The sequence below is a fragment of the Pantherophis guttatus genome, chromosome 4 (assembly GCF_059756535.1).
Source record: "Pantherophis guttatus breed Tessera chromosome 4, ASM5975653v1, whole genome shotgun sequence".
Classification (NCBI taxonomy): Eukaryota; Metazoa; Chordata; class Lepidosauria; order Squamata; family Colubridae; genus Pantherophis; species Pantherophis guttatus.
The window spans coordinates 129,183,132-129,471,489 of NC_142066.1; the positions used below are offsets into that span (position 1 = coordinate 129,183,132).

The window sequence follows — 288,358 nt, forward strand, 5'->3', positions numbered from 1 at the left end:
TCCCTCCTCCCCACTGTGATAGCAGATTGTCTCCCATTCCTCCCAAGCTTTAGGAAGGCCATGAAGACATGTCTCTCTCACTGTGTCTAGGTGTCTGGCAATGGTGGGGAGCCAATAGGAAAAAAAAAGTTATGTAATTCAGGATCTAACTGTGGAGTCCTTGATGCTCTCCGAGTTTGGTTGTTTGCTTGCAGGCTTTTTATTACCTGATTAGATAATATATCAGTGAGTGTGGAATTTCCTCCCTTCTTACACACAGTAGTTATTTTGCTGGTGTTGATGGGGGTCTGGTTTTCTCTTTGGTAGTTCCTTGATTCGGTTATAGTTTTCTGCTTGATTGTCTGGTATAAGTCCCTACTTAACTGGGTACTGATTGCTGGACAGGATGTGAACTGTCTTTTTTTCCATTCTTAGTTTTTTTTTTATATTGTCTCTTGAATGACATGTAAATGTGATTTATCTCTGTGTCTATAGATGGCTGATTTGGCTGAATGCCAAGCTTCCAGAAATTTCCAGTGTTTTTGAATTTAGCTTAGTCTAGGATACTCTCAGATTCCCTGTTGAAACTATGGTTAAGTCTGTCCATGTGTTGTGATTAATGACTTTCATTGTATGCTGTTATTGCTTGTTGACATTCATGGATATGCTCTGGTGGTCTTCTGTCTGTCCATCCTACATAGTGGTTGTTACAGTCATTACACTATATATTGTAGATTACTCTCCTTTCAGATTTAATGGGTCGTTTCGTTCACTTAAGTGCTTTAGTTAGTAGATTCTGTCACTAGCATACTGTATTTTTCAGACAATAAGATGCACCAGACTATAAGACACACCAAGATTTTGAAGAGGTGAACAAGAAAAAAAAAGTTCCTGCCCTCCCCAGCCCCCAGGAGCACTCTGCAGGCCTCCCGAAACCCTGCCCCGCCCGTCCTGTTTTTGTGAAAAACAGGCCCATTTTTCGCAAAAATTCGGAGGGTTTGGGAGGCCTGCAGAGTGCTCCTGGGGGCTGGGGAGGGCAAAAATGCAATTTGTGTGGGGATTTGGTAAGCCAAAAATGAGCCATTTTTCACAAAAAACAGGTTTTCCCAAAAACGGGGCATGCAGAGGGTTTGGGAGGCCTGCAGAGAGCTCTTGGGGGTTGGGGAGGGCAAAAATGCCTCCGTTTTTTTTTAAAAAAACCATGTGTCATGTTTTTGCCCTCTTCAGCCCCCAGGAGCACTCTGCAGGCCTCCCAAACCCTCCGAATGCCCGTTGTTGTGAAAAATGGGCCCTGCCAGGAAGTGTGGGGCAGGGTTTCAGGAGGTCAAAAATGGCTGTATTTGGTGTATAAGACACATCAACATTTCTACCCTTTTTGGGGGGGGGAGTGCATCTTATACTCCAAAAAGTATGGTAATTCTTTTTGTTTTTAAACTGATGATTTGTTGATGGTTTTTATATGTTTGTACACTCTTTTTATTGAAATGTTGCTTTTATTTGCAATTGTGGCAAATACAGTATTTGTAGTTCGGGTGTAGGATGAGGGTGAAAGTTCATTCTTCAAGCTTTTGGGTTGGTTTCTGAATGTTTCATTAACAGGCTAGGTGACATCTTCAGTGGAGTTAAAAGGATGACAGTATCAGTGTTCTTCTGTTTATAAGGACTTCAGGTATGGGTATGTCAAGTTCTACATGGGACAAACATCACATCAATTAAAAAACACGATCCATAAACACCAGCTGGTAGTCAAACGCCACAATCCCAAATCCTTAATCTCTACCCACATCAAACAGCACCTGTTCAATTGGAGCAACACAAAAATCATTGGCCACGCTACCACCCTTCACATTCATGGGTTCATTGAAGACTGGCACATTCCACAAGCAATTCTATCAACAGACACATTGACCTACAACCAGCATACAAACTTCTCAGAATCCAAATCAACCAGACAGCCAACCAGAGACAGCACTGACCCACAACCAACCCACACAATCCCCCACACCAGCAGTTGACCTACCAATGACCCTGTCCTGATGTAACATCCCTATCACAAGACCCATCACAAGAGTCTCACTGATGGCTCACATGACCTTCACTTGACACCCACACCTGAAGCCCTTATAAACAGAAGAACACTGACACTGACATCCCCTAAACTCCACTGAAGATGTTCCCAAGCTGGTAATGAAATATTCAGAAACCAACCCTCAAGCTCAGAGAATTTTTGTCCTCGTTATTTTTATTATTGTGAGCCAGAATCACTTAGATGAGATGGGCAGCCATACCATTATTATTATCTTTATTCATTAAACATGAAATTCAATCAAGTGAACATTTCAAAATGTATGAAAAATATCATTGACTAGCAGTGATGGTTGATACAGGTTGCTCCCAGCATCCTAGGTATCAATCAAGTAGCTTCTTAAAATGTACGATGTTCTGAATAGCGCAGTTTTTTGCAGTTCCGCTGGTGTTATTGTAGGAAGCTGCAATTTTTGGATGTATTTTCTAAAATTCTTGGACATGGTACCAAGTGCCCCTATGACAATGGGTATTACTGTTACATGTTTCATCCATAATTGTGTAGTTTCAATGGCCAGATCATGATATTTCATGATTTTTTCTTGTTTAGTTCAGATGTAGTCAAAAATACAAGAGACTGAATACTGGAATTCTCTGTGCTTTGACATTCAGCTATGATTTCTCTGCTCAAAAGTAGTCACCTTACAGCAACTGAGAATGATGAAAGTAAAGTCAGGATACAATAGTTTATAACTGGGAAGAATGTTTTATAATAATGTAGAGTATGCTATGTTTTTATCCCATTTCCATTCTGCTATGCAACATTATAATTATACCAATAGCTATGAGCAACAGTCACCTTCACTCCTAAATTTCCCTGCTGTGGAAAACTGGTGTTTTATGCAGCAAAATAGATGAAAGCCAAGGGTAATATTGAAAACATGCTTTTCTTAGAGGTATGGTTGCTGGGAAGTCACAGTTGCATATTCTCACACCTGTATTTTATAATAACAGTTGCACCACAAAACAGTTGCACCACAATACTAACACAAATTATTAATTTATTAGATTTATTAGATTTTTTTAAAAGCCACCTTTATCACTTTATAAGTAACTAAAGGCAACATACATAGGACTCCTTTCTTTTATTTTTCCCATAACAGCCCTATGAGGTGAGTTGAGCAGAGAGAAATGACTGCCATTACCATAAAGCAGGGGCATCAAACTCATGGCCCATGAGCCAGATTCATCATGCACTGGACACCCCCACCCACAGTTTAGCAAAAAGTTGCAATACATGACGTGACAACGTGTCGTCACAAGTTTGACATCCCTGCTGTAGAGTGATGCAACAGTGATTACATGCATAACCAGAATCTTCAATGTGTACTGTAAGCTAAAATGGTAGCACAGAATACAGCAATTTAAAAGCTACAGTGGAAACTTATTTTAATAGCTTCCCTATAACACTATCTTCAAGGGACTTTTGCATATAGGCCAAATTGTACATAAAGGAACTTTCCTCTTGATTACTGATAACTTTATCAGTGCCATTGATTCTTCCTTCTGTTTTTGGAAGGTCAGAGTTAACTGACTGACTCCAGAGAATGCTGATTTGTCTTTCAGGTGCCTAAAAGGGTGCTGTAGTCTGGGGGAAATGGCTAAGTACAATTTTTCACCATAACAGAAATTAAGATAAAAAATAGTGGATGTAAATTGCAGTTACCTAGGTTTTGCTGAAATATGAACTTCATATTGGTACGATTTGTAAAGGAATGGAACAGCTGCTTGCAGAAGTTATGATTTTCTCAACCGTGGAAGTTTTTAAAAAGAAACTGAACAGTCTCATTTGTGATTTACTTGGTTTTCCTGCATATTGCTAAGGGGTGGAATAACAGTAACAGAGTTGAAAGGAACCTTGGACCTTCTAGTCCAACCCTCTGCTCAAGCAGCAACCCGTATACCATTTCAGACAAATGGTTGTCCAATCTCTTCTTAAAAACCTCCAGTGTTGGAGCACCCATAACGTCTGAAGACAAGACATACCATTGATCACTTGTTCTAACTGACAGGAAATTTCTCCCTGTTTCTGGGTTGGGTCTGTCCTTGAGTAAATAATGCTTGTGGTCCCAACTCTACAATTCTATAATTCTGTTATATTATTAATGTTGTCGAAAATTGCATTTGCCTTTTATTTTGCATCCTCCTATGTATTTTATTTTACCTTCCTAACATCTCATTTTAAAAAATCCCTGTTCACTGAAAGTTATATTTCCCTAATACAGAGGCTGAAGTAAATTCCATTAGAGGCTAAATCTCAACAAATAGATGCAGACTAAAGTCTGACACACTTTGCCCTGGTGACCAATCTTGCATTCCTGTTAGCTGAAACTTAGCTAGCTTTCTATTTAGAGTGTGCCAAGCATTAAACATTCATGATACTATGCCAGCTTAGCTTCTCCACACACAATTTCATAGATGACTGTTCAAAGGTTTTGTTTTTGTCAAATGCTTTTACAGAATTTCGTGGCATTTATCTGCAGATTCCTCATCTGCGTTTACCTGCATCTATTCTGAAGCTGGTAAATTCATGCATTATTATAGTAATAGTAATTACTATTGTGTAATTACTATTGTGGTGTAGTATAACCTGTTTTTAAAGGGGTTATAGATCTGAATATTTTTGTGTGGAATTATCAGTTAAGGAAGAGGGGGGTTTTGTATGCCATGTTATAACAGTAGTATTATTCTTATGGATATTTTTGCCAAGATTTATTTCAGACAATCTAATTTAATCTAGAGTTGTTTTTGTGCTTTATTGTACAAGTAGTCCTCAACTTACGACCAAAATTGAGCCCAAAATTTATGTTATTAAGTGAGACATTTGTTAAGTGAGTTTTGCCCCATTTTATGACTTTTCTTGCCACAGTTGTTAAGTGAATCACTGCAATGGTTAACTTAACATGGTTGTTAAGTAAACCTGGCATCCCTTTTGACTTTGTCCAAAGGTCAAAAAAGGTGATCACATGACTCCTGAACCGTGCAACTGTCATAAATATGAATCAGTTGTCAAACAGCTGAATTTTGATTATGTGACTGTGGGGATGCTGCAATGGTCATAAGTGTGAAAAATGGCCATAAATCACTTTTTTCAGTGCCATTGTAACTTTCAATAGTCATTATATGAACTGTTGTAAGTAGAGGACTATCTGTACTTTTTGACATTTTTTGTTTTGTTTATCTTCTTGCAAATCATTTTAGAAAAAACTTGGTTTCCAGAAAAAAATCCCATTAGAAAATCTTTTCTTCTGTATGTTTTCACAGCCAATAAAGACATATTCAGGAGGGATTTTGCTATCTTTTGTATTTTAGGCTGAATCTTACATTTTCATTTTCTGTCATGCTCTATGGACTTCCTTTTGCTTTGTTGTTGATTATTTTATAAAAAAGCTCATCCTTTCTCAGGTCTCTTATACAAAGCTAAACAACATCGTACAAGTAGTCCTCGACATATAACAGTTTATTTAGTGACCATTCAAGGTTACAAAGGCACTGAAAAAAGTGATTCAATTATGACCATTTTTCACACTTATGACCATTGTAGTATCCCCCATGATCATGTGATTTACATTCGGATGCTTGACAACTGACTCACATTTATGATGGTTGCTGTGTCCAGGGCAGGGGTGGGTTCTAAATTTTTTTACTACCAATTCTGTGGGCATGACTTATTTTGTGGGCGTGGCTTGGTGAGGGGGTAATCTGACTGGGTGGGCGTGGCCTTTTTACTTTTAAAAGAATTTTTCCTACAACCTTAAGAGGTTGCAGAAAAAACTGCTTTTAGAAGCCTCTGACGAGCCCAGCTGAGCCATGCGATCATCGGAGGCTTTTTAAAAAAAAACTTTTAAAAGCATTTTTTTGGCCGAAGAGGTTGTAGAAAAAATGCTTTTAAAAGTAAAAAAAAAAAAAAAAGCCTCTGATGAGGTGGGCGTGGTAAGCGACCGGCAACCGGGCCAGGGACCGGTTCGGGGGCATGGCCAACAAATGTTATTACCGGTTCTCTGAACTACTGCAAATTTTTACTACCGGTTCTTGGAACCGGTGCAAACTGGGAGCAATCCACCACTGGTCCAGGGGTTATGTGATTCCCTTTTGCAATCTTCTGACTGACAGTTGTTCACTTAACAACTGTGCTACTAATTTAACAACTGCAGTGATTCACTTAACAAATGTAGCAAGAAAAGTTATAAAATGGGGCAAAATTCACTTAACAAATGTTTCACTTAACAACATAAATTTTGGGCTCAATTTTGGTCATAAGTTGAGGACTACCTACATCTGAATCTGTCTTCCTCTCTTATTTCTGGCATAATGTTAAAGGAATAAGGTGCAGTTGTATAACTTTCAACTGTATAACATGTGCAGAAGGTAAAGAAACACATTACTTCCTGGTTAAAATCAGGAAGTAATGACACCCGGGTGGGTGGACGGAGCTTTGCTCCACTTTGCTACTGGATCGGCGAACCACTGGCCAAGATCGCTACCAGATCGGGCAATCCGGTCCGATCCGGGAGCATTTCACTCCTGGCTGAGATAAAATGATTGGTCCAAGGTCACCCACCTGGCTTTCTGAGTAATGTGGGACTAGAACTCATGGTCTTCCAGTTTCTAGTCTAGTGTGATGCCTTAACCACTATACCAAACTAAATATTTAGGGGTCTAGTTTTCTTAATTTTTAAAATTAATTGTTGCTTGTAAATTACTTAGTATGTTTTAATTATAGTATAATGTAGGTGGTATGGCAGTTGGTTTGCAGGGATTACTGGAGCTGATGTGTTGCTGACTCCTGTTGTACTGTAAGGATTAGATTTATGGAAATAGCAAACTGATTCCTCAAAATACAGCTGCCTGAACATGTTCTGAATGTACAAAAGGTTGAGGATCATTTGTTTTGTTTATCTCCCAGCCTGCAGAAATGAAAGAGAAAGTTAATGTACCCTCAAACATTAATTTCTCAAGGAGTAATTCTTTGTCAACTTTGGATGAAGAGCTAAAATTGGTAGTTTATTGCAAGAATAATTTTAGATTGAAAAATAGGTGTAGAGGGCCCATGGGAAGTGACCAAGTGGGTGGTTTTTTTCAAAGAAAAGTAATGCCTACTCTGTGGCATAGAAGACAAATTAAGTTTGTCCTTCCTTCCTTCCTTCCTTCCTTCCTTCCTTCCTTCCTTCCTTCCTTCCCTCCTTCCTTTTTCCATTACCCTTTTTTATTTTCTTCTGCTCCTGCAGAGTTCAGGAAGGAAGTCCTTTTTTTCCTAAGGGAAAAAAATCTACAATTCTACACAGCTGCATAAGATGATTCAAAATATTACAGGCTTTAAATTTCAGACAAGGTTAGTAAGGTTTAACACTAAAGTTTTTAAAATTAGTGCTGAAGGATTAACAGAGTGCCCCTAAGAATATGCAAGGATTGTTATTAGCATCCAAAGTCACAAGTCATTGTTTCTATATTGTAAAGAGATCATGAAACAAATGCCATCTGCATTTATTAACACTTTATACATAGCAAGAATATCTGTTAGAATATCTACAGAAAAACTTGTAGTACCTCAAACTCTGAAGTACTTTAAACCATCCCAGTTGACCAGTGAAATGTCACCATTTTACCACAATTGCATGACCTTGTTCTTTGTGTGCAAATATCTCAGGACATACTCATTAGATTTTGCTGCATCAGACAAAGGACCAAATGATATTCTGCCACCCTTCCCAATTTCACAGCTGACTAAACTGACAATTGAATCTCATTTTCATGATGGCAAGACAACATGGTCTTCCAGCCACCTGAGGGCATATACAGAAGTACATCACCAAATGTTCTTCAGTCTCAGGCATCCAATACAATCTCCAAAAATTGTTAGTATAATTTTTAACATGATAAAAAGAGGATGAGTCAAATACATGTTTGAAGAAAAATTATTCAATTCTTCAGGTGGTTACCTGAGGTATCTGTCTCGTTCTGGGTAATTATAGGACTGTCTTGGATACAGAGGTAGTCCTCAACTTATGACCACAATTGAGCCCAAAAAGTATGATGCTAAGCGAGAAATTTGTTAAGTGAATTTTAAGACTTTTGTTGCCACATTTGTTAAGCGAATCACTGCAGTTGATAAATTAGTAACATGGTTGTTAAGTGAATCTGGTTTCCCCATTGAACTTTGCTTGTCAATAGGTTGCAAAAGGACACTGTAACTGTCATAAATGTGAATCAGTTATCAAGCATCCGAATGTAAATCACAAGACTATGGGATTGCTGCAATGGTTATAAGTGTGAAAAATAGTCATGAGTTACTTTTTTCAGGGCCATTGTAACTTTGAATGGTCACTAAATGAACTGTTGTAAATTGAACACTACATATATTGTACAAACCTAGTTCAATTCTGAAATTAGTAATAAAGCTTCCATTGACTAGGGTAACAACTGGCATTCTTAGATAAATTGAGCTTGCCTACTAGGCATCTCATGGATATATCTTTGCAGTTTTCTTGACACCAATATGGAAATGGTTTCCTAATGACTTTTTTTCAACATATTTTTTTTCAGTCTTCCAGTATAGCCAATGCCCTGGAATTACTGTATTTTTTGGAGTATAAGACGCACCGGAATATAAGACACATCTTAGTTTTTCGGGAGGAAAATAGGGAAAAAAATCTGCCTACCAGGTATTCATCTGGCTAGCGTCCTTAGCCTGGTCAGCTTCAAGACATTAGTTTGCTGGTTTTGAGCACACGCATGCACCTCACTTCACTCACACACACCTAGTTGGGGCTTAAAAACAGTTTCTAAAGCACAGCTGATCATCGGAGTGAACAGCATTGAGAAAAGCAGGCAAAGTGCGGAAGATCTCTAGTGCCTCATTAGGGCTGAAAAAAGCTTCGAAAGCACAGTTGATCATCGGAGGGAGCTCCAGTGAAGCTTGTAAAGGGTAAGAGAAAGTAGCAGCTCTTTTGGGTAGCCATTTTGGGCACCGTGTGTCGCGTTTTAAGACTCCAAACTCATTGCGTTTTCGGGCGGCAAGTGGTAGCAATGTGCTTTAGCAATCCCCGCAGCCTTGAAAGGCTTCAAACGGAGCTCTCAAATGGAGCGTTTGGGCTCCATGCATGGAGCCCAAAAACACAAGCCATTGTCAGTGGCAATCTCTGTAGGCAGGAAGAGGTCACATGGAGGCCGAATGATGGGGGTGGGTGCTACATTCGGAGTATAAGATGCACCCAAATTTTCAGCCTCTTTTAGGGGGGAAAAAGTACGTCTTATACTCTGAAAAATATGGTACATAGTAATGATCCATCCAAGTTTTAACCAGAGCCAGCCCTGCTCAACCTTTTGAGATTAGATTTAAAAGTTGAGCCTCAAGGTTGACTAGGCTTTGATTACAGGTGATCATGGTCTTGCAACCATTTATTATGGTTGCAGTGTCCCGGGTCATGTGATCATCTTTTGTGACTTGACAAGAAAAGTTACTGGGAAAACCATCACTTAATAACCATGTTATTTACAATTGCAATGATCCACTTAACAACTGTGGCAAGAAAGATCGTAAAATGGGGCAAAACTCACTTAACAACTATCTCATTAACAAGATAAATTTTGGTTAATTGTGGTCATAACCTGAGGACTCCCTGTACAGATAGAATACATGCACTTTGCTTAACTTATTTCTGTGGATTTATTTGAGTTTCTTTTTCATGCATTCTGTTTTCCAGAGTAAAAGAACATTTTTGCAACTGTTATCTCTGCCTTTTTTCTCTAAGGGGATGCACATCAACTCAGATTGAATGAAGCAAGATTAAAAGGACTGATAGATGCAATTCTCTCTTTTCAAGAAACAGCTAAATTATTCTTGAAATCAATCTTTCCCATTATTTCTCATTACACTCTGCTTCCTATAATCCTCATATGTCATGAAATATTAATAATAAGTATCAGGCTAAAATAATGCTTTTAAACTTCCAGATTTTTAAAAAATATTTTGGTAATCTCTATGCTTCTATAGGTACAACATTAACCAAGGATAACTTGATTTAGACTTAGAACCTAAGAAGTGTTGGGACTACTAAATGTTTAAATGGAGATCATCAAAACACTAGGTCTACATCCAGTGGTGGGATTCAAATAATTTAACAACCGGTTCTCTGCCCTAATGATTTCTTCCAACAACCAGTTCACCAAATTGTTCAGAAAGTTAAAAACTAGTTCTCCCGAAGTGGTGCGAACTGGCTGAATCCCACCACTGGCTACATCCCAAAAGAGGGACATAGAAACACTTTTCTACAACATTGTAACTAAGTAAGATAAAGGTAAAGGTTCCCCTCATACATATGTGCTAGTTGTTTCCAACTCTAGCGGGCAATGCTCATCTCTGTTTCAAAGCTGAAGAGCCAGCACTATCCAAAGATGTCTCCGTGGTCATGTGGCTGGCATAAACGCCAAAGGTGCACAAAACACTGTTACCTTCCCACCATTATATCCCGCCCCTATTTTTCTCCTTGCATTTTTTTCTTTACATGCTTTCGAACTGCTAGGTAGGCAGAAGCTGGAACAAGTAATGGGAGCTCACTCGTTACGTGGCACTAGGGATTTGAACCGCTGAATTGCTGACCTTTCGATCGACAAGTTCAGTGTCTTAGCCACTATGTCCCTATCTGTAACTAAGTAGAGAAGTCTATTAAGTCACTGTTCAATGTTATTTGCATTTTTTTTGCATTGCTATATGTTAGCCTTTAAAATGCATAGATGATACAGAATACTAGTTCATTTTGTAAATATATTTATAAAACCTTGGAAGCCTGTCCACAAGCCCCACTGCCTCTTTTAAGGACAAGGTCAAAGGCAAGACTTTTCTCTTTTTTACACTTTATACTTTGCGGGGATGGAGCAATCATTTCCTCTCTCCCAACTCTTTCTCAGGGCTGGAGTTAATCTGCTTTTAACTAGGGAAGAAAGAGAAGGAAAAGTATATTTTATTTTGTTTTATTTGTTTAAAAATCACAATTTTCCTCACAGAGCAACTCTTGTAACTATTATAAAATATTTTTATAAGTTATGGGAATTTAACAATATTTTAATTCATTATTACTGGCCAATTCCTATATTTTTAAAGAATGGAAGTTAAAGCAACCACTTCAATCACAGGAAGGCTGATGTATTTCCTTAATGAAAGGCATAAACTAGAGTCCATAATGACTTTAATTGCAATTAGAAAATGGTTAATAACCCAGAATTGAATCCCATACAGTCTCAAATCTTCTAATTTACATTTAAAAGGATCAAATGAGGGAAATATTTAGTAGACATCCAATGTGTTATGTGTAATGAATCACATCTCCATGCATCTTTCAATGGGAGAAAAAATGTTCAAGAATAGCAAGAGGCAGAAGAGCAAAGATGATCATCCATTAAGCTAGCTTCAGTGGGCCAGCAAGACTTTGAACAAGATGGACCATCTAACATAAAAATTTCCCCTTCCATGGACTACTATTTATTTTATTTTATTTTTATTTTGAATTTGTATACCGCCCTTCTCCCTGAGGACTCAGGGCAGTGAACAGCCAAGTAAAAACATCAAATACAAATATTAAAATACAGTTAAAAATATACATATATAAATTTGGCCCCGTTAATTAAAAACAATAAACAAAACACTTAAAAACACTTAAAAAATTAGGCCAGCCCGGCTTGCTGGAAAAGGAAGGTTTTAAGGGCACGGCGGAAGGCACTGAGGTCTTGGATTCTCCTTATCTCTGGAGGCAGTTGATTCCAGAGGGTAGGTGCCCCCACAGAGAAGGCCCTCCCCCTGGGGGTCACCAACCTACACTGTTTGGCTGATGGCACCCCGAGGAGGCCCTCTCTGTGGGAGCGCACGGGTCGATGGGAGGTCGTCGGTGGCAGCAGGCAGTCTCGAAGATAGCTAGGCCCTATGCCATGGAGCGCTTTAAAGGTGATAACCAACACCTTGAAGCGCACCCGGAAGACCACTGGGAGCCAGTGCAGCTCGCGCAGGAGTGGTGTTACATGGGAGCGCCATGCTGCTCCCGTCACTACCGCGCTGCTGCGTTCTGGACCAGTTGGAGCCTCCGGGTGCTCTTCAAGGGGAGCCCCATGTAGAGAGCGTTGCAGTAGTCAAGGCGAGAGGTGACAAGGGCATGAGTGACTGTGCACAGGGAATCCCGATCAAGAAAGGGCCGCAACTGGCAAATCAGGCAAACCTGACAAAAGGTCCCCCTGGTTACAGCCGTCAGATGTTCCTCCAAGGACAGCTGCGTATCAAGGAGGACTCCCAGATTGCGAGCCCTCTCAGTGGGGGCCAAAGACTCACCCCCAATAGTCAGTGATGGAGTCAACTGACTATATCGGGATGTCGGGAACCACAGCCACTCAGTCTTGGAAGGGTTGAGCCTGAGCTTGTTCCTCCCCATCCAGATCCGGCACAGCCTCCAGGCACTGGGACATCACTTCAAGGGCATCGTTGGGGTGGCCTGGGGTGGAGATGTACAGCTGGGTGTCATCAGTGTACTGGTGGTATCTCACCCCAAAGCCACGGATGATCTCGCCCAGCGGCTTCACATAAATGTTGAACAGGAAGGGCGAGAGGACCGACCCCTGAGGCACTCCACATATAAGAGGCCTTGAGGTCGACCTCTGCCCCCCTGCCAACATGAACTGCGACCAGTCGGAGAGAAAGGAGGAGAACCACCATAATACGGTGCCCCCCATCCCCAACTCTTCTAACCGGTGCAGCATGATACCATGGTCGATGGTATCAAAAGCCGCTGAGAGGTCTAACAGGACCAGAACAGAGGAGCAACCCCTGTCCCGAGCCCTCCAGAGATCATCAACCAACGCGACCAATGCCATTTCCGTGCTGTGCCCAGGCCTGAAACCCGACTGGAACGGATCTAGATAGGATGTTTCCTCCAGGAATTGCGGAAACTGTCGCGCGACCACACTCTCAACAACCTTTGCCAGGAAGTGAAGGTTGGAGACAGGACGATAGTTGGCCAATATTGCCGGATCCAGTCTACTATTAGACTGGATTCAGCCCATTTTGGCTGGATAATTCTAATTATTCATGAGAGGGACCAAACAATTTTTTTGATGCCATGTAGCTGCGAATTAAAGCAGCTGTGAACTTTGCCATTATGCAAAACCAATTGGGGAGGAGACATTATGTCACAACTGAAACTGAGGGGAGGGAGATTATTCTACTCGAATTAACCAACTTCCTTTTACATTGTTGATAACTAAGTGTTTCTGAGATAAAACAGTATCCTCCCCCTTTCCCCTCCATTTTATATCATGTATATATTTTAAAATAATTTTAAATAGTCATCCAGCATCTTTTGGAGTGGGCAGCTATAATAAATTTAATAACAATATAAATAAAAATAGAAGATAGATGATAGATAGATAGATGATAGATATCTAATAGAGCAATTGATTGTATGTGTGAGAGAGTTTTTTCTCATAGTAACACCTTTCTGAAATTGTCACCTTACACTGTAAGGTGACACTATATCTGCTATCAAAGCTAAACTAAGCAGTTCATAAAACTAGCATAGAGGAGAGTTTGGCTGCATAGCGTAAAGGTGTGTTCATTGTTTTATTTGTTATTAGCAATAGCAATAGCACTTAGACTTATATACCGCTTTAGAGTGCTTTACAATCCTCTCTAAGCGGTTTACAGAGTTAGCATATTGTCCCTAACAATTTGGGTCCTCAGTTTACCCACCTCGGAAGGATGGAAAGCTGAGTCAACCTTGAACCTGATGAGATTTGAACTCTCAAATTGCAGGCAGCCGGCAGGCAGCAGACGTCATGGCTCATTAATAGTTCAAGTTTGTGTTTTATGTTAGTTGTGTAACTTTGCTGAAATCTTAACTTTATGAAGAAAGATAGACTAATTTAAATATCATGGCAAAAAGCAGCAATGAAGTACATATTTCCTGCTTTGGTAGAGAAAGCTGAAACCAGATGTAGTTCATCGATAACTAAGGAACTGGATTGTGCACATGTGTGTGTTTTTGAGAAGGCGAGGATAGCCCTAACCCTATCGCACAGTAGAATAGAATAGAATAACAGAGTTGGAAGGGACCTTGGAGGTCTTCTAGTCAACCCCCTGCTCAGGCAAGAAACCCTATACCATTTCAGACAAATGGTTGTCCAATCTCTTCTTAAAAACTTCCAGTGTTGGAGAATTGACAACTTCTGGAGGCAAGTTGTTCCACTGGTTAATTGTTGTTGAGAGAACTGCCTTCATGATAGATCCAGGGGATCCAGGGGAAATTATCTGCCATTTCTCCCTAATATGCTTTCTATTAGAATGTAGCCTACAGTGACCTCCTGATCAAGGCCTCAAGTATGATGTGGAATTATGTCCTATAGTTGGTATTGAACCAATGCCACTAGCCATCTACTTACCAGTTGTTTACTAAATGGAAGAGAAAGAATCATTTTGTCTTTCACATCAGGCAGCATATTGCCTGGAATACCTTGGATGAGATATGTCGGCACTATTTTAAAATAGCCAGCAGATGAGTTGCAAATGAGAGAGGCGCAGTGGAGCTGTGCAAGCAAGCAGCCAGGCAAGTGGTAAGACTCAGCAGAGCCAGGTGAGCAGACCAGTAGATGAGCTCTAGCATGAGAGGCACAGTAGAGCCAGATGAACAGGCCAGTGAACGAGTAGCAGTGAAAGGTGCAGCGGAGCCATGCAAGCGAGTGGATAGGCGAGAGTGGCGAGACAGGTGCAGCAGAGCCGGTGAGTAGGCCAGTAAACAAGCGGCATCAAGGGAGGCCCAGCAGAGGGCAGGCAGGTAGTAAAGTGAAATTGTTTCTCCTCGAAAAACATAGGGAGAATCTGCTGGTCATGCTAACCATGCACATTTGGGAGCAGAGAGAACTTTTAAGCTGGTAAGAAGTTGCATGAGGGATGAAGTTGAGAGCTATTTGTTGATTCTGTCTGCATTGTATCCAATGAAAGGCCATACCCCACCCCTCCATGGCTGTTCCAATGGGACACCCACATAATCAAGGGCCTATGGAGTTAGTGCGTATTGACTTTCTGTGTTTGGAACTGGATACAAATGGACATGGAAATGTTCTCATAGTAATCAATCATTTCACCCACTATGACCAGGCTTTTCCAACTGAAGATCAGCAGTCTGCTACTGTAGCCAGGTCCTGATGAAGAAGTTTTTTGTCCATTATGGGTTCTCCCAGTAAATGCAATCTGATTAAAATGGATATTTCAAGAGCAAAGTGTATCAAACAACTGCTTGATCTGCTGGGTGTTCAGAAATCACGAGCCACTTCAGACTTCCAGTTGACATCGTGGCTGTACTGACACAGAGGAATGGGTCTCCATGCCTCTTGTGCTGAATTCTTCCTGTTTAGGGGTGGTGAGGTCAGGAAAAGTTGCAGCTTTCCTGTTTGGCCTGGGTTTTTTTCTCCCTCTCAACCATGGCAAGAAAAAGAAGCAGCCTAAAGATGGCTGCTAGAAAACTGGGACAACCAAAGAACAACAGCTAAGCCTGGTGCTGGAGAGAAGAAGGTGAGCTGTGTTGGAACTGGGGGAGAGGATTTTTCTTTCGCTTTAAACCTAACCCTAACAAACAATTCAGAATTATTTGCTCAGAACTATGTGTTAAAGTGGCATTTAAGCATTTTAGGGACACTCTGAAGAAATACCTAACCGGAAATGAAAGGCGCAGGAGAGTAAATAATAGATTTTGAAATAAACAGAAAATTGGACTCCCAATTCCCAGTCCCAGTTCCAAAAGGACTGGTACTGGGAAGACATTTTTAAATGTTGGAATTATTTATTTATTTATAAAACTTATTCTGCTTTCACAATTATTTTATAACCAAAATGATGTTGGATTAGTAAACTGAAATCTAATTGAAGAGTGCCACCTGTTGACAAAAAGGAGAATTACAAGCCTTCTACTTATATGAAAGACAGTGAACATGAAAATTCCATTGGATTATTTTTAGCTATCCTATCAGTACTGGAGATCCAAATATGAAAATGAGGAAGTTATTCAATTAAAGAGACATTGGAATATCATACCAGAGCACTGAATTTGTAAAGAGGGCATTTGATAAATGGGCTTTTGATAACCTCTGGGACTATTTAAATGGAACTGATTGTTAACCTATGAGAGATAAAGAACTGGGACTAGTGTACTCCTTGAAAGGTAGTTCAAAGACTGAATAAATAATTCTTGGACTTGGATAAAAATCAGTTTTAAAAAAAGCAAAATAAGATACTTAAAAAGGAAGAATGAGAGAAATTGTACAGGAGATGGATTTACTCTTTCAAAATACAAAATCCATCTCCTGTACAATTATGGATAAAGGATTTAAGGAGATTATGGAAAAAATGGAAAATACCATGCAAGGGATGATGAGTACAGACCAAGACGCCCAGGAAAGGAAGGAAGAAGAAATAAAGAAGGAAGCAGACCAAGGGGAGATAATTGATGAATTAAACCAGGGGGAAAACATATTAAAAGAATTGGAAGATGTGTCTGAAATGGAGGCTGGGGCCTGGGTAGAAATTTTAGAAACTAGGCAGTGGAAGAGGGGGGAACATCTAGATTGGACATCTAAGAAATAGACATAGACAGAAATTTAAGAGAGGAATTTGGGAGGCAAGTCAGGAAAAAAAAAGCATAGCAATTAAAGTATTGAAGCAACAAGAGATGATGAATAGATGATTTTCTTGTTTATTATTGTTCTGATTCGCTTTTCCTTCTTCCCCTCTTTCTTTTAAAGCATAGTAATTAAAGTATGAAGCGGGCAAGAAATGATGGATGGATGATTCCTTTTTTGTTGTTGTTGCTGTTCTAAGTTGTTTCTACCCCTCCCTATTCAGTTTTTCTTTTTTCTTTTTCTTTAGGCAGGTGACATGATTAGAAGTTAGACAGGAAGGAAAGAAAAGGTTTCTTAATAAAGGGTGACATGATTAAAAGCTAGAATAAGGGATAGAAATAAGGGGAATATTAATGTATACATTTTTATTTTATAAAATGAAAGTAATGAGAAAATTTGGAATAATTGAATAATGATAGACTAAAATCTAATATAGAGATGTATTGTTATTAGAAATACATGTTGATTGAGTGTAATAATTATATTTAATCTGATCAATTTCATTTGTATGGGAATATAAGGCGCTCAGGTGCCACACTGTTCACACATTGATTTGACATTTTTATTTTAAAAAAAACTTGGGCGAAAAAAAGAAAATAACGAGCCACTCCCTATTATCCACAAGGGACTCCTCAACCTAACAGGTTTAACCGCACCCTTTTCAATATGTTAGAGACATTGACTGGAAAAGAAGCAACATTGTTCTCAATATATTTCTGCAGTTGTGCATCCGTACAATAGTTTGGAAAATGATGCTACTGGACACTCCCCATACCAGTTGATGTTTGGGAAGGAAGCCTGATTGCTGGTGGATTTAGCATTTGGTGTCTCCTTAGACCAGACCCTCTGACCAGCATAAATTAGGTGACTGGTGGGGTTCCCAGCCTTACCTTGTCTGTGAGAAGCTGACTGGGTTGCCAGTGTACTGAATTCACCCAGAAGGATGCTGTATGGACTGTTGGTGACCATCTGAGTCTATTGAGGCCACACCATCCTCATCCTCATTTGACACGAATTTGTTCAGGGACTCTTAGGCTGCAGGCCTCTGAATTTATGCCTTGTGCCAAGAACATAAAATGCATAGAGCAGGGGTGTCAAACTCAATTTTATTGAGGGCCACAGGGTTATGTTTGACCTCAGGGGTGTAGGGGAGTGGCCAGGATCAGGGTGTTCACCTCAACATCACTGGAACGCTGTGCCAGTGAAAACAGAGCTCAGGAGGGCAGCGTGTAGTCCTCCTGAACTTTGTTTTCACTGGCAGAGAATTGCAGGAGACCATCGCAGCCGAAAACAGAGCTCAGAAGGGCCTCACGCACCGCACCCTTCCTGACATCCATTTTTGCTGACAGAAACACCATGGGCTGGTTCTTTGCTGTTTCCAAGGTGGCCCTGTGGGACAGATCTAAGTACCCTGTGGGCCGGATTTGGCCCGCAGGCCTTGAGTTTGACACCCCTGGCATAGAGTCTCCAGGTGAGGGTGGGGAAGAGCCTTCCCCATGACAATGGAGCCAGAGGGGGAACCTCCAATAACAGGGAACCCTGACCATACTGAACCTTTGGAGAAAACCCTTTCCATCTAGGCTGTGCCCAGATAACAAAGAGTAAAAAGGCAATATACCAATACATTGATTTATGACTCCTGGGCCATAGCATGGAGGAGACTATTAACTGCCTAAAGATCTATTGGAGTTCAAATGCAGCCCGTTGGAACATCAGGAGAAGGTACCCTGGGTCATTGTGGGTCATCCCCCGATGCACTTTGGTGGGAGTTTTGCCCAACTGTCCCCTTTGGTAGGACAGTGTTATATAATTAGAAATAACTTCTTCAATGAAGGGTATTTAATGTACATATAAACCTTTGATGTGTTAAATCTGCTGTATTATACCATTTCACAAATTAATGTCTAGGATGTGGAAGTGGGGGAGGGGATCTTCTTTTTAAAAACTTGCTATATTCTAAGGCTTTCTAATATGACATTCAATGTTTGATCAGTAAATAAAAAATAAACATACTCATATCTGCTTGTTTCGAGAATGCTTGTGCCAAATCTTCAGTTTCCATGGAAACTGTATCTAGTGTCATTTGTAGAAACAAAATGTCAACAGTTTTGATGAGACTGAAGTTGGCAGAAAGCTGAAGGAGCAATTTTTCAATACATTTATATGTTCTCACTACCTATTGTTTAACAAAATCTGTGGTGTCTCATTATCAATTACACAGACATAAATAACAGCAGGTGCTATTAAGGTGCACATAGAAAAGAAACATTATGAAGTAAAATACTACAGTGAAATTGCTAACCTTGAGAATTTGACACTCGTTTCTATACTTCCTTTTTCAGGTACCTCCACTAATTCCCAAATTTTAAGCCTATCAAGTCTAAACTAACTTGGACTTTATATCCATCATCCCCAATGGCCATAAATCAAGGGAAAGAAACATCTTGCTCAGGAGCCAAATATGTTCTCCATCTAACACATAGATGTTTATCCTCAACACTGTTTATTCTGTGTAGAAAAGTTAGGTTTCAATTAATGATAGGGATTTTTCTAAAAATAATTCTATGGGCGCATTTGAGGAAAATCAATATCTGAAAGGTAATTGCTGAGGAAGGAATGGGATAAACAAAAGAATCTGATGCCAAATTGTCCCAGAGAAACTATAGGAGGCGAAAATAGGAAGGAAATTGGATTATTATTAGGTAATCAGATACCTGGACAATATACAGGCGGTCCTCGATTTATAAGACTTAATTCAAGGACCATTCAAAGTTGCAACAGCAACAAAAAAGTGACTTATGACAATTTTTCATTCTTATGACCGTTGCAGCATGTTGTGGAGGTTAATAAAATCAATGAACCGTGAACCTTTGTCTCTATGAATTTCTACTTTAACAAATGAGCCTTTAAATCATTTAACAGTAAATGTTTTTATTTAATAAAAACATAACAATGTCTATACAATTAATAAACAGCACTTAGTTACTATGATTAATTATCCTGTCAGATATATATCTATATCTATATCTATTCTCTCTAAGTTATGTTATCTATGACTATTCTTCCTCAGAAGAAATATTATTACAAACCACCAGAACTGCTCTTCTAACAGACTTCCAAACTGCTCACAGTTGTCTAACAGAAGATCCTAGAAGAGTTAAGACCTAAGACCTAAGACCAAATAGCTTAGACGAGTGAAGACCGAAGAGCAAAAAGTTTCTGACAAGAATCTCCTTTTATACTGCTAACTATGACAGTTAGGGTAGGACCCTGGAGATTCAAACATATTAGCTGCCCTCTGATTGGCTTATGTATCTGTCCATTCCAAAAGCCATTAATAGGCACAGCTATAGAGAAATAAATTTTCTCTAACACAGCATTCCCATGATCAGGTGTCAAAATTCAGATGCTTGGCAACTGACTCATATTTATGATGGTTGCAGTGTCCAGGGGTCATGTGATCCCATTTTGCAAACATTCTGACAAGCAAAGTCAAGGGGGAAGCCAGATTCACTTAACAACCATGTTATAAACTTAATAACTGCAGGGTTTCACTTAACAACTGTGGCAAGAAAGATCATAAATTGGGCAAAACTCATTTAACAAATGTCTCACTTAGCAACATAAATTTTGGGCTCAATTGTGGTCATAGGATGAGGACTACCTGTAGCTTGTTGTCTCATTTGTTTCTCTAGTCTGAACCACTCAGTTCGTACATTAGCTGGTTTGCTTAAAGCAGGGGCGTCAAACTCGCGGCCCAGATGCATCACAGCTGGCAACCCTATCCCCATTTTAGCGAAGGGAGAAAAAGTCGTGATATGTCACATGATGCCAATGTGACACTGCGAGTTTGACACCCTTGGCTTAAAGGTTTCACCAAAGAAGAATCAGATGGCCTGATATGTGCATTAGCCTTAAATATATTCCACATTCTGGAGCAATTGACACAATCAAAGGTCTTGCTGTTAAGAAAGATAAAACTCTTTATATTGTGTTGCACTATTATTCATCTGATGACCACCTCCAGGTATTTGAAAGTGGTTACCTGCTCTATTTTGTGGCCATTTAGAAACCATGAATAAAATTTTGGCCTTTTTGCAAAGGCCATGATCTTTGTTTTCTCATAATTTATGTCCAGGTTATTGTAATTGCAAAACTGGAAAAGGGCTTGCAAAGCTTTTTTTAAGGCCTACTGGTGTCCTGGAAAGAATCACAGCATCATCTGCATAGAGCAGGAGGGCGATTCTTCGGTCACCTATTTTTGGGGAGTGGTGATTTGGTTTGTTTAGCCATTTTACCATGTCAGTTATGTAAAAGTTGAAAAGCAAGGGGGCCAAAATGCACCCGTTTAATCGCCTTTTGAGTTTTAAGTGACTTTGAGAGGGACCTTTGCAGGGGTGGGTTTTACTTACCTTTACTACCGGTTTACAGCGGGGCCACATGCACTCTCTCGCTTTGTTCGTGCGCATGCTCTTCTGCACATGTGCATAAGCATTTTGATGACGTCGGGTTTGGTGGGTGGAGTCTCCTGTCGGTTTTACTACTGGTTCTATAGAACCAGTGGTGAAATCTGAATTTTGTTACTACCGGTTCTGTGGCTTGGTGGGAGGGGGGTAATGTGACTGAGTGGGCATGGCCATTTTTTTTTTTTTTTACTTTTAAAACCATTTTTTCTACAACCTCTTCGGGGAAGAGGTTGTAAAAAAATGCTTTCAAAAGGCTCTGACGATCCCAGCTGAGATACCTGAAAGGCAGAGGCTGTTTTTCTTTTAAATGCCTCTGATGATCAGGCAACTCAGCTTGGATCGTCAGAGGCTTTTAAAAGAAAGAAAGTTTTTTTTCTTTTAAATGCCTCTGACAATCCAAGCTGAGTTGCCTGATCGGCAGAGGCTTTTTTTTTCTTTTAAAAGCCTTTAATGATCCCAGCTGAGCTGCGTGATCATCAGAGGCTTTTTTTTTTTTACTTTTAAAAGCATTTTTTCAGCGGAAGAGGTTGTAGAAAAAATGCTTTTAAAAGTAAAAAAAAAGCCTCTGATGCTTGTGCGGCTCAGCTGGGCATGGAGGGTGGGGCAGGGATTTTTGCTACCGGTTCTCCAAACCACCCGCCTCCATCGCTACCAGATCGGGTGATCCGGGAGCATTTCACCCCTGTATAGAACTGGTGCGAACCGGGGGGAACCCACCACTGGACCCTTGCATATTACACCTCACCTTGAGGGATGTTTTAGTATGTAGGGCATGTAATAAATGAAGAAGCCTGTGGTCAATTGAGGCAGCTTCTAGCTTCTCCCATAGCTTAGTCCTGGTAACTGTATCAAAGGATGCTTTGAGATCTATAAAACTGGCATATAAATGATACAAGTCTATGTATTTTTCAATCAGGTGATGAAGAACTAAGCACTGATAGGTGATGCCTCTCCCCTCTCTAAACCCGGCTTGCTCTTCAGCGATCAAATTCTCAAAATCCAGCTACTCCTTTAGTTTATCTTGGAGGTGTTTGGCATAAAGTTTCCTGATTATGTTTAGCAGACTTATTGGTTATAATTTGCACGGTCATCTCTCCCTTTTTAAAAATTGGAACAACAATTACCAAGCTCCAATCTTCTGGGACATAGCCAGTGGAATCGATATAAGTGAATAGCACTGCCAGAACTGGTATCCACCACTCCAAATTGTTCTTTAGTAATTCAGCGGTAATGGAGTCAGCTCCTGGGGCCTTCCCAGTCCTGAGTTGGCCAATGAGAGATTTGATTTTGGAGTCTGAAACCGGGGGCCATTCAGGTAAGTCCTTCATTGTATACCTTATACTCTCACTGGACGGATCTTCATACATTCTCCAAAAGTGGAGTTCCCAGGTTGTAGGTATGTGGACGTCTAATGGGATATGAATTCTGTCAGAATGACAAGCTATTAGACGCCAGAATAGAGGAGAGTTCTTTTGCTTTCCTGCCACAATAAGCTGTTCCCAGGAGAGCCTTGTGTCATGTCTCTTCTTAAGAACAATCAATTGCTTATATTGTTTTTTGAGAGTAATAAGATGTTTAAGACTTGTTTTATTATCACTTCCCAATCTCACTTTTGTACATCTTATAAGCCAAGGTAAAGAGCTTTCTTGGCTTCTACACAATCTTTGTCAAACCATGGTTTGGAGGTGATACAGGGCCTCTTAGCTGAGAAGTTCTGGTCATGTACTAGTAATGGTTGTAGCTTATGAACTATGTTTTATATAGTATATATTCTAGTAAATTTTGGGAAGGGTTGGCTGTAATAAAAGCTGAGTGAAGTTTTTGAAGATTGTCCTCTGATAGAGCTCTCCTCACCTGATCAAGTTGTTGTGACCATTTGACCCTACATCTTGTTGGGCCTGCTGGAGAAATTGTAGGAATAAATTGGTCCCCGAAGGGCATCTGCCAGATGAAGGGCTTCATGTATAAAGGTAAATGATCGCTTTCCAGGTAAGGTAGGATTTCAACATTTTCTATGTAATATAATAAGTCCATAGAAGTAAGGATATAATCAATGGTGCTGGTTTTGGACCCTGCCATAACTGTAATCTCACCAGGACGGTCGCCAGCCCAAGAGCCATTGGATATAAAAAGGTTGAGTTTCAAAAGCTGACTTTGATGGGTAGTTCTTGACTTACAACCATTCAACAACATTCATTTAGTGGTAACTTTTCAAAGTTACAACAGCACTGAAAAAAAACCATCCTCACATTTACAACTGTCCAGCATCCCCAAGGGACATGATCAAAATTTGGGCATTTGGTGATCATAATATATTTATAGCAGTTTCAGCCTTCTTGGGTCATGTCATCACCATTTGCAATCTTCTCAGCTGACTTCCAACAAACAAAGTGAATGGGGGAAGTCAGGTTCCTTTAACGACCATGCGATTCACTTAATAACTGCAGTGATTTGTTTAAGTTTAGCACAAAAGTCTAAAATCAGACATGCTTTGCTTAACAGCTGCCTTGCTTAGCAATGGAAGTTCTGGTTCTAATTGTAGTTGTAAATTGAAGACTAACTGTACCAAAAACATCCAAATTTAGTATCATATGCTTCATTTCTATCTTAACAATATTGAATTCATTGCTTTCCACATTCCGTATTTCAGTTAGGTGTCCTTGTAAAACATCAAACTTCTCTTTCTGATTGACTTTCCTCTGGCCATGTCATATTTAAGCCTTTAATTAATTAAAAGGATACCTTTCAACCTGGGGAATCCCCTCATTGACAGTTAAACTTGTCTAAATATTTCCAATTTGTCAATACACTTTTCTTTAAAAGAATCAAAAAGTAGTTGCCATTGCATTCTTCTGGAATTGTTTTTGGGAGTTCTTTTATAAGTTGACTTCTCTCATGCCTGCAGAGTCCTATCCAATCTCACCATGTTATGGATTATCCAAAACCTGACTCTTCTTTTGAAGTTATAAGTAAGAATGACCATTCTAGGGGTTTACATTCTTTACTGGTATAATTCTCAGGACCTATTGTGCCCTTCTACTATATAAAAATGCAGTATTTCCTGAATGTCTTTTTATTGTTATTTCTTATGTTGTTTGTATTGTGTATGTTGTTATTCTTATTTGGTTACATAAAAACAAGTATCTTATTTTTATCTTATTTTTTTTCATTAAAAAGAAGTCCCGTGTATCTCATAGTCAATTTGTGGATTTCTAGAAGATGTAGAGTCATTATTCCTGTATAGTAGTTTGCCAGATAGGTTTTCATACTATACTGTAGAGATTCAGTTCACTATAATTGGAGTTTCAGTATTCATTACTCTCTTTGGCCTACAGAGAGCGCCAGAAGAAGTGTTATTGGAGAACAAATTTTAATGGGAGTTTAAAAAATCCACAAAGGAACAGATGTAAAAGTAAGGAAAAAGTATTTGCAATATTTTCTCATATGGAAAATAATATGAAAGCAACAAGCTGAAAGTTGAGGATCCTAAAATTTTATCTGAGGCAGGACGTAATGATTTACAAGTAATCAGTCCTCAATTTACAACAGTTCATTTAGTGACTGTTTTTTTTTTTAATTTGATTTATATGCCGCCCTTCTCCGAAGACTCAGGGCGGCTTACAATGTGCTCAGCAATAGCCTTCATCCTTTTGTATATTTATACAAAGTCAGCTTATTGCCCCCACAAACTGGGTCCTCATTTCACCTACCTTAGAAAGGATGGAAGGCTGAGTCAACCTTGAGCCTTGGCGAGATTCGAACCCTGCAGTAATTGCAGGCAGCTGGTCTTAATAAGCTTAATAACAGGGTGCCTTAAACCCCTGTACTACCAAGGCTCTATCAAATTGAAATTACAATGGCACTGAAAAAAGTAATTTACAACCATTTTTCACGCTTATGACCACTGCAGCATCTGCATGGTCTCAGATGCTTGATAGCTGACTACATTTATGACAGTTGCAGTGTCCCATGTGATCCTCTTTTGCGACCTTCTAACAAGCAAAGTCAATGGGGAAATCAGATTCACTTAACAACCGTATTACTAACTTAATAACTGCAGGGTTTCACTTAACAACTGGAAATACTGCATGTGCCTATTAAAATTAATTCTGTTAATTTAAACTAAACTATATTTTCTAAACTAGAAAATAGATGTCAATGTTATTTTAAGTTACATTTCTATCACACTAGGTTATTAATTATCTCATGAAATTGGGTATTATGTGCAAAATTTACAGCATAGCTTATGCTTCCAATATCAACTTTAACAAAAAGTGATGTTTGTCATATCCCATTCAATGCATACTGATAAGGAAAAGTTAGTAACTACTCTTTAAATATGATTTTTATCAAACTGGTGAAGTTAAAGAAGGTTTAGTAAATAGAAGATTATGACGTCTAGTTTTTGCCTTAGTTATGAAAGCCAGCTGGGTGACTTTAGTTCAGTCACCTCTGAACCCAAGAAAGAAGGAACTGGCAAGCTATTTCCACAAATGTTGCCAAGGAAACTGCAGGGATTTGTTCTTATAGTCATCTAAAATAAGAATTCACTCAATTGATAATTACGAAGATAATATCTGGCCATTTATTCATCATGCAATTCGGCCATATGATAATAAAACAGAATAAATGAATGATGGTGTTTTGCAACGCAGACAAAATTTCCCAAACTTATTTTCATGCTCTTATATTGTAGCAAGGTCATATATTGTATTTTAAGAAGGGCATTCCAGAGTATGGGTGGGGTGGTGCATTGGTCTAGAGGTGAAGCTTTTGCCTCACAATATCAGCTAAAGAAAACTCTGCATTGGCGACAGGAAGGGCATCCGGCTATTAAAACACTGCTACTTCCATTCAGTTGCCCAGATTCTACCCTGCAAGGGATTATGGGGTTGTTAAAAGTTGATGCTGATTCCAGAGTATAGGTATTACACCTGAAAGATACCTCTTCCTGAATAGCGACATGAAACAGTACAAACATGTATAGTTTTTGTTTTTTTATTAGAAAACCTGAAACCTGACTCTCTAGTAAACTATTGGTATTATATGGTGGTTGGGATATGCAATTAATGTTTTAAGACAACCCAATACAACTTCTGAAGGGAAGAAGCTTTCCCATGTGGAATACAAAATAGACATCTATTTATGCCAGCTATACAAATAAAATCATTTTCATCTAATCATACAAATGGACTTGTATCTCCAGAAAGTAGATCATTGGAGAATTACCTCTGACATACAGGTGACCTGTAGTCTCAATCAAAATCAGCCAAGGACTAAATTACCTTGGAACATCAGTCCCATTTTTCTGTGCAGGAAGTCCTCAATTTACAACCATTCATTTAGTGACTGTTCAAAGTTGCACAACATTGAAGAAAGTGATTTATGACCTCTTTTCATACTTGTGACCCTTGCAGCATCTCCATGATAAAAATTTGGACCCCTGGTAATGGGAATATAAAGGTAGTCCTCAACTTATAACCATAATTGAGCCCAAAATAAGTTGCTAAGTGAGAAATTTGTTAAGTGAGCTTTGACCCATTTTACAACTTTTCTCGCCACATTTGTTAAGTGAATCCCTGGAGTTCTTAAATTAGTAACATGGTTGTTAAATGAATCTGGTTTCTCCATTCACTTTACTTATCAGAAGGTCGCAAAAGGGGATCACGACTCTGGGACACTACAGCTGTCATAAATGTGAATCAGTTGTCAAGCATCCAAATGTAAATCATGTGACCATAGCAGTGGTGCGTTTCAAAATTTTTTACTACCGGTTCTCTGGGTGTGGCTTGGTGGGCGTGGCATGGCTTGGTGGGCGTGGCAGGGGAAGGATACTGTAAAATCTCCATTCCCTCTCCACTTCAGGGCAAGAATAATGCAAAATCCCCATTTCCTCCCAATCAGCTGGGACTCGGGAGGCAGAGAATAGATGGGGACGGGGCCAGTCAGAATTTTTAGTACCGGTTCTCTGAACTACTCAAAACTTCCACTACCGGTTCTCCAGAACTGGTGAGAACCTGCTGAAACCCACCTCTGGATAGAGATGCTGCAATGATCATAAGTGTGAAAAATGGTCATAAGTCACTTTTCTCAGTGCTGTTGCAACTTCGAATGGTCACTAAATGAAATGTTGTAAGTCGAGGATTCTCTGTATTTATGAGTTACAATGTCCCAGGTTATGTGATTACCTTATGCAACCTTCTGACAAGCAAAATCAATGGAGAAGCCAAATTCACTTACCCAGCCATGTTACTAACTTAACAATTACTTACCATTCACTTACCAACCATGGCGAGAAAGGACATGAAATGTGGGGAAATTCATCTATCCCCTTGTTTTACAACCAAATTTCTACCAAGATCTTCTTTCCATTGCACTTAATGGCATTGATTTGTTTATGAAACTATACAGAAATGGTTCATAAATACTTGTGTCAGATCAAGTTATAAGATCTGTATCATCACAAAAACGCATGATGGTTGGCTTAAACATGTTCAATCATTTGAAACTGCCTGTAAGCTATTTTGAATAATGCTTCCAAGAGACATTTCCTTGCTTCAATTTTTAGATATGTGCTACTTTCTCTTTTTGAACATGTGATACATTTTAGAACTGGTATACCAATTGAAGCAAGTAATGATTTTTGTTTTAACAATTCTGTTTTGTTTTTTTATGCAAGGATTGTGTGTTCATATATATTCATTACAATGAAAAGCAGAATTAAAGCATGTTTTTGACTAACGTTATGATGCTAGATAATGCTACATTTTTAGATCTGTTGCCATGAACCTATATTTAGATTTATTGCTAAATCTAAATATAAATTCTGTACCAGTCCAAGAAATCTGAAAAAGTTCAGAGGTTAAGGTTTTGTTTTGGAAAATTTCCTTGATAAAATAATGCTAATAAATATGATGACTAAAACCAATAATTACATGAATTTTATTTCATAAATTAACTTATCACTGTTATACAAATTGAAATAAAATTACTTATGAAGAACTCATATTAAAGGCACAACTTTATGATTCATTATTGCAAAGTCTGAGGGGGATTTGAAAGTCAGCTGTTATTGCTGAACAAAAAAAAGTAAAATCTTAAAAATGCTATCAAAGCTGTTTTGTTTATTGAGAATAGTAAATTTTTCAGAAAGAGTTCTGTTTAAATCTGCTGGAAAACACAAGATCACATAGCTGCATAAGAACAGGGATCGGTAACATGATTTGATACATGTATGTTCAACATATTAATAATTTTGTTAATTAGCTATTTATATCTTCAAGGACAAAGTTACAGAACTCCCCCATTTCTCTGAATAACTGATCTTCTTACAGAATATAAATGTTTTCATTGTTTGGCAGAAGAGTACATAGCCAAGTTACCATGGCAAGTTAGTTAACAATTGACGATACTGTAGTCACAACCCCAGGAATGTCACTGTTTCCATGGAAAGACTCAGAAACAGTATGCAGGTAGTCCTCAACTTACGCCCACAATTGAGTCTCAAATTTGTGTTGCTAAGGAAGACGATTGCTGTGAATTTTATGACCTTTCTTGCCACAGTTTTCAAGTGATTCACTGCAGTTGTTAACTGAGTAACATGGGTGTATAAATGAATCTGTCTTCTCCATTGATATTTGCTTATCAGGTCACAAAAGGGGATCACATGATCCTGGGACACTGCAATCATCATAAATATATGCCAGTTGCCAAGTGTCCGAATTCTGATCATGTGACCATGGGGATGCTGCAACGGTAGTGTGAAGTCACTTTTTTCAGTGTTGTTGTAACTTTGAATTGTCACTAAATGAATGGTCGTAAATCGAAGCCTTCCTGTATATTATAGAATTATGCTGTAAATTTTATAATATGAATGTGATTATATCTGCATTAAAAACAAGATAATACTATGGGATGAATTTTCTTATCGCTATTGCAGTTATGTAGCACAAATTAATTTACATATATAATTATTTGCTAACATGGTAGAATAGATTAGCAGTTTGATACAAATAGTTCAGTGGTGGGTTTCAAAAATATTTACTACCGGTTCTGTGGGTGTGGCTTGGTGGGTGTGGCATGACTTGGTGGGCTTGGCAGAGGAAGGAAACTGCAAAATCTCTATTCCCTCCCAATCAGCTGGGACTCGGGAGGCAGAGAATAGATGGGGGTGGGGCCAGTCAGAATTTTTACTACCGGTTCTCTGAATTATTCAAAATTTCCGCTACTGATTCTCCAGAACTAGTCAGAACCTGCTGAAACCCACCTCTGAAATAGTTCCTTTTTTTCCAGACAGAAAAAATATATGTTCAGCACCTCTTGAAGCTATATAATATTCTTTGCCATGTACTTATTAGTTGAGGCCCCCTTACATGAAGGAACACCACATTGTCTTTCCTAGAATCCATCTTTCACTTTTTTTTAAACATCTGAAATAAACTATTTCTGTAACTTAATATTTTTATTTTTTCCCCAAATCTACTAATTATAAACATACACAATTACTAAATGCTCGTAAAAACTATATCGTAGTGCCTTTACTTTTATTTAGTTCTAGCTGGGCACTTTCTAAGCAGTAAATTGATAGTAGGATGTCTATTTAGTGATTTAGTGACTACTAGTGTCTACCATGTCTCAGAATTTGTGATGCAGTATAAAAAAAGCCTACTACTATTGGTATTTTGCTACAACAAAAATGATTGGATAACTAGAAGATTCTATAAATTGTTAAGTGGTGATTCTGCTGTAAAGCCAATTGTCTTTCCACTATGATCTTGAAATCTGACAATAATTCTGACAATAATTTCTAAGTTTAATTAAAATAGATTTACTAGCAGAAAACTAGGAGTACTAGCAGACTACTAATAGAAGAAGATATTTTCTCCCATAGCTCTCAATTAATTTGTGGAAGCCATTATGTACCATTATATAAGGATGCGTGAAGGCCACTAATTTGGGTGGTTTTAAAGGGGGAATTGGATAGATTCATGGAGGACAGGTCTATCAAGTATGTGAATGTGACCTTTATGGGTGGGGAAGCATGCCTCCAAATTACAGTATGAGCAAGCATATGGAAGTAAACACAAAAAATGTCCGACCAATACAATACAGAAGAAACTCTACTAATTAAAATTGCCCCAAATTTCATGAGCATTTATAGTATTATAATCATCTCCAATCTTCCTGAGAAATTTCAGACTTCTGGATTTTGCATCATTAGATAGAAAAATATAGTTTTGAGATTCATGGTGTGTGGGTATATATATAAAACGGGTGAAATTCAAATTTTTTTCCTAGTGGTTCTGTGGGCGTGGTTTGGTGGATGTGGTAGGGGAAGGATACTGCAAAATCTCCATTCCCACCCACTCTGGGGCCAGCCAAAGGTGATATTTACTGGTTCTCCGAACTACTCAAAATTTCTGCTACCAATGCTCCAAAACCTGTTAGAACCTGCTGGATTTCACCCCTGATATAAAGCTGTATTTAGAGAAAGGCAGATGGATCCGATTTTGGTTAGCAGGGTATTTTACTCATCTTTGCTACATTTTCATTATGAGTGGAAGTGACATTTTCTGCTCTTACCAAACAACCCACCCTGCTTTGGGGCATTATACATTTTTGCATAAATGCCTCTGGCATTTGTTACTCCATCTCCCGTAACTCTCTTTCAAATGTGCTGATTTCATATTTTTGGTTCCTCTCACAGCTAGTGGAATAGGGCAGGGTACCAATAACACACCAGTGGGTGCTTCTGCAGGGGGAAAAAAAATCCTTCAGAAGATCATGTTTGCCCCAGCACATAAGGGTGTTAATGTATGGAGGCCCTTCGCTTGGCCTTAGGCCAGCTTGGAGGGAGCCAAAATGCATTTGTCTCAGTTTCTCCTGTTCAGCCCTGGGCGTCCACTTTAGCAGTCCCAGCTCCAGAAGTCTGGAGCGAAAACAAGCCAGTACCAAGCCTCCCAGACATAAAGCAGCTCCCCTGGGCGAGAGAAGGCGGGCCTGGCTACGCATAGATCGACCCCCTTTTGCAGGCCTAGTTGGCTGCTGCTTTTGCGACCGTTTCTATAGGAGGAGGGAGCGATGCTGCTGCTGCTGCTGGGGATGGTTATGTCAGGCGGGAAGCCGGAGAAGGCGGGCGGCGGAGGGAGGAGGAGGAGGAGCAGCAGCGAGAGGACCGCACTAGCTCCACAACCAAGGAGCAATGCCGCACCGCGGAGCAGGATCCTGGTTCCAGTCCCAGAGCAAACCCAGCGGAGCGGCTCTTACCACCCTCTTGCTGACAGGTTGGTCTCTGCTGAGCCCCCGCTTGGACCCAGCCCTTCCCGCTTAGATGGCACATCCTCCTTCGGTCACGGCCTGCCACACCGTTGTTCCCCATGGCCGTCCCTTATCAAGCGGGGGATTCCCTCCTTCTCGTCTCTGCCCTGATGCCAGCCTTCTGTCGCGGCTCCCGCTGCAGCGGCTCGCTGTTTTTCCCTGCACGCCCTTCCTAAAGCAGCTGCCCCGGGAGGGTTCAAAAAAAAAATTTTTTTTTGTTTTGCGGGCAAGAAAGGAGGGAGCAGTTGGGATAGTTGCCTGAAAAAGGCATTGCCTTCCCTGGCCAGATGCCATTCCCTTCCCCCTTTCATAACATCAGGGCATGTTGCAGAAAAATATTTTTAAAGATGTATTACTGGTGTGTTTTTTTACAATCATGAAAAAAAAAACCCCACAAACACGAGCAGATTACCTTAGAGAGGAATATATTTAAGGATCAACTGATTTTAGATGATAACACATGGTGTGTTTAAAATATATTGCAGAAGGTCCAATAATTTTTTAGAACTTGCATGTCGAAGAAAATAGAGGAAAATGTGCTTTAAAAAATAATAAGGCAACATGTATGCAGAGGTGTTATAATCTCCCCACCTTTTCTCCTCCATATAGTTCTAAACTGTATGAAAGCTTTCTGTCATTCCTGGGCTTGGAATAACAGGCACATTTTTCCTTTCTTGGTTATGTGGATAAAAGCTGAGCAATACCAGCAAATGGAGATGAAAGTATCCTGCTAACCAAAAAAGGAAAACATATGTAAATACTTGTCTCAGGAAGAGAAGACATAGAACAAGACCTGCTCAACAAAATAAATCTTGAATGGGGTAAATTCAGAAAGACAACAATCTCAAATATTGGTTTTTTTTGGAGTTTTTTTCTTCTCCCCAAATGATTAATTGTTCACATTCTAATAATATGTGATGACTACTGTATTTATGATTAAGTAATTGCCTTTAAGGTTATGGTAAGAGAGCTAAAGCTACATAGTACAGATAGTCCTCGACTTTACAACAGTTCATTTAGTGACCATTCAAAGCATTGAAAACAGTGACTTACAACTGTTTTTCACAGTTACAACCTTTGCAGCATCCCCATGATCATGTGTTCAAAATTCAGACATTTGGCAGCTGACTTGTATTTATTACAATTGCAGTGTCCCAGGGGATCATGTGATCACTTTTTGCAATCTTCTGAGAAGCAAAGTCAATGGGGAAACCAGATTCACTTAACAACCATGTTGCTAACTTAACAACTAAAGTGATTCACTTAACAACTATGGCAAGAAATGTTTTAAAATTGGGCAAAATTAACTTAACAAATTCTCACTTTATAAATTTTGGGCTCAATTGTGGTCATAAATCAAGGATTACCTGTATTAACTGTTAAAGTAAAAAAAAATATAATGTGGAACATGCACCTTTGAGATTTATTGCCTGTTTCTTCAGGTAATAAGAATCAGTGGTCCATGTTATTCAGTTCTGGCTAAATTACGGCTCTCTAAGGATGTTTCATCTACCATAAGTAATTGATATATAAGGTATGTACTATATCTTTGAATGTTGACATTTCTCAGTGGTCTTACTTTTTAATAGTGAAACATTATTAAAAAGTGAAATTACAATAGTAAATTAACACAAACTAAAAATAAAAGAATAAAATAAAAAATAGAGGGGTTCAGAAACAAAAGAAGAAAGAAATGGAAAAAAGGAAAAAACATAATAAAGAAAAAGAAATGTATAAAGAATTTACTTTCCCCTTAAACAAGTATAAACAATTTTAGTAACTTCTCTTCTTAAAACATGACAAATGATCTCTTCTTAGCATATCCTATCTGTTATCTGTAAACAATTCTTTAAAAAAACCCATTTCAGTATTGATGTCAGCAAAAGTTCATTAAAAGTCAGTAGAGATAACAACATACCTATTTTAATCTTGATCAAATAAACTAATTTCATATTACTTTCTTTTTACTTTTCATTTTTTCTTTATCCCTTTTCATAAAATTTTTCTAAGTTTTAACAAGCCACTTTTGTAAATTTTAATACAGGAAAATGATCTAAAATTTTCTCCTGGATTGTTACTTGTGTATCTCTTTTAATTATTAAAACAATGGGTGACTTCTTTGTATGACCTGTGTAGCATCATTATCCATATCATTCTTGTAGCCTGTCATTTTTAAATTCATTTTCAGATCAGTCTCAGTCTTGAAAGGCAAAATCTGTTCTTCTATAACATTTTAAATACAGTATATCTATAGTGATAGATACTTTTAAGATTAACTTTTGAGTCTATTGTTCAAAAATATTCTTCAATATGACCAATGTTAAAATATTTTGTTTCATGCTGTATCTATAAGTTGAATCTAAGTTTTCTTCTCCTTTAACTGCAATCTTTGGTTCCTTCTACTTTCCTCTAGCGTCAAAGTCAAAGTCCTATTCTATCAAGTTTTTTCTAAAATAATTCAAAACAAAAGCATTTTCCTGTGGGGATGATTTATACTTAATTCCAACATCTTATTTCACATCCATCTGAGCCTGAGTCCATTTGTAACTTTGCCAAAACAAAGTTCTAACTCTCCATTTGCTATTTATTAAAAAAGGGCCTTAAAGTTTCATTTAAAATTCCTTTTACTAATTATAGAAGGAAACTCATCTGATATTTTTAGATTTGTCAATCCAAAGATTCTTTATAGCTAAAAAGCATCTATCCAAAGGTGATAGAAAATAAAGTATATGAACTTTTAAAGTTGCTGACCATGATTTGAGCAAGATGGCTACATTCTTGTCCCTCATAGTGCTAAATGTATTAGAAACCAGTATGTTATGGTCCCCTTGCAAGAAGCAAGTGTCTGGAGCGCTAGTGGGCAATCTCAAATCCTTCTTTTGTCCAGAGAGGAATTGCAAAGAACTGGCCAGCTCATTGGTGGTTTGCCTTACCAGATAGACCAGATAGGAAACACAATCAGATAAGCTAATTCCATATTATCGTAAAGCTACATTAACAGAATCTTGCAAGTATGAAAGTACAATTGTCCCACTGCCTGCTTTACAGCCTGAGCAACTATTGAGAGTTCCTTTTACGCCACTTGCTCTGCCCACTATCCAGCTGTAGCTTTTCTGACCTCGTCTGACTGTTCCCTAGGCAGCATCTCTTTGTCCCATCTCACAAGTTTTTCCTACATAATATTACACCAGCACTTTATTCTAGTTTCCCCATGCTCTGATGGTCTGAAAGAAGTTCTAAGTTCATATAACTTTTTATGCAAGCTATGTGCAAGCATTAAATATTCTGCTGCTAGATTTACAAGATTGAATACTGTATGTATTACATCTATTTTCCAACAAGCTTCCAGTTTTTAAATCTTGGAATGAATACACATAAAATAGGATGATCACTTCCTGCAAAACTGAGGAGAAATAGCTTTGAACTTTTGGTACAATATAGTGACTTAGAATTTGCAGTAAAATCCACAAATTATTAAAGAAAACTAACCAAATAATTCAACAAATATTCCTTATTCTGTAATTACAAATCACAATAAAGATAAAAAGATATTAAAGTCTATGAATGAGAGTGTTAACAATTAAAATTGTTAATTGTTAATTAACAATTAAAAAAACCAGGTTAAAGGAGGTATGTAAATGAGTCATTTTATTAAAAATAGAAGTTAGAACTTGGAAAGTAAATTGCTGTAAATTCTTACTGAAGTATATATAGGTATTTTAATATTAATATGTGATTCTTGATAAATGAAATAAAATAAATAAAGTAAATTATAGTAGTTTAAACTTGTAGTATAGTGATATAAACTAGCTTTTTTCCTTATCACATTCAGCAGTGATGTTTGCTTAACATATTTCATATTTTTGTACCATTTTGTCATTGATGTTGCATGCAAATAGAAGTTTGACTGTAAATATCTCTATCCCCAGGCCTTTGCGTTTGAATAGTATGCACAAAGATTTGCAAAACAATTTTTAGACAATCATGCTCATTCAGCAGGACACTGAATGTTTACAACATCCTTTTATATGATCATAGGAGATTGGAAATACTTGTGATCTTGTTCATGAGGCTAAAACTGATTTCTGGCCTTGAAATCAGGGTTGATTGTACTAAAACACTTTTATAAGCAGGGTGTGCACATATTAGCCAATAAGTTCAAATAGAAAGGATATCCTAAATTAGGTACCTGTAATTCTGGTAATGTTTCTGATCTTTTTTGGAACTCATTCAATTTTTAGAAAGTTTTGTGAACATTATTACAGTCATAGAATAGCTGCTTATTTTAGGATTGGTGAATCATAACATTTATTGCATAAACAGCCAAAAGAATTCCACAAAATACACTCCCTTTTAGAAATCTCTCTCTTCTTTCGCTCGTCTCTCCTACCCCAAACCCATATCCCTTTCCCCATATGATGTCTAAAAGTGTATGTTTTTGTTTGTTTGTTTTACACATGAATATTGCATGCATACACATCACTACATCTATATAGTCAGGGGCACAAAATGTATACTTTATTAATTCTTCTACAAAAATACATATTTTTGCATAACTTCTGTAATCCCAATGTAACTGAGTGGTTTGTATGGGAATGTAGTGGAATATTATCAAAGAAGTCAATATACAACAAAAATAAACGAAAAAATACGCATAACAGAAGGTTGGAAAATAATGATAATGCAACACATTATTTCTATCAGCCACCGGGGGGCAGTATACAACTGCTTTTATCCTAGATGGGGATTCTTCAGTCAGTCCTTTCTCTTCAAATATACTTAAGTTCAAATGTACTTGAGAATTGGATGTATGGACCATTGCACTTTAGATTATTTGGTATAGTGCATTAACTTCAGGAATTATCCTGTCCTGGAGCTTAGTAGTGTTTGAGGAAGAAATATATAGAATTGATCACTTCATTTTTCCATAAGCTATTGGTGCAGAAGAGATATGGATATTATTTTAAGTGTTATACAGTCTTGTAAAAGACTTTGATCACGTTCTTTGACCACGTTCAAAGAAGTGGGTTTTTTTTCTTAGTTTTATCCAGTGTGTGATGATTTATAAGTAAATATAAATAAAAATATAACTAAAGTATAAATTATGAGCAAAGCATATAGGATAACTTGAAAACCTGGCTTTCTTCTCAGACCTGATGTGTGTCATTGTTTAATGGCCAATGTTTGTGTGTATGTTTGTATGTGTTTGTATATGATTTATTAGCTGAATATTTTAGTCCTGCTTTTTTTAATGTTGTTTGCTATTTTTATGGTTTTGGTTTTTTAAAGTTTTGCATGGCACCAGAATCTGGAGTTAGGCAGGTAATACATTTGAATCATAAATAAATAAACCGGCAAATGGTTAAAATTGGCATGTGGTTGTTTATGGCATGGATGCAATTTTAACACATATGTAAAGACTGCTTCCATACTTGACTATAGAAAGAATCCATTGTTTTTCTCCTACACTAGTGATGGCAAACCTTTTGACACATACCATGCCACTTGGAGTGACACACTACACCTCCAGGCCTTCTGGAATTTGTGTGAGAAAATCTTGCTCCTGCACATCTTCTGGGGTGTCCAAAAATTGCGTGAGCATTTTCATGAAATTTTCTAGGGCTTCAGAGGACCCACAAAACCAAGGGTCTGGGGAGGAACTGTGGATGGAAGGGACGGGACGGGATGGGAAGAGAGGAGAGCAGAGGAAATCCAGAGAGGCCTTTTTTGTTCAGTATGAGTGTGGGAGTGATACACCAGCAGAATCAAGATAGGCATTTCCTGACTTTTTGACATACTGAGCACAAAAGATTAGCCATTGCTACACAAAGAAAAATGTATCTAAAAATTAAGGCAAAAGCTACATGTGGATTAGTGTGTTAAAGGTATCTTGGAAAATATCTAGAGGAGTTCTGATTGAAAACATGACAATGAGCAAAAGTTAATAAGTGTTAAGTCATGCAATGGTTGCAAAACATATTTTTTGGCTGTGCAGCAAGTATTGAGATGTATATCATTATGCCAATTGTTGAATACTTTTTAGCACTAAGAAGGGGTTAAGATAAATATAGGTGATACCCTTTTGGTTGTTGAATATATTTATAGGTAAATGTATTAAGGCTTTGGGTACATTCATATGTTGGTCTTGAATGTATGCATATTTGTCTACCTGTAAACTTTGCAATTTATTCTGGTTTGCAGTGAATGTAAAATAAATTATATGATACAATGAAAAGTAAAATATGAAAATTAGTCTGTCAAATGCCTAGGTAGTCGCACTTTTCACAGAAAATGGAATTAACAGTTGCAAGGTTGAAACCAGTTGAAAATGAATATACAAATTTTAATGTGTATAAAGCTTGGTAGAAAAATGGTAGGGAGTATATTGTAAGTTGCAAAGAATGGTACTTGTTGAAAGAAGCTGAATGGACTTTTGTCCACTATCTTATATGTAAGTGAAAGTTAAGCAATGTTAGGAGAAACATAAAAGTAAGTTGAATTAAGTGGGAATTGAGTGGTTAAGAAATGCATGGACAAAAGAAAAAGAAAAAGGAGAAGAAAATATAGTCTCAGGAATGAATGAGTTCTGAAGTATTGTAGATTAAATATAAAAGGGATGGGTCAGTATAAAAAAAAGATACCAAGGATGTTCGGACCTAGGACATTGTACATGAAAATGGAACTGCAAAATAAATATATGAAGGGAAGATGAATGAGTAAAGAGAAGGGGAAGATTGAGTCAATTGTAGTTGAATGAATTGATAAGATTGTGGAAAAGAGAAGCAGGAAGTTTAAAGAACAAAATATATGAAGTAATGCAAAAGACAGTGAAAGTAAGAATAAATTTAGCTATATTTTATTTTATACTACTGTGTTTCCCTGAAAATAAGACATTTCCGGATAATAAGCCCAACTGGGCTTTTGACCGCGTGTGCTATAACAAGCCCCCCCTGAAAATAAGCCTCCTCAAATACTTACACACATGCGCAGCTGCTGTGCAAACAGCATGAGGTGAAGAGGCGATGCAGAGAGGGCGAACGGTGGGGGAACATGCCCCACATGCACCTACCATCTACCTGGAATGGCCTCGCGGAGGCCTCTCCCGCAAACCGTAGCTTGCACGCCCCTTCTCTTAGTAGCGTCTGCAAACAAACCCTTGCTAGCCCTAGCCCTGTCGATATGGGGGGAGGGGTACTGGCGCTGGAGCTCCAAGCAGTGGCCGATGCAGGCTGTCTGCGCAGCCATGAAGCGGGATCTGCATGGCTGGTTCTTGGCCGCAGCATTGCCAGTGAGGATCAGGTCAGAGCCGCTGCCATTGCCGCCTGAGATCAGCAGGCCAGATTCAGTGAGCAGGATGCACCCTGGCACTCAGGAGAAGAGAGAGAGGAGGCGCTGCAAGAGAGCCCATTTCTGACATTCTTTTTCTCCTGGGCGGCAGCAGCATGTTCAGCTCCCTGAATCAGGCTTGCCGATCTTGGCCCGCGAGGGGGAGTGGCATGTGGGGAGGGGTGGGGAGGCAGAGAAGCAAGAATTCTGCTGCTTGTCCAAACCCAAATCTCCTGTTTGCCCTGCAAGGTTTCAAGACGAAGGTGATTGAGCCAGTCCATGGCTTTTGCAATCCAAGTCAGTGCTTCTCCTCCTGCTCTCCTTTCCTCCCCCCCCAGCAGTGTGTAACCCCACTTCCCTGGCTGCCAATCAAGAAGGCTGGCTGGACTGGGGTGGGTTTTTTTTTTTTTTTAGTTTTTATTAGATTACATTATAATACAATACAAAAGGTATCGGTTTGACAGTGATAATATATATACAGGTTATATACATTCTTTTATTCTAGTGTCTTCTAATTTACCCACTTATTTTAATATTTACACTATCTTTTATCTCTTCCTTATTCGATCTTCCATCCATTTATACCAAAGTTCCCACACCTTATAGTATTCCGAATCCTCTTTCTCGTTGATCTCATATGTTAGTTTGCTCATCTCGGCACATTCTAGGATTTTCCGAATTATATGTTCTTTTTTGTTTCCTTTTCTTTCCAGTGTGTGCGTATGTTAATCTAGCTGCCATAGTGATATGTATGATTAAGTATCTCTTTTTTTTCTTATACACCCTCTTTAGTACTCCTAGGAGAAAGGTTTCGGGCGCTAAATCTATATTTTCCTCAATTACTTCTTGGATCCAATTTTGGATCTTTTTCCAATACTTCATTGCTTCGGGACACGTATACCACATATGAAAAAAGGTACCCTGGTGGGCTTATGTTTGGGTAAATTTTTGCTACTCTTGTAGGGGCTAAGCGTCATCTATATAGCATTTTATATTGATTTTCTTTAAACGCTACTGCTCTTGTCAATTTATAGTTTCTATTCCAAATTGTTTCCCAATCATCCAGATTTATACTATGACCTATATTTTTTGCTCACGTGATCATTTGTTCTTTTACCATCTCTTCTACTCTGTCATATTCTAATAGGTAATTATATAATTTAGCTAGTATTTTTTTCCCGTGCCTATCAATAATTTATCAAATCTATTTGATCCCATCTCTATTCCGAATTCCTCCTTATCTTTTTGATGTCTGGATTTAATCTGCAAATATGGCCACCAGTCAATGTGGATGCCCTGTTCTCTCAATGATTCGTTAGTTTTAAGATTTCTGCTGCTGTCCAAAATATCCTTGTACCTAAACATTTTATCAATTCCTAACACGTTAGGATATATCATAGCTTCCATTGTTGAAAGCCAGTTTGGGACCTTCATATATTGTTTTTGCCCAATTTCCTTCCAGGTTTGTATTAACGTGTCTTGTATCTTATGTCTATGAAAGTATGTTTTTTTCTTCTTTTCCTTATCCCATAAGTAGGCGTGCCAGCCTCTCTGTAGGTCATGCCCTTCCAGAGTTAAATTCTTTTATTTTCTAGGGTAACCCATTCCCTTATCCCACTAGGTTGGCCACTTTGTATAGCATGGGAAATTTGATAAATTTCCCATGCTGGGAGTCCAAAGCCTCCCCTACTTCTGTTGTCCTGTAGTGATTGTAATAAAATTCTAGGTTTTTTCCCACCCCAAACAAATTTCCTTGTAATTTTGTTTAGTTCTGCAAAAAATTTTTTATTGAGATTGACCGGCGTAGTTTGGAATAGATATAATAACTTGGGCAGGATATTCATTTTTATTGAGGCTATCCTACCTAAAAGTGATAGTTGCAGGTTCCCCCATCTTTCCAAATCTTGTTTATTTTTTTTTAATCAGGGGTGTATAATTATCCTCTTTCAGGGCTGAGCATCTTGGTGTTATCCAAATTCCTAAATATTTAATTTTTTTAACAATTTGTAAATCCAATATCTTTTCCACTTCTTCCTTTTGCCTTTCTGTCAAATTCTTAACCAACATTTTAGTTTTGGCTTTGTTTAGTTTTAATCCGGACACCTCTCCGTATCTGCATATTTCCTTAAAGATTCTTTGGCCCATTATCAATGGTTCCTCCATGATCAACACTACATCATCGGCAAAGTCCTGTGTTTTATATTCCTCATTCCTGATCTTTAAACCTTTTATTTCATTATAGTTTCAAATCCTGCTCAACAAAATTTCTAACGCCATAATGAATAATAATGGTGATAGAGGGCATCCTTGTCTTACCCCCTTCTTAATCTGAAATGTTTTACTCATATCTCCATTTAATATTATATTCACCCTTTGTTTGTTGTAGATTGTTTTTATCATTCTCTCAAAATTCACTCTAAATTTCATTATTTTAATTTGTTCAATCATAAACTCCCAATTTAGATTATCGAATGCTTTTTGGGCGTCTAGAAAAACTAAGGCCATTTGCTTTTCCAGATGGGCTTCGTAATATTCTAGAGTATCTATGACTATTCTATATTATTCCTTATCGTCTGCTGGGGAGGAAGCCGTTCTGATCTCTATGTATCATAACATTTAATATTCTTTTCATTCTTTTGGCCATTATGCTCATAAAAATTTTATAATCCGAATTTAAAAGGGAAATTGGTCTATAGTTTTTTATTTGTTTTGGGTCGGTACCTTCTTTTGGTAGTAATGTGATGTATGCTTTCTTCCACGAGTCAGGTATTTTAGCATCCATTAACACTTCGTTGCATATCTCCAATAGTTTTGGTAATGATATTTCCTCCAATTTTTTGTATAGTTCTCCTGGGAGACCATCCAGGCCTCGTGATTTATTATTTTTTAGCTTTGAAATTGCCATCTTTAATTCCTCTATCATAACTTCTCTATCTCAGGAATGCCGTGCGAGACGCAATCAAAACACAGCTACAGCCTTATTCAGCTCTTTTGGCATGCTGGTTTATTCGCATCCGCATCCGGCTACACACTGTGATTCGTAAACACGATTGAAATCGGCGCTACATTACACCAAGAATGGGGCGTTTATATAGCCCATCATTCCATTAACCCATTAGGACCGCGCCCTTGTTTGTTACCACGCCCCTCTTTTAGGGGCGTAATAGGTCTTCAGCGTGTTCTGGAAGGTGCTGCCGCTGTGTCCTCCGGAATGGCCCTAATCCCGTCGCACCCGATACCACCACCCCACACCCCGCATACAGCCGCCTTCACCCAGTGCCACCACCACCAAGTATGTATATGTCCCTCGATGCTTTCAGCACGCGTTAGCGATGTCGATCAGGTTGCTAGGCTCGACAGGCAGCTCCCCTTTCACCACGTGTCCTTCTGTAAGAGATAAGTTACACGTATTAGTAGATAACCGTGGTTTGTGAGGATACATTCTATGAAACCGTCGAATCAATCGGTTTGCTTTTACATTACTATGCGGTATCCAAGAAGCCTCTGCTACTGGATAACCCTTCCATTTAACAAGGTAAGAGAGGACCCCCCTTGTCCATCTAGAATCTAGGACTTCATCAATTTCGTAATGGCCCTCCGTGACCGGACCAGGACGGTCGAATACTTGGATATGTTTGGCGGGTTTGAGAAGACTACTATGAAATACGGGGTGGATCTTCCCCAATAACGGAGGTAACTTTAGTACTACAGTCACAGGATTTACTACTCGTATCACCGGAAACGGGCCCAGATATTTCGGTCCCAGTTTCCTACTAGGAAGCCTTAATTTGATGTATTTGGTAGAGAGAAGTACCATGTCCCCTACCTTGAATGGTTGAAACGGTGCTCATTTCTTATTCGCCTGGCTTTTATATGCGAGGGCTGCTTTATCTAATGCCTCTCTGACCTGGGGCCATACCGTATTCATCTTATCGGCCCACTCATGGGGCATTGGCGACGTTGTTGTTGGTTGATCTAACTCGGGTATCGCTACGAAGTCTTGTCCCATTGCCACCCGAAAAGGAGTGAGACCCGTACTGCTATGAACTGCATTGTTATAGGCGACCTCCGCAAACGGTAGCAGTGAAGACCAATCGGTCTGTTGATATGAAACATAGCAACGAAGGTATCGCTCTATCATTGCATTTGCTCTCTCTGCAGCCCCATTGGTACTAGGGTGAAATGCCGAACTGAGGCCTTGCGTTGATCCAATAGCCGAGAGAAAGTTTCTCCAAAATCGGGCTGTAAATTGCACCCCTCTATCAGAAATAATACGGCGGGGTACCCCGTGTAACCGATAAATGTGTTGTATAAATAGCTTAGATAGCTTACGAGCTGAGGGTAATCCTCGGCACGGAATGAAATGAGCTTGTTTAGAAAATAAATCGATAATAGTCCAAATAACTGTGTTCCCATTGCTGTCTGGCAAATCGACTATAAAGTCCATCCCTATCTCCTCCCACGGTTGGGTAGGTGTGGCTACAGTCTGTAGTACTCCCAAAGGTTTTCCAGGGCGCGATTTGGCCTTGGCGCATATGGAACAGTCTTGTGTGTATGTTTCTATATCTTTCCTCATATGTGGCCACCAAAACTGACGCCGTGTTAAATGCAGGGTTTTAAGGAAACCGTAATGCCCAGCCGATTTATTATCATGGCATCGGTGTAACACCAGGCCCCGGACCCCTTCTGGTACATACATTTTGTCCCCTTTCCACGAAAACCCGTCCCTATGCGTGAGCAGGTGTTTGTTTTCCTTAAACCAGCTATCAGTGTTTAACTCCCTTTGCACCTGCTCTTTCCAGTATATTGTAGTCTCTGTGGTTATGGCTGCTGCAGTCCTACCACCGTTGGGCACCATAGCTTGTACTATCTCATCCCGTTTGCTCTGGAATTGAGGCATCCGAGAGAGAGCGTCGGCCAAGAAGTTCTTGCCACCAGGCATGTGTTTTAGCGTGAACCGGAAACGCTGAAAATAATGTGCTCACCGGACCTGTTTAGGAGACAGTCGTCTGGGAGTTTGTAATGCTATAAGGTTGCGGTGATCCGTCCACACCTCAAATGGTACCTGTGCTCCTTCCAAAAGATGCCTCCAGGTGAGAAGAGCCCAACGAAGAGCAAACGCCTCCTTTTCCCAGATAGCCCAACCCCTTTCTGTGGGACTGAATTTTTTGGAGGTATATGCACACGGGTGTAACTGACCTTGGACATCGGTTTGTAACAACACGGCCCCTACCGCAACGGCACTTGCATCCACTTGTACTATGAATGGTTTTGATTGATCAGGATGTTGTAGTATGGGTGCCTCAGCAAAACAACGTTTCAGGGTTTCAAAAGCTGTCTGGCACTCCATCGTCCAATCCAAGCGCCGTCCAGGTCGCGGAGGCCCCTCCCCTTTTGTGCGTAGCAGGTTTGTTAACGGCAGAGCAATATGTGCGAATGTTGGGATGAACTGACGATAGAAGTTAGCGAACCCAAGGAAGCTTTGTAACTGTTTCCTTGTTGTAGGGGCCAGCCATTCCAACACAGTATTTACTTTTGTTGGATCCATCGCTATACCGTCCTTGGATATCCTATATCCGAGATAGTCTAGTTCTGTGCGATGGAATTCGCACTTGGACACCTTAACATACAGGCGGGCTTTTAACAACCGTTCCAGTACCTGACGGACTAAACTAATATGTTCCTCCATAGACTCAGTGTATATTAAGATATCGTCTAGATACACTAGAACCCCTTGGTATAGATAATCGTGTAATACCTCATTAATCAATTGCATAAAGACTGCGGGAGCGCCCTGCAATCCAAACGGCATAACACAAAATTTATAACTGCCCAACGGGCAGTTAAAGGTGGTTTTCCACTCGTCTCCTTGTTTTACACGTACCCTATAGTAGGCCTCCCGTAAGTCCAATTTTGTAAAATACTTTCCGGTCGCTATTAAGGGTCCTTCATTAAGGGTAATGGGTATAATGGTTCTACGCTTACTGCGTTCAAACCTCGATAGTCCACACATAAACGAAGCCCTCCATCCTTTTTCTCACGGAACAACACCGGAGCGGCCATACGTGACCGGCTAGGTTGTATAAACCCACGGGCTAGGTTTTTGTCAATGTATCTACGTAATTCTTCCACCTCACGTGGGGTCATGGCATACATGCGTGGTTTTGGCAGCTTTACCCCAGGTATTAGTTCAATAGCACAGTCAGTGGGACGGTGTGGTGGTAACGTATCACATTCCCCTTCATCAAACACTGCCGCTAGATCTGCATATACTGCTGGTACTCCAACGGGACATATATTGCTATCCAGCCCCAACGAAACTCCTTGCTCTTTCGGAATCTTCTGTGAGCTACCTGGATCTGGTCCTATCGACAGACGGAGTTTCCTAAATCCCCCCTCCCACCAGATCGTGGACTTCCATTTATCCAACCAAGCCAATCCCAAAATCACGGGTTCGATCATTGTGTCCACCACCACAAACCGTATGTTTTCCCAGTGAGCTCCTATCTCCATTTTTACTAATTCTGTCACTTGGGTTGCTGGGGCTCCCCCTAAGGTAGATCCATCTATCTGTTCGAATGTTATTGGGGTTTTTAACGACCGTAACCGTATACCCAAACGGGTGGCTACAGTTCGTCTTATCAAACACCTTGTACACCCAGAATCAATAAGGGCTTCATGCTGTACCCGTGTTGGCCCCTGTACTGGTGTCAGGGTTATGGGTATGAGGAAGGGACGGATGGGTTCACTTACCATTGGGTCATTGGTGCCCTCTTCCTCATCACTATCAGCTAGCACCACAGGAACTATCCCAGGATGTACAGCAGGACCCGGTTCCTTTGTTGTGGTTCCATTGGGGCTCTGTCCTGGTTGCGATAGACCTCTGGTCTTTTCCGGAGTTGGTCGCCCACGTGACTTTCCACTAGCTGTCAGGGCGTTCGGTCCAGGTGGTTGAGCCGGTGGTAGCGGGCATTCCAGAGCCCTATGGCCAGGTTGATTACACCGGAAACAGCGTAACAGCCGCCGTGTGGAATCAGCTACTCGAGGATCAGGCTCCCCTCGCCCCGCTGCTCTGACAGGACCCAGCCGGTCTGGTTGGCGTCGGATGGGGACCGTACTCACACCTCCCCTAACCCGGAACTCTCTTAGTCCCATGTCCAGGTCAATAGCTGCTTTACACCACTCAAACAAATGGGGTGGCATGCCCCGATACACACAGGCTTGTCTTAGGTCACGATCCAGTCCAAGATGGAATTGATGAACAAGCATGCGTTCGGGCCAACCCCTAACTCTCCCCGCTAGCCGACGAAACTCTTTTACATATTCCTTTGCCGAACGGCCCCATTGTTTCAAGGCCACAAGCTCCCCCTCAGCTACTTGTGTTCGTGTGTCATCTTCAAATCATATCCTGAGGCCTTCCAGGAATAAGCCAACATCAGTGAGCTCTTGAGCGTGGTCGTTATGCAAGGCCGCTACCCAATCCGCAGCTTCACCTATTAAAGTCGTTGTAATGGTCACTACCATGGACCACTGAGTTGGATATAAGCGCCCATATAAATCAATATAACTGAGTACCTGGCTCAGGAACAGGGCTACACGGTCTGGGTTGCCATCAAACGTGGTCTGCAAGGGGGGTGGTCCCCAGACTGGTTGGGATCCCCATACCCCAGGCTGTCCAGCCGGTACTGGAGGATAAGCTATCTGTCCTGAGATCTGACTTGGCCCCTGCCCCGGAGGGGGGCGAAGCGACCCAGATGCTGTCCCTGTAGCCACGCCCGCCAATGATCCAAGCGATTGGGTTGCAGCATATTGTGTGGCCAGTGGTCAGGGATTGCTTTGGGAGGGACCCACCCGTAATTTGGGGCTAGCCAGGCGGAACCGGGTCTCTGTCCCTGTGGAGGATGTTGGCCAGCCAGGGTTAGGTTCTGTCCCCGTCATCCACGGTTGCCATGATTGTGCATCCCTGAAGCTGGCTTCACCCAAACGCTCCTGAAGGACTTCTATGGTGGAGTGGCCCAAACCTGTTGAATAGCTCCACTCCCCGTCATCATCTTCCGCCCAGCGCCTCTCTCTCCAGCGGTGGAAACGTTCGCTGTAAGGGGGCGACACCTGGTCCTTCGGGGCCCTTGCCGGAGCAGCCAAAGCGGGGCTCTGCCACCACTCTCCTAGCAATGCCAGGGTGGCCCCCCCCCTTGCTGCAACAGCATCCTTACCATCCACTTCCTGGCTTTGACAGCGTTCTTTCGGACGTACCGAGGGCTGAGCTTCAGCCGGGCTTTCCTCAGCTGCAGGCAGCCCCTCCTCCTCCGAGGGCGGCGTTGCAACAGTCGTATCCACTCCCTCTGCCATTCCGTAGGCTTGCAAAGGGTAGCACCGATTTCCTCTCAGGAATGCCGTGCGAGACGCAATCAAAACACAGCTACAGCCTTATTCAGCTCTTTTGGCATGCTGGTTTATTCGCATCCGCATCCGGCTACACACTGTGATTCGTAAACACGATTGAAATCGGTGCTACATTACACCAAGAATGGGGCGTTTATATAGCCCATCATTCCATTAACCCATTAGGACCGCGCCCTTGTTTGTTACCACGCCCCTCTTTTAGGGGCGTAGATCGCGCCCTTGTTTATTACCACGCCCCTCTTCTAGGGGTGTAATTGGTCTTCAGCGTGTTCTGGAAGGTGCTGCCGCTGTGTCCTCTGGAATGGCCCTAATCCCGTCGCACCCGATACCACCACCCCACACCCCGCATACGGCCACCTTCACCCAGTGCCACCACCACCAAGTATGTATATGTCCCTCGATGCTTTCAGCACGCATTAGCAATGTCGAGCAGGTTGCTAGGCTCGACACTCTATTCAACACTTCCCTCTCCTCTTCTCCTATGAATGCAGGTTCATCCTCTGAAAGATATTGCTCAATCCTTTCTCTTGGAACTTCTTCCTCTTTATAGAGCTCTGTATAGTATTTCCAAGCAATTTCAAGCTTATCTTCTTCTTTGTTTTGCAAATTTCCCTTCTTGTCTTCCAATTGATGAATAATCCATTTTTCACTTTCTTTAATTTGTAGGACAGCCATCTGCCCGGTTTGTTGGCATTTTCAAAATAATATTGTTTAGATTGTTTTATTTTATAGGCCAATTCCTCCTATTCTAATATATTCAATTTATGTCTTAACATTGTCCAGTTCTCTTTTATCACCTTATCTCCTGGATTTTGCTGCAACTTCTTTTCCACTTTCCCCAGTTCTTCCTGGAGGACATTTTGCACCTTCCGTTGTTTTTTGTTCTTATGTGCGTTGTATGATATTGTTAACCCTCTTAAATATACCTTCATTGTGTCCCATACATTTATTCGGGATGTTTCTTGATTCCCATTTTCTTTAAAAAATAGTTCTAATTCTCCCTAGTTTTTTCTATATATTCTTTATCTCTCAGGAGTTGTGTATTTAATCTCCATCTCCTCATCTTTTTTGTCTGTGAGATCCTCCACTTTATTTCTAAGGGGTTGTGGTCTGCCCATATATTTGGTGTGATTTCTGCGGACTCAATTTCCAGTCCCAGTTTTTTACTAACCCACATCATATCTATTCTAGACCATGATATTTGGGGGTTCGAATAGAAGGTATATTGTCTCTCATTTGGATGTCAGGTTCTCCAGATATCTATTAAGTTCAATTCCTCCGTTAGGTCAAAAAAAGTTTTGGGTAGCTTATCCCTTTTTGTTTTTTTGTCTTTGCCACTCGTATAATCTTTATCCCATTGAAATCGCCCTCTATTCAGATGTTGCTATATTCCATTTTACTTATTCGTTCGTGAAGTTTTTTATAGTATTTTCCATGATTTTTGTTTGGGTGTATATAGCTACCAGTAGTACTGAAAAATTTCCTTTTTTTATCTCAATCATTAACGTCCTTCCTTTAGAATCCACATATTTTTGTTCCGCGGCAATCCCTCCCTTAACGTATATTACTGCCCCCCTCTTTTTTTCCCCGGCTAATGAAGTGAAAGTTTTCCCTAATTTATTATATTCTAAATATCTTTTGTCTTGCTTACGTATGTGGACTTCCTGAAGGCATATGATATCAACGTTCCATTTGGCTAGTTTTGTGAATATTTGTTTTGTCTTTCTGCTCTCATTCAATCCATTAACATTGATTGATATTAGTTTCCAATCTTCCATTTGTAGTTTTCCTGGGTGGCCTTAGTTTTCATTTGCTCATGTGACTCTTTGAGTTCTTGGTTTCTTTCCTTTTGTGTCCTTACTTTCTTTTTCTTCTGGTTCCTTCTTTTCCTGGGATCCTTCTTTAGATTCTCGTTGATAGGGGATTTCTTCTTCTTGGGCTGCTGTTTCAGTTTCTTCCTTGCTGGTCTTTTCTTCCTGCATCCCTACCAATTGATCAAGGAAGTCTTGCGTGATTACTAGACTATCGATCTTGATTTTTTTCCCCAGCCATGTAATTAACATGCCTTCCGGCAGGATCAATCTCAATAAGATATTTCTCTTATTTAATTGTATGGCTAGGAAGCGATAGTCCCTTCTTAGTTCCCTTACTCTCCTAGGAACTTATTTCAGCGTTATCACTTCCTTCCCCTTATAAATCATTGGCTTCTCCCTCGTTACATTGTACGGTATATCTCTGACTAGCGAACCTGACATGGATCTCCCTTGGCAACTTATTCCTTCTGGCGTAGTTAGTCTGTACCTGGTAAATTTCATCCAACTCTTTTATTATTTCCTGTTTATCTTGTTGTAGGGCCTCTGCCATCACTCGTCCCAGGTCTTCCTCTTTGCCTTCTGCTATATTTTGAAATCGCAGGTAGAACGCCGCCCGATCCATCTCTAACTGAATAAACAAATCCTCTAATTCTCTATTTTGCGCCATCAATTACTGGTCTACTAATTCAAACTTTTTCTCATTTTGTTCCACTCTTGTTTCTACTTTCTTTATCTTTTGTTCATTATCGTGGATCATTTCTTGTATCTCGTTCATCTTGCAATCTAGAGCTTTAATGTCAGTCTTTAATTCGTTGTGGTTGCTAGACATTTTCTCCGGCATTTTCATCATTGTGTCTTGTATTAATGTCAGGGTGGATTGCATAGCCTGCATTGTTGGAATTACCACGGGTTTTTCGGCTTTAGATAATCTTTCTGTCGACCTTTGAGTTGCAGGCGAGGTCATAGTGATTATGGGGTTACAGGTCGTCTTCTTTCCTATTTTTAATACTGTTGAGGCAAGGCTTGTCATGTCTTTCAATATCTTCTTTTGATTTCTCACTATCTTATCAATGTTCCTCCAAATTATCATCCTCTAGTCCTCATCATCCTTTTCTACTTTTTCTTTTTCTTATTCTCTTTATCTATCGTTATTTTGATTTCTGATATTACCAGAGGTGGTCTTAATCGTACCCAAAGAAAATTTGTACCTGTAATTTGTTTTCCCTACAAGGAGATGAGCTCACCATTGGAAATTTGTCCAGTAGCCTTAAATTTCTATACAATAATATATTTTATCAAATATATAATAAATACACTAGTCAATCTATGTCAATCAGTATCTAAATCTAAATGTCCAGTTTATCTGCTTAACTTATAATCAATTTAATTGTAATTATAATTATAATTAATTAATATAATTAATTGATTCAATTCATTAAAATATACAGTCATTAGTGATTTGCTACTAATTGATTAATAATCAACTATTAACTTGTATCACAGATATATCCTACTTACTTAATAGTAGTTAATTAATACTCTATCAACAAGTAGAAAAAGAGAAGGAAAAAGAATTGCAAAGGGATACAAAGGCAGAAGTAAGATACTTTATCCTTGTAATTGTGTTCCAAGAGTTAGGTCCTAAGTCTTTCAGAGTATTTAATTGGCGGAAATCGCTGTTGTTTAAGCTTTCAGAGTCCTCCTGTCCTGTCTGTTCATCTCCGTTTTAAAATGTCAATTTCTCTGGTTTATCCAAGTTAATTAAATGTACACTTGATGTGCCTTTCTCAGTTCTAGTAGTCTATTAGTCTATTAGTCACTCTTCTGCTACTGCCGCTGTCGGTTCCTTGTAATGGCCGCACTTCCTGTCTCCTTCCTCCTCAATCTAGCTCTCCGTCAAGTCTCTCCGTGACAGCGATGTTTTTTTTCCTGCTTTATTATTTATGGCATCCCACCGATCTTCCTCTTTGCGCCGCCACTCTGTTGAAACAATCCCCTTATTCTCCCGTGCCGACCTGTCAGTTCTCTCCGCTTTTTCAATTGGTCTCCTTTCTTCCAGTCTCCACTCGGTTCCCTTCTGCGAGTCCTTTCACCCGACACGGTCGATCTCGCTTCTTCTCCGATCTACATCTCTATGGTCTCTACAGTGGTCAGGGAAAAAAAATAAAAACAAAAGATCTCCTTGTCTAGCACTATCTCCTTCGATCTTCTTTGCTTCCCGTCTCTTTGCTGGCTTATCGTGGCCTCAGGTCCGCCATTGGGTGACAGACACACTCATGTTGGGGTTAACAGAGGCGTCCGGTTGAGCGAGGAGCGCTTGTCCCATGCTTTCCCGCTCGCCTGACTCCCTCTTTATTTTATTTTATTTTTTTTCAATTTAAAAACAAACTTTATTGAATTTAAAAATATTAACAAACAAAAACGAAAAGAGAGAATATACAAATTTTCTCTCTCTTAAAATTTACATTTTCAATCCATAATTACACTAACAAACTAAGTATATATGATTATATAAAACAAATATATACAAATCTATAGACAGTGACTTATTTACCTTTTCTATCTATATGACGGTGCATTTTTTTTTTTTGCATTTCCTCTAATCTTTACCCTTTTTTCCTTTGGTTTATCCGTTTATACCATCTATTCCATACTATAAAATACTTTGAGTCTTCCTTATCTTTTAATTCTAGAGTTAATTTATCCATTTCTGCGCATATATAAATTTTTTGTATTACTTCCTGATCTGTTGGCATACGATCTGTTTTCCACAATTGTGCTACAGCCAGTCTGGCCGCCATAATTATGTGTAGTGTCAAGTATTTTATGTCTTTTCTAATATTCCTTGGCTAGTCTTGTGGGAGCCAGATACCACCTATACCACCTATATATCTTATAATGATTCTCCTTGTATGCTGCCGATTTTGTCATACTATAAAAAACTAAAAACTTCTTGTCTAATTTTATTGGGATTGTTTGGAATAGGTAAAGGAGCCTTGGCAGTATATTTGATTTTATTGCTGCAATTCTCCCCAACAATGACAATTTTAATTTTCCCCATTTTTCCAAATCTTCTTTTATTTTTTGGATCAAAGGTTCATAGTTATTCTCTTTTATTGTTATACTTCGAGCTGTCATGTTTATCCCTAAGCATTTCACTTTTTTAACTACCTGCAGTCCCGAATCTTTTGTTAATTTCTCTACATGTTTTGCTATTATATTTTTTGTTATCATTTTGGTCTTCTCCTTATTAATTTTTAAACCGGCCACAGTTCCAAATTCTTCAATTTCTTTTTTTAATTTTGGTGTTGATTTTATTGGATCTTCTATGATGAAAACAAGGTCGTCCGCAAAGGCTTGGACCTTGTATTCTTCTTTTTTTATTTTTAATCCTTTTATTTCTTTATTCGACCTAATTCTAATTAGCAAATTTTCCAGAGTCATAATAAAAAGTAAGGGCGACAATGGGCAGCCCTGCCTTACTCCTTTACCTATTTCAAAAAATTTTGTTGGGTCCCCATTTACTAATACACTAGCCTTTTGGTTCTTATATATTGACGATATCATTCTTGTAAATTTCTCTCCGAATTTCATATTTTTAATTTGGTATGTCATAAACTGCCAATTAACTTGGTCAAATGCCTTTTGTGCATCCAGAAATATCAGTGCTATCTGTTTTTCTGGATGCATCTCATAGTATTCTAAAGCATTTATTACCATTCTTATATTGTTTTTTATTTGCCTCGTGGGCAAGAAACTGTTTTGATCCTGATGAATTCTATTGTTTAGTATTTTTTTCATCCTGTTTGCAATTATGCCCATAAAGATTTTATAGTTGGTGTTTAATAGGGAGATTGGTCTGTAATTTTTTATTAAAGCGGTATCTGCTCCCTCTTTTGGTATCAGGGAGATATATACTTCCCTCCATGTATTTGGTAACTTTGCCTCTGTCAATGCCTCATTGTATAATTCTAATAATGTCTCATTTAATGAATTCCCTAGACTTTTGTAAAACTCCGCTGGGAAACCGTCAGTCCCTGGTGTTTTGTTGTTTTTTTGTCTCTTCAATGCTTCTTTTAACTCCCCCATAGTAATTTCCTTATCTAGTAATTCTTTTTCTTCCTCTGTTAGTATTGGCATCCCTTCTCCACTTAGGTATTTTTCTATTTCCTCTGTTATTACCTCATCTTTCTCATAAAGCTCTTGATAGTATTGAATTATTATCTCCTTTTTCTTCTCTATACTCTGTTGAATTATACCCTTTTTGTCCTGTAATTTCTGAATTATTCTTTTTTCCCTTTCTTTCCTCAACCTAAATGCTAACCACCTCCCCGGCTTATTTGCTTGCTCAAAATAATTTTGTCTCATGTATTTCAGTATCATTGCATATTTCCCCTGTTCTAGTATATTCAAATTATGTTTTGCTGCCATCCAGTTAACCCTAATTTGTTCCTCTCCCGGGTTCTATTGTAATTTTTCTTCCCATTTTTGAATTTCTTCTAATGCCTTATTATAATCTTTTTCCCTCTCTTTTTTCCATTTTGCATTATAGGCTATCGTCAGGCCTCTTACATACGCCTTGGTTGTGTCCCATAAATTTTGTAGGGAGGTGTGTTGTTTTGTATTCTCCTTATAAAACAATTCCAATTCCTTCTCCATATATTCCTTGTTTTCCTTTTCTTTCAAGATCCGTGTATTCATTGTCCATCTATTTTTTTTCCTCCACCGCCCCTTCCATGTTAACATTATCGGGTTGTGATCTGCCCATTTATTAGACAATATTTCTATGGATTCTATTTCTGACATCAACGTTTTAGTAACCCATGCCATGTCTAACCTGGACCAGGACCTATGTGGGTTCGAATAATATGTAAAGTTTTTAACTTCCGGGTTATGAAATCTCCAGCTGTCTACCATATTTAACTCTTCTACTAAGTCTTTTAATGTTCTAGACAATACATTTTTCTTATTTTTATTTCTCTGACCGCTTTTATAATCTTTTCTTACGTCCACAATCTCATTAAAATCACCGATCAAGCACACATTTTCTTTTTGTTGTTCAATTATTTTCTCATGTATATTTTTATAAAATTCTAATTGTCAGCTGTTTGAAGCATAAATAACCACCAATAGAATGTTTTTACTATTAATCTTCACCTCTATCATCACTGTTCTCCCTATCGTGTCCACATATTTTAAATTACTATCTATTCCTTCTTTCACATATGCTACAACCCCTCTTTTTTTCTCCTCTGCCAATGCTTCATATGCTTTGCCTAATTTCTTATATTGTACATACTTTTCATCTTGTTTTCTTATATGTACCTCCTGGAGGCACACAATATCTGTTTTTTGTTTCACAATTTTTTTAAAAATTTGGTTTCTCTTGGATGGTGAATTGAGACCATTTACATTCACAGATAGAATTTTTAAGTCTTGTTCCATTTCTTAATGGTTTTCCTGTTGTTTCTTTTTTGTTTCTTCCTGTTCCTTTCCCTCCCTTGTTTGTACTCCTTCTTCCTCTTGAATCTCTCCTTCCTCCTCCTTTTCTCCTTCCTTTGACACTCTTTCATGCTCTTGTCTTTGTTTTCCTCTAGTGTTCCGTCCCAATTCCTCTTTACCATTACTTGTTATTTCATTACCCGTCACTTGATCATGTAGTTCTCTTGCTTTACTATGTGTGTCCACCCTTATTTTCTTTCCCTGCCATGTTACCCATATCCCTTCTGGTACAATCCATCTAAAGGGTATGTATCTCTTGTTTAGCAACGTGGCTAGAAACCAATAGTCTTTCCGCATCTCTCTTATTCTTTTAGGTATTTGTTTCAGGGTAATTATTTCTTTATTCCTGTAAAACATGGGATCGTCCTTTGTTATTTTATATACAATGTCTCTGACTTTTTTTCTCACAAATCGTACATGTACTTCTCTATCTACATGTACATAATTTGTTTTGTTGCGCATAATTCGTATGGACTCGGTATACTTCGTCCAATTCATTTATTATTTCATCCTTCTCTCTTTGGAGGGCGCCTGCTATCATCTCCGCCATTACTCCTCTCTGTCCTCCTCTCTGTCCTCAACCATATTTTGGAAGCGTAGGTAGAATTCAGCTCTTTCCATTTCTAATTGCGCCACAGTATTTTCTAGTTCTTTATTTAGCCCCATCATTTTCATATCTAACGATTCCAGTTTTCTTCAGTCAATTCTGTTTTCTTTTCTATGGCTATTATCCTTTGGTCGTTTTTTGTTATAAATTCCTGTATCGAATCCATTTTTTCATCTATCTTCTGGATATCGCTCTTTACTTCTCTCTTTACCTCATCCATGTCCTTCCTTGTTTCTTTGTGATTTCTTGTCATGCACTCCTGCATCTTAACCATAGTCTCTTGTATTGTTATGAGTGTGGCCTGCATTGTTGGCATACTCAATACAGTTGACTGTTTTTCTGATGCAAACATCCCCTCTAGGGTCTTCTGTGTCACTGGAGAGGCCGTTGGTCCGGTTAGTATTGATGCAGTTTTCTTCCCTGCTTTCAGTGTCGTTGTAGTAATGCTGGTCATCTCCTTAAGTATTCTATATTGTTCCACCAATATCTTGTCTACTTTCTCCCAAATCACCATCCAAATTCTATATCGCTTCTTTCTTTCTTTACTTTTCTTTCTCTTTTTTCCCCCTCCTAAATTGTTTTCATTTATTCAATTCCTTAGTTATTATACAGTTTCTCCAAAATCAGCACTCCTACCTATTAATCAATCAATTTATCAGTCACTCTATCTATTCAATCAGTCTATTAACTAGTAAATACTTAATTACTGCTGTATAAATTACTGCAACTATATGGGTCCTTAATTAATACTATACAAATACTTTGCTTAAAATGACATTCTTAACACTTAAATAGGATCTATTACTTCAATAGTTAATAATTAATAATCTGTACTTAAATAACAGTTAATTACAATTGCTATAAATTATTATATATATGAAATTTTACAGTTATAATTAATTCTTATAAATACTCTAAAAATTATTTATAGATTATTTATAAATTCAATATAAAATGTGTACTGTTTATATTTCTATTACGTTTCAATTAATTTACTACAAAGTCAATAAAAATAAATAAGGAAAAACAGATTATTACAATTGTGTGATTATATCCAAAGAAAGAGAGAAAGAAGGTGTAATACTGTATTTTCACAAGTTCTTTTTATCCATGTTATTGTTACTGTTAATATTTAAGGAAAGTCTCCAGGGTCTCTTCACTACAGCCTTTTCTTCGTTTTCTAATTTCTTTTACGGCTTAGAGTGATTCAATATGGTGATCTGCAATCTGCGCAGTCACACGTAAGCGTTTCTTCCTTTGCCAAACAACCTCTTTCTTTCTATAGGGGCAGCTAAACAATGGGTAGATGTAATATCCAATTCCTTTCTCAGTCCTGCTTTTTGAACAAGCCTCTCTCCACGTTCTATTTCACATATGTTAGAGTTCAGTTCTTTTAATTTTCGTGGCTGGTTAAAGTCCGCCCTCTTCCTTTTAACTCCCATCTCCATTTGCAGCCCGTTTAAAATTCTGAGTTTTCTCCTGTCTGCTGCCCCTCTGAAAATCCGCTTCTCCTCTTCGTTTTCCCGCAGAATAAAAGTATTTAAGTTTTTCTTAGTTCGCTCACACTGCCAGTCTTGCACCGTACTCACTATTTTGCTTCCCGTTGGTATTTCTCGGGCGTCGGGCCTCTGTGTCGGCCACGCCGGCCGGCTTCTTCTAAGTTCGGAATGAGGGTCCTTCCTGGTGTGGCAGGAGATGGTGTGGTGTGGCACCTCTCCTCGCCTCCTCCGAAGCTTCCCCTCCTTACTGTCGATCCCTTCAGGACCGATCTTCGCCCAGAAGGGCTCCAAAAACCTAGAAATTCGGCACCGGGAACAGAGTGCTTCTTTCCCCGTGCTGCCATGACCCTACGTCACCGCCGGAAATCCTGACTCCCTCTTTAGTTCGCAAAGCTCTCCGGGCTTTGCGCCCCTGAGAGTCCCCAAAACACGGTGAAAAACGGGGTTGGAGAGCAGAGATCACTCTCCTACCACCATGTCTCCACGAATCGCCAACCGGAAGTCCCTAACTTGGTAAAATTATATCTTGATTCTAGATGGTGGTAAGTGAACTTATTTTACCAATTAGTTATAAAATGGTGTAAAGGTCAAATATATTAATAAACTACTGGCTTTAGTAATAATTTTAAAAGTCTCTTTTAATATATAACTGAATTTAAAGGAATGATTTGACAAGAACATTATTATGTTCCTTTGCACAGCTGAATAATGTACTTGTCCTTAGTCATAATCAAAATCTTCTAGAACTGTGGTGAATTTTAATAGACATATGCATACAAATGAATGCTCCACCCACAGATTGTTACTAGTGTCTTTTCCCAATAGCTATCAAGATTCCTTGCAGAATCAAGGCCCAATTAGCAAGGAATTATTATTTTATTATATATAAAGTAAGTTTAACAATAACAGACAATTGATAGTCTCTGAACACGTGGGCGGATGGTACAGAATTTTATTGCCTTCCTTGCAATATGGACTAGAAGTAGTGATACTAACGAATAGAGACTACATCTCTATAGTCAGTATTTTTATAGGAGGAAACTAAAAATTACGAGAATTTCAGTAAGTATTTAGCTAGTAAATGTTCAACTTCATCCAGTTGCCCCAGTTCTACCCTAAACAAGGACTACAGGGTCATAAAAAGGGAGTTTTTATTCTACTCTATTTGAGGCAGAAAAACTCTTGTACATTTCCTCTTATTTTTTTTCCATGAACCTTATGTAAACAAGAAGCAGTTTGCATCTGTTTATTTCTTTGGCACCTCTTTTACTATAACTGGCATCTCTTTTACTAGTTAAAACCTGATAATTTTCAATTCTTTTACTCTTTTTTCATTGCACAGTACCCTATGAAGAAAAGATCTAGCTTATTTTTCTCAATTGATATCATCCTATCTGTTGTAGTTCTATGCATTCCTTGATCTCTTATTCACAAAATTCCTTCTGATTAGGCTGGGATTTTTCTGCCCTTCGTGGAGCATGAAATGTCCATTATTCTGTTCCAGAACAAGAAAGAATATAAAACCATTTTCTGGAGTATGCATTCACTCCTTTTTAAAGCTTTTTCTCCTTTTTTTAATCATAAACTACTCCAACCTTTGTAACAAGTTCCATATCTATCACTTGAGATTTTAAAAAAGAGATTGGATGTCCATTTGTCTGAAATAATATAGGGCCATGATGGCGAACCTATGGCACGCGTGCCAGAGGTAGCTCGTCCTCTCTGTGGGCACGCGTACCATCGCCAGCTGCTCTTCTGGTTTTTGAAAAATGGCCGGAAAATAGCTCCCCAAACATCCTGAAAAAGGCCCCAAAATGGCCTGAAAACACCTTGAAAAATGGCAAAAAACAGCCTCAAAACTGCTCAAAAACAGCCTCAAAACAGCCAGAGAAATGGCCTGAAAATGGCCCAGAAAACAGCCTGAAAATGGCCTGAAAAACGGCCAAAAAAACCCCAGTGTGTGTGTGCCGGCCAGCTAGTCTTTGGGTTTCTGGCGTTCTGGCACGCGCACATGCACATGCACATGCATTCCCGTTTGGGCACTTGGTGCCGAAAAGGTTCGCCACCACTGATATAGGGTGTCTTGCTTGAGCAGTGCCGAGAAGACCTCCAAAGTCCCTTCCAATGTTCCAATAACATTCTTTAGTCAGTCTTAATGACCCTGTGATGCAGAGGCTAATGTTAACTTTCATATTTCTACAGTTTTCCTACTTGCTGGGCAAACACTTTATGATGAGGGCAAGTTGCACCTGACCTCATAGTTTCTCTTTCACAGTATGTACTTGGGATGCAGTTTACCTTTTAGAATTGCAAAATTTAGAAATGGATCTTTTTATCAGTTTCTTCTTGATTCAGCTTGCAATCTAATTCATTAACTTGTTTCACTAGTTAACTAGTGAATTAACTAGTTGACATTAACTAGTCATCCCTTTGGGGCATCTTGCGGTTTCAACTAACTGTGAAATTATTCATTAAATAGCTAATGAATCTTCCTTGTTACTTTATTGTTTTGTCACGGAAGCAGACTGTGGTATTCAAGATATTAACAGCAAGCAACACAGATATATTTTATCAATAAATTTATTTTTTAGAGATCCCTAATGTATAAGATGCTTAGTTCTCTGCTCTCTGTGTGTTTCAGCAAATTCTGTCAGGCAGCAATATGGTCCCAATGTTTCACATTCAGTGTCACCCATGTTTAAGCCAGAGATTAAATTATTTTAAAAGATGGTTAAAAGATCCAGGGATCTTTTAGGGATTAAACTATCCAGAGATAATTTGGGTATCATCTGTTCATCTTCCTGAAATAAGCTTGTTATTCATCCATATGTGTGATATACAGACACTTTTTTGAAGATACACAGGCTGCTATGCCCTCTGTCTTCCTCTCCTTCTCCAAATCTCTACTATGATAGGTATTTCTAATCTCCTATTCTATCAACTTGGTTTTCACGGAAGCTGAAGGGAAAGTTACAGGAAGTGCATCCAGGAGCTTGTCCTTCTGGAGGTATGTTTTCTGTCTACCTCGGCTGTAGAAAATTTCAATCATGACTACTGTATCAAGAGCTACTTGTAGAATCAACTACAGGTGAGCTACCCAATGTTTCTTTTTAAAATGGTTTTATATTCTGAATGCTGTAGGCATTATATAATTTATTCAAAACATCAAAAACATGTTTTAGAGTCAATGTTTCAAGAAAACAAGATCACAAGAGGACCCGGATTGTGGGGGCAATAAGATGACTTTGTATAAAAAAGAACACCGCTTGGGGGGGTGGCGAAAGCCCTACTAAGCAGGTATATACAAAAAGTATGAAGGCTATTGCTTAACGCATTGTAAGCCACCCTGAGTCTCCGGAGAAGGGCGGCATATAAATCGAACCAATAAATAAATACAATAAATAAATAAATAAGACAAAATGTTATGGGTGAAACTAATGTTTAAGAAATATGTGTAAATTTTGAGGAACCGTATTAATGTTAGATTAACAGTAATAGCTCAAACTCCATTTCTGATACAAATTGGAGAAGAATTTAAATTTATGACATCTCTAAGTGATCTGTACTTAGGGTGTTTTTTAATGTCAGGAAGCTGTTAAGATGTCATCTTTACATTTCTTTGGAAACAAAAATATTCAATAGCCATTAATATCTTAAAGCAGATTTAGTAACACTCTTTTTTAAAAAAATATCAGCACCTGTGAATTTGTTAATAAAGGAGACTATTTGTAGCTCAGGGTTGATATGAGGGAACCCAGAGATATCAGGGTTGGTGCTCTCTGGGCTTGCTTGTTATCACTGCTAGTTTGGGTAATGAAACATCTACAAGAAAACAAGCAAGCTCAGAGAGCACCAAGGTTCCCTCACGTATGAATTTCCCTCTTATTCCTGAAACATTGTGCCTGAACATTAGACTATGCTGTATTGTTAGGAATTCTTGCTTAACTATAATAAAGTTAGCAATATACCAGTATACATTTCCAATAACTTCCATTTGCCTCCTCCTTCAAGTGGTAGCGGCTTAATCAATTGAATCAATTCCATCCATGGCTTGTTTAGCATTATGTGTGAACTAAAAAATCTCTCTTGTTTCTCTTTTAACAAGCAAAGATAAGAATCTGTCACAAGAAATGTTTTTTGACTTATGGCCTTTGACCACTGAAAAAATAGTTGACCGAGTATTAATTTATTTATCTTGCATCTGTTTTACTTTGGAAAGCTTTTTTCTTATACCCTCCTGCTGGCGTAAATGGAATGAAGACAAAGTACATCATCAAATATATTAGCAGTAGCATTAAAGCTGCTGAGAAAAATGGTAAGTTTAGGCATTTAAATGGGAGTTTTCTACTTTCTGCAATATTTGTGCGACAAATCACTTCTGATGTGTTTTACTGACAATGTGTGCAGATAAGCAACAAATATATAAACATCTAATCTTCTAAATGTTGTTTTCCTCATTCTAATTTTTTTGTTTGCTACTAAATTTTTCAGTTAAATTTTTTGTGGCTTTCCTCATTCAAATAATGGCTCCGTTTAAAGATATTGTGCATTCCTCCATACTGGCATTTCCTTAACCACATTAGTAAACTGGTGAGTGAGATAATTTGTTTATAATGCTGCTTATTTGTGTTATTCCCATTTATAGTTCTTGACTCAATTTTTTTTTTTTTATTTGATTTATATGCCGCCCTCCTCCGGAGACTCAGGGCGGCTTACAATGTGCTCAGTAATAGTCTTCATCCTTTTGTATATTTATACAAAGTCAGCTTATTGCCCCCACAACTAGGTCCTCAATTTACCTACCTTAGAAAGGATGGAAGGCTGAGTCAACCTTGAACCTTGGCGAGATTCGAACCTGCAGTAATTGCAGGCAGCTGGTCTTAATAACCAGCTTAATAACAGGGTGCCTTAGACCACTGTACTACCAAGGCTCTTCATTTTAGGGGATATTTTAAACGTCAGGATCAGTTAGAGAAAAATTGTTCCTACCATTTTAGGCTTTGATTTTAATTTTTTTTTGAATAGTTAGCTATCTTACATAAAATAAAAAAAAATAGAAGAATAAGACTGAAAGGGAACTAAACAATTAGTGCACCACTTCTGAGAATCGCTAGATTAAATTCTAGAATCTTAAAGTATGGTTTGGGAAAGAAATGTTTCTGTAGAATAATTACATACTGGTTCAATTAATGAATTAAATACAATACTAGTGTGATTTATAAAATAAAATAAGTCAACTTCCTATGGCAAGGCAACATTTCCTATACTGCAGTGGGAAAACAGACCATCTGAAAACTGGAATGCAGCAAGAGCTTCATGACAAAGCTGAAAATTGGGAAAACATATATTTGCAGCCATAACTAGAAATGAAAGAACATTTATAACACTTGCAATAGGACTCCTTTGATTAAATAAGAACTGCCAATAGCTAGTTTGTGATTAATTTGGCAGATTAATTTGGGGGTGTGGAAACCCCTAATTGTTCTATTGCACTTTTTAAGAATAATATCTGAAGCATTGTGTAGTCATTCTACGCTGACAAAGATTAATGAACAGCAGATATAGTTGGACTACTCTTAATTTCTTCCTAATATGCTCAGATTACCACACAATATGGTCACCACATTATTTTAATAGTGATACTGTTTGAACTAGTGGACTAAATATGCTAATGAAATATCTGCTTTAATTAGAAAGCAGGCTAATAACTGGCTAATGTGAAAATACTGTAGAGGAACATCTGGATTAGAAAGTGACAAAAATATGATAATGCAGTATATTTAATTAAATACCTCAAAAACTGGGAGATTTTGCATTTATATCACATGTGGAGAACAATTTCTCTGTCTGTTTTTCAGATGAATAGAAAAATGCCTAATGGTTAGTTATATTGGCATGTGTGGACTGACCCAACTGAAGCAAGAGTTAAAATCTCTCTTGAATTAGTTTATTTCACACTCTGTGGAATAAGAGTGGCGCGGTAGCCTAGAAGTGAAGATGCTTGCCTCCCACTCAGACGGTTGAGAGTTCAGTTCTAGGCAGGAAGAGATATTTCTCTATCAGGATGCAAAGAGAAAATATTTGCTGTGAACTCCATGTAGGTGTCAGGGAGCGCATCTGGCCAGTAAATGCTCAGCTCTATTCAGTCACCCTGACCCCACCTTGAAGTCAGGGATTACAGGGTTGTAAAGAGAACTCTGTGGAATAAAGCAAGAATTTATGTTGTAGGGTACATTGCACAGTGGGATGCAATGAGTTGATCCTGAAGCATGATCTTATGTGCTTGCAGAATTACACAGAACCCTCGTATGTTTCAGCTTCTTTAGATCTCACCTTGCACAGGAGACTATTGTTCCTATCAGCCAACTGATGATATTCCAGAGCAGTGGTCCCCAACCCCCGGTCCGCGGACCGGTGCCGGGCCGTGGAGTACCTGGCACTGGGCCGCGCAGCGGCCGGGGGACATGAACGCTGCAGCGCAAAGGCTCCTGGGCCGTGCGCAATGGGCCGTGCGCAAAAGCTCCTGGGCCGTGCCCCCACCCCTGCGCGCGCTCAGCGGGCCGCGGCGATAAAAAGGTTGGGGACCACTGTTCCAGAGCATATACTTGGGATAGAAGAAATCACTAATTAAAGTATTTTTTGCATACCTCACATGAAGATGTGGATTTTGTCTAGCATGGGATGGCCAACCTGCAGTGTTCACTCCTTAGGCTTACTGTTAGGTAATTTCATTCTGTACATCTAATGGCCTATTTGTAAAAGCTTCTACAAGTTATCAATTCAGATTTCTGTTATGACTTGTACGTTTTTTACCTGTAGTCTTTGGCTTGGGACAGACTGAACAAACTATCAAATTTGCTCCTATTCCAAGCAACATATCAAAACATCAAGGTTGTTTCCAATAGATATGGATTACATACCTAAATATTCATATGGTTGACAGCTCACAAAGGGATTACAAGTCTCCTTGACTTATAATCATTTAAATTTGAGATAGCCTAAAAATTGTGATCCCACCCCTTCCACGGTCACATGATTGCAGTTTGGGTGGATAGGAACTGGCCTACTTTTATGGCCATTTGCAACATCCTGCATTGTGGCTACCATTTATGGGTTTTTTTTAAATACAAATCAGAATTTACTTTTGGTAAATTGGCAAAAAAAAGCCTGTTGCAGAGAGTGGGTTTGCTTAATGACCACAGTTTTCCTTAATGACCATAACATTCACTTAATGACCACAGCATTTACTTTAAGATCAATGTAAAATCGGGCATAGTCCTAGGATAACTTGTTTAATAAGTGGCATAATTTATGACTAAAATTCTGGGCTCAATTATGGTTGTAAATTGAGGAATGCTTGTATTGGCTGGTTAATTGAAAAGTTTTGCATTTAAAATAGGTTTAGCTTTACCAAAGATGGCTGGGTATCCTATGATAAGTTGTCAGGATGACCTAGGTAATTAGAATTATTATTCATTCTCAGTGGAGTTAAAATTGAAAATAGTTTTGTTATGTGTATGAAAGATTAAATAACAACTTATTGCACACCTCAGGAAAATCATAAATATTGCATCTAATTATGTATTTCAGTTATTTTAGACATTATATTCTCCATTGTGGGTGGAGACAGCAGCCAGTGTGGGTGGTACTCATCCAATCAGCTTCAAGGACTGTCAATAAGCCTAAATCCCGCCCTTGTTACCGGGCAGACCAGCTTTTGACTCAGTCCTTCAGTTTGGACGGGCGTATGGGTCTCTAGCTCTTTCTCTCTAAAAATTGCATCTCTCTTGGATTTTCTGGTGTTTTTCGATCTGGCTTGTTTGATTACGGATTCTGCTTCATCCCTTTGGATTCTGGTTGCCTTTGGACTCCTTTTGAATTTCTTGTGAGTTATATTTGGCCTGTTTGCCGGGACTGCATTGACTGGTGGCTGAATATTTCTGTTTCTCCCTTTGGGGAGAAGCCCCTTTGGGGGTGTAGAGACTTACGAGGGATCGCTGCTGAATGTTGCCGGAAATCTTGATATTTTGGCCCCCCTTATCAGTTGATCATGCCATTGGGTCAGTTCAGTGCTCCTGGTTGGTTTCGGCCGTTTGTCTTGGGGAGCGGCGACGGCCATTTTGTTGTCTTTCGCACTGTTCAGAGAGGCGCTTGACGCAGCGAGCATTCTGGTTCCTTGCTGTATTACCTTGTGGCCCCTGTTTGATTTGAAGGCTTCAGCCGTTTGGGACAGTGATTTGTGGCTTGGCTTCCCGCTTTTGAGCTGTCACTCTGACCATCTAGCCCGAGCATGGAGAGCGGCGCTTTGACAGCTTGCGCGCCCGATGACCAGCTGGGCTTCGCTTCAGTGGAATTTCGCGCTCCCTGTGTTCCCCTTCCTGGCGGCTCTCTACGTCGACCCTGCATCGGCTCCTACACCATCAAGGCTGCGGCATATTGTTTTGTGGAGCTGCGCGCTCCCTGTTATTTTTTTTTTTTAATTTGATTTATATGCCGCCCTTCTCCGGAGACTCAGGGCGGCTTACAATGCGTTAAGCAATAGCCTTCATTCTTTTGTATGTTTTATACAAAGTCAGCTTATTGCCCCCACAAACTGGGTCCTCATTTCACCTACCTTAGAAAGGATGGAAGGCTGAGTCAACCTTGAGCCTTGGAGAGATTCGAACCAGCAGAAATTGCAGGCAGCTGTGTTAATTACAGGGTGCACTAAACCCCTGTACTATCAAGGCTCTTTATTGGCAGATTGGCAGCTCTCCTTCCCTAAGGGTGATTCTGATCGTGGCTGCCATTTTGGCTTCCCTGGCCTGAGGCGCGGCAGCCATTTTGTGGAGGTTTTGCGCTCCCTCCTTGCCTCCAACTACTGATCACGAAGATTTATTTGTGGAGTTTCCGTGCTCCCCCTTTATCTATTACTTGCTGCCTTCTCTTTCTTTGGTCTGTGACTTTATTACCTGGCTGCAAATTCTGCCATTATGCCGAAGGCTCTGTCTAAATCGAAGCACGGGCGGAAGCCCGGCTCTGCTGACCATGGCCAATTAGACAACTTGTCTGTTACCCATCGACCTTCCATCCAGGCCCCTGTTGGATCGCCTCCAGCTGTCCAGGACTCTCGCTCCCAATCCAAGTGTCACAAGCATGGCGGTACTTCCTCCAAGGTGGAAAAGCGCAGAAACAAAGTTCTCACTAAACTTTGCAACAAGGCGAGCGCTCATCTCCTATCAGCGGCTGCACCTGCAACTGTGGATACTGGGGTCTTGGACTCGGTGAAAGAGCCCCGTCCTACCACTCCTGACCAGTTATCCCTTTGGGATTGCCCTGTTACTATATCCACTTCAGACCTGTGGGGCGACAATTCCTCTGCCCCTTCTGCCCCACCTCACTCTGATGTGACACATCCTCGTGAACGCCGTTGGCACACCTTGGATGTCAGGTGGGCACTATGAATCTACTTTAAGCGGACTGCCACCATTCGGCGATCGGAGGCTCTGTTTGTATCCTTCCTTCCCGTCTCCTTGGGACACAAGGAGGCCACTGGATCCGGCAGACCATCGCTTCAGCCTATGATTTCCGCTCCCTTCCATGCCCTACCTGTGTGATCGCCCACTCCACACGCAGCGTGGCTACATCGGTGGCCTGAGCTACCCAGGCCACATTGCTGGAGATCTGTTGGGCAGCTACATGGACTTCACCAGACCATTCATACGACACTATAACTGTGCAAATTTGCTTTGGTGGAGGCTGCGTTTGGGCGGCAAGTGTTGCAGCGGGTTGTTTCTAGGAAGGATGTTTCGGACCAGCCTGGTCCCCCCCAGGTTTCAGGACAGTGAACTTGGGTATGTCCCACACTGGCTGCTGTCTCCACCCACAATGGAGAAGGGGCGTTGGTCCTACCTGAGACGCTCCTTCTCGTTGGGTGGAGACAGCAGCCAGACTCTCCCTATGCCAGTCTGGTCCCTTTCTTTCTTGACTTTCTGACTCTTCTCCTGCATGCCAAGTCTGTCTCCTTCAGTGCTTCGTCAAAAGCTGGTCTGCCCGGTAACAAGGGTGGGATTTAGGTTTTTTTGACAGACTCAGTCCTTGAAGCTGATTGGATGAGTACCACCCACACTGGCTGCTGTCTCCACCCAACGAGAAGGAGCATCTCAGGTAGGACCAACGCCCCTTTTCTGTGTATCCTTGATTTACAGAAAGGGTAACAGGAAAAGTTCATCTACATATATCTTAAGACACAGTGAATAGAAAGTATATATTATCTTCCAGGTTTGTTGAATGTAATAACCTAATTGTACTTGCTTTTTACTACCACTTGTCAGTAGCTTTCATTGTTGAACTTTTAGAAGCCAACTAAAATTTTATCCTCTTTTATGAAGTAGCAGTTCTAAAATATAAACTCAGTCTTAATATAATAGAAGTGAACAAATGATAAAAGAAGTTTCTGAAATGCTGATGCAGTTGATACTATAGTCATGATGTGGGTAAAAAATCAGAATTTAATTTAATATTTCCACATTATTTATGTTGAATTACTGAGAAATACTTCACTGGAATTTTTACTACCTCATACATGATTGGTTTTAGATTGATTCTACTTTGTTTTCCTATGAATACGAAGTTTTAGATTAATCACATATTTATAAGTAAATAGTAAGACAGTTCAACGAGAGAGTTAAAGAATGTGTTTCCATTAGACTTCTATTGCCAAGGATTTTTTATAAAACTGCATTTATTTCTTATTTTATATAGATTGTGTTCTTAACAAAGTCAGCCATATATTCAGACTGGCTTTGGCATTTTTCTCTACCTACCGAGTGTTTCCCAAGAATCTGAGATAGGCAGATATTGATTATTTATTTATTTATTTATTTAGATTATTATTTAGACTATTTAGATTATTAAAAAAACCAAGAAAAATAAAACTGAAAAGAGAAGAAATAAAAGCAATATAAAAGCTGCATCTAAAGTTCTCATACATGTATATTCATATATGTAATTTTACATAGCTTTAATAAAGTATAATCATAGATTTGGTGCGCTTAACACTTATTATTCATACTGATTATAATGCAGGCTTAAAAACAGTGGAATTTATGCCCCAGCCTTTACCTGATAGCGATCAGAATGTGCCCCACCCATTTCCTCTCAAGTTGAGAGATGCTCTTGATGAGCTGGAACTCATCAAGGAATGCAAGTTGCATTTGTTATCAGTTATATATACTTCCTGAAAGATTGATAATAAAATATTTTTAACAAGAGGGTTGTCAGGAGTAAGGAAACAATGCATTTAGCCATAAATTACAGGCTTTCTGAAAGTTCTTTCAAACAGAGCCCTCCTTTTGTTCTGCTTCTCTGTGTTATTTATTTTTAACATACTAAGATTGTTGTAACAAACATATTTGGAAATAAAATTGATTGCAATATGAGTCGTTTCATAATAACTACATGTATTGAGAAATACAGTACCGTGAAAATGCTTTTCTTCTTTTTCATCAAACTAGTCAAAAAATGTAGCTGTTTTGAATGACATGTTTTGCTACATACAAAGTGACTTGTAAATTGCTTCTTGGGTTTTATATAATTAAGATTGAAATGCTAAATTGTTCAGTATCAGGGGCCACATATCTGAAGAAGATCTGTGAAGATATATAAAAAAGGCAATAAATATTTTGCGATTTGTATTCCATGTCATATTTTTCAGTTTGTTTTAATAAGCATATGTAATCACTATTTTCCATGGATCTATTTTTCTCATGTTGTGTCCTCTTCTATTCTCCTGCTTTCCAGTGTACACAATTCTCTCTAAGGTGCATTCTGATCGAAATGTTTATCCTTCTGCTGGAGTTCTCTTTGTTCATGTTTTGGAGAGAGAATATTTTAAGGGAGAGTTTCCTCCTTATGCAAAGCTTGGTAAGAAATATTTACAATTGTAAAGGCATATAAAACTGTTACCTAGCTTCCACTTTAACTTTATGAAGATCACATAATCATTACTTTCTCTTCAAAAGTGCTAGCTCAAAAGCTATTGGCAATGTGTGCATAAGAGAGAGAGAGAAAGGGAAGTGTGAAAATACTGAATGTGCTAGAGTCCCAGTAAAAATGGCATTGTTAATTTGATGTGAAAATAACATCTCTCTTGCTCTCTCTTTCTGATTAGATTTACAACCAACACAGTTAGTATCACAAATCTTTTGGCCTTTAGACTAACTTGCAAGGATCATGAATGTACGTAGCATTAAAAAGGCTGCAATTTTTCTTGACTATCACCTCTTCTCCAATTTACATTTTATAAAAAATATCTATTGTGATACATGTTATTATTCTTATTTCCATGACATCAAATTAGACTATTATAGTAAAATTAACAAACATTCTTAACATATTTAATACTTGTTCCTATAGACGGATACAGCCTTCACAGTTAATGAAACAACGTTGTTTGAGCTGTAATGCCCACTTAATTAGGGTTAAGTCTAATTTAGTACTGATACTGGCATTTATTTAGTATTAGAAGTCAGTGGCAGTTGCTGAATATTACATTTTTCATTTCGTTTTCAAATAATTCATTACTGTTGGCCAAAACCGTAAAGAACTATAGCTATACTTTTTGGGGTTTACTACCATAATGAAAATAGAACCTAAATTATTAATGATCTAAATAGTAGGAATTTACCATTGGAATGAGCATAAAAATATGGTGTATAGATGATTAAACCGTATCTTAACATGACTGTCTCTGTTTATCCAGGTGAGATAAACAATGATCCCATAACATTTAATACGAATCTAATGGGTTACCCTGATAGGCCTGGCTGGTTGCGTTACATCCAAAGAACACCATATAGTGATGGTGTACTCTACGGGTCACCAACTGTAGAAAACATGGGCAAGCCAACTATCATTGAGGTACTTAGTTTGCAGAATGTTTATTTTTAAAAAATGCATGTTGACAGAAATATCCATCAGTACTGGAATGCCCCGTAGTTCTCAAATTTCTTTAATCACATTATAACTGAAAAGAGAGTAGATTACCCCTGACATAGCTTCTTCTGTGATTTTCTGTTTTTCAGTAAAAGAAGATTAAACGAAAACCTTATTTGCGACAAATTTAAGATAACCATTATTATTGTTTACCATATTATCTTTTAAAAAATGTAATAATTAGTTACCATTTTACTTTTTCCCCCATTATTAGATCACTGCTTATAACAGACGTACCTTTGAGACAGCAAGACATAATTTAATTATTAATATAATGTCAGCAGAAGGTATGTCCTCAAGAATTATCTCAGTATTTTGGATGATTCAGTTGATAAATAATATAAATTGGTTACGTTTTACTAAATAGTTAAAGGCAAAGGTAATGGGAAAAGGGTATTTGATACTGTGTCTTGTCAAATCATATAATCTCTGAAATATTAACACTGATAGTATCAGTTTGTATTTGCACAGTATTTTTATGCATTTATATCCCTCCTCCATTATTTTTATGGATAACTCAAGGTGGTGAACATGCCTAATACTCTTTTCTCCTCTTACTTTCCCCACAACCCCATGTGGTGGGTTGGGTTAAGAAAGAATGACTGACCTCTTCCAAAGTTGAACATGCTCTGGTTGGTTACATCCAAATTATACAAGTCATGGCCTGTTATTAAATGAGAATGATGTAGTGACCTTTTATATTGGTTCAAAAGCAGTGCAAGAGAGGTGCCAGCACAAATAATCAATCCATGGAATGTAGCATTCCGGGTCCTATAATCACTTAAAAGACTGGCCCTTTTTTAGGCATGTTTACATTTATTCATGCAGATAAAAAGATATAGTACTACTATACATGTATCCTTAAATTACAACAGTTTGGTTAGTGATCATTTGAAGTTACAATGGCATCGAAAAAAGTGACTTAGTGACCAGTGGTGAAATCCATTTTTTTTACTATCAGTTCTGTAGGCGTGGCTTGGTGGGCATGGTGTGGCTTGGTGGGCGTGGCAGGGGAAGGATACTGCAAAATCTCCATTTCCAACCCACTCCAGGGGAGAGATACTGCAAAATCCCCATTCCCTGCTCACTCCTGGAGGATGGATATTGCAAAATCTCCATTCCCACCCCACTCTGGGGCCAGGCAGAGGTGGCATTTGTTGGTTCTTCGAACTACTCAAAATTTCTGCTACCAGTTCTCCAGAACCTGTCAGAACCTGCTGGATTTCATCCCTGCTTATGACCATTTTTCACATTTAAAACCATTGCAGCATCTCCAAGGTCATGATCAAAATTTGGACGCTTGGCAACTGATTCATATTTATGATGATTGCAGTGTCCCAGGGTCATATTTTGCAATGTTCTGACAGGCAAAGACAGTGGGTTATCTTTGCCTGCAGTGATTCACTTAGCAACTGTGACAGGAAAGATCTTAAAATGGGGCAAAACTCACTTAACTGTGTTGCTTAACAACACAAATTTTGGGCTGTATTTATGATTTACTAGTCCGTCTCTTTTAGTAAATTTGAAAAGGTCTAAGAAATAATTACTTTTTTTTTTTGCAATTAGATCTTCTTTTGCCATATCAAGCAGAATTCTTCATTAAAAACATGAATGTAGAGGAAATGTTGGCCAGTGAGGTTCTTGGAGACTTTCTTGGAGCCGTAAAAAACGTATGGCAGCCTGAGCGCCTGAATGCCATAAACATCACATCAGCTCTTGATAGGGGAGGCAGAGTGCCCCTTCCTATTAATGACATGAAAGAAGGGTAAGAAGTTATATTTCTGCTATAGCAATTATTTATTAAGTAGTTTAGTATCTATTTTTTTAAAAACAATTCAGTAAAAAGCAGTGGGTGGCAACTGGACTAATGAATAATTAATTCTTGTTTTGTGAGTCTAATCCATCTCTCTCTGCTAGAAGGAATTATTCTTTCAAATTTAAGGATGCAGGAAGGAAAGACCTGATGATTTTAGCTTTGATTGGATGATGTTTTGCCTTGACATGATGCCTTACTTCAAAGTAGAATAAGCACTTCAAGTGGTTTTTAACCCTCTATGTCAAGACAAATATTACTAATTCTCCCCAGTTTGAATTCCTATGCAGAGTTCTGCCTCCAATCTATAGTATGGGAGCTCGTTGGGTTCAAAAAGACTTATCTGCTTGCCAAGAGTGAAAAAAGTAAAGCAATACCTAATATAATTTATTTTTGCAACTTCTTGATGGGGAAGCGTGGGAAGAGGAATAACTTCAGAGATCAGTAATCCTGCCTTGCTCTTAAACTGTCCATTATTTGATTTATTATTCATTGTGTAAATCAGTGTTTCTCAACCTTAGCCACTGTAAGATCTGTGGACTTGAAACGTGGCTGGTAGAATTCTGGAAGGTGAAGTCTACTAGTGGCTGACATTGAGAAACACTGTTATAGATTATGAGAATCTCCCATTTATAATGAATGTTAATCTCTATTCTTAAGTCATAATCACCCTTCCAGTCAGTTTACCAGTTGCAGCCCTGTGGATAGACAGCAGGGACATGAAGTGTGAAGAGAAAAACAGATAAATGTCCCTACATTTACATTTTGTTGCTTAAATTCTTTTTGGAGAATTTCCTTCCCTAATTGTGTTCTCTTATGAAAAGAGCTGAATACCTTTAGCAGCAGGGTGGGTTCTATTTACCTTTACTACCGGTTCAGGTTCGCAATGGGATCTCTTCTTAAAATCTTCCGCTGTTGAAGCATCCACAATGTCTGCAAGTTGTTCCAATGATTAATTGTTCTAAATGTCAAGAAATTTTTCCTTAGTTCTAGGTTGGTTTCTCCTTGATTAGTTTCCATCCATTGCTTCTTGTCCTGCTTTCAGGTGTTTTGGAGAATAGGTTGACTCTCTGTTCTTTGTGACAATCCCTTAGATATTGGGATACTGTTGTCACATCGCCCCAGTCTTTTTTTTCATTAAGATAGATATATCCAATTCTAGCAACTGTTCCATACATGTTTTAACCTCCTTTTACCTAATCATTTATGTTGCTCTTCTTTGTACTATTTCGAGAGTCTCAACATCTTTTTTACATGGTGGCATCCAAAACTGGATGCAATATTCCAAGAGTGGTCTTACCAAGACATTATAGAGTGGCATAAACACTTCACATGAACTTGATTGTATCCCTCTGTTGATGCAGCCTAGGACTGCATTGGCTTTTTTGGCTTATATTAAGTGATTGTCCACTAGGACTCCAAGATTTCTTTTGTTGTTGTTGTTAAACCCCAACTCTTGGTATCGCTCACCATGAGCCATGCTGGCTGAAATAGATAGGACAGATTCTTGACAGCCAAAAATTCCTACCACTCATTGAGAAGGGAGAGATGGTCATTCAGTAGTACAAACTATATTGTGATTATGATGCTAGACTACGAAAAAGAAAGATTCAGACAATTTGCCACCTTGGAAGTATGTTGGTTAGCTTTGAACTATTCTCTTGAAGCCCAATCTGTCTCACAGAGATGTAAGGAAATCCCTATGAAATCTATCTTGAGCTTCATATATGAAATTACAGTAGGATAAAAACAACAACAACATGTTTCTGTTATCTACCTAGGCAGATTCTAAAGCCTGTTTTTTTCTCCATGTTAAAAATTATATCAGGAAGGTGGGAGATGACAGAGTATGAGGCTAGAATAGGTCTATAGATGTTTGAGAAAGAGCAGATGTAGAAGAAAATTAGCATTCCACTAGCCCCAAGAATAGAGTAATATTAGCTCTATCTTTTATCTAAATAAAATTGTACCCATATTTTAAGTAGGAAGGAACTAATAAAAGAGAACAAAATATACCACAAAGATTATAGAAAAATCCAAGTATTTTTCCAGCTTCTCCCTGACCCTGCTTATTTGCAGGAGCACTTTTGAACACTTCAGCTAGAACTGATCTCCTAAGGCAGTGGGTCTCAACCTTCCTAATTCCACGACCCTTTAATACAGTTCCTCATGTTCTGGTGACCTCCAATCATAAAATTATTCCTAAGACCATTGAAAATATGTGTTTTCCGATGGTCTTAGGCGACCCCTGTTAAAGAGTTGTTTGACCCCCAAAGGGGTCCCGACCCACAGGTTGAGAACCACTGTCCTAAGGGCTTTTATTTAATAGGTGAAATGCAGCATATGCAATATAATTCCCTTGTTTCCTTAATATCTGCTCATCTTTAAGATCGTGTCTGCAAAGAAAAGGGCAAATTATCCGCTTTCAGACCTAATTTCCAAACAAATCAATAATAAACAGGCAAATGCAGTTGAATTTCACTCACAGTGTTTTTATGTATTCCTGGCATTTCTATCCTACCTTGATAGTTTCTAGTGTATGTACTTGAAAGCTACTCTATAATTTGAAGCTGTTGAAAACAGGCTGAGAAATAGAAACTTAACATGGTACAGTAATAACAAACCTCAAACTTAAATGACCTAATGTTTTTATTTTTGCAAGCATAGCTTACATTCGATTTCTAAAATACTAATTCTTTAGCAGAATATTAACAAAATGACAAAATAACAGAATTGGAAGGGACATAGGAGGGGGTTTTCTAGTCCAACCCTCTTCTCAAACAGGAAACCCTATACCCGGGATGGCGAACCTATGGCATGTGTGCCAGAGGTGGCACGCAAAGTCCTCTCTGTGGGCACGTGCACAATCTCCAGCTGCTCTTCTGGTTTCCAGTGCACACATGTGCACCGGCCAGTTGGTCTTCGCGAGTGCTGGAGAGCCTCAAAACGGCCCGAAAATGGCCCGAAAAAACAGCCTGAAAACAGCCTGAAAAACGGTCTGAAAATGGCCAAAAAAATGGCCAAAAAAAGGCATGCGCATTAGCCAACTGGTCTTTGGGTTTCTGGTGCTCTGGTGCGCGCACATGCACACACATGCACATGCGTTCTGGTTTGGGCACTCAGTGCCGAAAAGGTTCTCCATCACTGCCCTATACCATTTCAGACAAATGGTGGTCCAATCTCTTCTTTAATACCTTTAAAATATTTATTTTTAAACAATGTTTTGATTTAGCTATCCTTAGGAAAATCTTTATTTGCTGCCAAAGAGTATTTTGCGAAGCTTGTTATTGTTTACATATCTTATGTGCTTGGATTCGATAAAACTACATTCTTATGCTACTATTATTAATTTTGTGTCAATAACTTGAATTAGAAACAGCAGTCAAAATGCTAAAACTGGAAACCGTTTTCATTCACAGAAAGGAAACAAAACAAACAATTAATTTAAAATATTGTCAATGACCATCCTAAAACTGTTTCCACTTTTTTTTTTCTTTTTTGCAGTGTCTATGTTATGGTTGGTGCAGATGTTACATTCTCCTCCTGCTTACGGGAAGTAGAAAACCCACAAAATCAGCTGAGATGCAGTCAAGAAATGGAACCTATAATAACTTGTGATAAAAAGTTTCGTACTCAGTTTCACATAGATTGGTGTAAAATTTCTTTGGTGAGTTATTGAATGGAGATGTTTTAGAAATCATAGCTGCTCAATGTTTAAACTGTTCTATTGTTAATTTCATAGGATGGGCATAATTTTTGTCACTTGCAGTCTTAATGTCTGTAGAGATTCTCAGTCATCCAGGTCATGGTTGTCTCTTTGGGACAATCCTGACCTGGATAACTGAGAATCTCTACAGACTTTTAGCTATACAATTTGGGATGAACACCCTTTGAATGGTGTTTCTAGGAATGGATTTCTAGAGGAAAAATTTCAGACTACAGGAACCAGGAGCACTACTCAGGTGACCCTGAGGACACAGATAGACTTCCAAGTACTTCAGTAACCCTCTAAAAGGATGCAGATGAGCTGTCTGCAAGGAATATAAATCCTTCCATTCCCCATATCCTGTCAGAGCTGAAGAAGCTTCTTCGATGAGAAGTGAAGCATCTTCAAAAGGAAAAAACCAAAAAGCCCAGTTGCCTCCTGAAAAGTACCTTTCCAATCTTAATGCTCTGCCATGTCCCTGCTTGCAAATTTTGTAGTGCTTGCCTCCAGGATGCCATTTTGTGACTGATGAAAATCTAACTTATTGAAGAAAACTAAACTGGTGATTTATTGTTCTTGTTATAACTATGACATAATTGGAAATGCATGCCAGGAATAATGGATCCTTATTTCTGGCTTTTCAGCTTACAATATTCCACGATGTAAAAGCCAGTGGATAAACATTCAATTTGAGGAGGCAAATGTGCAACTGTACATATTTCTAGAGAAGATCTCTGCTTTTGTCAGTGTTACTTAGTCAAGGTTGACTCAGCCTTCCAAGATCCTTTCAAGATCAGTAAAATGAGGATCTAGATAGTTGGGGGCAATATGCTGACTCTGTAAACTGCTTAGAGAGGGCTGAAAAGCACTGTGAAGCGGTATGTAAGTCTAAGTGCTATTGCTATTGCTACTGGAGCATTCTGTTTCATCAGCTACATGGGACCTTAATAAAACTGCTGAGAGTATACAAGAGCTTTTTTTACAGTCTCCTTATTTTGCAAGGCTAAGCTCAGCTTTCTAGGAATGTGTTTGATCCTCAAAGTTAACAGATTTGGTGAAATGATCGGATCTATAAAGGATGTTAGAGATGTTTTCAAGGGATGTTGGGAAAGGAAGCCTAGCAGTTCTGCCTTTGCATCCACCTGTAGGTAGAGGAGCCAAATCAGAATAACAGAATAAAAGTTGGAAGAGATCTTGGAGGTTATCTAATCTAACCCACTTGTCTAGCAGGAGACCCTATACCATTTCAGACAAGTGGTTGTCCAATCTGTTCTTAAAAAGCTGCAGTGATAGAAGGCAAGCTCCACTGAATAATTGTTCTGACTGTCAATTACTCCTTATTTCTAGGATGGATCTCTCCATGATCAGTTTCTGTAAAATTGTTTCTTATCTTGTCTTCAGGCACTTTGGAGAATAGTAGCCCCTTAATGGCAGCCCCTTTGATGTTGGAAGACTGCTATCATGTCACCCCTAGTCCTTCTTTTCATTAAACTAGACATACCCAATTCCTGCAACTGTTCTTCATATGTATTAGCCTCCATCCCCTAATCATCTTTGTTGCCCTTTGCCCTCTTTCTAGAGTTTCAGCATCACTCTTATAGTGTGATGACCAAAATTGATGCAATATTCCAAGTATGGTCTTATCAAGGCATTATAAAGTGGTACTGATAGTTCTTTGGATTTTGATTCTATCCCTCAATCAAGGGTAATTGTTTCATGCAGTGTAGGCAAAATTTAGCAAAAGCCATTGTATTTGTAAGTCTGGGATAGGTTTGTTGTTGCAGTAGACTATCTAACAATTGACTAGCATGCTTTTAAATTATAATTCCTCGCTTCCGCATAGGGAGTGACCACACATAATGTTAAGATTATTTATAAATCATAATGTATTCAACAAGTCATTATATCCTTATTTGTACATCAAGATAAAAACAAACTACACTATAACTTAAATGTAAGGGTGAATCAGGCTATACAATCCAGAAATCTAAACAGTAATCAGCATTGTGCAGAGAAGAAGGTAATGGGTTGGCATTAGTGACACTAGATGTAAGTCCATCTCGGGACCAGTCATTCTTTGTCAGCCTCTCTTAATTCTTAGGATTGACATGGAGAAAAATAAGAGGAGTGGGCTCTATGTTTGCTGCCTTGTGTTCCTGAACAAAAAAAACACAACCCAGAATATAAATCTAAGAAATAGAATAAATCTAAATACATTGGAACCAGTGGTGAGTTTCAACCAATTCGCCCCAGTTCGGGCGAATTAGTAGTGGCGGCGGCGGGAGGCTCCACCCACCCGCCTGGAAGTCATCACGAATGCTCTGTGCATGTGCAGAAGCGCCGTGCATGAGTGAAGCGTGCGCGCACATGTGCGTGCTCACAGTTCCAAACCAGTAGCAAAGTGGAATCCACTACTGAAATCAAATCTTGTTTACTTCTACTTTCTGAGCCACAAGGAAAACAGAAGAAAATCTGCCCTGATACCTTGTGTCCTCATGCAAGCACTTCTAAACGTTTTTTGTAGTTTTGTTCCCAATGAAATTATTTTTTATGCTGTTGGGTCAAACTGTGAGTTCTATAGAATATTTCATTTTTTTGTACAAATCTCTGGTCTTTGAGCCTCATGAAAAGAATTTACAAGAAAACTGGTTCAATAAACTGATTTCCTGTAATATTTTTAATAGACCGTATGCTGTATATTAAAGCAATTGGGTAGATACAGTATCTTATTATGGCCGCAACATTATTAAAGTTGAGAAATTAAGATTTTGTAATAAGCAAATGTATATATTTGTTAAGCTGTTGCCTTCAGGTTTTTCTAAAGAAATCTAAAATGCTTTTTGTACTTTTGATATCAGGTTGATAAAACACAGCAAATTTCTACCTATCAAGAAGTGATCCGTGGAGAAGGCATATTACCAGATGGTGGCGAGTATAAGCCACCTTCTGAGAACCTGAAAAGCAGAGATTATTATTCAGACTTCCTCATTACTTTGGCAGTTCCCTCTGCAGTTGCCCTGGTGCTTTTTCTAATACTTGCTTATATTATGTGCTGCCGGCGGGAAGGAGTGTGAGTACTTTGAAGCATTAATATATGACTGTGCATTTTTGTAAAGTTCTACACACGCAAAAAGATTGTTAGGTTCAACTTAATTCAGTTCATAAAAACAGTGCTTCATATTTTCTAAAACATGCGCTAAAATGAAATTTCTACCATTATCTTTCAAGCTAGCAATCTTAATTTGTTAAGAAACTGCAAAATAAGGAATCCTTCTTAAAAAGAAAAAAAGAAAGTTAACTTGTCTCATATGGAATTAAAAGTAGGAAAAATGTCTTTCTAATAATTAAAATAAACTTTCTTGAGATTGTGAACTGAATTTTAGGACAATAAAAACCAAAGAAAGCATTACTAAAAAGCAGCAAGCAACATACCATCAAATCCATTTTTTTATTACAATCATAAGGAAACAAACATAGTCCTTCCATTTTACATGCACATGTTCTGGGGATCTTTGAGTCCATCATCTGTCCTGCATATTCATGTGTTTATATCTGTGTTATTCCTCTTTTTCATTTCTTTCTATGCCTTTACCCATGCCTTCTCATAAAGTTGTGGCAAATGCTCCTGAAGGACATGAAGCTCAGGTTATTCAAGCTTCTTGTATGAAGGCAGAAGCTGACAGATGCCGACCTAGCTAGTGTTCTGTGAAGGCAGCAACTTCTGGTCCCACAATCGAAAAGAACCTTCTGTTTGAGGACAGCTTGGCTGGTGGCTGCTGGGGCACCCTTTGTGGGCCATGCCAATTTCTGGCTTTTTTATGGCTTTTTTGGATCACAATCCTGTTGTAATAAAAGCCAGCATTTCCTTGTCATTCCTGTTTCCATCAGCACTTAGTTTTAATGTTCCAAATATCAATGCTATTATTTAATTCATAACTTTTGTTTTATTTTTAGGGAAAAGAGAAACATGCAAACACCAGAGTAAGTGTCTTCTTCTTTCCTGTTATTTTCTCCCATCTTTTAATTTAAGCATTTCCTAGGAACTTTTCATGCATCATATACACGTATACCATTTTCATCCTCATTATCTTGTCCTTCATTTCCAAGTTAGCTGCTTTGGAAAAAAAAAATACACTTATAAGGAGTTGAGTAGGGCAAAATAAAAAGGGCTAACATTAATAATAAAATAGATTAAAACCAAAATTTGTATTTCTGGATTTTATTTATTTATTCAATTTATATGCCGCCCCTCTCCGAAGACCCAGGCCAGTCTTTTGAAAGGACTAAATCCATATCTAAAGGTGGTTCTTTAACAATCTGGTGCCTTGCAGATCTGCTGAACTATAATTCCAAAATTCCTAGTGAGCATCCTTTTGCTAACTGAGAATTCTGGGACTATAATTCTAACCTATCGTAAAGTACCTCCTTTTGATAAATATTCGTAGGATAATTAAAAGTTTAAAATTCTGATTTGTGAAAGGAATACCTTAAGTTCAGAATGTTCCTTTTCTGAATAAGGAACCAAATAATTATAAAACTGAAAGCAGTAATATATGAGCTTGATTGTACAGAGTTCCTTCAATGGAATAGAAGTCTGATTCTTAATAGTAGAAGGAGAAAATTCTGACCCTCATAGTGTTGCCAAATTATGAATTCCTGGAACTCAAGGAAGATAGTTCAAGCTTGGAGCTGTATTACAACAACATCTGAAAGGATATGGATTGCTCATCCATCTAAAACAATAAGAGGATTTGTTACACTCTCAGTGCTGCTAAATACATCTCCCAGTACTCTCTAGTGTTAGCAATGCTGGCTGTGGATGATGGAAATTTTAATTCAGTAATGTGTGAAGGGCTACAGTTTAATGGTTAGCACGATTAGGCTAAACAGACAATAGATGATATTGAATCTATAAAGTTTTTCATAGAATCAAGAAGTAAAAGTAAAGTCAAAATAGAAGTAATAAGTTCACTGTTCTAAATAACAGCTGTGTATGTTTATGGCAGCTCTACATTCCATTAATTTTCCAGTATTTTGACTCTAAGAAAGGCTGCCGTAGGTATCAGTGGAAATTTCTTCCCTGAAACAAATTTCAGCTGGTTTTGGATCTAAATGATGATCTAGTGATCTAAAGAGATAATCTCCCTGCACTATATATTGTTATCTCATTATGAAAAACCCTGCTCTTTGCAAGTGTTATGTAGGAAAAATGTATCTCAGATGCAGTAAACTTCAGATCATCTTTTAATTCCTAGTGAGGAATTGAGAATAGATTTAATGGGCTGAATGAAATTTTGCAGGTTTTATATGGCTTTCTTTCTTTCTTTCTTTCTTTCTTTCTTTCTTTCTTTCTTTCTTTCTTTCTCTTTCTTTCTTTCTTTCTTTTCCTTCCTTCCTTCCTTCCTTCCTTCTCTGTCTCTCTCTCTCCTGATATCTATCTATCTATCTATCTATCTATCTATCTATCTATCTATCTATCTATCTATCTATCTTGTTTGAGGCATATCAAAAAATTACTGAATATTATTTTGGTATAAGGTTGTACTTATTTAGTGACTATCCTATCTAGCAACTATTCACAGTTATGACGGTGATGAAAAAGTAACTCTACAAGCAATCCTTGCATTTGCAACCTTCACAGGTCTATAAAACAAAGGAAACCTAAAGTAAGATCATAAGCACAGTTTCACTTAGTAGTTGTTTCACTTAATGACTGAAGGATGATTGCTAAATGAAGACTGCCTCTCAGTGAGTGTATATATCTATATTCTATTAAAACTAGTGTCTATTTGATAGTTTGTAACCGTCCCTAAAACACTACATCACAACCTTGCCTACAAGTTTACCCCAAATGGGCTAACTTACAGAATGCAAGGACCTATAACTCCCAAAGGAATAAAATTCAGGAATTTTGTTGCTGCATCAGTGCTGCTGCACTGCTGCTATTCAGGGTTACCACATTCCACTGTCAGCTGTAGCATGGAAGCCTCATTTTCATTGTTCCCTGGCAATTTCCCATAAGTCCATGGTGAACCCAGAAGAAACTGGTGTGATCGTCAACACTCCTTGCCACCTTTCCTAGGAGACACTTTACTTATGGGAAGCTTGTAGAAGAAAATCAATGAAGAAATGGTGCATCCTCGACCAGCCATATAGTCCCCTCCCCCCCCACACTTTTCCATCCCTTCCCCATATGCAGCAGCCCCTTACCTGCCTGCAGAGAAGAAAAAGTAGATGGAGAGAAGGTAAAGAGAGAAAAAGAACACAAGGAATAGGGAGAAAGATGAGGGGAGAGAAAAGGAACAGAGATTTCCAATGTCAACTGATAAGTTCCCACAAGAAAACTCAGTGAGGAAGCCGACAGGAAGTAGGAAGTTTCCTCTGAATTTTTGCGTGCCTGTGATCTTTTTCTTTATTTTCGTGAGGAAATAGCTATGAAATTGTGACAATTGTCATTTCCTCTGTGTGTGTGTTTTCCATAGAATTAAGAAGTAAAGTCAAACTAGAAGCAATGTAAATTGAATTTTAATAGGTTCATGTATGCCTGCGTAAAATTTCTTTGCCCTAAAAATAACATCCAGTAATTTTTTTATATGGATCATATCTTTTGAATTTATTTGACAATAATTTGTTTGAAATTATTTTTTTGCAGCACTCAGAATAAGGTCTATTTAAAAAAATGTTTCCTTTTTACTTAGTATTCAGCTGGTCCATCACAGTGCAATTCAGAAATCCACAAAAGAACTTCGAGAGATGGCAAAAAACAGAGAGATAGCATGGCCACTCTCAACACTTCCTGTTTTTCACCCAGTCACTGGTGAGATTGTACCACCTGTTCACCCAGACAATTATGACAATACTAGCATGCCACTGATGCAAACACAACAGTAAGTATCAATACAGATTGCTTGAAGTGAGGTATTTTAATTGAATTCTGGTAATCTATTTTACTACAAAACTATTATTACAATATTACTTGATAAGACAAAGTCTTCAGCCTAGTTGTGGTCCTACAGGTGTTGAAACTGTACATTATCAGAATGTCGGAGGCGTCTGAATTTTATTTCCAGCTCTTCTAAAATGTGCAGAAGATGGGAAAGCCGCATGTAGAACAAATTCTTGTAATTTATTTGTTTGTTTCTGAAACACTAACTTACAGAGTTTTTTTAAAAAATTGATACGTTACAATTAACATTGTTATTCAGTTAATAGGGCCACAAACAACATGAGATAGTTATTGCTCTGTCCCTGCTGAAGGAAGCGGAGAATGGCTCCCCAAAGATCAACAAGCCGTCTCTCTCTGTGTAATGGGCTGAATTAGTAAGTTACTTTTTAGAACAGATGATTTCAGGTGTTGGGCCATCTGTGACCTAACGGACAAGAGGCTTATGAGTTCCTACTTTAAGACATCATTTATAGCTGAAGAAGAACTGAATATGTTTCTCAGAGATACTTCCAGGGATGAGAAAAGGATTAAAGAACATATATACACTTACAGTTTTCCTAATATTTCCCTACAGTAGCAGAGGTGGGATTCACTTACTTTCCCTACCAGTTTGCAAATGTGAGTGCACGCACTCGTGCACTTGCTACGCTCGCGCGCCCCACTACTGTGCATGCACAGTAATCGTGCGTTACTACCTCCCACAGTCACCACTACTGGTTTGCCCGAATTGGACAGAACCGGCTGAATCCCATCACTCTATCTTAGATTTTCATATCATATTTAGATAAATCATAGCTGCCATCAGTAAGTTATACTATCAGATAGAATATCTATGGTATATGATGTCTGACTAGTTAATGTCTTAAAACAAGTGTGATTTATTCTTTGATTCGATTTGAGGTAGCACCACCAATGCTGCACAACAATCATGCATGTCAGTAATGGGGAACAATGATCAAAATGAGCACAAGATGGAAAATGAAATATGATTTAGTGGAAAGATATTCTGGGAAGAGAAGCTTTAATTATGCTCATTAAAATTTTATATGTAGCATATTAAACATAAGTTACTCCAAAGGTTTTAGATATTTCAGGACCTTGAATGATATATCAAGAATTGTCCATTGTATGCTTCATAGAACCAGCTCTAGCAAGTCATTTTTGGCATTTATAGATATAAGGCTAGGTTTATTGAGAGGCAATAGAGGCAATATTAAATATAAATATGTATCATTTTGTGATACTAAATTCCATTTGGTGATTTTTTTTTAGCAATGTTAATGAGCAAAGTCCAGAAACAAAAAGTTTCTTAAAATTATAAATTAATAAGCCTAGATAATTTATTTATTATGTGTCATTAAGTCGGTGTAGATTCCTAAGAATCTGATAAATTTTCTCTATGAACTGTGCCTAATACCGTCATTCAAGATTTCCAAGCGTGCATTCAATTTTAACTAAGACCATCCACCTTGCACCTGGTTATCTTTTTCTTCTTTTTTTTTGTCCACCTTGCAGCATTAGATCCTTCTGTAGAGTGCTAGGTCTTCACATAATGTATCTGAAGTAGGATAAATAGAGCCTGGTCATTTCTGCCTTGAATGAAAAATTAGGGTGAATTGTTTCTTGACCCATTTGTGTGTTTTCTTGACTGCCCATGGGATTTTCATAAGTCTTCTTCAACAGATAGCTATGGATATTTTTTAAAATTAAAGTTACTTATTGCCTACAAGTAGAATGACCCTTAACTTGAATAGCTAGTGTGATTAATCCTAGTTTTAATGGGAGATGGGTGATAGTATTTTACAATTTCTGTTTGTAAAAAATCAATAAATTTTGGCATCGTAAAAACTAAAAAAATTGGGTGAAATTACCTTTAAGCGATTAGATTTCATAGGATATAGGGTTATTTGGCATATATATCTTGGCTGCTGGCAAATATTGATAACATATTGATAAAGGGAAAAATGGTATACAAATAATAGACCAAAAGAAATGCAAAGGACAGCAGAATGATCACAAGAGCATACGCTTTCCCATTTTTGAAAGAACTTTATTTTTGCTTTATAAAAGCAGGTATCATAGCCAAAATAACTCAAAATGCCATTTTTATAAATCCCAATTAGCAAACAATTGTACAATATAACCTTTTCTGTTTGGAGGTTTAATTACGATTGGGTTATTTTCTGAAATATGTATTTAATGTCCTTTTACACATAACATGGTTTATTTTCTGCCATATATATACATACATACACACACACATATATATATATATGCATTTAGAGAAATCCTGCTAGTGTAACTACCTTACAGTGAAAATAAATGCAGTCTTTTTGCATTTTTATTTTTATGGATTCTAAATTACATAACAAGGCAGAACAATGGCATTTATTGTTTACAAACATAATAGCATATTAAGTTTTAAAAATTATTATTTATAGGAACCTTCCTCATCAGACTCAGATTCCTCAGCAGCAAACAGAAGGTGATTTTTTATGTTTTTTTAAATAAAAATAAATGAGCCAGGTTATAAAGAAATGAAATTTACACAAAATGGAAGTTGTGTCGAGTCATACAAAATACTGTGTTTCAGAAGTTCTGACAACCCCATTTCAATATAACTGTAGTTCAGATTAAATAAAATTTGTAAAGAGTTGTTTCCTCCTAGTTTGGTTAAACGAAACAGGTATTTCTAGAATGGGATTCAGAACAAGTCTCATATTTTCTACTGATCTATAGAATACCCAGTTCTAGGAGCCATGTAGGTTATTGGGTTCACAGCAGCAATAATAACAGTAATAGCAAAAACTCAATACATTGATGATGTCTTGTTGAGTTTAGCTGTGAATATCATTTTGTTGATTGTGGAGATTCCAAAATATCTTTGAAGGTGAAAGTACATCAGTGGTGAAATTCAAATTTTTTTACTACGAGTTCTGTGGGTGTGGCTTGGAGGGTGTGGCAGGGGAAGGATACTGCAAAATCTCCTTCCCACCCCACTCCAGGGCAAGGATACTGCAAAATCCCCATTCCCTCCCCACTCTAGGAGAAGGATACTGCAAAATCCCCATTCTCTCCCTGCTCCTGGGGGAAAGATATTGCAAAATCTCTACTCCCACCCAACTCTGGGTCCAGCCAGAGGTGGCATTTGCTGGCTCTCTTAACTACTCAAAATTTCTGCTACTAGTTCTCCAGAACCCGTCAAACCCGCTGGATTTGACACCTGATTTACATATACAAAGACTCTAGAATCTCAACCCCAGAAGGAACTAAGAATACACATATATTGAATCACCTAAGTAGCAAGTTAACCAAAGCAATCAGTACTGGTACTTTTTGTGTTTTCATGTCTTGTCTGTGAATAGTAGTACATATGCATGAACACACAGCTTTAATGCAATTTCAACATTACATCAGCTTATCATTTGAAAACCATATGACATTAATTCACCAACTTGGGAGTCCAATTTTCATGCAAGAATCTGTACAAGAAACCAGTAGCAAACATTCTGGGCAGCCAAAGCAAAGTATGATAGAAAAAACAATCCACTGTTTTTTCAGCCTGGGCTATCTGGTCTGCTGCTGGCCAGAATATTACCCCTTTGAAGAAAAAACTCAGTCTAGTCAAGATCCCTTGTAGCAATTTCTTCTTTTGTAGTTCACCCTTTAGTCACCATTTGTTTAAGAATGGAATGCCTACTGCTTTTCTCCAAAGCTCCAGCCAGATCACCTCACCATCCAACTTAAACCAGGACAAATAGATTACCTCCTCTCTGTTGGTCCAAACTGAAGCATTCAAAATATAACAGATTAACACCCAAAAGAAAGATAGCATCACATCTAACTATATAGCTAGAACAGAAGAGAACACTCAAAAATTGTGAGAGACTATAACATTTTGGACTGCATCTAGATTCAACCAGTCCTGCCCTGGATTCTGTCTGCAACAGAAGTATATGTTTCAAATAATCCAAAATGGGCTATGGATTGCATGAATACATTATGCAGGAGATTTTGCAGATCCCTGTTACTGTACAGACTTATTACAATCTTTTTTTTTTCTTTAATCCAGTATTGGATTAGTTCTTGGACCATCATTCACAGAGCAGAATGAGAAAAGATGGGGAGATTTGTATTATTGTTAATTATCAAAATGAATTTAAATGCAGTTATATTAACATAGAATTGTTGGTTGTTTCTAATTTCTGTCTAAAAATTGGAGACAGGCAAATAAATTAAGCTTTGGGCTATGCAGACCACAAAGAAAATGTTTTTATTTTGAACCTGGACCATTTCAGGTCAGGTATGACTTGGCAAAGCCAAAACCTGGAACACTTATTTTTCAAGAATTTGGACAAAACAAAATCCAGATGGGTCTAATATTTATGCAAATCACCTCGTCTTTTGTCTGTGTGTGTCCCAGTTGTCATATTTCACTCACCAACTCCTGGCCTTTCTTGCTTGAGCGGCTGCCAATGCCTCACCAACCCCAATCCCACTAGTACCCTCCCTCCCTCCTTTCAGCTGCACAGAATATCCCAATATGGCATATATTCCATACGCTTGCTCGTTCTCTTGATCTTCTGAATGCCTCCCCCCACCCCCAATATCTTGTAAACTACTGTTATGGGATTTCTATTGGCTGTTCCCTGGAACAAAATAACTCCCATTTCATCCTACGCATGAAGGAAAACATCTCAATTTTGGTCTGGGAAAACTACCTGAATCCATCTGTGCTCCTCAAGTAAAGGTTTATGTGAAACATTTTGCACATGCTTCATGAATGGCAAAAACTAGATAGAAGATTCACTTAGGAAGAAGAAATTGAGAGTAATATTTTAAAAAGTACTTTATGCTAAGCTGTTATACAGTATAATCTATTTAAAGCAGCCCATTGGCTTGGTAGTCGTCAGGTTGGATACTTCATATAACTGATAAATTGATGTTAAAACTCAAATATCTATGCTACTGTAAAGTGTTCATCACATTAGTCTTCAAGGTGCCACAACACTCTAGTTTATGCTGCAAAAAACTTTATCAAGGCCATCCCTCTGGAAAATTATGACAGGAATTCATTTGTGGGAGATCTATATTCAATTTATTTATTTTTATTACTGCTTTCGGGGACTAAAGGAGAATTTCGCATGACAACATTTCAAAGATTGGAGGCAAGTATTACATTAGTATTGCTTTTTTTCCCTACCTGGTGAAAAACAGTGATAAAAGAAGAATCTAAACTCTTCTTGTGTTGCTAATCTAGTTTCCAGCAATTGCAGGCAGCATGACCAGTAATAAGGAACACCTGAAGAGCTACAAATTCCATCTTTATTTTGTCCTTATTTTGTCTATATTTGTATGCATTCCAAATATTCACTATTTTAACTTTATGCAGAAGTTAAACAGAACAAGTTCAATATATCAGTTGTTTATTAAATCTGGTCCAGATTCATCACAATTATCCTATAATTTAAAACTATATTAGCTTCTGAAATGTAATACACTTATGAATTGTCATTTCCAGGTAAATGGTATCCCTGAGGAAAGAAAATTTACAGAAGCAATTAATTTGTAATTAAATCAAACACCAATACAAGATTTCATTTCCTTATTTGCTCTATTGACACATGAATGTTTCTAATGCATGCCTAGAGAATATTCTGACGTCAAATATCATTTCCATATTGTTATATGTACTGTATCTTTTTATACTTCAGATATTTTCAACAAATTTGTAAAATACTAATTTTTATATCAGTTAATTAAAACATTTATACGGCACTCACCTATTCATTATTTCACTAGATATTGTTAAAGCATTCTTCTTTTGTACGATGTAAATGTAAATGTCCAGTATTCATGTTAAGATTTTGTTAGTTTTGTTAGAAAACTAAAGGTGAAAACTAAAGGTGAAGTTAAAACATGTTGCATTTTAATTTAATGGAGTCATTTTGCAGGAAATTTGTAATTCTTTTTCTGCCATGCTTTGTATATGGAAATTGTTAAATCAGAAAGCTAATACTAGATGTTAATTAAGAATATATTCTATTCTTAGCACTAATATTGATTTCTTCTGTGTTATTATTCCATACTGTATTTTTAGAATGAAAATGGATTTCTTTAGCATTATTTTTCATTACTCCAGCTACATCTAGTTTAATGAAGTTTTTTAAAATTGCAATTTGCTAAATATTACTAATTTCAAATGACCTCTCCCCAAATGAAAATATATTACATATTCTTCTGATTCATATTCTAAATAAATTGGAGATTCTGAATATTGAATGAGTTGATTTTGTCCAATAAAATATTCATGGTTCTGCCCCTGAACACCTACCCACTCATCCACACAAAACAATGAGGTCCCATCTTTAAACCTCATGACATTTTAGGAAGAAACCTTTTTGCATAATGCATTCTGGGAACTTGCCTTATTCTCATATAGTTTCTTCATCAAATTTTAGAGATATCCTTTCAAATTCAATTGTTGCAGTTTCCAAATAGTAACTGAAGCAATAGCCATCTAATTGTAACGCTCTCTACATGGGGCTCCCTTTGGGTGCACCCGGAGGCTCCAACTGGTGCAAAATGCAGCCGCGTGGGGGATTATGGGAGCGACAGGGCGTTCCCACATGACACCTCTCCTGCGCGAGCTGCATTGGCTTCCAGTGGACTTCCGGGTGCGCTTTAAGGTGTTGGTGACCACCTTTAAAGCGCTCCATGGCTTAGGGCCAGGGTACTTACGAGACCGCCTTCTGCCACCAATTGCTTCCCACCAGCCAGTTCGGTCCCACAGAGGGCCTTCTCAGGGTGCCGTCAGCCAGACAATGTCGGCTGGCGACCCCCAAGGGGAGAGCCTTCTCTGTGGTGGCACCTACCCTCTGGAACGATCTACCTTCAGAGATACGAGTGATCTCAGACCTCCGGACTTTTCGTCGGGCCCTAAAAACTTACTTTTTTCAGCTAGCCGGGCTGGCTTGATTCCAAGTTGGTTTTAGCGTTTGATATTGATTTTAATTGATATGTTTTAAATTATGGGCCAAATTCTATTTAATTTGTTTTAAATAATTATTTTAACTTTTGTACAAATGTTTTTATTTTGGCTGTTCACCGCCCTGAGTCTGAAAGGAGAAGGGTGGTATACAAATTAAAATAAGACTAATTGTTAAACAAATTTGATCTGCTGAGTAAAAGATTCTGGAATAGATCAATTATTATTCCAAAAATTACAGGTGAATGGTGAGAGAGAACTTTCTTGCATTCCTTGAGAATGCAGTGATAAAAAAGTGATGTCAAAAATTGGAAAATAGAAGGGAGATGCAAATAATAAAATGAAGGAAAATATACCACTGCTGATTTAAGAAAGATGGATCAAGAAATGAAGATCCACAACTGAGATATACACTATTATTTATTTTATTTATTTATTAAATGCTGCACATCTCACGATGACATGATTCTGGGCACCTTACAATGTTAAAAAAAATAATAAAAATACAAAAACATGAATATAATAAAAAATAAAGCACTATAAAAGTACAAATTATCAAGTATAATTAAAAGATGGGGGAGGGGATTGGATGAGAAAAGGGGAGGTGGGATCTGTTGTTAATCTAACAATCACCTCCCGTGTGGCGGTCCACATTGGAATATCCCAGGCAAACTGGCAGAGCCAGGTTTTCAAGCTCTTGGCATCCCAGAAAGCTTGAAGATTCCTGTTTCTTTAAGCAGACAATTGACCTCACCATAGTGACTGAGCAGCCATTTTAGCCATCTTATTCTGTGATGAATTCTACTAAGGATTAACAACCACACAAAACTGATCAATGGAGACATCATAAAATTTGTGATGATAAAACAACTATTCACTCTGTCCTATGATCTGGACAAGTCACCTGAGGATTAGTTGAAGAATGTGAAAAGATCCTTTATTCTTTGTTAAAGAAAGGTTTAGATTCTAAATCAGTTCTCAGTGGGTGAAAGTAGAACTAATTTTCCAGGTTGCTGTGGAGATGTAGTTTAATATTTACATTTCTTTCAACCAAATTTAAGCAACAAAGTTTTATACAATTTTGTTTGTATATTATTTTGCACCACTACCATTCTTACTCCTACAGCTATGAGGAGCAAACAAAGGAGTTGCTGTTTTCTAGACATGGAACATTCAAGGTATTTCAAGCTTTGTTCCAACATAATATTCAAACTATTTCAATTTTTTGTGTAACATAACCTAATTGAAACTTTGTATCAAAATGCAGCTCCTTATTGTCATCCCCCTAGTTTTTCTATGAAGGGATTGTAATTCAAGGCCATTTTCCTTTTCCGCAAACCTGATACACAGTAATTGTAAATTATATACAGCAAAACAACTATTAGTAGGTCCTATTTTTTACTGGACCCTTTTATGAAAGGGTCTATGTTTAATAATATATTTGCAATATTTTGCATAAAAATTGTATGAGTAATATTGTAGTATTTTCATGTATTTTATGTCAGAGGATAAGACTGGGATTTTTTAAAAACTTCAGAAAGTTTTTTTTAAAAAAAGACACACATACACATAACACTCCTTTACTTAACTGATGCTCCTTTAGTACAAAAATAAGCACTTACACCACATTTATTTAAATCTTAAATTACTTCATATTTTTCACATAACTTTGAAATATATTCTTTAAAAAATATATAGCAAACAAGTGCAATATTTCAAACTTAAAAAATAATCTTTAACCAAATCTGTACAACAGATAAATAAAATATCTATAGCACTCAGATTACAACATAACAAAACACTCCCATCCTAACAAAAATTCTCACTGGATCTCCTTTGTACATTCAACTCCTGACTTGCCAGCCATTACATCCATGATAAACAAAACCGAAGAAAAAAATGCAGATCATTAATGATAAAACAGAACTTTTCACACCTTTTGAAATAAATGGTCAGATAAACACAGGACTTACACAACAAGCTAATGTAACAAACATTTAACAGTTTGAAACCTATTATTCCTATTATTATTTAGTGGGATTTCCTCTTCTCCTTTCCCATTGTTCAGTATAATCTAATTACAATGGGAAATAAGAGTTCCTAATTCCATACATCAAAACACACTAATAAATAAAAAGCCCTATAATTGCACATATGCATAGAAAACAATACTGTCTATTCATTCTTCAAGTGCTAAAACTGGATGCAACATGCAGACATATTACAGACATGTTGCAACTGATATCAAAGCTAAGTCCCCAATGAACATACCATAAACATACCTCCTAAGGTGTTACTTTTTTTTTAAGGGCAGACATTTCTTTGCCAAACAACTTTCCCCAAGCACCTCAAAATGCTCTTTAGTTTTCAATGCCAAAAAAATAAAATAAAAAAAAAATGTAGATTACACACACCATTTCACCACAAAGCTCCAGTTCTCAAACTTAGTGCTGAAGCTGATACTGATAGAAAGCCAATGAGGGATAAGTTTTAAAAATTATGAATGAAATTTTAATGTGAATATGCATCTTCGAATCTACATATTCCACACAAATGTTAGTATACTGGATAATAATTACTTATAATCTTATTTTGACTACAAATTGCCCAGGAACACACTCCAAATTGCCAGAATTAAAATATTAGAACTGGCATATTTCACTTAATTTTTTTAGATTAAGTCACACTATTTCTTTCAATTCTATTACTACGTACAGTATTTAACATCTGCACAGCATGCTTAGGAATAGGAACAGAAATACTACTATGAGAATATAACTAAATATTAATGGAATTTGAAGGGTATATTTAAAACAAAATGAAGCATTTTGTATTTTAAAACCTTATAATACTATTCCTGAACTACCTATTTTGCATGGGGTTGTGCATGATTAATTTCAAAAAGAAATGACAACAGCTTTATAGCCCTTTTAAAACAGTGATTGGTAAAATAGCTTTGAAATTCCTATATTTGAGGAGGTAATTTTTTTGTCCTTCTCATGCAGTCCATGCAAATTCTGAATAAAAAAACTTTCTCCCAAGCCAAAAAGTAATTATTACAGAAATCACAGAACAATCACAGCTAAATGCCCAACTTGTTTGAAGAAGTGTGTCAGATAAAGAGTTATCTCGTTCCAATGAAATTATTTTCATGAAAAAAAAGAAAACTGAAGTAAAATGTAACTCAGCAGTATACCGGAAAGGGGAATTCAGAAGAAAATCACAGGAAATATTAAATTTCCAATTAACATTTGAAACTAGAGACTTGAAAATACTGATTAAAAATAAATAGTGGAAGAAACATAAGATTGCTCAAAGTATTCAAAGTGGATGTCAATCATTAAATGCAGAGAAATTGCTGAAGATCTACTGAACTGAAATGTAGTTTGTAAACATTAAGATTATATTTCAGTGTCTTTTTATCCCTCAGTTCTTGAGAAGCTCCCCAGAAATAATACACATATCCAGAAATTTAAAATAAATCACTACTGACATTTTGTTCCCAGATTCAATGCAGTACTCTGTTGAAGCCTTATGGTCTTCAATGATTTCTCTGTGATTTCAGGAATTCAAAATGCCATCAAGAGGTGGGTTATGTAATTTGTTGCAGCATAAGCAGTTTTGTTTTTCCATACAGAGGATGTAAATAATTATTAATCATTTTAAGAAATGCTTCCATAAAAAGTCTTAAATGCCTTTAGCTGAGCTCATTTTGTTCGATCGTTACATTAATTTTAGAAAGATTTGTAAACAGAATAATCCTCCAGCAGAAAAATCAATTTTTTTTCTCCCCATACAGTTGGGGAGGAATAGGAATGCAATAGGAATAATGCATTCCTATTTTCCTGAACGGATGTTATCCTTAGGCAACATAAACATGTTTAGTGTACTTCCTATGTTTCTTTTTCTTCTGCTCCTCAGGAACAGAAACAAAGTTAAGAGAGTATGTAATTCCAGTTGATTTTCATTTTATTCAGGAGATATAAAGTGAAGCAGAAGCAATGACTGAAGGATTTTCTGGAATTTAACACCTTCACTGTTTTTGAAAAATTGATAAAAAGATAAATCCGGAAAAAAACACACATACCCATATTAACCTCTTCAGCAGCATTACATTATCTTTTGGAACAACAATCTGTGCAAGATCGTTTGTTATCTGGGAAATTTCATGAGCCACACAGACAAATATAAAAGTGCTGACAATAATATTGAGCATGGGGGTTCCTGGAATAAGGACCAAGATTCCCTTTGTATCTGCTGCCAGCCAGATGTGATACTGACAGATGAAGAGCTGGAAAGAAAATATAACAAGAATTAGAACTATTTGATACTGTAAGACATTTGAACACATGGACTGTTACTATATACTGTAAAGTTAGTGAAACAGATTACCATATTTTTCGGAGTATAAGACATACTTTTTCGTCCCTAAAAGGGGGTGAAAATTTAGGTGCATCTTATACACCGAATGTAGCCCTACCCACCGACTGGACCCCACCCTTTGGCCTCTGCCTCACAAAAGTTATCTCCTTGCAAGCCAACAGCAAGAAAAAACAGTTCCTTTCAGCTTCAGCACAGCCTAATTAGCACAAGTCGATTAGATCAGCCTCCCGACTCTCAGATGATTTGCTCTCAGCTGTTTTGCGCAGGGTTCTGCTGCTTGCTGCAAAAGGTAAATTGCTGGAGCAGATTTTTTTTCCCTTGTGCTAATCAAGCTATGCTGAAAACGAAAATGAAAGTAAAGCAGGCTGTTTGCTGTAACGAGGCAAAATTGCTCAGAGGCAGAGGGAGATTTCTTTTTCTTCTTTTCCTCACCAAAAAAGGTAGGTGCGTCTTATATTCCAAAAAATACAGTATGTCTATAGCAGCAAAGCATCATCTCTACTCTACCAAATGATGAAAAAGCAAACTTCCTCTAGTAAGGGTTGGTGACTTTTATTCAAGCTGGAATATAAATTGGTTTCTTTATTCACAGTGAAAATCAAATCTAAATTCTTTTGTACAAAGGGGGAAAAAATCATAATTTCACCACCGCATGGTGCTGTAATACTGCACTTAAGAATGCAGTATTACATGCTAATTCTGCTGATTGCCAGCAGTTCAATCCTGACCGGCCTTCCATCCTTCCGAGGTTGGTAAAATAAGGATTCAGACTGTTGGGGGCAATATGTGGACTCTAAATGCTTAGAGAGGCTGTAATGCAGTGTGAAGTGGTAAATAAGTCTAATTGGTATTGCTTTTACTATATATTAGTTGTGTCAATGGAACCCAATAATATTCTGCGATTTTCACCACATAAGCCATGTGATGACGTTTGTTGCAATGACAGAATGAAACATCAGCCAAGTAATTCGGGAGGCTTGGATGCCTAAGGATAGATTTTTAACATGCTACATGACACTCCTTTCAAAATTGTCCATTTTTGCTCAATTTTACATGTGGCTACAAGACCTGATGGTTATACTTCATCTTTAGAAAAAATATCGGGACAAAACAATGGGATGAGATGCCAGGTAAAGATAGGATAGCCAAGTAAAACACGAATTTTCATTTAATTCTATTTTACTTTACTTTGTTTTGCATCACATTAAAAATTACAATCTAGGAGGAGTATTTTAAAGTCAATATAGAACATACCTCCCGTATGGACTACTGTAATGCTCTCTACATGGGGCTCCCCTTGAAAAGCACCCGGAGGCTCCAACTGGTCCAGAACGTAGCCGCGCGGGTGATTATGGGCGCAGCTCGTTACGCCCATGTAACACCTCTCCTACGCGAGCTGCACTGGCTCCTGGTGGTCTTCCGGGTGCGATTCAAGGTGTTAGTTATCACCTTTAAAGCGCTCCATGGCTTAGGACCTGGGTACCTACGAGACCGTCTTTTGCCACCAATAGCCTCCCACCGACCAGTTCGTTCTCACAGGGAGGGACTACTCAGGGTACCGTCAGTCAAATTATGTCGACTGGCAACTCCCGGGGGAGGGCCTTCTCTGCGGGGGCTCCAACCCTTTGGAATGAACTGCCCCCGGAGATACGGAATATCCCTGATCTCTGTGCTTTCCGCCGTGCCCTCAAGACCCTGATGTTCCAAAGGCGGGGCTAAACATACGAACATGTGAATGATTTTTTAAATGTTATCTAATTCTGGGTTTTATTTAATTGACCAAACTAAGTAATAATTTTAATTAGCAATTTTATGATGTTTGTGTGTCTATATTTTTCTTGACTGTACACCGCCTTGAGTCCTACGGGAAAAAGGCGGTATAGAAATATAATAAATAAATAAATAAATAAATAATCCAGATTTTGGGGAGTTTACATGCTTGCTATATGATGCTTTATTAATGAATTCTTATTACACCCAATTTAGATGTTTCAGGTTTAAAACTGTAACTTTGTAATGCTACTTGCCTCAAGAGAAATTCTGCCAAACCATGCAAAAAATGAACTGTATACTGAACGAGCATAGCCGGGTATATTCCTAATTAGGATGAAAGCTAAAATCTGAAAAACAAAAATAAAGTACCATGTAAAAAATATAGTCAGTTTATGCTATGCATTTAGGTTACACAACCAATTGATGGTATAAGAAATTCAAATTCTGTTAACATGAAAATTACCAAGGAATAATAATAATAATAATAATAATAATAATAATAATAATAATAATAATAATAATAATTATTATTATTATTATTTATTGAATTTATATACCGCCCTTCTCCCCGAAGGGACTCAGGGCAGTGAACAGCCGAAAATTAAAATAACATACCAAAGCATACATACATACATACATACATAAGCAAACTGCTAGATTTTATCATATTCAAAAATGACAACTACACCTGAATATCTTTACAAATACTTTCCTCAAAAATGTGGATCTATTAGTCATAAATTGAATTACAACAAATTGCTAAGTTCAGGCCATGATGAGTTCATCACACAGTGAACAATTTCCAGGGTCACATATATTGCTAAGTATTAAAGGACTGCAAGTGTCTATATGCATGATTATCATGCTAGAGTAGAGTGCATGCAATTGTTTCTTGAGGCTTTCATATGACACAAAAAAGAAATTTGGAACAAAGATTTTACTAGACATCCCAAAGAATCCTATTCCAATGTCTACCAGGCTTAATTCAAAAGAAAAAAAAATCTTAAATCCAAAACATTTTTCTGTACAGTTGTGAGAAGACTGAAAGCAGGTATATGCACTTTTTCATTTTACTCCCAAAATATTTCATTTAGCCCCTGTAATACACCAATACTGGCATTATGGATATAATTTGTATTTTTCCAGAAGTACATTCATCACAGATGGTATTCCAGATGATATTTTGCAGAGCAACATGAAGCATGTAAAAATGCTCATATTGACATGGTCTTGGGAATAAATATAAAATTTCATGAGAAAACACTGAATAATCCACTGCTAAAATGTCCCATTTTACACATCTCTGATTAGAAGTATTTAAGTGGTAGAATCCATAATTTATGTCTCATGAAAGTAAAATTAACCAGGAATGTCTGTTATAAATATGTATAACAGCTATACACTCCACTGCAGTGATCTCCAACCTTTCTGACTCCAAAGCAGCGGTGGGAGAGGGACAGGTTTCCCGCACACAACCTAGCTCCCTTGCATGCACAAATAGGTTTTGTGTACTTGCCAGCCATATGCATGGCCTGGTTCCCAATGGATCGCAGACTAGTACAATCTGCCTGAGGGTTAGGGACCCCTGCTCCACTAATCAACAAAATTCTTAATTACTACGGTAATTAATTTGGCCCTGCTTTCTTCTTTGTGAATACGAGTTCAAATTTGCTTTACAAAATATAATACTTCATGCTTTATTAGCTATATGTTTCAATTTAATCATAGATATGGCAGAGAATATAATTACCTGCACAACTGAAACAACAGGATGCATTTCATTGCATTCAGTTTTATTCTTACAACTACTTGCCCAGATGGAATAGGTCTACAAATATAAAACAAAGTTATGAACCAAATAAAGCAATTATTTTTTCAACTATTTATGAAAACAGATATTGTATTCACCAATGAGATAAATATCCTTGTAATCATTCAAATTTAAAACACTAATTGTCCCTTTCCAGGCAAGTCTATAAGTGTCTGTTAGCAGATATTCTTGATCACATGTCACTTAAGTCTCCAATTTAATAAAAACAGTGTTTAGCTATCACAGTTTACAAACTTACCAGAAAAAACACTACTGAAATAAATAAGAAAATATTTGAAACTTTGGTAGGAAAGAGTGGCTCTCCCTTTCCTTCAGAGAGCCCCTGTCTTTTCTGAAAAGTTAGATAAATGAAAGCAAACAACATTCCATGGAAAACAACCTGTAAAACAAAAGAATATTATTTTATCTCAGCATTTAGCAAACATTAATTTAACATTATATTTGGACATTAAATTTCTGTTCCCTTCTTAAAATTTTATTTTGCTTTGAAACTGAAATTATAATTCAAACATAATAAGAGCATAGCTATGGTAAGATCACATTAAAATATATATGAAAAATTTAAAAAATACATACATATCGATCTAATTTCCATCTAAACCACCATTCATAGACGCTCCCATTTAGTTCAAAAAATGTGGACAATGGCCATATAGAAAAAACCTTTTCAAATAGATCCTGTAAGAAACAAACAAATATGCACACAACAGCTATGTTACAGTACTAGGTCATCTGACACAAATACTCAATTTCTGTGAGTAGAAATATATTTAGATGAAAATACAAGATTCCATACTTCATCATGCAGTTGATATTAAAAGTCCACACACCCATTAAGATTTTCAAGATGTAAAAAAATAAGACCAAGATAAATCATTTCAGATTTCTCCCCCACATTTGATATAACACATAAGCTATACAATAAAAAAATAGATTTAAGTTTTTTTAGGGGGAAAGAGAATAAAAACATACAACAATCTGATTGCATAAGTGTGCACACTCTTTTGATTTTATGACAACATTCATCCTTTATATTTTCCAGACAAGTCCTAAAACTAGATTAAGGGAACCCAATTAAAGAAATGGGTCAAAAATTATACTTGTTTATTTAGGACATATAAAGAATAGATCATTTTGGGTCATATTTATCCAGAAATACTGAAAAATTTAGTACAGGTCACAAGTCTATAAACTCCATGGTATGCTTTTGTTTGTGGTGGTTTGGCAATTCTTGTAGTTATTTCAGAATGTGCTTTGTTTTGTTTGTTTCCTTATATGTGTATGCACACACACATCCTTCATAAAACATCCAAATATTCTTTCCCCTGACTTCTCTTTAGAACATTTTTGTTCCTAATATTCTACTACCATGTTTACTAATAGTAAATGCAGAAAAATAAAAACATAAAAGCTTTTAAAACTAAATATCTAACACCCTCTCTCCATAATTAAAGAGCATAGACTAACTAATGTGCATTATGAAAACAGATGCACGTTTTTGGATTGTCAGGCATTTCAACACCCAAATTGTCATAAAATGGTTAATGCGTAATGCCAAAAGCATATTGTTTTCAACAAAAATACCTTGTTCTTTTCAGACACACTAGTTTGTTACCTTGCCTGTTCCAACATTGTGAATTCTTTCACTTAAGTGTTAATTCAAGGTTGAAATTTGTATTCTATCACACTTAAAGTTCAATACAAACCTCAGAGTATGCTAAAAAATAAATGCAGACAAACAGGAATCCTAATTTTAACAGCAAGCCAGAATGCCAGAAGAAACTACCTGTAGAAAAGCAACAGTGAAGAGAAATTATTATTCATTTTTAGAGAAAAAATCAGTATTATTTTTAATATAGTAAGTAACATTATGTAAATCCTGTGAGTAGGTCAGTACATTGAATAACTCTCTTAAGTAAGAGATTGGACAAGATAAGATTTTGAACAACTAAGTAAGATTTGGACAACTATATACTGAGCTACAAGAGAGCACTGTATGCATGCTGCCTCCTTTCTGTAGCACATCATCTGTATGTCAGATTCCCTCCCCCACTCCCATCTCCAATCTTCCCAGTACTTTCCCTCCAGACACTCCCTTCAGCAATCATCATAACCATCAATATCTGATCATACCATCTCCAATGAAACCTTTTAACTGGAATTTTCTACAGCCTTGAACTACTTCTATGATAATTATATCAAAGGTAAGAAGCTTGTTTTACTCCATATATATATTTTTGGTTTGGGCCAAGACTACCTGAAAACAATTGTTTTGTGCACAAAAAGAGCCACATACATAACGTTTAGTAAATTCCTATTTAGCAAAGATGGAAAAATGAATAGAGAATTTTTAAGATATTCAAATGCTGGTAGAAAAATAGTTGAGTATTAGATGGTGATTGTTAGCTATGTTAACAGTTTTTTTGGTGTAAAATGAAATATTTACCGTTGGCTTTTTTCAGGATGATTTGAGGCCACAGAGCTAATGTAATATATATGATTAAAAACCAGAAAGTGACTAGAGGAACAAAGTAATAGAATTGGTAAGATCGATCCATTACAATGCATAGCACCACAACCAGGAAGTTCAGTCGAAACAAAACCTGTTAATATTGAGAAAAGTACGTAAATGAAATATTAAATAAATTTATCTGTACATTTTAATATAATCTTAATCTGATTGTAATTTCACCAGAAGTGTCAGACTACTTTAAGCACATTTGTAGTTTAGATTACTTCTATTACAATTTAGATGAGTAACAATTTTGTAACAGGCTCTAAAAAAGTTGAGTTAAAATTCAGTTAAAAAACCTCTAAAGCTCCCTAATAGAACATTTTCTTGTTTAACCAACAGGAGTCTGCATTCATAATTTGAATATAGATTCAAATTATAGATTTTTAGATCTAGGCAAAATATCTCTGATATTTTGCGATAGATTTAGTTTAAATCTTAAAGCAGATTTGCAGAATTCCAGTTCAACAAAGAAATTTAAGATTGGTTATACTGCCAGTGCTGAAAGTATTTCCCACAATTCCTATTGCTATGCAGGGACCTTAACATTAAAACTTATTAACTAATAACACTTGAATAGTAAAATAATGGAATGAAAATTAATATACCAGCTCACTTATTTTGGGGAATGACAGTAGAGCAAAATAAGATAACTCACAGATAGTAAGCTCTCTGTGCTCTGCTACTGAAAATCACTCTATGACATGAAAACAGTATATTCTACCTTGAAAAGGGAACACCTTAATTAGTAGAACCAGATAATGATTAGAAATTTAGAAACACATTGATCATATCAATTTTGTTATCTACAATTACAGGGCCTGATACATTGTGCATGGTAAAGAAAAACAGAAACAAGATCTTGTTATTAAATGTGTATCATCTGAAATGATGCACCTTTCTATTTTAATAAATGAAATGTCTACATTGGAATATAAGCTGAAATTTGTAGCTTAGTATTTTGACTTATGTCCATAGAGCAATTTCCATGTTCTCCAACTTAACCATTTTGCAGTTAAGAACATACAAATTGCACTCACAAGGATTTTTTTTTTTTTGCTTTAATTTATATGTCACCCTTTTCTGAAGACTCAGGGCAGCTTACAATGCGTTAAGCAATAGCCTTCATACTTTTGTATATTTATACAAAGTCAGCTTATTGCCCCCACAATCTGGGTTCTCATTAGCAAAATTAAATTAGCAAAGTAAAAAAAAAATCTCTGCCCAAAGAACTTAAGAGATAAACTGGATGCTAAAATAAAGATCTTACAGAAATTTTCTGTAATTTAATATGGTTTGCTTTTAAATAAAAATAGTTAAGACTTGCATTTTGGTTGTAAATAGCCTTTAAGAGATTGAAACTATGATGGGATATAATGGGCAAGTCATTACAAGATGAGTAACATTTTTGGTCCAATATTTTTTTTTCCTGTGGCCATGGATGTGGAAGAAACTTCTCCATGGCTCTTCTTGTTGGGAGGGATAGGCAATCACTATTATTGGTGTGCTTGGTTCTCAAACTTTATCTTCTCTATCACTATCCTTAAGACTGAAAAAATCAAATCCACACATCACAATGGTCCACATCTTCCCTATCTCATCTAGTCCACTACCAGCTTTCTCTGCAAACTTGTCATATTGCAGTTTTCCTCTAGTTGGTAAGCCTTCAGTTGGGAGGGGGAAAAAATTGAAACCTGCCCCCCTTCTGACACAAGTATCAATCTTAAACATGGTGCATGGTTCTGAGTAGTTTTGGAGCCAGTTCTCAAATAGTGAATGGCTCCAGAGAACTCCCTTCTTTGATATCACTGAGTGGTTCTGCCAATTTTGTCATCTTCTTGTTTCCAGTAGCATCTTGGTAAGCCACAAGATCCAAAATCTTTCTTTGATTTTTTTTCTTTTCCATCTTTTTTTGGTCCAGATGCATATGTAGTGTTGCTTCTGTTATTGTTGTTTTTATTATTTAATGCTAGACATTTCATAACAATTTTATTTGGTTGAAAATAATGATTCAAGAATTCTAACAGGCAACTTAAAACTTGGAACCAATATGTTTATCTGAACTTTAGGTTAGAAACTAGAGTCTTTTTTTTCTAAGCTTTATAATGCTTGGGAAGGAGGCAGAATTTTCTTTCTGAAAAAGAGACAGTCTGCAGTTACCAGTTTTATAAAATAGTTGCTTAAAATTTTATTAGGCTGAGAACAAAGTCTTTCCATTTTCATAATTTTTTATCTCAATATGGAATTGAAGGAAAGTCCTTTTCTAAAAGGCACAGCTGTGTAAAGTTCCCCCCAATAAATACAAAAGTTTAGGCATTCTGAGATGGTGTAAAGCTGTAAGCTTTAACTTACAGTAAGAATAGATCCACCATTCACACAAGCCAAGTTAGCACTAATGATGAATTTGAATCTATGCCGAAACCTTGCTACAACAGAGGGACAACTGGTTTAGAGATAAAGACATTATTCTTTGCACAGCTTCAATGGATGTTACAAGAATGTACCAAATATAGAACTTTACCTAGGAAATAATTGAATTTTATGACTGTAGTCAATCTTGAATGTTATATATAAGTTTCTTACCTGACACACTCTATAAATGCCAAAATCTCCTTTAATCCAAAAGTATGAGAAATGTCCATAGCCTGTTTGGAATAGATACGCAGCAACCAAAACACGGATGTGCATGTACACTGGCAAGAACTATGAACAAATACATAGGAACATTAAAAAAAATCAAGTAATTCTCACTAATTAAATTCCAATTTAAAAATAATTATATATGAAATTCATTTCATTTTAGTTTTGCCTCAGTAAACCTCTGTGTTACTAGACACAGTTAATGCTCCATTCCCTACTTATTTTGTCTTATAGGTCTTTTCAATACATCCCCAACTAACCATTCATTGATTTCATGATAAAAGAGACAGATCTTTTTACACGTATGCATGTAGGAGTTAAAAGTCAAATAAAGGAAGCAACATAGAAGCATTTATTATAAATAAAATAATAGCATGGTTTAGATATGTAGACTGGACATTGTTCCAACTATTCCATTAAAATAGTGACTCTTCTTAAAGCCATACACAAAGAGCCATAATTAAAACAGCTCTCCTAAAGAGATGTGACACCAGTGAGGGGATAAATGATATTACATTTCATTTGCATCTATTGGTATTGTTTGCTAATTTTATCTTATGGAAAGATAAAATTATCACCTATTTCTGGACTGTTTTCAAATCTCTCCAATAGAAAAATCAAATCTCTCTTGCACAAGTGGATGTACTCCAATTTGAGAACCATTGAGAACCATAAAGATAAGATGAAGGAAGCATAATAAGGGTAGCATTAAATACACAAAATATATTTAATGTTATTTTCAAATTATCCAGTCATTTTCAATAGTTGATATTTTTATTCATATTACAGCCCTTCATACTACAAGAAAATAAGATAACTGAAACAAAGATACATCTTTCAAAACAATCTTTAACCACTTCCGGTTGGCTCCGCACGCGTCGAAGACGCTCCTCCCTGAGCGCCCGATCCCCGGGATCGTAAAAGCTGCCAGAACAGCCGAAAAACAGCTGTCTGGTGACTTGGAAACTGTCTCCCCGGGCAAAGGGGAGAGAGAGCTGACAGGTGGAGGTAGAGCTCCCCAAGCGCCCTAGGAGAAATTCTGGGGCGCGAAGGGTGAGAGCTCCCTAGAAGTCTGTCAATCTGCTCCGGACTTGGGACAACTCTGTTAATTAGCAGAGCAAGGCGCCGCGACCAATTCTGCAAATGCAACTGAGGGGATTTCCAACATTTTAAATTGCTGCAGGCAGAACGAGCCAGGAGAATTCAAACTGCAAGTATTTAAACTTAACTCCATTGATCATTACCTCATTCGGAAATAACAACTTAGTAAATTTGCAACAAGATGGCGATTGAGGCTTGAGAGGGCGTGGAAAGTGAAAGTTACAGGAAAGTTTCGTTACGCTGACAGCCTCTTGCTTGGAAAAATTTTGTACTGAGAGAAGGAGGATTTTAAGACATCAATTTAAGACTGGGAAAATTTTTGATTTTGTTGAACACTTCTTTTTGGCTTCTGATTAAAATATAAAGATTAACTTAAACTGAAAAATGGCCTCAAAACCTGTAAAGTCTGCTCCTATTAAAGGAATTGGGAGTGCCGGAAGCTCTCCAGCCCATATTTCTAGAACGCAAGCCTCTGTTCCCCCAACAGATCCACAGATTTTTTAAACGTCTGAAATGCTACAAGAAGTCCTAAAAGTTACACAGGAAAAAATTGCTACTGTGATTAATGAAAAAAGTAATGAAACTAATGAAAAAATACAGACTGTTTCAGATGAGATTAGGGATGATATAATACTGGCATTTAAAGGTTTAGCAGGTAACATTGAAATTTTGGATGATAAGGTTGAAGAAATTAAGCAATTTACTGAAATTTTGGACAATAAATTAGGAGATACTCAGAACAAAATTGAAAGGGCTGAAAATGATGTCATATTGATTCAATACAGGGATATGGAATTTGCTCTAAGAATAAGAGGGGTGAAGGAGAACAAACAAGAGAATTTGAAAGAGATGATGTCAGAGGCATTGGCACAGATGTTGGGAGAGCAGAAAGTGGAGTTAGGCTGGCAGATTGACAAGATATATCACATTAATTCGTGGGTGGCCAGACAGAAACATTTACCAAGAGACATTGTAATATACTTTACCACAAGGAGATTACATAATGAAATTTTACAGACCACCTTTAATAAGAAGCTTCAAGTGGAAGGCCAGGAGGTGATGACAATGAAAGAAATCCCCCCAAAAATGTTGAGAGCCAGAAGGTAATATGCCTTCCTGGTGGATGAACTGAGAAAACGCCAAATGCAGTATAGATGGGAAGTGCCAGCCGGCCTAGTGGTGAACTATTCGGGTGAGAGATACCGGCTTAATACAGTATGGAAAGCAAGAGACTTCTATGCCAACGTGTTAAAGGCTGGGCCACCAAAATCACCAGAAGTTAAAAGAAAAAAGAAAGTAATGGAAGCAGAGAGAGAAGAGCTGATGACAGTAGTCCAGGGGGGGGGGCTCGACCAGTCAAGAAGATTTGCGACAAATCCAGATTGCTGATTTAATTGATATACCAGAAGAACCAAAGGATCAAAGACAGACCAGAGCAGCAACAGCTAAACACAAGGAAGAATTAAGACAGCAACAACTCCAGATGGCAACTCAAGGAACTACAAAAACAGAAGCAGTGGGAGGAGCTACACCTAAAAGTCAAATGAGGCAAGACCATCAGCAAATGCTCCAAATGCTTCAGAGGCCCAAACATGGGAACTAGATTTTTAACCTGGAATGTCAATGGTTTGAATTCTGCACAGAAGAGGAGGAAAATATTTCGCTAGCTTAAACAATTTAAAAATGATGTAATTTGTTTACAAGAGACTCATATTAGGATACAAGACCAAAAATATTTAATAAATACAAGATTAGGTACACATTATGTAGCAACAGCACCAGAGAAGAAAAATGGTATAGTTATATATCTGAAAAGAGACTTAATTGCTAAATTAATTGAAGCAGTTGATCAAGGAAGATTCTTAGCAACTGTACTTTTAATAAAGGGAGAAAAAGTACTTTTAATTGGAGTATATGCCCCGAACCAACAACAGAAAATTTTTTTATAACTTGCTACATTCCAAGTTGATACAGTGGGGATATAAAACTTGTATCCTATTGGGTGATTGGAATGGTGTTTTGGATGTTAAAAAGGACAAGAAGGGACCTAAGCAAAATGTTTCAGCAAAAGCAAGATTGTCCAAATCGTTTTTGGAGATGATGGATGATTGGGAGTTGAGGGATATTTGGCGTGAAAGAAACCCAGAAGAAAAAGATTATACTTTTTTTTCGGATAGACATCAATCCTTTTCAAAGATTGATTTTATACTAATTACTAACAACCTCTTTTCCAGGGTGAAGAATACGAAGATTTGTGCAAGAACATTGACAGATCATAGTCCAGTCTGGATGGAACTGGAGTATGGAAAGGGGCTTAGCAGGTCCTGGAGGTTAAACGATAATTTGTTTAGATATGAAGAAAACGTTAAAGAGTGTAAAAAATTTATGAAAGAATTTTTTGAAATGAATATGCAAAAGGGTACATCGATGGAAATGGTGTGGGATGCAAGTAAAGCATATATGCGAGGTATTTTGATATATCTGAATAATAAGTACAGAAAAGAACAGGGGGAAAAAAAAAGAAATTAGAAGAAGAGATTAGAAAACAAGAACGAGCTTTGATAGTTAATGTCAGACTTCGATGCTATCTCAAAATAAATGAATTTCCAAACTGCCAATCTTTAAGGAAATCTTCTCTTTATTCGAGTACAGCAACCGGATCATGACTCGTGCAGACAAGACTGACCTTTTGCCCCCCAATCCCTCCCTTTCTGATCCCCAATTCTCTGGTTCTCATTGGCTATCTTCCAAGTCACTCTTCTGACTTCTTGTCTCATTTCACAGGAATGTTTCCCCCCTCTTCATTTCCACGGAGACTGATCTTCAAAGGGATTTAGCAGGCAAAAGTCCAGGGCTTATCTCCCTTTCTATGTCAGCGCTGAGGCACTGACATCCGGCCCCTCTCCCTTCACTCTGTCCGTGAGGTCTGCGTGAGATAAACAACAAGTTTAGTACCTTACCCAGTCCGAGGGTGTACCCCACCTCCTCCCGGCTTGTCCGGGTGATCTGCATGGAATTTAGCTATGAGGCGGTCAGCTTGGATGTTTGTGCTCTTCACCCAGGAAGCTTCTGACAAGGGGTAACCCTTCCACTTAATTAAGTACTGGAGGCGCCCTCTGTGCCACCTCGAATCGAGAACTTGCTGTACTTCATAGTGGGTCTGGCCTCCAACAATCAAGGGCCCTGGGGGATCACGTGGCACCGGCTTTAAAGTTGACCCTACCACAGGCTTCAGGAGGCTACTGTGAAAAATGGGGTGTATCCTCCCTAGTAACCGGGGCAACTGCAATTGTACTGTGACCGGGTTGATTATTTTTACTATTGGAAATGGTCCTATGAATTTCAGCCCGTTTTCTGGTCGGGAGTCTGAGTCTTAAATACTTGGTGGAGAGGTAGACCTTCTCCCCTACTTGGAACGGCCTCTGGGGGGGCTCGGTGCTTATCTGCTTGTTTCTTATAAGACCGTGCTGCCTTGTCTAATGCCCTCTTGACGTTCTCCCAGGTTTCTCTCAGCATTGCCATCCATTCGGTCAAGGTAATTGAGGAAGGAGGCTCCCTTGGGTACTCTGGCATGGGGACGAAATCGATGCCGTTCACTATCTTAAATGGGGTTAGTCCCGTACTACTGTGGACAGCATTGTTATATGCGAGCCCCGCAAACGATAAGAGGTCCACCCAGTTCGATTGTTGGTAGTCAACATAGCACCTCAGGTACTGCTCTATCATGGCATTCAACCTCTCCAACCCCCCATTGGTGCTCGGGTGAAACGCTGAGCTGAGGCCTTGGGATGATCCTATGGATCGAAGGAATTCCCTCCAGAACTTCGCTGTAAACTGGACACCTCGATCGGAGATGATTCTTCTGGATACTCCGTGCAGGCGGTAGATGTGTTTTACGAACAGTTTGGCCAATTGGCGGGCTGAGGGTAGTCCGCTGCAGGGCATGAAATGTGCCTGTTTGGAGAATAAGTCTATTACAGTCCAGATCACTGTGCTTCTGCTGCTCCTCGGCAGTTTGACTATGAAGTCCATAGCAATTTCCTCCCACGGCCTTGACGGTTCAGCTACTGTCAGCAGCAGCCCCGGGGGCCTTCCTGGTCGGGTTTTCATCGTGGCACAAATGGTACAACTTTTTACATAGCTGTCTACGTCTTTTCTCATGTAGGGCCACCAAAACTGTCTCCGTGCTAATTGCAGAGTCTTTAGGAAGCCAAAATGTCCCGCTGGTTTGACATCGTGACTTCTCTTGAGGACCAAGGTGCGTAAGGCCTCTGGGACATAAAGTTTCGTCCCTCTCCATGCTAGGCCATCTCTCTTTGTCAAGAGATGTTGATTGTCTCGGAACCAGGGGTCCACCAATGTTTCTGCCTTGAGTCTTGTCGTTAGGTCACTCGCGGGTTGCCCCTGCTGGTCTCGATGCTGCCGTCTGGTGGTTACTTGGCCCACTCCTTGGGCAGAAGGGATGATGGGATTCACTATCTGCTCACGTTCACTGTTGTATTGAGGCATTCGGGAGAGGGCATCGGCCAGAAAGTTCTTCCCCCCTGGGATGTGCTTCAGCTCGAACTTGAAACGATTGAAGTATTGGGCCCACCGGACTTGTCTGGGCAATAACTTCTGTGGGGTCTTGAGGGCCTCTAGGTTTTTGTGGTCAGCGCAAACCTCGAACGGTGTCTGGCCTCCTTCTAGCAGGTGTCGCCAGGTTAACAGCGCCCATCTCACCGCGAACGCTTCTTTTTCCCACGCCGCCCATCGTCTCTCTGTGTCGGTGAGTTTACGGGATGTGTAGGCACAAAGTTGCAGGTCCCCCTGGCTGTTCTTTTGGAGTAGGACTGCCCCTACTGCCACATCGCTGGCATCTGCTTGGATGACGAAGGGTTGTTCGGGATCAGAATGCTTCAAGACCGGTTCTTTTGCAAACATTTGTTTTAGTATCTCGAATGCCTGTTGGTAGGCCGGGTCCCACAGTAGAGGCTGTCCCGGGCGGGGTTTCGTTGTCGGATTCCCTGTCTTTAGGAGGTCCGTCAGAGGTTTGGCAATTCTTGCAAAGGAGGGGATGAATTGCCTGTAGAAATACGCGAACCCCAGGAAGCTTTGTAGTTGCCTGCGGGTGTGAGGGGGTCGCCAGTCTAGGACTGATTGTACTTTAGCCGGGTCCATCCCTATCCCCTCATTTGACACTCGGTAACCTAAATAGTCTAGACGTGATTGGTGGAACTCGCATTTTGACAGTTTGACATAGAGGTTCGCTTTCAGCAGTTTTTCCAGCACTTTGCGTACGAGGGGTATGTGTTCGTCTATGGTCTCCGTTTAAATGAGACTGTCATCTAGGTAGACGAGGACCCCTTTGTACAGGTGGTCATGTAGAACTTCGTTTATCAATTGCATGAACACAGCTGGGGTTCCCTGTAGCCCAAATTGAATTGGTAACTTCCCAGGGGGCAGTTGAATGCTGTCTTCCACTCGTCTCCTTCCCTGATGCATACTCGGTAGTAGGCTTCGCGGAGGTCTAGTTTGGTGAAAATCTTCCCCTTGGCCAGGTGGGCTAGCATGTCTTTCATGAGGGGGAGGTGGTATAAGTTGTGTATGCAGACCGCATTGATCCTCCGAAAGTCAACTACCAGACGCATAGAGCCGTCTTTCTTCTCTTTGAAAAGGACCGGTGCCGCGACCCGCCGTTTGACTGGCTCAATGAAACCCCTTTGTAGGTTTTTGTCACATTTCTTGCATTTCACGAGGCGTCAGGGCATACAATTTAGGTTTAGGTAGTTTCGCCCCAGGGATGATTTCGATGGCGCAGTCGGCATCGCGGTGGGGAGGTAGGATGTCACACTCGGTCTCACTAAATACCTCTGCTAGGTCTTGGTAGTCTTTTGGAATCTGCTCTGCTTCATGGGTGCTGTTGGATGTGGGCCCCAGCTGCTTCGTGGCGCCCTTCGGGAAGGGCCCTTGCGTCAGTGCCATCTTCTTTTGTTCAGGCGGGACACCTTGGAACAGCAGAGGTTGGGGCCCTTTGGCTATCCTCAATCTGCGGGTCCCCTCTTGCCACCAGATAATTGGACCCCACTTGTCTAGCCAGGAAAGTCCCAGTATGACTGGATCGGCCATCTTGGGGGCTATTATGAACCGTATCGTCTCCCAGTGATCCCCTAGTTCTAGCTTCACTGGCTCGGTCAGGTGTGTGGCGTAAGCTCCCCCTACTAGGGTCCCATCAACTTGCTCAAATCGAATTGGATGGTTGAGCTTCTTAGCTCGGATCCCCAATTTTAGGACTGTGGGTAGATTAATCAGGCACCTGGTGCAGCCCGAATCTATCAGGGCCTGGAAAGTCTCTTGGGTACCTGTTTTTGGGGCTGTTAGGCGTATGGGGAAAAGGAAAGGGTGGATGGGTCCACTCACCATTGGTTCATCTTCACCCTCGTCTTCGCTGTCATACGAGTCGGGGGATTGGTCTCCATCATCCGGGACTCCCCTTGTCTCGGTTAGGTGGGCGAAGACCTCTGTGCCTGAGGGGAGACTTTGTGGCGCACCGGTGGCTCGCTTGGGGCCCCGTTCCCGTTGTGCCTTTGGCTGAGGGTTTGGCCTTGGGCCCGGGGTTCCACACGCTGCTGCTAGATGCCCATTCCTCCACATCTGTAGCATCTCATTGGGCTCCGTGGAATTAAAGGCCTTTGGGTAGGCCATAGTGCCGTGGTTCCCCGTCTGGTATGTGGCCTCGGGTCCGATTGGTATCTCTCTCTGGCCTCTGGTTGCTTTAGCATGTCGTTGGCGCGCAGTTCCCTTTCAACTTGCATCGCCATGCGGAACCATTCGGAGAGTCGGTTTGGGATGTCACTTAAGCGATCCGCTTATCTAGGCTTGTTCTGAAGAAATACACTAGCAGTCGCTCTGGTAGGGGAGGCAAGGTGCCCACGACTCTTCGGAACTCACGAATGTGCTCCTTGATGGGCTTCCCTCTCTGTATTAGGCTTCTGAGTTCGTCTTCCACATATGGGTCCTCCCCTGCTTCCTCGAACCTCGCCCGCAGTAGTTGCAAGAAATCATCTGCGTCTTGCAGTTGAGGGGCTCTATTCTTGTAGAGAGCTGATGACCAAGTCTTTGCTTCTCCCTCCAGCTCTTCTGAAATGGCATTGACTAGGGCTCTGGGGAGTGGGTAAAGGTGCCCATAGCGTTCGATATAGACCTCAGCTGCGTCGAGGAACTGTGCTACTTGGTCTGGATCCCCATCAAACTTCCCTCTGAACCGGGGTGGCTCTGCCCTCGGTGGCCTCTCCTCCCATAGTGGGGCTCTGTGTGCCTGTCTAGAGTGTCGTTGGGTTTCTTCCTCATCTCTCATTCAGGGGAGGGGGGGTGATGCCTTGCGTAGGCTGGTATGTTTGCTAGGCAGAGGAGGAACCCATGGATGCACACTGGGACTTTCTTTCCTTCTGGGGTGGGAGGGGGAAGGGCTGGGCCCCCGTCTATGGTGACTTAGTTCAATAGGGTCAGCTGGCCTCCTTCTATCTTTGGGCCTGCAGGATGGACCCTCTTCCAGGCTGACGGCACATTCAAACTCTTGCTTTAACTCTTCCATGGGGCTTTCGAGTGGCAGCTTTGAAGTTTTCTGCTGTCTGGCCTGCTGCCAATCCCATAACCAGTCCGTCCTTCCCAATTCACTCAGGGGCTTCCCCTTATCTTTAGCGTCTGGAAAGGGGAATTCAGATTCTGCAGATTTTGGCAAAGTCCACCAAAGTTCATCACTTTTTCTCCTCTTGGGCTGGAGCACGATCATCTGTTCTTGGTAATTCTGTGGCAGTGGGGGGGGGGGAAGGGGGGGTTGCAGCTTTGCTGGGGGAGGGGGTGGCCCTGTTGCATCCAAGCTGGCTGGAGTAGGGAGGGGGGGCTGGTTCACAGCCACTTGGAGTAGGCTTTCAGTAGAGAGCTGGCTTTCTGCCATGGCTTCGGAACCTTGCCGCCACTCCGTCCAAACATTTGGCAGGGAGCTGGAGGGCTGGAGGTTTGCCAGTTTGGCTTGGAAAGTTGTGAGTCTTGTCCATCTGTCAGACTTTGATGCTATTTCAAAATAAATGAATTTCCAAACTGCCAATCTTTAAGGAAATCTTCTCTTTATTCGAGTACAGCAACCAGATCATGACTCGTGCGGACAAGACTGACCTTTTGCCCCCCAATCCCTCCCTTTCCGATCCGCAATTCTCTGCTTCTCATTGGCTATCTTTCAAGTCACTCTCCTGACTTCTTGTCTCGTCATTTCACAGGAATGTTTTCCCCCCTCTTCATTTCCATGGAGACCGAGCTTCAAAGGGATTTAGCAGGCAAAAGTCCAGGGCTTATCTCCCTTTCTATGTCAGCACTGAGGCGCTGACAATTAATCCAACAGATAAGAAAATTAAAGAGGCAATTAATTTACTGAAAGGTCAATTTAACATGTTAATAGCAGACCAAGTGGCTACTAACTTACAATATGCTAAACTTTTTGTAATGCCAATAAACCTGGCAGATGGTTAGCATATCAGTTAAGGAAAAAGCAGAAATCAAGGACAATAGAGAAGATAAAATATAAGGGTAAAGAGATTTATGAGCAAGAATTGATTAAAAAATCCTTTTTAGAGTTTTACTCAAGGCTGTATACTGGAGATAAAATTCAAGATACAGATATAGATAGATATCTGCAGAAAGAGAGCATATATACAACTTCAAAAGAGCAGAGGGATAGTTTAAATCAATTGATAACTTCCGAGGAAATTCTGTTTGCAATTAAGCAGTTGAAAGTGGGGAAAGCTCCTGGGACGGATGGTTTGTCAGCTGTTTATTATAAAAGTTTACAGGAGGAAATGGTGGAACCACTGAAGGAATTATTTAACAATATACAACAGGGAGGAGAGGTACCTCCAACTTGGAAGACAGCTTTTATTTCTTTGATCCCAAAAGAGGTCAAGATCATACAGATCCAAAAAACTATAGGCCGATTTCACTTTTAAATACAGACTACAAGATTTTTCTAAAATATTAGCAAATAGATTAATGACAGTTATGCAGCAAATGATTCATCATGATCAAACTGGTTTTATAAATGGTAGACAAATGAAAAGTAATGTAAGGCAAATTGTTAATTTACTAGAGTATTTGGGGAGGAACAACCAGGTCCCCGCAGTGCTAGTATTTTTGGATGCTGAGAAAGCCTTTGACAGACTGAATTGGCATTTTCTATTGAAATTAACAGAAAGGATGCAACTTGGAGAATATTTTATACAATCTATTAAGGCAATATATCAGAAACAAACAGCGCAAATAATAATTAATGGTGGTTTAACAGATATTTTTAATATAGAAAAAGGAACAAGGCAAGGCTGTCCCTTGTCTCCATTGTTGTTTATTTTGACGCTGGAAATTTTACTGAATAAAATACATGGGACAGATACAATAAAGGGAATTAAAATCAGACAGCATGAGTATGTTACGAGCATTTGCGGATGACCTGGTTGTTACCTTAGCCCAAGCAGCACAATCAATTACAGCCTTGATGGATATAATTAACCTATATGGACAAGTATCTGGTTTTAAAATAAATACAGCTAAAACAAAGATAATAGCTAAAAATATGACTAGAAGCCAAAAAGATGAGATAGAAAGGGTAGCAGGATTTGAGATAGTAAAGAAGGTTAAATATTTAGGGGTTTATATTATGGCCACAAATATGAAACTATATCAGCACAATTATGAACCGTTGTGGCAAAGAATACAGAAAGAGATGGAAAAGTGGAAAAAATTACAATTGTCTTTGCTGGGAAGGATAGTGGCAGTAAAAATGAATGTCTTACCAAGGTTTTTTTATTTATTTTTTTCAAATGATACCTATACTTTAAAAAGATGAAAATTTGAAGGAATGGCAGAAGGGCATAAATAAGTTTGTGTGGGCAGGGAAGAAACCAAGAGTAAATCAAAAGATAATGCAAAATACAGGAGAAAGAGGAGGTCTTAAAATGCCCAATTTAAGATTGTATTATGAAGCCGCTGCCCTCTCAGCAGTTACTGATTGGATAAATTTAACGGAGGAAAGGATATTAAACATTGAAGGATATGGTCTGGTCTACGGCTGGCATGTTTATTTATTGTATGATAAGAAAGTGGATAAGACTCTTAAAAGTCATATATTAAGGAATGCTCTATTGCGTGTCTAGAAGAAGTATCAATACAAATTAAACGATAAGTTGACCGCTGTTCGCGCTTTTAATAAAGTGAGATCGTAGCTCTCTGCCAATAACTGAAAAAAATTAAAACTTTTCAATTAATTGCCTAATTTAACACAATGAAGTCTAGAGAATAAAGCACTCCAGTCTGGTCACCATTGACTGAGTGAAAAGACTGGACATGTGCAGTTAAAGTGGGCGGGACCAAGTGTGAAGGAGATTTTGAATGGCACCCAGTCGGTTTAATGAAAGTGAAAGAAGTCCCAATGAGTGGAGTGTCGGAGCATCGAGGAGGAAAAAGGAGGAGTTAGATTACAATTAAAATCTATGGAACAATTAAGAGAAGAAGGAGTAATAAAAACTTGGTTTCAGTATGGACAGCTGCAGGCCAGATGGGGAGAAGATCAGAAAACTGGTATTTTGCAATAGGATAAGAATTTGATAAAACAAATAAGAGATAAAAGTCAAATGCACATAAAAAGGTTGTATAATGTATTAGTGGAAATAGATTCAGAAACAGAGCTAGTCAAGGACTGTATGATAAAATGGGCACAAAATATAGGAGAACCAATAAGGATGGAAACATGGGAAAAGATATGGGTTAGAAATGTAAGATTTACACAAGCCCAAAATTTAAGAGAGAACTTTTATAAAATGTTTTATAGATGATATAAATGTTTTATAATGTTTGTATCTTTTATAAAACTTTTCAATTTAAAAAAAAAACAAAAAAAAAATCTTTAACCATCCCAATGGAACAAATGTCTTAAAAGGTTATTTTAAATTTAATATTGTAATCCAAAAGTCTATTTTCCTGAAAAATAATTATATTTTAAAAAATTACTTACTGTGCTTGCTCCAGAGATATGGTAGATCAAAATGACAAGCTGCATCCATCCTTTCCATTCATCAGTCTGCTCCCTATTTAACACTTTAGTCTGTGCAAAATAAAGGAAAAGGTAGTTACTTTAAAGAACAATTAAGTTCTTTAAACCATACTACCATACAGTAAATACAGCTGAAATTATCATGCTAATAATTACAACAGCAATTAACCATAAGTATGCATGGTGAAGTATTTGTCAGGGACTGCAAGACAAAGGACTACACAGAACACTATGAATAAGCTGCAAGGCCATCAACCCTTTTTGTTTTCAGCTAACAAACTTCATATACTTCTTACCAGTTAGCTTTTTAAACACAGCAGAAAGTGATTTCTGACACAATATTGTATGAAGAAGTACTTTTAGGGGAAGAATGGCCACAAGCATTTTAGGAAATTCCTTTGCTTAAGGCTGACTAAATGTTGTCCACTGAAACAACATTGTCAATAATCTTGGGTAAAAAGAATAAAAATAGTATTAAATAATAAATTATATTTATACAATTGTTTAAAAAGGGCAATTTTACTTTTAGTGGTTTTACAACATAATCACTTTAATTTATTATGCTGATTCAATGAGACTGGCTTCCAAAAAAACATATAGGACTAAACTCTCAATTTTTATTTCCCATTTTATTGAAAATTATAATATCTAAAAGCAGTAATAATGAAACAATACAAAGGTCACTACTGTTTGCCATTACTGTTTGTTTTGTTTAATCTAAATTCTTAATTTTAGCACAAAAGAAAAAGATACCTCTTTAGTATTTTCTGTGTAAAATACTCCTAACACCAAGATATAAATTATTGGTATAAAAAAGGATGAATGAGTATAAAACTTGTTTTCTTTCATAAATAGGTTTGCTCTATCACACAGGTAGAAGTAGCCCATAATTAAGCCAAGTTTGCACAAGGACTGGAAAAGTGTCTCAAGAGTAGAAACTGTTGGAGAATTAGTGGCAGGTTTTTTTTCTTCTCCACTCTCCATATCAGTGCACAGTTTGTTCTTCTGGTTATTGTTACGACGAATGAAAACAAGAATCAAATATCCAATTACAGATGAAGCCAAAAAGCAAAAAGCTAGCTTTTGTATCAAAGTCACAGGAGGCTGAGGTTGGCAGCATGAGCCATCAATAGGTTTCACAATCTTGTTGCAGTGGTTATTCATTAGAATCATTGCATTCTATTGAAAAACAAAAATTGAAAACATAATTGTCAATTGTTTACCTTTGTTAAATTTTAAAATGCATTTTATTAAACCAAATACAAAATCTTATTTGCATAAAATTAATTTTGAAAAAGTTAATTTTTCAGCAGTGAAAATAATAACAATACAATATGGTGTAACAAAAAGTTAAGTCTTCATCTTATCAGCAAATTGCATATCGGAAATCCATGATAAAATCTTTTTGATTACATCACATCATGGAACAGTTGTTATATCTCAATGCTTTTTAAAACTGAAGTACAGGACTAACCAAGATAAAAAGTTTAGAATTCCTAGACAATATAGGACTTTTCTGGATTTTAACAATCCACAGAACAACCATAAAATACAGAGTAATTTCTTTCTTACATTACAGGTGTGCTTTTAAACTTTGCAACTTTTATAGTGCTAATTAAATGAAATAATGGCAAAATATGAATCAGTTTTTTTCCGGTCAGTTTAATTGTTGCATACAAGACAATATAAGCATTCAATCAAATGATCTGAATTAACTTGGAATGATTTATGCAGGGAAAGAAAAATCATTAAATTAAGTATGTTAAGAAATTTAATTCAAATGTCTATAATATTATATCTTATGAAATGTATAGGGTATTAATTAAATGTTGCCTTTGGACAAGGTTTCCACTGTATATAAATGATTTTTCAATACCTATTAAAATAGTAATCAAGTTCATTCAATTAGTCATTATTATTTTAAGGTCCAGAACTATTTTTTTGTCATTATCACTTCTAATGGCTGTGTTTCAGAAAGATTACTCACTGTTTCTCTGCTTGATTCAGGAAGATGTAAGCCGTCTGATGATTGAATTATAGTTTCTTCTGCTATTAGTCTAGATGCACTAAAAACTTTTACTTTAGCTTTTGAATTTTTTGAGCTGCTGTTCAGAATACTGACCGCTGCTTCATTGTAAGCATCTATTTTCTCATTAGTGATCATTTTTCTGCTTTCACTCAACATATCTTCATAAACCGGATCTGAATTGAAAAGAATATCTGAGTTACTACTTTATAAACCAAAGCAACAAATAAATAAATATTCAGTTCCAAGGGAGTAGAAAATCACTAGCCTACACCCTTTTAACAATGGCAAATTTGATTGCCACCAAATTTCATTGAAACAAACTGCCATTTAATAACAGTTCAAATAATTAGTGTGTCTGATGCCAAATGAAATAGTTGGGATAAATTAATATTAAAATATTTCTTCACATAAAGCAAAAAAAAATCTTACTGAATTCCATCCCTATAATTAGAAAATTGCTGAAAAAAAGACTATTATCCGTGTTTCTTATTATCTTTGTTCCCAGTATATAGGAATAAATTCGAGAATAATTCTGACAATTAGGATAATATAATGTCACAAAAGGATTTATAAAATACATAAAGCTTGCTGCTTAATCCAGCTACTCAAACTATGAAAGGTGGCTGTATATATAACCTCAGCCTGATTTTTTTCCAACTAAATGAAGTCTCACTTCTACAAATCATTGATTTCTGCTATTGAACAGTCCACTTTTGGAACGACTTTCCGAACTTTCTTTAACTGAAGATCTTTACTGTGATAGTTATTCTGGGATTCCACATAGCAGAGAGGTCTAACAATAAACCCCAGTTTTTAGCTGGCATGTATTTTTTTTTTCTTCATAGGTGATTGTAGGCTATTATTTAAATTGGCATTTTGGGAAATTTTCTAATCTCTAATGCAATTTAGAATAAATCATCTGTTCCAAAGGAAGTTAATATTTGGTCAGTATTTGGTCAGATATCATGTTAAGAGTTATTTCCAGTACAAAATGTGATTTCACAGAAATTTAATAATGTAGCAATAATGATCCACAATATGGGACAAACTTCAGGAAGTGTTCCTAGAAAAAAATCTGGCATTCTGACTAAACAAAAATTACAAGCATTTTGGATAATATCAACTAATTATTTAGCTGGTCCCAAGTCAAAATAACAATACACCAATGTGCAATACAATATAAAATTTACCTTGCAAGACCCAATAGACATCACTACTCCTTGCCAGCTTTTCCAGAAGGGGTGCAATTGAAGTGATATTGATTCTGTATTGTGTGAGTGCTTCATTGCTGCCATTATGAATTTTTATAGACCACTGAAAAGGATATTAAAGGAAAATGAATTAAAACTGTTGCTATTTCAGAAATCTTATAATCAACAGATATATTTTATAACAAATAAATCAAAAATAGTTGAAGCAAATACATACATAGATTATATAGAATATTGCAAACCGTGAAACTAACAGCTCTGAGACATTTCTAAAAATAAGGCATTTAAAAATATTAATAAGACGTAATTCTGATCAGACTGATAATAGTATCACAATATTCAAATCTACTCTTCTCATATTTTACTCTTGAATAGAATATATATATATATATATATACATAAATAAAATAGAATATATCCTGTTTTCCCCAAATAAGACATCCCCTGATATTAAGCCCAATCGGGCTTTTGAGCGTATGGCAATAAGACCAAGCACTTATTTCAGGGTTCAAAAAAATATAAGGCAGGGTCTTATTTTCAGGGAAACATGGTATATAAATATGCCTAATTCTAATAAGGATGCATATATCCTTATTAGAATAGGCATATTTATTAGAAGTTCTATTTTTATATACAGGTAATCTTCACTTAATGAGCACTCCTTTAGCAACTATTCAAGTTACCATAGGAGTGAACAAGAAGATTTATGATTGATTCTTGAAGTTGTAGCCATTGCAGTGTCCTATGGTAATATGAACACCATTTGAGATATACCGGCAAATGGTAAAGAGAGCAGGAAGTTGTAAATTGTGGTCACATGCCATTGCATTTAATAACAGTGATTTGCTTAATGATTGCAACCAGAACTGCCATCATTAGTCAGTGGAGTCACATAATTTTTCTCTTTATGACTGCATTGCTTAACAATGGAATTGCCAGTTTCAACTCCAGATAGTGCTATACTTACAATTGATCATTTTACAACCTTTCAGAATTACGACAGCCTGGTAATGGATGCTTTATGGTCTTTAAGGCACTTTTACTCATATAAAATATCGTGCTATATGGTTCCATGGCTCCCCCATAGTTATCTGACTATGTTTTGGATGATTGGCAACCAAGTTGCTTTTATGATCAGTTGCAGCGTCCTATGGTCATGTCTGTGAATTCCAAAGTTTTTTGCCAGTTTCCAGAAAAAAGCACTCATATGTTTAATGACCACATGATTTGCTTAATGACTGCAGTGATTCATTTAACAACTGCTGGAAAAAATGTTGGACAAATGGGACTGATAGTGTGGGTGTCTCAACTTACGACCGCAATGACTTATGACCAGATTTCCAGTTCCAACTGTGGACATAAGTCGAGGACTATCTGTATAGGCATCAACTGAGAACTACCTGAAATGAGTTTGTATACATGTATTAGCAGTCTATAAGAGCATAGCATTAGTAAAAAAATATTCTGATGCCAGCTGTCAGTCAAGAATTAACTACACTCTATTAACTGTAGGAACAGTAGCAGCAAGAAAAAGAAACATGTGGAAGCTTAGGTTGGCAATTTATGCAATGTAATAAAGAATAATATACTATATTGATAATGATAGGTCAGCCAATAACCTAATTCTTTGGGTAACTTAAAATGATAGAGTGGAAAAAAGAAAAAATAATATCAGAGTTTACAGTATATGGAATCTGAAACAGCTGAAATCAGAGACTATCATAATTTTATTTGGTTACTATAAAGACTAGTATCCAAATAGCTTACCGTAGCAGCTCCTACTACAAGTATATGAGGTTTGGATGAAGAACCCTATGACATAATAAAAGACAAGTTAATTCCAACACAAATCATTATCATTGATTTCTTAATTAGAAATAGCATTTGTAAAACACACTTATGATCAGAATCATATTACTAAAATTACTTTCAAGACTATGAATTTCAGAAACCATTCATTTGTTGGAATTATCATCATAATTATAATAATAATAAAAATAATCTATACAACTCACTTCAATCCAAGCCTTGATACACTGCTTCATAGAACCATTGACTTCTGGATACCACAGGAAATCCTGAAGAGAAAAGGACATACTTGTGTGAGTGCAAAAATCTTGAAATTTCTTATGTGTTGCATTTTGCCATGGATCTGAGGAAGGACCAATCAATGGTTTAAAAAGAAATATTTTCTTTCAAATATAAAATACACTGTAACCAATCCAAAAAATTGGAACAATTCCTAGTAGTTACTATGTCTACAACATCTATAATTGATTTAAACTATAAAAAAATATGATCATTTTTATTCTAACAATAATTGTCTATTTTTCTGTGGCACTCAGTTGCCCCAAACTTTCAAAGCATTTCCTTCCACAATTGTCTTGCTACCAAAGAGAATGGAAGATAAAAGTTGCCTGTTGAAAAGTTGGCTGAATACTCCTTCCACTGCTGGACATAAATTTTCAACTACTACTTCCAGCAAGAGACCAACACTTTTTCTTTATTAGAGTTAGAGAACTAGCAATACTTACCACTTTAAGTGAAGATAATTTGTCTTCAAAAGGAATGTTTTCATGCTGTCAAAATAAAACATGCACATTTTAACATTTTCCATAAACTTGAAGATTTACAAACATTTATATGCTGTTTACAAACATCATGTAAATTAGCAGCAGGGAATCCTGCTGCCCTCCTAATTGTACTGTAGCAGTCCATATCAATGTTGAAGTATTCTGGAGATTGTTATTCAGCAATATCTGAAGGCTTACAGGCTTCATATTCAGCATTAATTTGGTTTTTTATATGTATTATCATTTTTTAAACTTTAATCAGAATATGGTAAGAGGAATATACAAATATATTACATATAAATATATAAATCAGTGATATTACTGGTGCAAGCAAGGGATTTTTTAAAACCTTTTTTGTCGCTTCATAATCACAACCATTCCCCTCTGAAACCACTATTTATATCAGAAAGTAAGTTGCTTTTTCTATCAATGGGTTTCTAAGCCAATAGAAATAGCATTTGAAGGATTTCTTAAAACATTCTTCCCCCACTCTGGTTTCAAAAGCTGTTCCCCACAGCTTTTTTTAAAGTAAAGATCAACTGTGTAATCAGGCCCTTGCTTAATAAATGTCTAGTTACTGAAGGTGCATTACGAATATTTCAAGGAGGTACATCAAAGCTCTAATATAATCCTCAATAACATATTCATGGGGGATATTCATATTCATTTGTTCCATGGAGATTAAAATGTGGCAGTAGTGCTGGAGTTAAATCTTAATCAGGCCATTTTGAACTCCTGGGTTCATCCATTTTCTTCCTTCTAAGACAGACCACAACAATGGCAAGGGAACATGGAACATTATTTTTTTTCTATCACTTATCTATTTTTAATCTATTAAGCTAGCAATTACTTATTTCTTTTTCTAATGTTATCATAGTTATCAACTCTGGTTTTAAAAAAAGTCCAACATTTGTAGTTCAACAAAGAAACCTAGTTTGCAGGGAATTCCAAGTTATAATGAATTAATTAAATAATGTCAGAACCCTGTTAAAGCTAGGAACTATGAGGGACGGAGAAATGAAACAAATGGGTATGAAGTATGTATGTACTTTAACGAATTATTATTTTTTATTTAAAAAGTTTTTAATTATTTTTTTAAAAGCATAAACATAAAACACATCTTTTCAAAACAGAGCTTTTGATCCGGTCACAAATTAATACGAATCACTAACAAATCTTAATTTTCAATTAATGCAACTTAATATTTTACTCAATTATTTCCCTCAAATCTGTCTATTTAACTATGCCATTATCCCCAAAAACCCGTTACTTAAATCTTAACTCCTAACCAATTATCATTCCCTTTTTCTTTTTCATTTGCTTAGATGGATATATTTTAAAAGTATAAATCATACAATTATTATAAACATTCATAAAATATTTAATTCCAACATAATCATTTTTTTTACTATTGAACTCAACATTTATAATCTTTATTTCTGTTATTAAACCTAATTTACTCATTTCATTTTAACTATTAATCTCAACATACTCCTCCTCATTTTGGCTATCCCACCTCATTTTATTTTTGCTATAAAACCCAGCATCTTTATCTTTGTTGTTAAACCAATCATTTTTATTTCTTGGCTGTTAAACACAGCATAACCATTTTGTTTTTGGCTGTTAAACACAGCATACTCATTTTTATTTCTTGGCCGTTACACAGCATATCCATTTTTATTTTGGCTGTTACACAGCATAACCATTTTTGTTTGGCTGTTAAACACAGCATACTTATTTTTATTTTTTGGCTGTTACACAGCAAATTCATTTTTATTTTGGCTGTTACACAGCATTGCCATTTTTGTTTGGCTGTTAAATACAGCATAGACATTTTTGTTTTCTGGCTGTTACACAGCATATCTTCTTACTTTAACGAATTGTGATACTTAAGACAAGGAAATAACTTTTCCAAATAGATGTTACAACATTTACACTCTTAGAATGTATAGCTTTCTGTACAATTTTGTCATCTAGGAATATTTCAACCCCAATAATTGGTACATAACACAAATTATGTCAGACATATTTATCTGATTGGAAGGACTCATAAAGCCTTTTTCTCCAGAAATCTTAATGACATTCTGACCACTATTTCCCGATTGCTGTGTTTCCCCAAAAATAAGCCCTATCCCAAAAATAGTCCAATTTTTAAGCTTGCACCTAATATAAGCCCTACCCAAAAAATAAGCTCTACTGAAGGGTGTGTGTGTGGACGTGGCCAGTACAGGGGACAAGTGTCTGGCAGCAGCTGCATGGTTAGGGTTAGGGTTAGTGTCCCCGTGGATCGACTGAAGCTGCCAGGGCCAGGAGCTGCTTCTGATTCTGTCTCTCCGAGCACCTGGAAGTGTTTCCAGCACCAGGCAACCTTGCAGCCGACACTCCCTCTCTTCTGCAGCTCATCTTGTGGCTCTGGAGCAGGTAGCAACCACAGTTTGCACTCTGCCAGGCCTGGAATTTGGGTCTTGCTCAGTCTGCTGCTACTATACAAGGCAGAATATTGTGCAGTGTGTCGGCTCGCCTGGTCCCCTCCGTGCCTCTGTCCGGATGTTGGGCCTGCTGCTGCTGGCCCAGATCTACAACCTCTGAAGCTCTCCTCTCCTACCACCAGTTGTCAGGGCCCCTTCGCCAGCAGTCCCCAGTGAAGCCACACTGCCTTGCCCACTGTTGCTTTTGGGATTTGCCCCTTGCCTGCCCTTTGTGGTTTTGGTGGGCAGGAGCTCTGCAGTGGCCCTGCAGCGAGACAGACAGACAGAGGAGGGGATTTCTCCTTCCTCCTTTGCAATTTAAAACACCATCTTCCCTGGCCGCCATGCCCCCGGCCTGCAAGGCTGCCATAGAGTTCCTGCCTGCCAAAGACATGGAGGGCAGGGAAGGGGCAGAGCCTTAAGGCAACGGTGGGCAAAGCAGCATGGATCCACCAGTGACAGCTGGGGAAAGGGACTCTAGTAGGAGCAGCCCAGCAGGGAGGCTGAGAGCAGTGTGGCCAGAATGGCAAAGAGCCCCAGCGAGGCCTGCAGCAGTAGGTGCAGCATGCCTAGCAGCAAGTCAGAGGCATGGGGGAGGGAGGCGATCCCAATGTACTGCATGGCTTTCTGCCTCATCTAGCAGCAGCCTGAGCAAGACCGAGCTCCAATGTTCCAGCAGCAGCAGGCAGGACGGTGGAAACTGGGGCACGCCAAGAGCTTGCCCTATTGCAGCTGCAGGCAGGCAGATGGTGGGACAGAGGGTCGACCAGGCAGTAGCAGCGCTCCCACTCCCATCGGCCCCCGCACTTGCTGCCTTCTGTATGTGAAAAAAACAAGACATTCCCTGAAAATAAGCTCTAATGCTTATTTTGGAGCTGAAAATAAAATAAGACCAGGTTTTATTTTCAGGAAAACACAATATCAAGATGAGGATTACAGTGTCAAAGACTGCACAGAAATAGCTGTCCAACACAATTATACTTTTAATTACTCATCTGATCCTGGAGCAAAGCAGGAGATATACTGAGAACTATCTCCTCCAGTTAATGGCAATGAATTTGGGAGGGCATACTACATACATGGGTGCAAACCACAGAAGAAAATATATTCAAGGATTGCATACAATAAATTCCTACTTCTAATATAATGCTTACTTTATAAAATATATGATGAAAGATGGACAAGAGTTAGAATTATCTTGTAAGAATGTTTCTATAGCAATAGAACTTAGGCTTCTATGCCACTTGACAGTGCTTTACAGACCTGTCTAAGCGGTTTACAGAGTCAGCATATTGCCCCCAACAATTTGGGTCCTCATTTTACCTACCTTGGAAGGATGGAAGGCTGAGTCAACCTTGAGCCTGGTGAGATTTCAACAGCCTAATTGCAATCAGCCGGCAATCAGCAGAAGTAGCCTGCAGTACTGCACTCTAACCACTGCACCACCACGGCTCATGTATAACTTTCCCTTTTTTCTTTTTCCTGATTTTTAAAATACTTGCAAGTTTTATTAATTTTTTTATTAAGGTTCTTGTGACATGCAGATATGCTACTGAATTTGGGGCGTCCTGCATAGCAGTAAATTAATAGAACAGTGATAATGGTTCTGTAAATATTTATGGTTCCATAGCTATAAAAACAGTGAGGACAAAAATATTGAAAGTTATACCTTGTTTCCTTCCTCCTTAATTTGAGGGTTTATTAGTTTTACAAATGAGTAGAATAGCTGACGAATCCTAGAATCGCCTATAAATGCAATATATTTGTTTTTGAGGCATGATTTTGCTTCACTGTAAAAACAAACATCAATATTAATTGGTTTCAAGTATGAGAACAAAAATGAAGTTTGCAAACATTTAATAGAAGAATATACTGGTGGGCAAATCCTATTTATTCCAGAGAGGCTTATAAAATCAAATATACCAAAATATTTGAAAAATCAAAACTATATTCACAAATGCCAACCCGGTGTCCAAGAAGTCTTGTTAACAGTAATAACATCAATAGCAACAATAACCATACAAAGTCAAGATAAAAAACCTGAGCAGACCAACAGTATCACACAGCCTCTAAAAGACTAATAGTAATATCTAATATCAAAATTAGTTTAGTTCAAATAGGTATTTTCAATTTACAGAAGATGAAAAATATTAAAGCCATGATTAGCAAACTAACCACAGCAAATTTTTTACGTAAATATTTTGGTTTTTAATTAAGTGTAAATTAAATTTAGTTTGTGTCTTGCTTTAAATACATTTGCAACAATATTTTACCTCTGTTTATATCTATGCATCATACAGCTATAAGGTTGCCATGTTTTGTCCCCAAGGAATCTTCCAGTAGAGAGAAGATATTCACAAGTATCATTACCTGAAGAGAAAAGAAAGGAAGTAGAGGTATAATAATAAGACAGACAGAAAAAAACACTAATTCACTCTAAATATTTAACTGATTGTATGATGAACTAATAATAATAATAAACTCTAAAGAAGCTGAAGAAATAGTGTATCACCTGGTTGGCTGCTGCTATATAATTGCACAGGCTGACTACAAACAATGGCATGATAAAGTAAGAAGAATAGTCTATAAGCAAAAACTGATGGGACCATAAAATAGGGAAATAGAAAAATGAAGAAGCTAAAGTGCTCTGGTCTAAATACTCTTTGTTTCTTAGCTGTATCCATTAGAGTTGCATTCTAAGATGTGTGGCCATACAATTCTTTTAAATAAGAAAATGTAATAAATTGGCAATTATTAAGATTGCTATCACTTTAAGAATAAGTGGTTATGGAAAATCCCCTTGATGAAAATGGAATCTAATACTACAACCCCCGAGGTTTGGTTTGTTTTTGAATTTGGTACATTGCTAAAACAGAAAGAAAAGCAGTTAGGTGTAGTATAAAAATATCTTTAACTGAATTATCTTGCTTGTAATTGCTCCCCTAGAGATATGCAAAGTTCTCTATTCATTAATTGTTCTATGTGCAAAACAGCTGGTTTCAAATAGCCTGTGCCCAAACTGAAATTGCATGTTTGGGGAGTTTTGGTCCATTCCATGTACAGAACAAAACATGGCTGTTCTATCCTGAACATAGAACAACACGGGGCTGCTTTGTTCCAGAGAGAAACTTGGCACTTTGATGTGGCAGAAGGTAAGGAAAGAGAGTGTGCTGGGAAATTGGGGGACAAGCAGATTAGTGAACTGCTGAGGGGAAGAAGGGCAACATGCATCAACATTATCCTACTTATTTCATAGATATTATTTCATTGAAAACTTTCAGCTTCTTAATGGCTGAGAACTTCTCTCCAAGGTTTCGTACACAGGCTTCTCTAACTAGATATATTGAAATGATTTTGTTATATAAATTTAGGGCCCAAATTATCTCTAAATTGCTTTTTTCAAAATATCTTGGCTTTGATTTTCTTTTTTCCTTTCATCTCAAACCTTGTTCCACATGGTGTTTTTCAGACTGTGAGCATAAGGGTCAAATAAATTTTATTTATTTATTTTATTTTATTATATTTCTATACCGCCCTTCTCCTGCGGGACTCAGGGCGGTGCACAGCCGAGATAAAACATAACATATAAAATTTAAAAAACAGTTTAAAAACAATTAAATAATTTTGGCCCAGTAATTAAAATAACCCAATTAAAACCAATTCAATTAAAACTGAGAGGATGGGATCAAGCCAGCCCAGCTAGATGGAACAAGTGTGTCTTCAGGGCCCGACAAAAAGTCCGGAGGTCTGATATCGTGCGTATCTCAGGGGGCAGGTCATTCCAGAGAGCAGGCGCTGCCACAGAGAAGGCTCTCCCCCTGGGGGTCGCCAGCCGGCACTGCCTGGCCGACGGCACCCTGAGGAGGCCCTCTCTGTGTGAGCGAACCGGTCGGTGGGAGGCTATCGGCGGCAGAAGGCGGTCTCGCAAATACCCCGGCCCTAAGCCATGGAGCGCTTTAAAGGTGGTCACCAACACCTTGAAGCGCACCCGGAAGACTACAGGAAGCCAGTGCAGCTCGCACAGGAGAGGTGTTATATGTGAGGGCCCCGATCTCCCATAATCCCCTGCGCGGCCGCGTTCTGGACCAACTGCAGCCTCCGGGTGCACCCCAAGGGGAGCCCCATGTAGAGAGCATTGCAGTAGTCCAGGCGGGAAGTGACGAGTGCTTGAGTGACCGTGCGTAGGGAGTCCCGATCCAGAAAGGGACGCAACTGGCGTATCAGGCGAACCTGATAAAAAGCCCCCCTGGCCACGGCCGTCATATGCTCTTCTAAAGACAGCCATGCGTCCAGGAGGACGCCTAAGTTGCGAGCCCTCTCTGTGGGGGCCAGTGATTCGCCCCCAATAGCCAGCGATGGCACCAGCTGGCTATATCGGGACTTTGGAAGCCCAGCCACTCGGTCTGCGAAGGGTTGAGTCGGAGCCTGTTTCTCCCCATCCAGGCCCGCACGGCCTCCAGGCACTGGGACATCACTTCAAGGGCATCGTTGGGGTGGCCTGGGGTGGAGATGTACAGCTGAGTGTCGTCAGCATACTGATGGAACTCCACCCCAAAGCCACAGATGATCTCGCCCAGCGGCTTTACATAAATGTTGAACAGAAGGGGCGAGAGGACCGACCCTTGTGGCACCCCACAAACAAGGCCTCGTGGTTGACCGCTGCCCCTGTCAACACGGATTGCGACCGGTCCGAGAGGTAGGAGGAGAACCACCGCAGGACGGTGCCCCCTACCCCCAGCCCCTTCAACTGGTGCAACATGATACCATGGTCGATGGTATCAAAAGCCGCTGAGAGGTCTAACAGGACCAGGATAGAGGAACAACCCCTATCCCGAGCCCTCCAGAGATCCTCCACCAACGCGACCAATGCCGTTTCCATGCTGTGCCCAGGCCGGAAACCGGACTGGAGCGGGTCCAGATAGACAGCTTCATCCAGGTACCGGGGAAGCTGCCACGCTACCACACTCTCAACAACCTTCACAACGAAGCAAAGGTTGGAGACTGGACGATAGTTAGCCAAAATAGCCGGATCCAGGGAGGGCTTCTTGAGGAGGGGCCTTACCACCGCTTCTTTCAAAGCGGTCGGCAGGAACCCCTCACTCAGAGAAGCCTTAACAATCCCTGGAGCCAGCCTCGTGTAACCTCCCGGGAAGCCAGTACCAATCAGGAGGGACACATGTCCAATAAACATGTGGTCGCGTTCAGCCGTCCCAGGATCCTGTCCACGTCCTCGGGAGCAACAGGATCAAACTCCTCCCAGATAACACTCTCAAGACCTGCCTCAGTCATCCCGTCCGGACTTACCCAGTCAGAGGCCAGGCCTTCCTGAATCTGAGCGATCTTGTCATACAGATAGTGCACAAAGTCCTCAGCTCGACCCTGCAAGGGATCATCCCGCGCTTCCAGATGGAAGAGGGAGCGGGTCACCCTAAACAGGGCGCTGGGCGATTATCTGATGATGCGATAAGAGCGGCAAAATAGCTAGATTTTGCCGCTTTTATCGCCACTAGGTAGGTCTTAATATGAGACCTCACCAGTGTTCGGTCGGATTCGGAGCGGCTGGTCCTCCAACTACTCTCTAGGCGTCTTTTCCGGCGCTTCATCTCCCTCAGCTCCTCAGAGAACCAAGGAGCTAGGTGAGTTCGGTGCCGGGTCAGAGGCCGCAAAGGCATGACACGGTCCAAAGCCCCGGCGGCCGCACTATCTCAGGCGGCCACCAGGTCTTCAGCCGAGTCATGAGCCAGAGTCTCAGGAAATGGCCCAAGCTCCGTCTGGAACCTATCAGGATGCATCAGGCGCCTGGGGCGGAAATTGTCTTTATTTCTTTTATAAGTCACCTTGGTAGATTTTTTTAACCTAAAGAATGAATTAAAATACACCAAATAAATATACTATATTCTAATCTAAAACATTTAGAAAGTATTTTAAAATTACAAGCTAAAAATAAGAAATCAGATGTGGAATTTTGGACGTAATCTGATTTCAAATCTGTGACTAAGTCAATCTGTGACTAAATTTCCACATCCAGAAGAGTACTAGTCAATAATATGGATCTCTAGCAGTAGCTGTAATTTTTCAAACTCATTATTAACCATTCGATTGTGAAACTTGATGAAATAAAACTACCTGTTACATGGGATCAGGAATATATGTGTTTAGGTTAGGGATTCATTAAGATGATGGCAACAGAATGTAACTGCTTTTAGCTGCTGAAGAATGAAAATACAATCTTCATTGCTGCATAAAACCTCCTTGCCCTTTTCAAATTTTGTATTTATCTCCTTTCAATCAATTTCTGCCAAGCACCTTTCCAAGCAACTTCTGCGAAGCACCAGTGCCCTTTAATTTTTGACTCACTATTATTAGCTTTTCTCTGTACAAAAAAACACTGGCATTCTTACAAATGACAGGCAGAAGGACAAGCCCTGAATATATTAAATAAGTTGCCCAAACTTTTTCCAATTATACCATTAACATATACAGTCTGATTGCCAACATTTACCAAGTATTTAAGATTTAATTTTCATTTTTTTCTTGGATACTAAAACTGATATTTGAATTCCCTTTTTAACATATCACTATTATTATCATTCAAATCTTAGAAACAGTTCTTCCAACATTCCCTTATTTCTGCCTTTCTCTTAGCTATAAACATATAACATAACTATTTTCTCTCCCTTTCTATCAATATTTATTCCTCTCATATTTCAATTTAGATTTCCAAATACCATAATTGTCAAGTAGGTAGATTTATAGATAATAAACTTTGTCATTCATCATCATCATCATGCTTTTTGCTGTCACATAGTGTTTTTAGAATACATGTATGGATCGAAAGCCAAAAAGTTGTTTCAGATCAGGCATGGTCATGCATGATTTACATGTTCTCTTCTCCTTTTAGCTTCAGATAAGAAACTCAGCACATTCTACTTTTCAGTAATACAGAGAAAGTAAATAGTAAGTTACCACTCTTTATTGTAGCAAAGCCACCTGAAGCATGCCATTCTATAAGCCCAAAACCCAAAGCCCAATTATTTTGCACAAAGCAAAGGTTCTAATCTAGAGACAACATATGATTGATTGCCTTCTGGCAGGCATCTGAAGGCAAAACAGGGGCAGGGACAATGTGTGTGGCAAGCGGCCGCGGAAGTAGGCCAGTAGCAGGCTCCTGCTGGGCAGGGCCGTTGGTGCCACTGCCGCAAGGTGAGTCAATAATTAGAACTCTGCAAAAAGAAGGCCTAGCCATTTTTGGGGGGGGGGGTTTCAAAAGAAAATAAAACCCAGCCTTCTTTTTGGACATAGTATCAAACATTTTTTATCCATCCAATGATGCAAAAAGTGGATATCAAAGGCTAAACTATCCAGATGTAATTTTTCAAAGCAAAGACACAACAGGAAAACAGAGCAAAAGCCATTCTAAAGTATTTATTTATTATAGAAGAATAATCAAGTTTTTGGTCAATAGAAATATATTTAATGATTCCGAGAGCAATAAAAGTTATAATTAGTTGGGCACTGAGGCAGAGTAAATTGTACTATGGCATGTAAATAATTGGATATTCATATAATCCCATATAAACTACAGTTTTCACATGTATCAATCTGAAAATGATTCAAAACTGCAATTTTTTGTAACTTTACAAACCAATATTTGTTGATTAAGTTAGAGGAGGTTTGGGTAGGCAAAGGAGTTCAGGAGCCTCCTACAATGTATGAATTGCTTATTTCAGATAACAATCCTGGGCAATTATTCTTTACTTATAAATGACTTGGATGAGGCAATGTTCATAGCACAGATACAAATGCAGGATTCAAATTCAGATGCTGGTTCTGTTCCATTATGTGTGCAGGAAATATTATAGGTTGATTCTCTTCTTTTGCCAGCAATGGATTTTTTACATTAAAAAAAGATGTATGGTTATAAATTCAGAATGCTACTATTCAGAAATGAATAAAAGAAAGTTTAATATGTCAATACAGCTATTATCAAATACAGAATGTGAAATAATAAACCTGAATTATATCTTATGTTGAAAATATTCAACATTATCAAGATATAAGGCATCTATGCCACTATAAAGATTAATTACCATATCCATGTGTTATAATCAATTACTGCTATAACTAGACATTTAGTTTACTATGCATCCATTAAAGCGTTAAAATACTGTCAAATGCAATGTGTCAGCATAACCAGTTAAAAAGCACTCAACAGCAACTCTGTCTTTTGCTCCCTGATTTTTCTGAAATGAAAAAAAGTTGATTGAATTTAAAACATCCAATTCTACAACTTAAGTCATGGAAATCTGCTAAAACTTTATCAAGACTAATAACATACCGAGGATTCTGTGGCAACTTCAGTGAAATTTAATCAAAGTACCCCTTGGGGAATGTAAAAGTAGTCATCACTTACCAATTTTGCTTGGGAATGACAACTCCATGAATAAGTAAAGCAATTGCTAAGCAAAATATATCCTGTAACCACCCCATTTAATGATGGCAGTAGCAATGATGATTGAGATATCAAATAACCTCAGCTTGCAATCTCCTGCTGCCTTTCTCATTTACTCTGCTTGACAGAAGCTGACTGGGAAGGTTGCAAATTGTGATCACATGGCCATATAACACTGCAACCTTCTAAATGCATGAAGGTTGCCAGTGCCTGAATCCCAGTCATGTGTCCACAAGGATGCTGCTACTATTGTAAGAAGGGGGAGAGGTTATAAGCCATTTTATTCAGCAGCATCATAATTCTGAATGTTTGTTAAGCAAGGATTACCTTTTGTTCCAGTCACTTGATGCTGAACAGGAAAGCACATTAACTTTTTCTAGAATTTTTAAACTCACATAAGTACAGGTGTTTCATACAGAGATTTACTTCAATAGTTGCTTATCTTCACAAATGGTTTCTACAAGACCGCATTCTGCCTGCGTCCCACTGACTGGTACGCTCCCACAGAGAGGGCCTCCTAAGGGTGCCGTCAGCCAAACAATGTAGACTGGCGACCCCCAGGGGGAGAGCCTTCTCTGTGGGGGCCCCTGCCCTCTGGAATGAATTACCCCCGGACATTCGAAGGATCCCCGACTTCCGCGCCTTCCGTCGTGCAGTGAAGACCTTGTTATTCCAGGAAGCCGCTCTGATGGGATAAATGATTTTAATTTGGTTTTAATGGTGTTTTAAAATTGGTTTTAAAATGAGAGTTTTAAATTCGGCCTATGATTTAATTCTTTTAATCTGCTTTTAAATTCTATTTTGTACATTGTTTTTATTATGGCTGTTCACCACCCTGAGTCCTTCGGGAGAAGGGCAGTATATAAATAAAATAAAATAAATAAATACATAAAGGTACCAAACCCTGCAGCCATTTGTCACTATGCATAAAATGAAGTAATTCTTATTATAATGAATTCAAAATGCACAGAGAAACAAAGACACTCTTGCTCCTTTACATACCTATTCTTGTGATTTAAAGGCTATTCTTCAAATAGCTTTTGGCTATATGATTCTTTTATTTATTAACCAGAGAAAGGTATATAGGTAGTCCTCAACTTACAACAATTCACTTAGTGATCATTCAAAGTTAAAACAGCATTGAAAAAAGTGACTTATGACCATTTTTCACACTTATGAACTTTACAGCATCCCCATGGTCATGTGATCAAAATTCAGATGCTTGGCAATTGACTCATATTTATGAGAGTTGCAGTGTTCCAGGGTCACGTGATCACCTTTACCCACCTTCTGACAATCAGAGTCAATGGGGAAGCCAGATTTACTTAACAAATGTGTAACTTAACAACTGCAGTGATTCACTTAACAATTGTGGCAAGGTAGATCATAAACTGGCGCAAAACTCACTTAACAAACTGAGAAGTGAGAACTTAGCAACATAAATCTGGGGCTCAGTTGTGGTCATAAGTTCAGGACTACCTGTAATAGGGTAAGTGTTGATTTTAAATGCAAATAACTTACACACACATTACACATTCACTGGAAGCCATTACCATTTTGCTATCTATCTCCATAAGGTAAAGGTAAAGGTTCCCCTTGCACATATGTGCTAGTAATTCCCAACTCTATGGGGCGGTGTGCTCATCTCTGTTACAAAGCCGAAGAGCCAGGACTGTCCGAAGATGTCTCCGTGGTCATGTGGCCAGCATGACTAAATGCCAAAGGCACACGGAATGCTGTTACCTTCCCATAAAAGGTGGTCCCTATTTTTCTACTTGCATTTTTTACGTGCTTTTGAACTGCTAGGTTGGCAGAAGCTAGGACAAGTAACAGGTGCTCACCCCATTACGTGGCCCTAGGGATTCGAACCGCTGAACTGCCAACCTTTCGATCGACAAGCTCAGCGTCTTAGCCACTGTGTGTCTCTATCTCCATAGAAAAGGACTATAGGACACCAAGGTAGCAAATCAAAGCATGCTGAATCAGATGCTGCCTTCCTGGTCATTACACTGGTCTTGCTATTTTTCCGGCCTTTATTTTATCACCATAGTTGCCAGTTGTTTGGAACGGCAAGCCTAAATCATTGTATTTACTGAACCAATTGCACTGGAGCTATAAAACAAAGCACGAGGAAGGGAATTCAAATCCCTATTCTTCACAATATATCACTTGCAGGCTTATCTTCCAGAATCTACTTTGCTTGTCAAGCCACTTCCTGCAAAGGCTGTCAAAATGCACAATTAATACTGTCACTCCCATTTCTTACCATTGTTTATAATGAGCAGTGCTAATTAGACCTACCCCTCAGGGCAAGGAATTTCTTTAGATAACAACTCTGAATCCGTTATACCTCCTGCAGGAGTAACAAATGAGGAAGTGCTTGGCTTAACTGGGGCTGCTTTATCTGAACAGGTGAAAAGGCACTTGTCTGTTAGGGAAAGGAACCAAGCATAGAAAGATTATCGCGTCTCCGTCCCAACGTATAGAAAAGAGGCTAGAGGGAGCAGGATGCTCTCCGGGGCAGATGCTAATCGCCTCCTCAGTTACCTGGCCGGTCTTCTATTTCCCTGGTAGGGGTGAAAAAAAAGCGACCCAAGCCGCCTCAGGAGCTCAAAGGCCCCGCTCCCAACTGACGACCCCTTCGGATCCGTGGAAGCCTGTGACACACTCCTCCCGACCGAGACAAAGCGGCAGTCCGCGGACTGCGCTCGTACCTTTCGCGGCGATGTCCCTCTCTTTTAGCCAGTCCCCGTCTGCGGACATGGTCGTTCGCCCCCCCCCCCGGCTCTTTACTCACCATGATACCGACGGGAGACGGCGTAGCAGGCGGTGAGCAAGACAACAGCGGCCAGCGCCAGGGCTTTGGCGCTCCTCACGCTGAAGTAGTGGTTGATTTCCCGCTTGCCCAAGCTATAGGCCAGGGCCGCCATCTTGGCTCCTCCATGACAACAGTGCGTGAAGAAGCGGGCAGGCGGGAGGGCGCACACGGGCAGCGCTGGGCTCCCAGGGGGGAAGGAGAAAGCAGTAGGTGCCGCCGCCGCCGCCGCCACCACCACCACCACGGTCGGTGGAAAGGCGAGATGAACGCCTCTGCTGCAGCTGAGAGGGCGTCACTACCGCCCGTTTGGCTCACTCCTGTTCAGCATCCCACCGCCTCTCTCGGCGGCGCAGATTTCTCCCTCCCCCCCCTTCCCTGTTTTCTCCTCCTACTCGTCGCCTTTTCAACTCGGCAGCCAGGGAGCACGTGCACTGGGTCTGCCGCCTCCTGGAGCGACGGCCTCGGGGCAGCGTTCCTCAAAGCTTAACGATTTGAAGATAGGCGGACTTCAATCCCCAGAATTCCCCAGCTAGCCATGGGACTCTGGCTCGGGAATCTTGGGAGTTGAAGTCCATACACTATCAAGTTGTCAAAAAGGTTGGGAAACGCTGACTGCCATTCTGCCTTTGGTCCTCTGTGCTTCTCTGCCGCCACGGAGGAGGATCCGCCGCTGCCGTCCCCGCGCGATCCAACGCGGGGCTCCGTAGGACGGCTGCGAAGGCAGAGAGAGATTTGAGGAATAAACCCCCCCTTTCCCCCCTTTAGTCGTCTTTGCCCTCCTTTTATGGCATTCTGGCTCATGGTGAATGAAGATACTGTAGTAGCGACTTGTATATATTTTTTCCACCTGCTTAAACTGCAAGGGCAGCACTTCGCGGGAGAAACACGGCACTAGCTTGAAGCAGAAGGAGGCGGTCAGGGAACAGCTACTTATTAGCCCTACCTAGTATCCAGGCAAAAAGCACACTCATGAGTACTACTCTCCCTACTCTCCTTTATGTAAGGTTAGTATCTTGCAAATGTGAAAGTACCCCTCCCACCTTTTACTCCCCCGAAAACTAGGAAGGGTCCTTTCTGGGACCCTTTCTGTATCTGTTCTCCCTCGGGTTCAAATTTCGTTTTTCAGACCGTCGTCTAGGTTGCGGCTCTTCTTGTCTCCCCAAGTTATCCTACACGCTTAAACTGCTTTGAAAGTTACAAAAGGACAGGAAGGAATTAAAGCACCGAGGAGTAAAGATTGTGCCATTGCTGGGCGGTTCATCTCGCAGAGAGCCTGGTGTCAGTTCTAGGCAATGTGCTTTGCCGTAATTGGGCCTTTTGTTGGGTGGGGATCTCAAAATCTGAATAAAATTTCAGAGTTCACGTGTTTGTTGACATTGGTTTAAAGAATACCCAATTCAGAAGGCTCTGAATATTTTGCGTAATATAAGGGTGTGTAGGAAGTTAGCACCCACCCCTCTCTAAAATAGATAAAGGCAAGAGGAATAGATTGATTACATGTCCAGAAAGATCAAATACAACCAAATAAAATTTACTATAATTAATAAAATTAGCCTGCATTCGTCAATTTAATGTTTTTCTCCTAAAGTTACTTGAAAAATTATAGAAAGTATTAACTTTGTAGTAAGCCATTTTGGTGTAGTGGTTAAAGCAACAGGCTAGAAACTAAGAGATTGTGAGCTATAATCCCATAGTAGGCACAAATCAACTGGGTAATCTTGGGCCACTCACTTTCTCTTAGTCCTAGGAAGGAAGAAATGGCTAACCACTTCTGAAAAATATTCCCAATAGAACTGCAGGGACTTGTCTAGGTAGTCTCTGAGAATCGGAACAATTGCATAAAAAAAAAAAGCCCTCTGGATCTTATATTAAAAGTTTTTATGAATTGCATTTAGCATTAGATCACAATATATCCCATGGTGAAAATCAGAAATCCCAAGCAGAACTCCAATCCTTTCTTATGTTATGTTAATTGTATTTATTTTTAGACATTTATAACAGACCTATATTTAGTATAAAACGTGGAGCATACAAATCAATCAATACTTTATTTTCTGGTTCATATTACCACCAGGAAATCATATGTAATATTATTAACAATAATAAAATAACAATAATATTTTTAAAGAACCTTTAAAACATTTTAAAGAACCTAGCTAAAACAATTAAAGTGTTATTCAAACACTTTATTCAAAACAGCTTATTCAAAACAGCTTATATTTAACTTTAGTCCCTTTTTTCACTATGTTACTTGATTTTTATTATTACAGGTTGCAGACTCTGCATTTTTAGCTATTAGACTAGTATCATTATCATAGTGCAGGTTATTGATGTTTCTTCCTCCAGTTTTAAAACCACACTCCCAAGATCCAAAACTACTGGATCTTGCAGTCCAGATTCTCTTAATATATATTCAGCAAATAGACTGAATAAATAAGATGTATAAATAATATACATCCTTGTGCATTCCTTTACCAACCTTACCAGTCAGTCTGCTTCACTCTTTTGTTTATATAGTGACTTCCAAACTTATATACAAATTTCTCATGAGAATCATATGTTCTAGGACTCTGGTTTTTCTGAGCACTGTCAACAACTTAATATGATCAGCACAACCTTTCTATAATCAATGAAGAATATAGTGATTTCTTTTTGATGTTCATTGGCTTTCTCAATTATCCAACTCATGTCTTTGTGTTCAGCAATAACATATTATGTTCACAAGTTTTTCTACAATCAGTTTGAACCTCTGGCATCCCCTCTTTCATGTCTGGCTGTTTGAAGATAATGTTAGGTATGAAGAAATTGATAGCTGACTTCCTACTTCATTTCATTTTCCTACAAATGTAGTTATACAACTACATTTTTGCGTTTAATCTTCCAACTTTGGCATTCCAGTCTCCAGTCACAAGCAGTACATATTCCTTGTATGTTCTGTTGACTGGACTAATTAACTGACCCCATCTCTCCCCTGCGATTCTGTCAGAGTTTCTTGCAAAAATCATATCCAGAAGCACACACAGATAATTGATTCAGCTGAATTCATTAACTTCTATATATGCATAGTAATACATGAAGTAAATTTACAATACCAACAGCAGATTCACAGTTTCATTTCAGCTCAGATCAGCAGATAAGTTCACACACACTGTTTCAGTTTCTCTTTACAGACTCAGAAGCTGCAGACCAAGACACGCCCAGGCTCCAGTCTGTCTCAGTTCCCAATTGGCTGATTTAGTTGCTATGCCTGTTCATTGGCTGACCTTGTTACCATGTCTTCCCAGTCATGAATATTCTAACAGTTTATTCTGGAAATAACAGAATAATACTGTAATTTATGCAAAGAAGGAATTATGCTACTTCCAATCCATTTAGTTGCTAAAATCTGTTCCACAGAAGAAGCAATATCTAGTGAAGCCTCTAAGTTGTGCTGATGCAGAATATTTAAGAAATTGCAGCTGACACCAGGAGAAAGTCCACAAAGAAAATTTTAGTTAAGTGTTTGAGCATTGCAGAACAAGCTAATTCTCCTTGGTATTTTGATCTTACAGAATGTACCATGTGGGGATGCCTATTAAGGACTTCGTGGAAAACAAGAAAGGAAAGAACGGTGCTGATTCGTTGAGAGAAAGATCATGGAGAAGGAGAAAGGGAAAATGTATTGAAAGTCTAACTGGAGGAGGTGAAGCTATCAATATTTGTGTTAGTTCTAAACTGCATCTCATACTGCATATGCATATGGTACTCTCTCTGTATCAGCTGCAGCCTGGCCAAGCAACCTGGCTGAATTGCAACCAACAAGATTATTTCTTCTTTCTTCATTATATGTAATTTAATTTAATTTAATTAAATTAAATTTAATTAATTAAATTTAATTAATTAAATTTATATGTCGCCCCTCTCCGAAGACTCAGGGCAACTCACAATACATTTTAAAAAATAATTATTAAAAAAACATTAAAAAATTAAAAACATTAAAAACTCATTCACGCCATTCATGGCCAGATCTCGCCAGATCACAAGAGCGAGATCAACGGCCCCAGGCCTGCTGGAAAAGCCAGGTCTTCACTGCTTTTCGGGTGGGGATGGTCTGGACCTCAGGAGGTAACTGGTTTCAGAGAGCTGGGGCAGCCACAGAGAAGGCCCTTCCCCGCAGGCCCGCCAGCTGGCATTGTTTAGCTGACGGGACCCGGAGGAGACCAACTCTGTGGGATCTTACCGGTCGCTGGGAGCTATGCGGCAGAAGGCGGTTTCAAAGATACCCTGGCTCTGAGCCATGTAGGGCTTTAAAGGTAATAACCAACACCTTGAATTGTGACTGGAGACCAATAGGGAGCCAGTGCAGCTCGTGGAGAATTGGTGTAACGCGGCTGCGTTCTAGACCAATTGTAGGCTCTGAACACTTTTCAAGGGTAGCCCCATGTAGAGCACGTTGCAATAATCTAACCATGAGGTGACAAGGGCATGAGTGACTGTGAGGAGAGCCTCCCGATCCAAGTAGGGTCGCAATTGGTGCACCAGGCGAACTTGTGCAAAGGTCCCCCTAGCCACAGCTGTCAGATGTTGCTCCAATCTTAGCTGTGAATCTAGGAGGACACCCAAATTGCGAGCCCGTTCTGAGGGGGGCATTTCCCCCCCACAGAACCAAGGATTGACAATTGACATATTAAGAGGCAATACCCACAGCCATTCTGTTTTGTCCGGGGTTAAGTCTGAGCCTGTTGACTCCCATCCAGACCCTCACAGCCTCCAGCCACTGGCACATCACATCCACTGCCTCACTGAATTGACGCGGGGTAGAGATATACAGCTGGGTATCATCTGCGTATTGCTGATACTTCACCCCGTGTCGTCGGATGATCTCACCCAGCCGCTTCATGTAGATGTTAAATAGGGGAGAGAGGACTGAGCCCTGAGACACCCCACAAACGAGGGGCCTAGGGGTCGACCTCTGTCCTCCTACCAACACCGACTGTGACCGACCAGAGAGAGAGGAGGAGAATCACCGTAACACGGTGCCTCCCACTCCCAGCTCCCTCAATCGTCCCAGAAGGATACCATGGTCAATGGTATCGAAAGCCACTGAGAGGTCAAGTAGCACCAAGATGGAGGAATGACCCCCATCTCGCCAGAGATCATCCATCAGCCAAAGCAGTGACCAAAGCAGTTTCTGTGCTGTAGCCAGGCCTGAAGCCAGACTGAAAAGGATCTAGATAATCCGTTTCCTCCAATGACCGCAGAAGCTGAAGTGCCACCACTTTCTCCACAACCTTTCCCACAAAGGGTAGGTTGGAGACTGGACGAAAGTTCTTTAATTCTGCTGGATCCAGGGAAGGCTTCTTGAGGAGGAGCCTTACAACTGCTTCCTTTAATGGTTGCGGGAAGGCCTCTTCCCTCAAGGTCGCATTAACTAAAGCCTGGAGCCAGCCTTGTGTCACCTCCCTGCTGGCCAAAACCAGCCAGGAGGGGCACGGGTCCAACAAACAAGTGGAAGAACTCATCGCTCCTATAGCCTTGTCCACTTCCTCAGGAGTCACAGGCTCAAACTCATTCCACACAATGGGACTAAGACCTGCCCCGTCATCTTGGTCGGAATTGCCCAATCGGAGTCCAGGTCCATCCAAATCTGAGCGACTTTATCCAACAGAAACTGCACAAACTCCTCAGCTCCACCCTGCAAGGGCTCCTCCACTCTCCCTACATTAAGGAGGGAGCGAGTCACCTTAAATAGGGCGGCTGGGCGCGAATCAGCGGATGCAATAAGTGCAGAAAAATTCGAGCATTTTGCCGCCTGTATCGCCACTAAATAAGTCCTAATAAAGGCTCTTAAGAGTGTTTGGTCAGATTCAGAGTTACTGGTCCTCCAGCGTCACTCTAGACGTCTCTTCTGGGGCTTCATTTCCCGGAGCTCCTCGGTAAACTAGGGAGCTTTCCTGGATCCATTGCCATGGAGAGGTCGCAAAGGCGCAATCCGGTCCAGTGCCCCAGATGCTGCCCTATTCCAGGCAGCCACCAGGGACTCAGCTGGACTGTGGACAAGGGAGTTAGGTATCTCCCCAAGCTTCTTCTGGAACCCTTCAGGGTCCATTAGGCGCCTGGGGCGGAACCACTTAATCAGCTCCGCCTCCCTGCGATGGAGGAGTAGTGCCCTGAAGTCTAACCTCAGCAGGAAATGATCTGACCACGACAAGGGAGAAGCATCTATACCCCTTAATTCCAGATCATATCTCCACTGCCCCGAGAGAAACAAGTCAAATGTGTGTCTTTGACTTATAACCATTCATTTAATGTGTGACGGCATTAGAACAGCATTGAAAAATTGACTTACAACCAGTCCTTACACTTAAAACCAGCGCAGCATCCCTAACATCATGTACAGTAATCAATATTCAGGTGCTTGGAAACCAGCATATATTTTTGGTGACTGCAAAGTCCCGTGTCATTTGTGATCTTCCCAGCTGGCTTCTAACAAACAAAGTCAATGAGAAAGTTGAATTGCTTAATGGTAGTGTGATTCGCTTAACAACTACAGTGATTCGCTTATCAACTGTGGAAAAAAAGATTGTGTAATTGGGTGTGACTCACCTAACAACTGCCTTGTAACAGAAATTCTGGTCCCAATTGTAGTTGGTGTAGTAAGTGGATGTGGATTACCTGTATTAAAAGAATCATTGTTTTTCTTTATTTAAATTAGAATAAAATGAAAGCAATTGTTTAAATGCAGCAATTATCTTGATGACCATTTTGAATGGCATTTCCATCTACAATTCTCCAAGTTGAAACTGGGCAATAGCTATCTGCAAATGTGGGTTTTGGGGGCAAGTTATATGGATGATCTGAAACAATTTTAATGTTTTAATTTTTATTCTGAGTGTTTTTCATGGTTGTATATTATGTGTGTGTGTGTGTGTGTGTGTGTGTACACACACACACACACACACACACACACACACACACACACACACACAGGATCTCTCTTCATTTTTTTCTGGACACCAGATGTATTAGCTTGAATTGACAGACTGATTGCTTTAAATTCACCTCCATGACTGAGGGTGGAATCTTGAGTTTCTCCAGGCCTTAGACCAGCATATTATCCAGTAACTGTACTAACTCTTGTGAACATACATAGCCAGAATCAAATCAACTTAGTTTAACAGTTAAATAAAATGGAGGACAAAATATATCTGTGATTAATTTATCTTTTGTGATAAGACCTTGGATTAACATGATTCTGTTTCTGTAAAAAGGTCAATAACAACAAATAGGGCATTTCTGGTTTTTCTTTGTTTTACTAATTTATTCTGCCAGCATCCCAAATTAATAAATGCAGCAAAAAGCTCTTCCCCCTCCATAGTCCATTAGTTATCAAATGATGTAAAATGAAACAATTGTTGCTGAAGTTTCTTCCTATCTTCTCTTTGCAATTAGTATAATCTTTCTAACTGCTCAGATCTCCAATGTATGAAAATAAAGTAGAGCATCCATTTTAATTCTTCGGATCCAATTGGTTCCCTACCTAAATATCAGAACTTCTTATGAAATAATTCATTACTTTTATTCAATTTAGTTGCTACCTTACTCCAAACCACTTGTTTATATGAACTAGCTAGCATGGCAATGCCATGTGTAATTCAACATAATACTACAGAATTCAGAACATAGAATAATAGTGTTTGTATTTATAGAGGTGAAAGATTTTTCCCAGTGTTGGTAAAACTCTGTGTGCAGTTCACTCTCCAATGCACTGTGATTGAAAAACATTAAAAATGTAGTCCTATTAGCAATTATTCACTTTTACTGGCAGTAACCAAGATAGAAAATGATCTAGAAAATCCATTTACGTAACTTTCTGAGAATTGCTAGTATTAAGCTTAGCTAATAATTTCTTAGTGATTATTCAAATTCAAAATCATTACCTGAAGCCAGTTGTTTAATAACATATTGCAAGAACACAGAACAGAGCAAATTGTTTGTAATGTTTCACAGAATTGTAATTTGAGATTTTAAATAGGACTAATACCTACCGTGTTTCCCCGAAAATAAAACAAGGTCTTATTTTCTTTTGACCCCTCCCCCAAATAAGAGCTTGGCCTTATTATCAGGTGTGTGTGTCTTATTATTTTGGGGGTGCAGGAGGCGATGAGCGTGGGACTGGATGTTCCGTTGCTGCCGTTGCCTCCCCTCCTCATTCTTTGCGTTGGCCACTGCCCTGATGTGTCCCGCCACCACCGCTTCCTCGTGGAGCAGGACTCTGCAAAACTTGTGCTGTTGCATGCACGAACTGTAGCACCGCCACAAGCTTCATCATACCGGCACAGCTGGCGTCCTTCCGCTCGTGGCTGTGCCAGTATGTCGAACCTCATGGCTGTGCTGCAGTTCCTGCATGCAATGGCACAAGCCTTGCAGAGTCCTGCTCTACGAGGCGGCGGCAGCGCAACAAGTCTCACAAAGACTCATTTCTGGCAGGTGGAGCAGAAGAGAAGAGACACGCGTGGAGTGAGACATGGCTCCTCTTGCTGTCTCTTCTCCCCCTGCCAGGCATGACAGGGCTCCTGCCCCTCGCTTGGCCACCCGCCCCCATCCGCCCCCTTTAGGGTGCAATTGGGGATAGCAGGTGGGACGGGCGAGAAGCGTCTCGCTTCTTCTCCGTCCCACCTGCCACCCCTCTCAATAAAGAGATGGTGGGGAAGGGAAGCAGCCAGACTGCTGCCGCCATTGGGGTGGGACGTGTTGGGTTGCGAGACACGCGTCTTACCTTTCCAACACCATCACGTTCCTTGCTTTTCTGTCCAGGGAGACACGTAGAAAAAACTTTCTCGCAAGTTCAAGGAGTTTGGCTGAACTCGCGAGAAAGTTTTTTCTACAGCGTGTCTCCCTGGTGTTCTGCCCCAGCTACGGATTCCAAAGAATGCCGCACACACAAACTTCGAACAAACTCCATTTACTTCAAAACACAGTCTTTTGCAAATGCAGGCTGTTAATAAAACACTCTTAACAACCTGCCAGAAATTCCACAGATAAGATAGAGTCTTACTAGAGTTGGCAGAAAGCCCAGAAGCAAGGTTTGCAAAGAAAATCCAAACTCAAGGATCAGCGAACGAACGAACGTTGTTTCTTGCAGCTTTTTACAAGCTGCGTGCAAACTTAAATAGGCTAAGGGAATGGCCAATTAGCCCCAAGCCTTACTCTCGAGGAGACCTCCTCCTGAGTAACCACTCCTGCCTTTAGACAGCTCTGTGTGCCCATGCATTGAGAAGAGGCTCCTCCACTTCATCCTCATAAAGGAGCCTCTGGAGGTTCTGAAGGCCCTGGCTGAATCCCTGCCTCTGGCACCACATCTTCTTCAGCCTCCTCGCTGTCCAACTCGAGCGCTGGCTGCACAGGATGCTGGCGCGACACCAAACCAGCCTCCTCCTCGTCTGGATCAGCAACAATCTGCACAGGCTGCTGGCAGGCCACAACATTTGGACAGAATGGCGAGGAATGCGATGGTGCTGGAAAAGTAAGACGTGCATCCCGCTTCTTGCCCGCCCCACCTGCCACCCCCAAATTGCATCCTAAAGGGGGCGGGTGGGGGTGGGTGGCTAAGCGAGGGGCAGGAGCCCTGTCATGCCCAGAGGGGGGAGTGGGGCGCGTATGGGGGGGCTTATTTTGCGGGGGGGGGCTTATATTATCACATGTCCTGAAAAGTCCGATTGGCCTTATTTTCAGTACATGTCTTATTTTCGGGGACACACGGTAGTCAAGCTTGACTGATCTTGAAAAAGCTAAGCAGGGTTGAGTTTGAAAACTACTGGTATGGAAGACATGAAATCCCTGGATAGAGAGATAGACAGATAGAGAGGTAACTTACTTTCTGGGTAACATTAAAATAGTTTGACATTGTTTTCTTCCCAGAATATATGAATATCTTTGTCAAACAATGAAACATTTTATGATTCTCTTCTGGCTTATACAGCAAATCTGGCAATGGGTTCTCTACAAGATACCCATAAAAGCTTCAGTTTTGAATTGGACTTTTGAGCAAAAGTGTTCTTCATTGCAATGTTTTTAATTTGTCTTGCCTCATAATTTGGCCCCTTGGCCCCTGGATTGGGGCCTTTGCTGAGATCCATATCCCAGGGTCAGCCATCAGGCACTATTCCTCTGCCAGAGTCTCCATCATCAGTTTGCTAACCTTTTCCAGAATTTGCTACTTTTTGAGTTGTAATGTGAATGTCCCTTTGAGCTCTGGGGATCCCCTCCCCCCCACGCTCAATTTCATTTGTAAAGTTTTCTCCCTGTGAACATCCTGCCTGGCAAATATTTTTAGCATAGGACAAAAATTAGGCTTTAAAATGTGTCTCAAATATTTTTATTTAATTTATCTGGCATATTACACTCCCTAGAAACTTTGCAGGACTATAATTAAAACAAAATGAAATACTGGGATCTAAGTGTTTAGCTCCAAAAGTGATTTAGATATAAGACAATTAGCACTCACACAATTTAGTCAGTTGCGTGAGTGCAGCCAGCATGATTTGTAAGCCATAATTAATAGTTTAGTGCAGCATCTCTGTGAGGTAAAGCGACTAACAGGTGTTTTGCCTGCATTTGACACAGACCTGCAATTTTTCTGCCTTTCCTTCTTTCTTTTGGATTGTGAGCATTAGGACACAGACTACTCCCATTCCCATCCTTATCTCTGATCCACTGAATGATATAAAATCAGTTGATACTCCATGATAAAGTGGTGGAATTTCAATAATACAATTTAGTTCCAAGGGCAGGAGAATTTTAAGAATGGTAAAAGACCCCTCTTTCCCCACTTTCATTCTAACCTAATACCTCCAACATCCCTGAGACAAAAAAAATAATAATAATACTGCCTCTTTTGTTAATGCTGTCACATCATTGGACAACTCTGTTCTGCAGCCCACTAGTTATTTGGAATACATCAGCTACAGCCTGTGATCTGTAGAAGTGGTGTTCCTTGGCTTGCGGCCTTGGGTATGTAAAACTGCTTTGTATACAGAACAGTTTCCTTCTATTTTATTTATCATTCCCTTGGAATCCTGAATTATAAATGAGAGAACATTGTGCATGAATTACTGAACAGGAAAAGTAAAGTTATTGCTCGTGTATTGACTTGATACCCAGATAATTCTTTAGAATATTTTTAACCAATGAAGTCCAGAATGTGTCTCCAAGCTCTTTAATATCTATGTATTATAGTCATTTAGAGTTGTATGTATAGTATATAAAAGTCTGATCCCCGAATTTCTGTAGTTCTGTAATTTCTTTCTGAGACAACAGGTGGCACTCCGGATCCATGCATTAGATCTAAGAAAGTTTAGTTTCTCCCTCCCCCTCCCTCTTTAATAGTTTGTTTGATGCATACCATTTACCTAACAAAGAATTTAACTAAGTGTGTTGAAACTATGCAGAGGAATTAAACACATACCATGCTATAGTCATTGCCCTTTACTTAGTTGAACTGCAAGGGAATATCTATAAACACACTTACAAGATAAAAAGATAAAGTTCTCAGGCTGAGCAAACCTCTTGTCCTAAATGCTGTGTAAGATGGAAGTGGATTTCCATTCCTTTTTTCTATATTATTCCCCCCTCCCCCGCTCTAGTCTATAGCCCTCTAATTTCCTGACAATTTCTATTATCCAAGTTCAGGTAACCCTCAAGTTACGAATGTAATGCCCATTCCATTCGTACCTCAAGGATTGGTGGGAGTGAATCTTGTACTTTGAATAAGATCACTCCCTGCTTTTGACCACACATTCACTAATTTAATTGCTAATTTAATGTGTGGGCGAATGTGGGTTTGTTAAGTGCATATGAGGTATCTCAGGGTAAGATACCTCATGTGTCATGAGGTTGCTAATGATGGAACAGGCCCAAAGGCCTTCCCAACCCACTAAGATACCTCATGTTTCCCACTCCCTGGTGTGGTGCACCAGTCAGAATAACTGATTTACCTTGCCAAGATCTGTCTCCTCTCTGCTGCAGTTTCTTTCATTTTGAGGGAGAGAAGAGTTGATGGAAGCTCTTGGGCGTGAAAAGTGTTTGTGGCACCTGTCTCCTACTCCTTCCCTCCTCCCCCAACTCCTTTCCACCACCACCGGGACACTTTTCGCTCAAAGACAGAGACCTGATGGAGCCTGGATGCTTCATCTGCATGCAAATGAGGCCTTTGAAAACAGAGGGATTTGCTCCATTTTCAAAGGCCCCATAGGCGTCTATGGGGCATTTCAAAACAGAGCGAATTCTTCATGAAGCTTCCAGTCCCCATCAGGTCTCTCCGGAAAGTGTCCCAGTGATGGTGGGAAGGAGTTGGGTGGTAGGAGCAGGTGACAGGCACCACAAACACTTTTTGCTGAGAATATAAGTTTCTGGGATCAGTGATCTTGCGAGAGTTCAGGCACTCAGTCTCTGCAAAAGAGGATGGCTGCCTGAATTCGTGCGATATTATGCCACCCAGGAGTTTTTATCAACTCTCCTCTCCCTCAAAAGCAAAGAAACCGCTGCAGAGAGGAGACAGATCTTGTAAGGTAAATGATTCTGGCGCAGGGCAGGATGGGAGGGGGAAGCAGTTGTGGGGAGCGGGGGTAGGGGGAATGTTGCAGACCTCCAGTCATTCGTAAGGACAAACAACTGTTGTGGTGCTGCAACATTCATAATTTTGGAACTTGTTCATAAACCCTAGGGGGGCTCTTTATTCTATAACTTCGAATGGGCGCTAAATGAACACTTGTAACCCAGGGATTAGCTTACTAATTGGGTCTTGAGCCTAGCAACATCAGCTAGATGCTACAGACAGACCAATATAGATACAAATTTCCCAATATTTAAAAAATGTTATTAGAATCATAATATTGATGAGTTGATGTCCCTGGAGGGAGGTGGCCTTATACTTTTTCTCTCTCTCCTTTTTTGCAACTTCTAAGAATATTTTTGAAGGATAAAATAGAAGCACTTAGCTTATTGAAGGCTCAATAGATACTTTTTATTGCTTTTTTTCTTTTAAAATAAAAATCATGTTGTTCCATGGCATGCCTTTAGGAAGAACTCTATGGGATTACAAAAAGGAGATTGCAATTATACCCAGTTTGTGTGTTGCCGCCAGGCCGTCAATGATTTCTAAAATTGCACTGTTGAGGATAGAGAACAGAGAGTTCATTTTTGTGAATAATATTTTTAGAACTCCAAGCAAATCCATTTAATTCATCCTTCCCTCTTCTCTCTCCCCCACCCCCCCAGTCAATATTATCCTCAATGCCTTCCTGGGTAGTCTTTTAGAGATTCCATTTCTTTTTTCTCTCCCTGCCCTCTCTTTTTGTATGTCTGCAGTTTGGGAATTTTCTTAGCCTGATATTTATGGGGTAATTTATTTCATTGTCCCTTAATTTCTGGATTAAGTGTTTGGCTAAATAAGTAATGTTTTGGTCTGAAAACTGAAAATAGAAATGGAAATAGATATCCTATCTGTTCACAATTATCTTACTTAAAGACAACATCTAATGATCAAAAATTATCAAATTTCTTTTCAGATGTAAGTATCTTTAACATTGTATTATAGGTATAATAGTTAAAGGACTTAAAGTCTTGATGAAAAGTAAACTGCTCTTTATTTTTTTCTAAATGTATTATTTCTCTGATATTTTTCCAAGCAGAAGACAATGGTTCAGGACAGATTTGTTCTCCATCCATTGATTGTATGTTGTGCTTTCCATAGAGATTGTGCATTGTCCACAATGTAAATGTAGACAAGCCATCATGATAATATTCTTAATGACATGACATCTCTTCTAGGCACATGGACTACTTCAAGATGATTTTTTTTAAAAGTGTGTTTATTTTAATTGTATCTGCTCAAGAGATGATAGTATGCTGCATGTGTTGTAAGAAAAATCCAGTTCCAGTTCCAAGCTGGGAATAAAATGGAGGTTGATTGGAAAGAAAGATTCTATTTATTGGTGAACAGAATCAACAAACACAGCATAAAGTTCTGGGACAGCTGACAAAATGGAGTTGGGAGTGTGTGGCTTTTATACCTTCTGGATCCCTAGGGGGATCATGTAAGTGTCATAGCTGGCTCTATAGACAAAAGGGGAAATACAAATTCTAGGTATTTGTTTGAGCTAATCTTGTCAACCTTTGGCTTATTGCTTATCTGAAGTTTCTGTCTGACCCAGTCTTTCTGAAGTGATTAGCCAATCTGCATTTCTAAAAGCTGGCCTCTTCAGTTTCTGCTTGGAGCAAGGAGACAGACTAGGTTCTGCCTCCCTTAAGATTTTTCTTCTCATTTCTCCTTTAGGGGAAATATTCTATCCTGCCTTTTTAATATTCCCCAAAACATTTCATTCTCTAGGAGACTGTGTGAGTGCTGTCTTTCTACACATGCCAGACCATTTTGCTTCAGTTTCATTTATTTGTAGGTATATGAAAATGTAGGGTTAAGAACCATGCTGACCCAGTGATTAGAATGCAGCATTCCAAGCTAACTCTGCCCACTGCCAGAAATTCGACCCTGACTGGCTCTAGGTTGACTCAACCTTCCATCCTTCTGAGGTTGGTAAAATGAGGGCCAGATTGTTGGAGGCAATATGCTGACATTGTAAACTACCCAGAGAATGCTGTAAAGAACTATGGAATTATATATAAGTCTAAATGCTATTGCTAATCTCTATGGAATTAAGTAAAATTGACAGCTTGCTGATGTGCCTGAACTTTTAAATAAAACATAAAACTTCTTTAATATCAGTATGCAGATCCTGCATTCCAAAAATTGAGTTTAACTCCTGGGGGCTATAAGGACACTGTTTTCTTCTAGGATTATGGAAATGGATGTCCATTACCCTATCAAAGATTTTGCTTTTGTTTTTCAGTCTAGTATATAGTCTAGTTTCAGAATATCCTCTTGGTCTCCTATTCAGTCTGTCCTTGCTTAGCTTTATCAAGATTAGTAAAGGTGTGATTGTGTTATGTTTCCAGATAGATTCATTTGCAAGATAGTATGTAGATCCTGCATTCCAACATTTGAGTTAACTCCTGTTCTCTTCTGGGACTATGGAAATGGATGTCTATTACCCCATCAAATATTTTGATTTTATTTTTCAGTCTAGTATATAGTCTAGTTTCGGAATATCCTCTTGGTCTCCTATCCAGGCTGTCCTTGCTTAGCTTTATCAGGATTAGTAAAGGTGTGATTGTGTTATAATGTTCCCAATTGACTCATTTGCAAGATAGTTCTCTAGTTAAACCTAACAATGAAATAATGCATCTGAAAACAAATCCACTCTTATTTTGAAACAATTCTGTGAGACCTGAGAATTAATGCATTCCGAAAAATGGTAAGGTATAAATGTCTTAGGAGTCTTAGATTGTGTCACTTCAGTGTTATGGGTGTTTTTAACAGGTGCTTTTACCTAGGAAGTTAACATATTAAGAATATAATATTACAAGTGTATTATTATATTAAGCTTTCCATCGGTAGGAAACTTTTAATGCATGGAACTACGATTTTTATGTTGGATTTTAATATGGTAAGCCATCCAGAGTAACCTGAGTGGCCATATAAATTAGTTTAATAAATAAATAAATAAATAAATAAATAAATAAATAAATAAATAAATAAATAAATAAATAAATAAATAAATAAATTTTATACTTGTGTTCTAAAGTGCATTCCAATGTGGATCTCTGATAACAAATCCTTTGTTAAAGTAAAAAAAATATTTTGTTTCATTCATCTATGTTTGGATGGATTTAAACAGGAAAGATTTATTTTCCTGTAGTTTTTGCTTATAAGAAAACCCAAAATATAGTGGGAAATACAGTCATATACACTAGGAGCAAAGGCAAATCTCACTACTTTTAAAGTTAAAAAGAGTTAGAAAGTAAATATTAAGTGCAGAATATCAATAGATATACTAAAGCAAGGAACTATACTCATCAGTGGTTTCTTTTGGAACACTGGACATGCTTTATTTCAATTTTTCACAATTTATTTAAACATCTCACATATACAAAATAGGTACAATTTTTTGTTGTTGAGAAATGATGATTCCTTTTTGGCCCATTGTAGAGGAAGAAAATGAGATTTAAAAGCATGGACATTTGATGTTGAAGAAGAAGATGAAGATGGGGTGTGGGAAGATATGATCCACATGCTTAACCTGATGGTGAGATGGGGCATTCTGAAGTTATTCTCAGACAGTTTGCAAATAAACAATACAACTTAATACAGAAAGGCAGGGATTGATTGTTTTGTTTTGTTTTATTTCCCCAAATGACTAGCACCATTAAATTTCAAGTATTGTAATATACTCTGTAATATTGAATCAGCACCTTTCTACTATGAATGGGTCCAAAAGCACCTCAGAACATATGTATAAGGATGTGGATCACACTTGGCTTAAAAGTGTATGAGGTAGTTCAAACCTTTGGAAGTTGTGGTTTTAAACTTCCTCTGTGGAAGATATTCAAAGGCCACAAATGGTGCAAACTTTCAGGAATTTTTTTATTTGGTTTTTTTTTATATTTTTGGTTTTGTTTTTTTTTACACAAAGGCTGACATTTTCCACAACATGGTGACAAAATCTTGAAAAACTTCTGATTCCTTTTGGGGCTGTATTAAATTGCATTGCACAACGTTCCCAAAAAAATCCTTTTCCTTCTTTTTCGCCAAAAGTTTAAGCAAGTAGATGAACAGAAGAATGGAAGGAGTCAGCTTTCAGTATAAAAAAGAAATGACAAAGAGAGAATTTTTTTTGTTTTGTTTTTAAGTTAGTTTTAGTTCATTCATTTGAAACAGACGGGGCCAACGTCCAAACGGAATTCTTGGTCAGCGCCACCAATGTCCAAAGGTGCAATGTCAAGGAAGGGCAAACGGGAAGGCTTGTTTGTTCTGTATTCAATCACTGTTTTGCCCCATTCGTTGGTCTTTCTCTGCAAGATAATGATAGTGAATCATTAAAAACATTATTAAGGCACTCACTGATTTGCCGTTATTAGAAATCAGTAAAGGCTTCTATGACATAATCCCTTGCACTGAATTGTGTTTCCATACACTCACTCTTCTGGAGACCTCAACCTCTAGCCCAATCATGTCCCTTCTCACTGCTCCCCTCATAGTCTCATTCCTGGGCTTCTGTCATTCCTCTGATGACCTTTCCATTTCCAGTGGTTTGAGGGCCACACCAGCCATTCTTGATGTTCTGGAGCTGTGTTCTCAAAGGGAGGGGCAGAACCCAAGTGGTCTTCAGTGATTAAAAGCTGAATTTACCTACTTTTCTATCAAGACCCTCAATAAAATTATAATCAAAGACATTTACAAGCAGGAAGTAACATAGAACTTACAGAGCAGCCATCTTCAAGAACAGTGAAAGTAAACCGGCCATTGCCTTCAGCTCGGAATTCAACTTCGTTGGATCCCTGCAGCACCACAGCCTTCTTAAGGTTGCCTGTTTCCTCATCCATATAAGCAATGCTGTTCTTGCAGTGGTAAGTAATGTTCTGGGAAGCATGGTTAGCCAGTAGCCTCAGGAAAGCAAGTTGGGTAGCCATGTCCTTGGTAGACACACCTTCCTCATTATATTCAAACTGGAAAAAAAATGAAATCAGGGAAATAAACATTTAATATGCTCTGTGCTTAAATGGCATGCATGGCAATGTGAATGTTAAAATAATTGGGGGGGGGGGAGAAATAATTTTAATTATACAACCAAAAATAATCACAACTAGTGGTTAGTCTAGGAAGTAATTAACTGCTAGACAGAAACCAGGTTCCAATGAACTCAACTTTTATCCTATCTAGAAATAGGTTATTTGTTATAACTTTACTAATCATTCCAAAGAGATAATCCTTGCATTTCTGAATAATACGAATGGCACATGAAGAGAAACTATCTTCTTCCAGAACTTAAGTGATATTTCCTGAAGCTATTTTTTTATTGATGTAAAAGCAATATACCTCATCACAAAACATGTAACTGCGTTTAACGGATTCAATCGGAGCATACAGTTCTGGTAACTGACTAGTTTAGACAGCTTTAAACAAGATTTGAGAGACAGATGAGTTTTCCTTAATCTGGCACTTTACACTTGTTAGATTATGACTCAAAATTCCCCAACAGATGCTTTTGGCATAAAGTCTGGCACAGGGAAGGCACAGGTCTGCTTAAGGTAATTATAATTTATTTTAGTAATTTGTTTTGTGTGTGAATATATGTGTGTGTGTTTGATTATTAAACTTTTGTTGCTTATGTAGCCAGTATGGCAGTAACTTTCACGAGAAAGCAATATCAACAGAAAAATGCTGTTTGTAAACTACAGGTTTCTTAGGAGAGGAAAATGGAGCTGCAAGATAACAAACGAGTAGATGAGTTACATGTTATATGTAGATTAACTTAACATAAAGAATATTAAGTATTGGTTAAAATATTTCCTAATATGATTTACTATATATTAGAAGATATACAGAACAAACCCTACCTGGGTACCACCATTGATGGTTTCTCCAAACCAAACAAGTCTCTTCTCATCAGGTTTCTTGCCAACATACCAGGTCTTGGCTGGGAAACTTCCAGGATTAGCAGAGATACAAGACTCACCAGTGGAGAAATCGCAATATGCATTAATGGCATCCATTGTGCAGCCTTGATTAGGATCAATCCAGTAGAAACCTATCACAAAAACAGAAAATGATTTAGGCACCTATCAGAGATCCATATGTGCTTCAACTGTTGGAATAGCATGGATACAAATAAAACAAAAAACTTCTGAAATCCTAGTGTAATGTAATATTCACTTAGTTATTTGTCTCTGATTATAACTTTACATTCGATTAATACCAATGTCTAAAAATAAGGATGGAACTTGAGAATATAGATCTGTTGATTAACATTTTCTTGAATATAATATACAATTGTACAATTGTACAATTGTACAATTTAAACATATAATACAGTATGTTGATCTTTTTTTCAAATATAATAACCTGAAAGGTTTATAAACTGGCACTTGAGATACTATGGAGATCCAGGCTAACTACATAATCTAGATTATGGAGAAAGAACTACTTTATAAATTTTAGTAGACAGTCATTACTTTAAAAATAACAAATATGAAAACAATGCATTAAAAAAACCTTATTCTGGATGAGCTAAATAAATGTGTTTACCAATGAAATCCCTGGAAGCCAGACACACGGTGACATTGGAAAGCACCACTTTCATGAGAGACATTTGAATATACAGATGGAAAAACTCAAGTGTCCAAATGTCTGCTTTTTATATGCATTCAGTGAGTGAGTTTATGGTTATTTTGTTCTTGTTTAAGAAATGGGAAATAGTCATACATATGTGTTATTCGTACCAGGGATGGACTACACTAGGTTAAACAGATTTCCACTGAAAATATTATATGTAGAGTTTTATTCCTTTGAATGAATGTCCAGTTGCATTATTGATTCCAGTGGTATTTATATTAAGCTATGATAATGTCTGAATAACATATGCATCATTACATCATGATTCAAACAGTTTGATAACTAAGACTATCATGATGTCTTTTTGAGTATGCAAGTTACATCATTTGTGTGATAACTGTAAAAATTAAGAATGCAACCAGTTATTTTATGTTGACTATTTGATACTAACATACCATTGTTCCAATCAGGGTGGCTGAGTTTTAAGTCACGGCAAGTGCGAGCTGGATTCTTCTTGGAGCCTTCTGGGGTCAGGAGGGTCTCAATCTGATTGTTCAGGGTTTTCAGAGTGGCATCAACTTCATAATCCTTGGGTCTAAGAGATGGCTGATCACGATAGTATTCTGCATCATAGCCAATTTCATAACCACCACCATTGGGACCAGGTGGGCCAGGAACACCAGGTGGTCCTGGTGGACCCTAAAACATACATTTGGAAGAAATAAAATCAGCTTGTTGAAACTCAGTTTACCATGGTCATGCATAAGGTCCTATCTCAAGACTATCTGAATATAATCAGGATTATAAGCTTTGGCTAGAAAGATATATAAATTGAATGAGTAATAATTATAACAATACATCTATTCATGCCTGAGTTCAGAAATGAACCTATATATTATTAATGAAATGTTTACTAATCAGAGAGTAAATTCTTTATTTGGCAACTTGCAGAAACAGGAAGAATGTCTTCAGTGAAGGCTGCATTATGCGACTTAATGCAGCCTTCACTTAAATTAATGCTTATGTGACAGCATTAATTTAAAATGCTGATTTAAACACTTGGAATGGCAGCTATCTAGCTAGTGACATATATCACTAGCATTGTTCTCATGCTTCAATTAAGCATATTTAGAAATCAACCTTTATGCCTATGGCATAAAGCAATCTTCCCCTTCTTGGTATCCTCCCGATGTGTTGGAGCTTCAATTCTTAAAATTCTCTCTTAAACTTCTGGAAGCTGAAATATACTAAGAACCTAGTAACATATATATTCAGGAACCCAGCATGGCCAAAGGAACCTAGTCCCAGTGACATATGTAAGGAATGAGATTGCAAATTTATATACGTTTATCTGAGAGTCAAGTTTAATGAATGAAGTGAAGTTTAACTTTGGAATAACCATGCAGGGTAATCTGCTGTTCATTTTTTTAAAAAATAGTTTTTGTAACATTAACAATCCTTCAGACTTAGACTTACAGATGGTCCTTGGCTACCATGAGACCCTCGCACACCAGCAGGACCAACAGGTCCAGGCAGACCATTGCGACCATCTTTTCCAGCAGGGCCAGAAGGACCAGAAGGACCCTAAAACAGGAACAAAGAACAAACCCAGCACTCAGTATGTTTCTGATGCAAGTAAACAATAAGAATGTGAGATAACATACCTGGTGATCTAAAAGTACATTTCAATATTCCACACAAAGAACATTCATATAAACTTACCCTTGGACCGGCGGGACCAGTAACACCAGCGGAACCTTGTTCTCCATGATGACCCTGTTAATACGAGACAAGATGCGAAATTATAATTTCCTGCTATCTTCTTGTAGACTTTTGTCCCTTTCATAACTGATGGATTCCAAAATTGGGGAAAAATTACAATGGAGGAATCATTTTGACCAAGAATTGTTTTAACTGGGAAATTCAGCATTGAGATATGAACACCAGTGTACATATACAGCTTCTCCCTTCCTCATCATGAAAAGATGGCAGGAGCAGGATTTCTAATAGGGAAGTTTGCTTCTCAGTGGGCTTGACTGAATTGACAGCACCTATGACTCTATACATCACTAAGCTCTTAGAAAATCAAAGAATCTTGGATAAACTTGTTGATCTATATGGATCCAATGATCTGGAGCTTAATAGCTTAATTTTAACTCACTATACTGAGCCGTGAGTCACCTTGATATTCCTGTATATCCTGATATACAATATTCTTGTATGTTATTGTAAGCATGTGAACACAAACCAGTGTTTCAGTATCATACTGAAATGGCAAGCTTGAATAGGAAAATTTGTGTTGGATTAGGAAGAGGAAAAAAACTTGCAGAAGCAAACTAAAGCCCTCACACAAAGCAAAAATGAAGAAACAACTAAGATTTCAGTGGACATTAAAAATGGTGACCATTTGAAAGATCAAGGATGAGAAAATGGAATTTTATCAGATGAGAAGGAGAATGCCTGTTTCTTCCTCACAGAGCACCTACACCTGTTCTAAATAGTGGATTTGTTTTTGTTTAGGCCATAGTTTGGATACTTGTACTTACAGCAATACCAGGCAGTCCCTGAAGTCCATTATGTCCTTTGAAACCTGACAAGCCTCTGGCACCCTTGTCACCAGCAACACCTTTCTCACCACGTATACCTTGTGCGCCCTAATAAATAGAGTGATAAATAGAGAAAAATTACAAATGGAAGTTTTCTACTCTAGAAAGCTTGGAAGAAGTTTCAGATACACCACCTTTGTCCAAGAACAATCCCATTAACCAAGAACTAAAATGCGTGTAGATTCTTTCAGTTTGGAAATTTCCACAAACATTAGTTTGATTTCCCTCTTTTCTTATTTTATTTATATCTTGGTTCAAACTACTATTAATAATTACATTACTCTTCCTCAATTTGCCTTGATCTACATGTACTGGACTACATTTCCCATTACCAAATGGAGGATAGAAATTGGGACGCAATCTACTCTGGAAACAGGAGCTTGGTGAAAGATGTTCTACACCAACAGAAAGAAATCAAGTCCTTGGTTTGGGGATTATTTTTCTATACATTTTGCATAGATCCTGTTCTATTTTGAGTTGCATCCCTGGTTATCTGTATGTGATCTTGCATTAAAAAAAGATAAAGCTTGATCTTTGCTTCTTTCTTTATCTTAGCATCTTCCAAAGTGTCATCAGGCCGTACGAATCAGAGTATGATAAAGGATTATTATATTAAGTCTCCAAGGATACTATTACGCCTTTATAATCTTAACTCTTTTCACCTATAGGGAGTAACTACTATTCTTCCCTCTCCTGGGTTTTTTCTACACCTTAATCCAAGTGAGGTAACCCCAGCAAGAAAGTTTAAAAAGCCCAACAGGTATTCTTGCTGTCACATCTCTTTTTTATTGGGAAGACATGATGCATAATCTGTAAACTACCTGAGGACACTATCATATTGCAAATATGCATATAACTGCCAGCCAATATGACTTCTGGAATACAATTGAGTTTCCTATGTTGTCTTGGACAGTGAAATGGCTTGGATATCCTTGCCTGGATATCACATTCTCTATTTACTCATTCATTTCTTAATCAGTTAGGCATCCTTCTGAATTATTTTCAAAATTTATGCCTTCATTTCCAGTCCAAAAAAAGAGTACATTCTTAAAAATACTAGACATACATACAGTTTTTTTTTAAAAAGCCAACAACTATCCAATAATTAAAATTATACTCACAGCAGGACCTCTTGAACCAGCAGGACCACTGGGGCCAGTAACTCCAGCAGGACCCTGAAATGATAACACAGCGGAGATGTTGCTTATGGGCCATAGCAAATGATATATAACTATCTTAAAAGTGAACATAATAATTTTGTATATTTCAGTTAAGTAAGACTACAGATACACATGTCTTTCATTGGAAGTATGATGAGAAGAATAGGATAGAAAATGGATTAAATCCAAGTATCATCTCAATCTTTTATCTCTCTTTTTACAAGACATTCATAAGCCAAAGATGAATAGGATAAGAAAATCCCGCTGATGATGTTACTTAGACTGGTAACTAAATGTTCAGAAACTAAATTGAAACAAGCTTGGAAAGCAAACCACTGCCAAAATTTATCTCTCTCTCTATAAATTGATGGAACTTCAGGAGTTCTTCATGAATTGTTGGGGCTTCAAAATTTAAAGTATTAATCCTTCTAGTAAAAAACTTATCTCGAGAAAGTTCTGACAGGGTTGTAGCCAAGCAAGAGACAGGGACCACTATGTTCAGGTGAACTATATGCTAACGTGCAAATAAACTTTAGGGCAGGGTTCTCCAAGCCTGGCAACTTTAAGACTTGTGGACTTAAACTCATAGAATTCTGGGAGTTGAAAGTCCACAAGTCTTAAAATTACTAAGGTCGGAACTTCTCGCTTTAGGACAATTGTTCCTTATTTACTCTAGGTATTAAGCTGAGCAAGAGAATTGCTTCCATAGGTGTTTGAGATTTTGTTACATTATCTTATACCAATAAAACATATTTTGGGGGGAATGCAAGTGGCTCTTGTTCCTAGCCTTTCTGTCTTCACAAAATCTTAAAAGGTGTGCCAGCTTCTTTAGCACAGGGTCTTGATATATGTGACACAATTAGAAGCGTTTTGATGTTTTCACAATGGTTTAAAGTTACATACACGTTCACCACGATTTCCAGATTTGCCAACAGGACCAACAGAGCCATGAGGACCAGGAGCACCAAGAGCACCAGCAGGACCGGTGTTGCCAGGAGCACCACGTTCACCCTAACAAGAACAAACAAGAAAATGGTTTGACTTAGATGTACAAGCTAAAGTTGGCTTGCAAGAAGTACCTTTTGCTTACAGAAGAAAGCCACAATTACCTTGTAACCAGGGGCACCATCGCGGCCAGGAGGACCATCGTTACCTGGATTTCCCTAGGAAAAAAAATGTCTTCTTAGCGACACGTAGTGTTTTTAAAATTATATTACCAACTATTCTTCCTACCATACTTGAACTATAGCATAAGCTGAAATTTTAAATGGACTGATAGTCTCTGCTGCCAGTAAAACAATTTCCCTTTTTTGTTCCAAATTCCTAACTTGAATGTTAGACATAAAGTATTGAAATACTACAAGAATCTTCTGAATCCTGTAACTTGTTTTTTAGTAACTATGATTGAGCAGTGTGATATTTTAGAAAAAGAAACTTGCATAATCCTCAACCATGATACATGTACTTCTTGAGTTATGACCACAATTGAGCTCCAAATTTCTTTTGCTAAGTGAGACATTGTTAATTTTATCCCATTTTATTACCGTTCTTGCCACATTTGTTAAGTGAATCACTACAGCTATTACGTTAGCAATATAGCTGTTAAGTGAATCTGGTTTCCCCATTAACTTTGCTTGTCAGAAGGTCACAAAAGGGGATCACATGATCCCAAGGACACTGCAACTGGCATAAATATGAGTCAATTGCCAAGTGTATGAATTTTAATTGTGTGACCATGGAGATGCCACAATGGTCATAAGTGTTAGAAATGGTCATAAGCAGGGGTAAAATGTAAAATTTGTTACTACCGGTTCTGTGGGCGTGGCTTGGTGGTGGTGGGTAATGGGACTGGGTGGGCGTGGCTAACTTTTTTTTTAAAAAAACTTTTCAAAGCATTTTTTCTAATGCTTTGAAAAGTCTCTCTGCCGATCACGGAACTCAGCTGGGATCATCAGAGAAGCTCTTTAAAAAATACCTCTCTGCCGACCAGGGAACTCAGCTGGGATTATCAGAGACTTTTCAAAGCATTTTTTTTACCACCTCTTCGGCCAAGAGGTTGCAGAAAAGAATGCTTTGAAAAGCCTCTAATGATCCCAGCTGAGCTGCACGATCATCAGAGGCTTTTTTTTTTTTTTTTGCTTTTAAAAGCAAAAAAGCAACCTTGGAAGAGGTTGTAGAAAAAATGCTTTTAAAAGTTAAAAAGTTAAGTTAAAAAGTTAAAAAAAAAGAGCCTCTGATGATCATGCGACTCATCTGGGGGGGGGGGGGCGCAGGGATTTTGCTACTCCGAACCATTCGCTGCCATCGCTACCGGATCGGGCGATCCGGTCCGAACCGGGAGCATTTCACCCCTGGTCATAAGTCACTTTTTCCAGTGTGGTTGTAACTTCGAATAGTCACCAAATGAATTGTTGTAAATCGAGGACTAAGGGATTATGGATTATGGATTTTGGTTCAACCAATATAAGGCATACCAGGTTAGAAAAAAATTATATAACAGAAGGTATGTGCTGCAATCCTTCATGTGTTTTCTTTATAGTCACTTCTTTTAACGGTTGCAGAAGTTTTAAGAAAGATCATAGTTAAGGTAATTAGTTAGAACTTTCAAATCTTAATTGTTTGATTTGAAAAGTACCGATATGTGTCTTTGAGTTTTCTGCTGCTTTGATTTAAAATACATTGTTTTGTTAAAGCAATTCCATGTCTGTCAATCATTTTTTAATACAAAATCTAAAAATGCTTTACGACTTCAACCTCATTTATTTATCCCAACTCATATAACTGAACTGAGAATAAATCTTTTAAAAACTGACGGTATGGGAGAAACAGCTGTATCATACAATAACTGGCTACTACATCAAATGCTGCTGCATATTTAGTATTTTACTTTAATTTCCCCCCAAAGTTATGACCAAAAAGAATTTCTTACATCACGTCCAGCTTCACCAGGGGCACCATTTACACCAGAAGAACCAATGGGACCAGATGGGCCACGGGCACCTGTGGGACCAGAAATGCCAGCAGGTCCATGTTCACCCTAGGAAAACAATTATAATTGGAATATATTTTATTTTTAGTTATTATACATGAACTTTCAAAATGTTATGTACATTTTATATCTGTTGGTTATTGGATTAATTGGTATTAAATATTTAGTTAACGGCACTAATCCTCATGAGATATTTCACTGTATTCAATATATTACAACACAAAGTAAAAAACCTACAAGAGAGGTTTTTTATTGATCCTAAATATAGCAGCATAAACAACAACTTGCACCATCAACATCAAAGCATAATAGCTTTCAGACAAGACAGAACCTTTTAATTTGCTGAGCATTTCCCAAACCTTATTTCCCTTTCACAATCAACAAGAGGCTACTCCTAAAATCTTATTCTTGCACTGAAATCTAATATCACAAAACATGTGCTCACAATACATATCAGTTCTCCCAGTAGACAGACAAGAAACATAACAAGATGTTTCTACTTGGGGAAAAGATACCAGAAGGCAAATATCAAACCAGGGACAATTTGACAGGGATAGTAACTGTTTAGAAAGAAGGCCATATTTATGAAAACATTTGCTATTTCAACTCTACCACTGTTTTTATAATTCTGCTCCATTACCTCATAGTTATGCTCCTCATCCAACTATTTAATTGCCTCATTGATTCATTAGATTAATGATGTGCTGTATCCGATCAAATACACTGCTTTCATTTATACCCAAATACCTTGCTGCTCTTTCCAATCACTCGTATATGCTAATTTGCATAAATCTATAACAACTCCTTCTATTGCCTAGGTCTGTCTTTGCTACTAATGCTGTCCATAAACCAATTTGTACTTCAGTGTACTTGCTAGGGTTGCAATGTCAGCTGTCAATATGATAAGCAGTTAATTTTTGCAGTTGCTATTTAATCCAATCAAATATGCAGAGGGTTGGATTAGAAGACCTCTAAAGTCCCTTCCAACTCTGTTATTCTGTTATGTCTCCTATTTGCAAATTTGGTAAAGATGGTACTCACAAGTGCTCCAGACAAGCCTGGAAGACCACGTTCTCCTCTAGAGCCAGGAAGACCAAGGATACCAGGTGCTCCAAGAATACCCTGAGGACCTGAAGACCCAGGAGCACCCTGAAGAGAAGGGGAACAAGAAAGAAAAAACATTTTCAGTACGTATAACAGATTAGCAGAGTTTTGTCTGGGCAAAAATTAGTTTTCTTTCTCTTTGATCTCAATACTAGACTCGTTTTAGCATCCAGCCATCATCAACAAACAAACAAACTTTCTGTATTGCCTTAAAAACCATTTTCTATGTGAATTTATGAAAGTATGTGCATGAAGAAATAGAATGGATTGATTAATTAATACATTCATAATTGTTCTTCATTTATAAATACAATATTATGCCCAGTTTTATGAAAAATAAAACTATTTGGCTGATAGACCATCTTGAGAAGGATAAGGCACAAATTACGATCAGCAGCCTTTATTTTGTACTAGGGATAGTATGTCAATCTAGGTCATGACTATCATATTAGAAGGAAAATTAGGCACTGGGGCAGAACCAGCTATTTTAAACATCCTTATTTCTTTTAAATGTATTTTGCAAGTGCCCTTGGCTAAACAACTTCACTGGGAAAAATATTATGAAATGATATGGTCTGCATTCTCTGAATCAATTATTTTTTGCCATTCCAGTGGAATAAGGTGCCATTGCAAGTAGCATTGCTTGCTGAGTAGTGAAGCCTACCTGCAGCTGATGCAACTGGCAACCATTATGGATTAAGGAAAAATTCTTATGGCATCCTTATATTCACTTTTGAGATTATTGACTTTATTTGTGGAAAAAAATAGGGGGAGGAAATGTATTGGATGTGTTTGCTGCCTTGAGTATTGAAAAGTGTTCTGGACAACTTACAGCAGCACCAGCTTCTCCTGATGGGCCTTTTTCTCCACTGAAACCAGGGGGTCCAGCAATGCCAGTTTCACCAGAACGACCCATTGGGCCAGTGTCACCACGTGGGCCTCGAATTCCCTCTTTGCCAGCAGGACCAGGGGGGCCAGATGGACCAGTGATACCCTAGGAATAAAATCATAATGTAATTGCATAGTGACATCTCAGCTTCATCAGTCAAGAGATAGCAAATTATTAATCCAAATAAAGAGTGAACAAAGACACTAATGGGATCTCATGTAATATTGCTTTAGTAAACTGCACAGAATCAAACAAGTATGTAAAGAAAGCTTGACCTCACTGTTAAATAGCATTTGCTGAGATAGAATTTTAGTCATCTAGATTGATTGTTATGTGGCCTGTTATATCTACAACTCCAAATGTTCCTCATTATGGGCCACTCCTGCTGGACTTAATGGGAAATGTGAAATAAGACACAAAATTATTATATGTAAGATTGTCAAGCAAATCTACATAAATGCCAGGTCATCTGCTTGTGTTATAGCACTACATCATAGCTACATTTCAAAGGGCATGCCATAAGCTAAATAAATAAATTCAAAGGGCGTAGTATTTGAGCCTGGTCAATAATGCATGCAGGCTATATGAACTCTTTGCTCATTACGGTTATTAGATTGCTATGATTAGGACTGATTTGTCCAGGTATTTCTGATTTTGAAAAAATAGGGCAAAATATACTTTACATGAGGCACAGGCAATCTATAGCCCTAGGCTTATAAGCAATTCACATCTCCACCCCCCAGGGCCGGATTTTCCTATAGGCTAACTAGGCTTCAGCCTAGGGCCTCAAGATCAAGAGGGGCCTACATTCAAATTGTTAGCAAAATTAAAATTACACTTTCACTATAGGTGAAAGGGCCTCATAAGTGGAATAGCCTAGGGCCTCTTTTCATCTAAATCCGGCCCTGCCCCCCCTTTTTTTGACCCTTAATACCCTGTTTCCCCTAAAATAAGATATCCTCTGATAATAAGCCAATCGGACTTTTGAGCGCATGTGCTAAAATAAGCCCCCCTGAAAATAAGTCCTCCCTGAAAATATTTAAACGCATGCGCAGCCGGTCCCCACCATTTCCTCTGGTTAGAGTTATGGACACAGAGCTGGAAAGCAGGTAAGACAGCAAGAGGAGCCCCGTCTTGCTCCACGTGCCCCAAAATAATAAGGCCTCCTCAAAAATAAGACCAAGAGCTTATTTCGGTTCAAAAAAATATAAGACAGGGTCTTATTTTCGAGAAAACAGGTAGTTCTACCAATTGTGAAGGGTGAAAACTGATAGTACTTTCCTGTGATTTTGAGACTGAAACTATAGAGCATTAAAATCAGCATAACAGTAAAACGGCAAAGAAATACTCCAGATTTAGATCTTTTTGCATTCTGCTTTTGTGGTTTTCTCACAAGCAATACTGAGACTTTAATTTCAGTATGGTTCTGCTTTGCCTATAAAGATATGAAATGGCCCCAACCTATTTAGGTACAATAACTGGTAGTAATGGATTGGAAATAATGGATAATCTTCTCATATTATAACGGCTTGATAAAAATTCTAAGGTGAAACAAAGTAATATCCGGACAGCGAATTTTTGGAGTTTTAAGTTCATACAAAGATTTTAAGGCTGAGAAACATTGGTCTGCACAGAGAAAGCAAAAACTTACTTGGTATGAATTACAAAGGGATTTTTGCAGGAATTACTTACAGCAGGGCCAGGAGGTCCAGGTCTGCCAGCATTCCCAGGAAAACCGTTGGCACCCTATTTTAAAAAAGCAAGAGAAAAATTAGGTTTCATAGTAATCAATAGCTACATAAATGAAATGGATAAATAAGATAAGTTTCCAGACTTACAGGTGGACCATTATCACCACGGCCTCCAGAAGGACCGGCTTGACCAACAGGGCCCTGTATATAGGAAGAAAGCACATCTAAGATAAGACTCATAAAGTACCTCATGATGACCCTATTTTCCTTTAGAATCAATGGTAGCTTATTTGCTCCTATTTCACAATGGTCTTCAGGCTTAAGGAAATACAACGATTTCATTGAGAAGGACAATAGGAGCAATGACTTCTCTTAGTCATTCTCTTAGGACTATTACAAGTAGGAAACAAAATGTTTCATATTTTTTTTGTTACCATCTAGGAATTATATGGATCTTGGCTGCCTACTTAGCTATCCTATAATGAAGTCACAGTAACAGATGATTTGTAGAAGTGGTCTCTTTCTCAAAAACAGATGCTATGTGTTAGAGGTATCCTGTGCCCCACCCTTTTAGAATATAACATTGACAGGAGAGGTCACAAAAAAGTTTATAACTTTGGAATAGTGTTTACACCAATGGTGGTCCGCCCACCCACCCCGGCACTATGTCATGTTTTCTAAGCTGCGCGCATGTGTGCAAGCCACGCGCATGTGTGCAAGCTGCACGCGCTCACATTTTTGCTGTGTGGCAATCCAGTGATAAAATTATGTGAAACCCACTTCTGGTTTACATGACTGGTTACCAAAATTCATTAATAAGGTAATTTGTAATTATTTATGAGTAATCATAGCTCATAGTATGAATCTTAACTTCTTGAACTTGAACCAGTACATCCTACCTGATTAAAATCAGTTATTTATTTCAGCAGTGAAAAATGTTGTTAATCACTGTGAGTCATTACAAATTATGTTGTGTGCGTGTGTGAGAGAGAGAGGGACAAAGAGAGAGAGACACACACACAGCAAGAGAGGGAGGGAGGGAGGGAGAGAGGGAGAGAAACACAGAGCGAGAGGGGGGAGGGAGAGAGACGGAGAAGGAGAGAGAGGGAGAGAGACACAGCGAGAGAGGGAGAGAGAGACACAGCGAGAAGGGGGGGAGAGAGGCAGAGGGAGAGAGGGAGAGAAACACACAGCGAGAGAGGGAGGGAGGGAGAGAGACAGAGCGAGAGAGGGAAGGAGGGAGAGAGAGGGAGAGAGAGACAGAGTGAGGGAGGGAGCGGGAGAGCGAGAGAGAGAGCGAGAGAGGGAAGGAGGGAGAGAGGGGAAGAGGGAGGGAGGGAGAGAGAGAATGTCCTCTGAGGTAGGAAATCTTCATTTTTAGTCACTAATATATATAGATATTCTTTGAGGAATGAGGACCCGGTTTCTGGGGGCAATAAGCTGACTTTGTATAAAATATACAAAAGTATGAAGGCTATTGCTTAACGCATTGTAAGTTGCCCTGAGTCTCCGGAGAAGGGCGGCATATAAATAATAATAAAAAAATTCTTTGGGAGAAATTCTTGATATGCCACATATAAATTAATCTAGATTTGAGGTTACTTAATAAGTGTGCTATTTGGCATCTTAGCAGTGGATTTAAGAACGTGAATATGAAATATCAAGATTACGTCATATAGCCGAAAAATAAAGAATGTAATGTAAGATTTCATTTACTTACAGCAGGACCAGCACTACCGACAGCACCAATGGAACCTTGGGGACCTACATCACCTTTAGGACCTCTCTGTCCTCTTTCTCCTTTAACACCTGTCTGACCAGCTGCACCCTGACAGAAACAAAACATTTAAAATTCGAAGTTGAGATATTTAAAGTTGAGATATTTAATTAAACAACCGAAGGTAGAAAACTGGAGAAAGCAAACAGTGTTTCTTTATACGTACAGCAGGACCAGCAAATCCAGGAGGCCCAGCAGGTCCGGCTTCACCACGCTCACCCTACAGTAAGGAAAAAAACAAAGGAAGTTAAGGACACCTTTCTTTAGCTGCTCTTCTACTTCAGAGGTTCCCAGAAATGTTAACGTCATTTAAAAAAAAAAATCATTATTTTACTACTTACAGGGGATCCACGAGCTCCAGCAGGTCCAGCAGGTCCAGCAGAACCACCTTCGCCCTAATAGAAACAAAAGATCAGCTGTTTCTAGGCTGTAGAATAATGTCTGTCAACCTTGACCACTTCAAGATGGATAGACTTCAAGTCTCAGAATCCTGGGAGAATGCTAGAAGAATGCTGGCTGGGGATATTCTGGGAGTTGATGTTCAGAGACCTTTAAAGCTGTTGAAGTTGGGAAGTACTGCTTTGAAGAAAGGATTGTTTCAGTACACTGCAAACTTAGAAATATATCAGGGGTTCCTGGTGCCAGCACTCATGTTACCAGTTTGGGTAATGAAATGACTGCAAGAAAACAACCAAGCTCAAAGAGCACGGAGGACCACTTGCTTCAATCCTGAGCTACAAATATTCTCCTTTATTAGTTAGAAATATTCCTTCCAAGATATCAAGTGAAATGTTTTTTTCACCAACGGAATTTCTATTTATCTTTTCTTTTTATTTTGTAGACTGACCCTGAAATTAAATATTCTATTTAATTTCAAGATCTATTAACTAAAATTAATTAAAACTCCAGCAAATTTCAATGACCCATGATTGATTTTTCTCTCTTATTTTATCATGGCATGAATATGCAATAACTTTATTTTTTGTTCCAGTTCACTGTTTTAATATGTTAAACAGTGAGCAGAAACCTACTATTTCTGAACTAACTATTTCCTAACTAAGGATGATTTGTTTAGCTATAAAATGATCAATGTTCCACATCTATATTCTGGGAATATGCCTAGGAAATATCCCAAAAATATCTGGACTAGATAGGTGGCACATAAATTTAATAATAAATAAATAAAAAAGACTTACTCTTTCGCCACTAGCACCAGCAGGTCCTGGGGCACCAACAGCACCAGGGGCTCCCTGAAAACCAAAAAGAGTAACTTGATCTCTGTGTATTTTTGTTGAGTTTAGGGTACAAGTAGTCCTTCAATTGTGACCATAATTCAGACCAGATTTCCAATGCTAAGCAAGGCGGTTGTTAAGTAAGTCATGCCCAATCCTTTTTGCCACAGTTGTTATGTGAATCGCAGCAGTTGCTAAATTAATCACGCAGTTGTTAAATAAATCTGGCTTCCCACTGATTTCGCTTGCCAGTTGGGAAGATTACAAATGGCAATTGCAGGATTCCAGGAAGTTGTATCAATTGTATATACAACATGCTTATTGCCAAGCACCTGAATTTTGATCCAGTGACTGTGGGGATGCTATAATGGTCATAAGTGCGAGGACTGGTCATAAATAACTTTTTTAGTCTTGCTGTAAATTTGAATGGTCACTAAACTGATAGTATTAAACCCTCAATAAGGAGTTTAATATAAAATACTACAGAATTTTTTTTTTTAAAGAATTATATTTTTTTCAATTCTACTAACACCTCTTCTCCCCAAATGTTCCTAACCTTCCAGGTAATTTGAAATAAATTTAATTTCACAGTTTCCATAAATAAAATACAATCATTCCGTGCAATCTGATTTAAATTCTAAACAGTTTTTATGCTTTTTGCCACTGACTTTAGGATAAGGTCACTTAAGGAGAATTTCATGCCATCTACATTTTAAAATACTAGCTGGCTTTCATGTTGTAGTTGCTAGAAGAATTGCACAGTTCCTTGGAAATAAATTAAAGACGCATGCTTACTCGTGAACCATCTCTTCCTGATGCTCCAGTATCTCCTCTGAAGCCAGATGGACCCTGAAATAAAGCACAAATTGTGATTATGCCTAGGTAATGTGGGATGCTTTATATGATTATGATTTCAAAAGAAATGCTGAGGAACAGTTTCACCCATTGAAACAGTTTCAATTTTGTCTTGGTTAACCATTTCAGCCAATTCATTGATTTACTGATGAAACAATCCCTCTCATTTGGGTGACAGAAATAACTGTGAACCTTCTAAAGACACTTCAATATTTCAAATATACTCAAAAAACAAAATGGCCAATTTTGGTTTTTTTAAAAAGTGTTTGTTATTTTGAAATTCTCAATTATTAAGATGTTAAGAGTTTAACCCTACCCAATGCTGCATTCTGCATTCTCTGACAAGCATGTGGAAAGAAAGAGTTAGAAATAATAGTTTAAATCAATGTTTCTCAACCTCAACAACCTTAATATGTGTGGATTTCAACTGTCCCAGCCAAGTTGCTGAGACTTTAAGTCCACCCACATCTTAAAAGTTGCTAAAGTTCAGAAACACTGGTTTAAGCCATGTACTCCATCCCGTTTAATATAAAAGTTAAATTAAAACATTTCTGATAAATAGTTATCTAGCCTTAATTTGAATACATGCACTAAAGCAGGGGTCTGCAACCTTGGCAAAGTTAAGACTTGCGAACCTCAGCTTCGCTGGCTGAGGAACTCTGGGAATTGAAGTCCACAAGTCTTCAAGTTGCCAAGGTGGCAGACCCCTTTAGACACTAAAGGATGGATTTAGTTTCATTGCTGAATAGCTATTATTGTTAAGTATTGCTTTGCAGTGGTCATTTGGCACCTGCTTTCCCTTAACTTCAATCCATTATTTTATATTGTGACTAACTGACTTTCTTCTGTGTGAGATCCTTCCAGATATTTGAAGATTGGTACAATATTTCCTCTACCTCATTTGCCTCCTCTCAATCCTAACTATGCCCCAAACCCTCTTTCTAGGTCCTAGAAGTTATTTTTCTGTTCTTCTTCTCAGCCTTTTCTCAACATTTGTCTGAAACCTTCCTTAATTTAATTAATCAATTAACTTTTCTTAATATAATGTATTGACCGTATAGTTTCAAATATGTGCCAACCTTCAGAATTATAAAAAAAACAAAAAAACAGACCAGGGATAGTCTAAGCACATTGCTCATGCTGGTATAGCATTGTAGAAGTTGAAGGCTACTTCAGGAATTGAGCAAAAATGTCTTTGATCAGGGATCCCAGACAAACCCAATTCAATTTCCCCACCCCTTTCCTGTTCTCCTGGTATCACAAAGTGCTTCAGAGCAAGATTATTGGTGCTTCTTGATCAGGTCCCCGCCCCACCCCCTCAATTTAACAGCAAACTAGATTTTTAGAGTGGATTCATTTCTGGCACAGTGGATAGAATGCAATACTGCAGGCTAATTCTGCTGACTGCCAACTGCTGGCAGTTTGATCCTCATTGGCTCAAAGTTGACTCAGCCTTCCATCCTTCCATGGTCAGTAAAATGAGGAGCCAGATTGTTTTGGACAATATGCTGACTCTATAAACTGCTTAGAGATGACTGTAAAGCACTGTGAAGTGGTATATAAGTCTAAATACTATTGCTGTTTCTGGTCATGGTGGGCATGTTACGATTGCAAGCTATGTGCACTATTGTTGGGCTATAAACCTTTCCCTGCAGAAAACTGATGGTAAATTATGTATTCTTAATTGTGGGACAGTATTCTTTTACCTTTTCACCTTTGCCTCCTGGGCCACCAGCAGCACCTCTCTCACCATGGACTCCACTAGGACCAGATGGGCCTGCACTACCAACTGCACCGACAGATCCAGGTTCACCCTAGCGAAACAAGAAAGGAAAAGATTTAAGGACTCAAAAGAAAACCAGGCAAGGTTTCTTCTGCTGCTCTCATTTGTTATTTTTCCAAGAAAATCAGTATTAAGACATGTAAAGAGAGATCCAGTGTGATGTAAGGGTTAAGATGCTAGACTAAGAACCAGAAGTCAGCTGAAGACTCTAGTCCAATCAATGTCTCATCTTAGATTGAGAAATTAAAAAACAACAACCTGTTTTACAAACTTGCACTAGATCGGCATAATAGATTATGGTCCATAACCTGCAAGGGATGTATTGGTCATCATCATCAATAGGTTGAAGGGCATTTTTATCCTCTAATGTTCAAGTGATTAGAATTGGATGCATATACTTTAACTATGTATTTATGCTAAACATATATCAGTGGATCTCTGATAAATAAATTTGATTCATTTCAGATTGTTGTACATTTCATAGGGGTTTAATCCAGAATAGATGAGAAAAATAGATTGCAGAAAAATGAAATATTATTTCTTTTTATAGTAGAGGCAAGTGGGTCTTGCTTTCCCTGCTCAAATTCAGCAAAGCAGCAATATTTAGAATGAAAAGTAGTAGACTGTGAAAATGTCCTCTTCCTGCAAAGATAGTGTCATGTTTCGTTTCCCTTTTCTTCCTCCTCAATACCCCTAGAGGAAGTTGCCATTCCAAGATGACAGCTTTTTGTGTAGATCAGCTGATGCAGAAGACTTCCAAGTCTCTTTTTATAAAGAATGGTTTATCACTGCTACATAACAAGATGTTATTTAAACAAAAACGAAATGTGAACTTTTGAAAGCATATGCCCAAACTTTTTAACATAGAAGAAACTTTCAGTGTTACAGATATAACATTTTAAAGTTCTGTTGTTAACTGAAATTAATAAAGCCCACGCTAAAAAGACCTGAGCTATATTGTTTCACCATCTAATTGTTTGATGTTTCCCAGTTGCATATTCTGCACATTGCAAAATTTTACAGAAGACATGTTAAAATCTGTCATTTTCACAATGAAGATTTAGAAATAATGTAGATGTTATTGCTCTCTGCATCTGACTGTATTCTTCCCACAGGACCTTCACAGTGCCCTCTCCTGGATTTAAGAAAAATAGCAATTCTTCCTTCTACCTTACCTTATTACCATCAGCACCTGGTGGACCGGATGGGCCACGGCTTCCCAGAGGGCCTGCAGGACCAGCAGCACCGCTTTCACCTGGTGCACCACGTTCACCCTGAAGGAAGCAGATGAGTATAAAGTAAATGGCAATCCGGGAGTCTCAATCTCACTAATGCAGAAACTGAAAAGGTGTGGAAAGCTGTACATGTATGTTATGCTTGTTGGTTCATAAGATGTCACAGCTACTTAAAATGGTTTAGATTTAATGGTGTCCATTTTTGGTCTATTGTGGTGCTTACTTATTTACAGTGTTAATTGGTTCTGGGTCTGACTAAATGTACATTGCATACTAAATTTATAAGTCACACTAAATAATAGAAATAGAAATATTTGTATATAGAAATATATCTTTCTATATAGAAATAATAGAATATTATCTCAATATTTATATTTCTCTGATATAATGATTACATTATTCAAAAAAAATCTAACTATATGATAGAACTACTTTTCTATATAGGAACTCATCTTAAAATACTGATTTCTACAAGATAAGGAACTTATATACTCTCACACACTTTCAAATTATAGTATAATACTACCTAATACTATATTCTACTGTATTTCAAATAAAGAAGGAAAAAAAGTACTAAACTGTAGAAAAGCATATACTTACTCTTGAGCCAGCAGGACCAGGGAGACCAAAGTCACCATGAGCACCCTAGGTACAAATAAAGATTTGTTAACACATTCTTTAAAATTATTTTTTAAAAGCACTGCTTCAGAATATGACATTCAGAGATCTAATGATATTTTCATCCAGAAAGATAAAAGGCAATAGATATTCTGAACAAAAGAAAGACAATCGGGTCACTAAAAGAAGTAAAACCAGATTATACCTTTCTGCAAGTTTTGCTGTAATTCAGTACAATTCAGAATAAGTTGTGAATAATTTAAATTCAGGCCTTGGCCACCAAATCGACGTTTAGTACTGCAGGAAGGGAACAATATTTGTTTTTTGTTTTTTTTCAAATGCTGTTTGACTTTATGGCAGAGTATGACATTTGTGTGGCATAGAACAGTATTCTCTAATCTGGTGCCCTGTAGATGCATTAGGGCTACTCTACAATCCCCAGATTGTCACTTAGTCTGGCTAAATGCCATGTGATTTGGGAATTCTGGGAGTCTTAATTCTCCTATAGCTGGAAGCTATGGAACATGTGATAGCTTGAGGGATGTCAAGTGAATAAATGACTACTCAAGATTCAAATTCCCTTTAAGATTTTGAATGATGCTAGGTCAGACTGATCATTTTCAGGGTTGCTGTGAGATTCACTCAAGAATATTGCAGTGCTTAGGTCAATCTTGGCTGATCTCAAAAGTGAAATAGTGCTGGTTATGATTATTACTTGGATTTTCTGGCAGGAAATCCCCACATTAGGAAATGGGAAAAGATTCTAAGGTGCTGCAATGTGTATTTTTGTCATGAAAATTACATATACAAATCAGAGAAGTCACCAGGTTCAAGCTGGTTTCAAGGAATAGAAGGAACCAGGAGCTTTACTCTTAATTGTGAGATTAAAAGGAAGGGAAACTCTGGAGATAAAGAAAGACTTGTGTCCAATGCATATGTCACTTGTTGAAAAAATGTTCACTGTCTGAAAAAAAAAATAAACTAAGCTGGTAGATTTGTTTTAATAGTCCCTTTTTAAAATCCCAGCATTTTGTTTTCTTTTTGTTTCACAGGACAAAAAGCAGCAGTAAATTTGTTTTTCCAATTTGCCAGAATAAGAGTAGGCAGATAAATGAAATCCACTTCATATGAAAAGGGGGAATTTCAAATAATGCTGAAGAAATATGTATCTGCTTGGCATGCTATTTTCACTGATTTTAGTGTACTTTGATTATAGCAGAGAAATAGATAATTCACTGCTAGGCCTCAGACACTTTATGAAGTATGTCTTTCCAAGGGATATAATCACTCTCTCAATCTCATTTTTTTGTATAATTTCCTAATGGCTCGAGGATCTGGGGATGATGGAAGAGTCTTGGAAGGATCCAGACTTGGAAAGACCAAAGTACTGAATACAATCTGCAGTTTATCCAATGTATGTCCAAAAAAAAAAAAAAAACCCCAACCCTGTGTTAAATTAAAGTACAAATTTCTTAATTAAACCACAAGGGATAATATGAATTACTTTACTACTTACTCTTTCACCTGGTTTGCCAGCTTCACCAACTCCACCAGAGGGACCAGGAAGGCCCTATAGGAAAATAAATGAACAGATGAAGGAAAAACAATGTAATTGTCCTGTAATTTGTTTATGTGCTGTAGATAAGGGAAACCGCAGGTCATGCAATAAAATAAATATCTTCATCTGTCCCTATTACTGTACTCTATTCTAGGGTCCCCCAAATCCTGGTCCATGGACCGGCACAGCACCACGACATCCCAGAAACTGGGCCACATCTGTGAAGCCCCATCTGTGGGATGCAGGCAGCATACCAAATTACACCCCTTTGATCCGCAGAAAAATCCCTCTCCATGGAACCGATCTGTGGTGCCCAAAAGTTGGGGGCCACTGCTGTATTCAATCTTATTCATTCTTGAGTTTTGAATAGGAAATCAAAAATTCCCTTGTAAAACCAGCCTTCTACATGAAAGTAATCACTATATGTGAATCTCAGTTTCTTTGCAACTGATTTCTCTTCCCAAGTCCTTCCATGTCTTGGCCCCATCCACTAAGCCTGCATATGGTGAACATAGCAATATAGTACTTCAAATCTGACTTGAAAGAGGCATGCTTCAAAATGCCTAGTGATGTCAACACAGTGACCCTCTGTGACTGTCCAACCAAATCTAATTTCTTTCATGAACTGCCAACCAGGGATGAGTTCACATTCCTTTTATTGCAAAACACCTCTTCTGAAATGAATTGGAGGCACTGCAGAGTCTTACATAGCAAATGTGTGTGTAGCTATTGTCAATCAAGAACAGTGTCTTCAATTCTCGTAACCTGATTGTCTTTGATCCACTGAAGCTTAGTGATTTGAATTCTATGCATGCCTATTTTTAGTAAGTGCACTTTGCAAGATATGATCTAACTAGCAACGTAGGTTCAGTAAAGCATTTGAATTTACTTGGTAGGATAAGATGCTTGGCTATATTAAAGTCATCAAGGTTTGTTGAGATATTTAGTAACATTTGAACAGCCTTTATTCAATTCTAGCATTACAGATCAAGAAAAGGCAATATTGGATAAAAGATAACTTTACTTACTTGGAAGCCAGGAGCACCAGCTGGACCAGTTTCACCTTTTGGACCTGCATTGCCCTAAAATAAATAATTAAAATTGTAATGATGAGAAATAAATCATTGGCAAAGAAGCATCAGAAGTTAACTAGGATTAATCTTGTACTTACAGCAAGACCAGGTGCACCTTGAGCTCCATTGTTTCCATCAGGACCAGGAGGACCCTAGAACCACAAAGCTTCAGTTGTTCATAGTGTGGACAATCATATTCTAAAATATACAGTGGTTTTGTTTGCTTACTTAATTATTTCCAGGAGTTTTGGTGAAATTACTAAGAGCTGATTTCAACATGAGGGAAACTTTGCTTTTAATGAATGTGGAACTCTCACTAGTAGATATGATATAGAAACTTTCAGTATTGTACTATAAAACAGGGTCCCCAACCCCTGGTCTGTGGACCAGCATCGGGATGGGACATGCCAGAAAAATTGCCACGCAAACAAGTGAAGCCCCGCTCATAGGATGCAGGCAGCACATGAAACAATGCGCCCTCCGGTCCACAGAAAACCATTTTCCACAGAACTAGTCCCTGGTGCCCAAAAGGTTGGGGGACATTGCTATAATAGATTAGTGTGGCTTAAAATACAATTTGTTAGTGGATTGCTCTCCTAAAAATATTGTCCTGGATCCAGAAAATAAGGTAGGGGAAAATTTTAATTTCTTACAATAAGCTAAAGTATACAGTATAAGGTATAAAGTAAAATACTCCAGATACTGAATGATATCTTAGAGAGTACAGTACAGTAGAACCTCTGGTTATGAATGCTTCTGAACACAACCAAATCAGGTTCAGACCAAAAAATTTGCAATTTTTTTTCCGTGGCCGATTTCCCCTTCTGCGCCATTTTTTTTGTAAGCGCCAAATTTCCAAAATTAGGTTTGAGTCATGATCAGATTGGTTTGTCGTGACCAGAGGTTCTACTCTATCTGTTTCTATTTCATGTAACCTTCATTCGAAATGTTAGCTTATGACTACTGCCAGAGAACTTATAAATACAGCAGTCTTTTTCTGTTTTATAAATTATTCAATTATTGCAGATTCTTAACTATTGGCAAATCATGTTTTCCTTACTAAAGTTAAGGTATAAAAAAATAGGGTGTAAATTAGTTTCACTTACCTGTGGACCAGTCAGGCCCACACTGCCTCTGTCACCAGGTTTGCCAGGTTCACCCTGATAAAATGAAACACAGTTAAATAAGTTACTGCATTAAAATTAATAACAGCAACCCCGCCACAGTACTTGACTCCAGATTTCTATATTTCTGTACAGGGTCTACAGTTGGCATAATTGGGCATTTCTTGAGATGCCTGCTCTAGCAGAAGATGTATCATGATGAACATCTTGAATCTGCTGCTTCTCCTGCTTAAGGTTGCTATCTATTGGCTCATCCTTTTTCAGATTAAGAAGAAATGAGTAAATTAGGAATTCTGATAAAAGAACAATCAGCAATACAGGTTGAAGCCTGCATACTTTCACTGGCAAGCAAACAATTGCCAAAGGGATGCGTTCCCCACACCCAGTCGAATAAAACATCCTGAACTACACTTATACTGAGTAACTTCCTCCCTGTTAAAAAAATACATAAAGTGAAAATGTGTATGCACAAAGTCACATAAATGTAGAATTGAAAGAGAAATGACAAATCATCACGCCTCTAACCAGCTATTATATTTATCCAAGGGAGAAGTTTATTTATTTATTTATTTATTTATTTTTCAATTTATATACCGCCCTTCTTCCTAAGGACTCAGGGCGGTGCACAGCCAGAATTAAGAACATGAAATACAAATATTAAAAACAATTAAAATATATATAAATTTGGCCCAAAAATTTAAAAGTCACAAACAAATTAAAACATTTAAAAAATTTAAAAATTTCTTCCTAAACCAGCTCGGCTTGCTGGAAAAAGTGGGTTTTAAGGGCACGGCGGAAGGCACTGAGGTCTTGCCTCAAATACATCCAAAGATAAGAGTTTTGTAACTCTCCTAAGCAATTTATTCCACTGTGGTTTTGACTTGATATGTTATCATTAGATTCAGTGCCATGGATGCATTTAACCAAACATATTTGCCATTTTCTTCCAGTTCAATGGCATTATGTTTATTTACATCCGAGCAAGATTTAGGTGACATATTTGCTATAACCATGGAAGAAATGAATACAAATAAATGTTACACCCACACCATTCCTTATCCAAGCATTGGTAAAAAATTAAAGCATTACTCTCTCTCACACACACACACACCCCAAAGTGAAAAGAAGAAAGAAAATATAACTGAAACCCACCATCAGTTAAAACAATAAGTGGTTTACAATTAAAATAAGCATTAAGCTGAAAATAAATTTCTCTTAGTGAGGCTCAGCCCTTTCCTTGGTAAAGAATTAAAATGACAAAGGAAAGTAAAGGATTTCATAAATGGGACTGCCAGCTAAATCCAAAGCTTCTTGGATCAGCAAAATGGTGTTAAGTAAGACAAATGTGTTAGCACTAGAGTAGTATACTTCTGGTACATACAGTTAAGGTGCCATCCAGTGGAGTGCCATAAAATTGGTGCTATGAACAGCAATGTAAATTGCTGTCATGTTATTTGCCAACATCATACTATTCTATTGTATAGTACTTACATTTGGACCTTTTGGTCCTGGGAATCCGATATTTCCAGGTTCACCTCGTGGACCAGCTGGGCCAGTTGGGCCAGGGCGACCATCAGGTCCAGTTGGACCCTGCAGGAAGAAAATTTCAGATCTTGCATTGTAGTTTATATCATTGCTTGAATATTGTGTGACCATTGAGAGCAAGACACTTTAAATTGGTTATGAAGACATTTCAGAGTTTATTATTTTCCTACATGGCTGTCCTTATAGCACTGTTCAGTAGTTTGATACCTCTCCAAAAAAATAAAAAATCAAATAACCCCCCTCCCTTCATGATTTTATGGAAATGGATCTACATAACTAGAAAAAAAAGTTAATAAATATTAAATTGCACAGCTATTGCTTAGATACAATATACATAAAAATGCAATTCCAGGTCATGGCTTAGTTATTAATTCTTGAACATTCCATATTTTAAAAAACATCACAGAAAAACAGGATTCAAATATTAAAGCTTGGTATGAAAATATCAATATAAAATATAAACGCTATCCAGAAAATCCATTTAAAATATCTACGTCTCTACTGCTCAATCTTTACAGAACAAAATGGAAGGGTATACTTACACCAAGACCTTCTTTTCCAGCCGGACCTGGGCTTCCAGACTGTCCCGGGAGACCCTAAATATACAGAGATACAGTATTTACCCTTAATGTGTCTTTTGAGTTACTTAAAACTGGAATGAGAAACTTAATTTCACTCTACATGCATATTTAAATATGGGCATAAATGTAATACAATGCAGTGTTCTCTATCAAAAACTGTTATCTAGAGATGCCCTACTGAATTCAATTAGATTTATTTGCCAAAATTGTGCAAATATATTTAAAAGCGACACCACCACCCATTATTCAGTTCATTTTGACTTTCTGCTGGGGAACAGAGCATAGGGAGAACAACATAATATAGAGGAGCTTGCAACTTCAGGTTCATATGTCTAAAACATGAGAGGAACAATCTGCTTTACAGTGCAGGTATGGGAGGCAGATCAGGTCATGAATCTACAAAATATCCCTTTACTAGATCTGATAAACATTTTTTAAAAAATTTTTTAAAACTGGCCATTGGGAAAGCAAAAAAGCCCATGTAAATTCAGAATGCAGCTGCTATCTAAAACTATTCATTGATTTCAAAAGATCATCCATCTTTACTTACTCTTGCACCCATGAGACCAGGTTCACCATGACGACCTGTGTCACCGCTGGGACCTTTAGCACCTGCAGGACCAGTAGCACCACGACTGCCAGCTGGGCCCTACAAAAGAAGAGGCTTGCATTAGAACATAATGCCAGAAATCTATTGGCTGACTTTATGGGATAGGTAGAGGGGAGTTTATTTGTCTAAATTATAAACTGATTGTAAAAAAGAAATTGAAAACTTACTAAACCACCAGCTCTGCCATCAGATCCTGGGAGACCACGAGATCCAGGAACACCCTATAAAAGAAACCACAACTTTTGATCAGAACTGGAAAAAGACTTTGGTAAACACATAAGGCATTAGCATTTACATTGGAATGTACGAAGGCTATTTCTTTGTTCAGTGGAAAGAGAGACACTATGAAAGCTCCAAAATGTTAGTTTTCCTGCACTTTATCATTTAATTTGAACTCAGCATGTGGGACTGAAAGTGAAAAGTGACTTTTTAAGACTCAGCTTTCAGTATCTTTATGGATTATAGCACAGCAAAATTTAAATGACCAGAACTTTTCTGTGGTATGAAGGATATGATTTCAGCATCATAAACAGGTTGCATTAGGCATGAATGTATATCTATTATTTCTTTTCATTCATTATTTGTACATAGAAATTGCTTCTTTTCTCAGAATCAGTTCAGGAGACTAAAAATTATATGTTGGGAAAGAAGCAGATCATATCATAATTCATTTGTGAAGGTTTTGAGATTATGCACAGGACTGTTAAAAAGTAAAAATAAGTATACTATGGCATTCACAAGAGTTTAACACGCAGCATATTATCCTCAATTCTCTTATTTTATTGTCTGTGTTTTTCTCTTATATCTGGGAACTTTCAGTTAGAAACCTGGTCCTAAACTGTGTCTTGTTGGACGAAATCCAGCAGTTACATGAGAATGTAAAAAACACATTTTACATATAAAGGAAAAAGCTTTCGTCTGCTACGTGCCTTTAGGTTGGAACCGGGACTGCAAAGTGGAGGCCTTTCCTCATTTCATTATTACAATCACAGTAAGATGAAATAGAGATCACTCATTGACCTCCATTATTGGATGGGAAATGTCTTACACCTTAACTGCTACATAATTCTGGGAGGTTTTTCAAATGACCTATTTAGTTTTGTAACTGCTAGGAGACTAAATATGCTTTTCATGAAGTATGTGCACTATAGAATGTTTCCTATCAATTTTCCAAATGTTTTTAAAGCATTGTTTTTACAGTATACAAGAGACTTACTCTTAAACCTGCAGATCCTGGTGCACCAGAAGATCCAGCTTCACCATTGGGACCTTTTTTGCCTTCCTCACCAGATGGACCAGCAGGACCAGCTGGGCCAGCAACACCCTGTGGGGTGGTAAAGAGAGCAGAAAAGTCACTAGCTTGTTAACCCAGTTAACTTGGATGAAAAGCCATTCTGAAAAGTAAAGATATTTCATATTATTATAATACTCACAGGCTCACCCTTGTTACCAGTCTCTCCCTTGGATCCAGGGGGACCAGGTTCACCCTAGAACCAAACAGAACAAGATATCAGAGAAGAGTATTTAGTTTCTTCTCTTCTAAGTACATATTTTTTATGAAGAACTGTAATGGAAAAAGCTAAGTTTAAAAATAACGCACTAAGATGCTCGCCCATACCAATCAAGTTGATTCTAGTTTTGGATTACTGCTTAAATTTTAAGGGATCGGGCCAAAGCAGGCATCTTTAAACAAATATTCTCTGCGCTTATCTAACCATTTTAGCAAAATTATATTTCATTTTACTTTGATTTATGGTAATTTCATTCCTGGCTTAGAAAATGTACTCATTCAGAGATCAGAAGAAAGAGATGAGTTGGGAAAAAATAAGAAATGTTGTTTATATAGCATAACAGATAATTTAGCTAGGATGCGCCAAATATGAGTTCAGCCGGCAGTGAACAACATGCCTATGGGTATTCCTTTAAATTCTCACAATTTAATGATAACTATATAAGCTTACGGTATGGATTTAAAATGTTAAATGGTGGATGCATTATGCATTTAGGATGGGATTAAGCCGCAATAACCTAATAGAGGAGGCTGTTTTCACTATATACCATAATCGTACATAATCAAGTGGTCAGTTGTGAACTTGTTTTCACTATATACTACAATTGTGCATAATCAAGTAGTCAGTTGTGAACTTGATTATAGTAGCTAATCAAACATGGAGAAACAACCTCCTTCATAAAATAGTTGGAAAGAATGATACAGAACATCTCTTTTTAAAGAGATGTGGCCATATTAAATCTAGATGCAGAATATTAAGAATATTGAAAATCTGTCAACTGTGCACCATTTATGCAGAAGATGACTGCAGGCTTAGAGAGTAGATGCAAGTCTAATAGCCAATTAAAACATTCAGTATTAAAACTGGGCACTTCAAGCTTTGAAAAAGCAGCAAATACAAAAGGGTTTAAGTGCATTTAAGGCAATTTACAGCAAGTCCTCTTGCACCAGCTGCACCGGAGGCACCAGTTGGACCAGGTATACCGCGAGGACCAGGCAGGCCAGGAGCACCAGCCACACCAGGAAGACCCTGTTCAAAGAGAGAAAAAAAGGAAACCACTTTACAATGCTAGGATTGTCTCTGCAACCCCAAGAACAATATTCCCCATAAGGAAATACATTGATTTCAACACAAGCATACGTACAGTAGTGCCTTTAGCACCAGCAAGACCATTGGTACCAGGATTACCCTAAAAAAGAGAGCAAAATATATATAATTAGTTGGTTTTACAAAAGTATAGGGTCGTAATTTCATATTTGTTGAGTGCCATTTATTCAATAAATGGCAGAGATTCTGTGTAACTTACAGCAGGGCCAACAGGTCCAGCAGCACCAGGGAGTCCAATATCACCACGGGGACCAGCAGGTCCACTTGGGCCAACATTTCCAGCAGAACCGATTTCACCCTGTCAGAAAGAGATCTAATCAGTTTTCAAAGACAGGATAGCAATGTTAGACAGATGTGGTTTGTTTTAGTGCAAATTAGTGTTAACTCAGTTTATATTATTGGCACAGCTCTTGACTTTAAAATCCAATTTAAGCTGCTCAATTTGATGCAAATGCCCAATGCTGCGTAAATCTATTCCTTCACAGTCTGTCCCATGCTCAGTGTTTTCCGTGGGGCACCATTTGCAGACTTCATCATGAATTTGTCCAACATCAGTAACATTTCTTTTTTACTGATGGAGCTTTTCTATTCTAAAAACATTTGCTAGAATTGAGGCATTCTTATTATAATTTAGAGGACAGCTTAAAAGGTATTTATTTCCCGTATCTTTGAATGTGACTATATACACAGTTTCTTTTATATACATGGTTTCCTTTTACAAAATTCTTGAAATTTAGTAAAATTGTTAAGGGACTAGGTAAAATTTAAGTGCTTTAAATCTATTTATCAGTAGAGTGTATCAGTAGCAATATCACATTGTACCTATCAATGAGATGTAAAATTAATTACTACAGTCATTTTAATATTTAGTTTAGAAAAAAATGACATGCATATGACATCCGTGTCTCAAGCATAGTATTGTTTGAGAAATTAAAAACCAATAAATATTAAAAACATATTTATATCCTGATATTTATATTTGTGTCATAGGAACTATTGCATTTCAGAAAAGGCCTTTATACACAGGTAAATAATTTTACAATAGTGTAATGATGATTGGTAAAAAAGCAAACACAATTTTATGCAGCTCTTATTTTATGAAATGGGGAGAAAAGATGGAACTATGTAAAACAATTACATTTCATTCCACTTTACCTGCAATTTTAATTTTGAAGGATACATAACTAGAGTAGTGGCTCTAACAAATCAGTTAACGGATTTAGAAAGTTGATTAACCTAAATGTTTGAAATGGCTACCATGTTGTTACGATCCTTTAAAAATGGAGATACACTCATAAAACTCTTTTCTTCAAAAACGTGAGACTAACAGTTGACAATTGTTATAACTTAGTAGCTGGAAATTCTCTATTTTCTTTGAAACTATAAGACTTGTGTTTGAAAGTTGTTTGTATCTGAAGATCTAATAGAGAAGAAGGCTTTTCTAGATATTTTCTCATTCTGAAGCTTGTTCATACCTTGGCTCCAGGAGCACCAGGGAATCCAGAAGGACCAGCAGCACCAATAGGGCCCTGCAAGATAAAAGACAAAAGCAAATGGTTAAACATCTACAAGAGCCTATCAAAAGTACAGAAAACAAGACTTATGTCTGATACATTTAATGGAGTAGCTAAAATATACTTTATGCCACTCCATTAAGTGGAATGGCATAAATATTTTTACTGAAATAATAAATCACTAGCATGAAAATAGAAAAGAAAAAATGTGAGTGGGAAAAATTGTAAGAGAAGATCTTACAGTAGAGATTATCTACTGAAATATCATGGATTGCAATATCATGGAATACCAGGAAACCACATTCTCCTTCAAGATTCACTACAATATATTGTGAACTCCTAACAGAACCTGCTTTTAGCTGAGGTTTGTTTCTGGGGACTGTATAACAACTTAGATGGGTTGTCTGGTTACAGAGGACTGAGTAAATATACTAAACTAAAATCCATGTTGGGAAAGTCATGCAAAGCTTGTAGTGTATTAGGAGTTTGTGTAAAAATGTAATATACCCGTTTAAAAATTAAGATATTCTTTATAAATATAAAGGTATGGTTGGAATCCAATTGTTTCTCAATTTATCCAGGAAGAAAACATGCAATTTTAGCTGAACAGTCTATAGAAAATTCCCTAAAAACAAGACTTGATAATGTTTCATTCCAAAATGCCAAGAAGTAATTAAGATACCTGTCTTATACAGTGTTAATTCAAAATGCCATTTTATATCATTTTAAAAATATTTTCATAGTTTTATACCACAATAAATATTATAAAAATGAAAATCCTTGATACGCATTTGGAAATAACTGAAAATTGTTTTGAAAACTCCCTGTTATGCACTAAATAAAGGGGGGGGGGGAAGAGGTGAAATGAATTAGAGCAGGGGGCCCAAACTTGGCAGCTTTAAGACTTGTGGACTTCAACTCTGGGAGTTGAAGTCCACAAATCTTAAAGCTGCCAAGTTTGAAGACCTCTGGATTAGAGAGATAGACCCAGTGACAGTTCACTGATTGCATCATTCAAAGTAAGAACATGTTGGATAAAAGATAATTGGACTTACAGCAGGACCGACAGGGCCAGAGCTTCCATCACTGCCACGTGCACCCTAAAGAAAATAAATGTAAATTTTAAATTCCGAGTATAAAATAAAATAATTACACATACAAAGAAAATAAACACCCTGTTGCACAGGAAGAAAATAACTTACAACAGAACCGGGAGCACCAACTCTTCCTCTTTCACCAGGAAGACCACGAGCACCCTGAAAGCAAAGCACATGCAAGTTATTTAATAAGTCATCGTGTATGCATAAGAATAGTATCAGTTTTATCATTAGTGGGGACAATACAATTGAGATTAATAAATGACGCTTTAGAATATTTGATAAATTTGATCCTATGCAAGTTATAAAAGAGAAAACACTCACAGCTTGTCCTGGGGTACCATTTTCACCAGCAGCACCAGGTTCACCCTGTAAAGAGGAAATACACCTTATGAACATTTGTATTGGCTTACTATGGATATATTTGAAAATGTGCTAGAAAATTTAGGCTGATGCTTCTAAAATCTAATGCAAAATGGAATCATCATCATCAATCATCAACAATCACTATCTCATTTCTTTGGGAAGGACTCAATAGGCAGGTAATAATGTCAAGTTGGGGTTTAAAGAGACCCACAAATGCTGGTTGGTCTGGGGCCAGACCTTCGTCATCCGACAAATCCTGGTCCAGAGGATCAGGGGCTGCTAAGGATTCCCTGTCAGAATGATCAGGAGACCCTACCTGGGCTAGAGACTCAGGTCCCTGAAGGTCTGCGTCAGCAGCAGAAACAATAGAGCCTTCTACATCAACCTGTGAGAAGGAGCGACTGGAGCCCCAAGAGGAGGTCTTCTGCAGTTCCTCCCTAACCCCCATTTTGATGGCAAATCCACTCTTAATCATCTGGTTCACTGTGCAACCAGCCATACATTTAACAATATTAATATCAGACAAAGCTTTTTTTATTATGATACTTAATTATACATTTTCAAACCCTATAAAAAGGACACAATAAATATTGGCTGTTGTCCAGACAAACCAGTCAACCTAGAGTTTCCTAACAATGGGAGGAAACTAAGCTCCAATTCAGTCACATTCATATAAATGGGATATTTGATTTGAATATTTTACTGGCTTAAAGTTTAATATCACAGCTGATTGAATAGATTAGCTTTAGACACAGTTTAGTTAATATATAATGATGTTATCCAGTCTTTTGATCTGATGGATATTGAACTGATAAGGTGTATTTTATAAGCACGACAGCTTGCAAGAACTTCCCTACAACTAGGATTCTCCTATTCATTTCAGTGAAGAAACAAAATATATAACATAAGATTGATCTACACATATCCATCACTACATGTTCCCACGAATAATATAACATAGTCCAAATACATACTTATTTTATTAGAGGGGCTTGATTTTGATCTGCTGCACTTTTTAAAGCTTTCAGTCAAAACAATATTTGTTTTAACTTGAAAAAAAGTCTCTTCAATAGATTACAAAGACTGTGATATAATTTAGGGAAAAACTAAATTACTTTTATATACTCTATAAGTAATGTCTAGACAAATATGATATGTTGTATAATTAAGTCTGATACCCTGGGCCAATAGTTAATCCTGAGATCAATACATTGCAAGTTATATTTGCACCCTCATTCTGTTTCCTAAACAAAATGGAGAAAGAACTGAATAAATTAATGAATATGATTACTTGCCATAAAGGAGATCCAAAATATTTTATTCTCTGACTCTCTCCTTGCAAGATTTTTACCTCTTAATCTCAAGATCAAGTGGTAACCCATTTATAATAGCTTTTTTGTTTCTTACTATCTAATTCTCATTCTGCATTGATATATTCAGAGAATTCATTTGGATTTATTCTAAAGAAAGTAAATACATGATTGCAACACCATGTGTATATTTGTTGCTCATTCTCACTATAATTATTTATATATGTGCTTTCTAGAACTGTAAAACTTTTGATGTCTTTATTTTTTTTTTGAAACAGGGTTTGGGCTAAAATCTCTATCTTTTTCTGTGTCTCTTTGTGCATTTACTTTGATCTTACAGGTCTCCAGTACATATTCTCAGAAACCATTTATAGTAATTATATTACCTTGTTACCGGCAGCACCAGGTTCTCCTTTGCGACCATCCAAACCATTATGTCCCTGTTATGGAGAAACATTTACTTTTATGTAATATAAATAAAAAATCTGGAACAGCATTTTTAAATGATAAGACATTCAAAGAGAGAAGCTTCACATGTTCTTTATATGACAGCTCTCTTCAACTTTATAATTTCATAGTCCCTCTTTTGTCCCTTTCTTTCTTCCCTCCTGGATGCATGAATGGAATTTTATAAAAAGTATGAGCACTATCATTTCCTGTATTTCTCCCTCTCCAAGATAGCTGATCAGAATGGATTGCTGATGTCTCACTGAACTCTTTGCTGACATTATTAGGAAACTAGTGCTTTAAACTGCTAGTGTAGCTAAGAGTGGTGCATAATCAATGGTTATGGATAATTTTGATCTGTATGAATGCTATTGCTTCTGACAGGTGCAGGGAACAGGATAAATGCTAATTCTCTTATTAATAACAAAGGCTGCACTTCATAGTTACAGTAAATATATTACATTCTGTATATTTGATGATTCTCCAATTCTAGCTTCTTATGGCAGTTCATGATGACAACATCTTCTATAAATGTGCTCTAAAATTTTGGGAGTTACTTGCACCTCTGAAGAACAGTTGTACATATTATCTTCTAAGGTGTCACCATTTTAATAGGTTTCCTCACGTCTCCATAAAATACTCACCCTTATTCCTTTGAATCCAGGCAGACCAGGAGTTCCAGGAAAGCCTCGAGCACCCTTGAAAATAACACAGGAGAATAGGCTTAATTTGTGTAAATAACTTGTTTACACAACATGTAAAACATATATGAAGAGACCAGTTAGGAAACTGAACATGTAGCATAAGACCATCAGTATCCTGGGACAGGTTTACAAATTGAGTATCTTATCAAATGAGGTTGAAAAATGTCTGTGCTTTTATGGGGTTAACAATGCAAATATAAGAGTGTTGGTCAGAATGCTAATCTGGCCTCTCTGTTTTCTTTTTTTATAATTGTGTGAGAGAAGATCAAACACTGTTGTTCTGCTTACTTCTGAGACGTTGCATAGAAACATGGAGACAGTGAGTTCAACAAGTCAGCAACTTTCTGAGCTTTTAGAATTAAAATAACTATGCATGTAATTTAGAAAGGGTTTCTTCTTTTCCAGAAATATTTGTGAGGTCTCCAACTATACTGAGTTGCTCTACAGGCAATATTGCCAGATCCAATGTATGAGCATCACTGCAGTAAGAACTGTAATTCTGGCCATGCAGAGGAAGTGGCAGATGGACAGTGAGTGGGCCATCTCCTGTCAACATAGCAAACCATTTATCTGTTTTATTGAGATAGTCCCTGGCCCATCCAAGAGTGAGTATCATGTGTGCAAAACTGCCCAGATCCCAATGGAACTATTTTTTTAAAAAAAATCATCCAATACTGTCTGAAGAAGGTGGGATTTTATTCCTTTACCTGGAGATTGAAACTTTAATGTGGAAACAACAGAAAAGGAAGCAAAACTTGGTAGACTCAAAGAATGTATTCTCCTACTGAGCTGTTACCTCTTTTCTTCACAAAGAGGCTTTTAGCTGTTAATTATGATTACAGACTTGGAATATCGAGATATTCCTTCTGGATGGACTTTGGCTCTCTTAATCTCCACCTCCCAATCAGTGCAGACATTAAGCCATTCTGAATGGGAATTCTGGAAGTTAGAAATTGAGCATAACTGAAAGACATCAAAGAAAACTGCCTTTGGAGAAAACCGTTCCTGAATTTCTGTCATTATATGCAATGTTGAATTTAGTTATAAATAAAAATTATTTTACACCCAAATACAATATTCACCTGGGGTCCAGAAACACCTCTCTCTCCAGATCTTCCAGGTTTTCCAGGATGGCCCTAAGTAGGAGACAAAAATTGACTTTTTAATGTGCAAATTAATTAAACCTGCATTTAAGAATATAAGCAGAACCTAGTCTATCTATTCCAGCACTTTGTCCCCACAATAGCCAACCAAATGCTCAAGATAGTCACTAGTCTCTCAGCAGATGGCTTTCAGTGCCATTGATCCCCATGACTTCCATGAATTTGTCCAAACAACTTCTGTTATTTGTTTCTAGGTTTTAAAAGGCATAAATTTTATTTCTTCAAAGTTACTTCCTAAATATACAGGCAAAATATCCATTTTTTTTTGTCATGTGTCATGAGATTATTCTGCATATTTTCCATAATACTATAATCAAGCACATTATAAAATACAGCTAGTGAAAATCATGGCTTGTGTTCATGAATACTTACATCTTCACCAGATTTTCCAGGAGGACCCATTGGACCACGAGAACCTTGAGGTCCCTAGTGATTAAAAAAAATAATAATTTTGAAACAAGATAAAGGGAATTAAGAGATGTCACTCCTTTTATCCTGCATTGAATGGTGACTTAGCTAAATCAAAATCATAATTCTGAATCATTTCTCCCTAAGATGGTTTCTAGATTTTGTGAGAGCATAGCTCCTTATTACATAGTCCAATTTTCCATATTCTTCATTTACAAGCATTATTCAATTAATACAAGACAATACAATGCAATTATTCTAGCTTCCTTTCTAGCAAGATCTCATTTCTCACAGGATATCATACATAATTTAGATTTGAAAAAAAAAATAAATTCATAAATTCCTGCAAAACAATGAGCAGTAGACTTATGCAGACTGCCAAAAGGGGTACGTTGTGGATGAAATGAAACAGTTATTTAATAATTAGAATCACTCTTACAGCAGAACACTATTTTACTTACTGATTGACCAGGTTCACCCGGTTCACCTGGAAGTCCTTGGAAACCTGGAGAACCCTAGAATAGAAAGAAGGCATGCTATTCAATATTTGTGAGAAAAAGCAAAGTACACATCCCTCTATAATAAAGCTACCTGGAGAATAGTTTGAACAGATTCAACCAGTAAATACAGGGTTCAGTGACCCCATGATCATTTTTGGAAAACCTCTAATGGTCAAGCTGTGACCATGCAGAATTAATGGAATCAGACTATTATTGTTTATTAAATTTATATGCTGCCCCTCTCAAGTTAGAGACCATTATTGAGTGGTTGAGATTGCTCTCCTCCCCATGGCCTTCCCAGAAGAAGAAATATGTGACCCAGAAACACCGATAATAAAGGAGAATACTACTAATCTGTTTCGACAGAAGGAACAGTCCAAATTATTCCTATAATTTAATTGAAATGCCAAGAATTCATAGTCAGAGGGTTGTGACTAGGTCTCGCATTGTATTAATGATGATTTGTTTTAATCACATTTTGTGATTCATACTGCTGCTAAGCCTAAACACTAGTTTACAAAACCCAATGGCTAAATTTATACCGTGATAAACTATACTATGGCTGAGTAAATAGTATTAAGCCAGCCATTATATACTTTATCCTTCCTAGGAATATTTAAGCTTAAACGGAGAAGTAGGCAAATAGAATAATCAAACAAGGAAGGATATGTTTTTCTACCATGGCAGAAAATTTAGAAAAATTCAGTCATGTTATATTCGATCATCAATTGAGTATTATAATATGGAACTTGCCAATGTGGAACACTATGATCACATTACAGATAACTTGAGTTATTCATATTGACAACTCTTGCTTTTGACAGCTCTAGTTTATGAAGCTCCTTTCCTATCAATAGAATATACTTACAGGGGGTCCATTGGTTCCAGGTGGGCCTCTAGGTCCCATTAATCCCTGAAAAAGGGTATTTTAAAAGGTCAAATTCATATAAAATAAGTCACTGGATAATGTCTCATGAAATATACAGTAATAATTTGTCTAAATCTGAAATATAAAGAAATAGTATTATTGGCATTAAAAATAACAATGAAGGTGATATATGAGGATTATTGGATTTGAGATCCAACATAACCGAAGACTTTGTTTACTGTAATCACTGAGCCAATTTTTAAAAAAGCAAATATTGGCTTATTCTTTCTGTGTAATACACTGTTAATACAGTATTGATGAAAATATGTTTAATCCCTACGTTGGTCTATCTAATTTGAATTTAAGCACTACGTTATTTTTGATTAGAGGAGAATTAACATTTGCATTTTAGCTTGGCTTTGTCTAAAAGAAAATAAATCCTTTTTGCTATTATGGTATTTCTGCATGACCCTCTATTGTTGTTGCTGCTGTGACAGCTAACATTACTGCTTTTGAAGAATGAATATTTTTAATGGGAGACACAGTTTTTGATTTCATAAATTGTACACTTTGAGCTGGATTAGTTATGCGTGGATCCCAGTGGATCTCACTATGCTGGGAATGCAAATCAACAGCAATAGTGTTCTGTTTTCTAATGGTTCTTGTCAAGCATGGTATGAGCTTGTCAAACATGAGAAAAAGCATATAAAAATGAAATGTAACAGCAACCCCAGGAGATATCTTGTAATTTCACACATATAATTTAGTAAACTGACAAAAAATATTGCCTTTTATTCAGAACATTTCATCTTTACTTAGAAGACTTTAATAGTTGGCTGAATGTCTGGCTTTAATATCATTTTTGTAACTGGCCCAAAGTCTTTTTAAAATTTGTTTTACAAAAAAAAAAATCAATAAAATTCCTTTCTCCTTTCCTTTTTTCTTTTCTGGCCGACATGCATCCTCTAAGATTTTTAGCTGTATGAACAAAAAGACAGAATGGTCTCCTAATCAGCCAGTAAATAGAAAGTCGTACTGCTTGGAGTATCTTGTGATTTTCATCATTGGGGTTTGACAATATTGAGAATACACCATAATAGGAGAGGATTCTTCAACTAGAGAAACAGGTGCTGCTGATAGATCAAAATTCCTTCTTTTCTCCAAAGTCCCATGAACTTTGAGAAGATTTTTGAATCTTCTCTAAAGTTAAGAATTGGAAAATAAGTTTCTACTGCATGAATAAAACCTGTTCGGCTTATATAATAATGGGTGCAACCCACTCCTTTCTCATTCTGCTCTTTTAGTTTAAGAGAGTAGCCACTTTCATTTATTCTATGTATGAAGAAGGCTTCCTAAATGTAGTTTCTCTGATCCAGGAACCTTGGTTATATTTCCTAACAACTATAATGTGGCCTGGATCTGAACATTAATTAAAAGACTAATGTTCTCAGTCCAGCTTGCTTCCTTTCTTCTTCTTCCTTGGTTTCCCCAAATGTCTCTGTGACTTTGGAGTGGGCTCTCCAAACAATGTGGAGTGAGATGCCAGGAAAGAGAGAAGCTGCTCAGAAATCTCACTTTCAGGTGACATAACATAAGGATGTTTCTCACATAGTCCTTGCCATGATAATTTCCAGTGTTTCCAGTTCCCTAGAAATGCTAATTTTAGTGGCCATAGATAACTGAAAGAAAGCATGAATATTTTTTTTTCTTTTTGTGAAATTTTCTAAGTGTATTTATGTTAAAGTTTACATGTTTGTAAATGGGAAGCCTAAGTAAACTGATATTAATATTCAGTCCCTTTTTCCCCAGAGGGCCATGATTCCTATTATGTCTCTTGTTCTATAGATGGAGCTGGTATTATATTACATTACTTGTGACAATATTTATTTATTTGAGGTTTGCCTTTTTTTATTTTTTTAAAGAAATAACTCAAGGCGGCAAATACATATTCCTCATTCTTTTTCTTTTCTTTTTTCTTTTAACATATTCCTCATTCTATTTTCCCCACAACAACACTGTGAATAATGGGTCTGAGAGAAAGTGGTTGCCCCAGCTGGCTTTCAGGCATAACACAAGAGTCATTGTTTCCTGCCCTGTAGCTTGGTGCTTAATTGCTAGATAAAACTGGCTCTAAATATACTGGAACAGGTAATAAAATCTTTTAAAGAGTTGAATATATTATCTTTATCTTCAATGAGATCCAAGATCTACTGATACATTTTACTATATAAAAGGCCATATAGCTCAGTCCTTTCCAATAAATGACAAGAATTGTGGTGTTCTTGGTGTTCTCTGAGCTTGTTTAGGCACTGGTTACCTAGTTTTGTAATGAAACATCTGCATGAAAACAACCAAGTTCAGAGAACATCAAGAGTCTGTCCCATCGGAAGAATATTTTAATGCAATAGGCAACAGATTTCATCTGACAATCTTATTCCAAAATATGTAGACAAAGGGGATGGGTGAAGTTTATAAACTAATGCAGATTTCCCTGTCTTTTGCCTTCTAAATGAATTGAGACTTTATGTGGGGATTTTGAGAGTCCTGATGCATATGAAGGCCAATTAGTTGGGGAAATATGCATCTACAAATTGTATCTGTGTTTCCAATTCCACCTTATGATATTACTACAAACTATAGAATATGACTAAGTAACAAATGACATCACCACTGAATGCTTGCCACATCATATTTTGGTAAGATAACTTGGCTGGCTAATTTAGAAGGTTCCAATTCATTAAGACATTTCTTTAATTTGATGATTCAATTCATTAGGACATTTCTTTAAACATACGTATGAAAGAAAACAGAAAATATCTGTAAATAGATTACCAAGTACGAAGAAAGTTGGAGACAACTGGTAACCATAAAATCATTGCTCAAAAGTTTACTTCTCACAAGCCAAACACTACATATGTCTTGGCCAAATAAGTACAGATAGCATTAAATATAGGACATGATTCTTTAAACCAAGTTATTACTTTTTCATATGTTATAAACATAATTATGTTATAAACATAATTCGTATGTTTATAACATGTAAAGAGAAATGCAGTATTATAAATTGGTATCAAAACCACTTCAACACATATGAAGGTGGGAATCTTTTAATGAAGGGATGCAAAGAAAGTTCATGAACTCACAGTGAGCAGAAGCATTATATCCATGGTTTCACAGTTTTTCTAGATGGATTTCTGTAAATTCTGTAAATTTCTAGATTTCTGTAAATTCAGCTGTTGAATACCACAATTATACAAACTTTTGCTCTGTAATAGTTAGGATCTTTTGTAGAGGACAGTTTTGACTGCTGTACACACAGCCAAGCACAGTTTGGGTTCTAATGGAATTTGAAAAGCCAAAATGGGCTCCATAGTTCACTAATATAATTTATGTTGGGTTGCACCACATAGCAGAAATGCAATATTGGGAATTTTGCTTTGTTGAAAGTGCCCACTGATGCAATTTGGATATGTGTGAAATGATGTCCACTGATGCAATTTGGATATGTGTGAAATGAAACATTTGCTTACCATAGGTCCAGGGCCCATATCAGCTGATTTGGACATGTCATATTGAGCAGCAAAGTTCTGTAAATAAGTAAAAACAGATATCAACATGACTAAGAAGAACTATTTTGGAAACACTGAACAGGCATTAATTGTACCTCAAGTCCTTTATACTTATTTTAATGTATATTAAATGTAATTACATGGGAAAAGGGATGGCAACTTCAGTCTACTAAATGGTATTAAATTTCTGATTACTGTGGGCATCATCGTAAATATTCAGTATTACTTTCTGGGATTTTGAAACTTCAGCTTATCAAATGGCTCTTAAATGGGTAGAGTGAAAGAAGACTGAAGACTGAAAATAGAATAAAATAACAGACTTGGAAGGGACCTTGGAGGTCTTCTAGTCCAACCTATTGCTTAGGTAGGAAACTCTATATCATTTCAGACAAATGGTTGTCCAATCTCTTCTTAAAAACTTCCAGTGTTGGAACATTTACAGTTTCTGAAGGCAAGTTGTTCCACTGATTAATTGTTCTAGCTGTCTGGAAATTTCTCCTTAGTTCTAGATTGAAGAACAGTATATTGGTTTTTCTTTAAAAGTTTCTAAGTTACCTGAAGCACATATACATGTGAAAAGATGCATTTAAATGTATACTTCCTGCTTTTAAAAGAAGTCACAAAAGAAGTTTTTTGTCACTTCTTTGGTATTATATAAATATTTATCCTTAGACATTAGATGCATTGTCGGTAAAATAAAAAGTTGGAAGCCTTACTACACCAATACCAGGAGGTCCAGGGGGCCCTGGAGGACCTCGTAGACCATCTTCACCATCTATGCCTGGTGAACCTGCTGGACCCTAGGGGAAAAATATATTACAGTAATCAGTAACAAAGCAAAACAGAAAAGAAAAAAAAAACCTAGGGGAGACTCATAGATGTCATGCTATATTGCTCAGCACAAAAAGTCTGTCCCTTAGCTTTTGTAAGTTACAAACTTCATGTTACATTATACTTCAAGGAAACTGGAAGATTAGGGATGCAATCCCAGGCATGATTTTTTAGCAGTAAGACTATGACCAATGAAATTGCTTCCCAAGTAAATGAGTGTAACTATTCGACTGAATCCCTAGAGACATGGATAATTTTATGTGGGTATTTGATATCACTTAAAACTATATATAAATAGGTGTCTCAAACTTAGGATGGCTTATGCCAGGGCATAAGAAAAAGAAACATTCCCACTATCTTGGGAAAGTTTTGACATCAATCTTTTCCAGATACATTTGTTTTACACTTCCCACAATTCTCAGGCAACAGGACAAAAGGAAAACGCTCTAGGAATTTGAAATATATAATTTGAACTCATTTTGTGGCTATTACTTTAGAAACTGGAATAATTATGAAGATAACACCTGGACATCTTATAATCTTTAACTATCATGATGTAAGTAAATGAGCCAGCTCTATATATTCTTTTGACCCTGCAATTTATGTGCATTCATTCCTAAGTGTCACTTAAGAGGAAGATAATTTACCTCTTAGATATTTGAGCAAATTGGCCTGCTCCCACAAAATCATAGATATTTCATCTATAACAGCAGGAATACAGGTGGTCTTTGACTTATGAGTGATTCCAAAATTTCTATTGCTAAGTGAGATAGTTGTTAAGTTAATTTTGCCCATTTTATGACCATTCTTGCCATAGTTGTTAAGAGAATCACTGCAGTTGTTAACAGTTGTTAACATGGTTGTTAAGTGAATCTGGCTTCCCCATTGACTTTGCTTGTCAGAAGATCACAAAAGGGAATCACATGGCCCCAGGGCACTGCCACCATAATGAGTCAGCTGCCAACCATCTGAATTTTGATCATGTGACCATGGGAGGCTACAATGGTCGTAAATGTGAAAAATGGTCATTTGTCACTGTTTTCACTTACAAAACTTACAAAACTTACTTTTGTAAGTTGGGGACTACTTGTATAAATTGTACTTTCCACTGATAAAGCTCATAGCTAATAAAAATAGTGTGTATTCTATTAGCTGATTAATATTACTCAATCTTGTTAGTTTAACAAAAGCCTATTAAAACATTTAATCAAATATTGAATTATTTTTAAAAAAAAATTTTTTTATTTTTAATTTTGATTTATATGCCGCCCTTCTCCGGAGATTCAGGGTGGCTTACAATGCGTTAAGCAATAGCCTTCATACTTTTGTATATTTATACAAAGTCAGCTTATTGCCCCCACAAACTGGGTCCTCATTTCACCTACCTTAGAAAGGATGGAAGGCTGAGTCAACTTTGAGCCTGGTGAGATTCGAACTTACAGTAATTGCAGACAGCTGGTGTTAATCACAATGCTTTTTAGTCTGCTGAGCTACCAGGCCCATCATGAATTAACTTTCATGATCTCTGTTTGCCACAATAAATGAAAATTATATCTTAACACATTGAAAATTTGGCTAACTAATAATTACAGCATTATTTACTAATAAATGTGTACATTGATAGGGAGCTGAATAATATCACATTTAGAGAACTTAATAGACTTCTGCATATCAATGAACAATGTCCAACTTTTATTTCAAAAGGAGAGGCTGAATGTATACAAATATTCTCTTAAACTAAACATGACTTAAAGTAGAACTTAACAAATATCATTGTATTGTCTGATGGACTAAAAATGACTTACAAAATAATACTATGGTGTTTTCAGATCCTTAGTAATTTATGCTGCAACTCTGCAGTATCTGCACTGCATAAGGTGGTACTGATTTGAAAGACTTTCCAGCAGACTGTTAATTTTAACACTGAGACTTCCAGCTCAGACAGAATCATGATGTCTGGAAAACTTGGGAAATATGTCTACTTTTACAGTTAGCATTTCAAGAAAGAAACTCATCAGGGGGAAAAAAATCCTGATGGAATGTTAAGCTAAAATATTCCCATAGCATATTATCATCACTAAATCTATTCTGATGTGACCCATTAAACTAAGTGCGTGTTCCAGCTCAAAAAGTTTGGTAACACATATTCTTAAACTTGGAGGAAGAAGAGTTGTTGTCAAGTTCCTTCTGGGTAATTGTTTTGTAGATTGTATAGCATGAATACAAATATTATTAGTTTACACTTAGTTTACGAAGTGCCAAACATTGGTGCATATTTCAATGTTAGCTAATTAAAATTATGAACATACCATACCATGAATGATTCTAGACTAATAGCTAGAATTCTGTGCTAATTAGGAATTATGGGAGCTGCACTCTTAATACATATGAAAGGTACTGGATTGAGGGTGATTGATATAGAAAACCTAGACATATTACCTTCTTATGTTGTATCATAGTTTAACATTGCATGTAGCAAGTAATGTACCTATATGATATTGGATATATACCAGTATCATACTATAGTGGAAAGCCATGTACAATACACACACACACACACACACACACACACACACAAACACATACAGAGTTAGAGATTAAAATATGTGTGATTTAATGTGTGACAAAGAGCTACTCTCTTAATTTGTTGTTTTACAATATGAAGTTTATTCTATATATCAATCATTAGCCAAGTATGTTAGGAATAAAACTCCTATTTTACTTGCTGGTGGCTATGAGAGTCAAAAACATAAGAAGATACCATGTGTAGGAGGACTGGCCTAAGAAATATATCATAGAGATGAGCTACAATCTAGTTTGGGCAAGCAAAATTAGACTAGTTTCATAGTGTCTCCCAAATTACTATGGTATCTATGTTAATGATACTGCAGTTACATTAAAACCACAGAATCTCAAGGGAAAAAGGTAACTGCTTTAAACTGAATTAGTTGTGAACAACAGTTGATAATATTAGCCTAGTAATATTGACAGTGACTGGCAGAAGCTGCTGTCAAAAGTTTTATATATGACCTTTTTTCTGTCATAATGGGGATGCCACTAATTAACCCCGGGGTCATATCTATCTTCTGCATTTAATGCATTTTGAACTAAAGAACATTATGAATGTATGCTAAAGAAAAGTGAGGCTTTGTCACCATAACGTGAATTCTGTAGTGATAGTTTTAGTAATTTTTGTATGGAAATGTATCTAATTCTTTTATATTTTTGTTCATCCTGTGAACCTCTATTAATTAATTAAATTATAGCAAATAGAAACCTTCCCCATAGGTAAAAATAATCTGCAAGTGCAGTTTTGGTAAAAACTCCTTGAAAAATCCTGATATAGGATTGATATAGGATTTGTGAATAATAAAGTTGTGTCATTGACTTTTCAAACTATAAAATGAAGACATCTGCTGTCCCAGTTTTGACATAAAATTGAATATTCCTTTCAGATCTCTATGTGCTTTCCTAAATTATACCTGCTTTCCCAAACAAATTCATTCCAATCTACACAGAACAACTGTATTTAAGTGACTTGTATAAGGAAACATACAGTCATACAAATACATCTGTGTAGCAAGAGTTAATGGGAAGGGCTATAGGTGTTAGCTAAAAGACAGGTGGCCAAAACAAGTGTTTAGGTAGACCAGAGCCTTTATTTTAGTGCCATTAAAAATCCTCAGTGAAGGGGGCTGAAGCCTCATTTATATAGCATTGATCCAATTCTGCCAAGATATTTAAAGCGCATGTGTGTATATGTACACATATGTGTATATATGTACACATACATACATACATACATGATTAAGACACAGTTTTGGAAATGTGAATCAGATGCAATATTAATACTGTCATTCTAGGGATTTCCATAGGGCAGATGATTATATTTTTTCATATTTGAACCAAAATGATGCAGATGTTATACAGTCAAAGGAATACAATCTTTACCCTTTCTCCTCGTGGCCCTTTATCTCCTCTTGGACCCTGAAAAAACATAAATAAAAAATATTAATTAGAAATTAACCTTCAAATAATTATTTACAGAATAATACAGTATTAATAATAACTATCTGATATTAAACATGTAATAGGTTAAAAAGCTACTCTCTTAGTATTACTAAAGACAGTTCTCAATCTATCAAGAGAAGACTTAATTCAAGAATCAAACTAATAGATTACTTATAATTTTTTGTAAAAATGAATGGAGAGGTATAATACATATGAGTAAATTTCTACTTTTTTACTAGGAAGTGCCAATTGTTAGACATCTGGTGTTCATTTATTGCATATTTAATCTTTAAAGCAATTGAATATATTCCTTAGAAATATTTTTAAATCATTAAATTAAATTAGTATTTTAAATTATTAATTATATGCTTATAATTACAGCTATGCTCCACGTATTATTGGACGCTAATACATCAGAAATCCCACTCTTCATGCTGGAACATAGTTTCAATGAAGAGTGTTTTTATCAACAATTGTTTGAGAGAAACCACATGAGACTAAATATGAATCTTAATAGTAGCTTAACAGAATAACAGAGTTGGAAGTGACCTTGAAGGTCATCTAATCCAACTCCCTGCACAAGCAGGAGACTCTATACCATTTCAAACAAATAGCTGTCTCATCTCTTCTTGAAAGACTCCAATGATGGGCCCCCCACAACTTCTGAAATCAAATCATCTTTAAGTATACCCATTTAAATATACCCACTCAAAATTAAACATATTTTCTTCCAAATTCTGATTCTGTGTTTGGATTGACTTTAAATTGCTTTGAGTCTAATTTTACACTTTAAAAGGGCTTATTTGTACCAATTCTATTTTTCTGCATTAGTTGCCCTTTAATCTAATCTATATTTCTTATATAAGACGTTTCTAAAATTACTTACCCTCCGTACTTCCGTTGCCTAGAAAGAAATAAAAATTAATTTAAGTAAAGTATTAAATTATTAATGTTCCATTCTAGATGCTAGAATTAATCATTATTACATACAAAGAAGCCTAATCTATTTCAAATTTGAAAAGATAGAAAAATTAGTGTCACAAAAGTTAGGTATTATTAAAAAGCATACCTGAATTCATTCATGCTTTATAATCCTAGACAAAAATCCAGCAAGAAATATCAGATGCATGCATGTGACTCTTGCATTCACCTATGAAAGTACTTTTTTTTTAATTATAAGGACAGCCCACTGGAAATTAGGGGTGGGTGTATTTGGGGCAATACCCATGAAACCTAGTAATTAGCTTACCCGTGCACGTTTTGAAAACAGTAGTTAGTAAATGGCCATGCTCCCCCTCCAAAAAGAGATTGTCTGGTGTTTCTATGTTATGCTCTATAGTATTTTAATATAATTATACTGACCTCATTTACATCTGGAAAAAAATAACAAGAAGAAACAGATGATTAATATTAATTTGCAAATTGTTTTGCATTTGAAGTGCTGCATTTTACACTGTTACATGCATGATTGTAGGAAATACAAATATGTCATGTCTTTTTTTTTTAGAAAAAGCTTATTTAGAATTGATTTTTGCAGTTTATTGCTGACAAAGGATTTTGATTCAATTGATATGTTTAATAAAATGTATTATAACACAAAAAATATGTTCGAAATTCCATAGAAACTCATAAACTGAGGTGGGTCCTGAGTTTTCTTATACTATAAAACCTGAACATATATAAACCCTATTACTAAATAAAAAAAAAAAAATCTCCAGAGAGCTTGAGGTAAAAGGAAAGATGCATTGAAACCAATTTTTTTTGGGTCATTCAGAATTGGATTGCATGAACTTTTTTTTCTGGTGCTAGAATCATGTTGATAGAGAAAATTCATTAGGTAATATTTATGTGATATAATTCAAAAAAGATATTTATCTTTCTTTGCATAACATTGAACTAATTTTGTTAAACACGGAAAAGTCCTTTTCTGCTCACAGTATTATTTCACTTTCACTTTCAGATATGAAAACAAAATTGAAGATGATTGCAGAATAGTAACTTTGGGAACTGAGATTTAGCAAACATTTACATATTATTTTCTTTTTAAATACTTTTTTTAAAACTGGGAAACAACTTCACACCACATTTTCCAGGCATATGAAGGCCAGGATTCCCAAAGCCAATTGGTTTTGACTTTTGTCCAAATTATCTTTCCAGATGTAGATTGTGATGTGGCATCAAGGAGATGCCAATTGTTTCAATAACGAAATCCATCTAAGTTTGTACAAAACTTCTAAGTAGATCCCATGCTGTTTAAACTTCATTGTCATCTAATGTGTTTGAAATGTCTACATTCTGGTTTTGCTCCTTTGTTTGGGCTTTTGTTTTATAATTAAATAGCTAAATCCCAGTTTAGCATAAAAATTGGAACTACAAGAAACTATATTTTGATATACTTTGTTTTGATATACATTGTTAACAATTTATTTTTCCACACATTTGTCTCTGGCTACTGGGTGATATAAAGCTAAACCTGGATTACTGAAAAAAATGAGGTCTCTCATGACAAGAGATCCCTTGGAATCTTGCAATGCTATGTACCAAATCTATATCAACACATGTGTATTGATGCATCATGAACCCATCGTGTTAGGTTATTCAAAATAATTCTGTTTAGTTACTCAAAGAGAATCAATACTAGGTAGCTAGTTTCAAAAAATGCTCAGGCATCTTACTTACTCAGAAATAAGATGAATTGTACTCAATGGGCCTTTCTTGGCAGGTCATTCACTGAAGTAAGCCCACTGAGTTCTGTAGTATGTAATTCCAGGAAAATGCTTGTAAAATTACATTGTAAGTCTATTTAGGTTGACAGCCTAATTCTACACTTCAGATAACTTCTTGAAAGAAAAACCTATCATTCTTCTCTCTCCTCAAGTGTGTAATTGTTATTATTATAAAATTTAATAGTGATGCTGGCACATTACTACAGTATTGTGCTTAAAGTTGATGACTGATTTGAATCAGATTATTGCTTCATAGCGGAAGTAACTAATTTAGCAAATTCTTATTATCTCAAGTATATATATAATTACTTTGGTGAAAGGATAAATTGTAATTATGGTTTAGGTCTGGTGTCTGAATAAAGTTACATATTGTTTTTGAAAAGCTGATGCTTGGAGGTGAAACCTTAAGCGAAGGAGAACTAAATGGTAGAAAGAAATACTAATTGGTTGGAAAAAGTCACTTTTTCTCCTTGCCACTAGAGGGCATCCTATAGACCTACCTGTAATACTGTAAAACTGAAGCAAACTGATAATGTTGCCATTTAAAAAAACACAAAAAATTACTACTGAATTCAGTGTTGAATATTTATTGGCAGTAAGTAACTGGCAGTAAGAGATTCTGCAAACTCTGCAATGTTGAATAGTTATTCAACACTGTAGAGTTTGCAGAATCTCTTACTGCCAGTTGATTTCACCAGATCTAATTATCTTCTTGAAAACATGGCAGTCTTCTTTCCAAAACAAACTAAAGCTGCTTGGGTCTGCTTCCATATAAATCTCTTGGCAAAAGTATGGAAATAGTTTGCCATTTCTTCTCCAAATTTTCTGGTGTCGCTTATAGTCCAGGAATTCTCAGATATTCCTCAGTCAACTAAGCCAAATAAGGCCAATTGTGGGCAGAGCTAGGATCTGCATTATTCAAAATGAAAAGTGTTTTTTAAAATATAAAAATTGGAGAATGGATGTGTTAGCATCAGGAACATAACATTTGTGCATGCAGACCTAAACTGACTGCTTTGACAAGTTTTGAATTATGCAGTAACTCTGATGTTTGCCTACAGTACTAGAAATGAGGCCCATAGAAGATAGAAGTTATACTTCGTTAAAATTTTGTTTGGACATGGCAACCCAAAATTTAAATCCATGCTAGTTTAGTTGGAGACCTCAATAAATTAACATTAATTTTACTGTACCAAGATAAGGAAGTAGATATTGACTTTCTGAAATTAATCGGGGAATAATTGCTAGTATCAAATTTTATTGTTTTTCCATAATTTACTAAAAACAAGATACTGCTTATTAATATTATTTGCTAGAATATTATTTATAAAACCATTTAAAATCTTATAGTAAAATCAATCTCTGAGGTTCATACAACGTAATTACTTGAATATCCGTCCACCATATAAACTGGGTTTCTGATAAAACATTAGGAAACACTTTTACTTGGTGGCCCTTTATTAAAAGAATGTTCTTTCTTTACAAGAAAAAAAAATACCCTGAAAGGACTGCTGACAGCCCTTTCCTTGTTTAGGAACATTACATTCAACAAAATTTTCTTAATTAAATTCTTTACAAGCTCAGGGATACTTACACTCTTACCTGCCCTGCCCCCTTTTTTCCCCTAGAGGGAGCTCTTAGAGCATCTTCAGCATCTTCAGTAAAGATTATGTACAACGCCCTAGAAGGCGAACTGTTCTTAAACATTTGGTCACCTCTTGTTTTCTAAATTCCTTACATGGCATAAGGAAGATGAACAATAATGTTAACATTTCTCTAAAAAATAGTCTAGGAGTTCTTGTTTGTGCAAGTTAATCTAAATGCAAGTCGTTTCTTTTTATTCCTACTTCTGATTTGGATTCCCTTTTATGTTCCAACTCTCTTTCTTAAACCAGAGGAGGAGGAGGGGGGGTGTCTTCTTGGCTTTTGGCCAGGATCTCTTGATCTAAGCCAAGAAAAGCAGGAGGAAAAATTCAGTACGTTTTAAACCAATTTAAACTGTTCTTTGCGTCGGTCCGAAGCAAGAAGGCGTTTTGTCAATTTTAATCATTGCAAAAGGGATAATTAAGATATCCCAAAGGTGCTTTTTCAAGAAACAACTGGACTTTCTAGTTTTTGTTTGCACACATTTCCTTCTCATCCAAGAAGCTTCTTCTTCGTCTGAAGAAGCTTCTTGGATGAGAAGCAAAACGTCTTCAAAGAAAAACCAGAAAGTCCAATTGCCTCTTTTAAAAAAAGCACCTTTGGGACAACCATGACCTGGATGAGTGAGAATCTCCATAGACATAATCCCAACTATTTATACTAGAGCAGCCTGTCCGAATGGCGCTTTACCAGGGCAAATAGTGTTGGGGGGGGGGGAGCCACCGGTGGGATATGGCCAGAACTATTCGAAATAGTTTTTTCAGTAGTCCAACCCCAAGTCAGTCTTCTTTTCTTCAATTTCCCCGCTCCCCACCCTATTGCAAATAAGACCCAAAGGCACTTACATTGACTGGTTGCTAGGCATGAAGTTACTGCAAGCAGCAACAAAATCCGTGTATCCACAAAGCTGAGCATGTCTAATTGCTAGACATGCAGACTCCTTGTGTTTCTGAGTCCCTGGGTGTCGATGGTGAGCTTTTACCTAAGGGACGCAGGCATACAGTCGTGGGGCGCGTAACTCCAAACTTAGCAGAAACCTGCTGCCCGGGATGCTAAAATAATAAAGCCCTCGGTGGCCCTATTTATATGGCAGGAGTTTCTGTGCTCCGGCAAAGCCGTGGAACGCGCCTCAGCCAATGGGAGATTAGCAAAACTGGCTAGTGGGTGAGGGTGGGCTGCGACGAACCGTGGTCATCACGTGACCTGCCCCCCCTTCTAACCTATTCCTTACTTTGGGATCTGGAGCTGGAAAGGGGAGAAGGAGGAGGCGCAAGGAGAGAGCGCACGCCTCGATGATGATGGCGGGGGAGGCAGAAGGGGAAAGGGGAGGTGGGTTGCTTGCAGGAAAGGGGCCGGGCAGGAGGTGGGAATGTTAAATTGATTCCATTCTTTTTGAGGACGTGGACATTTTGAAGCTTTACAAAAGAGAATGTGGCTGTCTGCATTCTCTCTCTCCCTCCCTCCCTCCCTCTCTCTCTCTCTCTCTCTCTCTCTGTGTGTGTGTGTGTGTGTGTGTGTCTGTGTCTTTCTTTCTTTCTTCCTCTGCCTCCTCTTTTCCCTCCTCGCATTTATCGTTTCTGGCCCTTTTGGGAAATTGAAGGTTGCGGGGCAGGACGTGAAGCCCTCCTGCGCGTTCAAAAGGGGAGCTGTCCAGGTTCTACCATCAACGAGGCATCCAGGCGGAAGCTCGATGGTTTCGATACTGCAAAAACTGCTTATTCCCCCTTGTTCCCCTTTTCTTACCTCCTTACTATTCCCCGTCTGCTTCTTGTACGGCGATTTCCCTCACCAATCCAAGCCTTTCTCTAGGATCTCTCGCCAATCCAGTCCCGTCTTTCCGGCTCATCATGGAGCTACTTTGAGACAAAGCCAGTTTGGAATTTTGGCCCAAAGGAAGGTGGGCAAGGGAGAGTTGGATATTTGGCACTTTCTGGACGCCCACATGGCTATACTTTCCAGCTATGAAGTGGTGCTTGCTGTTGTTCCTGCAAGATTTTGTATCACCATTATTTTGTCTATGATTCACATAAATAATATATCATCATCATCATCATCATCATCATCATCATCATCATCATCAGGCTTTCTTCTTCTAAACAGATTTTTCCTTTTTTACATTTAACAACAAACAACCCGTGACATCCATAGCCCAAGCTGACGACACCAGTTTTCAAATAATCTAGTCTGGGATTTATCCATATGCAAATATCCATATGCACCTATGCACATGTATACATAATACTTCATTTCTTCACATATCTGCTCTATGGTTTTGTAGTTATTTTAACAGAGCCCCTCTGCCTCCACCTCTCTCTTCTGAGAATATTTTAATTGGTTTCTCGTACCCACAATCAAATTCTAATCTTTCATTAGATAGTATATAAGACTTCGAAATGGAGTTGTGATCCCCTTTAACTCCACAAACAATCTACTAAAGTTGGTTGATAATATTACTATTTCACAAGTAGTGAAATTTGAGATCAAGAAATAATCTGCTTGTAATTAAGATTAAGGAAGATTTTTGTTTTCTTAGTCTGGTTTACATTTCATAGCTGTACTATGTCCTGCTATACTTTTGCCTTTACAAGATTTCTGCCTGGTTTTTGTTTTGTTTTTTCCAGAGGGAGAAGGGGCTTCAACTAACTTTCCGCTTACTTCTAAACTCATTTTATTCCAAGGTATCTTGCCTCCAAGAAAGCATTTTAAACATTAAATGTAAATCAATTGTCTTGTTTCTCCACAGCTTCCTAAGATTGTCTTGCTGTCATCACAATCTCTGATACCCCAATTTTCCCATTGCCCCCCCCCCCCACTGCCTTGTGCGGTGGCTGACGTGGTCCCTCCTCCTTGCCAAGCTTGCTTCCACTTGATGGGGCGTGTCTTCCTATTTACCCCTTCTTGGAAAGTCAGCTGCATTGGCATGTGTCAAGATGGAAGTTTGGGTTGGCTGATCTACTTCCAGAAAAATGTCTCCCTCTCTCGACTAACCTTTTTTCTTAGAATAGCAATAGCACTTAGACTTATATACTGCTACATAGTCCTTTTACAGCCCCCTCTGAGTGGTTTACAGAGTCGGCATATTGCCCCCAACAATCTGAGTCCTCATTTTACTCACATCGAAAGGATTGAAGGCTGAGTCAACCTTGAGCTGATGAGATTTGAACTGCCAAACTGCAACTAGCAGTCAGCTGAAGTAGCCTGCAGTGCTGCACTCTAACTACTGCCCCACTTCGGCTTTTTCATAAGATCTTCTTATGCCATTTCCCCACTTCATTACCACTCTGAAGTAGGAGATGGGAGGAAGAGAGGAGCTTGCAGATTGAAATTCCTTTACTTTTTATTGGGAGGGAGGAAAACAAATGAGAAAGCAGATAGAACCCTGCTTAGTGAACAGCAACAAATTATAATCTGAGTTAAGTATCAATAAAAAAATAATGTGCCTTGAGCATATGCAGATGTCTTCTTGTCATTATAGACAGGTGAAGGTATTTAGTAATACTATAAACTGGCCCTATCTAACAAAATGAAATTCAATGGTGAGAAAAGTAAAGTTCTACATTTAGGCATGAAAAACCAAATGCACAAGTAATGGAATAGGTGGTACCTGGCTCAATAGTAATAACTGAGAAAGGGATCTTGGAGTCTTAGTGCACAGTCACTTAAATATGAGAAAGCAGTATACTGCAGCTGCCAAAAAAGCCAACACGCCCTAGGCTGTATTAACAGAAGGCTAGAATCAAAATCACGTGAAGTGTTAATGTTACTTTATAATGCCTTGGTAATACTACACTTGAAATATTGCATCCAATTTTGGTCATCACAATATAAAAAAGATGTTGAGAAAGACTACAGAAAAGAACAACAGAGATGTTTAGGGGACTGGAGGCTAAAATTTATGAAGAACAATTGTGGGAATTGAGTATGTCAAGTTTAATGAAAAGAAGGACTAGGGTGTATTTAATTCAATGAAAAAAACCACTGGGGTGACATGATGACTATGTTTTAATATTTAAGAGGTTTATTTATTTATTTATTTATTTATTTATTTATTTATTTATTTATTTATTAAATTTTTATACCGCCCCCTCTCCTGAAGGACTCGGGGCGGTGAACAGCCAAGATTAAAAAAAACATATAATATAAACATTAAAATACAGTTAAAAGAAAATTTAATCCAAAATGGCTCCCCAATTTAAAACGGATTACCCATAGCCCTATAATTAAAACAAATTTAAAATTTCCACATGTAAAAGGGGGAAGATTTAGGCCAGGCCGGCTTGATGAAATAGATGAGTCTTAAGCGCGCGGCGGAAGGTGCGCAGATCCGGGATCCTCCGTATCCTCTGGGGGAGCTCGTTCCAGATCGTAGGTGCCCCCACAGAGAAGGCTCTCCCCCTAGGGGCCGACAGCCGACATTGTTTGGTCGACGGCACCTGGAGGAGCCCCTCTCTATGGGAGCGTACTGGCCGGTGGGAGGCTATTGGTGACAGCAGGCGGTCCCGTAAATAATCAGGTCCTAAGCCATGGAGCGCTTTAAAGGTGATGACCAGAACCTTGAAGCGCACCCGGAAGACCACCGGGAGCCAGTGCAGCTCGCGCAGGAGAGGTGTTACATGGGAACTCCACGTCGCTCCCATAACCACCCGTGCAGCCGCACTCTGCGCCAGTTGGAGCCTCCGAGTGCACCTCAAGGGGAGCTCCATGTAGAAGCGTTGTAATAGTCCAGCCGAGAGGTAACAAGGCATGAGTGACTGTGCGTAGGGAGTCCCGATCTAGAAAGGGACGCAACTGGCGAATCAGGCGAACCTGATGAAAAATCCTCCCGGTCACGGCCGTCAAATGCTCTTCTAAAGACAGCCGTGAATCCAGGAGGATGCCCAAGTTGTGAGCCCTATCCGTGGGGGCCAATGGTTCACCCCAATAGTCAGCGATGGCACCAGCTGACTATATCGGGACGTCGGAAACCACAGCCACTCGGTCTTGGATGGGTTGAGCCTGAGCCTGTTCCTCCCTATCCAGATCCGTACGGCCTCCAGGCACTTCAAGGGCATCGTTGGGGTGGTCCGGGGTGGAGATGTACAGCTGGGTGTCATCAGCGTACTGATGGTACTTCACCCCGAAACCAAGGATGATCTCACCCAGTGGCTTTACATAAATTTTGAACAAAAGGGGCGAGAGGACCGATCCCTGCGGCACCCCACATATAAGGGGCCTCGGGGTCGACCTCTGCCCCCCTGTCAACACAGACTGCGACTGGTCAGAGAGAAAGGAGGAGAACCACCTTAGTACGGTGCCTCCCACCCCCAACTCTTCCAACCGGTGCAGCATGATACCATGGTCGATGGTATCAAAAGCCCCTGAGAGATCTAACAGGACCAGGACAGAGGTTGTCCCGAGCCCTCCAGAGATCATCAACCAACGCAACCAATGCCATTTCCGTGCTGTACCCAGGCCTGAAACCCGACTGGAACGGATCCAGATACGACGCTTCATCCAGGAACCGGGGAAGCTGTCCCGCAACCACACTCTCAACAACCTTCGCTACAAAACGAAGGTTGGAGACTGGACGATAATTAGACAATATTGCCGGGTCCAGGGAAGGCTTCTTGAGAAGGGGCCTCACCACCGCCTCCTTAAGGGAGGCGGGGAAGACACCCTCACCCAGTGAAGCATTTATAATCCCCTGGAGCCAGCCTCGTGTCACCTCCCGGCAAGCCAGCACTAACCAGGAGGGACATGGGTCCAACAAACATGTGGTTGCGTTCAATCTGCCCAGAATCCTGTCCACGTCATCTGGGGTCACAGGATCAAACTCATCCCAGATAACAGTCTCAAGACCTGCCTCCATCACCCTCGCTGGATCTACCCAGTCAGAGTCCAGACCTTCCCGAATCTGAGTTTGGGGTTGCCAGAAAGAAGAGGGAGTCAATCTATTTTCCAAAGCAGGCAAGACAAGAAGCAATGGGTGAAAACTATCCAAGGAGAGAACCAACCTACAATTAAGGAGAAATTTTCTGACAGTTAGAAGAATTAATCAGTGGAACTACTTGCCTCCAGAAATTGTGGGTGCTGCAACACTGGAGGTTTTAAAGAAGAGATTGGACAACCAGTTGTATGAAATGGTACAAGGTTTCCTGCTTAAGTAGGGGGTGGATTAGAGGATTTCCAAGGTCCTTTCCAATTCTGTTATTCTATTATATTTACAGGTATTTAGTAGTAGTATGTCATGTTATCGTTTGTGCACATATACTCTCTCTATAAAACTTATTTTCTGGATGTGTTTAAATATTGAAAAGAATAAGAAATATTTAAACTGTTAATTAAAAAAAAAATCCCCATTGTCTTTAATTCCATTATGAAGCTGTATTCACAGAGCAATAAGAAAAAATATTATTAAGACAGTTCCAGAATGCAATAATTTATTAGTTTGTAAGAAGGAACCCTCAGGGGCTTCTGGGATTAAATTTCATTTAATTTACTTCCTCCTAGACAGTCAGTCATATGATGCTCTGTTATGTGCACTCAGTAATCTGCTAATTCTTGCACTGTTGTTTAGGAGGAATATATTTCCAAAAACTTAAAACTGTGATCCCTTGAAAAAAAATCACCTTGCAAATATGATATGGCTTTTCAATTAACTAATGAGTGTCATTGCAGTTGGGAATAATGTCTTAATTTCACTATTTCCCTTCTTGACCGTATCAGCAATGATGCAGTTTAATAACAGATGGATGTTGCATTATTAACCGAGAAAATGCAAGAGAAACCTTTACAGTGATCTGACCTTGTTCTACAGGCACATACCACAGCCACACTCTTGCTTGCATCATGGAAGACAAACACCTGGGTGGAAGTTGAAATGCGGCAGGATACCATTAATGCAGACATGAAAATCATCCAGTTGGTTGCTGCATTTGATCAGGTGAAAAGATGTTCTTTGATCTGAAATGTGGACCCTGCTCCTGTGGAAAAACACTAGGACGACGATGATGATTTCTGTTTTTCTCTAATATGTAAACAATTATTAATTTCTATGCTTATATGTTATCAGCCATTAAAGTGGTTCCTAATCTAACTCATTTTAGGTTGATTAGAGATTAATCTGAAGTTCAGATGACTATTTCTAAGCAATAGATTGTTTTATGTGGGGAAAGGAAGTTTGCCTCTTGGGTGGATTTATTTAAAAAACAGACTCAGATCTAATCAGTATTCTGGGCCTCATCATTTGAACTAGGAAAGCTCAGAACAGGTCATGAAAATAATGTTTCCCCCCACCTCTTCTCACGAGTAAGGGAAATTGAAAGGGTCATGAACGCACTCATATAATAATGGCAAATATGAATGGCAATCGTTCATGTTATTATATTTTCTCTCATATTTCATTCACTTAGACACCAGGATGAGACCTGTAGTTATTATGGTTACAGGTAGTCCTTGATTTATGACCATAATTGAGCCTAAAATTTATGTTGCCAAGTAAAACAGTTGTTAAGTGAGTTTTGCCCCATGTTATTACCTTTCTTGCCATCGTTGTTAAGTGAATCACTGCAGTTAAGTTAGTAACATTCATTTAAGTTGTTAAATGAAATTGGCTTCCCCATTATCAGAAGGTCACAAAAAGTGATCCTGTGACCCTAGGACACTGCCACTGTCATAAATATTCCAGTTGCCAAGCATCTGAATTTTGACCACATGACCATAGGGATGTTGCAAAGGTCAGAAGTGTGAAAACAATCATAAGCTACTTTTTTCAGTGCCATTTGTGACTTCAAACAGTCACTAAATGAACTGTTGTAAGTCAAGGACTACCTCTAGCTTGTTATTAACACCTGTAAAAAGTTAGGACTTTACAGAGCAAATGAATATAAGTTACAATTGTCAGAGAGTGTCTGACAAAGGTGCTGGATGAGAAGCAAAACATCTTCAAATAAAAACCAGAAAGTCCAGTTGCCTCTTGAAAAAGCACCTTTGGGACAGACTATGACCTGGATGATTGAGAATCTCCATAGACAGTCAGAGAGTGTATCATGAGAAGTTAAAAGAAGCATGAACTGAGATGGATTTGATTTCTAAATGCCCATCTTCCAAGTCTGATAATTCGATGCTTCAGATACTTGACACAATTATAGGATGTTGCAAATTGATACTATAGCTTAGAATTCTGGACTGCAATTCCAGAATTCCTGTTGCTGCTTACAATGGTTTGGAATTCCAGACATTATAGTCCCATTCTATCTAATTAAAAACCAAGATGATGGGTGGCCTAGGGATGAGATCTTCTCTAGCCAGTCAATTACCCTCAATGTAGTAGGCTCTGCCCCTGTAGTGGGCAGAGCCAAGTTTTTAGACTCTTATGGAAGGCAGGAATGTGGGGCAAGCCTCATACGCAACAGGACAATATTCCAGAGGGCAGGGACCACAGCAGAAAAGGCCCTTTTCCTGGATCTCACCAGTTGAAATATTTTGGTCTATGGGATCCAAAGTAGTTCTTTTCTGCTGGAATGAATAGGGTGTGCTAGTCCCATCAGAGTGAGGCAGTTCCTCACACAAAAATGGCATCTTAAAGTTGCCACGGTTGAGAAACACTGTTTCATATTATAATTGAGTTGTGCATCCACATTTACACATAACATATATTGTACTGTGGGAGTACTAGTGTAAGAGTGAGGAAGTAAATCTTTTTTTAAAAAAAGAAACTGCTTTAAAGAAATTACTGTTTAAAAAGAAACTACAGTTTCCTATAGGAATTGAATTGGATACTTTCAAGGTTTATAGAGAGAGAGTAAGATTTCAAGCATAACTAGACTTGTTTAAAAGTGCATAGATTTGGATTTCCTAAGGAAGAGCAGCCTGAAGGGGAAATAAGTGAAGAACTGCAGCATGGAGTGAATGTTTTAGCTTGCCAGAGACTGCATTTTTTCCCCTTTTGTGCTGGATGGGGGAAGAAACACTTTCTGTAACTGGTTTCAGAGCCCCCAACTCTGAAGTCATGGAATTTGTCATATTCCAGATATTTTTTAAGACTGCTGTCCCAGCTGAACTTTTATTGGTTGCACTTTCTGACTCTCATATTTCCCTGCTCCTTCTCAGTTGCTGGCAATAAAAATCAGATTGCTTCCACTAACGTAAGATGAAATATACGATTCAAATTGTGCAGGTTAGGGCCTAAATGTTTCAAATCACTGGATCTGCTACCAGATAAACATGCAAATGAGAGTACAAGTTGCACAGCATTTACAAGTTCACATCCTTATGTAAATCTAATATAGCTCTAGTTTTGCTTCAATAGATAAACTCAAAAAAGGGGCAAAAACAAAACATCAATTTCTAACTTTTCTAAATCTAAAAGTTTCTAAACAATAATGCTTATCATATGTTTGGTTCATGACATGGTTTAATGATGATGCAATGAAATTATATGTAACCTGATATAACCATTGATTTTGCCAATTATTTCTTACTGTGCTTCTGTATCTATTGTGAATGATGGAACCTCTACCCAACACATTAGAGGATACCAGTTGGGGCAGGCTATTGTGGAGTTGAGCATGATCCAAAATGAGCATATAGGTTTATGGGAGCCTAACTTCACAAGTTATAAAAAGTTTAATTTTTTTGCCTGAAATTAGTCCCAAGTCTCTAACATTCTTTATAATAATTTTAAATCTCAATAATGAACTTTGGAAATGACATAGATCTTCCTCTGTAAGTTTGATGGCTACAGGTAGTCCTCAGTATAGGAGCATTAGTTCAGTGACCATTCAAAGTTTCAGTGGTGCTTTGTTCAGTGGTGGAACAAAGGGACTAAAGATCAGTCCCCAAAGTTTGCAGGGCCCTACAATCACATGATCAAAATTTGAATAATTGGCAGCCCACCCACACTTATGACTGCAACGGTACTTCAGTTTCCCTCACATACCTATCTATACTCTTTTGTATACTCTATCTATACTCCAGGGCCTCTGATCCCTGACCTTCAACATTATTTTTCTTCTGCAGCTGCTGCTGATCATACAAAGCTTTCTTCCCCAGATTACTCACAGTGGTTTCATGGATCTGATTTGGATGGGCTTTGTGCTGTGCTGTGATTTGGGGGCTTCTTGCAGAGGTGTGCATATTAAAAAGACCCTGAGCCACAGAGTATTCTTTCCTCAGCCTTCCTGTCCTCAGACACATGCATTCGCCACTCTTTTTCCCTGGCGTCCTTGTTGTGGCCCGTACGCGGCCTGTGCGGTTGGTGGCTGATTCGGACAGCGAGGAGGCTGGTGTGGTGCTGCGCCAGCAACCTGTGCAGTTGGCACTCGAGTCGGATAATGAGGCTGGAGAAGATGTGGTGCCAGAGGCGGGGATTCAGTGAGGGCCTTCAGAACCTCCAGAAGCTCCCTTAAGTGAAGAGGATGAAGAGGAGGAGCATCTTCTCGATGCACGGGCGCGCAGAGCTGCCAAAAAGCATGAGTGGCTTCTCAGGAGGAGGTTTCCTCGAGAGTAAGGCTTGGGGCTAATTGGGCACTCCCTTAGCCTATTTAAGGAGGAACGCCGATTGAAGCAATTTGCAGGGAACAACTTTGTTCACTCTCCTTCATGCCTTGATCTTAGTTCTCTGCAAATTGCTTCTGGGCTTTTTGCCAACCATAGTAAGAATAAGATTATTTATTCTTTGGATTCTTGTAGGCTGTTAAGAAAGTTAATTAACAGCCTTTGTTTGAAAAAAATTGTTTAATTTAGTAAACTTTGTATGTGCTGCGTTCTTTGGGGTCCGTAGCTGGAAGAACACTCCTTCAGCCTAGTCCCCAACTCATGTGTGCCCTGTGCCAGGCCTCCCAGGACTTATCGCACCCTGCATGTCTTACATGAGATTTCCTTCATTTTCTACTTAACAACCCACTCAACTGGGGTTACAATGGTACTATGAGATTGCTGTTGATAAATGATGTGGTCATGTGACATTGCATCAGATAAGAGCCATGGTGGTGCAGTGGTTAGAATACAGTACTGCAGGCTATTTCTGCTGACTGCCGCCCGCCTGCAGTTCAGCAGTTCAATTCTCACTGGCTCAAGGTTAACGTCCATCCTTCCAAGATTAGTAAAATAAGGACTCAGACTGTTGGGAGAAATATGCTGACTCTGTAAACCATTTAGAGAGGGTTGTAAAGCACTGTGAAGCAGTTTATAAGTGCTGTTGCTACTGCTATATCCATCCCAGAGGTGGGTTTCAGCAAGTTCTGATCAGTTCTGGAGAACCGGTAGCAGAAATTTTGAGTAGTTTGGAGAACCAGTAAATATCACCTCTGACTGGCCTCCCCATCTATTCTCTGCTTCCCGAGTCCCAGCTGATGGGGAGGAAATGGGGATTTTGCAGTAACTTTCCCCTGGAGTGGGGTGGGAATGGAGATTTTACAGTATCCTTCCCCCGCCATGCTCACCAAGCCACGCCCACCAATCCATGCCATACCCACCAAGCCACATCCACAGAACCGGTAGTAAAAAAAATTGAAACCCACCACTTTGGTTATTCTACAATTTTTAATATTTGAGATATAGCAGGTGGTCATTAAAGATAGGACTTTGGTTCTGGAAATCCCAATTCTCTATATTTGTTTTATGAACTTAATTCACGGAAATGCTTAATTCAGACAGCATTCTGTTAGCCCAGTGTTTCTCAACCTCAGCAACTTTAAGATTTGTGGATTTCAGCTCCCAGAATTTTCCAGCCAGCAGACCTTTTCTAGCTGCTCTTAGTTAATAAATGACTATCTTCTTATGCTGCTTTTTATTTGTGTAAATCTGGGATATTTAATTTCGTTTTAATATTTGAATGATGTTTTATTTAATTTATTGTTACCCCTCTAATAAGTTCATGGCCTATAGTATATATTATGAAGACAGTAAAATGATATTAAACTTGTGTAAGACTAAAAATAAAAAAGTTAAGTGACAAAAAAAAATTCTGCACGAATTCTATCATTCACATTGGGTAAATGACATTTCGCTGGTTACACACTAGAATTCAATGAAAACCAATGTACAGTATCAATAATTTTATCTTAAGGAAATTTCTAATAAAACTGATTTTCCATACTGACTTTTATATATCTATAAAACTGCATTAAAAAAAGAAGAAACAAGCCCAGAAGAGGAAAAATATTTGGCTGACTATAATTATTTTTGTTTCCAATAAAAAATATTTTTTTAAAAAAATTTTAAAAAAGGAAAGAAAGGCCCATACCTGTTTTGACATATTTCACAATGAATAGAGATTCTAGTCTCAGTTGACAACTTTTCAAAACTATTATTTGGTAATATTGTATGTACTCTAAATAGCAATATATTTAGAATATATATACAGGTAGTCATGTCCTCAATTTATGACCACAATTGAGACTAGAATTTCCATTGTTAAGTAAAGTGGCTGTTAATTGAGTCACACCTGCTTTTATAGCCGCCCTGAGTCTTCGGAGAGAGGCGGCATATAAATTAAATTTAATTTAATTTAATTAATTAAATAACCTTTTTTGCCAAGGTTGTTAAATATATCACCGGCTTTTTGCTAAGTGAGCCTGATTTCCTTCATTTACTTTGCCCAGAAACCATCTGGGAAGGTGGCAAATCGTGATCACATGACATACTGCCATAAATACAAATGCCTAAATTTTGATTATATGACTATGGGAATGGTTGTAAGTGCAGGGACTGGTCGTAAGTCAATTTTTTCAGTGCTATTTGAACTTTAAACAGTTACTCAATGAATGGTTGTAAATTGAGGACCACCTAGCTATACAATATTACAATCTAATTAACTTCTAAAAAATCTCAGGTGTAAATTATGTGTGCATATGGTAATAATATAAAAACATTACAATAATTACACATACTCAGAGAAATAGCAATAGAAATGAGCACAGTGATGTTGGTTCCTAGTTCAGCAGCATCCTAAACCCTATAGACTAGTGATGGCGAGCCTATGGCACGTGTGCCAGAGATGGCACGCAGCATCCTCTCTGATGGCACATGAGCTATTGCCCCGCAGCTCTGCTGCGTATGCGCACGTGCCTCCAGCCAGCCAACTGGTCTTTGGGTCTCTGCCGCACATGCAGGGGAGCAGGATGCATGGGGGGGCACATGTGCATGCATGGCGGGCTGCATGCAGGGGCACGTGCATGTGCAGAGGGTGGGGCATATGCAAGGGCCATGCACACATGCGGGGGTGGGGCGCATGCAGGGGATGCATGTGCATTGCCTTTTGCACATTCCCCTCCCCCCATGCGCGCTTTGGGCACTTGGTCCGGTAAAGGTTAGCCATCACTGCTATAGCCTGTTTCATGAAGCAAACTAAACTTACTGTGTTCAGTTTTGGCTTCTCATGCCGAAAAGTTTGTAATCCACAGTTTACGATTTAGTAATATATGTGAACCGAGTTAATTGTACTTTATTTAATAAATTGTTTTAAAGCAAACCATTATCTGCCTGATATTTGAACCCAGTACAGATAGTGCTCATCTTATGACCACAATTAAGCCCAAAATGTCTGTTGCTAAGTGAGACATTTGTTAAGTGAGTTTTGGCCCATTTTACCACCTTTCTTGCCACAGTTGCTACATGAATCACTTCAGTTGTTAAGTTAGTAACATGGTTGTTATGTAAATCTGTCTACCACATTGACTTTGCTTGTCAGAAGATCGCAAAAGGTGATAACATGACCCCAGGATACTGCTATCGTCATAAATATGAGTCAGTTGCCAAGCACCTGAATTTTGTTCACAGGCCCATGGGGATGCTGCAACGGTCAAAAATGTGGAAAATGATCATGTCACTTTGTAACTTTGATCCATCACTAAATTTATTTACTTATTTATTTCTTATTGCAATTTATATGCCGTCCTTCTCCTGAGGGACTCAAGGCGGCTTACAAAATGACAATTTCCAATACAAATCACAATAAAATAAAATTAAAATCAACAGCCCAATTAAAACAGTTTAAAATTATAACAGTGTACACCCAAACGGATCAGTTGAGTTGATGGAAGAGCCACGTCTTCAGCTCGTGACGGAAGGAAAGGAGGTCGGGGCTGTCCTGAGCTTGGTGGGCAATCCATTCCAGAGTATCAGGCTCCCACAGAGAACACTCTTCTCTTGGGGGCTGTCAGCCAATATTGTTTAGCCAACGGCACCCTGAGGAGACCCATTCTGTGAGAGCGCACGGAACGATGAGAGAGTGGCAGGAGATGGTCCTGCAAGTACCCCGGGCCTAAGCCATGAATGAGCTGTTATAAGTCAAGGACTACTTGTATTTGAATATTTTGCATGATTTAAGGATTGGTCCTGAACCTGAATGCTCTCCCACTAGAGTCCATTTTGGAGCTGAGAAAATATATTTCTAACTCTGGTTTAAATTATTTTAAACTTCTGCAAAGCTGGTATTTTACTTTATTAGTGTTGAGGCTTTGTAGATTTCATCTAAAGTTAGTTTCATCATGGATGGAAATACTTGTCTCACTTCACATTCTAGCCCCAAACCAGAAGAGATTCAGCATCTTGGTCTTGAAGATTTTTCTATCCCGTGACCAATTTATAAAACAAAGACAGGACACTGCTTGGATAAAATATATGCAGTCTTGTTGCTCAGTTCGAGGGAAAGGAGGAAAGGGGTTAAGACCAAATTAGGTCATGGTGTTCTCTTTGAGTTCACTGGACTTGCAAAAATTGGAGGAATTGGGGAATAAAAGTGCTAGTGGAGAACATCATCAAAAAAATAAAAATGTTAAATCTGACATTTCTAAAGCTACAAACATTCAGCTGCAAATGGAATTACAGTAGGTGAAAAATGACAAGTACTTCAATGTTGGAGAGAGACTTTCCCAGTCGAAAGGAAGAATCAAGTGGGGAATTAGTCTGGAATCATTACATAAACACAACAGGGCAAAGTTTGATCAATCCCCTTTGAATGCCATTGAACCTTATCTAGTCTTTTCCAGGGGCAAATTGACAATCTGGAAAGATTCGTATGAAATAGGCAATAAACAATAAAGTAGCTAGTTTAAACTTTTCACCTGTGAGTTTTGTTTTGTTTTTTTGTCAAGAATGTATTAGGTAATTTATATAAGTATAAGCATGAATTAAATACATAAAATAGGTACAAATAGAGGGAACATTAGGACAGGGACGGTCCCTTAATTGAGGAAGATTTTATGCTTTGGCCTATCAACATCTCTATTTCTGATAGTCAGAAATAGACGTTCAGCGTTGGATGAAAGTGGGGTTTGCTCTCTATTTGTATGTAGCTTGTGTTGTTGATGGTCCTACCAATTCAGCCAACAATCAAATTATAAACAATAGCCTAATCAAGGAACTACCAGGGAGAAAATATCCCCCACCCCCATATGCATACCAACACTGACTGGATGGGGCAAGTGTATAAACAGAAAGCAAACTCCACTCCCTTCTAGTACTAAAGACGTTGCCTATTCTGATAACGAAACACTTGCAAAGAAACAACCAAGCTCACAGAGCACCAAGGACTCTCCTGTTCAACCATGAGCTACAGATATTGAGACAAAAATAGATATTTTGCTGAGGCTAATATGCACAGCAGAGTGTGCCAGAGTGAAAGAGTGTGTGGCAAAGTCACTGATTGTTTCTTTTCATCTCTAAGCATATGTTCTCACTCTGGAATCATTCAACTTAGCCACGTCTGCTCTGGGAGGTGCTTGCTGAATTTGGCTTGGCTTCTTCCCAGGCAGTTAGCTATGTGGCACCATTGCTGCTGTCACAAAATCTCCCCACAAAAAAAAAAAGAAAGAAAGAAAGAAAGAAAGTAAGAAAAAGAAAGAAAAAGAAAAGAAAAAAGAAAAAAACCTCACACAGTTTGTTCCATTTTCCTTCTTAGCCATCAAGTATCGTCCTGAGCCTGGGATCTATATTTATGAATTCAAAGTATCATTGGTTCTATCTCTTTCTCATCACCAAGAATAAAATATTTCCACCATTGACATAACTTTATAAAGAAGGGCGCAGACTTGCAGATTAGTTTCAGATACATGTGGCATAAATCACATGGGAATTTATCATTTCATCCCTCAGATCAGGGGTGAAATCCAAAAATTTTCCCTACCAGTTCTGTGGGTGTGGCTTGGTGGGCAAGGCAGGGGAAGGATACTGCAAAATCTCCATTCCCTCCCCTCCTGGGGGAAGATATTGCAAAATCTACATTCCCACCCCACTCTGGGGCCAGCCAGAGGTGGTATTTGCCAGTTCTCTGAACTACTCAAAATTTCCACTACCAGTTCTCCAAAACCTGTTAGAATCTGCAGGTTCTACCGGTTCTACCAGCTACCGGTTCTCCAGCACCTGCTGGATTTCACTCCTGCCTCAGATGGGGAACCTCTGTGATGTTTCAGCTCTGTTGTACTGATATTTTCCCTCTTTTATGAAAATAAACTTAAAAGATTTTTTAGATCTTCATGGATGCTGAAGATCAGCTCTGCCAAACAGATTCCTCTCCCTTTTCTTCCTTATTCATTTGGTTGCAAATTGCAGCCATTATAAATTCAAAGAACTGTGTTACAGCTGAGATTTTATCTTACATTGCAAATAATTCAAATAGAGAAATCAATGTATGAAAAATACCTAAGTACCTTGCACATTTGTGCCAGAGCTGCAATTCAAATATCTTTAAAAACTTATCTTTAAAAAAGATAGTAGGATATCTTGTCATTATTTTCTGATTTCATTCAATTTTGCTTTTGTTCAATTGCCCCCAGTGGAGACCCTAAAGGTGTACTGACAATAGTATCTTCTAAAATTTCCAGTTAATCTGACAACAATAGAAAGAAATTTATTGGCATTCTATAAAACCTTTGAAGGATATCTCCCAAAGAAAAGTTTAATGTATAATGTGAAAGAATATAGTGGAATTACATTATACTGTTTTAATTTATTCATTAAATATATATCCTCTTTGATTTGAGTTCTAAGGTCAACTAAGTTTAAGAGTTAAAAATAAAATATATTTTAATGTCCTCCATAAGCATGTAATTTGAATTACTTTTTGGAATAATATGGATGTAATCATGCATTTTCTCTAATATGAAAGGAAATTTGGGCCTCTTACTTCACAAAATGAACCTAAAAATACACCTACATAATGATGTAAATAATGCAAAGAATATGAATTAGAAATAACTTGCACTTTCTGTTGCTTCTCTTTGTTTCCTATCATTATTGGAATCTGCTATTATGAGAACATTCCTAATTGATAATTCAGTTATGGATGCTATTGACTTCAAATTTGAATATGCTTAGGTATGGACACGCACATAGTTAGAAGAATACTCATGTCATCACACTTTGATACATACATGCAATTGCATTTAATATATATTCAAGACAAGTGTAAAATAAAGCCATGCATGAGTTTAGAGCAAAACAACTTTGGTCAGAACATTTCCTTTTCTATAATTGGGAATAATGGAAGCTCAAAAATATGCTTCTTCATTTTTCATTCTACATAGGACAATAGATAAGAGGAGAAGGAGATTAGTCCATACTGACATTATCTACCAACCCATTCAACCTACCAAAAAAAAAAAAAAAAGGCCAAGATGATAACATCATTTTAAAATTAAATATTTTTAATTAAAACAGATTGTAAAACTGGTATTTCTGCATAACTGTTCTATTTATTATTTTCTATGGGCATTTTACAAATATTTAATCTTTTTAAAAAAAATCATCTGCTTGGCAATTTTTCCTTGCTTGGGTGGATAATAACACAATTTTCTCTTTTTTTGTACAGCATTTTTTGTTGTTGTTAATGCTGGACGTATGTTTTGTTTTGTTTGTTCATTTGTTTTTCTGTTTTGTATTTTACTTTTTATGATAAAACAAAATAAATATATTTAAACAAATAACATTCAATAAGGATTATAATCACACCATAATTTTGTGATTTGGAATAAAAAAGGAGTAAATGCCTATTTCAAATTTCTGTAGTTGAAACAGAATAAAACAGAAACAAAATGAACAGAATGAAACAGAACAAACCTGGTTTGAAGTTTGGGAAAAATATTGGAATATTGGATGCTTTGGTTAGAATTTAGAGCAATTTATAACAAACATTATGAGTTTGGAACTAAGCTTGGAATAGTTCAAGGCATAAAAGAGATCTGATTCTTTAAAATATCTGAAAATGCATTGCTGGAAGACTGCTGAGATTTGACTAGATGTCAGAGGGAATTATAGCTTAAAACAGAAACAGATGTTAGTGACTGTACTTTAGCAACATAGATATGTGTCTAATATGTCTAAACTATGAGTAGAGCAATATCTTTTCTGACATAGAATTTTTACTTAGAAGTGCCCAAGTTTTGAAAAATATCTTTTCTTGTCTTTCATGTTCTCTCTCTTTGTTAAATTTACAACTTCATTTTTGCCATTCAATTATTTGCTATCTCCTCCTCCTCTTGCCAAATACTACCATGTATGTTAGAGCACTGTTCAAAGTGATGGCAAATATTTATGCTGCAAAAAGTTCCACCAAGAGCTACCTTTAAATCTAACAAATAAATTTAATCCAGCAGAAATACAGGTGGAGCTCCAACAGCCTGAAGAATTGAAAATCTCTAGAATGGGAAGTCTTTAACGAACTGACAGCGTGGAGCAGGAATTTATTTTCAGTGCACTGCGGTTTTGGAAAGCTGACCAAAACCAAAGTGACGTTTCCAGGAAAAACAGAGCCCCAAGCCAACCTAAGCAAGATACTTAGTGAGCAGAGCAAAGCAAAAGCCAATGAACAGTTCATAGCAAGAGTCTGTGTTTTCTTTTCCAGCTTTCTACATCAAGAAACTTTGTCTGGAGAATACATGAAGGGTGGGGTGAGGGAATCTGAACAAACACTTTGGGAAGATTTCATTGGACACATGGAGATCATAGCTCGTTAAAGCAAATGGAATCATCTGCCTTTGTAAGGCATATATTTAATACTTTATGTCTGCATTCTTTAGCCTTTAAATTACAGCTCTTACTGTACACACCCTTTCTCTCGCTCTCTCTCCCCTCCCACCTTCTTTCTCTCACTCTTGGATCCTATACATATACATACATATTTCTGCACGTATTAATAAGATCTCATTGTCATAGTTACTACATGTGGTTAAACTCATTTTTCATTGGTGTTAGTTTAGGGAAACCAGCTTTGGAAGGAGGGAGGAAAAAGGCCCAGGAATGATTAATAATACAAATGAATGGAGCCACATCATCGAAACAGGATGACATTATTTTGGATTTTGCTGTGGGTTTTTTGTGGGGAGATATAATATTTTGTTCTAAAATGATGTGAAGGCTGTTAAAACCTATGTTATAATTTTTGTTTTTCCCTTTTCACCAGCATATTAGGAAACAGGGGCATCCATAGTGAGTTAAAGAAATTAAATTTTGCTGCTATTGCTACTGTGAGGTTCCTTTTTAAACATCAAGCTTCAAACAAGGCGGGGCTTCATCACATAGTCATTGCCATCTTGAGTTTTTTAATGAGCCCTTAGCCATCCCTGTCAAGGGAAACCCACTTGAATGGAGGAGGTTGAGGGGGCTGGAAAATATATTGGCATGTATGTAGGTCGGAGAATGCAAATCATTTATCCTTGCACAAACACATAACAGGCAGGGATATGAAACTAAGTCTCCAGCAACTATATGTACTATCCATGTATTTATTTGAATTAAAGAAAAGTTATGCCTACATGTTACAGCATTAAAATAAACATTGCATATGAGGTTCATTGGTTTATATAGATAAACCCAATAGTGTAAATGCACAATCCACCAGCATTCCTTTGACAATTGTAAGAAGCGATTGTCCAAGAGAGCATTGTCAAATATTATTCGCTCTTTTCCTCTTTTCCCACCACTTTGAGGGAGCTGAAGAACATCATGTCCCTTCAGTTTCCAAGTCAGTTCTAAACAGCTCCTGCATAGGCCACTTTTGTAGTGCCAACCTCAATATGTAACACTGAACCTGGTGTGCTCTTTGAGATGATAGACCATGCTCACAGTTGTACCCCTCCCTGGTGGTAGGAAATTTTCAAGACTTGTAAATCTCTTTAATTTTATGAAGTATAAAATTGTATTCCTCAACAAAAGTAAAGTATAAGATAATACTGCAGGGAAGAGTTGGATGCAAACTAGTGGCCTGGAGGGTGGGTGGAAACCAGAATTAAAATATGACTTAAGGCAGAGTCAATTACTAGAGATATAATTACTCATTGCATCCTCTTCATCCAGAGAGTGATACACATTTATTATATCCACATAAATTCATAGAAATATTCCTCTGTACATGTATTGTTTTCTTCCTCTTCCTCTTCCTCTTCCTCTTCCTCCTCCTCCTCCTCCTCCTCCTCCTCCTCCTCCTCCTCCTCCTCCTCCTCCTCCTCTTCTTCTTCTTCTTCTTCTTCTTCTTCTTCTTCTTCTTCTTCTTCTTCTTCTTCTTCTTCTTCTCCTTCTCCTTCTTCTCCTTCTCCTTCTCCTTCTTCTTCTTCTTCTTCTTCTTCTTCTTCTTCTTCTTCTTCTTCTTCTTCTTCTTCTTCTTCTTCTTCTTCTTCTTCTTCTTCTTCTTCGCCAGCCACCCATGGATCATGCAACAGATGGACTATTACCACCACATTACATCAATATGGAAGGCAAATGAAAGAAACAACTCAGAAAATAACTAATGTAGCTAAACTGGCTGACACATTTTCAGAGTCAGAAAATGACAGTGTACATGTAACTCTAAATGTTCATGATGATAAGTCTCTCCGGAAGTCTACTTTCAAGGTCCTCTCATTTGTCAGGCTGTCTGGAAGCTAAACTAAATACTAGGCTATAGCCACATAGGTAGAGGATTGGGTAGGAACTTTACCTTAGTGGTAAATGCACTAATCAACTTATCAAGCTTACTGTCTCATACTGCCAAGCATTAGACACCTACTTAACTTTTTAAATTTTTTTATTATTAAAATTGTCCTTAAATGACATTAAGCAAAGCTATTTGTATATGAATTCTGGCTGCATTTAACTTATTGATTCCATCCCTGTCTTGTTCTGATCATGCCTTTTGGCCTGGTACCTTGCAAATGGTCAGTACTGGCTGAAAATTCTTGGAGTTGTAATCCTGCCATATTTGAAGGATATTAATCTGGGAAACAGTAGCCCACAGTTGACATGTTCAATATGCAGTAATATTTCAGCATACTGTTCTTCATATTGTGTCTGAATTTGATTTCTTCTAGAATTGATAGTGTCAAGACTACATTGCCATCATACTATAGCTATTCTGAGTAGTTTAAAAGAATACACTTTTCCTTTTTTAGTCCCAAGGATGATGAATATAATTGGGATATTATTTGGGATATTTAACTACTGGTGGCCTGGTGATTAAAGTGCAGTATTGCAGGCAAACTCTGCCCACAATCTAGAGTTTGATCCTGATAGGGCTCAAGGCTGATTCTTCTTCTTTCTTTTTTTTTTGTAAAATATTTTTTTTTATTTTTCCTTCAAACATAAACATAAAATACATCTTTTGAAAACAATGTTTTGTTCTGGTCATTGATAGATACATCGCTTACAATTTCTTTAACAGCTCTTTCCAAAACTTCTTCTATTACTTCTTTCAATATCAAAATCAAAACACAAATTTTAACAAATATTCTAGCATCATTATTTAAACATTTCCCATTATTTTATCACCACTAATCTAATTTCCAGATAAACACAACACAATTTTTATATCCATTTACAAATCCCATTCTATATATTCTCCTTTATCTCTAAACCCATTTCATCAATTCTATTAATTTTAAACTCCATTAATTAAAATCAAATTTTCTTATATTTATCATCTATTACATTTTGAACATTTTCTATTTGGGCTGATTTCCAGCACTTCTCCTCCATATCTCCAACTTTTGTTTGCTGATTACCAGCATTTTCATTTTGGCTGATTTCCAGCATTTCTCCTCCATACCTCCCACTTTTGTTTGGCTAATTACCAGCATATTTGTTTTGGCTGTTTTACAGTATACTCTCCTCCATACCTCCTACTACTGTTTAGCTGATTCCCAGCTTCCCAGCATATTTGTTTTGGCTGTTTTGCAGCATGTCGAAGCGTAAATCAGCTTCATACTCCCCCCTGGGGTAATTGCACTTGATTAGAGATGGAGCGATCTTGTTTTTCCATGCTGTATACTTTAAAGAAAGAAAACCCGAAATATATTCTAAGAAACATTTTATTATAAAGAAATAAAACAAACTTACTATCTACATCGTTACCAGCAGTTTTACAACACAGATGGACAAAGAAAAAAAAAGTCAGGAAGCTTCTTCCTTAAGCTTGGACATGCGCAGTAACTCAGAAATCACAAGACAGTCTTATCTCAGTTGCTACAGAGACATGATAAAGTTCTTGGCCAGGCTACCGTAAGTCTTAGGATGGAAGCTCAGCTGACAAATACATAACACAGTGACATTCACCTCTATATCTCTATCTATTATTTAGTTGGATCCCAGCATATTTTATTATAGCTATCTTCCACCATAATCACCTCAGTATTTCCAATTGCTTGGCTGATTCTTAGCATATTATATAAAAAAAGAAAAAAAGAAAAAGCAGTAAGAGAGGAGAAAAAAAAAGAAAAATAAGACTGCGGTACTGTCTCAAAATTAAATGAATTTCCAAACTGCCAATCTTTAAGGAAATCTTTCTTTAATTGAGCTCAGCCACCGGATCATGACTCCGTGCTAAGTGTAGAGTCTTTAGGAAGCCGAAATGTCCCGCTGGTTTGACGTCGTGACTTCTCTTGAGGATTAAGGTGCGCAAGGTGGCTGGGACATAAAGTTTCGTCCCTCTCCATGCTAGGCCATCTCTCTTTGTCAAGAGATGTTGATTGTCTCGGAACCAGAGGTCCGTCAATGTTTCTGCCTTGAGTCTCATCATTAGGTCACTCGCGGGCTGGCCTTGCTGATCTCGATGCTGCCGTTGGTGGTGCCGGTGGTTACTTGGTCCACTCCTTGGGCAGAAGGGATGATGGGATTCACTATCTGCTCATGTTCACTGTTGTATTAAGGCATTCGGGAGAGGGCATCGGCCAGAAAGTTCTTCCCCCCTGGGATGTGCTTCAGCTCGAAGTTGAAACAATTGAAGTATTGGGCCCACCAGACTTGCTGGGCGATAACTTCCGTGGGGTCTTGAGGGCCTGTAGGTTTTTGTGGTTGGTGCAGACCTCGAATGGTGTCTGGCCTCCTTCTAGCAGGTGTCGCCAGGTTAATAGCGCCCATCTCACCGCGAATGCTTCCTTCTCCCATGCTGCCCATCGTCTTTCTGTGTCGGTGAGTTTGTGAGATGTGTAGGCACAAGGTTGCAGGTTCCCCTGGCTGTTCTTTTGGAGTAAGACTGCTGCTACATCGCTGGCATCTGCTTGGATGACGAAGGGTTGTTCGGGATCAGGATGCTTCAGGACCGGTTCTTTTGCAAACATTTGTTTTAGTGTCTCGAACACCTGTTGGCAGGCCGAGTCCCATTGTAGAGGCTGTCCCGGGTGGGGTTTCGTTGTTGGACTTCCTGTCTTTAGGAGGTCCATCAGAGGTTTGGCAATTCTTGCAAAGGAGGGGATGAATTGCCTGTAGAAGTTCACGAACCCCAGGAAGCTTTGTAGTTGCCTGTGGGTGCGTGGGGGTCGCCAGTCTAGGACTGATTGTACTTTAGCCGGGTCCATCTCTATCCCCTCGTTTGACACTCGGTAACCTAAATCTTGACAAAGAGAGATGGCCTAGCATGGAGAGGGATGAAACTTTATGTCCCATCCACCTTGCGCACCTTGATTCTCAAAAGAAGTCACAATGTCAAACCAGCGGGACATTTCAGCTTTCTAAAAACTTTACACTTAGCTCGGAGACAATTTTGATGGCCCCACATGAGAAAAGACGTGGACAGCTATGTAAAAAGTTGTACCATCTGCGCCATGATGAAAACCTGACCAGGAAGGCCCCCGGGGCTGCTGCAGCCGGTAGCTGAACCGTCAAGGCCATGGGAGGAGATTGCTATGGACTTCATAGTCGAGCTGCCGAGGAGCAGCAGAAGCACAGTGATCTGGACTGTAATAGACCTGTTTTCCAAACAGGCACATTTCATACCCTGCAGCAGACTACCCTCAGCCACCAGTTGGCCAAACTGTTCGTAAAACACATCTACCGCCTGCACGGAGTACCCAGAAGAATCATCTCTGATCGAGGGGTCCAGTTTACAGTGAAGTTCTGGAGGGAATTCCTTCGATCCATAGGATCATCCCAAGGCCTCAGCTCAGCGTTTCACCCGAGCACCAATGGGGGGTGGTGGAGAGATTGAATGCCATGACAGAGCAGTACCTGAGGTGCTACATTGACTACCAACAATCAAACTGGGCGGACTTCTTATCGTTTGCTGAGGTCGCATATAACAATGCTGTCCATAGTAGTATAGGACTAACCCCATTTAAGATAGTGAGCGGCATCAACTTCGTCCCCATGCCAGAGTACCCGAGGGAGCCTCCTTCCTCAGTTACCTTGACCAAATGGATGGCGATGCTAAGAGAAACCTGGGAGAATGTCAAGAGGGTGTTAGACAAGGCAGCATGGTCTTATAAGAAACAAGCAGATAAGTGAGCCTTGATAGTACAGTGGTTTAGTGCACCCTGTTATTAACACAGCTGCCTGCAATTTCTGCTGGTTCGAATCTCTCCAAGGCTCAAGGTTGACTCAGCCTTCCATCCTTTCTAAGGTAGGTGAAATGAGGACCCAGTTTGTGGGGGCAATAAGCTGACTTTGTATAAAATATACAAAAGAATGAAGGCTATTGCTTAACGCATTGTAAGCCGCCCTGAGTCTCCAGAGAAGGGCGGCATATAAATCAAATTAAAAAAAAAAAAGCACCGAGACCCCCAGAGACCGTTCCAAGTGGGGGAAAAGGTCTACCCTCTCCACCAAGTACTTGAGACTCAGACTCCCGACCAGAAAACTGGGGCCGAAATTCATAGGGCCATTTCCAATAGTGAAAGTAATCAACCCGGTTACAGTACAATTGCAGTTGCCCCGGTTACTAGGGAGGATACACCCCGTCTTTCACAGTAGCCTCCTGAAGCCTGTAGTAAGGTCAACGTTAAGGCCGGTACCCTGTGATCCGCCAGGGCCCTTAATTGTTGGAGGCCAGACCCACTATGAAGTACAGCGGATTCTCGATTCGAGGTGGCACAGGGGGTGCCTCCAGTACTTAATTAAGTGGAAGGGCTACCCCTTGTCAGAAGCTTCCTGGGTGAAGAGCACAAACATCCAAGCTGACCGCCTCATAGCTAAATTCCACGCAGATCACCCGGACAAGCCAGGAGGGGGTGGGGTAACCCCTCGGAGGGGGTGAGGTACTAAACTTGTTATTTATTTCATGCAGGCCCCGCTGGGAGAGTGAAGGGAGAGGGGCCGGATGTCAGCATTGCAATGCTGGCATAGAGAGGGAACAGAGGAGAATGAAAGATAAACTCTGAAACTTTTGCCTGATAAATCCCTTTGAAGCCTGGTTGTGGTGGAGATGAGGGGAGGGGGGGGACATTCCTGGGAAATGACGAGGAAAAGAAGTCTGAAGAATGACTTGGAAGACAGCCAATGAGAAGCAGAGATTTGGGGTTTGGAAAGGGAGGGATTGGGAGGCAAAAGGTCAGTCTTGTCCACGCGGAGTCATGATCCGGTGGCTGTTCTCAATTAAAGAAAGATTTCCTTAAAGATTGGCAGTTTGGAAATTCATTTACTTTTGAGATAGTACCGCAGTCTGACAGACGGACAAGACTGACCTTTTGCCTACCGCAGTCTGACAATAAGATATAAAAAAGTTGGAGAGAAAGAGAAGACGAAAAAAAAAGAAAAGAAGAAGAAAAAGTAAATAACAAATAAAACTCATCTTCACCCTACTTCTTCTGGATATTTCCCAACATCTTCTAATAATAATCAATTCCAAAATATATCAGTCTTATTTTACTATTTAAATCTGTGTTACATATTTGCCTTCCACCAGTACATTGAACATTTAGTATTAAAACATATTCCATTCTCTATTTTAGTTACAATATAACATTGAGACATTTTACATCAGATATATCATCTTATATTCATTTATGCTCTTATTCTATTAAAAGTAGTCTTTCCCCACCTTAAGAATAATTTTAAATCATCTTGTTTTATTTTCCATTTGTATTATTCTATATATGCCTCCTGTTTATATATAAAAAAAAATATTATTTAATCATAGTGTTTCCATTTAATCAAACTATTTTATATTATTATTTCACAATCAAAAATATTTTATTTTTTCCCTTTCCCTATCTGTCCATAGGCACTCCATTACAAATTCAATATTGCCAAGTTTAAAGTTCTATAAATCTTTTTAGCTCTTTAGTTGTTTCTTATTCCATGCAAATTCATCAATTTTTCTTCTTTTATTGCTGCGCCATTTGCCTTCTTTTGTTCCTACACCACTTCCGATTTTAAAAACTCCACTTTATTTCTTCTTTCTTTCATCAAGTAAAACCACCCACAGACAGAATATAAATCTCCAACATTCAAAGAAAGCCCTTTAGTTGTTTTCAAAGTAATCAAAATTAAATGACCAGTCACTTTGTTTCTTTTTCAAATGAGAGGCAAATCTTCGTAACCAACTCTTTCACTTAGTCTCGGCATTCTCCATTTTGTTACAATATGTAGCAGTTTTTAGCCAGTCATTGAGCTCTCTCCACTTCTAAATTTTAAAGGTGTTACATCTTTTTTCCCTCTTTTTCTTTCTTCAAAAGAAAAAAAAAATTCATCCAGTTTCACTTTAAAAAGGTTTCTCCTAACTTCCAACATGTCTCAATGTTCAATTATTCCAAATCAATCTTAGAAAAAAAAATCCTTTAACGGGTCTTTGTTTCCGTTGCTACTTTATTGACTCTTCATGCCCCACTAATCCACAGCCGCTATTTATGGCTAGGGTTCTTACAGTAATAGTCTATGCTCTATTGTTGTTTCATGCCTGGGTTGGTGTCACTCACCCGGCTTCTAGCACATCGTTCTCGTTTTCTCTCCTCCTACACTATTCTTTTCAGTTTGTCCCAGCTTCGTGGCAGCTGCCATGGCTGCTGCCCCCTACTGCCGACTCACAGAAGGTTCCCTCTGACCTCCAAGGAACTTGCCTGTTTCTCTTGGACAACCGAGGTGCCCCTCTTCTCCCCCCATTCCTGCAGGATGGGTTCGGTCCGAAGACCCATCGAGGGTGGTTCGGCAGCCGGGGTTTTCGCGGGATTCATCAGAGCCCACTATTTCCCCAACTGTCTCACCGCGATGTCAAACCGGAACTCAAGGCTGATTCTTCTGAGGTCAGTAAAATGAGCACCCAGATTTTTGGGGGCAATATGCAAATAATGCTTCATTGTAAATCACTCAGAGAGTGCTGCAAAGTGCTAGCATTAAATCTAATGCTATTGCTATATAGACAAATTGTATAAATTCTTCAGTTGAAGTACTTTGAAATGTGTGAAATGCAGTGTTACTAATTTTAAACTCTCTCCTACAAGATATAACTAGAGAATACGACAGCAAAAATCAATACAAAGAACAACATACTCCAGAAATTATGTGGAACTAAATGAGGAGCTTCAATTGCCTCCCTCAGAGCATCAGCATTAGGGTCTACTCTGCAGCAGAATACTGTCTCCCTGTATGGTTTAACAGCTGCCATAGTTAGACCCCAAACTCAGTGACACTATGAGGATTATAAGCAGATGTATTAAGACAATTCCAACTTGCTGGCTTCCTGTTCTGAATCAGCTTTACGAAGGCAAGATGCACTAATGAGAGAATACAGAAAAATTATGAATCATTCAGTCCTACTGGTGCATGCCAATCTTTTTCATTTATAATCTAGAATACTCAAATCCAGGAAGCTCCCACTGGTACAACATCTACCCAACAAATTTAACATCAGTCCCAATGGAAAGCCAAATGGATTGTTGAATGCCCAGCCATAGGAAGATGTAAAAATGATCCCACAAAATGGTGACTGGCTTTGAACTACCAAATTAGCAATGGACAATCCTGAATAGGATTTACACCTCACACAGCATCTGCTAGGATTCCCTGTATAAATGAGGCATAATATCTTCCTGTTGGGATCCCACATCAAACTGTAGATCACATGGTGACCAGCTGTAATATACTGGTCCAGTATTTGATTTTTTAAAAATATAAACGATGCTGCACTTCAATTGTTAGAAGGCCAAGACATAGGTATTTGAACAAAGATCTTTTTAACATGTATATTTTATTGTGTTTTATTAATCTAGATGAAATGTTTATATAAATTGCTAATCCATGTATGATAAGCCATACGCTAAATAAACCAATTTTAAAATCATTAAAGTAGTTGCATTTTTTCCTAGTCTCAAAACTACTTCACGAAGCCCTTCAATTGTCTCTGAAACAGCTGATAGATATGGAGAAATATTCTAAAACAGCTTGTGAAATAGTCATGTGAGTTTAGAAAACAATGTGGCTGCTTTAACAATTAGAAAAGAGATGTTTTGTACATATTCATGTATATTTTAAAGGAACTGCAGAGTGTTATTACATGTAAACAACAATCTTCTTTCAGTTCAGCCCCTTTCTCCTCAAATATGGCTGCTCAGCCATATAAATACTTGTCACATGATCCAACTGGAATTTGAACAGGGCCCTTTTTCATTAACTCAGAAATAGCTGCCAGATGAATGTTGCAGTCCGAAAAAAAAAGCTGTGGCTTATAAACAAAACCGTATGGAAAGAATGATCACATCACACAGTCTGTCTTCCTTTCCCCCCTCACAGCTGGGAAGTATGTTTCAACTTTCATCTGTGGAAATCACTTAACTACTATTTCTCAGCTATAAGAAACTAGAGTACCCAAGAAAGGAACAGAAACGTGGGAAAAAATGGGAAACAACAACAACAAAATGCCATTAAAATATCAAGAAGAGATTCCTTGAATTTTAAGAATGTTCAAAGTTGGTCAATATTTACTATTATTTTTAAAAAATGGGGAAGATGCAAGAGATAATCAACATGTAAAAAGCAAGCTGTGCCATTTATGTATAAATAAGAAAGGTGCAATTGGTCTCAGCTACTTCATTTTTTCAGGAAGGATTTAAGCAAGGGTGTCATCAGTCACTGTGGTAACCACTATTTTTCAGTTAGCATCTGTTAGCAAATATCCATTTAGTTCAGAACATGGGTATAGTGTCCTTGTGGCTGAAGATTCTAAAAGTTTGTGTTTCTTTTCAGTTGCAGGCCTTATCTGGTACCAATATTTATTTCAACCCAGTTTTAATTGAAAACATGTACATTTGAATTATTCTTTCATTTCAGCACCTTTGATGCAATTTTTTTAAAAAAAGATATTAAATCTTCTCTATCTATCTCCTTGGTAGAAGCAGAAAATGGTCATACCTGTGTCTTTGATGCTTTGTCCATTCTTTAGTACATTTTCACATCTGACTTTAGAATCCAGGTTAACAATTTCATTAGCCCTTATTCAGTTTTTCAAAATGATCTCTTAACTTTGATTTGCCCTACTTGAGGCAAATACCAAGCATCTTCTCTTTACTATATGACTCATCGTGTGGTAGTTTTGGGGCAACATATTGTACTCAGCAAGCATAATTACTTGAAAGTCCTACTTCAAAAATAGTTAATGAGGGTGTGATGACTGCATGATGAAACTGCCAATCAAAGTGGATTGGCCAATAAAAGAATGGCAATACTGAGTGCTGTCTCCCAGATTATATTCCCAACATGGAGAACTAACCAGAGAGGGAGAAAATCCAATTACATTATAGGGGTGTCAAACTCAATTTCATTGAGGGAAGCATCACGACTGTGTTCATGGGCCATCCCATGTGGCCCTCCTAAGCTCCACTTTTGCTGGCAAATGTACCATGGGCTGGTCCTTTGCCATATATCTCCTAATAATAATATTTTCTAGAGCAAGGGTGAAATCCAGCAGGTTCTGGAGAACTGCTAGCGTTAATTTTGAGTAGTTCAGAGAACCGACAAATATCACTTCTGGCTGCCCCCAGAATGGAGTGGGAATGGAGATTTTGCAATATCTTCCCCTGTCTTGCCCACCAAACCACACCACACCCACCAGGCTAGGCCCATAGAACCGGTAGTAAAAAAATTTGAATCTCACCACTGTTCTATAGCTATATGTATCTAGATCATTTAGCTGTAGTTTCAGCATTACTGATTCACAGCTGTTGAATCTAGTTGCAGTACATATACTCTATAGAAAAAAGGATAACATAACAGAGATGATACCAGTCTTCAAGTATCTGAGAAGTCATTAATTTCTAAAATCCTCACTATCTTCGTAGCCCTCCTCTTGTCACTCTTTTTCTTGAACTGTGATTGAACATGCTAATATGACCAAATTAACCTTTATAAACTTGGTGTTCTTCCATCGTGCTTGATCTACAACATCTAGAATGGAGCCACTACAGATGAACATAGTTAGCTGCATTTTTAGCTGTGGCACTTGGAACATGAGCTTCTTGATATCATTCTAACTGTGACTAGCAAGGAAACAAGCACGTTGCATGGCCTTACTCCCTTCACCTGCTATCCATTCCCTCTATCAACGCTAAAGCTGGCCTAACTATGGCCATTTTCTTTTCTGTAGCTTTCCTCTAAGGGGGTTTCTCTTTGCATTTCTTCATGGCTGACACAGCGTGGAGCTAAGGGGCACAGAGGGGGATGGTGTAGAAATAACTAGGGTGTTGTAGCCAAAATAAAATTCTTTCCCCTGGGAATCAAGGACGTTCATACAGGTCTTTGAAAGGTGGAGACTGAAGTCACTTAGCAACTGGACTATATGCTGATTGGATCATATGACTGGGGATTTTGGGAGAAGTGTCAAAGTTTTACTTTTAATTAGATGTAAAACCGGTGGGAACTTACAGCTGTCATACTGGGACTGGCTTGGCTAGACAAATGGAGCCAACAATCACCTGGGATGGGGGCTACTGAAAATTAAAGCTAGCACTGGTCCAGAGCCTCCCAACCTGGACACAGAGAGAAGCCCTCCAGCAGCTGAGTGATACTAACCGACAGAAGAAAGCTGCCCAAATGTCAGAGCTGCTTCCAGGGACTCCCCAGATCCCAAGAGAGTACAGGGATTTAGCAGAGATGTTTAGTAAAGAAGAATGTAATGCTTTACCCCACTCCACCAACTCAGACTGTGCAATTGAGTTCGTGCCGGGGGCTAAACTACCAAAACCAAAACTGTATTACTCCTAAAGAGTTGAAAGAGTTAGGGGAATATATCAATGTATGAACCTGGGGTTCATACAATCAGAAAAATTTAGGGTGGTCGCCCCTGTCCTGTTTAAAGAGAAGAAAAATGGGTGGTTGAGGCTCTGTGTTGATTTTAGAGTTATAAACTCAGTGTGCGTGGAAAATACCTACCCACTGCCACTAATGGAGGACATGCTGTCCCATCAGGCCAAGGGTGGGATTCACCAAGATAGACCTGCAGGAGGCATCCTACTGGGTGCAGATCAAAGAAGGAGACAAATGGAAAACCGCTTTTAACTGCCCACTAGGCAGCTTCCAATTCAAAGTAATGCCATTTGGATTACAAGGGCCCCCTGCTATCTTCATGCAATTAATTGATGAAGTGCTACATGAGCACCTATATAAAGAGGTCCTCATCTATTTGGTCGATATTCTTATCTTTAGTGAAACCATAGAAGAACATGTAAAGTTGTTGCGCCAAGTGCTGAAAAAAACTACTTGTGGCAAAGCTATACATCAAACTGTTAAAATGAGAGTTCCACAAGATTGCTCTAGACTACCTGGGCTACCAAGTGTCAAACGAGGGGGTGGAAATGGACCTGGCAAAAGTCAAAGCAGTACTAGATTGGCAGCCCCCTCGCACTCACAGACAACTTCTAGAGTTTGCCAACTTCTGTAGGCTATCCATCCCTTCCTTTGCCAAAATAGCTTTACCCATCATGAAACTACTAAAACCTGTGGGGGCGGGCACCAGAAACCCCAGCCCGGCCAACCCTTAATCTGGACTTTGGAATGTCAGCGGGCATTTGAGATACTGAAAAGACTGTTTGCTGAGGAACCCACTGTCAGGTTTCGATGTCGTCTCAATTAAAATTGCATTTCCAAACAAATAGTCTTTGATGAAATCTTTCATTTATTAAGCACGTCAATCTGTCCCCGATTATGTCGAAGCCAACACTGACTTCCTGACCCCAAACCTCCCCTTTCTGTTCCCCAATTCTCTGCAACTCATTAGCCACCTTCCAAATCACTCTCCCCATATCTACTCCTTCAGCTCCCAGGAATGTCCCCCCTCCCAACCCATCTCCTAGGGGATATTATCTTCAGGGAAAATAAGTAGGTGAAAAGTCAAGCGTCCTCTTGCCAGCTGCCCCCTCTTCTTCTCCTGATGTCAGCACTGGTACGAATGTAGTTTGAAGTGCTGACACCCACCCTCAAACACCCTAATCCTGACTAGCCTTTTGTAGTGTAAGCAGATGCCAGCGACGTTGCAGTCGCCACTGTCCCAATCCAGAGAAATGCAAGTGGGGACCTGGAATCATGCGCTTACACTTCCAAAAAACTGACTGACACTGAAAGGAGGTGGGCAGTACGGGAGTAAGAGGCATATGCAGACTGATGGGCATTGCTAACCCAGAGACATGTTCTGGAGGGCAGTCAAGTAGCGTTTGAAGTTTGGATTGACCATAAAAACTTAGAAGCACTAAAAAAACCCCAGAAAATTCTCCTCAAAGCAGGTTTGCTGGGTGCAAAACTTAAAATGGTTTAACTAAACTAAAGTACATCCCGGGCAGGAAGAACATGCTCACTGATGCCTGTTTAGAAAACCACAGTTCAACAGCAAGTGAGAAGAAATAATCCACACGATGATTCCCCCCTCCCAACCAGCAGCGCAAGTAACCACTCAGTAACAAGCCAGGCAACAAAAGCCCACGGATGATGGGCCATGACCCAAAATCTCAAGAATGAACTGCTAACATACCCCTGGCACAAAGAGAATAAAGGAGCACTAATCCTCAAGAATGAGCTGGCATGTAAGGGGTTCAAAATCTACATGTTCCATTGGCTTCAAGTGCTTCAAAAAAGCCACAATTCTAAACCAGCTGGACATTTTGGCTATTTAAAAATTCTGCATCTCACCAAGAGGCAGTTTTGGTGGCCAAAAATGAAGAAAGATGTTGAGGACTATGTAAAAAGCTGTGCCACTTGTGCAGCCATGAAAAAAAGACCAGGGAAGGACCAGGTCTCCTCCAACAAGTGGCAGATCCATCCCAACCGTGGGAGGAAATTGTCATGGATTTTATTGTGGAGCTTTCTGACAGCAGGGGGAACACAGTCATCTGGACCATAGTAGATTTATTTTCAAAACAAGCCCATTTCACTGCCTGCCCAGGGCTCCCATCACCAAGAAAGCTAGTTAAATTGTTTATTAAGCAGATCTATAGGCTACATGGAGTCCCCCGCAGAGTCATATCATATGGGGAGGGGAGCAGGGTCCAATTTACAGCAAAATGTTGGAGGGAGTTTATAAAATCCATTGGGTCATTGCAGAGCCTTGGTTCATCTTTTCATCCAAGTATGAATGGGATGGTAGAATGGACCAATGCAATGATTGAACAATATTTGAGGTGCTTTGTAGACTATAATCAGTCCGACTGGGCAGAATTACTACCATTCACGGAGGTGGCATATAACAGTCAGTGCATAGTAGCACGGGACTGTCACCTTTCCAGGTCACCACTGGAATGGAGTTTGTCCCTATGCCTGAATTGCCCAGGGAACCCCCTCATCCACAAGGGTGGGTTCTACTTACCTTTACTACCTTTTTGCAATGGGATCGCGCGCGTGTGCTCGCTTCGCTTGCACATGTATCTTGCTTCTGTGCAGATCACCGATGATGACATCTGGGGCACTGGGCAGGGCCTTCCACCGGTTTTACTACCGGTTCTTGTGAACTGGTCTGAACTGGGGACAATCCAGCACTGCTCATCCATGTCCTTAAATGAATGGATGGAGTCCCTAAAAGGATTGTGGGAAAATACCAGGTGTGCTTTGAGAGAGGTGTCAAAAACTTATAAAAATCAGGCTGGCAAGCGCTGGTCTCTCCAGCCACAATTCTGAGTGGGAGATAGAGTCTACCTGTCTACAAAATATCTAAAATTAAAGTTGGTCTCTAAGAAACTGGGACCAAAATTTGTAGGACTTTTCCCCATAGTGAAAGTGATTAACCCTGTCATGGTACAATTAAGGCTTCCCTGGCTGTTGGGGAAAGTGCATCCGGTCTTCCATTGTAGCCTGCTGAAGCCAGAGGTAAACTCTCAGATTAGGCCAGTAGATTGGACTTCCCCCAAGCCACTTATAGTTGAGGGGAAAACACATTGGAAAGGATAGTCTCTCTCTCTCCCTCTGAGGCGTCCTGTGTGAAAAGTTGGAAGGTGAAGGCAGATTGATTGGTGAAACAGTTCTATGACAAGTACCCCCATAAGTCAAATGGACCTCCGGGCAGGAGGGAGGGGAGGTTAGGGAGATCCTCAACTAACCTTTTTGTGATTTCTCTGTCTATTGCAGGAAGTCTTCTTCAATTGAGGGGGGGCAGGCTGTCAACCCTGAAGCTGCCCCAACTGTAGCCACTTTCTTTTCTATAGCTTTCCTCTAAGGAGGTTTCTCTTCACATTGCTTCAGGGCTGACATAACCTGGAGCTAAGGGGAAGGGAGGGGGTGTAGAAATAACTGGCCAAAATAAAATTCTTTCCCCTGGGAATCAAGGACGTTCATGTAGGTGTTTGAAAGGTGGAGCTGAAGTCAACTAGCAACTGGACTATATGCTGATTGGACCATGTGACTGGGGACTTTGGGGGGAAGTGTCAAAGTTTTATTTTTAATTGGGTGTAAAACCAGTGGGAACTTAGAGCCAGTTTTCCACTAAGTCTGTTCCAGTTTGATTTGTGCCAATATTTGAGGAATATGCCTGCCTTGGCGTTCTCATTGTTGGGGATGTATTCCTTGGAACCTTAACATCCTGTTGAACTAGAAAATTGAAAAGAAGGTGGCTAACATGTCTTTTGCAGCCTTATTTCAATTTCCCATCATTTTCTTTCCTTCCCTACAAGCTTTTGAATAAGGATTCTATTTGGTACATGTACAACACATATTGGCACTTCGACTTTCACCAGATCAAGGTTGACTCAGCCTTCCCATCAGTGGTGAAATCCTGCCAGTTCTGTCCAGCTTGCGTGAACCAGTAGCAGCAGTGGCGGGTGGTTTTTTTTTTTTAATTTGATATATATGCCGCCCTTCTCCGGAGACTCAGGGCGGCTTACAATGTGCTCAGCAATAGCCTTCATACTTTTGTATATTTATACAAAGTCAGCTTATTGCCCCCACAAACTGGGTCCTCAATTTACCTACCTTTGAAAGGATGGAAGGCTGAGTCAACCTTGAGCCTGGTGAGATTCGAACTTACAGTAATTGCAGACAGCTGGTGTTAATCACAATGCTATTAGTCTGCTGAGCCACCAGGCCCTACCGGTTCACCAGGTGAACCAGTAGTGGCGGCAGCGCAAGGCTCTACCCACCCGTCCGGACCTCATTACTTCCTGATTTTAACCAGGAAGTAACCCATTTTTGACTCTCTGCGCATGTGCAGAAGGCTTTGCACATGCACAGAGGATCAAAAGTCGGACCTGATGATGGTGTGTGCATGAACAGAGCGTGTGTGTGCATGGGGTGTGCACTTTTCCAAACCGGTAGGGAAGGTAAGTAGATTTTACCTCTGCTTCCCATCCTTCCAAGGTCAGTAAAATGAGGATCCAGCTATGCTGTACAGTGATCTCTGAAAATTAATCGCTTCATGATTATTGGGGGCAATGTGCTGACTTTGTAAACCACTTAGAGAGAGCTATAAAGCACTGTGAAATGGTGTATAAGTGCTATTGCTATTAAGCCTAGACAGAATGTTTTCAAGATTGTTCCAAGACATTTTGAGACAAATACAGTACCAATATCATATACAAAAACTAACTTCAGATGTATATGAGATATTATCCTTCACCACATCTGAGAAATTAACTTACTAAGAGGTCTAGAATAGGACATTGTGGCATCTTCCCTCTCTTTCCTCTCTCTCTTCTCCCTCTCTTTCTTTCACACCGCACACCATTGTAGTCTTCATCATCATCATCATCAATCATCCCATTCAAAGGGGAAAATGAGATTAGAAAGGTAGCTAAAAGACTGCTACTCTTACCTTCCATCAAGCTGTCTAAAGCAGTTGTCTCATTTTGCCTAATTGTAGGGCTGATCTTGATGTTTTTCTGCTCCAGTCTGAAGAGTTAGTATAGGCTTCATAGGCCTAGCCAATACCAAACAGCTACCTTGCACAGTGTTCTCTGACAATTAATCACTTTGTGATTCCTTCTGTGCTTCAAGGATTTCACAGATTCTAATACAGTCTATATTTGTTCCTAGCTTTAGGAATGGAGTTTCTTAGTTCAAATTCTGCCAGGCAGTGCAGCCTGAAACTGACTGAAGTAACTTTCTGAACAAAAGTAAAAAAAAAAAAAAATCAGACAATGGCTGAGTTCATATATTGAGAATGATTGCACAAAGGAAAGCAGCATAATTTCTTAAAGTCCTAAATTTCATTAAATACTATATGGCCTATTTTCTTAATAGCATTGATTGCCAACATTAACTGTCACAGTATATTTTAGTCATTTCTTAATAACACATATAGAACATTAATTAAAACTATAGGCTCCTGGCCGCACACAATTTTATGCATGTTTCATTTGAGGTCTGATAGTATTTAAATACCTGAAGATAAATAAATACCACACCATTTCTGGCCTTCCAAAAAAAATATTTCCAGACTGAATAAGATGTTTACACTGCATGCTTTTCAAAGTAGGTACTCATTTACAACCAAGGCTCCTGCCAAGGGTCGTTGGGATGTTTATTAAAAAGTCAAATATTTATGTATTAAAATGACATTTCCTAAGATGTAGCATTTAGACCTGGCCTTTCCCATCTAGGAATAAAACTGGCCATAACTGAGAACTTGCAACTGATAATTCTTGGAGTTGTGGTCTAACGTATCTGGAGATTAACTAGATCAGGAAAACTCCAATAACTCCAACTCTTCCATAATAACAACAATTCATTATGATAGGGGCATCTGCACAGTATAATATTGCATTGATGAAAGATGTTTCTACATACACATCAGAGAAATGAAGGGAATGGAAGAAGTGAAGAGGACCAGGGTGGTCAGAGAGCAGGAAGAAAAAAAAAAGCACAAGTAAGAAGGCAACAAAATTATATAGATTAAGAGGTTATGTGGATTAAGAGGTAATTAAGAGGTTGAGAGGCAAAAAATCGATGCAGATCAAAAGATAAGAGTTAAAAGAAAACAGGACAGCTGAATACTTTCTACTAGGAGATTTGCAGCTTTCATTTAAACTATAGTCCTTCATTAGGTGCTTTTTATCAGGGCAATCTGGTCTACCCAAATGTGGAATGGAGAATACTACTTCCGCTTCAGATAAAATAAAAATTCAATACAGTCCTTCCTATGTTCTGAATTAAAATTCAAACATAGGAAGCAGGGCAAATGATACATGAGGCTAGAAATGGTAATCCAGTAATGAGTGGAAATTGTTGGTGTCTAAAAATAATTAGACACCAAGTAGACCCCAGTCTACTTTTCCTTGGTTAAGGAAAAGAGAAGTAAAATCTTACATGGGTATTAAGAAAGTTCCCTAGATGAAAGTTCTATGACATTTTGAAAGTTTCCTCTCTGTTCCCTACTTCCAGCTTGATAAAGATCAATATCTTGTGATCATACTTGGAAAATTGTTGTTTCTTAATTTCTTAGGTGGATATTTATGGACAAATTTTCCACCAATTCAAATCCAGAATCCATAGCTATTCATTTCAAATGATTAAGGTAAGTTTACTATGAAGATGCTGAGGATAGTCAATTGATTCCATCTGCATAATTTGATTTCAAAAGAAGCAGTTGTTATACTGTATACAAGAAACATTCATTCTAGTAGCATTTTTAATGTTATCATACCTCAATAGGAAAATTAGCAAATTAATATTTATAGGAAATATCTATCAAAATAATCTAATTCTAGTTTTAAACATATATTTGCATTTAAAATTATGCTCTGAAATTAATTCTTTCACTGAAATTAGGCAAGTTGCTGGGTGTTTAATTAATCTAAAAATTGGTTCTACTGAGAATGTAAGAATGAAGAGCAAAAATGTTATATATTCTGACTCAATAGAAATAACATTTAGATGTCTTGAGATATTATTTTTTTTGCCATTGTTGAATTAGAAGTATAAACTGTATTCAAACAATCCTAAAGAATTTGCAATAAGTGCAGATTGCTTTAGGTTCACACATTTTGGCTTGTGTAAGAAAAGGAAATTAGAAATTTTTGATTCCACTTATTAAAAAACCAGTGGTATATCATTATGGTTTGCTTAAAACTACTAACTACAATGAAAACTACTTATCATCAGCTGAGGTCTTTGAATAATAGTGTACCTGTAGTTCTCAGATTACAACTTTTTCAGCCATCAATCAACCATTCGGTGTTATGGCACTAAATGAGGAGAATTTATGACAGATCCTCAGTATCCTTGCAGTCATGTGACTAATTTTCTGACATTCCACAAGCAAATGGGGACGTTGGCAGGAACTCGACACTGTGGTCATTTGAAGTTCTCTCTTAAAGATGCACATGCTCCTTGCTTAACAATGGCAACTGGGACTTTTGGAATTGCCATTACTAAGCAATGTAGTCACATTGTGTTTTAGCACTGCTATGATAGCAACAAGCAATTCAGTCCCAATTGCTTTCATAACACAATCATTACAATATCTATGTTGTATTAGCAAAGAATAGTTTTCTGATAACTAATAACAGTAGCTACTGATCTTATTTTATGTCAAAACATAAAAGTTTGTGTTGATCATCTCTAGTCTTCTAAACTATGGTTTGAAAATAATATGAATATGGCTGATACAAATGTCAAGGCATCCTTTATCAATAGGTTTAGAAGGAAACTTCAGCAAATAATTCAGTTTAATTTAGTAGATCTACAATTTTACGAAAAAATTTCTCCAGTGAACTAAATGTTATGGCAATAGTAAAGAAGTAGTTTGTCTTATTCTTTAATAATAAACTGTTTGTATGAATTCACAACTATAGGGAGAAAGGAAGTTATTTAATACTCATTTTTAAAATAGAAATTATATGATAGTTAAAATATATGTGTTTTATATAATCAATATTAGGCACTTTTAGTGTTTCAAAATGGTAAACTGATGCCAATAATTTCAAAGAATATTGTTCTTTGGAAGCTGACTGTATCTCTCAAGGATAATTAGTAATATGGTCCTTATAAATTTTATTTCTGAATCACCTCCTTTTTAGTCTTGATAGCTTCTTCCAAATATATATATTTTACTTTTTTAATGTATGTTGAAGACTGTGTTGTTCTATCTTCCAGAACAAAATGGTGAAGAAATTTAAATGAATCTTTATGCTGCAACAATTTAGCCTGTCATCCTGCATTCTTTCAAAATCTCCACATTGCAAAGATTCCAAGTTTTGCTGATGTGGCATTTGGAATTCAGAAGTCCTGGCTCCTTCTTTAGAGGCTTGCTGAGCAGAAGGTATTACTACCACCTCCTTTCCTTTTGCTGAACTAATTCTCTACAGACGTGGCAACAGACTGAAACGGCATTATAAAGCATGACAACTCAATATTTTGCTTTTGTTTAGCTTTGCCTTATTTATAATGTTAACAGAATTACAAATTGTAGGATTGGAAATAAAGCACAGTGCAAGGAGCTCCTATTCACTACATCAATTGGTCAACCATGTAACAGTTCATTAATTGCCATCTATCCAGCTTTGGATCTCCCTCACAAAAGACAAGCAGCTTTCTGTAACTACAAGATTGCTCAGCATAGACTTGGCAGTTGGTGGAAAATTTCTCCTTTAGTATTTTCTGTAAAAATGTTTTTATGCTGTCAAAGCTAGTGTGTCTCTATACGTGTGGCTACTTTTTTCTTGTATTAGGATAGATTAAGGATCATCCTAATCTCTGAATTCTGAAAATACAGAACACTTTATGCATTCATCTAATTGAGATGAATGCATAAACATAATTTCTGATGCCCAAACAACAGTGGGGCATTCCTTTTCTTCTTCCTCCTCTTCCTCCTCCTCCTCCTCCTCCTCCTCCTCCTCTAACCAGTCTATCTCCTAGGGCTTTAATTCTACCCCAAATCTGCTTTACCCCACCTCAAATAATTTTTATGTTTCCTTTTTGATGTAACACACAGAAACTATAATTTTAGGAAGTATTTAGTTAAAACAACAACAACAGGATTTTAATGCTGTTTATCCTATAATATAGGATTTAGCGGGTTTTATCCTATCAAATCAGTCTATGCTCTAAAAAGTATTTTACACATAGGCAGAGGTTTTGCCAAGTTTTTCCCCAATTCCCTGTTTAGAAACTATAACTATTTTTTCTCCTACTTCTGAATTTGACAAGAAGCTTGAGATTTTGATTTTCAAATGCAACAAGAAATCTGAGAGGCCAAATGTTAGAGAAACAGACTAGGTCTTACTTCTAGAGCTGAATTTTTTTTTATCCTTTTATGGTTAATTCAATTCAAACCTGAATTGAATTAATGTCAGGATTCTACAGTAAAGGACAATTAATGCAAATGTAATTTAATACATGCAGAATTTTCATGTTTAAGGAGAACTGTTTGGAGGTAAGATTTGATGGCTGCTAATTTGCCATAAAAAATTTCAGGGCAAGATCTAACTGTTTACTAACTAAATCTGTCAACCAGTTATTCTCAAAATAAATAAATAAAAAAAAAATAAAAAAAGATGTCCAAAAGGACTAAATACTTAAAAAAAAAAAGAAGTAGGTAAAAGGAGGGAAAGCTTTCCTTTTCCTTTCCTTAGCTTAGCTTTTTCTTTACTGTAAGTGAAACACAGCATACACTGTAGCGCTTAAAAGTTAAGCTGCTTTTCATTGCTCTGGTGTCACTGTTTTCATCTGGAAAACATATGTAGCTTGAGATGGATGGGGGAGTCAAAAGCTTGGAGGCATTGCTCACACTAACATAAAAGGAATCTCATGTTCACAGTTGCCAGATTTGACTGACTGCTTTTGCTTTGTGACGTGTCAGAGCAATGGAAATAAGGCTGTATATTAGGAACTTTAACACAAGAACCAATCTTTTGTGGAAGCCAGAAGCAATCTTTCCTAAAGTTTTTAGGACAATCTTGTTTTAGAAGGAGAGAGAAAAGAAAGATACATTTTAATCATTCAGACTGAAAAGAAATGGATGAAACTTACAATGGAAGTTTTATAAGGCCATTTCAAAATAGAAAAGTAGAGAAAACTGTTAAAATAATAAAAGTTGGAAACATAGAATGCTTTTTCATCCACGGATACAGATTTGGCCCCGCTCACCTTGGGATTGGCTCCAATGAAGTTGCACTGCTTGTACTGCTTTAATTCTAATTAGGGGTGAAAAACTTTATATATTTCTCAAAGTTCCCAAATACAATTCTCAGCTGAAAGTTATAGACTTTTCTAAAGGGGATGTTATAACCATGTTCTCTTTTTTTTTTTCTTAAGGTGACTTTTAATTGAATTAATATTTTTTAAAAAATTGTAGTCCTAAGCATTTCTTTTCCTAATGTACTCCCCTTCATATGTGTTGGAGTGAGTGATCAGAAAACTGCAGTGTTTGAAGTGTGTACAAGTAACATTCCCATTTTATATTGTTGCACATAATGGAGTTTTTCCTAAATGTGATATATCAGATAGGCATACTTATAAAGACTAGATTGTTGACATTCTACCTGAATTAATTGCTTTAGTTTGCAGAGATACTTCATGTTGTTTTGAAGAATTGAAGCTGGACTAGTCTGCCTCAATCAGTCAATTTATCTTGCAAGCAACAGAAGCCATGACTGCTGGGGCAAAATGAAGCTTTAGGGCAGAAAGGGAGCATCATTTCTTAGAAGCTTCAAAGAGGTGCTTTGATTTAGCTTCTATCAAACCCACATATATAAAATAGGGCTGCAGAAAGCGTATGATAGGTTTCTCAAAATCTATTAATGTCTTTTGAACTCTTGACATGTTAAAGCTTGGCATGTTTTTTTCAAAGGAACAAATGAGATCTTGGAAGGTTAATTTTGTTATTTTATTACATGTTTCCTCATGAAACTCAAGGCAACATACCTGGTCTTCCTCTCTGATTTCTTCCTCCAATTCTTCAACCTGTGAAAAAAGTTGGGCTGAGAGACAGCAACTGGCCAAAGTCACTCAACCATCTGCTCTGGTTGAGGGTGGACTTGAACCCGAGTATCCCTAGTTTTGGTCTTCATCCAATACCTTAACCAGTATACCACACATCTCTAATCTTTACTTGTTTGTACATGTACAGATATTTTATCAGCATATCCAGAGGAAAAATACTTTGTACATATTCGTGTACATGCAATTAATTAGGGAAAGCCTTCAGTTTACTAAGAGGTGTATGATTGCTTGGACCTGAACACAATACCATAATAGTTCTGAATTAATTGTGCAGCAAACATATACTGCCTTCCACATTTTCTGATATTAATACTCAGCAATATTTGAGGATCATAAGAAATGCATCCTTAGCATTCCTTGTATACATTCTGAAACGAGAAGCCCATTTTTTTCCTCATAAAGCAGAGAGAAAAGTCTTCATCAGGGAAGAGGTGGAGTCGATGGAATAAGAATCTGTTTCCTAGGCTACCACAAGGAAATGGAAGAATTGATTGCATTCAATTAAAACAGCAATTAAAACTACACCTGCATGAATCTGCATCTAGAAAATGTAGGTTCAAAGAACAGAAGGTAAATAATCTCTCTCTCTCTCTCTCTCTCTCTCTCTCTCTCTCTCTCTCTCTCTCTCTCTCTCTCTCTCCCTCCCTCCCTCCCTCCCTCCCTCCCTCCCTCTCACTCTCTCTCTCTCTCTCTCTCTCTCTCAGCTGACTATGGAATCTTCCAGTTTGCCCTGCTGGAATGCCTTTTCTTCATACGTCCTTTCATCTGGATTTAATCAGCTTCTTTATACTGGGCTTAACTGCCCAAATATGTTTAAAAATGGAAGGAGAGAGCCCTCTATAGAGTAAAGAAAATAATATATTAGTTATTCTAACAAACTTTTGCTGTAGCTTCTTGAACTTAGGAAGGTGTACCAACTTTCTTTTAGTAGTGGCCTATTTAATTAGCTTAAGAAAAAATTATTTATGTTTAAGAAGATGAGAAAATCTATTTCTGTTCCTGCGCGTGAGGTTATATACTACCTTTTTTTGGTCTCATACGAGACAGTGATGTATCTGCATACAAATAGGAGTTTGAACAACAGGCTCTGCTGTGCAACTGCGACAATCTGTAGCTGAACACACTTAAAACTGTAGAGGTGGAAGTGGATTTTTATAAGGAGCCCTTCTATTCTACCATCTCTTTCAATATTAGATAACACAATGTCAACAGTAGAGATTTTCAAGTTTCAAGATCTCCCAGGATTTGAAATGGACACTAAACATTAAAACCTTCATTAAAAAGGCACAACAAAGAATGTTCTTCCAATTCAGAAAGTTCAGACTGCTCCAGGTGTTGTTGATACAGCTCTTCAGAAGAATTATTGAATCTATAATTTGTACTTCTATAACTGTGTAGTTGGGTACAGTAACAAAACAGGACAGATACAAACTTCAATAGATAGTTAGGACTGTAAAGAAAACCCAAAAACAATTGCAATCAGCCTAACATTGGGTTGCATAACATTGCACAAGTCAGAGAGAGGGCTGAGAAAATATCTACAGATCTATCACATTCTGGGTATTGTTTCAATGACGTCACTATATGGAATTGCATGCAAAAGTAATTAGGCATAAAGACATTTCTATTCTATTCTATTCTATTCTATTCTATTCTATTCTATTCTATTCTATTCTATTCCATTCCATTCCATTCCATTCCATTCCATTCCATTCCATTCCATTCCATTCCATTCCATTCCGAATTTTAAGGTTTAGTATATACATGTTTCTATATATCTTTCTTTATAGCTTGCATGAGAGTTTATGTCTTATAATAAAGTTTGTTAATATTAAATGGTGCTACCAGACTGTTTCTAATTTGGATTTCTGTCCTGTTGAAGATGACTACAGAATAATCAGTATGTCTCAACCTCTTAGAACCATTGTTATGGAAATAAAATTGAAATGGAATGTGCTATGTATGTTGCTTATATTTATATGATAGCTTTCCTAGAAGAAAATTGAAATATAAATATAATAAATAACTATTAAGGCCACAAATAAAAAGAAAATCTAGGTGAAATATCAAATGCATGGTAGAAAACATCACTCCAGTATCTTGGGACCTTTCTTCCTCTCCAACTAATTACAGCACAACATGTCCCAATAATTAATTAATTTATTATTATGCCTTGTCCTGTTGAATTGATAATATCTTTATCTCATCTCTGTTGTGAGATAGATCTCTCTTTTAGAACGCTACAAACCATTTTAGCATGCATGGAATCCAACACACTTTACCAACTATTTGCATGGCGTTACAGTTATAATAGGGCAGTGATGGCGAGTGCCCAAACCAGACGTGTGTGCGCACCAGAGCCCCAGAAACTCGAAGATCAGCTGGCCTGTGCATATACGCACCAGCTACATGGTCTTCTAGTTTTCGCTGCATGCATGCACACCAGCCAGGCGGTCTTCGCATGTGCAGGAGTGCTGGAAACCTAAAGATGGCTGGCATGCACATGCGCACTGGCCAGCTAGTCTTCAGGTTTCTGGCAGGTGCTCCAGCACAGGCAAAGTTCAGCTGGCCAATGCACATGTGTGGATCAGAAATCAAAAGAGCAGCTGGTGACGGCACGCAATCCCACAGAAAGGGCTCTGTGTGCCACCTCTGGTACACATGCCATAGGTTCACCATCACGGTCCTAGGGGGTAGGATAAGCTTACACCCATAATTTACTCTGCACTTTAAGATGGTGCAAAAACTTTTGGATTGTCTTCCAGAGTCATTCTACTTCAGTGCAGAAGATTGTGTTCTTGCCTTGATGGTACAGTGGTCTAACCACCCTGTTATTAACACAGCTGTCTGCAATTACTGTAAATTCGAATCTAACCAGGCTCAAGGTTGACTCAGCCTTCCATCCTTTCTAAGGTAGGTAAAATGAGGATCCGGATTGTGGGGGCAATAAGCTGACTTTGTATAAAATATACAAAAGTATGAAGGCTATTGCTTAACGCATTGTAAGCCGCCCTGAGTCTCCGGAGAAGGGCGGCATATAAATCAAATTAAAAAAAAAAAAAAAGGAGCCATATAAAATGCTTGTGTGAAAATAGTGTTTTTTTTCTTGGGGGCTCAACCTGACAGACTAGTCATCTTTCAAAATTTACTTCCTTCCCAACCATATAAAGAAGAGCATTTGACCCATGTTTTGTCCCTGATAGGTGATATCATCGTATGGTATTGTTAGTGTGGCAGAATAGAGACTGGCAGTGAGACAGCAAAGTATATTCTGTATATATTAGTTTGTATATCTGAACCAAAAGAACAGGTTCAGCTGCAGTTCGGCTGTGAGGAAGAGACTTTGTCACTTAGAGTAAATCTTTACACAGTTAGTAACAAATAGTATATATATTTTCTATGTACTAACTGTATGTTACACATTTGGCTATTTATAAGAATAAGTAATATTCTATTATTATTATTATGGTCTGAGATTAAATAACAATATATTAATTTGACTTTGAAATAAATTTTAGTATTTTTGAGTGCAACAAGCTACCTAAAATTGACAGTTGGAAAATGATAATTTATTATTTATTTTATTTTATTTATTTATCAAATTTAGAGACTGCTCATCTCACTTACAGAGTGACACTGTATGCTGTATGATTAAAAACCTTATAAACATGAAAACCATATGAAAATATTTTATCTCAGTAAAATGAGGTAGTTAAAATAAGGATAGAATAATTAAGTTGTGGTGGCCTAGTGGTTGAATGCAGTACTGCAGGCTAATTCCAGGAATTCGATTCTGAGCAGGTTGACTCTTCCATCCTTCTGAGGTCATTAAAATGAGGACTCAGATTGTTGGGGGCAATATGTTGACTCTGTAAACCACTTAGAGAGGGCTGTAAAGTACTGTGAAGCAGAATATAAATCTAAGTGCTATTGCTATAGAATAATTAAAGTTGAAAAGCCAGGGGAGGGTGGGTTTTGAAGGTATTAATCAACTGTAAGATTATGTACTGTTTTGTGAGATGATGCAAATCATCACAAACAATTTGAATCTTTGAGCTCTTTCAGGCCAGGAGAGCGGTGCTGCAACTTACCTCTGGCAGAAGAATATTCTAAAGGGTAGAGATGACAACAAAGAAGGCTTTCTTCTTATACTCTGCCAGCTGAAATTCTTGAACTAATGGGGTCCTTACCATACCTTCTCTGCCTAACTGGGTGGAATGGGCCTATGTAATAGGGAGAGGACAGTTCTGCAGATAATCTGAGTCCACACTTTAAAGATCATAATGAACATCTTGAATTGGACCCAGAAATAAACCCAATGCAGCTCATACATTGGAAGTGTTACATGTATCATCTTTGGAGTCTCCAAAATTGCACATCAGATTCTGTACAGTTCTGGATAATATTCTAGGGTAATCTCATATAAAGTACATTGCAATAATCAAAGTGGGAGATGACTAGGGTATCAGTGATTAAGAGAAGGGTCTTCCTATCCAGGAAGGGGCATAACTTGCTCATAGCACAAAGTTGAGCAAAAGCCCCCATTAACCATGATGGCCACCTGTCAAATTCTTCCAACCTACAATTGCCATCTGATTATCACCAGGAAATTGGTTCTGCAATATTTGAAAGGTAAAGGTTTGGCTCCAATTACATAGTGGGTGGAAGACCTATTATTTACTTGCAATTTAAAACAAGTTGCTTATAGATATACATGTTTTATTGATACTGGTCTATGAAGTTTCTTACACATACACCTGTCTTTTTATATTTATTGTTGTTTTTAGTTGCGAAGTCATGTATGACCCATCGCGACCCCATGGACAACATTCCTCCAGACCTTCCTGTCCTCTACCATCCCACGGAGTTCATTTAAGCTCACGCCTACTGCTTCAGTGACTCCATCCAGCCACCTTCTTCTCTAACGTCCCATTCTTCTTTTGCTCTCAATTTTTCCCAGCATTAGGCTCTTCTCCAGTGAGTCCTTCCTTCTCATTAGGTGGCCAAAGTATTTGAGTTTCATCTTCAAGACCTGGTCTTCTAAAGAACAGTCAGGGTTGATCTCTTCTAGGACTGACCAGTTTGATCGCCTTGCAGTCCAAGGGACTTGCAAGAGTCTTCTCCAGCACCATAGTTCAAAGGCCTCAATTCTTTGATGCTCAGCCTTTCTTATGGTCCAACTTTCACAGCCATACATTGCAACCGGGAAAACCATAGCCTTGACAATACACACTTTGTCTTTGTATATACATTTCATGTTTCTGTTATTGTATTGTTTTTCTCCTTTCTTCCTTTTGTTATTCTTATATATTTTTTCCTCTGTTCTTTTTCATTAAATAAATACAGTAAAGCAAAAATAAAAAAGGAAATGGCAGCCATTATATTTCTCCAGCTCATCACATACTTATATAACTAAGGCTATGCCTGTTTTTTGTTAGGGAAAGAAAGAAGAAGGCATAAAGTACCACTTTTTTTTAGAATTTTCAGCTCTAAAATTTGCCTAGAACCAAAGCCAAAGCAACATTTTAAAAGGAATGCAATTGGCAATCAGCAAGGAAAACTAGCTATGAACAATGATTAAAACAAGATGGAATTTCTCCTTCTAAAAAAGAAATGTATCAGCCAATCAAATGTTGCTAAAAGAGAGAGAGAGAGAAGGAGTGTATGCCTCAAGAATATGCAAATAAGAAAATAATTGCTTAATTTATAGATGCTTTTCCCATCTTGCTGTTTTTCTTGAGGGATGGCAGGCTGGGCATTATGGGAATTATAGTGTAACACATGAAAGATTCTAGGTCGTTAAATATACATTTGTAGCCTGCTACAAATTATTGCTTTTCTCTTTGCCTCCCTCTGTCAAAACAAAATCTTACATGTATTAATGCCATGCAATTATTTTTCTATAGATTTGTCTTAGAAAAAGTGCATCTTATAACAAGTCCCCATATTTTTAACTTAATTAATCTTAGTGCCCCAAAATATCTGAGGTCTACCAAGACCTTATTTTAGTCCCATCCCAGCCAATACTGAATTATATAGGTGTTTACATTCTTGCTAGATTAGGTTTCTGGCTGATTATTAACAATACATTTAAAAGAGAGATAATGTCAAAAGAGAGAAATAAGACAAGGTAAAATACAAGAAAATCCATGTTAGATAGCCAGTGCAAGTCCTATTGTAGGCATTACAAAGCCCATCCTATGTGACCCTCAGCATTCTTATCTAAAACCAATGAACAGTTCTGAAAAATAATGTATAGATTGCCCTATATGCCCTTTAGATGACAACTAAACTATTTTGCTCATTGCCAAAGAAAAATAGCAGTGTTTCTGTTGAACATTCTATTTACTTTATAATATAATACGATGGCATGTAACATTAATTAAATAATCTAAAAGTGGTGAATATTCTTCTTTTCTTTTTGCAAAAATATTTTTAAATAGAGTTAAGGTAAAAACCTATATGGGGACTTTGTTATAGACTGCTAATTTTTGAGACTCAATCTCAGTTAGCCTTGTTTAATCTCACTGAAGTCCAATCTAGTCTAGCTATCAAAGCACATATGCAAAAAAACAACAACTTTGTTCTCTCAATTTCCTTACAATTGAGTTAGAGAAACATAGTACATTTTATTTATATAATATATTTAGAACCATCCTGACTAACTGAATATCTATCCAATCATGCCTTATCCCTGTTTAAAAATACACAACATATGTAGTCCCTGTTTAGCAACTGTAATTGGGTGTGTCAACTTAGTCATTAAATGAAGTGGTTGCTAAGTGAAGAATCACATCTGTGTTTTTACTTCAGCTTTTCTTTGCTTTACAGAATCAAAAAGTACACAATTCCAAACAGCTGGGTGATCCCAAACAGTGGAGAAAATTTCCAGAATTAGATGTATGAGAAAACCTGGTAAAACAGTCTTTGCCCCCATTCCTCTTTCTTTTAGAAAACTCACCCTGATACTGGGATAATTTGTAAGAAAAAATTAAATGTTTCTAGTTACATTTATTTGAAAAGGATTTCAAGACAATAAGCAGGCACACAGGTAGGAAACGATTTCAAGACAATAAGCAGATATACGTATATCTTGAAAGAAATGCACTAGTGCGACTGCTTGCCTAGCATGCTCAAAACAAACCACTTAGAAGGCAAGCAAAAGTCTTCAGTATAAAACTGATTTTTCTCCCCCATTCAATTGTGTCTCATTCTCTGGATAAGTTGCTGCGGTTTTCTTGGCAAGGTTTTGCTTCCTTCCCAGGGTTAAGAGAAAGTAATTAGGCCAAGGTCATCCTATTGGTTTTGTGTCTGAAGTGAGATTAGAACTAAAAGTCTTCCAGTTTTTAGCTTGATGTCTTAATTTCTACGCCAAACTGGTTCTCAAAATTGATTAGGATCTTGTAAATTTAAGGCAGTAGTTGGTGTTGGCCAAGTACTATAATCAACTATTCATAGAATCGCGGTTTTTAATTAATTGCGTTGGGGAGAAAAACAGTTCAAGAAGAGGTTGCTTCCTTAGGCAATCTCTCTGCTCTGGGAACAGGGAGAAGAAAAGATCTGTCATAGCGTAACATGTACTAATTGACTGTATTGGTGATAGTGTGACTGACAAGGAGAGGAATTGCAAACGTTATAAAAGTGGGCATTGGTCACGCAGTTACATTTTCATCCTTATCATAACTGAGCGGTCGTTATCCAAAGCAGTTGCTAAAGGACTACCTTCCATCACTCTATTAGATGGAAGTAAAATCCACAAGTTACTATAATCATGGACTCTATAAAGTCCCCCCTCTCCAATTATTAATCTTGGATGAAAAAACATCTATCAACTTTTCCCATGCCAGAATCTTTTTTCTAATTGAAAAGTCGCTGTAGTATAGGGGTGTCAAACTCATGGCCCACAGGCCAGATGTGTCACATGCTGGCCACACCCACCCCATTTAGCGAAGGGGAAAAAAGTTATGATACATCACATGACAACAACATGATGCTGCATGTTTGACCCCCTTGCTCTAGTATCTGATCAAGTTCTACAGTATTCTTTTTTGGGCAGTACTGTACACAATATTCCAAATGTAGTTATACAGTAGATTTGTATAAAGGTAATATAAACTAGAAGACAATGGGAAGAATTTTTTACTGCAGCTCTTCAATCGAATATATGAAACAGGAAAGATACCAAATGATTGGCTAAAGTCAACCTTTGTGACAATTCCCAAAAAAATAAATGCAAAGAAGTTTACCAAATACAGAACAATAAGCTTAATGAGTCATGCCCTGAAAATATTCCTGACAATAATTCACACAAGAATATACTACAAAATTGAGGAGTGTCTAAGTAACACACAATTTGGTTTCAGAAACAATCTTGCTACACAAGATGCCCTATTCAGCATTCTAGTTCTTGTACAGCGCTGTAGAGATGTCAATCACAGTCTTTACATGTGCTTCATCGATTTTGAAAAAGCATTGAATAAAATAAGACACAACAAACTATTACAAATTCTGAAACAAGTGGAACTAGATGACAAAGACATCCGGATCATAAAGAATCTATATTGGCATCAGGTAGCAAATGTGAGACTAGGCCAAAGATGATGCAGAAATACAAAGAGGAGTCAGACAGGGTTGTATTCTGTCTCAGCTGTTGTTTAATATCTACTCTGAGTCAATTTTCAACGAAGCACTGGAAAACATTGATGCTGGCCTCTAAGTAAATGGTGTTCAGATCAACAATTTAAGTAATGCTGATGATACAGTTCTGCTTGCCAGTAAGCATGAAGACCTTCAGCTCCTCATCAACAGAGTTTCAGAAATATCTGAAAAATATGGCTTGAACCTTAACACCTCAAAAACCAAGACCATGGTCGTCAGCAAACAACCTATTAATTTACCACTGATAAATTCAGAAGGAATACCACTAGAAAAAATTGAAAAGATCATGTACCTCCATTTTAATTTACATGAAAACTGGGACATGATCAATGAAGTAAAGACAAGGATAGAGAAAACTCGAACAGCATTCTTCAAAATGAAAAAGGTCTTCTGCAGTCATGACATAAGCCTAAGACTGAAAATCAGGCTTGTCAGATGTTACATCTTTTCTATCCTGCTCTACATAGTAGAGAGTTGGTCTCTGACAGAAAACCACATGAAGAAACTAGAAGCATTTGAAATGTGGATTTACAGACGGCTGATACGTATTAGCTGGGTTAACAAAATGACAAATGAGGAGGTGATAAGCCGCCTGGGAAAGCAAAGGAGAATCATCAAAGCCATTAAAAAGCGAAAGTTAGAATATTTTGGACATGTGATGTGACACCCGGAAAAATACAGCATCCTTCACTTAATCCTCCAGGGAAAGATTGAAGGCAAATGAGGTCCAGGCTGAAGAAGAACATAATGGCTTCAAAACCTAAGCAGCACTTTTTCATGTGGCTGTTGACAAAAATAGCATTGCCAACATGATCGCCAACATCCAATGATGGATATTGAACAAGAAGAAGACTATTAACTTGATAGTTAAATTTAATTTTCTATTAATATTTTCTAAAATAATATCTAATATTTTTTGACAAGTGCCATACCTTGAGATGATGTTTCCATTGATATCTACTGTCACCTCCAAATCCTTTTATTGATAGTCATTGCCAGTTTGGAGACACCAGTTTAGACATAATTTCACGAGCATTGATTTATCTTGACTTCTACTGAATTCGTTTTGATATTATTTTGCACATTTACCTTATTTGGAGAAATTCGTATTTTGATAGTCCACTTAGATTTTTATCAACTTCAATTATTTAGATTCATCTCCAATTTATTTATCTGCCCTAAATATTAATTGAGTCGAGGTGGCGCAATGGTTAGAGTGCAGTACTGCAGGCTACTTCAGTTGACTGCCTGCTGCAGCTCAAGGTTGACTCAGCCTTCCATCCTTCCGAGGTGGGTAACATGAGGACCCAGATTGTTGAAGGCAATATGCTGACTCTGGAAACCGCTTAGAGAGGGCTGTAAAAGCACTATGAAGCGGTAATACTAAGTGCTATTGCTAATTAGTATTAACAGGGTTAAGTATATGTGACTGAATACAGGGTGTCTTCATAAAATTTACAGTTAAAGTATTAGATTATGTGCTGCAAGATAAAATAGCAAGTACCATGAATTTTTTACATCAGTTTACTATAGATCCATAATAGACTAATCACATAACAGTATTTTTTTCTGCAGAGTGCAGAAAAGAATGAGAAACAGTAGGCCAAAAATTCAAATACACCAGGAGGGAAAAGGAAAAGAAGCAAAGCTAGAACTAATTCACATCTCTATAATTCACCGTCCCTTTCTATCATTATAAAATATAAACCATCCTTGCTTTGCCATATCCATACTCTGATTCACATATTATCTTTTGTTCTTTAATCTTATCAACTCCCTTTTTTGAGGATCTCCATAACTCCATCCAGCCATGACTTTCTTGATCTTTCCTTTCCACTTGACCCAGTCAAGTTGTTTTATAGATTTGTTTTGTGATTCAGTTTTAATAGTCTCTGTATTTCATCAAACTATTTCAACATACTTCTTTCGAATGGATCACTCACTTTTATTTCCAGTCCACATTCATTGATTGTCCATTTATTCCTGACCCCTTTTCTTCTTGTTTCACTCCATTATTGTTAATTACCCCATTACCATTACATTCTTTTACTCCCACATGCTTTTATTCTTCTCTTGACATAATAAATTCTCATTTCCATATAATAAAACTTAGAGAAACATATTCCTATATGTATTGCACTTAATTCAATGCATATAGGGATATACGTGCCATTTAATGGGGCAAAAATTAATTTTTATATTTTTTTCAGTGAGTTCTAAAATATGTGTTTTTATACCAAGAATTCAAATCTGCTGTTATTTTTACAATTACATAATGTTTAACTTGATACGGTAAATCCATGTCTGATCCATGTCCACAAAAGTCTCTTGTAACCCAAATACTGTTAACTTTTACAAATTATACCTTGTGCTATAAAAATTAAACATTTTTTGCATGAATCTTATCTAGCTAAGCAAAAAATAATCCATGCAATCATAAACTAACATCAGAAAGCAATTATCCGAGTTACAAAAATGTTTAAGCAAATTTGATCAAATCTTGTTTTGATTTGTTCTTTGACATCAGCTGCTGACCTACTTCTTGGCCTCTGATATAACCCTCACATTTCTCACACGCGTATACATACTGCTTCCTGCCTCTGTGAATTATTTGACACATGTCTATATTGACTGCGCATGACAGAGCCACTGTGGTACTTGCATTGGTTCATCAACGACTTCTTTATTTCTGTTGTAGACAGTTTGCACTTCAAAGGTGGCTCATATACACCTTCAGACCAGTCAATCAGCTCCAGCAGAGTGGATGCTCTGGCGTTGATTAAAGTCTTTTTCTTTGCAGGTAGAGAAAAATCTCCCAGCACATCATCATCTTCATCCCTCAAATCAATTATCTTTTGCACACCAGCTCTCCTCTCTTGAATATCATCTGAACATAAGAGTGTTTGGATTATCATTTCACTGAAAGCGTACCATGCTGAGCACTGAATAATTGGCAAAACAGCATCAACCCAACCTTCTTTTTCAGTCTGACACTGCAGCTGGAACAACACATTACGCGGGCCTTCAATCCAGGAATGTTTTACTTTGATATTGAACCAGCAAGGGTAGTACACACCAACAATGTGTTCCACGATCATCTTAAGTTTTGGAGAGTTTTGCTTTAAAGCCATGTTTTGAAACAAAGTATACATGTTGAGCATGTATTCAACAAAGCCAATTTTCAATTGACAACCAGTGTGAATGGCTTATGGGGCCAATTTCCAGAAGAGCCAGATCTGTGGGAAGTTATCCTATACTTATTGCCTGTGTGAGCCAGCATCCCTATGCTTGATCAGTGGACAGATCCTTTACACACACTGTCACTCAGTGAAATGAGAGGCTCATCAATTGAAACTCTGGTGAATGAAGGATTAATGTTAAGTTCTGTTGAAGTGTCTAGCATGTTGCCAATTTTATCTGCCCATTTGTGGTTAGACAAGGTCTTTCCATCCAATTTTGTGATTAAGTGTCTCATAAGAGTAAGTCATTTGTGTGGTCTGATCAAGCTTGACCTCTACCCAGTGTATGATATCACCTTCACAGCCACTATTAACATTTGTAGAATCTCCTCCAATGGCCCTCAAGTTTTTGTCAATGCCTTTCTTCTTCATTAAATACTTCAGATTGTCTGAAACAGGTTTTACTGTTTTTGAGCCTTTCTCTGGAGTGAAATGATAAAGATATCTTCCAACCGTCTCACTGCACACAAAATAATGCTCTTCTTTTATAGTACTGGGGGTCTGAATTGTTTGCTTTCAGCATAACTTTAGTTGCATCTATACAGCCATCAAAGAAGATGCATTCTATTTCATCTTCTTACAAAGGTCATCAAATTCTTGATCTAGGACTTCATAATTTTTTCTCTTGATTTTTTTGTGGTCAACTACAAGTCTCTTGTCTTCTTCAGTGATCAAGCCAGCATCTATGATGGTGGCTGTGGTAATGGGAGCAGTGGCACATAGATCAACACCGTATCATATGCTCTGCATAGTGACATTTTTTATTTCTAATCTATTGTATTCTGTCTTTTCTTTTGAAGCAGAGGGCACATGTGCCTGGTCTAAGTCCGCTTCAAAACTTCCATCACATTCCTCTTCATCTTCATCAGTCGTCTGTCCTTCATTTTCATCATAAGAGATAATTACTTCATTTTTAGACATCAAAATGTCTAAAATACTTCTCTGCTTATATTTAGTGAGCCTTTTTCTCTCATCATCATCTTTTGAAATGACTTTTTACTAGTCATATGCTTGGGCACATCTGGCAAACTTGTGCATACAGTGTGATCCAAAAGAGCCAGTCTCGTCTCTCTGACCTTTAATGAAAGCAAGTTCCTTCAATGGTATCTTCATCTCCTTAGGGCAAGTAGGTTAATGTGAACTTTTTTTCAGCCAACAGGGCAACCGAATTTGGCACACAGAACAATTTGCAATTGAGGATGTCAAACAGTTTGTCAAATTTCCGAGTAAAAGTCTCTTTGACATCTAGCTTTCCTCTATCAAAATATATTTTTGGCTTGATCCCAGCTCTCTTGGATCTTGTTCAAGATTGTCACTCATGAATTTACAACAGGGGTAACAAAATAACTGTTCACTTATTCCCACTTTTCAAGCACTTTTGGATATATGTCTCATGGAAGACTGGCTGGAGGGTAGTTTCTAGAATCATCACTACTACTGTTCTCTTAACAGTAGGCCCTATCTGAGAAAGTCTCACCGTGTTGGGAGTTCAGACAGCAACAAGTGTCTGCCAATCCCAATTAGGTTGCTCATATGAGTGAATGTTTCCAGTCTTGCCATTACAGATCATTACAGATCAGTTATCACCCTCACAGGAAATGAGGTCAGCAGCATTAACACTCTCAGACAAAATAATATTTAACAAAAAGAGAAAGACAGCGCAACCTGTGAAATGAAACAAATTATGATATTATGTACTGTGAAATGAAACAGCTTAGCTGTCTCAGGAATTCTGAGAGTTGAAGTCCACAGGTTGTAAAAGAGCCACAATTGCCCACTCTTGTTCTAGTCCAACTCCCTGCTCAAGCAGGAGACCCTATACTATTTCAGACAAATAGCTGTCCAATCTCTTCTTAAAATCCTACAGTAATGGAGCAGCCACAACTTCTGAAGCAAGCTGTTTCACTGATCAATTGTCTCACTATTGGGGATTTTTTCCTCAGTTTTAGGTTGCTTCTCTCTTTGGATAGTTTTCATCCATTGCTTCTTGTCTTGCCTTTTGATGCTTTGGCGAAAAGGTTGACCCCACCCTCTTCATTGTGGCAGCCCCTCACATATTTGAACACTGTTATCATGTCATCCCTAGTCCTTCTTTTCATAGACTAAACATACCCAATTCCTATAATTGTTCTTTATATGTTCTATCCTCCAAACCCCTAATCATCGTTGTTGCTCTTCTCTGCACTATTTATAGAGTCTCAACATTTTTTTATATCGTGGTGACCAAGACTGGATGCAATATTCCAAATGTGATCTTACCAAGGCATTATAAAACAATATTAGTACTTCACTTGATCTTATTCTATCCCTCTGTTAATGCAGCCTATGATGGAGTTGCATACAGTGTTTCCAGGATTTCCCCAATGTGCTCTCAGAGGGCACTGTTTCACAATATGTCGCCTTGTCTGCTTTGGAACACCACAGCTCCATTCTGCAGCAGAAAGCTTTCCCCATTAATGGAAGAAACTAGCGGACCTGCCGTGTTAAGTCCTACTGAGGACTTACCAGGTCTAATGGGATATATTGAATCCTTTTGATTCAATTGTAAAGCAGAGAACATTGTGACACTCATAAGGAGGAGTAGACAAGAGAGAAGCCTACCTGAAGAGTGTAGGAATCCTACACTGGGGCATCCCCTGGGCAACAACATAGATTTGGCTACCTCTTCCACAATGACAGCCACACAATCCTTATGAACTCCTGGCTTAAAACACATAATTATGAGAAAACTTCAGGAAAACAGTTCTTCTAAGGACTTAGCATATAAAAGTCTTAGATAAACTATCTACTATTTTTCAACAAATAATTGGTCTTCCTCGCCAATAACATGACATTATCTGAATAAATAAAGAGAAATACATTAACAGCCATAACTAACCTCACAATATATGTATATAAAAGTATAAATATAGTATATTAAATAACAAGGGGGATTATATATATCTTTCTTGTATTCCCTGCTCATTTTGAACCATTTGTTCAGGATTTCATTTATTTTCACACATGCTTTATTTTTATTATATGCCATTTTTAATTTTATTCAGCAAACAATCTTCACCTTTATTTTCATGCAAAATATTCTGCAATTCATGTCTACTTAATTCATGCCTATTCTATTAATAAACTCCAACTTTTCTCAGAGTGAGATACAGGCTGGGCAGGTCTATTGACAGAGACACATGTGAGCTTAATTATTTGGAGAAGTTTGAATTGATCACTAAACTATGAGCTTGGCTATCAGTAACCAGATAAATGTTTCTCCTGGCTGGTTCAGGTCTTCTAGTAAAAATGTTGAGACTCTAATAAATAGTATGTGGCAGGAGTAGGTTCTATTTTACTACTGGTTTGCAAGGGGCCGCGTGTGTGTGTGAGTAAAGCGAGCCCATGCGCACGCTCTTCTGGGCATGCGCAGAAGCGTTCTGATGACATTGGGGTTGGTGGGTGGAATCTCCCACCGGTTTTACTACCAGTTCTATAAAACCGGTGTGAACCAGGGGCAACCCATCACTGGTATGTGGTCTATTTGATGGTTAATGCAACTTTGAAGGACAGGATGGTTTTGAAGGACATAAGGCTCTCCATAGCATCCTTGGAACTGACCATATTGGATAACTTTCATCAATGGTCACACTATTGCATGCAAGCTAGAATCTCTAAATTAGAGATTATCTTGCAAGCAAATATACTGTTGCCTGCATCCTAGGAACTAAAACTTATATATATTCAGCTTACTACATTCAGTATAAACAAACATTAACTTTTGAAATTAACTCTTATCTTAATCTTTGAGCTTCATTTTTTAATTCTCAGCATTGTTGTCTATTTTTAAGTAAGCCTCTCTTTGATAGGTCTATGCATTTTAGAAGCATGCTCATTCTTTAGGTTACAAAACAAAGGTGTAGTCTTCAGAATACAATCTGCCAGTTTTGGTTCTTTAACTTCCTCTTCCAATTTCCACCCTACCATTTGTAACTAAGATTCCATTTCCATACAATTCCTTTAATTATGGTTTGAAGGAAAAGCATACTTTCTACAAAACTAGCCATTATTCTGAAACATGTTATTAGACAGTGCAATACACAGCCCTGTTTCATTTGTCCAGAACCACAAAAAGTAAGTTGACAAAGCAGTGATGCTCAATATAGTTTCATGAAAGTAGAACTCTCTCTTTTTTCCTTTTTCACTTCTTTTTATCTTTCTTTCTCTTTCTTTCTTTCTTTCTCTCTCTTTCTTTCACACCCTCCCTCCCTCTTTCTTTCTTTTGTTCTTTCTTTCTCTCCCCCTCTTTCTTTCTTTCTTTCTCTCTTTCTCTTCCTTCCTTCCTCTTTCTTTCTTTCTTTCTTTCTTTCTTTCTTTCTTTCTTTCTTTCTTTCTTTCTCTTCCTTCCTTCCTCTTTCTTTCTTTCTTTCTTTCTTTCTTTCTTTCTTTCTTTCTTTCTTTCCTTCCTTCCTTCCTTCCTTCCTTCCTTCTTTCCTTCCTTCCTTCTTTCTTCCTTTCTCTTTCTCTTTCTCTTTTTTCTCTTCCTTCTTTTCTCTTACAATGCTATCAGTAAGCTCTGGCACACATTCTACCTAATCTATATAATTTTAAAGAACAACAAAATCTGGACACAAAATTCCTGTTGAGGTTATGTAGAATAAATGAATATTTATTTATGTGATTTGGAAACTGTTAATTCAATTTTGAATTGCATTTACTTTTGGGCTACTGTACTGCAGTAAGCATAAATATTACATTGTATATTTATGATTTTTTCATTTTGTGCACTCAAAGGTAATTACTTATTTCCTGTTTCATATTCTGCATGTCCACAGGAAAGATAATAAACAAGAGTACTTAACCTTCCATTTGTTTCAATTATTATTATTGTTAATTATAATGCAAGAACCTCTTATTATACTTCCGCATTCTTTCCGTAAACTAAACCTCCATATGTTTAGTCTCCAAGGCAGATTATATGCAAATGTACAGAATATTTAAGGCAAATTTATGGGCAGTTACTCAAATAGATCAGCAACCCATTGGGCATAGATCTATTTAGTCCTTGAGCTGGCTATTAATGAGTATTTAATGATTATATTAATGGATATTTAATGATACATAAGAATTTGATGTATGATAATTTAATATGCAAAAGAAGGCACAATCATTGAACATTACCTTGATATACAAAATCTTGTGTGTGAGGAGGCACTGTGTCACCTTGTCATAAAACTTATATGTACTATAGCTGTCAACCCCGTGCTTGTTTGGAAGAATGTTGAATTGCCAAAGAAAAAAAGGAGAAAAATAAGCTATGCTGGTAGGAAGGTACTAGGAAAAGGTAGAAGCAGCAGTTAGAAGTAACTCATCTGGTTTTTATGGAAATATCAGTCACATGCTTTTTGCCTTCTGTTTCAAAAAGTTTACCACCACTGGTTATAGCTACTATATATTTCTAAAGTGTCTTCTAAAATATTTTGGAAAAGTGAGGAAGTCACACAGTGACCACAATTTATTTTTCTCATTTATTAGCTTATTAGTGAAGGATCAGTAGAAAATCCCTGATAGAATATTTGAATAAAGCTTTAAACAAATGATAGATTAGGACTGGGGAGAACCCACTTATCCATTGAATACTATCTGTCAACCCGATATTCTGCACAGGGTTTTACTATGGGGAAAACTGGAAAAAGAAAAGTAAGCAAAATTGGGACAAAATTAAAACGCGACTTAAAACTGTATCCATTTCTTTTCAGGGTATTTCCTTTTGTTCTGCACTACTCCAAGTGCAAATTTAAATTCAAGTATTTTAATGTATGCTTATATTTCATTTTATTCATATATAATGCATGTTTATTAATACACTGTCTAATTTGTATAATCAACAGATATATGTAAAGCTAACTAATATTTGAAAATGGCATCACATTTGGTGGAGGAAGTGATGTGGCTGACTGAAATATAGACATTTATAATGAATCTTGCAAATTCTGAATTCTAAATAAAGCTCTTCAAAATGATATAGTTAGCGTTCCAATTTGAAGCCAGGCCACTGTTACCAGGTCTTCAATACTATGAATAGTAATTACCACAACCATAAAGTTACTGTATGTTTAAATTGTAGTCTTTACCAAGCCATATGCCAAGTTTGTGTTTGGATTACCAGCCTATCATTTCTCTTCTTCTTTATATCATTCGGGGGGGGGGTAGAGGGGGGGTCACATATGTTTTCACATTTAGTCTTCACATTTCTCCCCAGTTTGTCTAGAAACCCTTGCTGCCCAGAATATATCCTCAACGAAACCAAGTATATTAAAAAGACTTGGGATGGCTTCTTCCTTTTATGCAGTCTTTCCATGATGAATCCAGAAGACCTTATGCACAGGAAGACTAAATGACAAGATAGCAGTTCAATAGATGGAGCAAATTCTTTCTAGTCAAAGATCCAAGTTCAATTAATGGTGTCTCCAGCTAAAACAACGAATTAAAAAGGGAAAGGGAAAGATCCTTCTTACTCTGAATCCTTGAGGTACGGCTGTTACAGCTTAATTAAGGCTGGCTAAACTATTTTGGACATTATAATGCACCAGAACAGAGGAAACTGAATATTCCAATCCATGTTTAGCTTTCTGAGGGCTGGGGGGAGTTAAGCAGCAAAATGTACCAAGCCTTCCATTTTAAGTTTCCTTATGGAAAAAATGGATAATTTTTGAAGGGATTGGATTTTTTAAAAAAGGGGCAATAGGTGCTTTAAATCCCTACAAGTTTTAGGGCTAGAAATAGATGTATATATCCAGAGATTTCTTCTGAGCCACAGATTGTCAGCCTCTGGATGGGACTGATCTGAATTAGTCAGCCTTGCATTATTATTTTTTTCCTGGTCATTATGACCTTCATTCCAAGCTTAGAGCTTTACTTATATATCAGGTCCTGATATATAAGGTATGGCCCTTCATTTACAAAACCAGAGCCAAAAAGCACCCATTATTCTATGCATGAGGACTTTATCCATCTCTGGCAGATGGAACTGGAGACAATTTGGAATTTGTTATAAAACATACGATTTTCAGATCTGTGGTTTCCAATGCCTCCTTAGGACATTGGTGCAGAAGAAAAAACTTTCTAGATCACATTAAACCTTTATCTAGTGCCACTGTATGAATTTTAGCTATTTTTCTACTATAAGCCACCTTTTATTAGTTGCTAAAACGTAATTGTTTTGCTGCTGCTGCTGCTGCTTATATTAAAATGTTTCTGTATTTCATTTACAATTTCTTAACCACAAGGGGGAGGGGAAGAAATGTAGAAAGAGAGAGACTAGAAAAGGATTTCTCTGGCAAACTTCAGTAGATGTGAAGGGTGGGGGTGGGGAGGAAGAGAAATATGTGCCACATAGACTCCCTCTGAGTCATAGGCAAAACTTGCTTACAAGAAAAAAATAGTACTGTATGTTTCATCTCTAGGTAGTATAACATTCAGGAAATGTGGCTGCATAGCAATTCCTGTAAAATGTATTATGGCCTCTTTTGCTTTTAGTATGGAAAGATGGATTTTCAAAGAAGGAGAAGTTGAGACAGCAATTAGAACATGGAATATCAGAGCTGGAAGGGACGTTGGAGGTCTTTTAGTTGTCTAATCTTTTTTTGGAAACCTCCAGTAATGGACCACCACAACTTTTGCAGGCAAGCTGTTCATTGATTAAATGTTCTCAGTGTCACTCCTTAATTCTAGGTTGGAACTTTCTTTAATAATTTTCTACCTTTTACTACTTGTCCTGCTCTCAGAGGCTTTAGAGAATAAGTCCTCCCCCTCTTTTATGTGGGATATCAAATATTGGGAAAACTGGTATCATGACTGAGTCCCATTTTAGCAATTAGTTTTAAATCTCAAATAAGAGGATGGCTCCCCAATGTTTACTCAGCTAACATTCTGGTGCTCTCACAAATCAGAATGCACATATGTACTAGACATGCATGATCATCTGCAAACAAGGAGAAGGCTGAAATGAGATTAACCATATCAATTCCTTTACCTTTATGTACAGAATCAATTTTAGTAGCAACTGATTCTTAATGGAAAAATGTTTCTACTCCTAAGAATTTATGTTCTATGGAGGCAAGATTTACAAAAGCCAAATGTTTTGATAGCAAAACTATTAGGTGAAGCAAAGGCATCTTGAAGTTTAATTTCAGAAAAATCCTTCAGTAAAATCCCTATCAAAATAGGAGAAATAGTATGGCTGAAAGCACTAGGGCGTTTTTGACAGATAATAAAAATTCAGTTCGGCTTAATTGTCAGCTTTCTCACCATCAACAAATTGAAATGAGGCTTCTCCACATTGTGGCTTTAGAGCTGTGAGTTGGATTATACTTAAAACAAATCTCCAGTTTAGGATTCTTTCATTCTATTTTTTTCCTATAGGTTCTATAACCTATAGGCTACATTTAATGAAACTTGATGCTCTACTAGACAGATTTCACATACAAAATATTATTCTCTGTATGTGTGCCTGCATTGGTGGATAGCTATAACTAAACTTCTGATTTCACATAGAAGAATCAATGGCAGAGTCTTTTACAGAAGCAATGAAAGAGAGAAAGTGTGTCTATGTATGTGCAATCCTGAAAGAAAAAATGTCATCTGTTAAATAAATTAGAGAAATGCAAAGGGTAAGAAAGTAAGAACCTGGGAAAGAGAGCAAGAGCAAATAATAGACCAAACAGACAAAGAATCTGGGAGGCAAGAAGAGAAGGAAGAAAGTTAAGAGGCCAATGTCAGGGGGAAGTTAGTTGTATGACATACTTTAGCTGATGAAGTCATCTAAGCCTATCAACTATTGTGTAGGAAAATCTGCAGCCCCTCAAGCTTCAGTGCTGTCTGTCCTGACTGGTAGACACTCTCCAAAAGCTCCAAGCAGCATCACCAGCTCTTAAGAAGGCTCTTAAGAATATTCAAACAAAATAAAGAAGAGAAAACAAATATTACAATGGTATGAGTTAAAGTTACAAGAACATTTGTGCAGTGCATTTTGTTTTACAAAACTAGCAACCTTTTGTGAATGTTTCTTCTCGGCTAAAGAGATTTTTGGTGTGTTTGTGTTTCTGAAGCACAGCCACGTAGACTGGATTGAAAGGGGAGGGGGGAATATCCTGAGGGACAGTCATCCTTGCTGGAGTGCAGTTCACATCCCTTTTAAGGCAAGAAAATGCTGGCAAGTTGTTGAAGAGCTATCCACACTGAAATAAAAATCCTTCTGAATCTGACACCACACTAAACATTCACACTTTGAATAAAATTTGCATTTCTGCACAGCACTTAGACCCTTGTACATTGCTTTCCCACATCAGAGGGGTTTCATCACTATATTGTTCCAAAAACATCTACCCCTAATTCCTAACCATATTTTTCATTTGCCTCCTTTACTCTATTCACTCCTCCCATTCCTTCTTCCCTCCCCTCTTCCCCTCTTCTCCCCCTTCTCTTTCTCTCCCCCACTTTAGGACTGGCCCATATAGATTTAACAGGCCATAATCTGGGGGTTTTCAAGAGAAGCCAGATGTTAAAAAGTGCCAGAAGTTTTTAATTAAAACACTGTCTTTGACTTTAATGCAGTGAGGGACGTTTAAAGTAACAATATCAAGCATACTAACTATATATTGCACTGATCCTTTCACAGGGATAAATAATATGTTCATAGAAAAAGTGAATATATATATTATGATGAGGATACTTGCCACTTGGGTTTATAATAACCTATAGGCGCTAAATAACATTTTGGAAAGGGATATTTATCTTTGGGAAGCATCCTGGGTTAACAGCTTGCAGCTACACAATAATTGTGGGCAGGGATAAGTAACAATTGTAGATGTAACTAGAATCACAAGTGGGTGGAACCAAAGCAAATGTGAATAATATTTAGCATGGTGCAGTTTTCTGTGGCTTCTCCTTTTCTGTGGATTTCATATAAAATTTAAAATAAAATTAGGTTCAGGGATGCATTAAAACTGCATTTTAGGCTGCAGTTTCCCCACCCTGGTTGATGGGAGCAGATGCTCATGTGATCATTTGGATATCTCACCCAAAACTGTTCTCCATCCAAAAGTCTAATCTCCTTGAACCATCAGAATGCTGAAGAACAAAAGAGGAATCCTAACAATGGGACCAGCTCCTATTTTACATCTTTCCTCTTTAAAGGTGAGGAAAGAGGTTCTCCAGCTATCGAAAGCCTAAATGGAAGTCCAAACATATTCCAGTGAAAATTGGTCTTAAAAATTCTGGCTCCACAAAAATTGATTTCTAAATTAGGTGCTTCATTCTGTCCTTCAAGCCAATATGAGAGTTATTCCATTTAAAAGGTTACAATTATTCACACAAACCCTGACATCCACTGCCATAGTTGTATGGAATAGTCTAGAATAAACTTTTTTGAATTAGACATCATGTCACCATCACTTCACATACATGTTTTGCTGTATGCTTGAGTTGTTACATGAACAGTATTCATTCATTTATTTATTTATTTATTTTCTATGCTGTCTATCTCCCCTGCAGGGTGACTCTGAATGGCTTACAAATTATAAAAAACAACTGAAAAATAGTTAAAAGATTAAGTGAACTGACACTAAAATAATATTAAAAATTATGCTAAAACCATGCCTACGAAAGCCAAAGACAGATAGGATGGGGATGAAAGCTCCTTACCCTGTCAGCCATCTCCAGTCATGACCAACCTCCTTGGGGTCCAATATTGATATTGATAGATACCGCAGAGTTTTAAAAGAAGTTTGTCAGTTTTGTGAGATAGACTAGATAGGGAGCACAGCCAGATGAACTAATTCTACTTTATTGTAAGGTTACATTAACAAAATATTGCAAGTCTGAAACTAAATTTCTTCTCCCATTTTCTTTAAAATTAAAGAAATTAGGGGGAGCCTCTTCTGAGCTCCTTGTCCTGACCACATTTCTGCTGCAGTCTAAATTGTTTATCTGACCATTGCTTTGTCTCTCTTACTCTTTACTCTGTCTCCCAAGATCATTCTTTCATGCCATTACAGAAATTTAGGCTGAAGTTAATAGCTGTTGGGAAACACTTAGCCAAGCAGAGAAGAGTACTACAGTGGAGAATTAGTCTTTATTTGTTGTGCATCTTCAAGAGATCCAGGATTGACTTCCCCCTAAATTCTATGGAACCCAAGGGAAGGCAAGCAAAGGAAAGGCAAGATTCCTGTATTTTTTTTTTTTTTTAATTTGATTTATATGCCGCCCTTCTCCGGAGACTCAGGGCGGCTTACAATGCGTTAAGCAATAGCCTTCATACTTTTGTATATTTATACAAAGTCAGCTTATTGCCCCCACAAACTGGGTCCTCATTTAACCTACCTTAGAAAGGATGGAAGGCTGAGTCAACCTTGAGCCTGGTAAGATTCGAACCTGCAGAAATTGCAGGCAGCTGTGTTAATTACAGGGTGCATTAAACCACTGTACTACCAAGGCTCCTTATATATTGTATTATAGGTGAAATACAATAAATCTTGAGCTCTACATGTGTAAACCTGATTGCTTTAGCCTTCAATAGCGAATGGCAGAAATTGGATAGATAAAGGTATTTGGGAACGAGCAAGATACCTACAATTTCTAACTTTCCCCATACTGAGGATAACATTTTTCAAAGCCAGGTGTAACATCTTACCCTTTTTACTGCTACTAAGTAGTTATTCAAAATCCCATTAACCAAGCATATCTGCCTATATGGTGACAAAGAGAATGAAATGATTTTGTATGCATTATTACATTGTAAATTTTATGGGAATATCTGGTCTGTCCCTAATATGTAAATTTCAAAGAAGGACAGAAGACAGAAGACCCCCTCTTCATTGTGGCAGCCACTGAAATATTGGAACACTATTATCATGTTATCGCTAGTCCTTCTTTTCATAGATTAGACATACCCAGTTCCTGCAATTGTTCTTTGTATGGTCTATCCTCCAAACACCTAATCATCTTTGTTGGCTCTTCTCTGTCAGGGTGGCAATTAATCCCATTCTGCTTTTGGGTAATTGCACCTTGATTTAGAGAAGTGGATCGAGGCTTTTCCCTTGAAGCATACTTTAAGAAAATAAACCCAAAGATATATTTTCTAAGAAAAACTCATTTATTTGTTATAAAGAAAATAAAACATCTCACTAGTCTAATTAGTTGCATCTTGGCAACGTTCCTGCCGGCCACCTCTCTTGGCTGGAGAACAAAGAAAATTAGAAGAAAGTAAAATGAAGGAATGTGGACATGAGCAGTTAACTTACTGATAAGAACTTGGCAAGCTACGGTAAGTCTGAAAGTTCAAAAATAAGAGCTCTCTGGAAGACAGCAATGTTGTTAATTCTGTTCAGTTTAAAGTCAATATTCAATATTCAATTTTATTTATTGATTAGCCCATTGGGCCATATCAAGTGCAGTTTAAAGTCTGAAGCTCTGTTTGATTCTGGACTCCGTGTGGCTTAGCCAATTAGGTCTTTGGCAGCGTGTCAAGGGAGATAAAGGTTGGTGATTATCAGCCTTATCCTGAAGGATTCTTTACAACTATTTGGGATTCATCTGTGAATGAACAGAATTCACAGCTGTTGCAATAAAAGAGTTTTTTGGGACTACTCGTGTGTTTTACTGACTCAGCAAGCCTAGGTCAGAACAGGGGGAGGGATATGACATCATATATCTCCAGACTACAACACAGTCCTATCAACAGTTCCATGCTCATTTGCACCACTCAGGTGAGCCTGATGACACAGATAAACCTTCAGGTGATCTTAACAACCCGCTAAAAGAATGCAAATGACCAGCTGTCTGCAAGGTGCATAAATAAGTGGTGGGTTCCTCCCAGTTCTGCCCGGTTCCGCCGAGCTGGTAGTAGTGACGATATGACATCACCAAACTGGTTCTGCCCCCCACCCCCCCGCCCACCCACCTCCCACGTTATTCTTACCTTTTATTTGGCCCCATCCCATCTATTGGCCCTGCCCCATCTATTGCTGCTTCCTGAGTCCCAGCTGATGACTAGAGGGAAAAAAACTGTTTAAATTCTTGGCTTCAAAGGGCCGTCCTACAGTTGATCAGTGTTGAAAGAAAACAAATGAGTAGACCAGTGCCTGCAAAAATACATGAGTAGATCGGTGCCTGCAAAAATAAATGGGTAGACCAGTGCCTGCAAAAATACATGACTAGACTGGTGACTGCAAAAATAAATGGGTAGACCAGTGCCTGCAAAAATACATGAGTAGATCAGTGCCTGCAAAAATAAATAGGTAAATCAGTGCCCGCAAAAATAAACGAGTAGATCGGTACAGCTCTGCAAGCAGTTAAAAGCCTGATAGACCAGTACCTCTGCTAAATCCTAAATAATTGTCACATGACCATCAAGCCACGCCCACAAAATAAGCCACACCCACAGAACCGGTAGTAAAAAAATTTAGAACCTACCCCTGGTATAAATCCTTCCATTCCCCACCATCCAGTCAGAGCTGAAGAAGCTTCTTGGGTGAGAAGTGAAAAGTCTTCAAAGAAAAACCAGAAAGTCCAGTTGCCTCTTGAAAAAGCACCTTTGGGATTATAATGGAAGAAAAATTGTTCAGTAAGAGATAATATATAATTATAAAATCAGTTCTGGAAGAGTCGTAGAGATTTGTCAACATGACTCAAACTAGCCCTACAGCCTCTTTTTTATTATTATTATCAGGACATAACTCCAGGTATTGCTGATTTGTTATAACCACATCCATTTGCAATGTATGGATCAAGAATAGAAGAAATGGCTTCTTATTGGCTGGGATCTCTCATTCTTTCATTTTAAAAAATCAGCACTGCTGTTTGCAATGTGGGGACATGCAGACAACAACACATATGTATACCTGCCCTTTGTGTTCCAATCAGTGTACACTTTTGGACCTCGTGGCAGTGTAACAGAATGCAATGAATGTTGCTAGTTTCTGGATAAGATCTGTTTAATTTGTACATGTTTTAATCTTCTATTTTATATTTTAAATTTTATGTTATATAGTATGTCTTGTTTTAATTCTGATGCCTCTGACATAAACAAACGAACAAGCACTGGAAAGAGATGTATTGGCAGCCAAAGAATGCTGTGATCATGGATACTTCCAGGATAGGGACCTACTGAATTTGTCTAATTTTTTTTACCAGCTGTTCTTAGCTTGGCACCTTTCAGGTCAGTGGTGGGTTGCCCCCGGTTCGAACTGATTCTATAGAACCGGTAGTAAAACCAGAGGGAGGCTCCGCCCACTGACCCCAACATCATCAGAATGCTTCTGCGCATGTGCAGAAGAGCGTGCATGGCCCCGTTGCGAACCGGTAGTAAAGGTAAGTAGAAGGATCCCGGATCTGCGCACCTTCTGTCGCGCGCTTAAGACTTTTTTATTTCATCAAGCTGGCCTGGCCTAAATCTTCTTCCCTTTTAAATGTAAATTTTAATTTGTTTTAAATTATGGGGTATTTTAAATTCAGCCAAATTATTTAATTCATTTTTAATCTATTTTAAATTTTTGTATTTATGTGTTTTATCTTGTGGCTATTCACCGCCCTGAGTCCTTCGGGAGAAGGGCGGTATAGAAATTTAATAAAATAAATAAATAAATAAATAAATAAATAAATAAATAAATAAATAAATAAATAAATAAATAGAACCCACCCCTGCTTCAGGTGCCTTGGATTCGACCTATAATAGCTCAACCTGATTACTGTTGATCATGCTGAGATGATGGGCTTTATAGTCCAACTCATCTGAAAATTACCAAATTGACAAAAGTGTGTCCTTCCACTTGAAGCCACTCCTCATAGTGTATACTGTAAGGAAATTTCATCTTCCTTTACTCTAATTCATGAATGTATTTGTTTCATCTTATTTATTTAATTTATCCCCACAACAACCCACTTGAAGAAAGACTGGAGGGCAGGTTTTAAAAAAAGGATTAGGCTGATCTCTTAGTATGTTTTATAGTTGGGTTGAACCTAAAATTTCTGAATCCTGGCCCTCTGAGGCCTTTAGCAACTGCACCACACTGGCTAACTCTAAGCCTGTTTGTTATATTTTTAACTCTCTCTCTTTTTCATCATATAGCCTCATTTTGGTAAATAAAACCACTCAGTATTATAGGGTGTATCCAACTTCAGTGGTAGCCCTAAGCCAGTTGTTTTTAAAACAATTTTGTCAGAGAAGGCTGCACTGGTTCACTTTTAGAGGCTAACAATGCCACGTCAGTTTCTGGTCTGAAAATGCCAAGAACAGCCCTTCTCATAACTTCTGCTGTTCTTAATGTGGTTCTGGGTGGCCACTTTCCACTGCAAGAGGTCCCCCCCCTCTCTTTCTTGCGTTTCAGAAATTCTCTAATTGTATGTTGTCACTGAGATCCAGAAGAAAATGCTTTTGAAAAGCAAAAACTTATTCACAGGAACCCCCTAGTGATCTTCATGCTGTACTTTCAACAAAAAGATACATGGTATTTGGAATGTAATGCTCTCTCTATTTATTTAAAAGGAATCTCAAGGGAGGAAACGGGAGCTTGTAATTAGAGGCTCTGTTTTTTCCTCCCCCATTATTCCCTGTTGACCTCCTTAGTATCAATCTATAATTCTGCCAAATGAATTAGAACTACAGAAATATGAAGTTTGGTCTTTGAAGCTCTCAGAAGAACACACAAAAATCCATACTGATTGGAATAATTTTGCTAAATTACATACACATTAGGCTACTCTGCTATACTGACTGTAGAAACTCTCCAGCCTGGAATCTTTGACAGCCTACATTAGCAGAATATGTGAAAAAAAACAACTAGAATCAGGCAGTAAGTTAAGAACTTGATTGCTTTACTCAAAAACCAAACGGATCCATAGCTTCAGTCTGGAAAATTAAATCATCGAATTCAGGGGTCTCCAAAGTTGGCAACTTTAAGACTTGTGGACTTCAACTCCTAGAATTCCTCAGCCTCAGCCAGCAGCTGAGGAATTCTGGGATTGAGAGCCCTGATCTAGCAAAAGAGAGCAAGAACAATAGGCAATACATGCAGATCAGGGGTGGGTTCTACATGTGCAGAAGCATTTTGATGACATCGGGGTCGTTGGGCAGAGCTTCCTGTCGGTTTTACTACCGGTTCTATAGAACCGGTGCAAACCGGGGGCAACCCAACATTGATGCAGATATATTCTCAGCACCCTGTAAAGAGCAGAAGAGTCCAGGAAAGTGAAAAACTTTCATCTGCTTGCATACAGAGCACCTAATTAGGCTTGAAAACCAGATGATTTATGGTAATGTTAAGGTGAAATTGACCTATAGTATATTCTTTTGCTACAAGATACCTTGTAATCAGCGGTGGAATTCACTTACCTTTTCTACTGGTTTGTAAATGTGAGCACAAATGTGAGCGAGCCTTGTATGCACATGCGCACATCCTTCTGTGCATGTGCAGTAGGCGGGCGTTACGTCAGGTTGGGTGGGTGGAGCATCCCGCTGTCGCCGCTACTGGTTCTCGCAATCTGGAGAGAACTGGCTGAATCCCACCACTGCTTGTAATAAAACGTGCAGACAGAACTGAAACTCCCCCCCCCGAATAATAGAGTTGGTAGGGACCTTAGAGGTCTTCTAGTCCAATCCCCTGCTCCAGCAGGAAATCCTATACCATTTCAGACAAATGGTTGTCCAATCTCTTCTTATAAAACTTCCAGCGTTGGAGCAAATGACATTCATTAAAAGGTAATCAATATGTTACTGACCATAGCTATAAGACAAGCTTGATTTTTTGGGGATGACTATATGATTTTTTAAAAAATATTACACAAATAATTGGGATAAGATAAAAAACCAACAGTGTTCTACAGGCAGACTAAATTTATTTATTTATTTATTTATTATTAATCAAATTTCTATACCGCCCTACTCCCGAAGGACTCAGGGCGGTGAACAGCCGAGATAAAATACAGATAATACAAATATTAAAAAATCCCTTAAAATTATTAAATATTTTGGCCGAAACACAGATTAAAACACCCAATTTATAAAATCACAAATTAAAAAATTTAAAAAATTTAAAAGATGGGAGTTAGGCCAGGCCAGCTTGCTGAAATAGAAAAGTTTTGAGAGCACGGGGAAACGTGCGCAGGTCCGGGATCTTCCGTATCTCTGGGGGGAGCTCGTTCCAGATGGTAGGTGCCCCCACAGAGAAGGCTCTCCCCCTGGGGGCCGCCAGTCGACACTGTTTGGCTGACGGCACCCTGAGGAGCCCCTCTCTATGGGAGCGTACTGGTCGGTGAGAGGCTATTGGTAGCAGAAGGCGGTCTCGTAGATACCCCGGTCCGATGCCATGGAGCGCTCTAAAGGTGGTAACCAAAACCTTGAAGCGCACCCGGAAGACCACCGGGAGCCAGTGCAGCTTGCGCAGGAGGGGGGTCACATGGGAGCTCCACGTCGCTCCCATAACCACCCGTGCGGCCACATTCTGGACCAGCTGGAGCCTCTGGGTGCTCCTCAAGGGGAGCCCCATGTAGAGAGCATTACAGTAGTCCAAGCGGGAAGTAACGAGAGCATGAGTGACCGTATTTAACGAGTCCTGATCCAGAAAGGGACGCAACTGTCGAATCAGGCAGACCTGATAAAAAGTCCCCCTGGCCATGGCCGTCATGTGCTCTTCTAAAGACAGCCATGAGTCCAGGAGGACACCCAACTTGCGAACCCTCTCCGTGGGGGCCAGTGACTCGCCCCCAATAGTCAGTGATGGCACCAACTGACTATATCGGGATGTCGGAAACCACAGCCACTCGGTCTTGGATGGGTTGAGCCTGAGTCTGTTTCTCCCCATCCAGATCCGCACGGCCTCCAGGCACCGGGACATCACTTCAAGGGCATCATTGGGGTGGTCCGGGGTGGAGATGTACAGTTGAGTATCATCAGCGTACTGGTGGTACTTCACCCCGAAACCACGGATGATCTCACCCAGCGGCTTCACATAAATGTTGAACAGAAGGGGCGAGAGGACCGACCCTTGTGGCACCCCACATACAAGGGGCCTTGGGGTCGACCTCTGCCCCCCCTGTCAACACAGACTGCAACCGGTCAGAGAGAAAGGAGGAGAACCACCGTAGGACGGTGCCCCCCACCCCTAACTCCTCTAGCCGGTGCAGCATGATACCATGGTCGATGGTATCAAAAGCCGCTGAGAGGTCTAATAGGACCAGGACAGAGGAACAGCCCCTGTCCCGAGCCCTCCAGAGATCATCAACCAACGCGACCAATGCCGTTTCCATGCTGTACCCAGGCCTGAAGCCCGACTGGAACGGATCCAGATACGACGATTCATCCAGGTACTGGGGGAGCTGTCGCGCTACCACACTCTCAACAACCTTCGGCAACGAAGCGAAGGTTGGAGACTGGACGATAATTTGCCAACACTGCTGGGTCCAGGGAAGGTTTCTTGAGGAGAGGCCTCACCACCGCCTCTTTCAAGGCGGCAGGGAAGACACCCTCACTCAAGGAAGCATTTATAATCCCCTGGAGCCAGCCTCGTGTAACCTCCCGAGAGGCCAGCACCAACCAGGAGGGACACGGATCCAGTAAACATGTGGCTGCGCTCAGTCTGCCCAGTATCCTGTCCACGTCTTCGGGCATCACAGAATCAAACTCTTCCCAGATAATATTCACAAGACCTGCCTCTGTCCTCCCCGCTGAATCTACCCAGTCAGAGTCCAGATGTTCCCGAATCTGAGCGATTTTGTCATACAGATACTGTACAAAATCCTCGGCTCTACCCTCCAAGGGGTCCTCCCGCGCTTCCTGGTGGAGCAGGGAGCGGGTCACCCTAAACAGGGCGGCCGGGCGATTATCTGATTATCTAAATAGGAAATTTGTGGCCTATCAAGATATTGATGAACTACAACTCCCATTGGCAAGTCTATGATGAAATATTCTGGGAATTATAATTCAATTCTTGTTGTAGGACTCTAGGTTTACCTAGATGAGAATCCTACAAACTGACAAATTCAAAGGCCCTCAAGCAGGAATATAACAAAGAAACTCTCCTTCGTGACAACTGTTGCTAAACATGCTTACATCCTGTTTTTCTTCAATGTGTTCTTATAGTGTATCCTCTTTCTCCGAAAATAAGACACCCCCTGATAATAAGCCCAATCGGGCTTTTGCGCACATGTGCTAAAATAAGCCTCCCCCTGATAATAAGCCCTTTCCAAAATTCTTAAATGCAGAGCTGGAAATCAGGTAAGATGGCAAGAGGAGCCCCACGCACCCCAAAATAATAAGACCTTCCTGAAAATAAGGCCAAGCGGTTATTTCGGGGTTCAAAAAAATATAAGATAGGGTCTTATTTTCAGGGAAACACGATATACATTGGAATGTAGTGATTTAAACATTAGGTTAGAACTATCTTAGTCATACTGTCCTCCTGAAGCAATTCCAATTCCAATTCCAATTTAGCCTAGAGCCAATTTGGTCTTCTTGTTAAGTCCCCAGCCTAGAAAGCTGCTATGAGTTTTAGTCCTGCCTTAACCATGAAAATCAGCTGGGTGACCTTGTGTCAGTCATTCTTCCAGCCGAATTCTGGATATGTTTTCTGCCTTGAGCTATTTGTAAAAATAATAAATGCAGAATACAAATAAATAAATACAAATTGTTTGCAGCCAATATAAGCATATCCACCCCCCTCATACACACACACACATATTTGCTTTCCTCTGAAAAAAGAAATTCTTCTGTGTCAGTTCCAAGTTTGATTGAAACATCTCCCCATAGCTGAGTTTGATCTGGGGAACCTAAGGTCTGGTATTGGGTTCAAAACATTTACAAGTATAGTCCAGAAACACATTGTAATCTGTTGTCTTCCTCCTTCCTCCATATTAGATCATCAAGGTAAAAGTGGTTGAAGAGTCTATTTTCTCACCATTTCATATTTAAGAAAAAAAACATTTCACAGTATTCTTAAGAGGAAAAACAGCTCAGTTAGGAATGCAGATACTCAGAGGTCTTAAAATGCTTATTTTTTTAAAAAAAAATTGGGGGTAGACAGGCAGGGAGAATAGTGGAATTACAAGTAATCCTCGACCAATTAAACGCAAAATTTGTGTTGCTAAGTGAGACAATTGTTAAGTGAATTTTACGACATTATTTGTCTAGATTTGTTAAGTCAATCACTGCAGTTAAGTTAGTCACACAGTTGTTAAGTGAATCTGGCTTCCCCAATGATTTTGCTTGTCAGAAGGTCACAAAAGGTGATCCCACATGACCCCAGGACACTGCCATCATCATAAATATGAACTAGTTGCCAAGCATCTAAATTTTGATCATGTGATTATGGGAATGTTGCAATAGTGGCAAGTGTGAAAAACAGTCATAAATCACTTTCTTCAGTGATGTTGTAACTTTGAATGGTCATGTCAGCTGGATCTCCAGCATGGGTTTTCCTTTTGATGCTTGCTTGCTATTGGCTGCCATAGTAACGGGAGGGGGGCATGGCATTGGGGTTTGGGAAGAGAGCTGGTGTGAAAATGGCCCGTGTGAAGAAAAAGGGAGGTTTGCTCTTACGAATTACTGCGCTGCTGAATGCAGTTGTTTATCTTCAGTCAAGGTCAACCGTCCTGAAACTCCAGATGGACAAAAACACCTGAAGATGACACTATGTGGGACGGGGATTGGACATTCAGCGTGGATCCCTGGGGGAGGAATTTGGGGAAACTTTCTATGTAATTTTCGTGCCTTTTGGGTCAGATCTTGCTTTTCTTTTGCTGCTCTGCTATCATTTCAAACTCAGTAAAAATATCTCTTCTCTAATTCAATGGAGTCGGGGGTTTTCTTTCTTGGGTTTTGAAGGGAGGCAGGCCTGGCAGGTCATTAAATGAACTGTTGTAAATCAAGGACTGCCTGTACTATTGTAATTGGCATAACAACAATTCTGTACTATTTCGTTTTAGATTCCACTTGTGTATATTTAATTTTGATATCTTTTCCACAAACCTTACTGAAAGTTAGAAAAATACTAAAAATTGGAGAAAAAAAGCAGAGAGGGATGATGACTAGAAGAGATGTTGATGATTTATGAAACAAACGTCTCAAAATTAATAGAAGGCAAGAAAAATGAAAAACATATTATAGTTGATCAGCCTTCTGGAATTCTTAACATTCTCAAAATATAAAGAAAGAGAGGTAAATCTAACTTGCTTCAAATATAATAGTGGGTAAACAGTGCTTCAAAACTTTTATATATATATAAAAATATAAATTCTTCTGTTAATATCTTGAAAAGGGAAAATGTATGTAAAGTATACAAAAAGGACTTAGAACTCTTATTTATTTTAGTGGAAGAACTGATAATGAAATAAATGTAAGACATTTAATTATACCACCTGCTTTTGAGAAAGCCAAAGTATACCACAATAATGGCTAGAAAGTCTCCAGAATTGTTCCTAATTAACATTATTCTGCATTGTTAGGTTAATTACAGACCGAGTAATACATTCAGAGGTTGACATGAAAAGAAATGGCAAGGCAATGGAAATAGGGAAGAAGCCTAGTTTTTAGTATTTTTAAAAAGGTTTAAATTTTTCATATCACTGAATATTTTAAAAAGTCTTCCGCCCCATACAGTTCCTTTTGTAAGTGGGGGGAAATGAAAAGCTTGCAGCAAATATGAATTATTTATGAATTATCTTCTATACTATTGCAACAATCAGTTCTGGTGGGAAATGTAGTTTATTAGCCAAGAGAATTAAAATGAAGAGACAAAAGAGACCTTATTATGTCACTTACGCTACAATATTAAATAGGAAGAGTCCTGAATATGTTTTCAGTTCACCTGCTTTTTCATTGTCCTTTGCTTTTTAGCTTTTAAGTACACTTAGTCTTAAGTAAGGAAGAGGAAATGTAGGAATGCTAGAATACTGCCAACCTAGAAAAAGAGAAATCTCCAATGTTATTTAATTTCAAATCATTTACTGTGATTATACATAATTAAATGCAAGTCTGGAAATGTCAGTGGAATTTACTTCAAAATCTGAGAGGTTGAGAACTAAGCAGTTCATGGCAATATGCTTCAGATCATTACTTTAATCTCTGTACAATACTCTTGGTGGTGGTAAATCCAATTGTCTCCCTTGCATTTGGGAGACATAACACTATTCATGCTTTCAGGGCAGATTCCATTCTAGTGCAAGATCATTTTAATGCAAGTGTAATAAAAGAGACACATCCTGTATTCGTTTATTTGTACAGTAACACAGTTGGTAGTGCATTAGTTTATGTGCACCAGAATGCAATATTCTATAACATGATGTTTCTTTTTGACTTTCCACATATTCATTTTAATTTCATTTTAAAATTTCATTTAATTTCATTTAATCACACTAATGAGTGCTTGTATCGGTGTAACAGATACAATTAATAGGTCATTAAATGAGGCAGTTGCTAAACAAGTACTACTTGTAGTTATTTGAAAAGGCTATATACAACACAGACAAATGTCGATGCACTCAAACTCAGGCTTTAGGAGTACTTGCATTAATACTTGAAAATGGTTTTTTGGGGAACATCAAAACATATTTCCCATTGTTAAGTGCTTTATTATTTTTACATTTTCTCCAGTAACATTGCTAGATTTCATGCCCAAGAGACAGTAATGTATTCTTTCTAATAAAAATGCTGCTTCTTTTGTGGTTTTGATGCCTGCATGATTTATAGCCAATTTAGTGTTTCGATCACCTATTGGCTGGAGTCTTGATATCATTGATGACAGGGAAAGTCCTTCCTCTCCTCCAACTTTTCATGGTATAATATTTTTCACTCTGATTGGATCTAGTGTTCATTCATTCAGTGAAATTAGCAAAAACATCTTCCTGACAAACATTGGTGGGTTGTTGTTTTTTTTTGTCTTTCAGCAATACAGTATCTAGTTTTAGACTGTGTTCATCAGTATTGTAACTAATTTTAGATTGTGTGCCTCTGCTTTTTTGGGGGTCTTTTTAAAAATTGTCATCATAATTATTCTTTGTGATAAGAGAATTTGACAATGGTTTCTATTCCATGGATTAAGACGCTAAGCAATAGGCCCTACATCTGGATCAGAGGTGTCAACCTCAAGGCCCAGAGGCTGGATCCAGCCAGCGAGGCCACCATGGAAACAGCAAAGGTCTGGTCTGTGGTGCTTTTGCCACTGAAAACAGAGCTCGGGAGGGCCACAGGTGGTCCGCCCAAGCTCTATTTTCATTGGCAGAGGGTTGCAGGAGGCCATCACAGCTGAAAACGGAGCCCATTTTCTCTGGCAGAGTGCTTGAGCCACCACAGATGCCCCTGACATGAGTGACGTTGAGCTGGCCATGCCCACCCTGGCCATGCTCACTCCACCCCCCAGGGTCAAACACATTGAGGGCCTGGATGTGGTCCTCAATGAAATTGAGCTTGACACCCCTGATCTAGATTAGCACAGGGCCAACATCAGATGTTAGATTTCTTTGGAAACAGCTGATAGCACCTACCAACAAGGTCCCAACTCTGAGCATTCAATCTTCTGCCCAAGTTCCATATTCTTTGTCATTGTCACAAGCTGTTAACCAACTTAGTGAAATAAAGAAAGCAACAATAAGAAACAAGAAAAATAGCAATGTTTGTTTTGGGATCAGTCAGGGCATCCTATATTTCCAAATTCATACATGATCTCTGATTCCTCTTTTTGGAGCTCTCAGAATCGCCTCTGACCAAGAGACTCTAATTTCACACTATTTTCAAGAAGGAAATGCTGTATAAGCCTTCACATATGCACACCAATATTCAAAAAATAAGAAAGTCTTAAGAACTGCCTCTCCTACATATATGATGCAAGCCCACTTGATTTGCTGTATACCTCTGCCCAAATTATATATAGTCCTTGACCAGCAAATTTTTCCAAAATGTTTTAGGGCAACATGAGCAACAATCAGACAGAGCTGAAGAAGCTTCTTAGGTGAGAAGCAAACGTCTTCAAAGAAAAACCAGAAAGTCCAGTTGCCTCTTGAAAAACACCTTTGACCTAGATGACTGAGAATTTCCATAGAATCAGATAGAAAAGCTAAACAAAATGAAGAAATGATGAGCAAACTCAAAGAAGATGGATAACTAAGCTATTCTCATTTGATTTACTTATAATAGAGAGTTGCAGATGAAGGTCAGAATTATGGAAGTTGATTGAAATGTCCCTAAATGTTAGTCTTATATTATACAAGTGGAAGATTAGCTCACTCTAGTGGTGGAAAATATTTCACAATTGAACATCAATGCTTTTATTGCTTCATCATTTTATATTTTAATAATGACTGTTTTATGTTTTAATAATGCCATTTTATATATGTATTGTTTTAATTCATTGTTGTTCATTACCCAGAGTAACTTTTTGTGAGGAGTGTGTGTGTGTGTATACACACACACATACACACACATTCTATTTGTTTTGTACTTTAAACATTTTTGATTAGATTTAATTTTATTATTTATTATTTTATCTATTATCTATATTTTATCTATTATTTATAGCCTATTTCTATATCAGCACGTAAGATATTTTGTATTCTAGCAGTTAGCAATTCACTCAATTTTGTGCTATTTATAATACAATTAGTACTCCTTCCACCTTCTCATTTCAGTCTTTAAAAAAGACTAAGGAATATGGGGTTTCCTTTGGGACCATGTTCAATACTTTATTCTAATTTAAGGAGGAGCAGTTGATGAGCATTTGCTAAGTATGATTTCTGGGCAAATAAGTAACAATTTCATTCTCCTGCCATCGAATCCATCCACTGGTCTGCTATTCAGAATGACTGTAGAATTAATTGAAATCAAGATACATTTATGGCTTTTTGGTAATCCACTGTCAGATCACAAAATTGGAAAATACTCTTCTGGCAATTGTTGCTAATAATTACTGCATTGTTTCCAAAGTGCTTACAGATTGATTTCTCTTTTTATGTATTGTTGTTAGACTATAAATACTCACATTAATCCTCCTATTTACCCTTTTCTGGTTGTTTGTACTCTTCCGGTATTGCAACACTTTACAGTGTTTTTCAGATGTAAATATCATTCAGAATTAGCAAACACTAATGGTTTGGTTCACACAGAAATTTGACTTCATCATATCAATGAAGATTGGGTTACTTTGTTCACTTTTTTCCTCTGCTCCACTCTGGAGAAGTTCAAGGAGGTTATTAAAAATTTTCACTTCCATTTTTAGGTAACTGATTTCTTTTCATTTCCAAACTGAGACCAAGCATTTGTGTTTAGTATGATCTCTGGAAATAAATCACAATCAGAAGCTATGGTTTGAAATTGATTTGTTTCTCACGGGCGATCGCACCCTACCCAGAATGTGTGTAAGTATATCTTGACATAATTCTCACATGTTATTTTATTTATACATGACAACAAATTAAGATGTGATTGACTGTGAATTCCATGTGTAACTGTGTGTGCATATGAAAGAGGTTCACTAGATGGCAGCAATATGTTAGAATTATCTTTATCTTTTTGCAGCCCAGATATTTAAAACATAATAGTTAAAACATTACAGCTAATTACATGGGTGAATTAAATTTATATTTAATATTTAATATTAATTTTGCCCTTGTCTTCTATAAGTGTTTTGATTTAGTATTGCTCCCTTGGAAATGCAGCCCCTAATAAGTTATTGAAGATATGAAGATGTCAGACCAACCAAACTACCAAGCTTTTGCTGGAATTAAATCTCACTTCAGTTTTTCCAGGGTTGTCCATGATAACAAATCTTACCAAAACAGAACAAAAGTTTCCTGTCAAAAATTTTCTACCACAGAGCTATAATAGAAGAAGGCTGAACTAATCAAGGGAGACTTATTCACAGAAGCTTAAAGTATGGTGCTTTTCTTTTTTTTAACTATGTTTGAATTCAGCAATATCGGAAATCAAAATGGCCTCTATATTTGATATAGCCTACATACTTGTTTGAGTCAGTATTGACTTCTGCAACTGCTTGGATAGATAGATTCCTCCAGTTTTCTTGGCAAGGTTTTTTGTGGGATTTTTTGAGGGGGGGATGGTTTGCCATAGCTTTCTTCCTAGATTCTGAGAAAGAATGATTGGCCAAAGGTCACCAAGCTGGCTTTGTACCTAAGGCGGGATTAGAACTCCTGGTCTCGTGGTTTCTAGCCTGGTGCCTTAAACCACTGGACTAAACTGGCTACATATAATGGACTATGAGAATAACCTCGGAAGACAGGAGTCTCCTGTTCAACAATAGCCTGATAAACAAAATCACAGTCCAAAGGAAGGATGGAGGTGAACTATACATCTAGTTCTTTAGTTCTCTGGACCATAAAAGCATGGGAGGGGGAAGGACTTGCAGACTTGCAAGATACTATTACTATATTAACCTTACAATAATGGTGGTATTAATATTCATGGTTTTGGTGATGTCAGGACTTGAGGACTACCTCAAGTCCTGACATCACATACTATGGCTTTAAAAAACCTGTATGAAGTTATATTATTTATAAGTCACAGGCACCATGATGGTACAAAGCCCAAAGCTGCAAATCACTTTATCACATGCACAGAGTGGCTAGATTGATGTAGGGTTTAAATTGGAAGGGGGGGGGGAAGGAGAGGAGAAGGGGAAGATGTCTTTATCTGACCATGCTTTTTGAAGACATCTGATTATTCCTTTTGCTTTCTCCTCCTCCTGCTGATATCAGAATTTGATGAGATAAACTGCATCTAGCAAAAGCTATGTCTTCGAATAAAATGTGTTAGCTAGAAAAATGCTATCAAAGCACTCCCCTTCCCCCTTATCTTACCCATACAAAATATTTTCTAGCCAGGATATAAAATTAATTGGCAGTAGTTCTGCCCAAAAAATTCTTCTGATCTATCCAGAAAGGAAGGGAGGAAATCAGGGAGGGAGGAAGGAGGGAGGGATGGAGGGATGGATAAGAGAAGGAAAGACGAAGGGAGGGAGGGAGGGATAAGAGATGGAAGGAGGGAGGGAGGGAGGGACAGAGGGATGGATAAGGGAAGGAAAGACGAAGGAAGGAAGGGAGGAATAAGGGAAGGAATGGAGGAATGGAGGAAGGAAGGAAGGAAGGAAGGAAGGAAGGAAGGAAGGAAGGAAGGAAGGAAGGAAGGAAGGAAGGAAGGAGCTATCTTAACATAGTTGAACAATAACTGGAAAAACATTAGTTGTTTCTTAGCTTTTGTCAGCATAATATTCTCATGTTAAGTTTTTCTGTACCGTATTCAAGGTGTCTTGTCAGTGGGTTCAGCTATCTGCAAAATTTCTTTCTTTTTTATATTTAAGAGTTCAAGGAATGTCTCTGTGCTCAAATGGATCTTAAATAAAACATTTGATTGGGGCTAAATTATTAAATGATAGCTCAATGTAAAGAAAAGGCTCCTCAGATGACAAATTATCCATCCACAACTTCAATCCTGAGGGGAGAAAGAAATTTGTTTATTGTCTGAGGGAACTGGAGATGCTAGTTGTTACTTAAAATTCACAGTATGTATGCCTTTAGGATTTTTTTAAATCATTCATGTCTCAGAAATCCAGACAAGATAATTGTATATGCTGTGCTGTAACATTGTTCAAAGTCCAATTAAACACCTTTCTTTTTCAGAGATTATCTTCCAAAGGGAACTGCAAGAGGTAGATTTCAGGTGATTTCAAGTTTTTAATTTAGAAAAGTCTTAGAGTTCTTCCTGTTTTCACCAACAAATCATATTTTCTTGCTCCACAGGACTTTCAAAGTGATCATAAAACTTGTATTATTATTCAATCATGCATATTTAACATATTTACCAGGATCCTTTAAATTATTTATTCTGGAAATATCCATTGAGCTAGAGAAAAGCCTTATGGGAAATGGAGGATTGACACCAATGCTGTGTTTTTGTTTTGATACTAAGTGCTTTAGATGTACTTGCTCTCTTTTCTCTCATTCAGATGCTCTGGCAATTTTCATTTTGTTCTCCAAAAATTGGAGTTAAGGTCAAAGCCCAAGAGCCTACTAGAAGCAAGATCTGTACCAGTGTTTCACAATGGAATTCTGACAGTTGAAGTCCATCCAGCTTAAATTTACAGATGTTGAGAAACACTGATCTATACATTGCAATGAGAACTATATTCTCAGAAATAAGTTTACGCTTCCCACAGAGGTCACATTAAAGAAAGATGAGCAGCATTTTGCTTCATGAATTTAGGGATATTTACACACTGCCATTGCTTTGACTCGCCTATCCTACTTTTTTTTAATAACCCCATAATCCCCTTTATTGTGATGGAGTTGGGGTGAGTGAATAGAGCTGAGCATTTACTGGCCGGTTGCCCTTCCAGATGCCTACATGGAGTTCGCAACAGATATTTTCTCTTTGCGCCCTAATAGAGGAACATCTATTGCTGCCTAGGATTGAATTCTCAACCTCCTGAGTGTGAGGTGAGTGTCTTCACCTGTAAACCCCTACGCCATTCAATTTCCCATCCTACATAAAAAGTTGGAAAACTAGCTATGATATTGAAAAGGAAAACAAAATTCATTACTTCCCTCTCATGCCTTACTCCGTGTCCTTATTTCATGTTATATTGATGTGCTTTTTTTAAAAAAAATCACAATTCTGTGACAGAGGAGCTACACAACTGTGAAGCAATTTTTACCAGCTAGCACTGTTGCAGCCTGGGAACTGGGAAGCAAGAGAAAGGCAACACTTCTGCAAATGGGGAAATGGTCAGTCTTATCTTAACAGAACTGCGGAATCTCAGCTTTGCAACTTTGCAGCTTTTGATTTTCAAAATCACTAGAACTGAGCCAAAAACTTGCTAAATGATGTTCTGAAATTACAGAAATATGAAGCCTGCAGGGCGGGGTGGGGGGGGGAATGGTTCAATTCTAAAGTAGTTTTACAGATACCAGATTAAAAAAAGTTCAGATTGATACTATAATTTATTAATTTTGATTAATTTTGATTAGTATTAACAATTAATATGCATTAATATTATGAGGGAAAAGCACTGTTATTATGAGATTACTATTGGAGAATGCTATTATTATTAATATGATGAATGTTACTCAAAAGAATTGTAATCAGATAACACACTGTTTATATGGATTTTGAACATGTTGCTCTTTTTATCTATATCAGTGCAGCGCTGGCTGGGGGATTCTGGGAGTTGAAGCCCACCCATCTTCAAGCTTCCAAGGTTGAGAAACACTGATCTATATTAATAAAAAAAATTAAAAAGTCCAAATTGTTACTTGATTTATTACTTAGGTATGCAGAAGCCCCCAAAAGTGAAAATAATACATTTTTCAAAGAATTATTTACATTTAGTCCTCAATTTATGACCACAAATTGGGACCAGAATTTCTTTAGCTAAGCAAAGTGGTTCTTAAGTGAGTTATCCCTGATTTTACAACCATTTTTTTGCCATGATTGTCAAGTGAATCATTGCAGTTAACTGAATCACAGTTATTAAGTGAATGCACTATCACTATTGCTCAGTCAATAGAGGAATGCACTTGACTTTGCATGTCAAAAACTGACTGGAAAGATGGCAAATGGCGGCCATGAAATACCTGAATTTTGATCACATGATTTTAGGGATGCTGCGATATTTGTAAGTATGAGGACTGGTTTTAAGTCATTTATTTCAGGGCCATTGTAATTTCGAACCCATGGGTTCAATAAAAGAAGTTGCAATTTTAAACATTAACAACTAATAAAAGTATAATTTGAGAAAATCGAATTTCTGTTTTAAAACTCAACTGCCCTTTGAGGTTATCGTTTTGGACTACTATTGAGAAAAAGCTCTTAATATATTGAAACCTCACATCATACCAGAATTCCAACTGATTAGTCTAAATATGATTTAAGTTGCATTCATTCCCAATGCTTTTACATTTTCCCCTAGTTGAAAAAGATGTAGGACTAGTTTCCTGAGATCGATGCACCAGTAGATGGCATCACTGAACTTAGTTGTAACCATTTGTCTTCCAGTGGTGAAAGCCCTCCCCCCAGTAAAATAAAATGTTTTTATATTTGAGAAAATGTGTCTTTGTTTATTAAGCTAATATTCTTCATAAGTGAAATGCCTTTATATTGCCACACTCTACTGCCAAGGCTGTGTGGCAATTCTTTATCTAAATGAATATGTTTGGATACAAGGATGAATAACTTGTCTCTCGACCTGGCCCATTGGTCAACAAATAAGAACAGTTGAGAGATCAGAGAGGCCTGCCATATGCAAAGAAAAGGAATATGAGACACTCCTGCTCATATCCTCATATCCTCCTAGAATATATCAAACCATTATGGGGGATATTTAGAAGTAAGAATGGATTGTATGCAGGGGTGGGTTCTGAATTTTTTTACTACTGGTTCTGTGGACATGGCTTATTTTGTGGGCATGGTTTGATGTCATGTGATAGATAATTCTTTAGGATTTAGCAGAGGTACTGAACTACCAGGCTTTTAACTGCTTGCAGAGCCGTAGCGGTCTACCCATTTGTTTTTGGAGCATTCCGGTCTACCTATTTGTTTTTGGAGCACACTGGTCTACCACCACACTGCCTTTTACTGCTGATCAGCTGTTGGGCGGCCTTTTGAAGTGCGGGGGCAAGAGTTTAAACAGTTTTTTTCCTTCTAGCCAATCACCTGGGACTCGGGAGGCAGCAAATAGATTGGGGGTGGGGCCAGGCAGAGGTCTATTTACCAGTTCTCCAAACTACTCAGAATTTCCACTACTGGTTCACAAGAACTGTGGAGAACCGATAGCAACTCACCACTGATTATATGGTAAAAGATTGCAGTGTTGCACTTTAAGAATGATTTTGGTATAGCTGATATGTAATATATGATCATAAAAACCCAAAATGAAGTAGACTAGGTATGCACGGCCCTTCCAACCAAATGCAGAACTGGCGTCCTTCAAGTATTATTTTACAGATAGTTCTTGACTTATGACTGTTGTTAAGTGAGTCATGTCTATAAACTTCCCAGAGACTTGTGTGTAGGTTGGAAGCTTTAGCCCAATCACCCACCAGAGCAGATTCATAAAGTGCTATGTAGTTTTCCAAACTATTTTGCAGTATGAATGGCACTTCTTCTCCTTCTGTAGCTGCTACCGATTATATTCAATGACACAACTTAGCTGTACTGCATTTTCTCTTGTTCCCAATATCTTACCTCTTCTCTTCTTCTAGGTAAGTTATTATTTATTATTTTTCTGTGTTTTATAAACCTTGCTTTAACTCAACTCTCAGCAGCTTACTGTCCAATAAAGTCTTTTAGGTCAGACCTTACGCTTTAATTTTATCCAGTTGGGGAATATGCAGGGGTGAAATGCTCCTGGATCGGATCGGATTGCCCGGTCCGGTAGCTATCTTGGCCGGTGGCTCGGCGATCTGGTAGCGATCACCGCCCAGGTATAATTACTTCCTGGTTTTAACCAGGAACGAAGGTGTTTTTTATCTTCTGCGCATGCATGTGATGCATAGTGCATGCGCTTCCAAACTGGTAAGGAAGGTAAATAGATTTCAGCCCTGGGCATATGCAACTTTCTCAACAATGTGTGAAGAATGGGTGTCACATGAACATAAGCACTCATCTAAACATTTACTATTTTTTAAAAAAAGGGCCAAGAAGTCTGAAAATACTGTTTTTTTCTATGCCAGCCATTTTTTCTGTGACCCACTTATCTTTTGCTATTGTACCTCACTGTGCCAGCTCATTTCTACTAATATGGTATAATTGCTTGATACAGCCTTCAACAACTTAGTTCTGTCCATGATGAGGAATCCTATCTTGGAACTCCTTTGAACCCAGAGATAAGGGTCAAGGGAGGAGCCAGATTTGCCAACCAGCTACGCTAACTTTCTTAGCAACCCACAAAACTCAATGATCAGAGATAGCTAGGTAGACTCTTCCACTTGAATTGGTCCAGATTTTTCTAGGGTCATAATGTGGAAGAGCAGATGGCTTAGAAAAATAGAAGATAACTGTGCTGCCTTCTTCCCCTTCCATATGAACTTTTTCTCTAGCATCATCACAGGAGATGATGTGATTAGGAAAAACAAAGTCCAGTTGCCTTTTCAAAATTGCACCTTTGGGACAATTCTAACCTGGATGACTGATAATCTCCATAGACATCCCAGCAGATTTGCCAATAAAATGGAAACCTTAAATCCAGTGTGAGAACAGATGGGAGAAGAGTGGAGGAGAGGCACATTTTGGAAACTACCATTAGCTACCAGCAAATGTAGAAAAGCAGCCAAATAAAATAAGGTGTTTTTCTTCAAAGGGAATGCATGATCCAGAGGAAACAGAAGCACAGAGGCACAACAAATCAAAGCACAATGCAGAAAGATGCAAATTCTTTACATGCTAGCCATTAACAGAGAAGGGGGGAAAAAAGAGGGCACCGCAGGATCTGTAAGAAGAAAACACAGCTAGTCACAGTATATAGTATAATAGTTGAATAGTAATATAGTGGAGTTTAGTAATTGTTACTAAATAGGGTCATACAAAACCTGGCGCTCCGGTAAAGCAAACTGAAAAGAAAGAGTATATTT

The 288,358-nt window shown here is 38.2% G+C and overlaps 3 protein-coding genes across 13 annotated transcripts; 1 reads left to right on the forward strand and 2 right to left on the reverse strand.

The window, feature by feature from the left end:
* Positions 1-31,206: 31,206 nt before the first annotated feature.
* Positions 31,207-88,369, forward strand: SGCE (sarcoglycan epsilon). 10 transcript variants are annotated; one of them, XM_034402378.3, is made up of 13 exons: positions 31,290-31,462; positions 60,867-60,962; positions 68,429-68,551; positions 69,390-69,547; positions 69,837-69,909; positions 71,189-71,387; positions 74,940-75,102; positions 78,000-78,211; positions 79,096-79,122; positions 81,840-82,028; positions 84,529-84,572; positions 87,221-87,255; positions 87,609-88,369. In XM_034402378.3, the coding sequence occupies exons 1-13, from the start codon at positions 31,381-31,383 to the stop codon at positions 87,657-87,659; spliced, it is 1,452 nt and encodes a 483-aa protein (XP_034258269.1). In that variant the 5' UTR covers positions 31,290-31,380; the 3' UTR covers positions 87,660-88,369. The 10 variants fall into 10 exon arrangements, with proteins under 10 accessions (XP_087748897.1, XP_034258272.1, XP_087748895.1 ...); XM_034402381.3 differs by lacking the exon at positions 60,867-60,962 and having other exon boundaries at positions 31,232-31,462; XM_034402379.3 differs by lacking the exon at positions 79,096-79,122 and having other exon boundaries at positions 31,288-31,462.
* Positions 88,370-90,639: 2,270 nt separating this feature from the next.
* Positions 90,640-134,650, reverse strand: CASD1 (CAS1 domain sialic acid O acetyltransferase 1). 2 transcript variants are annotated; one of them, XM_034402280.3, is made up of 18 exons: positions 133,920-134,650; positions 124,944-125,040; positions 124,340-124,460; positions 120,164-120,208; positions 119,645-119,707; positions 119,397-119,441; positions 117,609-117,732; positions 116,377-116,591; positions 115,143-115,568; positions 114,351-114,440; positions 102,158-102,277; positions 99,509-99,665; positions 98,769-98,848; positions 97,639-97,740; positions 97,301-97,441; positions 96,982-97,059; positions 95,486-95,578; positions 90,640-93,366 (listed from the first exon to the last, which is right to left on the reverse strand). In XM_034402280.3, exons 1-18 carry the CDS (start codon positions 134,050-134,052, stop codon positions 93,109-93,111), a joined length of 2,388 nt encoding a protein of 795 aa, XP_034258171.1. In that variant the 5' UTR covers positions 134,053-134,650; the 3' UTR covers positions 90,640-93,108. The 2 variants fall into 2 exon arrangements, with proteins under 2 accessions (XP_034258171.1, XP_087748893.1); XM_087892767.1 differs by lacking the exon at positions 124,340-124,460 and having other exon boundaries at positions 133,920-134,441.
* Positions 134,651-149,898: 15,248 nt separating this feature from the next.
* On the reverse strand, positions 149,899-202,407 carry COL1A2 (collagen type I alpha 2 chain). The gene is made up of 51 exons (XM_087892779.1): positions 202,199-202,407; positions 197,870-198,356; positions 196,924-196,959; positions 192,858-192,941; positions 192,103-192,159; positions 188,573-188,617; positions 187,666-187,719; positions 187,169-187,222; positions 186,716-186,769; positions 185,574-185,627; positions 184,869-184,922; positions 183,131-183,175; positions 182,912-182,965; positions 182,765-182,809; positions 181,671-181,724; positions 180,395-180,493; positions 180,233-180,277; positions 180,019-180,117; positions 179,011-179,064; positions 178,794-178,901; positions 177,745-177,798; positions 177,518-177,616; positions 176,929-176,982; positions 176,333-176,431; positions 174,824-174,877; positions 173,816-173,869; positions 173,673-173,726; positions 172,603-172,656; positions 171,069-171,113; positions 170,409-170,507; positions 169,157-169,264; positions 167,391-167,444; positions 166,560-166,613; positions 165,705-165,758; positions 165,530-165,583; positions 165,307-165,414; positions 163,734-163,787; positions 163,588-163,641; positions 161,839-162,000; positions 160,944-161,051; positions 159,843-159,950; positions 158,023-158,076; positions 157,817-157,924; positions 156,875-156,928; positions 155,694-155,801; positions 154,870-154,923; positions 154,624-154,731; positions 153,603-153,846; positions 152,433-152,623; positions 151,299-151,541; positions 149,899-150,887 (listed from the first exon to the last, which is right to left on the reverse strand). The coding sequence occupies exons 5-51, from the start codon at positions 192,136-192,138 to the stop codon at positions 150,741-150,743; spliced, it is 3,849 nt and encodes a 1,282-aa protein (XP_087748905.1). The 5' UTR covers positions 192,139-192,159; positions 192,858-192,941; positions 196,924-196,959; positions 197,870-198,356; positions 202,199-202,407; the 3' UTR covers positions 149,899-150,740.
* Between the last annotated feature and the right edge of the window lie 85,951 nt (positions 202,408-288,358).

Bases quoted from the DNA above. Each gene is read 5' to 3' on its own strand.
- CASD1 (XM_034402280.3), bottom strand. From the start codon at position 134,052: ATGGCGGCCCTGGCCTATAGCTTGGGCAAGCGGGAAATCAACCACTAC. The intron at 114,441-115,142 runs GTATCTTTTTCT...TATTTTGCACAG, and splicing joins ACACAGAAAATACTAAAGAG to ACTAAAGTGTTAAATAGGGA. The intron at 99,666-102,157 runs GTAAGAAACTTA...CAATATTAACAG, and splicing joins GCATTTATAGAGTGTGTCAG to GTTTTGTTTCGACTGAACTT.
- COL1A2 (XM_087892779.1), bottom strand. From the start codon at position 192,138: ATGTCCAAATCAGCTGATATGGGCCCTGGACCTATG. The intron at 166,614-167,390 runs GTAAGCATGCGT...TTTGGTTTTCAG, and splicing joins CAGGAAGAGATGGTTCACGA to GGAGCCCCTGGTGCTGTTGG. The intron at 154,924-155,693 runs GTAAGTACAAGT...TCGTATTAACAG, and splicing joins AGGGACTGCCTGGTATTGCT to GGTCATCATGGAGAACAAGG.
- SGCE (XM_034402378.3), top strand. From the start codon at position 31,381: ATGCCGCACCGCGGAGCAGGATCCTGGTTCCAGTCCCAGAGCAAACCC. The intron at 69,910-71,188 runs GTATGTCCTCAA...TTTTGCAATTAG, and splicing joins TAATATAATGTCAGCAGAAG to ATCTTCTTTTGCCATATCAA. The intron at 71,388-74,939 runs GTAAGAAGTTAT...TCTTTTTTGCAG, and splicing joins ATTAATGACATGAAAGAAGG to TGTCTATGTTATGGTTGGTG.